This window comes from Pinus tabuliformis, chromosome 1_2 (genome assembly GCF_031772625.1).
Source record: "Pinus tabuliformis cultivar Carrire ecotype Pingquan chromosome 1_2, CPIR1, whole genome shotgun sequence".
NCBI classification, from domain to species: Eukaryota; Viridiplantae; Streptophyta; class Pinopsida; order Pinales; family Pinaceae; genus Pinus; species Pinus tabuliformis.
In genome coordinates, this window is record NC_142298.1 from 267,367,786 (window position 1) to 267,656,143 (window position 288,358).

At 39.8% G+C, this 288,358-nt stretch overlaps 1 protein-coding gene across 3 annotated transcripts; it reads left to right on the top strand.

Annotated features, from left to right (window-relative positions):
• Positions 1–16,668: 16,668 nt before the first annotated feature.
• On the top strand, positions 16,669–187,176 carry LOC149205377 (Tetratricopeptide repeat (TPR)-like superfamily protein). 3 transcript variants are annotated; one of them, XR_016252448.1, is made up of 2 exons: positions 16,669–16,888; positions 186,693–187,176. XR_016252448.1 is itself a non-coding variant. In XM_089395027.1 (2 exons), the coding sequence occupies exon 2, from the start codon at positions 17,125–17,127 to the stop codon at positions 19,507–19,509; it is 2,385 nt and encodes a 794-aa protein (XP_089251153.1). In that variant the 5' UTR covers positions 16,669–16,888; positions 17,111–17,124; the 3' UTR covers positions 19,510–20,007. The 3 variants fall into 3 exon arrangements, 2 of the variants coding, with proteins under 2 accessions (XP_089251153.1, XP_089251152.1); XM_089395027.1 differs by lacking the exon at positions 186,693–187,176 and adding an exon at positions 17,111–20,007; XM_089395026.1 differs by lacking the exon at positions 186,693–187,176 and having other exon boundaries at positions 16,669–20,007.
• Positions 187,177–288,358: the final 101,182 nt, after the last annotated feature.

Sequence of the window (288,358 nt, forward strand, 5' to 3'; positions counted from 1 at the left end):
AAAATTCATAACCATTTTTAGTAATGAGATTATGTTTAAAAATGTTGTCATGCCTATTGATTAAGTGGTCATAATAAAAAATTTAGGAACTGGGTTTTACATGATTCACTGGATTTTGCCTATGGGTCATGGCTTCTTTCAACTCAACCTTATGACTTTCCTAATAATTACAAAATAGTAGACTAAGAAACATTGCAAAAAGGAAATGAAATTGTTAATACCCATTTCACCTAAATTTGCATTGTTCACTTCTTGTTTGATTTCCCATAGATTTTATTTGTAACTTAATGGCTTTTACAAATTTCATTTTTTTGTCTATGTAACAGTGTTTGAAATGGCCACCTTTTTTTGAGATTTGCATGTGTTACATGTTAAAAACCCTTACCTTAATCTAACACTCATCAGTTCCTTTTTTGCTTTGGATGAGTATACAAATCATGAAATATAACCTACGATGTTAATTGTGAAGTTATTAAATACAAATTCATCATATAGTTTGAAGATGTTATAATGGTGGTTTTGAAACCATGTCTTGGCTCTATGCAATTAATAGAAAGCTACCATGTGTATTTGATTTGGTTTGTGGAGGTAAAGGCCAATGATAAAAACCTATATTTGTGTTCCACGATATATCCTATATATTGATTATAAGCTGTCAAATCTAGTGCACGATCACTTCAAGTAAATCCATTAAATTATGGATTTGAACCCATGCATGATTTTTTGAAAGCTATTTAACACCTCTAAACTTATGATTGGTTAAAATAAATCCTCAAAATAAATCTGCCTTATTTTTGTCTCATTTATTCAAATCTCTTATTGACATCAAAATTGTGACCAAAACTAAAATAAAAAAATATGAACAGTTTCATTACAAAATAATCAATAATTAATCAAAAATCAATTAGAGTTATAACACCAACTACAAGGTGAGGCATATGCCTTGGTCATTTCTTATAGTTATGAAATGCAAATACAAAGAAAGTGCATTGACTATGGAGTTCCCATGGATATAAGGATGGATTAAATGGTTGTAATATGCTATTTTACTTCCATTGTTATGCTTCAATATCCCACTCCTAGATGCTTTTCTCTACTATGGAACAATAAACAATACAATAAGAATGAAACCCCTTCATATCCTGATGGCCCAATAATTAATATGACTTGATAATCATTTATGGTTATGGTTGGGGTTTTTGCATGCCTCAAATCCAAATTTGGGTTAGGCCTTTGGACCCTCTAGAATATTCTTAAATGTCCACATGTGACTAACTTGACATGTGTGTGTAATGTGAGCTAATGTCGCATCCACTCAATATCATGGTGGTCAACAAGATAAGTCAACTTATGGGAGGCATAACCTCCACATGTGAAATTTGGTTGAGGCAATCTTAAAATTGTTAAAAATCCCTTGAAGTGTTGAACAATGTCACGAGGATAAACTTTGTGTGCAAAAATTGACCCCAAAAATGGTCCTTTAAGTCCTAAAACATGCTCTAGAATTTTATGGACCCCAAATCACCAATGCAGGACCTAGCCCTAAAATGGGTTCTACAAGCCAACAACTCCATTTTTTCCACATAACAAGTACCAAAGTACATGACAAATGATGTAACAATCTATTTTAGATAAATCAGATAACCCCTTTTTCCTCATATGGGATTGACAAGAATTAACAAGAACCTCATTTCTCTATTATTCCAAAAACCTTACCTGGCATGTTTTATTCAAATACTTATCTTCAACCACATGGATTCCACTTGGAATTACATTTACCCTACCCTGATCTGTGTCAGCTAAAAAAAAGGCTTCAATTAAAGGCTTTGTGCTTCTTCAGATATCAACTAGCTCTTAATGTGACATGAATACTAAAACGTGACTCATAGTGTCATCATCACCATAGTCTACCAATTTCAAGGCTTTCTCCATGCACCAAGGAGTACAAGATATCCCTAAGCTAGATCACACGTGACATAGGGCTACGGTAACCATAGAACGAATTGCATTTTGACCTATGCCTCACCCTATTTGGAAGAACTTTTTGTTCATTCTTATGCAAGTGTAGTTTACATTCATGATGTTATCATCTATGATAATAAAGGCATAAGCTTCCTTTTCCAAATAGAACACCTAATTACCTTTTAGGTCTCTAGATCATGTCATTATTGTTGGAAAATGTAACTATGTTCAGTCTTCAATAATGTACTTGAGTCATTATGTAATGTATTTGTCAAAAGAATAAAGAAAATTATTATTATTATTATTATTATTATTGTGACTTATTAAAGCATGGGTTTCATGCTTAGGTCACCATGTTTTAGGTCAAAATCCCCATTGAATACTTCTAGGATTTATTCCGAGTCTATAAAGTTATTGGACATTTAAATAGACCCTTCTTGAGCTTTTGAATCATGTTAAAAGGTTAAGTATTGAGTCAAATATGAATTATGTAACCTCCACAACATGTCAGCCTAAGGGAAGATCAAGTCGGCCTAAGGACCCTATTCAACCCCATAAGAAGCCTATAAAAGGAAGGTCATCAAATTCATTTGGAGCATCATTCTCTCATCAACTTCGAATTCTCTTGTAGTTGGGAAGAAGTGCGAAAATATCTTATTGCTGGGTAGAATTACGAAGTTGTCTTGTAGCTAGGAAAAGGTGCGAAGTTTGTTGCCAGGAAGCCAAAATGAATGCAAGTTTGGGGAAATCTAAGAAGACAAGAAAAATCAAAATTTTGATGTCTCTCTCTTTGTTTCGTGCTCTTGATTGGGAGATCGAAGTCTTCCAAGTTTCACCGTTGCCGAAAGCTGCCAGTTGTCGTAAGTTGCTACATAGTCAAAGTTGTTGGGAAGATGTTGAAGATCTTAGAGGCTAACATGGTATGGAGGGAAAGTTTGGTCTTGGTTTAGGGTGAAGAGTCCTAAAGAATACTATTGAAAGGAAGAATTATCTTGACTGGGTTTTCCCCTCGAGGGGGGTTTTGCCTTGACATGTGCCTACATCTAGTGTCTATTGTTTTATGAGTTGTTGCTTTAGTAATTTCTTTATGAACTAAAAGAAAGCAGATATAAAGAATCATAATAATAAGAAACATCACAAGTAATTATCAAGATCAAGAAAATCTTTACTGCCTTTCTGATTTTCCAACATGGTATCAGAGCTTTCATGAAGAAGAAAGAAAAAGGTAGATCCATTCATAGGCACTATCTCAGGGAAGGAGTCTATTATATTCAAGGAAGATGTCTAACTCAATCAAGGGTGAGAACAAACTTGAAGGAAAATCTAACTTCAGGTCATCAAAGAAGAGGATTGACCTAATCCTCGAGAAGAACAAGGTGTTGGATTTGGTAAAAGGAAATGTAAAGAAGCCTGTGATGTCAACAAAGTGAAATTTAGGGATTTAGAATTGGTGACTATGACTATGGTGGTAGAAGGGATAAAATAAAATCTTGTCCCATTCATAGCTAACATTGATCATACTCAGGAAATGTATGAAGCCTTGTTGAAGTTGTTCACCATTGAGAACATTGGTCAAGTAGCAAGTTTGAAGAATGAGTTGAGGACTATGAAGATGACTAAAGAGGATATTGTGGCAACCTTCTTTGTGAAGATATATAAACTCAGGCATGATCTCTTGGCCATCGATGAGATTGTTTCGAACAAAGAACTAGTTATCACTGCTCTATGAGGATTGCCACCCTCTTGGGGTGAATTTGCTGCAGGTCTCAACAATGGGAAGGTAGCTCCCACCTTTGAAGAATTATGGACCACTCGTAGTCAAGAAGAATTAAGGATCTCAATGGTTGCGAATCTTGAAGGAGTGGAAAATTCTTATGTTGCTAATCATAAAGGGAAGAGATCAAAGGGACAAAGGAAGAAAGTTGACATGTCCAAGATAGAGTCTTATCAATGTCATAAGAAGGGTCACTACAAAAGTGATTGTCCCAAGAATCCAAAGAATAAGAAGAGAGGAAGAGATCAAGCCAACCTTTCTATAAAAGGAGACTCAAAGAAAGTCAAGCCCGAAGAACCCGACATTAGGGACTTACACTATTATGTCCTTCGCTTGTAGCTTTACATATCTTGTTTTATATGTTTTAGAATTGATAGGTTTTTAACATATTTTGGAAAAGACATTTTTTGTATTGATTTAAGTTTGTAGTTATCCCTCAAGCTTTGAAGGGAGTACTCAACAACTTCCAAAGACAAGTCTTTCATGTCTTTTCAGTTTTGGGTTCATGTATTCATTTAGTTTTGATTATATTAAATAGTAATGACCTTTCTCCCTCTATTGTCTTGACTAGGGAAAAAATTTGAAAGAAGGAGGATCTCTCAAGACAAGTGATTCTTGTTTGGGTGATTCATCTATTGATAAATCTACCCACCCCACTCTAAACTATTTTGGTAGAACCTTAGACAGGTTCTGGAAAACCCTAACCAAAGGGTATGTTGATATGAATGTCTGAAATCCTAAGTTGCTTAGGGATATTGTGAAATGTTAGTTGTTGTTTTATTGACGATGTCATGTTTGGGATTTTGGTATGATTGGGAAATCCTAACTTATTAGGGTTAAGTGATTGAGAAATCTCAAACCCTTTGTAGTTTTGGTAATATAGGGTTTGGTGGAATACATGTTTCTACATTGGAACCCTAACTCATTAGGGTTTGGTGGAATGTATGTTCTACATTGGAACCCTAGCTCATTAAGGTTTGGTGGAATGTGTGAGCAAGACCCTTATATTGTCTTAGAAATGATGCCCTTGGTATGTGTGTGTGTGTCTGATCAAACTCTAGTGTAATCAAGATGATTGTGTGTCTAACTTTTATTGATATTTGTGAAGTTGGGTTTGACTAACAAATGATAGAAATGTATTTGCATGATCATGAAATCTAGGCATGTATAGATGTATCCTCTTGGTTGAAATTCTAGTTTGGTCTAGGTCGAATATATTAATGTTGTTGAACATATGATATGCTTATGGATGATTATGAATTCCTAGATATGTGTGTTGACCTAGTTATTGATGGTCATAAGTCTTAGGACTTAATGGAAGTCATTGTTTTAGGATTTAATGGAAGTCCTTGTCTGAAATTCTAGGATGATGATTTATGGAAATATAGGGTGTTGTAGTTAACCCTACTAAAGTTAAAATTATCTAGTATGTGCGATATGACAATCTGAAATCTATTATATGATTGCTGAAAATGAAAGTCTAGGGTTTTGCAGTTAAATTCTAGTAGTGATATTGTTTAGTGTGAAATATAACAATTTGAGATCCATGCATGTAATGATTGTTGAGATTGTGTAAATAAAATTCCAAGGTTTTGGAGTTAAACCTTAGTCAAAGTAAAATCTCTGAAATATAATGGTTTGAGATCTGTGTAAGATTGTTGAATTTGTAAAATGGAATTCTAGGGTTTTGGAGTTTAACCTTAGTCGAAGTAGAAATATCTGATGAGTGTTGGCTATATGATAATTTGAGATTTGTGAAGAGATTGTTGAAATTTGAATTTTTGGTTGAGTTTGATGATTTCTCATAAATCTAGGGTTTGCAAACTAACCCTAGTGGTAGCTGGTCATGTTAGTGATTGATGATGGTAGATTGAAAAATTAGGGGTTTGGAACTAACCCTAGTGGAAGTTGGTTAGGTTAATGACAAAGTTGTGATTGACTTTGATTGATTTGTTTGTATGAAATCTAGGATTTATATGAATCCCTAGTGAGAAGTCTAACAAATGTATTCTAAAAGGTTATTGGATACTTTATAGACCTGTATTTGTCTGGTTTTCTATATGTTGTAGTAAGGTATGTCATGCCTTTGGAAGACACATTGAAAACCTAAACGGAATGAATGTTGTCATGAAGTAGACTAGGGTGTATAACAAAGTCCCTAGCAATATGTTGAAGAGTATATGTCTCTTGTTTGTAATTGAGTCTGGGTATCTGATATGTATAAAGTTGAAAAGATTATGTTCTTTTGATATGGCTAACATCATGCTTCTGTAGATTTGTTTGTACTTGCTATTGATGTTGTGCAGGTACACAATCTTCAACTTGGTGAAGATGCTTATTAATGTGATAAGCATGATGTGGATAATGATAATTCTGATGAAATGATTGGAAGCCATGAAAGATTCTACGATGTCGAAAAGAAGAAGTTGATCTCTCGGAGAAAGCATGAATAGAAGAGATCTCCCTAAGATTAAGAGAGAGTCTGGATAAAGAAGTGCTTCCTGGTTGAGAGGGAGGGCATAACTTGTTATTAATTGAATAATTAATTTCAGAGGATATGTTGTTGCATGTGAAGTAGGAAGTAAAACATATGATTGAGGAATATTTTGTCAAAGATTCGATTGATAGTCCTACTATGGAAATTTGAGAAGTAACATCAAGTTGTCTGTAAGATCCTGAAGGTTTATATTTGGTTATGTACATGCGAAAGTATATTATTGATTGGGGTTGTGTTTGTACAGGTGAATATCTCGAAGGATTTGATAGCATGTTGGTAACCAATCAGATTGATTGGGAGAGATTGGACATTCTTGATCTGCTGGATCAAGGGGTGTTGAGGTTTTCTAAGTGAAGCATTTCCTGGGAAGACATATGGTTGACACTTTGTGTTGATGTTTGAAGTTGAAAAGGTGGTGTTGATCAAAGAGCTTTGTTTTGGATACACACTTGGATTTTTGGGTTGATGGTTAGCAAGTAAGCCCGATGGTACCTAGAGGGGCTGAAAGCTTGAGTCTATCTTAGTCCCACCTAGATAGATTGCCTTGGTCAGGAATCTAGCCCATGGCATTGCGGTGCCTAAAATATTGAGTGTTTGGTTGGATAGATTGCCCTAGTCAAGAATCTAGTCCATGGCATTGTCATGCCTAAAGCTATTCATGGTTCATATAGTTTGAGATCTTCCATTGTATATGTACATTATGAATACCTCCCTAGTTAAGAGAGAGTGTTGGAAAATGTAACTATGTTCGATCTTCAATAACATACTTGAGCCATTATGTAATGTATTTGTCAAAAGAATAAAGAAAAATACTTTTTATTATTATTATTGTGATTTATTAAACCATGGGCTTCATGCTTGGGACACCATGTTTTAGGTCAAAGTCCCCATTGAGGACTTCTAGGATTTATTCTAAGTCTGTAGAGTTCTTGTACATTTAAAGAGACCCTTCTTGGGCTTTTGAATCATGTAAAAAGGTTAAGTATTGAGTCAAATATGAATTATGTAACCTCCACATCATGTCTACCTAAGGGAAGATCAAGTCAACCTAAGGACCTTATTCGACCCCACAAGAAGCCTATAAAAGGAAGGTCATCGAATTCATTTGGAGCATCATTCTCTCATCAAGTTTGAATTCTCTTGTAGCTGGGAAGAAGTGTGAAAATCTCTTGTTGTTGAAGTGCGAAGTTCTCTTGTAGCTAGGAAAAGGTGCAAAGTTTGTTTCTGGGAAGCCAAAGTGAATGTCAGTTTGGGGAAATATAAGGAGATAAGGAAAATTGAAATTTTGGTCTCTCTCTCTCTTTGTTTCGTGCCCTGGATTGGGAGATCGAAGTCTTCCAAGTTTCATTGTTGCCAAAAGCTGCCAGTTGCCATAAGTTGTTGCATAGTTGAAGTTGTTGGGAAGAGGTCGAAGATCTTGGAGGCTGACATGGTATGGAGGGAAAATCTAGTCTTGGTCTAGGATGAAGAGTCTCAAAGAATACTATTGAAACGAAGAATTATCTTGAATGGGTTTTCCCCTCAAGGGGGGTTTGGGGTTTTGCCCTGGAATGTGCCTACATCTGGTGTCTATTGTTTTATGTGTTGTGGCTTTGGCAATTGCTTGATGAACTAAAAGAAAGAAGATATAAAGAATCATAATAATAAGAAACATCACAAGTAATTATCAAGATCAAGAAAATCTTTACTGCCTTTCTCATTTTCCAACAATGATCGAGGTTACAACGGTGTATTTAATAGTTGTTGACAAAAATATAGGTTCATCTGTAATAGAAACATTAGGCACTTTCATCATAAACACAACGAATAAATTTGTAACATTCAAATTTAAGAAGAAGAAGAAAACATTGCAAGACTTGCAATAAAGTCATGTTTAGTGGCACCCTTATAAGATGAGTTGAAAGATGCATCAGATGTGATCCTTCAAGATAACCTCAATTCATTAGACAAGATGCAAGATTGTTAGAATTCTTTTAATGGGGTTATCACTGATAAAGATGAAGAAATTTCCCATATTACGAATTGTAGTCAAAACTTGATCTCACAAATCAAGAAGCTAAAAAACAAAAAGAGAATGCAACGTGAAGAACTAAAACAAACAATCAACAATGACTCTTTGATTGAAAAGGACACAATGATAAATCCAGTTGAATTAGTGATATATGTGGACATCGAAGTACAATGAAAAAGATAGAAATCCATCAAATCGAAGACTCTCTATTAATAAAAATTCAATGACCAACTAAGTGAAATAGGTGCATGAAGAAGATATGATACCAAAAGGTGAATAAAAAAACTTCTGAAATCATGAGTAGAAAAGATCATGTTACAAAGACACCTTATTGACATCCTAATCATAAGGGTTGACACTTTAACCAACTTACATATCAACGTTGCTTAGAGTGAAGGCATAATTGACCTATATTTTGACGAAAATTAATTTCAATGGAATATGGTCTCAAAATAACAATCATTCTTGGAAGTACAATACAAAAGGTTATATTCAAAAACCCTATAATGCACTATTCAACACAAGATTGAACCATGGTGGACTAACCCATTAACATTATGACAATTTTGTTCAATACTTCAAAGATCATACTACCTCATTTCTCCAACTATGGTAACATTAAGAACATAGTATTTTGTGAAAGCATTACAAACAAGAATGAAGTTGTAACATTTTCATGACTTAATGAGAAAACATCTTTAAAAGGAGATGCAATTGAGTAAATATTACATAATAATAATAAAAATGAAAAAAACCCGGATGCGGGTGAAAGACCTTTTTCATGATGCCAAGCAGAGAGAGGTGGACGTCTGGCGGCTTCTATCGCGTGCTGTCACGCGCTAGGCCGCACGGAGCAGGTGGGAGTCTTTATACCAAGGTGGGGGACTTAACTATGAAGTCGACCTGCAGTTATTCTGCCATTAATGCGTTTTGGGTATATGTCAAGAGCTGGGCTTATTCGAGCGCAATGAGGTTCTCAATAACCAGTTCGGCTCTGCGAACTTGGCAAGTCGCTCGGGCTTGGAATGAAGTCAATTGCCAGGCGCAGGGCAGTAGCAGGTCGATTGCGTCTAGTCTGTGGGGAATTTGTCTAAGCTGCTCTTTTAACTTGTTCGCGCTAGCTTTGATTATGCGATGGTATGTCTCGGCCCTTCCCAGAGCGTCCATTGATTACTTTCTGATCTGCGTTTCTTGCTCTACGTCTGTCATTTTCTGTGTTGTTGGTGTCCTGTCGACTCTGCTCATCATGCCTCGTTCTAGGGGTATCTCCCGCCGTGGTCGCCACTATGGCACCAGAGGGAAGTCCTCTCGTCCAGCCCCGGAAGTGGTGGAACCTTTAACCGCTGATCTTCCCGCTCCCAGGCCTCTGAATTTGCACAATGCCATCCCGATGAACTCTCAGCAGTCATCTAGATTTCTGTTCCAGAGCAGTCTCAATAAGCCCCTTGTTCTTGTAAATTTCACCATCTCTGTCTCCGAAGAACCCAATAGCACGCTTAGCCCTTCTCCTCCTCTGCCGACTGTCAACGCAGAAGCTAATGTGCTGTTTGGGGATATGTTGGGCATGGTCTTTCTAGCTGTTCACATGCAGGAGGATCCTCCAGCAGAAAACCAGCCACAGATGGCTCCTGAGCCGATTCTGCAGCAACCTGTAGACAATGTCATCCAGAAAGAAGATCCTCCCGCACCAGAGAAGGCAGTTGCCCGCAAACCGGTTCGTATCCACTCTGGATGGTTGCATTTGGTCACTCACCCGGACGGCACGCCTATGTTTGACAAGGACGGCATGGTTACCTGGCTTCCTTCTCCCAGCCCGGAGAGTGACGAGGCGCTGGCTTCTCCAACTCAATCTGGTTAAACTTCTGTCTCTCTGTTCTGAATGGTCAGTTCGACTTCATTTTGGCATGGTCGGAAATCAAATTTTGTTCTTGAAGCATCATAGAGCCTCTCTGGGAAGATATTTGCTCAAACTGTCTTTTTGTCATCCAAGAACGAATGATATTGTACTGTTCCTTTGTTCATCTATCCAGAATGGCAGCGCAGAAACCACTTTTGTAATCCAAGCTCAAAGCTTGAATAGTCAAATCCATGAGTTTTTGGAAGAGGTTAGCAATGGCTACCTCTAAGGTTTCGACCTCTTTGTAAATAATTTTCTCTTTTATTAATAGATTTAGCATTTACAGATAAAAAAAAAAAATAATAAAAATGAAAAAACCAAGGAACACAACCTTTCACCTCACTGATTAGTCAATGTATATAAGTACATTGTAAAAGACTCATTGTATAAATATGTCAATTTATATTAATTTATTATCATTTATATATTTGTTTATCCTATATGGATTTATACTATCTTTCATTCTAAAGTTGGATTTTTCACATACAAATTATTATTCATTACATTAATAATGTTGGAGGACCAATGGGTGTTGTTGTGGATTTTGAGAGCCAACTCACAATCTCCTTCATGTCACAACAATTCATTTATACATTAACAAGCATTAAAGTGCCTTGAAATTTGATGCAATACATTGTCTTAGAGCATATATCTAGAGAATAAACCAAAGATTGTAGAGGGAACTAATACAAAACACAATTTCAACTCAATATTGTAAATTCACACCATGCCATAACAAGAGAATATGAGAGAGAGAAATGATTTGTTGTTGCAACATGCATGTAGAAGTTTAAGCTATAAGCAATGGACATGGATATGCCACAACAACCAAGTTACAAATAATGGACATGTGGGATGCCACAACAATCAAGGTGCAAACAAATGTACATGATGCATAATCTCTTCATTCAACACAACATGTGATAAAAGCAATGCTTCTACAAGACTAGAATGACTATAGTCTAAATAGCTCCAATGATACTAATAAGTGGTAAAATAAATATATAATATCTCCATTGCTCCCATGTCGAGTTAATATTATCATCCTTTGCTTTCACCTGTATTACCCAACTCACAAAAATCCCATCCATTCCATTGAAGGGCTTGACCATGGGAACACTATGATATGGAGCATGCAAGAATATTTAATAAAGCAAACCAATCAATTGCTCCACTTGACATCCAAGTTAATGGTCATTTTTCTATTGTATCTCCATGCCACTGGACTATAAGGTATGCAAGTGTGTCAAGCAATCTATGCATGGAAACATTGACAATAACAAGCCACACATGATAATACATTTTCTTCTTTTAATATAAACTCACAAGGAGGTAATGCTATAGGAAACATATTTATGTCAAAGGCATAAATCAAGGGATAACTTTTGTAGAATACTAGTAATCCAATGAATCATATCATCCACAACATCTTGCTTTTTCAATTTTTCTTACCACATCATATAGATACACGTGTCACAAGGAGTTGAGATGTTATCGTTCAATTTGTTTACACACTCAGCTCCATTATCTATTTGTCCCACTACTCCACTGCTCTTACCATGATTGTTTTATTGAGGTTACCACCATTTAGTGTAACAAATACAATTCCTTTGATCTTCTGTATAATTATAATGTAGAAAATATTTTTTTCCCAATCTTATTAACTGTAATTGTAACTATGTTTGTTTCCAAAACAAATAGTAGTATTCCAAAGTTAAGCTCCATGGACTTTGTTGTTTGATGGGGATGTGATGCTTCCATCATGATTAACTCAACGCCAGCCAATGCAATAGAAGGCAATCTCCATGAAAATAATATAGCTCAAGATGCCTTCAACACTATTGTCCAATCAATGAATGTTGTGGATAGTGTTTGCCCAAGAGTTGTATCATGTGCCAACATTATAGCTCTCGTAGCAAGGGATGTTGTGATATTGGTAATGAATTATGATTACTTTTGGAAATGTATTTATATACAACTCTCTCGCAAATCCAAATGGTCGAATTTAACTTTGTTCCAATGCTTACTACCTTTGAATGGGGCATAATATAATCCATGAACACAAAGGCTAGAAAAATTATGAGTCAAAGCATTTTGAGCACCATGCATGAAGTCAAAGATAGAGAGTTGGTAGGATTGGGAGTACTTGACATGTGGGCAGGGTAACATGGAATTCATATTTTTATAAATAAATCTCTCTCTCTCACACTCACACACACACATTATTCTTTTTCCCTAAAAACGAGAGTCAAAATAAAAAGAATAATCACATCAAATGTAAAATGTCAATGAGGTTTATCTTGTGTGGTCGGGAGGAATGATTGTTATCTTCCCCACCAATTTTCAAATTTTGGAAATGACATGTTAACTTCAAACCTTATTGTTTTATGGCATTGTACTCTATATAATATCTTATCCTTATCGAAGGGGAGGTGCTTTGTTACATGGAAGGACTATATATATATATATATATATATAACAAACAAAAAAATTAAAAAAAAATAATAAAATAAAAAATAACTTCATATTATATATACTATTTTTATTTTTTTTAGTGGTAGACCAGGGCAGGTTGTAATGTATATTTTTATCTAGATATAATGAAATGATGCACCTTCGCTTGAAAAATAAGCAAAGGTGAATCATTTCATTATATCTAGATAAAAATATACATTGCAGCCTGCCCTAGTCTACCACTAGGGAAACCAGATCAAGATCAATGACACTGTCATAGTTTCTTCATCATAGTAAACACTCTAATTCATAGAAATTTTAAAGCAAAGAACTAATATTGCGTGGCCTTATGCTAGCCAAAACAATTATATACTTAAAACTAGAAAATCAGATAAACCAAATAGTAGAAAAAAAGAGTACTATGTGCATCATTCAGTCTTGGGAGAGTCTGACCCTTCAACCATGATTGATGCTTTGCTGCTCCCTGGTGAGCAACCTAGATTTGGGGAAATGCCTAAGTGGGCCTCTCTACACTCCATTAATTGGTCCAATCCTCAAGTAATGAGATGAATCTCATCCAATATGAATAACATCTCCTCCCTTGTTATGTTCCTGACGACCAAAACTCATCCCATGAGCATCTTAAGATGCCAATAAATGTCAATTGCATGCATGTAGTGGGTGAACCTCCCTCTAGTATGTCCCACATCTGGGATCCAATTGAAAAATTCAACAACAACCTATATGTCCAACAGACAACCTGCCTCACCAACGATATCTCTCTTAGCCTATATAATCTCCTCTTGAATCAACACTGATGTTTTTCCCCCGTACCTACTTGTCAAAGTTTAAGTTCTTTGTTGGGCCCGAGTATGCCCCATTTCTCTATAGTGCACTACCTCATGCCTTACCCTAGCCTACTCTTTGGGTAGTTTGTCACTCAATTTATAATCTATGACAAAGGTGGTTGGTGGAGTGAGGGTGGTGGAGTCAGAAGAGAGGAGGTGAGGTAAATGTTTCGGGCACATTTCTTGAATACAACCTTGAAACCAAACTTCACCGAAACTCGTGAGAGGAGCAAGCTCGTGAGAGCTTGGGAGGACACCAAATGAATTTTGGAGTTGAAGGGTAGAAAGAGAAGAGAGGGAACAAGAGGAAAACAACAAGGGAATCGTTAAGGGAGGGAGAAAAACTAAATGTGTGAAAAAACATAAGAGAATCGAGAACTTGAGATGCCCATAAGAGGAACAACTAGATATGTGCGTGCTTGCAATAGGATTTGAGCTTTAATAGGAAAGCCCCCCTCTCAAACCATGAAAAATACAAGTGCAATTGGGAAGCCATGAGTGCATGTTTATGTTGATTGATGTGAGGTTTGTGCACGCAAGTACTTCCTAACTTAGGTAATGACTCGCGTTTGCGTAGACTCTTCATATCTCTGCATGTTTGGTGCAATTTCCTCGCAGTGCAATAAACCTAAATGGTCTTGTGACACAACACCTACCAACTCTTCTCATCTCCATTCAACTTTGAGGTGATGACTAACTGATTGTATATTAAACACCAACACAATCCATAAATCTCCTGGTGCATAGAGATGAGTGCCATCATGATGGTCATGTAAATTAATATTAAGTAAGGGCAAAGGATGTTGTGCCACCTCTTCCAACTATAATGCTTGATTGGTTAGTGGCCACAAACCCCCAACCATCCCCTGATTATCAACCCATCTAGAGCTGTGGGTAAAAAAAAACATATTATCTATATATATATATATATATATATATATATGAATTTAATTGCGAGTTATCTTAAAAGTATAATGTAAAATGTAAATTACCCTTATTTGTCACAAGATTTCTCATCACTTTTTCTCTCATATATAATATATTTGATTAATTTTCTTATTTTTATAATAATAAAAATCTTCTAATGATAATCATTTTTTATTTCTTTTCTTATGTTATAATAATAAAAATAATATAATTTCAAAGTTATAATTAAGTTAAACATCGAATTGGTGTATAAGATCTCCTTGCTTATGAGATAAGAGATCTTTTTTCCCAAAATGATTTGAATACTAAAGTCTACGGAAGTGTTCACTTTCAAATCATTTTGATATTCCCATTTTTTTTGTAAGTTTAAATTTTCTATTAATTCATGATAAAGGTACATCGTGAGAAGCTTGTGTGCAAAAGTCTTATGGCTTCATTCCTACTAGACTTGTTAGCCAGAAGGTAATAACAAAAACACATTGACAACAACAAAATTAAACTAAGAGACGACAAACAAATAGCCCAAAAAAACCAAAAGATCCAAAGAACCAACATATAACCAACATTCATCTTTGATCAACAAAGTTACGTGGAGATGGAATGTACGCTCCATTCCCTGGTTGCTGAGGAGGACAAAAGGCTTTGTGAACGTGAGATACCATATGTTCCATCTTGCCTTCGAGACGGTCTAGCCTCTCCCGAATCCTTTCCTAGCCCCGACGTAGTGATACCAAACTATCCATCATGTGCCATTGGTTATGTTGAAGGCTGTTCATAAAAGCAATAAGTTCGTTTCAGTCCTCATGTCAATCTTTTGCTAACTGCTCCCGAAGCATGGTAACCTATTGAATTTGTGTTTCCAGAGCATTGAACGAAGGGGGAAGGTCCACTCTTCCTAGTGAGTGGGATGGCTATTGGTCCACCTTTTCCCTAAAATCCAATTTTCCATACGATGGACGATGCCTTGGCCCCGTGGCCCTAAACCCCTGAGAGTGTGTCTACATTGGTGCTACATGGGCCTCAGTCTTATTACAGCGCACCACCAACTCAAAGCCTTCCACTTTGTATACCAAATTCCGTGAAAAGCCCATGTTATATTAGTAGTAATGACTCTAATGCGAAATGCACAGTGAGAACCATGAAGATACCGTATAGTGACTAGTCGACACCCCTCCACAAACCTTCCTAGGCTATAACCACTTTTCCCTCACTAGACACACACCACAGCCAGAGGCTTGACCTACTCCGCTCCCCCCTGGGTATAAGATAGCTCCCAAACCTGACAAAAGAAGAAAAAAACCCTAGAGGCGATGACCCCACCTCCCCAAAGGAACACCAAAATTGAACTACCATTGAGGAAAATATCATTAACCGCAAGCGGGCAACTACTACAAATAATAGCCTCAACCTCAAACACCAAGATCTATAATGCTGTTCCTACAAAGAAACTAACAACCCAACAAAAAGACAAAACACGAGTTAAAATTGTAGCTAGGTAAGAGAATTTTACCAGTGGGTTGGGAATTGAAGTGACCTCGAGTGAAGTCACCTTGGCAGCTAGACCCAACCATTGACGTACCCACACAAACGCAAAAATCTTGCCCACTATTTGTACAAGCTGCCACGAGCCTAGGTCCCAAATTTTGATACATTGAACTACGAGGGCCTGAAATAATGTACGTCCTTGCTATCTCAGTTTGGAGGACTGGGGATGGCGAAGATAGAGAGCCACTATGTGCTCCTGAAGAAACATCTCCCATCGAATTCTTACCTCCCATTACCTTGTGCCACCAACAAAGCCTTAGGGAAGTCCGATTGCCAAATATACCAATAAAACCTTCGAGAACAGTCGGCTCCCGCTCGCCACCAAAGGCTTCTTCGACATGCTTCATCGATGTATATATCGCGTGGGAAAGGGAGTAAATGCCCAAACCTGTACTTCAATCATTTCCAATATCACCTCATGGGAGATTGAGATTCCCATTTTTAATTGAAAAAATATACTAAACATAAATAGAATACCCAATTCAACATATTATTTATAAAAACTAAATTTAAAAAAATAGTATAAACATAAATAAAATACTCAATTCCAACGTATTTTCTATAAAAAAAAATTAATAATAATTCCCACCATTCAGATAATAATAATAATTCCAATATTCCCACCATCTTACATATTCAAACCAAAATTTATTCAAACACATTACTCTAAAAAAAATGATTTAACAATTATAAAAAAATCGATGATATAATAAATGCCAAGATATATGAAAGTCATTCAATTAAACAATCTAACCTTGAAATGTGATCTCTCGAACACAGCAGGCAAATATGCAGTCACAGGACACTGAACACCGATTCTTACTTCGCTCGCTTCTCCACTGCACGGAGAGAAGAGGAGAGACAGTTGGACGGACAGTAGACTAAATTCTGGTTGTGTTTGTCTCTATGGCTAGCTGCTTATCAATGTGCAATATAACAAATTGCTTCTCTTCAATATAGGCATAGCTCTCCGGTAAGTCTGCTCTTATTTATCGTTGCAAATTTATCATGGCTATGCAACATTGCAAGACTGGCTCTCTTATCATTAGATCAAATGCATACAAATTTCTTTCAAGAATTATTCACCACCACCAACAACCCTTTAAAAATAAAGAAGACTATGTTACAAATTTCCCTGAAGAATTAGGTGTTATGGATAGTGGGTTTTCAAAGACTCATTCTACAGAGCTTGCAGACAGCCTGTGCAGAATGTTTTCAAAGGCCAAGCGGGATAGAAACAAAGAAGAATTGAATGATCTAGGAGCGGGACTCACTAATGTGGATGTTGAGATATTTTTAAATAGGCAAAAGAATTGGAAAAACGCGCATGAATTTTTCAGATGGGCAGCCCTACAAAATGGATATAAACACAACTGCTATACGTACAATACAATGGCCTCAATTCTTGCCAAAAAAAGGCAAACAGAAGCGTTGAGAGCTCTCATGAAAGACTTGTTGAGGGAAAAATGTCGAATGACTGCAGGAGCATTGGGTTTTTTCATTAGATGTCTTGGTTCAGTAGGAATGGTTGATGAAGCAGTGTACTTGTTTGAGCGCGCCGAAACATTGAACTGTGTTCTCAATACGTACGCGTATACTTGTTTGCTAGAGGTTTTTGCGAAATCCAAGCGCCTTGATCTGGCTGAACTGAAATACAATGAGATGCTGAGAAGAGGGTATAAACCTGACAAGTTTACTCTTACAGCTTTATTGCAGACTCATAGTAGTGTAGGAAAATTTGCGGAGGCCTTCAATCTTTTGAAGATTATGTCTGAGCATGGTTTTGTTGATGAACATGTCTTGACTATTTTGCTTGTTGCTTTAAGTAAGTCTGGAAAGGTTGACAAGGCCTTTGAATTTATAGAAAGAATGAGGAAGCTTAAGATAAACCCAAATGAAAAATCTTATTGTGTGCTTATCCATGGATTTGTTAAGGAGAATCAGGTGCTTAAAGCCCTAGAACTTGTTAAGCAGATGAAGGAATTGGGTATGGGTGTGGGCTTGTCGATATACAATGTAATGATTGAAGGTCTTTGTGAAAATAATGAATACTCACAAGCTCACAGTTTGTATCTTGAGATGAGAGATTCTGGACTAAGTCCAGATGTGAATGTTCTCAGCAAACTGATTTACTCCCTCTGCAGCAAAGATCGGCTGGATGCAGTCAATGGATTGTTGGAAGACATTTTGAGCTCTCAGTGCTGTTCTGTTGTAACTCTCTACAATGCAGTTTTAGAGGGCTTTGCGAAGGCTGGTAAAGCAGACAAGGCACATTCACTGCTTCAGGACATGCTAAACAGACAAAGTCCATTGGTTGAAAAGTCAATCAAGGCACCTCCTGTTGACCCTGGGAAGGTTGATCAGGTGCCTATCAGATTCTGGAAGGTAGTCTCCCCAAATACCACTTCCTTTTTTGTTGTTATTGATGGTCTCTGCAGGGTGGGAAAACTGGATGTGGCACTAGGGCTTTTCAAGGACATGATCAGACTAAATATTGTTCCCAACGTTCAGATTTACAATAGTTTGATTGATGAACTTTGTAAGTCAGATAGGTTGGATGAAAGTTACAATTTTTTGGTTGATATGAAAAATAGAGGGATTGGTCCAACACAATATACTTATAATTCAATTCTTGGATGCCTATGCAAAGCAGAAAAGGTTAGTGAGGCTCTTGGCTTGATGAGGGATATGAGGCTTCATAGCTATACGCCTTGGATAAAACATTATACCTTATTCATCAAAAAGCTTTTTGAAAATGGTAAAGTGCTTGATGGTTTCAATTTTTTGAATGAAATGGTCCAGTTAGGCTTTCTCCCTGACATGATTGCATACACTGCGGCAATAGATGGCCTATGCAAGGCTGGTGAAGTGGATCACGCACAGAAGCTTTTCAAGGAGTTGCAAGAAAAATGTTATGTTCCTGATGTTGTGGCCCACAACATTCTAATAAATGGATTTTGCAAGGCTGGCAGAATACACGATGCCCAGGAAGTTCTGAATGAAATGTTGGAGAAGGGACATGCTCCAAATGTGGTGACCTACAATGAAATAATAGATGGGTTATGTAAAAATGACAGAATTGATTTAGCATTACTATACCTTTCCAAGATGGTTGCAGAGGCAAGGCATCCCAATGTTATTACTTATACAACCTTAATAAATGGTTTTTGCAATGCGGGGAGAGTCAAAGATGCTCTTGACTTGTGGCATGAAATGGAACAAAAAGGATGCCATCCCAATATAGTTGCATATACAGCTTTGATTCAAGGACTTTGCAAATGTAACAGGGCAAAACTTGCCTTAAACTACCTGCAAGAAATGGAAAGGAAGGGCACAGAACCTGAGACATTTATCTATACTGTGCTCATCACTGGTCTTGTTCAAGAAGAGGAAACATTTTTGGCTTGTAAAGTCCTAGAGGAGATGGTTCAGAAGAAAAAGAATCTTAACCCAACTGATAAAAATTACCAGGTCTTCATAGATGGTCTTTACAAGCTAAGTAAAGATGACACAGCTGCTGCAGTTGTAAATGATATTATTGAAAAAGGATGGCTTCCTACCATTCAGAATTTAAATGAATTGGAGAGGAATTGAAAAAGCAAATATGTGAAATGACAATATCAGTTGGCTCTGAAAGCTAGGAGTTCCCAATTAATTGTATAAGAAGTTACACTTAACTACACTGACTATCAAAAAGTTCATACAATCCTGGAAGGCAGTTTGGACTATCATTCATTTATTTATTGGAATAAGTCAACCCTTAATTTGAGACAAGTTTTTCCATCTCCTTAGGGTGCCTTTGAAGTGGTAAGTTCTGTGTTCACTGTCTCTCATTTTTCAGACATTATACGTTGAACATGACCTGTGATTCTATAATCTGCATCTTGGTCTATTATGATCAGCAAAATTTGGCAAAGTTCTTTGTGGTCATTGAGGCAGGCTCACATATATTTTAGCCTTTAGGATTTGTACATGCAAAAAGATATACCAGGAAGATCAAACCCATTAAAGTTTGTGAAGTGTAACGTTCCTTATCTTGCCATGATATTAAACTGTTCAACTAATGAGATTCCAACACTGCTACAGAAAACTATTAGTTAATAGTCATCTAACTGACTATTATTTTATTTTTTATGACATGGATACTAAGCCTTCAGATCAAGACTATTGGGAAATCTATTTAAATGTTTTTTACTTATCATTTCATCCTGTATTATTATCCGCTTTGGAAGCTCTTACAAAAAAACAATTAATAAGGAAGAAATGAGTGTTTAGTATGTACAATTCTGGGAGTACCTAAACAAAGGCTGAAGAGAACAGTAATTGATACAGATTACATTACCCTCATCCAGACTAAGAATTATTATCAATCAGATATCTAGTTAATTAGCCAAATTTGCAATCTTTGATTCTAGTTAGAAAACCTGAGTTTGGCCATGCTTTGTTAGGCCTTTATGGATTTAAAATTCTTGACAAAAAACAGAACAGATGAGTGCCATTAAAGGACAAGCACTTTGGCAAGCTTGCAGGAGTTATGCCAATCAAACTATCTATTGATGATAGTAGCATCGGATAGGTACTTCTGCACAGGTTTAAGTATTTAGATGTGAGGAAGTCATCGAAAAGACCATTAACCTTAGCAATTATTTTAAAAGAATTATTAAAGTAATTGACTTTTATAAGAAAAAGTGAGTTAATCTAATGAAATGCAAATGTTATTAGCATTAGTGATTTTAGATGAATCTCAACTGTTGATGTCAAGTTATGTTTGCTGAAAAGTGTAACTAGGTTCGGTCTTCATAATGTCTAATGTAATCATGATTTTATGTATTTGATGTAAAGAGATTTTTTTTTTTGTTATTTTGTAGCATGGGCTTCATGCTCAAGATTATTTTATTTTTATAGGTCAAGCACCCATTGAGTGCTTCTAGGAATTTGTCATGAAGTCATGAAGTCAAAAGAGTCGTTGTCGTACATGTAAGACCCCTTTGGGCATGTTGTATCATGTAAAGAAATTTTTGTAAAGTTAAAAATCATAAAGACCCTCCAAGACCTTGGCAAAGAAGCAGCAACAAGTCAGCCTTCATGAGGATGACAAGTCGGCCTTCATGAGGATGACAAGTCAGCCTCATAAGGGCTATTCGACCTACAAGAGAGACCTATATATAAGAGATATCGACCTCATTTAAGAATCAATCAATCAAGCTACAAGAAGCTCAATTAAGCAAGAAAAAGAAGACCTAAAAGAGCAAGGAAAAGGAGGACTAGAAGAAGGAAAGGAACAAAGTCTTTGAAGGTTGTTTTTGGGCCATCATCTCCTCACATGTGCGAAGATTAGGGCTACATCACTGCAACAAGACCAAATTGCAGAGAGGAGCCAAGTTAGGGCACCAAAAAGTCTACTTTGCAAGCTGAGTTCCAAAGAAGGAAGAACCAATTCAAGCGAAGGAGAAGGAAGGAAGAAATCACCATCTTTTCCACACGTGCAAGAGCTAGGATTTCTACAGTAGCCGAAAATTGCAGTCAAGAATTTGCAGGTCAGAAAATTGAGAAGTTGCAGGTCCGAATTTTGAAGTTGTAGCAGTTTTGGAGCAATTTGACTAAGGTTGACGTTGTGGAGAACAAGCTCATCAAAGAGGTTTGACTTGGTCTTGGGGGTCTTTATTAAGGGTCATAGGTCTTGGAATTCGTCGTATGAAAATTCTATAAGAAGGAGAAGAATTCTTGTGGGTTTTCCTCTCAAGAGGAGAGGTTTTGGCCCTGACTTGCAACCTACATTTTGTGTCCTCTTGTCTCATAGATTTTCATAGTTTGGTAGTTGTTTGATGACAAGAACACTAACTATAATCAAGTGAAAGAAGAAGCTAACTAAGTTAAGTAAAAGAACATCACAAGCAGTTATCAAAGAAGAGGAATCAGCTAATCTAGCTGTCCCTAGATTTCTCAACAATGTTGAGATCTAATCTCAACCGTCAATTACTTTGAAGATTAGGGTTGTGGATTCGGTCATACTCAAACTTATAAAAAGAAGACTAGGCCAAGGGAGAAGACACATAAAGTGAGCACAAGATAGTGCGATTGTGAGATTTCAGTGATTGGGTGGGAAAGGACACTCATCCAAGTGTGCAGGGTCCGAAGAAGAAGAACAAGAGGCAACAAGGGGGAAGGATCCAATGACTAGCAAGATTGAAGGACAAATTTTGAGGGTTTGATTAGGTTGAAATATTCCAGTTTTTGTTGTTTGTATTTTTCTTTAGAGGGCTATTTTCCTAGTAAGAGAGTCCTTGTACGCTGAAGATAATTTAATAATTTATTAATGAAACAACATATTTGAAGGGAAAAATTTGTGTATGCATGTGTAGGATATTGGTGTTATTTTTGCTTCTGATGTTTATTTTTTATTTACGTGCTAAAATCTCGACAATTCTTTTTATTTAGTAGATCTGCAGTAATAATTAAATCAACATGGTATTTACTTGAGTAATTAGCCAATAGTTAGGGTTAGAGAAATTAACATGGTATCAAAGTTTTATTTATGAAGGAAGCCAATCTCTACTATTCCACAAGTTTAGAAACCTACAAAAGGAATTTGAAAATCAGAGACTGGATGTACGGGTCCGTGGGAGGTGAGACAACAGAAGAGTCGACGCATAAGGTAGTTGGTAGACAGTTTGCAAAGTACGAAAACATACAACAAAGATTGTATGTAGAGTATGGAATCGTACACAATTATACATATAGAAGTCATGCACAACTGAGTGACTAGAAGAAACAAGAAAAAATGATGGTAGTGTTGGAAAATGTAACTAGGTTCGGTCTTCATTGTGAAAATTCCTCAACAGTAATCCCTACTGCAGCAAATTGATGTTACTTCTCCTACTTGTTAATCCATACAAGTTATTTATTGTGTGCTATGGCAAATATCGAAGTAAATACTACTGTAGCCTTCACTTAATTAATTATTATTTAGAAACAAGATATTGAGCAAGAAAGAAAATACAACACATATAACACCGTTATTTTTGGACAAATGTCCCCGGAAAAACCCAATGCGGAAAAACCAGTGCAACAACTCTGAGGGTTTATTATTATTAAGCTGTAGGCTGTAGCAAATTCTAAATACATCTTTGAATACCTCACATGGTTATTCAGTTACAGAGAGAAATATTGGCAAAAAGAATTGTGAGATTACCTCACACTATCACTAGAAATCTTGGCTGATCCAGCCCCTAGACTGATTGCCCCCGGCTTTTTTGGCTGCCTCTGCGCTGTATCTGCATCAGCCCAGCGTCAAGCTCTCAGGGGACAACGTCAATCCTCTGGCTGGTCGATCTGCTGCCCAGGAGATTTGATTTTTGCCTCTTAGGCTCACACCCCGGCTTCGGCTTCTGAAAGTCGAATTCCCTCTGTAAATTTCGGACTCCCTCTTGGCTTCTGTGTTGCCTCTGCGTGGCTTTGCGTCAGCCCCTCTGGCTCAGTGCTGCCACTGCTAGATTACTCTCCACCTCTCTCTGCTGATGATTCTCCGACTGAGAAAATCACTCTCTCTGGAAGCTATCCCTGCCCCTCAATTGCAAGAAATCTTCTCAATCAAATTTTCCTCCTGAGAACTTCTCACTTCAGAAAATCAATTTTTTGATTTCTCTTGGTGTATTTTCCAAATGACCCTCAAGCCCCTTCTTATATCTTCCTGTTGGACAACCAACGACCTAAATTAACTCCTAATCAAAGGCTCAGATCGTTTTGACTTGATCTCCGTCTTTTTTTAGAAGTTACACCCACAATTAGATTAATACCCATTAATATTTTAATTTTCCTAAGTTTAGACTTAGGAACTCCATTAAAAATATTAATTATTTGAATAAAATCATTTTTGGGTGGAATTTCCCAAAACGGTTTTTGTGTTCTCTGGAATGCATGTGCCCAAGCCTCCTTGCAAAATTTGAGGCCTAGAGCACATTCGATGCTACCCCAATTCAACACTCCCTCTTAGCAAGGAATGTGCTCTAGCAATACATTGCTGATGCATACTGCTTTGACTTTGAAGCATCGTCCTCTGCGTCGTTGATGTCTGACATGCTATCCACCTGCGCTACTGCTGCAATTGTACTGCTGCCTTTGACATTGCCACTGCCAATGCTACATCTGTACTACAACTCCCTCTCAAACGCTGCATTTGCTATGCTGCTAGCACTGCCACTGCTAACACTGCATCCGTACTACAACTCAGTTGCTTAGACCGTTGATTTTGGGTAGCATCGGATGTGCTCTAGCTCTGAAATTTTGTGGAGGGGCTAGAATACATAAGATCTCCAAAACCTAGAAATCGTTTGGAGAAATTCCACTCGGATTGTGAGTTATTAAAATAATTAATATTTTTAATGGGGTTCCTAAGTCTAAACTTAGGAAAATAAAAATATTAATGGGTATTAATAAAAATATGGGTGAGAAGCTTCTAAGAGACGAGGATCAAGTCTGTTTTAATCTTAGCCGTTGATTAGGGACTTAATCTCGGCCGTTGATTCATCAACAGGAAAAGTATAAGAGGAGGCTTGAGGGTCAGTTGGAGATACACCAAGTTGATCAGCCAGTTCGATTTTTCTGGGGTGTGGTTTGCTGAGAAAATCAAACAAGTGATCTGAGTTGCAGTGAGAGGGACAAAAGCAGAGATTTGGATCAGAAAGGAGTTCCGAGCCAAAGAGTATGTGGCAGAGAGGCAGCGAAGAAGCCTACGCAGCCCAGGAAGGGGCTCATGCAGTGTTGACGCAGGCCAGGAGGGTCTCTTATAGTGGCAGTGCAGGGTATTCATCAAAAGTTTGAGATTTTGTCGGAGAAGTGAGGTTCTGAGCTGGGAGGGCTGAACAACAGTCTTCATCTAGCAAATCGATCCAGTCGAAGGGGCGAGGTAGTCTCCTAGAGGCAAGACGCTGGCCCAAGCAGTGCTTGCGCTGGGATTTCGCAGTGTTTGCCAGAGTTGGGCCACTCAGTGGATCAGTTGTGACTTGGAGAACGAGGTAAACCCTTGTATGTATTTCTTGCTGCCGTGATTTCTCTGAAAGGTTAGCCGATGTGAGAGGCAACCTATTGTACTCAGATTCTGCTTGCTTAGTAATACAAACCCTCTATCTGTTGTACCGATTTTCCCGCATTGGTTTTTTTCACGGACGTGTTGTCCAAAAATAATGATGTCTGTTGTGTGTTTGTCTCATATATTGTTTCAGTTTATGATCTGTATGTCAGTGTAGCCTGCAGTAGTGTTTTTCATCATTGTTTATAATTAAATAACTTGTTAAATGAAATAACAAGTAGGAGATGCTAAATTAGTGATTCCACTAGGATTCCTATTTGTAAAGATTCCTAAATTTTCACATGGTATCAGAGCATTGCAGATCATAGGACACTGAAGCCATAAACCGGGAGATCCTGTAAATCTGTTGCAGAGAGGCAATTGTCCCAAGTGACAGTGTTGTTTCAGAGCCAAAGGAGTCACCGAAGGAGTGACTTAGTGCCAAAGGAGTGATGCAGAAGCTCACGCAGTGCCTGCGTCAACTTTCTAAGCCAGGAGGAGGAGACACAGTAGCCGAGAGGAGCTCACGCAGTGACTGCGTCAGCTCTCTGGGCCAGCGCAGAGCCTGAGGGGCTCAGATCAGTCAGTTGCCGGGGCAGTAGGAGCAGTGCAGATTCGATCTGTGGTGCTGGTGGGATGCTGTTGCTGTTGTTGCAGAACAGTGTTTGTGGAGACGAAACCGAGGTAGAGGGAGTCACTGCCTTAACAAATTTCTTGCCAAAGAAATCTAGGTCCGGGTTGCTGAGTAGCAGCAAAGGAGGATTGGAGAAGGTTGCTGAGTAGCCTCTTGGCCCTCTGCCTCCTCTGCGCTTGCCTCCTTAGCCTCTGCATCAACCCTTGCTGCCTCTGCATCAGCGTTTCCAGGCTCTGCGCTCTCTCTGGCACTTTCTCTGCCTCTCTGATATGTATTCTCGGCCTCCTGTCGAACTGCTCCTCGCTGCAATAGATCACTAACTCGATTTCTCAGCAAACCATGCCCCAGAAAATCGAATTGACTGATCAACTTGGTGTATCTCCTACTGACCCTCAAGCCTCCTCTTATACTTTTCCTATTGACGATTCAACGACCGAGATTAAGTCCTTAATCAACGACTACGATTAGATATGACTTGATCCTCGTTATTTAGAACTTTGTCACCCATATTATATTAATACACATTAATATTTTTATTTTCCTAAGTTTAGACTTAGGGTCTCATTAAAAATATTAATTATTTAAATACCTCTCCATCCGGGTGGAATTTCCCTAAACGATTTCTGAGCCTTGGAGATTTCATGTGCCTTAGCCTCTCCACCAATTTTCATGGCTAGAGCACATTCGATGCTACCAAAAATCAACACTCCCTCTTAGCGAGGAATGTGCTCTAGTAATGCTTCACCATAGAAACATCACACTGATCCTCCACATCGGTACCTGTGCTGATGCTTGGCCTGCTGCCTCACATCCTCTGCACTGCTGCTTCCTGTACTGCTGCCCATGACACTGCCACTGCCACTGCTACATTTGTACTGCAACTCCCTCTCAACATGCTGCATCATGCTGCCCATAGCACTGCCACTGCTAACTGTTGCACTGCAACTCAGTTACCGAGAAGTAAGTAATTGTCTTCTCCCAAATACTGACATCCGGGCAGTCTGGAAGCCTCGTGATGCTGAAGCTGCCTCTGCTGCTATCTTGTGCTCCCTCTACTGCCACTGCGCTGCTGCAAACACGTCTGGGCCTCTCGCATCGCTGCAACCTCTGTTTTGCCACCTTCATCTGCAACATTGTGTCATGTCCCTTCCTAAATTATTTTGGAACAAGATGAAGTTTTGTTTTATGGGGCCAATTTTGGAGCCAATGGACCCGATTCGATCTTATTAGGAGATTAGACTTAGGAAAAGTTATTGTGTTGAAGTTAAGTTATACATGGGGGCCACCCTCACTAGGGAAATACACACTCCCTAGTTCGTTTTTCATGGAGGTGGTTAAGTTTTGTATGATGTTGGTTAAGTGAGGGTCCATGATGGAGGACGAATTGGAGGGAAAAATGCTCCATGAAATCTATATAAGGAAGGCAACTCTCCTCATATTAGGCATCTTTTTGGGTATATCGATTTATCTTGGTTGCTCGAGCTGCTTAGTTGAGTCACTCGCTGTTTAGCACGAGTTCTTCAAGTGAAGAGCTCACCCTTTCTTTGGGGGACTTCGAGTTCCACCCTAGGAAGGTTTTTTGCATTTCTTCAGGAAGAGGATCTCATTGTGATTTCCAGTAGTGGCATTCACTTCCAGGTGGTGCATACTACTGGAGGACGTAGTGGAGAGGAGGCCGAGTTTGTTGTTGGTGTCTTACAATGGAGTTTGGCATGAGATTTTCCAAAGAGGAGGCTAGGGAGGATTGTCGGCATTTGGGAGAGTTTGGGAGCTGGTTGAGCTTGTTGTTTGGGAGTGTGACTTTCGCACTACTCGGGCCAGCGCAAAGGCAGTATTGGGAGTTCACTTGGTGGGTAGAGTATAAGCCCTTGAGGCTGAGTTTTGCCGTGGAGGTTAGAGGAGATACTTGGATTGGTGTTTGCTTCCTTTTTAGAGCTTAGAGGAGGATTTCGTGGCCATTTCTCGCAGGCTGTATTTTTGGAGCAATTTGGGGGGCGTAGGCCATAGAGGAGGCCGATTTTTGGAGGTTGGATTCAGGCCAAACCCTTTCTGGGTTTTTGTGGGGCCAAGGAGCGTGGGGCTGAAGTTTCATCATTTTCTGAGCACCGGAGACGAGGTTTCTTGCAGTTCATTTCTAGGGAGTAGTGTAGTTACTTGGAGACAATGTAGAGCATTAGAGTAGCAATTATCTTTCCAACATTGTGATTATTGTTTGACACCTGGGTTCTGTCAAGCCCGCCCTTGAGGCAAGCCCAAGAGCGTTTCCATACTATTGTACTAGCTCCATTCCATTAATAAAATGGCTCAGCTGGTTCTCATTTCTGATGTGTATTGAGTATTTGTTGATCATTTTTATTTTTGTGTATGAATCGTATTTGATTTTGCATATTACTGTTTGTTTAAGTTTGGAACATTACAGTGGTATCAGAGCTTAGATTCTGGCTCAACCGTGGAAAAACTTTTCTATGAGTGAGGAGGACTAGCAAAATATTACTTACAGAAGACAGAGGTACCGGAGCAAGGAAAGGGAGTTGGAGATTACTCATGGGAAGGCTGCGGTAGCAGAAGATATGGGTGAGCCCAAGAGTAGGGAGGAGACGACGTTTGATAGTCTCTTGAAGGCTTTGAGTGATTTGACAAAAGGGCAGAAGGAGATGTTGGACGAAATCAAGATGCAGAATCGTGAGCGGAGCGCTCACCAGGAGTTTGTGTTTGGAGTGACTTCAGGGGCCTCTCAACAGTTTGATCACCTTTCACCTACTGCTCAGCGGCCATCCTTGAGTGAGTCAAATCAAGCTATTTTACCCTCTTTTGTACCTTTGGCACAGGGTGAGACTGGTGGAGGAGAGGATCCATTGTTGATGGGGGAGTATTTCCGGAATGGCAGTCCATGGGGGTAGACTTCAGAGAGGCTCTGACCTTCAGAGACTTTTGCAAACTCAAGCAGAACGAGAAGGGGAAAGGCTATGGTATGCAGAACTATGAGCTACATCGTTCTATTGGGAAAATGTATTTTCCTACATATGATGGCACTACCAAGTGCACAACACGTGCTTGGGTAGAGAAGCTGGACACATACTTCCAGCTGAATTGGATGACAGAGGTAGAGGCCATCAAGATGGCCACATTGCACCTAGAGGGGGAGGCACACAATTGGTGGTTTCATGGTTTGTCCACTCTGGGGCATGCCAACGTGACCTCCTATGAGGACTTCACGCGGAGAGTAGTGGAGCACTTTGATCAGAAGGATCCAGAGGCTCACTTCAGGGAGTTGACCCAGCTCAGACAAACAGGGCATCTAGAGCATTATATCTTAGAGTTTTTGAGGGTCTCAGTCATGGTACCTGATTTGTCAGATGCGAGGAGAGTATATACATTTGTAGAGGGGTTGACAGAGCCATTACGGGGACTGGTGAAGGCTCGCAAACCATCTACTATTTTGGAGGCAGTATCTTGCACTCGAGATTTGCAGGGGGCAATCCCCAAGATTCGAGCACCATTTCCTTCACGCACTCCCTACCCTTAGAAGGGAAGTGACACTAGAGCACCCACAACGTAGAGAGTAGGTCAAGGGAGGGGTCAGTTGGATGACGAGACTAGGAGAGACCTCAGGAGGAGGAAGTTGTGTTTTACATGTCGAGAGCCTTAGGCAATTGGTCATCGGTGCACAGCGGGCAAGGTCCATTACATCGAGGTCTTCTCGGACAGTGATCAAGAGGATGATGAGGAGTTGGAGTTTGGTGGCAGAGACAATGAGGATCTAGTAGGGAGAGGACCACCACCACCACCACCTCAAGGAGGAGCATCTTTCGCACCAGCCAGGGGAGTCCTAGCTTCTTTGTGCAGGATTCCCAAATTTTTGACTATGAGGATTAGAGGTACAGTGCAAGGGCAACGTGTCTCAGTCTTGGTAGACAGTGGGGCCACCCACAATTTTATTGATGCTCAGATGGTCTAGAGGAGGGGTATCACCACTACAGAGTTTGAAGGGTTTTTAGTCCTAATACCAGGAGACAAGACTATGTAGTGCACTCGATATGTTCTCGCTCTAACAGTGACTATGGGGAACTATTCGATGACAAACCACTTTTTCGTGGTGGATGTACCAGACACCAATGTGGTGTTGGGTGTCCAATGGTTGTATTCCCTTGGTCAGGTTACCACTGATTGGAAACAGTTGGTGATGGAGTTCGCTGGACCAGATGGCAAGCTGGTGGTTTCGTACCCCCCTCAGACAGTTTCGGCCCACCAGATGGAGGCCGATTTGAGGCATGGAGACATAGCATGGGCAGTAGAGCTGAGGATTTCAGAGGCTAGGGGAAAGACTACACCACCACATCCAGACATACAGGTAGTACTGGATAGATATCCGGTAGTCTTTGGAGATATACTGCTGGGGAAACCACCTGACAGGGGATTCGAGCACACTATAGAGTTGGAGCCTGGTGTGCAAGCAGTCATCACTACACCCTATAGGCATCCCAAGGCCTATAAGGACGAGATTGAGAGAGCCATCAGGGAGTTATTGGCGTTGGGTCACATTAGACTGAGTTCTAGTCCGTTTGCTTCTTCGGTTGTGCTGGTGAAGAAGAAGGATGGGACTCTTCGCATGTGTATTGACTACAGGTCCCTCAACAAGAAGACACTGAAGAACAAGTATACCATCCCACGCATTGATGAGTTGATGGACGAACTTAGAGGAGCCAAGTACTTCTCTAAGATAGATTTGTGGTCAGGGTATCATCAGATTTGAGTGAGAGAGCAGGACATTCCGAAGACAGCCTTCAGGTGTCATTATGGGCATTTTGAGTTCCTGGTCATGCCTTTTGGGTTGACCAATGCCCTGACTACTTTTCAGTCATGCATGAACCATGTGTTTTGAGGCCAATTGAGGAGGTTTGTACTGGTATTCTTTGATGACATTTTGATCTATAGCAGGCAATGGGAGGAGCACCTGCAACACCTAGAGACAATCTTTTGTATATTGGAGGAGCAATAGTTCTACACCAAGATGTCCAAGTGCGAATTTGGGTTGACAGAGATGCTTTACTTGGGACACATCATAGGTGTAGATGGGGTCAAGGTGCACGAGGAGAAGATTTGGGCCATTCGAGATTGGCCAGAGCCCCGAGATGTGACAACGTTGAGAGGATTTTTGGGCATCTGTACCTATTATCGGAAGTTCATGAAGGGCTTCTCACAGTTGGCAGCACCCCTTACTGATCTGACTAAGAAGGGGGCTTTTGCGTGGACAGAGGGAGCTCAGGCAACATTTGATCGCCTCAAGGAGGTGATGAGTTGTTGTCTGGTATTGGCACTCCCAGATTTTACTCAGCCTTTCACATTGGAGTGCGATGCATCAGGTGTAGGGATCGGGGCAGTCTTGTCCCAAGGAGGGCACCCCATTGCTTTCGAGAGCCGGAAGCTTCTACCTCATGAGTTGTCGTATTCCATTTATGACAAGGAGATGTTGGCCATAATGCATGCATTGGCCAAATTTAGACAATACTTGGTGGGGAATCGATTTCGGGTGAAGACAAATCACAACAGTCTTCGCCATTTCATGGGGCAGCAGGGCCTCAATGACAGACAATAGAGATGGGTCAGCAAAGTGCAGGCCTACGATTTTGATATTGAGTATGTGCGGGGGAAGCACAACGTAGTGGCGGATGCACTGTCTCATGAGCATTTGCCATGACTGGAAGGCCTAGTTATTGATAGAGTACTCCAAGGATCGTCGAGTGTGCGAGACCTTGGAGGGCATTTATGCAGATGAGTGCTACAGGGTGATGGATGAGGTTATTTATTATAAGGGGCGCATATTTTTGGTTTCGAGATCACAGTTGAGAGAGTGCATCCTTTGAGCAGCTCATGATTCTCCTTTGTCCGGGCACCAGGGGTTTAGGAAGACTTATATGGTAGTGAGAGAGTGCTTCACTTGGAAGGGCCTCAAGGGAGATGTGTTGAGGCATGTGCAGGAGTGTGAAGCTTGCCAGAGGAACAAAGGAGAGTTGACCCATCTAGCAGGATTGTTGCAGCCTCTTCCCATCCCTGAGGGGAAATGGGAGAGCATTTCTATGGACTTTATCAGTGGACTTCCCTCGGTGCAAGGGAAGGATTGTATTTTTGTGGTGGTCGACCGATTGACCAAGCTTGCACACTTCTTTGCCATACTGACACGATATTTAGCCTCACAGGTGGCGGAGTTGTTCTTCAGGGAGGTCTTTCGTCTGCACGACTCCCTAAGACTCAGTGATATGGATAGCCGATTCATGGGAGGATTTTGGTCGGAGCTCTTTAGACTAGTCGACACTGAGCTCACCCCAAGCACCAACTATCATCCGCGGACCGATGGTCAGACAGAGAGGGTGAACCAGTGGTTAGAGGGCTAACGTAGGAATTGTGTGATAGGGCAGCAGAGGGCTTGGATTCGATGGTTGCATCTGGGTGAGTATTGTTACAACACCCCCCATCATATGTCCATTGGTATGACTCCTTTCCGTGCCTTATATGATTATGATGCTTTGTCTTTTGCTGATATTGTTTTTGGAGACAGCAAGGCCATAAAGGCCAAGGATTGGATCCTAGAGAGCCAAGATATCTTCAAGGCTCTTAAGGATAACTTACAGACAACCCAGAACTAGCAGAAGATGTATGTTGACCGACATCAAGTAGAGAGGCATTTTGAGGAGGGGGACTTGGTCTACCTTCGATTGCAGCCGTACCGACAGTCCACATTGAAGCAAAAGGGGGTCGAAAAGCTGCAGCCAAGATTTTTGGGCCATACAGAGTGATCAAGAGGGTTGGAGAGGTGGCTTACGAGTTGGAGCTACCACCAAGGAGCAGGATTCATAACATTTTTCATGTGTCATGCCTCAAGAGGGTGTTGGGGTAGCAGGTTACAGCAATCATGGAGTTGCCTCCACTTGATGATGAGGGGCATTTGATCCTAGAGCCAGAGGCCATCTTAGAGACCAGGGAGAGGAAGCTCAGAAGCAAGATCATCAAAGAGTATTTGGTGCGTTGGAAGAGTTTACTGGATGAGGACGTCACTTGGGAAGGAGAGCACATTCTTGAGCATCCGACATTGAAGTTGCTTGGGGACAAGCAACATTTGGGAGGGGAGCATTGTCATGTCCCTTGCTAAATTATTTTGGAACAAGATTAATTTTTGTATTATGGGGCCAATTTTGGAGCTAGTGGACCACATTCGATTTTATTAGGAGATTAGACTTACGAAAATTTATTTGTGTTGTGGTTAAGTTACACATGGGGGCCTAGGGAAATACACACTCCCTAGTTCGATTTGCATGGAGGTGGTTAAGTTTTGCATGATGTTGGTTAAGTGAGGGCCCACTATGGAAGACAAATTGGAGGGAAAAATGCTCCATGAAATCTATACAAGGAAGGCAACTCTTCTCATCTCAGGCATCTTCTTGGGTATATTAATTTCTCTTGGTTGCTCGAGCTGCTTAGCCAAGTCACTCACTATTTAGCACGAGTTCTTCAAGTGAAGAGCTCACCCTTTTTTCGGGGGACTTCGAGTGCCACCCTAGGAAGGTTTTCTACATTTCTTCAGGAGGAGGATCTCATTGTGATTTTCAGTAGTGGCATTCACTTCTAGGTGGTGCATATTACTGGAGGACGCAGTGGAGAGGAGGCCGAATTTGTTGTTGGTGTCTTGCAGTGGAGTTTGGGCATGAGATTTTCTAGAGGAGGCTAGGGAGGATTGTCGGCATTTGGGAGAGTTTGGGAGCTGGTTGAGCTTGTTGCTTGGCAGTGTGACTTTCACACTACTTGGGCCAGCGCAGAGGCAGTACTGGGAGCTCACTTGGTGGGTAGAGTATCAGCCCTTGAGGCTGAGCTTTGCCGTGGAGGTTAGAGGAGATACTTGGAGTGGTGTTTGCTTCCCTTTTAGAGCTTGGAGGAGGATTTCGTGGCCATTTCTTGTAGGCCGTATTCTTGGAGCAGTTTGGAGGGCGTAGGCCATAGAGGAGGCCGAATTTTGGAGGTTGGATTTAGGCCAAACCCTTTCTGGGTTTTTGTGGGTTTTGGCCAAGGAGCGTGGGGCTGAAGTTTCATCATTTTTTGAGCACCAAAGACGGGGTTTCTTGCAGTTCCTTTCCAACGAGCAGTGTAGTTTTTTTTTTTACAGAATCGGATACTTATATATTGCAAAAGCCAACAGAACATAGTTCTAGTACATAAGGAAAATAGGTATGAGAGCTGAGGTCTAAAATCGGGTGCGCAGACCCTGGTTCCTCGTTGCTTCTCTTAGTTAAACAGAAAGAAAAATAAAAACGGCTGTATTGCCTTACAAAGGAGCCACCTATCCAGCAAAATTTATAATGCATGACTTTTAAGGAAGATTTTGAGTGGCAGAGTCATCAGGAAGCGGGCCTTTCCCGCTGCTGGCTTTGGTTGAAGCCTCAGCTTGGGAGCTCTGAGTAAGGGAACGAATGTGTTCGATGGCCTCCTCCATATGGCTGCATCTTTCTTTCAGCGATTCGATCTCAGCCTTTCTTTTCTCCAGCTTCTTGTGCTTCGAGTTCCTGTCTGCCTGATAGTCGTCCTTCAGCTCGTTGAGGTTCTTGGTCAGGCAATTGATCATGAAGGTGTGGGTTTTGCACATGGTGCAATCCTTGTTATTGAATAACTTGTCAAGGGGATTGCTGGCCTGATCCTTAGCAGATGTCTGACCCTGATTATCTGCCATCCTAGCTGGTTGAAGATGAGAAGGCGAGCCAAGATTGGGGGGAGCAGTGGATGGGAGGAAATGAGATAGGGAAACTGAGAACAGAGCTGCGCAGGGGGGGCCAAGGAGCACCAGAAGGGCCTGATGAGCTCTGCTGCACCTGTTGAACCAACTGTTAGAGAAATTAAGCACAAGGCGTAGGCAAACAAAAATTACCGCGATCGAGAGGCACTGAGTGCACTTCTGGTGGAAGCGATCCGCTTCAGGAGAGTGTCGCCGCCTGAGGATTTCGCACAGCCCAGAAACGATGAAGTGAGAGTGATTGCTTTGAGCCGAGCTGCTATTTGTAGAATGTTGGAGTGTCCCTCCTTGCTTGAGCTGAGTCTGAGGAGATCTGCTCATGAAGTGATTGATGTCTTCAGAGATGATATCGCTGCACGCAGGAAGCAAGTCGAGGCGATGGAGCAGAGAGTCGGTGCAGAGGATATCTGCAGAGAGGATCTGAGACTCATGTGGGAGGGTGACTGATAATGCGTGAAACGGGATTGAGGACCTGTTCTGAGAAGAAAAGTACCAGTTTGGTCTATCGAGGGGATAAGGCATGAGGAGAGAGGAGTCAAAAGGAGATCGGTCTCGGACAGGGCGGGATCTGATGGCAGAGAGCAAATCTTGATTCAGGATCGGGGTGCGATCTCCAGAAAGGCGGCGATGGAGAATGACTGATGAGTCAGAGGGTGGATCACGAGAGGGGTGAGGGAGCGAAGATCTGGGGGCGGGGGGATGGGGGAGGGACGGCGGAGAGAGGAGGAAAGGATGGACGAGTTTGGAGAAACCTGTGAGATGATTGCTGATATGACAAATTCCAGAGGCGCTGTTCTTGTGAGCTGAATGGCAGTTGGGATTCTTATGGTATCGCCCTATCATATGTTTTTCCATTCTCGCAGACCTGTTCTTGCTACCTGTTAACTGCTTTGCTGGCTAATGAGTCAGCCTCTGCGTTATTCTCTCTTAGGACATGCCTAAAGGTTACAGCGCCCAAATTGCTGATATTGTCCATGATTCTCCTTCTTATGTTGTTGAGGCCTGCCTTGTTAAATTCCTTACCTGTGTTCATAGCTGAGATGACAATGGCCGAGTCCCCGATAATAATGGCGTTCTTTAGGCCCAGTGTGGAGAGAATTTCGGTGCCTAGGAATAGGCTATAGGCTTCCGCTATGTTGTTCGAGGCCTTTCCAAGTCCCCATTCATAACTGCAGGTGAGGATCCCCTTGTGGTCTTTAATTATGCCTCCTGCACCTGCGTCTCCAGGATTATTTTTTGATGCGCCATCAAAGAAAAGAAGGGGTCGATTTTGATTGGAAATCCATTGACTTACGTCTTCTTTAGGTCCCCTAAGTTTCCAGGTGGAGGGCTTCTGTTGAGTTTTGTTCTGTGGAGGAGGGCTCGAAGAGTGGTTGATTTTGAAGTTGCTATACCAATCCCTTTCCTCTTGAGTCCAGCTCGTCTGGTCTGGAAAGGCTATGAAGTTAGCGCTGACAGCTTCAGAAATGTTTGCAGTTGTTTTTGCTATGACACTGTCTAGATTAGGCATTTTGTTATTAAAAACATGATTGTTCCTAGCCAGCCAGAGATTCCAGCATAGTGTGGGAGGAATGCACTTCCATACTCTAATTAAGTTACTCTTACCCTTTCTTGAATAGGGGAAGTCTTTCTTCCAGTTCTTCTGAAGGTTTTGCATCTGGTCAGGGATTCCCCTGATATCCAAGGGCCTTATTAACTGATTCCAACAACTTTTGGCAAAAGGGCAGAGAAGGAATGAGTGCTGGATAGACTCCTCCTCTGAGCGGCAGAAACAGCAGATTGACGGGCCTTGAATTCCTCTCTTTCTCAGATTCTCAGCAGTGAGAATTTTCCCTTTTAAAAGGGCCCAGTTGAAGTGTTTTACTTTTGGGAGGCATTCGGACTTCCAGGCAGCAGTGTGGAGGTTCCATTTTGGTGCAGGGTTTGAGTTTTGTAATGATTTGTATCCTTCTTTTACTGAAAAGGGCCCTCCACCAGTGTCCCAAATGTATCTGTCTTCTTTCTCCTTGTTGATTGGTGCTGATCCAGAGAGAGAAAGCTTCAAGGTAAGCCAGAGGTCTTTAAGATCCAGCGGAAGTTGTAGGTCTTTCCATGTGAGCCACCTGTTTTGGTTCCACAGGGATATATCATACAGGGTGAATATCCTTCTTTCCTCCATCCAATCTTGCAGGGGCCTGAGCTCTTGGAGGAGGTACCTGGGATTGGAGTTCATTATTCTATCAGACCAGATTTTGGTGTTCTTTCCATTGCCTGGGAGTTTGGAGACATTCCCTCTGAAGTGCGCCAAGACTTTCTTGATGAGACGCCACGTCGGAGTGCAAGGCCTATCTGCTATTGGTTCATTGAGGATGTTGGAGTTTGGGCCTCTGAGGTATTTCCTTTTTATTGTCTCTACCCACCACGAGCCATTTCCTGTGAGGATCCTCCAGATCAGTTTGAGCCCCAGCGCCTGGTTGGAAAGGCTTGGGATTTTTATGGAGAGACCTCCTTTGTCATAAGGAAGAGTGACTTGTTCCCAGTTAACCAGGCTGAATTTCTTTGTATCCTGTTTACCTCCCTGCCAGAGAAAACTTCTCATGATGAGTTCCATATGTTTGTGGATACTAGCTGGAGCCATGATGACCGCATATTGGTAAATTGGGAGACCTGAGAGAACAGACTTTATGAGGATGATTCTGCCAGCTAGGTTTAGCCAAGAGGCGCCCCAGCTCAAGAGAAGGCCTTTCATCTTTTCCATGTGGTTTGTCCAAACCTCTGCTTTGATGTGATCCTTAGCCAGGGGCAGACCCAAGTAAGGAAATGAGCTCCAGTTTTTTTGAAGTGGAATGTCTAGAATTTGAGCTATTCTCTGCTGAGTCTGATAGGGCACATTCCAGGTGTACAGTTTACATTTTCTATTATTCAGCTTGCCTCCAGAAGCTTGGAGGAATGCATCCAGAACTTTTTTGAACCTCCTGGCCATCAGACTGGATCCTCCCCCAATTAGTAAAGTGTCGTCCGCAAATAGCGAATGATTGATCTCCTTTATTCCTCTTTCAATGCGAATTCCAGTGATTTCTTTTTTGTTGCGAAGGTTTTCTAGATGAACACTTAGAGTTTCCGCCATGATGATATAGAGAAAAGGAGAGAGGGGGCAACCCTGCCTTAGGCCCCTGGTACTTCTAAAGAAATTGCTGGGGCGACCATTGATCAGCGGAGCAGTGCAGGGGTTGGAGATACACCCGCTGATGATGCTAATAAAGTTGGGGGAGAAGCCAAATTTTTTTAGGACTGCATTTAAGAAGGAGTGGTCCACTCGGTCAAATGCGTTGGCCATGTCCAATTTGATGATCATTCCACGTTCTCCTCTATTGTGGCTGCTATGAATGGCTTCCTGGATTAAAATGACATTGTCAATGATCTGCCTCTTAGGGACAAAGCCTCCCTGGTTCTCTGAGATTAGAAGAGGAAGGAAATTCTTCAGCCTATTGGCTATTATTTTTGTAATAATTTTGTATGAGACATTGCAAAGCGAAATAGGCCGAAACCTATCGAATGATTTGGGGTTTGTCTCCTTGGGAATCAATGCTATGTGCGATGACTTTGTGTTGTCCCCCAACTTATGTTTTTTAAATGCATTTTTTACCATTCTCACAAAATCTTTTTTTATGGTTTCCCAATGCTGCCTGTAGAATGCCACTGTAAAACTGTCTGGCCCTGGGGCCTTGTCTTGCTGCATGTCAAAGGTGGCTTCTTTGATTTCTTCTACTGTGGGTTCTTGCTCCAGCTTGTTGTTGTGCTCCTCTGTAATTTTGCTCTCTATTACACTTAAGAATGCAGAGCTGTCATGTTGTTGGGAGTCAGCCGAGAGAAGAGCCTTGAAGTGGTGAAGTGCTGCGTTTTTTATGTCTTCTTGCTCCTTCAGCTCCCTCCCTTCAACTTCTATTTTGTCAATCTGATTGCTGGCTCGTCTAATTTTAACATTATTGTGGAAGAAAGAGGTATTTTTGTCCCCTGCTTTCAGCCATAAGCAGTGGGACTTCATCCTTTGCTCCTCTTCTTCCATACGATTTTGCCTATATAGTTCTTTGTACATGTTTTTCTCCTTCTCTAGATCTTCTACTGTGTGTTGCATCTGCTCTTTTTCTTTATGCCAGCTTTCCATCTCTGCTAGCAGCTCAGTTTTCTTTTTTCTTTCCAGGATTGCTTTCTCCCTCGCCCATTGCTTTATGGCTGTCCTGAGATGCTTTATCTTTGTTTCCCAAACAAAGTGTGGCGAACCTAGAACTTCGTTTGCCCACTGAGTTCGTACCAGGGTGCGGAAGTCCTCATAGGAGTCCCAGGCTTTATTGTATTTAAAAGGAAGAGGGCCGAAGTTTTTTCCTTTGTCCAAGGTGAGGACCACGGCCTTATGATCCGAAGCTGTGCCATGAATAATGTAACTCCTGATTGCTTGGAAATTTCCAGCTGCCCTTTCCTGTATTAGGATCCTGTCCAGCCTCTCTTTTATGTTGTGTGATCCTGTTCTCTTATTGGTCCATGTGTATTTTCCATTTGACAGTGGGGTGTCGATCAAGTCGAAGAGCTGTATGATGGCTTCTAGCTTGTCTCTCGATGGGTCAGCATGGTAGTTCCCGCCATATTTTTCCTCCACCTGCCTAATGAGATTCAGATCTCCCCCCAAAATTAGCCTGCTGCTGTTGATGGAGGAGAGGTCTGCTTCTATCGAGTTCCAACAGCTGGCTTTGTCCCTGTAATGGTTAGGGGCATATATATTGTAGATGTGGTAAACTTCTTGATTGCTTTTGTTCCTTAGGTCTGTTCTGATCCACCAGTTGCATAGCTGAGAGTTGGCAATTTCCCACTTGTTTTTGCTCCATAGTGTTCCTATTCCCCCTGAAGCCCCGTCTGAACCTTTTGAGATACCTGTGTAACTTTTGAGTTTTTGGATTTGAAGAAGAAAGTCCTGCTCGGTGGTTTTGGTCTCCTGGATTAGAAGAATGTCTGGCTGTTCCTGTGTTATTAGATCCTTGATTGCTTTCATCTTTAAAGAAGAGCCGATCCCCCTACAGTTCCAAGAGACCAATTTCATTATTTACCAGTTGTGGGGTGGGATCCTGATTTCTCCTTGGCCTTTTCGCCGCTTCCTTTTGGTTTGCCTAGAAATGAGTCCATGGGTTGTTGGGTGCCGGTTGCCATCTCTTTGGCTGCTGTTTCGTCCCTTAGCTCTTTATTCGATTTTCGACCAGCTTTTCTTGGAGGGTCTGAAGGCTGGTTGGCTTCTTTTGCTTTGTTTCTAGTGAGGATTCTTTCTATGGTTGAAGGGGGGGAAGGAGGAGGGTTGGGGCACAGGGAGACAGGGCGAGGGGATTGAGGGGGGGAGGGCGGGACATCATCAGCTAGTGATTCGAAGGGGTTGGAGGAGGAGGGAAACGCTGAGGAGGGAGGGGGAGGAGGGTTAGGGTGGTTTGAAGCCAGAGGGGCTGCGGAGCTAGTGCCCGGATTAGGGGAGGACTTTTTCCTTTTGACTGTTTCCCATGGTGCTTCTGCGTTTTCCACGTTTTGTTCTACTTCATTTGCTTTTAACTTGCTACATCTATTGGCAAAATGACCATACTCGTGACATACCTTGCATTTGAAGGGCAGTTGTTCGTAGTCCAGCTGTTGAATATGCATCCATTGATCCACCTTTATCTTGATGGCTTCTGGCAGTCCTTTCCCTAGATCAACTTCAACGCAGATCCTTGCGCATGCATGCATGTTCTCTCTCGGTTCTGATCTGTCTATGTACTTTCCAACTGCATTGCCGATTGCTTTTACCGATTCGTCCCCCCAGCAGTGCAGAGGCAGATGAGGGAGGCGCACCCAAACCGGGACCGCGTTGGGGATGTCCATTTCCGGATCGAAATCCGGGGTCCATTTGTTCAGGTAGAGACCTCTTGTGTCCATGAAATAGGGTCCGTTACGAAAGATGAGGTGCTTATCTTCTTTGGTCTCGAACAGGAAGGTGAAGTATCCTCACCCGCAGAATCTGATGGCGATCTTTCCTTGGATCATTGTGCTCCAGTTGCGCTCCACCCATTTTTGAACAGTTCGAGGAGACGGCCAGAGTCCCGTGAACTGGCCAACAAGACCTCTTTCTGATAGAGCTATAGCCGATTTCCGAGGGAGGGAAGGAGGCAGAATCACCTCAGGGATTTCATCCAACTTTTTAATGAATTTTGACAAAGAGGGGCGAGGTCTGGCATCTGAGATCTCTGACAGAAGAGAGGCAAAGACTGCCTCAGTATCTGAAGCAGGGGGAGGGGAGGCGGAACCTGCCATTGCAGGCCCGCAGAGAGCAGCAGGAGGCCAAAGCCGTCAGTCGAAAGGAGCCCCGCAGGTGGGGCGCGCAGGGCGAAGGGATTAGGCAGCGGCCCTGCCAGGCAAAGCCTGGGGGCGAGGGCAGAAACGCAGGGGAGGGCGATCAGAAATCGCAGGCAGCCATTCCCGCGCAGCCAAAAAACCTATCAACGAGCAGTGTAGTTACTAGGAGATAGTGCAGAGCATTAGAGGAGCAGTTATCTTTCCAGCATTGTGATTATTATTTGACACCTGGGTTTTGTCAAGTTTGCCCTTGAGGCAAGCCCAGGTGCATTTCCATACTATTGTACTTGCTCCATTCCATTAATAAAATGGCTCAATTGGTTCTCATTTCTGATGTGTATTGAGTATTTGTTGATTGTTTTTGTTTTTCTGTGTATGAATCGTATTTTCTTTTACATAACACTGTTTGTTTAAGTTTGGAACATTACACATTGCATGGAGGTCATTTGCCTTCTGATACTGGACGTGGTTCACGACCATTATAGAGTCAAACTATGCAGGAGGAGATTCCCATTGTTCATAGATCATGAGAAAAAAAATTAGAAGTTTCTTGTGGCAAGAAGAAATTTTAGTAGATAGTAGATTTACAATTTAAGTTTGAAGTTGGCAATTATAACTCATGGGTATTGAATTATGAATATCATGCTTAAGAAACATTTCATTTCATGTTTGATATTTTGTTATAGTTTGGTAATGGTTACAAGTACAACTTTAGTGATGACAAATGTTATATATTGAATTTTGGAACTTTGAAACTTTAAGGTTGATGAGAATTGAGATGTTGTGGACCTGTGGTTGATGAAGAATATAACTACTAGGTGATTGATGTTATATGGTTTAATCCATGTTTTTATGCTTTTAGAACTAATTCATCATTATACATGCTTTTGTTGACATATATGCATCAAAATATATAAAAATATCTATTATATAAAAAACTCTCCTGACTTGGAAGCTTCTTGTAACAACCCATCTAATTGACCCATTAATTAAAATGTTAAACTTTATAATATATGAATATATCTATATATGTATATACATTAAATTTATGGTATATATAGTTAGACTTCACAAATAGCATTTAATAAAAATATATATATCATTAAAAGATTATAACATATTTTGAAATGTTATAAGTATATATATACATCATTAAATATTTATAGCAGATACTTGATAAAATGTTATAAGTGAAAACATTAAATGTTTGTAAATTATATTAAATAAAATGTTATAAGAAATATCATTAAAGTTAAACTATGTATTAAAGAACAGTCATGCATATACATAAATATAAGCTAAAGTTATGAACTTAAGCCATAACGTGACAACAGGGATATCAATCACAATATATATATATCACATATAATGGGTCGTATAAACAAAATATCTGAGCTAATAAAGACTACCCTACCTACTGAAAATTGATGGCAAGAAATATCGCGGAGGAACTTCAATGCTGAGGGGCGGTGGCTGCAAGTGGGAGGGCGGCCACCGCCAGGCAGGGGGGGATATTTATAACAGCAGCCTGACCCGGGAGCAGGGAGAGAAAAACCGGAGAGGATTGAGAATTGATCAGCAAAAACAGGAGAAGTAAACTTGAAATGGCAGAGTTTTGAGTGATCTGAGTTCTGGGCACGGAGGGACAGAGAGCCTCTGTGGAGAGCTTCTCTGGATCGAGCAACCAGGTTGCTCTGTCTGGTAGGGTGGTATTGGCCATCCCGAAATTGGATCAAATCAGCAGCAGTTCAGGATTTCCAGTTAAGCAGCAAGACCGGAAGACAGCCAGCAGTTCAGGTAGGTGCAGCTTCAGTTTTATGCATTATTGTTTTTTTCAAATTTATAAGTAATTCGATACTTGCTGAAATTCGTCCAAGGGTATTACACTTCTGAAAATTATCGCTTCTGCTTCTGCTTTGCTCCCTCTTCCCATTCTCGCTCTTGCTTCCAAGTAGCTCGACATAGATAGATTTACTTTAGAGCTCTCCTCCCATATGGCATACTTCTTGAGAGAAGGTGGGTCATCTACCAAAAGGCACACTAACTACTGTTAAATTTCTTAGGGCTATAATGTTCTTTGCTTTAGGTAATTGCATTACATCTTTTTACACAATAAATTCACCCCACAACATCATATCATTAGCAATTATGTAGAAAGAACAATATCATCAACAATGCAGCAGAAAAATAAAAGGAACATCAAAAGAAAAGCATGCACAAATAGAAACACCAGTGATTGGTCGGAGACCAGGGCAAAACCCTATAAGGGGGAGAACCCAGAATTCAATTCTTCTTCTTCTATTAGATATTCATCAATTGTTTAGCTGAGAAACAAAGTACAATACCCTGTCATTTCTGTCATGTCAACACTGTCAACCCTGTCAACCCTATCATTACTGTCATGCCAACTCTGTCATGTCTATTCTACAATAAGGTCACTATCAATGTAATATTCCTAATGGAATTATACAATGATAAACAATCAAACATAACCAAACACACAGAAAAATACTCAAGCATCAGAACACCATTTTAAAGCCAAAAATTGTGTTGCTGAGCCATTTTATTATAATATGAAGAGGGTACAATGAGGTGCTGGAAAGAGTGCACTAGGGCTTTCTCAAGGCAAGTTAGCTAAGCCCAAATGAATAATAAGAAGTCCCCCTCAAATATGTTACTGCTTTATCTCTTGGCTCTGCGCTTAACTGCCTAGAAATATGCTGCTGGGTGTGAAGATCTGCTGCTAGGGCCTCCTCTGGTGCTCAGAAAATTGCGGGAAATTAACCCCGGGCTCTCCACCATTAACCCACAAAAACCCACAAAGGAATTGGCCAAATGTTGACCTTCGAATTTTGGCCCAATTTTCCCCTAGCTCCTCTAGCTGCTCGCTGAGTTGGGATCCCTGCTTGACCCCTCAAATCTGCCCAGAAAATTCTGCCAAATTTATCTTGGCCTCTCCTCAATAAGTCCAAAAAAACCTAGAAAGGGTTTGTCCTAGTTTTGACGCTCCAAAATTGACCCCCAAATGCTTGACCCTCCTCCACAAGTAGAAGATGTAACCTGTAGCAAATGCTGTGTTTGCTGCTCCGCCAAAATGCTAGAAAAGCCCCCACAACACTTCCTTGGACTCCACCTCAAGTTTCAGCCCCTAACTCCCTTCACTTCACAACCTCCAAGCGTGCCTCCTCTAAGAGCTGCGTAGTCTTGGTATCGTTGCTGCCAATTCTCTCCACAAACTCTTACTCCCTGCAACTGGTACGAATTGGTATAGTTAGGAGTCCTCCCTTGGGCTGGCACTCGAAGACCACTGAAGTAAGGGTTGAGATCTCCGCTTGGAGACACTCGTGTGCTAAACAACACTGCAGACTTGGCTTCAGCTCAAACGTGCTATATTAAAGACAATTTTTGAATAGATGAATGAATGACCAAATGATTGCCTCTTGCTCTATTTATCAAAGGGCCTCCAAGATGCCTATTTGGGCCCAGCTCGACTTTCCCCACCAATTTCGCTCGAATGAGTGTCGTCCACATGTGGGTCATAACTCTCCATGGGGTGGCCCTCACGCTCCACTAGAGCTGCAATATTTCCCTTCCTTCCTAATGTTTGGGCCCCTATTTAATCCCAAAATTCATGTGGGACCTCTGAACCCACATCTCCTAAGTGCAAACATGAAATAAGATGAAATTAGGCAAGATTGATATTTCCCTTAGAAATATTGCTAAGTGGGAATATCACAGTCGTCCCCACCAAAACGTTGTTTGTCCTCAAGCAACTGTCGAACAATGCTCTCTCTAGTTGTCTGTTGATTTGGGGTAGCATCGGATGTGCTCTAGCCACGAAAATTGTTAGAGAGGCTAAAGCACATGAGATCTCCAATACCCAAAAATGGTTTGGGCAGATTCTAAACAGTTTGGGAGATATTAAAAGAATTAATATTTTTAATGGAGTCCCTAAGTCTAAATTTGGGAAAATAAAATATTAATGTGAATTAATATAAAACTGTGTTAGAAGGGTCCAAAAGTCATGGATCAAGCCAGAGTTAATCTTAGCCGTTGATTAGGGACTCAATCTCAGCCGTTGATTTGTCAACAAGAAAAGTATAAGAGGAGGCTTGAGGGTCACTTGGAGAATACACTAGAGTGATAAGTCATTCTACTCTCTAGAGCAAGGTTTGCTAAGAGAGATAGAATCAGTGATCAGCAGCGAGGGGCAGTGAATACAGAAGCAGAGAGGCAGAGAGGGTACCGGGAGAATCAGCGCAGAAGCCGAGAGAGAGGGACGCAGAGCCAGCTAGAGGCCACGCAGAGCCAACTAGGGCCCACGCAGAGGCAACCAGGAGCTGCGCAGTGCCTCAGAGAGCCAACATGGGTGACGCAAAGGCTCTAGAGGCTGACGCAGTGCCTCCAGAGGTTGACGCAGGGGTTATTGGGCTGATGCTGGGCCAGAAAGGGCTGACGCAGTCCCTAGAGGTAGACACTGGGGTTTTCGTGGGGCAGATTGGAGCTGGGAGCTGTCGGAGTGTTTATCTGGGGTTTTAGCCAGAATATCTGCTTCCGAGTAGAGAGGTACTATTGCCGAGATTATTCTCTGTTGGGTGAGCCGGTTTTGGCACCCAGATTGTATTCAGAAACTGCATAATAATAAAACCCTCAGATAGCTGCATTGGTTTTCTTGCATTGGGTTTTTCCAGGGACATTGGTCCAAAAACAACGATGTCACTTATGTGCTTGTTTTGCTTCCTTCAGTTGATGATCTGTAATGTGTTGAGCATGTACTTGCATTTATTTTTAGTATTTACATGGTAAATAACTTGTTAATTAATCAGAACAAGTAGGAAGAAATAAATCAGAAAGTACATGAAGGGTTTCTAACGGGTTAGACTTAAAAATTCCAATCAGAGTGTGGTTGTAGATCACAGGAGAACTGAGGACATTAGCCGAGCAGAGCAACAACAACAGAAAACAGCTGTCCCGAGTGACAAAAGCTGTTCCTAGTAGAGAAGCAGCAAGGAAGGGGTGACGCAGTGCCTGTGTCATCAAGTTTGAGCTGGGAAGAGGATCAACGCAGTGGCAGAGGGGAGTAGACTCGACCTATGCAGTGCCCGGTCATCTTTCTTAGTTAGGAAGGATTGACGCCCGTGGCCAGGAGGTGCAAATTTTGCTGGTGCCGGGATTGCGCAGAGCCTAGAAGCTCTAACCTTCAGTTTGTTGGGGCTTAGGAGGCTGTGGGTAAGTTGCAGAGTGAAGCTGGTGGGGTACTGTAGTCAGAATAGTACCTAACAGGGCAAGACCAAGGAGGAGGGGGTTGTTACCGAGGATTTTTAGCCAAGAAACTCGGATTAATGGTGCAGCTGCACTAAGGATCGAAGTGGGGGTAGCTTGACATTGGCAGAGGGGTTTCCAGGAGGGAAATCTAGGCTCAGAGGGAGTCACACCGAGAACTTCCAGAAGGGAAGTAGAGGAGCAGCAAAATGGCAGTGAACAGGGTAAGAGACCAGGATAGACTAAACAAAGCCTCAAACTTCATAGTCTGGAAGGCTAGAATCTTATCCGTTCTAGACAGGAACCATCTCAAGCAATTCGCCTTGAGGACAATTGCAGTCCCAGTGGACCCGGCTGATAACGATAAGTATGAGGATGCAATAGCGAGGGCCAAGAGCATCATCCTTGACGAGGTTAAGGACTATGTAGTACCACACATTGCTGAGAAGAATACAACAAATGAGATGTGGGAGGCCCTAAAGAAGTTGTATCAACATACTTCCGTCCAGAGGAAGATGCTACTAGAAAATCAGCGGCAATCATACCAGATGCAGAAGGGAGAACAGATCGACCCCTTCCTCAGTCGATCGAAGGAGATCTGGGATCAGCTGACTTCGATAAGAGCCACGCCGGATCAAGAATTGATGGTGAGAACAACCTTGAATGCAGTCTCAGAAGACTAGGAGGTGTTTGTCCAGAGCATACTGGGCAGGGCGACCCTTCCAGATTGGGAGGAAATGTGGGCGACTCTTCGCCAAGAAGAGATCAAAAGGCTAAGCAAGGCAGGAAGCAACAGCAAGGGGATCAGAATCAAGAAGGAGGAAGAGGAGGACACTGCCCTAGCATCTGAGGGAAAGTAGGAGAAACGGAAGAAGAAGGACCTCTCCAACGTCAAATGCTTCAACTGTGGGGAACTGGGTCACTATGCGAGCCAGTGTCTGAGGAAGAAGAGCAAGGGAGAGGCTTCCAAGACCAAGGTTGCACTAGCAAGGGCGGAGAAGGAATCAGAGACAGATGATGACTGTGCCATGAGTGCTCACATGCCACTTGAGCGGAAGTGGGGAGACATCGAGCTGTAGTCAGACGGACTACAGGCGATGAGGGGCAGGATCCTCGAGGCACCCAACCTCTTGGATTATACCTTGCTATGGGAGCCCCAAAGAGGAGTAGCAGGACTGACGGATGTTAGTAGAGACGGATGTGGATGGAGCGATAGAGGGAGCTACAGTGTAGGAGTCCTAGGACAGCGTGAGACAACAGTGCGAGATGCACAAAGTTGTTGCAACAACGCAGAGGTTAGAGAGGGAGCACTTGTCAGTGACAGAGGGAGCTTCAGTATTGGGAGTGTTTTTAGCCTGACGGAGATGTTAGAGCTAGGAGATCAGTTACTTACTTCTCAGTAACTGAGTTGCAGTGCAACAGTTAGTAGTGGTAGTGCTATGGGCATCACGATGCAACATGATGAGAGGGGTTGTAGTGCAGATGCAACAGTGGCAGTGGCAGGGCCATGGGCAGCAGCATGGATATAGAGGGAGCTACTGTATAGATGCAACAATGGCAGTGGCAGGGCCATGGGTAGCAGTACATGATGCAACGGTGCAGAGGATCTTGGGCAGCAGGCCTAGCATCAGCATAGGGACTGATGCCGGATGATTAGGGTGATTCTCAGTGAGGAGTATTACTAGAGCATAGTCCTTGCTAAGAGGGAGTGTTGATTTGGGGTAGCATCGGATGTGCTCTAGCCACGAAAAATGGTGGAGAGGCTAAAGAACATGAGATCTCCAATACCCAGAAATGGTTTGGGCAGATTCTAAACAGTTTGGGAGATATTAAAATAATTAATATTTTTAATGGGGTCCCTAAGTCTAAACTTAGGGAAAGTAAAATATTAATGTGAATTAATATAAAACTGTTTTAGAAGGGTCCAAAAGTCATGGATCAAGCCAGAGTTAATCTTAGCCGTTGATTAGGGACTTAATCTTGGCCGTTGATTTGTCAACGAGAAAAGTATAAGAGGAGGCTTGAGGGTCACTTGGAGAATACACCAGAGTGATAAGTCATTCTATTCTTTAGAGGAAGGTTTGCTAAGAGAGATAGAATCAGTGATCAACAGCGAGGGGCAGTGAATACAAAAGCATAGAGGCAGAGAGGGTACCGGGAGAATCAATGCAGAAGCCGGGAGAGAGGGACACAGAGCTAGCCAGAGGCCACGCAGAGCTAGCTAGGGCCCACACAGAGGCAGCCAGGAGCTGCGCAGTGCCTCAGAGAGCCAGCGTGGGTGACGCAGAGGCTCTAGAGGTTGATGCAATGCCTCCAGAGGTTGATGCAGGGGTTAGTGGGTTGATGCTGGGCTTGAAAGGGCTGATGCATTCCCTAGAGGCAGACGCTGGGGTTTTCATGGGGCAGATTGGAGTTGGGAGCTGTCGGAGTGTTTATCTGGGTTTCAGCTGGAATATTCTGCTTCCGACTAGTGAGGTACTACTGTCGAGATTATTCTCTATTGGGTGTGCCGGTTTTGGCACCCAAATTATATTCAGAAACTGCATAATAATAAAACCCACAGATAGTTGCACTCGTGTGCTTGTTTTGTTTCCTTCAATTGATGATCTGTAATGTGTTGAGCATGTACTTGTATTTATTTTTAGTATTTACATGCTAAATAACTTGTTAATTAATCAGAACAAGTAGGCAGAAATAAATCAGAAAGTACATGAAGAGTTTCTAATGGGTTAGACTTAGAAATTCCAACATGGTATCAGAGCGTGGTTGCAGATCACAGGAGAACTGAGGACATCAGTCAAGCAGAGCAGCAACAACAGAAAATAGTTGTCCCGAGTGACAAAAGCTACTCCTAGCAGAGAAGTAGCAAGGAAGGGGTGACGCAAAAATTTCGTGAGGGTCCCAGATGCGTCACTGATTCATCCCTGACCTCTACACTGTCCTGACATGAAAGAATCCCTCAATACCATGATCCGAAGCCATCTTTCCCACTTGAAGCTCCCCTTGCTCCACTCACTATCTTGCCTGGTATAAGTATCAGAAGTCCCCTGTATACCATCAATGAGTAGGGGATCATGATAATGTGACACTATGCCCAACTCCTCGTGAAGCTGTCCTACCACGCAGGCCATCCCATGCACTCCAGGGGTATACTCTCAAAGATACCACCCAATCCCTACAGAGATAATGTCTTGCGCACGTGAGCTTCTCTTGATATCATCTTGCTGGCCCACTTGCCATGCTAATGAAGACCCCCATGCCATCAGCAAGCCACCAAAGCGCAATGGAATATTTGAATGATCTTCCCCTGTAGAAGTCAGCTCATCCCTAAGGGTAGCTGTACTGCCAAGTCCTATGATGCCCGGGTCCCACGCTAGTCTAAAAACGGTGCCACTATGCTGTCACTGCGCAACTTTGGTCATGACAGTCTACCCATCATGCTCAAGTTGTATCCACCTCTCTTGGAACTTGATGGAAAAAAATCTAGGGAGTCCCAACGCATCTAGACCAAGCACCTCCATGATGTCACCTCCTACCCATCCAACACTCACCCCGATCGATAGCAATAACAAGGAAAATCACCCATCCAACACTCACCCCGATTGATAGCAATAACAAGGAAAACCAACCTTGCCATACGATCAAGGCCTCAACCCCCCCCCGCCCTCCCTCCCCCCACATGTCAAACCAAGGGTGAGTCGAGTCATCCCCCGTCCTGATCCTACTCACCATGAAGAAGAGTGTCCAATCGACCAACCAAACTCGTGAATCCCAAAGCCAGAATGACTGTGACATAGTCTTGATAACTGATGGAACCAACCTGCACCACGTCTCAGGTCCTTGCGTGCAATCAATATATGAAATCCATACATCACGGACCAATCTGGTGTGTGCTACATAATGCTGTGCCGACCATAGAGCACAATGGGATTTATTGTCTTGCCTGCTAAAAGTGCTCCCCAATGCTGCCTGGAGTCTAAACATCTGCCTGTAAGTAAGGTCCACCAACTGTTGTAGATGCTCCAGAGACACCTTAGAATGTCTCACCAAAAGGGGATCATGTATCACCCTAAGTGTGGGCTCAAGGGTGGTGCAAGTGCTACCTCTGTAGGAGATCGGACTACCCCCAACCTTGCATCCACGAACTTGCGTACTGACCATATGCCACAACTTGAAGGCCTCTCTCCCAACGCAGTGTCCCGTCCAACTGTCTCAGATGAACCTCATGGGTCTTGTTGCTCGTGATGAGAGCATCAAGAGATGATATCCAAGTCCCATGTGTCAGTGTGCAATGTTGGAGAGTGATAAATGGAAACTCACGATTGGCCTTGTGATCGACTCGCTCTCCAAATGTGAGTGTGCCTGATGGCCTCGTTAGGATATCTCTCTGGTGGCGACACTTTGACAACCTGTTGTGCATCATCTCGCTCGACTGCACACAAGTACGTACCCCTACACTCCTCTACATAACACTGAACTCCGTGGCACAACTCCATGCACCCTTGGATACCAACGCTCAATGCCATGCCCCCATGTACCATAGGGAATCCCATATGTGCCCATGCAACCACCACGTTGCTAGTACACCTACCACGAAGTGATCTACACCTCCTCATCTGCCTTGGTAATCCTGAGCGACCTAACTCCACACCTGCTAGAGAGGATATCTCTGTTGTGCTGATCCTCGGTGACTCCTGTTCCCAATACCCTAATGGGAGAGCATGTTCTCCACACAATGCCTGGTCCAGTGGCCTACCCATGCTACCTCCTCCCACCAGCTCCTGCCAGAGAATGCTAATCATCCTATGATCCCATGCGCAACCAACATGCTAATACAATCCATGGAACCTGCTCATAGACCGCCTTTCCGTTAATGTCGACTGGAATTCCCCTAGGGAATGTATGTGCTCAATCACTGGGTCGACTACCTCATCAATGCCATAGCCATCCTGCATGTTTGATATTGAATAGGGAGCTCCACCTGGATCCCAATGCCAACCTGGGCCTCCAGTGCCCTCGATGTCTGAGAGCTCCCATTAAGCTTTACTCTAAACTATGATCATCTCCATGAGTCTAGTCCACTTCACCGGGTACCAACTCAGAATCTCTCGCCATCCAACCCCAAGAGAGGGATCAAATGCATGAACTCCTGCACATAAAACAACCCCGACATATGGATGTTGCACCTTGTGCAACTCCAATCATCTCATCCTGCTATCTAGGTCAACACATGAGATATCTCTGTCTCCCTCTCTCCAATGGGCAAAGGTGGTCACCCATTATTGCTGCTAACCTGGTCATCCCCTCTGGACAACTCTGCCTCTCTCAATCCAATGCGTAGGGGTGGGATGATAATGCTGTAGATCTTGTCAGTGCGCCTCTAAAGCGAACTGTGCTTGAATCCCAATATGTGGTCTCTACGCTGCCCCTCATCAATGGCTAACCCAAAGGATGGCTGCACATCCTCCTCCATCATGGGCTCGACATGAGCCTCCAACTGCTCCTCCATAGACAACCCAACATGCAAGACATGCTCATCAGTCAATTGTAGGTGGCTATCGTTCTGAAGCTCTGTCATAGACTGGGATGCCTCATCAATGGATACCTCATCAATGGATGTGTGCTCAACTGCCTCATCCAATTTGTCTATTGGGGCTACCAAAGGAACCTCCAACAAGGGTGACTCTTGCGTCACACTAGGTGTATCCTCGTGCTCCTCCTGCGTGCCATTAGCCTCATGCTCAACTGGTTGGAACGTATCTAGATGAACTCCCTCCTCTAGGGGTATGTTCTCTCTCATCTTGTCACTACCTCTGCCTCCCATCTTCGTCTCTGCAGTATTACTACTAGCGTTTTGTTCGACCATCATGCTTCTCTCAATTTCTTCATCTGCAGATCGACAACTTTTGTTTCTTCTTGCTGACAACTAATCTTCGAGAAGCCTCGCCACTCTCTTAATGCTCCTAGTAACATTTTCAAATTTCTCCTGCTGAGACATTTTTGGGCATATGGACAATCTGGAGAATAATGTGGGACTAGCATTTTAACTTCTGGAATTCTAGTAAAAAATAACACTTGAGCATTTGTGTGATTTAGACCCACACTTGGCCAAAATCATGCTCTGATACCACTGTAATATTCCTAATGGAAATATACAATGATAAACAAGCAAACATAACCAAAAACACACAGAAAAATACTCAAGCATCAAAACACCATTTTAAAGCCAAAAACTACGCTGCTAAGCCATTTTATTATAATATGAAAAGGGTACAATGAGGTGCTGGAAAGAGTGCACCTGGGCTTGCTCAAGGCAAGCTAGCTAAGCCCAAATGAATAATAAGAAGTCCCCCTCAAATATGTTGCTGCTCTATCTCTTGGCTCTGCGCTGAATTGCCCAGAAATATGCTGCTGGGTGTGAAGATCTGTTGCTAGGGCCTCCTCCAGTGCTCAAAAAATTCTGGGAAATTAACCCCGGGCTCTCCACCAATAACCCACAAAAACCCACAAAGGAATTGGCCAACTGTTGAACTTGGAATTTTGGCTCAATTTTCCCCTAGCTCCTCTAGCTGCTGGCTGAGTTGGGATCCCTGTTTGACCCCTCAAATCTACCCAGAAAATTTTGTCAAATTAATCTTGGCCTCTCCTCAATAAACCCAAAAAACCCAGAAAGGGTTTGTCCTAGTTTTGATGCTCCAAAATTGATCCCCAAATGCTTGGCTCTCCTCCACATGCAAAAGATGTAACTTGTAGCAAATGCTGCGTTTGCTGCTCCGCCAAAATGTTGGAAAAACCCCCACAACACTTCCTCGGACTTCACCTCAAGTTTCAGCCCCTAACTCCCTTCACTCCACAACCTCCAAGAGCTGCACAGTCCCGTTATTGCTGCTACCAATCCTCTCCACAAACTCGCACTCCCTGCATTTGGTATGAACTGGTATAGGTAGGACTCCCTCCTTGGGCTGGCACTTAAAGTCTGCCAAAGCAAGGGTTGAGATCTCTGCTCGGAGACACTCATGTGCTAAACAACACTGCAGACTTGGCTTTAGCTCAAGCGTGCTATGTCAAAGACACAATTTTTGAATAGATGAGTGAATGACCAAAATGAGTGCCTCTTGCTCATACCAACATTGTCATCTCAATCATGCCAACTCTGTTATGCCAACACTGCCAACCCTGGCATTTCTGTCATACCAACTCTGTCATGTCAACACTGTCAACCCTGTCATTTCTATCATGACAACTCTATCATTTCTGTCATGCCAACTCTGTCATGTCTATTCTGCAATAAGGTCATTGTTAAGAAGGGTTTTGTTTCACCAGTTTACTATCAAGTCCTCTTCAAGGTTCCTGCCAAGGATCATTGCAACATATGAATGTAAGAGCAAGATTACAGTCACATTAAGTTACTGCCAAGTCATAGTAAATGGCACTGTCATGGCATATTGAATACCACTGCTATCAAGGGCACGATTATGTCCGTCAAAGCTACAACCATGCCATCATAAGGGTTATGGTCATCATAAGAGCATTGTCATAATAATTGACATCATGAGTCTCACTATATTCATATAAAGGCACTAATTAACATATGATAGCAAAACCCTAACTAGTGTTAGGGTTACTTCCTTTAAATTATCAAGTTTCACTGCCATTGTATTTCTATGTCACCATCAAATAGAATTATTGTTTCACCATTATACAAACTGTTAGTCAAACTATGAAGTATATGGTCCATCTGGAATACATACCATTGTGCAATATACTAATATATAACATACCACTAGAGCGTGACAGAATCCAATCAATGTGCGTATCACTGTAATGTGCCAGAGAATGTGCTAAGGAACCAAAACTTTTGTAGCGTGCCAAATGATCAAAACCATTGTGCGTATCATTGCAATGTGGAGCATGATATTTCTTAGAAAGTCATGGAGCCATAAAAACAAGACAATATATGTCTAGATGTCGTTGTAGTTTAAATTGAGCCGCAAAGATAAACATTGCTAGTGCCTTCCGATATATGCATTGGGTCATAGAGAATGATAGCAATGAGAGCGAGAGCCATAGAAAAAATTGCGAGTGCCAAATGCAAGTGACTTAAATAAAGTATTACGAGTGCCCACTGTAATGCAAGAATCATACAAAAAAACGAGGCAAATACAAAATCCGAATTGCAGAGACATCCATGTCATTTTTCGTTGATTTTATGAGGCATACGTTAACCTTGATATATAGGCATTCAACATAACCCTTGCTGAGGCCAACTTTGGTCATGGAGGGAAACTTTAATTTAAATTTAATTTTCAAATATATTTACCATTGCTTGCCTACATAAATATTGATAATAATTTAACTTTTCCATTTTCAGGGTAAGATGGGCTTGATTTAGGGAAACGGAAAAATTCCTCCCTAGATGCCCAAATTTCAACACTCCCTCTCCGCTAGGGAGGAATTTCCATCTACATCAAAAGTCTCATCTCAGATGACATGATTTGATATGCGAAGGTAGGAAACAACATCATTATTATATTTCATCTCACAGAAGAAAATAATGCATAATCAACAGTCGAGGAGATCAATCCTACTAATCTCTAGGTCAAATCACATGACTTCCATCTTAGTTATTAACAAAACATCCATCTCATCACATCTCGTCTCAATTTCCTTTGATCATCAGCTGAACAATCTTGATCCAATAGAAGAAGAAGAAGAATCATCATCATTATCAAGCCATATCTCGTCTCGACTCATCTCTGCCCATCTTCATTTGTTGAATAATCTCGAATCTAAAGAGGAGGAATCTGACATCATAACAGAGTTCAAGCTACCACCCTGTATCCAATGACAATAGGCGAGATCCATATACCAAGCAAGGATCACATCCATCCTGTATTGTTAGATTAACAGGTGAGACCAAACTTGCCATAGAAGGTAATGATCACATCCATCCTATCATCCATTGACAATGGGCGAGGTCCATCTACCAACAAGGATCACATCCATCCTGTTGTCTAGTCAACAGGCGAGACCAAACTTGCCATATGTTGGAAAATCACTAAGTTTGTAGATTAAAGTTGATTTTCCTAACTTGATAATTATTTGTGAACTTGTTGGCTTCTTATTAATTCTTTTGTGTTCATTTTTCCTTCGTCAAACAATTACCAATATAAACCTGAAGATCACAAGACACGTTAGACACAAGATATAAGCTCCACGCTAGGGCAAAACACCACAACTTGGGGAAAACCCGAACAATCCACTTCTTATAGAATCAGATCAACATGAGACCTCCAAGACCTAAAGACCAAGACAAAAGACTTCCACCAAGCACCAAATCAGCCCTCCAATCAATCTTCTTCAAGCAAGATAAAGCTGCCCAGGTCAACAAGTGTTGACTATACAAAATAAGCTCAAACATGATCTCGGTCCTCTAGATAAGGTCTGCAATCTGGGCTTGCTAGAACTTGGACCTACGGTAACCCTAGATACCTTCAACAACTCGCATGTATGATTAAAACAGAGAAATTTTGTGGCTGTCTTCCTTTGCTTGGACTCTTCCTTTCTTGCAACAATAAAACCTAGCCTTCTTGCTTCTTTCATTCTTGTTGTCTTGCCTTATATTTAAGATTGATGATGATTGTATCTCTCTAAAAGTGAGCGAAATCCCTTTCCTTATATAGGCTTCATGAGGCCGAATTTCTTCCAATGAGGCTGACTTGTCAAGAGGAGAGGAGGACTTGGTCTTGGGAGTCTTGAGGACTTTCTAATTTTCAAAATAAATACGTTTCTTGATACATAATGCCCAAAAAGGGTCTATTATATTTGATAATGACTTTACAAGCCCTAGGAGCATTCAATGGATGCTTGACCTAATGACAAATGACCTTGAGCATGAAACACATGCTTTTACAAAAAAAATAATATTTTCTTCTTTTACATAAAATATAAATTGGTACATAAATAATTATGAAGACCGAACCTAGTTACTTTTCCAACACTCCCTCTTAACTAGGGAGGTATTCATAATTGTTCAACTGGTACAAGGGCAATATCACTTTGAAAAGTTCTTATAAGAAGAGTATAAACAACATGTACAATGTTAGGGATCTAGATACCACCTAAGCTAACTTCCAAGGTATCAACCCATCTAGGTACCATCTAGGGTACCCGCCAAGGTACCATCTCAACAGGGATCCATGTGTCATCTAGGATACCTGCCAAGACACCAACCCTAACGGGGTTCTAGGTAGCATCTAGGCTACTTTCCAAGATACCAACTCAACAAGGATCCAAGTGTCATCTATGCTACCTGCCAAGACACCAATTCAACAAGGATCCAGGTGTCATCTAGGCTACCTGCCAAGACACCAACTCAAACAAGGATCTAGATGTAATCTAGGTTACCTGTGAAGACATCAACTTAATAAGGATCCACGTGTCATCTAGGCTACACGTCAAGACACGAACAAGGATCTAGGTACCATCTAGGTTACCTGCCAAGGCACCAATCCTAACAGGGATCTAGGTATCATCTAGGCTACCTGCCAAGATACCAACCCTAAGTACCATCATATGGGCTTTGTTTAGCCTAAGGTACAACAACTCATCATCATGATCTAGTCGACGCCTCAATCTTATTGTACATAGATTAGTATAGATTCTTCATCATCAAGGTCAAACTTCAAGGAACTTCTATCTTCAAGGAGTACTAGTCACAGATGCTTACTCAATTCTTCGGTCCCCATTCTCTCCTCATGGCCGTCACTAGGCGTCCATCATCACTCCCTCTCAACTTAAGGAGTTGCGTCCAACATCAACTACTTTGTTCTTTCAGTGGAGATCATAGTAGTAGTAGCTACATAGGCTCTTCTTTTAGCATTGTCATATCATCAGAGAACTTCAACCTTCCTGAATATTATGGAGCCATCCTTTAATACTTGTGACAAGGTTTAGGTCATCAATCTTGCATGTTACTTTCCTCTTGTCATCAATGAAGGGATTATATTGATTCTCTTCAAACTTCAAGCTGATAATAACTTCTTTATGAAAGTGATCTCCTAGTTATTGTACGAACTTGGATCCCAAGATGAAAAAACATCTCGTCTTCATACATGTATTCCTGCAATATCCTTCCGAGTAGCAAAACAATATGTTAACCAGATAACCAATAACAAAAATATTAGACTTACCTCATCATGACGACCTTTTCATCAAAGCATCAACTTTCTTGAGTTCTTCGAGATCAACATCCTTTCGGATGATCCATTTCCACATGAATCTTTCTTCATGCATTAGAGTGCCCAAGGATCAAGCTTGATTACCAAGCTATAATTGTTAACTCCTTTTCTTCTGAAGATTATCTTTGATATTGACCAATATTGTTATTTTCATGCAAACAAGCACACTCATAACCAATCCTTCCTTCATGATTCTCTTTTGTTAATATTAATTCCTTAAGGGTCCTTACAGTTCCATCCTTTCATTATGTTCGTTATTTTCAATAAGTCATTCACAAACATAAGAACTGCTTTGCATTTCCCTTCTTTTCGTCTTGATTCTTTTATTATGTACTTGCAATATTTATTGACAAGTACAACCAAGCAAAATATACAAAGATAATAGCATGAAGTTGATTTTATCAATCTAGGGTTACCATATAAAAAGTGTGCATCTAGGATTTTTGGTTGCAAACCCTAGATATCTCATGACCTAAACCTTATTAGGGATTTAGTCATTGAGTGAAAACTTCTACACCTAGGGTTTTGGCATTCAAGCCGTAGGTTTCACTTTTACATCAACCCTTGTTAGGGTTTTACTACATATCCTTGATTCTATCAACAATCCCTAGAGATCAAGAGCTAGGGCTTCATAACAAATAATAAGGATGTAGGGTTTAGTACGTACTTTAGAACCCTTAAAAACTTTATTAGGGTTTCAAGTTACTTAGCAAAGAAACATTAACAAACCCTAGATATCATACCCAAGAACTAAGAGTTCACTGAGATAATTAGGGTTAGGGTTTTTGTCTTTAAAGTTTAATTCCATATAGGGTTCATAAACCCTAAATATCAACAAACCTTAAAATTTTTATAAAAATAATCTCAAAACCTCCTAGATACTCTACATATGTATTTTCAAAATAATCACAAAGACATAATATAGGAAACATACCTCAAAATGGTTGTCCATTACCCATTTATCCTTCTTCGTGTTGTAATTCCATTCGGGTAAAGGATTCTTATGATCCTTATGATGTCATCATATTCCCGTTTCAAGCTAACTTTAACTGCTTCCTTTGAATCTAGCCATAATCTCTTGACTTCATTTTTACCTCAAAAAGGTCTTCCATTACCCTTTTGTGCTTCTTCATGCTGTAATTCCATTCAAGTAGAGGCTTCTTATGATCCTTATGATGTCATCATATTGCTATTTCAAGCCAACTTTAACTGCTTCCTCTGAATCTAGCCATAATCTCTTGACTTTGTTTTTACCTGCAATCCTATTTCAGGGAGATCATAAAAGGAAAATATATTATTAAATGGAATCAACAACAATATAGGAAAGGAAATAGAATACTTATCTTTTGTGCAATAGAAGAAGCTCCCGCTTGATCTTGCTTAGATTTAGACATCATCTTCTTTTGAAATTCTAGGTTTGCTTTATCATAAACTTTCATCCAATTGTTAATGTCAATGACAATGTTTTCAAGATCCTTTATAGGCTAGCTTCAAACTAGTCCAAGATGTTTGATGTTTTCTTTAAGAACTTCTTCCAAAGTCTTCAAGAGTGGTACTTTCTTCAATGTGATTGTTGTGACTTCTTTAATAGGAATGCCAAGTATGGTTCTTCAAACCAGTTTTTCATTACAACTTCAATACCTAAAAAGGTCCTTCCACTAGAACGAGTGACTTCACTCCTCATACTAGGGCCCTTTATGATAAGGTCTAGATTTACAATGCTTTTCTAGTTTGTGGTCTTATTTTTTCTTGCTGGTTTTAATAATAGTTCTGGTACCTATTCTTGGTTTCTTGAATTTAGAGACACTTGTAGCTTCTTCTTGATATATCTTTGAGATGTCACACTTTGTTACACTGTGGGGCTATATCTAGCCTTAAATTCTTCTAAGGATTATTATAGGTCTCTGTTGATTTGGGGTAGCATCGGATGTGCTCTAGCCATGAAAATTGGTGGAGAGGTTAAAGCACATGAGATCTGCCCCATAAATGGTTTGGGCAGATTCTAGCCGGTTTGGGAGATATTAAAATAATCAATATTTTTAATGGAGTTCCTAAGTCTAAACTTAGGAAAAATAAAATATTAATGAGTATTAATATAAAACTGGGTTAGAAGGTTCCAAAAGTCATGGATCAAGCCAAATCTAATTTTAGCCATTGATTAGAGATTTAATCTCGGCCGTTGAAGGACCAACATGAAAAGTATAAGAAGAGGCTTTAGGGTCAGTTGGAGAACACACTGAGGGAGACTATTCAGTTTGATTTCTGGAGTGGGGTTAGCTGAGAAATCCGAATTAGTGGTCTGGAGAGCAGCAAGAGGCAGCGGGTACAAAACAGAGAGTCAGGAACAACACCAGAGGACTAGTGTAGAGGTTAGAGAGGCAGATGTAGAGGCAACAGAACTGCGCAGTCACTGGAGGGCCTGTGTGGGTGACGCAGAGGGCCCCAGTGCTAACGCAGAGGGGTTGGGAGCTGTGCAGAGGCCAACAAGCCTGACGCTGAGACTGGGAGAAGTGTTGGAGAATTTTTTCTCTGTTGGGTAAGCTAGTTTGGCACCCAGTTGTACTGAAGAATTGTTGAATAATAAAAATCCTCCTCTGCTACACCGGTTTTCCCTTATTGGGTTTTTTTGGGGACATTTGTCCAAAAAGATCTGTGTTGATGTGTCTGATTCTTGTGCATGTATTTGTTTTTGTATTATGGTGTGATATCTGCAGCATAATTTATTTTAACGTTTATTGAAGGGTTTTGTAAATAACTTATTGGGAAATAAGTAGGTAAAATAAACCAGTTGCTGCATGATAGAATTTTCACATGGTATTAGAGCAAGTAATCAGAGATAGGAAGGGAAAATCAATTATGGGTTGAGACTGTGATGCAAAGGCATCTATGTCAGGAGACTCGCACAGATTTTCAGAAAATTACACAAGAGACAGTTATTTCGATTTCTCTATGTCGATTTCCACGTTGGAAGAAGAAGTGGCTTGTGTTACCAGCTCTGTTTCATCAGAGGTATGGTATATAGACAGTGGAGCCTCTTTGCATATGACGGGAATCCGGGAATGTTTCTCAGATTATCAGGAGGAAAGGATGAATTTTCAGATCACCATGGGGAATAAGGCAAAGTGTAATCTAGTAGGGAAGGGTACCATAGTTTTTCAAACAGAAACGAGAGAGCGGTTCCGTGCTACCAATGTGCAGCATGTACCAGGATTGGGGATGAACTTACTTTCCGTGTCGCAACTTCAAGGCAAGGGCTATGACATTTTCTTCATCAAAGAGAAAGTATACGTCAAACACCTGAGCTGGAAAAAGAAACTGTAGATTGGGATCAAAAGTAACAGGTTGTACAAACTACAACTAGAATCACCAATGGCACTAATAGGCAGTCATGGAGACAAGGATTTGAACGAACTATGACACAGAAGAATGAGAGATTTGCACCATCGGGCTTTGAGAATTCTCAGGAACACTGTAACAGGAGTTAGTACAGAACGAGATGATGTATGCAGAGGATGTGCTATGGGAATTTATGCCAAAGCAGCATTTCCTAGAAGTAAAAACAGGGCCAAGAGTGTACTAGGATTGATACACTCAGATATTTGCAGACCTATGTCCACTAAAGCTCTTAGTGGTGCCAAGTACTTCCTCGCCTTCATTGATGACCACTCAAGGAAAACTTGGATTTATTTTCTGAAAACCAAGGACAAGGTTTTCTGTCGATTCAAAGAGTTCAAAGCTCTGGTGGAAAATTTGACTGGGAAGAAAATAAGAGTTCTGTGCTCAGATAATGGTGGAGAGTATGTCAATAAGGACTTCATTGATTTTTGCGCTAAGGAGGGCATCAAAAGAGAGTGGACAACTCCTTACAATCTGGAGCATAATGGAGTAGCAGAAAGGAAGAACAGGACTATCGTAGAAGCAACTAGGGCCATGATGTATGATCAGGATATGCCAAAATTCTTGTGGGCAGAAGCATGCAACACGACAATCTATGTTCAGAATAGAACTCCTCATCGGGCATTGGGCAAGATTACTCCAGAGAAAGTCTTCACAGGGAAGATGCCTGAAGTTAGTCATTTCAGGATATTTGGGAGCTTAGCATATTGCCGCATACCCAAGGAAAAGAGGAAGAAGCTGGATCAAACTGCAGAGAAAGGATATCTAGTGGGATATAGCGAGAACGCTAAGGCATACAAAATCTATCTTCCAGGGAGCAGGAAGGTAGTAGTTCGACGAGATGTGAAGTTCATGGAGGACAGGGCTTTCAGAAAATCTCGAGAAATGCCTTCCGAGGAGCAGTCAAAAGAGGAACCGTTGGTCAAACCTCTTCAACCAATGGAAGTAAAGAATTCTTCCTCGGATCAGGAAGAATCACAGGAGGAGGAGGAGCTAACAGAAGCACCTGCTGGCAGAGGAAGAACGAATAGGGAACTTCGTCAGATTCTATGAGATGCAAAGGATTTCATCGGTGCACCAAGGAACAATAAGAGGGAGCGAAAACAACCAGATAGATATCAGGCATTAGTAGCTTAGGATGGGGAGCTGCCAGTTTTCAGGAGGCTGCTCAACATCAGGTTTGGTTGGATGCGATGGTAGAGGAGTACAACTCCATAATGGTGAACGATGTCTGGGAGGTAGTGCCAAGGCCTCAAGATAGATCGATGGTAGGTTCGAGATGGATCTACAAGATTAAATACGCTGTAGATGGTAGTGTGGAAAAATACAAAGCTAGGTTTGTGGCTAAGGGGTATGCTCAGAAGGAAGGAATTGCCTACGAAGAGACCTTTGCCCCAATAGCTAGGTATCCATCTATTAGAACCATGATATCTCTTGCAGCACAAATGGGATTGGAGAGTCATCAGATGGATGTCAAAACGACATTTCTGAACGGGGTGATAGAAGAAGAGGTATACATTGAACAGCTAGAAGGCTTTGAGACACATGAGAAGAAGTCTCATGTATGTAGATTGAAGAAAGCCTTGTATGGGCTGAAACAGGCACCTAGAGCATGGTATGGTCGAATTGATGGTTACTTGCAGAAGATGGGATTTGTCAAAAGTGACGCAGATCTAAATCTCTACTATTTGGTTGTAGAGAATGACCCTCTAATCCTAGTATTATATGTGGATGATCTCTTCCTGACAGGATCATCTAGGCTCATTGGGGATTGCAAGAAGAATCTAGCCATAGAATTTGACATGAAGGATTTGGGACAGATGCGTTATTTCCTGGGGTTGGAAGTTTGGCAGCGAAAGGGGGAGATCTTCCTTGAATAAGGGAGATATGCTACAGAAATTCTGAAGAGATTTAAGATGGAGGATTGTAGACCCATGGCTACTCCAATGATCACCAACTGGAAGAAAATTGATGCATTAGAAGGCAAGGATGTTGATCCCACCTTATACCAGGCCAGACATTTGTTATGTTGTCAACACCCTCAGTCAGTTCATGGTGGAGTCGAAGAGGGCGCACTAGGCAGCAGCCAAACATGTTCTCAGATATATATAGGGAACAGTCGATTATGGACTCTTGTACACCAGGAGTAAGGATATCAAATTGAGTGGATTCACTGATGCAGATTGGGCTAGAAGTTCAGTAGATTGGAAAAGTACCTCTGGGTACTGTTTCAACATTGGATCAGGAATGACCTCCTGGTGCAGTAGGAAACAGAAGTCTGTAGCTCTGAGCTCAGCTGAGGCAGAATATATGGTTGCAAGCACAACTTCGTGCGAGGCCATATGGCTTAGAAAATTGCTTGTGAACCTATTCAGAAGAAAGATGGAGGCGACCAGGATCATGTGTGATAATCAGAGTTGCATCAAGCTCTCTGAGAATCCAATGTTTCATGATCGGTCAAAGCATATTGATATCCGGTGTCACTTTGTCAGAGACTGTGTCCAACGAGGAGCTGTACAGTTGAGCTACACTCCTATAGGAGAACAGGTGGCAGACATCCTCACCAAGGCCCTTGGAAGAACAAAGTTTGATTATTTCAGGGAAAAGATGGGGATGATAAAGAATCTATTTCAGTAGCAGAAATAGGGGATGATGTTGCAATGCAGTAGCAGTCGGCAATAGCACGATGCAACATGATGAGAAAAGGTTGCAGTGCAGATGCAGTGTTGGGGAGAAAGGACCAGCAACAACATGGATGCAGAGGGAGCTGCCGTATAGATGCAACAGTCACAGAGGCAGAGTCATGGGCAGCAGTACAGGATGCAACAGTGCAGAGGATGTTGGGCAGGGAGGCCTAGCATCAACACAGGTATTGGTGCCATATAGTCAGAGTAATGCTTAGTATGGAGTATTACTAGAGCACAGTCCTCGCTAAGAGAGAGTGTTGAGTTGGGGTAGCATTGGATGTGCTCTAGCCATGAAAATTGGTGGAGAGGCTAAAGCACATGAGATCTCCAAGACCCAGAAATGGTTTGGGAAGATTCTAACCGGTTTGGGAGATATTAAAATAATTCATATTTTTAATGGAGTTCCTAAGTCTAAACTTGGGAAAAATAAAATATTAATGGGTATTAATATAAAACTAGGTTAGAAGGTTCCAAAAGTCATGGATCAAGCCAAATTTAATCTTAGCCGTTGATTAGAGATTTAATCTCGACTGTGAAGGACCAACAAGAAAAGTATAAGAAGAGGCTTCAGGGTTAGTTGGAGAACACAGTGAGGGAGACCATTCAGTTCAATTTCTGGAGCGGGGTTAGCTAAGAAATTCGAATTAGTGGTCTGGAGAGCAGCAAAAGGCAGCGGGTATGAAATAGAGTTAGGAAGAACACCAGAGGACCAGTGCAGAGGTTAGAGAGGTAGACATAGAGGCAACAAAACTGCGCAGTCACTGGAGGGCCTGCGTGGGTGACGCAGAGGGCACCAGTGCTGACGCAGAGAGGTAGGAGCTGACGCAGAGGGTCTGGGAGTTGCGCAGTGGCAAGAAACCCTGATGCTGAGACTGGGAGAAGTGCTAGAGAATTTTTTCTCTATTGGGTAAGCCAGTTTGGCACCCAGTTGTACTGAAGAATTGCTGAATAATAAAATCCTCCTCTGTTGCACCGGTTTTCCCGCATTGGGTTTTTCCGGGGACATTTGTCCAAAAATATCTGTGTTGATGTGTCTGATTCTTGTGCATGTATTTGTTTCTGTATTATGGTGTGATATTTGCAGCAGAATTTATTTTAATGTTTACTGAAGGGTTTCGTAAATAACTTATTGGGAAATAAGTAGGTAAAATAAATCAGTTGCTGCAGTGATAGAATTTTCACATTTCACTGGCTAGAATGATGACTTCTAGGCTAGAGAAACTTCACTTTGCTCTCTCTAAATTGTGATTTCAAGTCTCGATTATTTTTAAAGGACTCTTGGCCTAGAATAGGTCTCTTACTGTGCTTCTTGGTCCTCCCAAAAAGATGGGATGGTTGCCTGAAGACTTCTTTTCGGTTTCGATAATCACCTCAGAATCCTAAGATTTCTTTTGCACAAAGATTAAGACTAGATTCAAAGATTTATCTCACTGTAATATGCACAAAAAATAACCCAAAAAAGCTCAAATCTTATTCTGGGAGGCTCAAAATATTATCTTAAACATTCCTCCTTTCTGCACTGAGACAAAGAGAAACCCTTCTTTTTGTGATCTTCTAGCTGCCTATAAAGTTGACCTTAGTTCTGATACTATGTTGGAAAATCACCGAGTTTGTAGATTAATGTTGATTTTCCTAACTTGATAATTATTTGTGAAGTTGTTGGCTTCTTATTAATTCTTTTGTGTTCATTTTTCCTTCATCAAACAATTACCAATATAAACATGAAGATTACAAGAGACAGTAGACACACGATATAGGCTGCATGCCAGGGAAAAACCAGAACAATCTACTTCTTATAGAATCAAATCAACATGAGACCCCCAAGACCTAAAGACCAAGACAAAAGACTTCCACCAAGCACCAAATCGGCCCTCCAATCAATCTTCTTCAAGCAAGATAAAGCTGTCCAGGTCAACAAGTGTTGACTGTACAAAATAAGCTCAAACAGGATCGTGGTCCTTTGGATAAGGTTTGCAATCTCGGCCTACTAGAACTCGGACTTGCGGTAACCCTAGTTACCTTCAACAACTCGCATGTATGATTAAAACAAAGAAATTTTGTGGCTGTCTTCCTTCGCTTGGACTCTTCCTTTCTTGCAACAATAAAACCTGGCCTTCTTGCTTCTTTTGTTCTTGTTATCTTGCCTTCTATTTTAGTTTGATGATGATTGTATCTCTCCAAAAGAGGGAGACCCTTTCCTTATATATGCTTCATGAAGCCGAATTTCTTCCAATGAGGCCAACTTGTCAAGAGGAGAGGCTGACTTGGTCTTGGGAGTCTTGAGGACTTTCTAGACTTCAAAATAAATACATTTCTTGATACATAATGCCCAAAAAGGGTCTTTTACATTTGACAATGACTTTACAAGCCCTAGGAGCATTTAATGGATGCTTGACCTAATGACAAATGACCTTGAACATGAAACCCATGCTTTTACAAAAATAATAATATTTTCTTCTTTTACATAAAATACAAATTGATACATAAATAATGATGAAGACCGAACCTAGTTACTTTTCCAACACTTCCTCTTAACTAGGGAGGTATTCATAATTGTTCAACTGGTACAAGGACAATACTCACTTTGAAAAGTTCTTATAAGAAGAGTATATACTATAAACAACATGTACAATGTTAGGGATCTAGATACCATCTAGGCTAATTGCCAAGGTATCAACCCATCTAGGTACCATCTAGGCTTCCCGCCAAGGTACCATCCCAATTAGGATCCAGGTTTCATCTTGGCTACCTGCCAAGACACCAACCCTAACAGGGTTCTAGGTATCATCTAGGCTACCTTCCAAGATACCAACTCAACAAGGATCTAGGTGTCATCTAGGCTACTTGCCAAGACACCAATTCAACAAGGATCCAGGTGTCATCTAGGCTACTTGCCAAGACACCAACTCAAACAACGATCCTGATGTCATCTAGGTTACCTATGAAGACATCAACTTAATAAGGACCCACTAGTCATCTAGGATACCTGTTAAGACACGAACAAGGATCTAGGTACCATCAAGGCTACCTGCCAAGGTACCAATACTAACAGGGATCTAAGTACCATCTAGGCTACTTACCAAGATATCAACCCGAAGTACCGTCATATGGGCTTTGTTTAGCCTAAGGTACAACAACTCATCATCATGATCTGGTCGACGCCTCAATCTTATGGTATATAGACTAGTGCATATTCATCATCATCAAGGTCAAACTTCAAGGAAATTTTATCTTCAAGGAGTACTAGTCACAAATGCTTACTCAATTCTTCGGTCCCCATTCTCTCCTCATGGCCTTCACTAGATGTACGGCTGTTAGTCCTGGTCTAGGTCATGACACATGAAGTAGATAATCATGTCCATCATCACTCACTCTCAACTTAAGGAGCTGTGTCCCACATCGGCTACTTTGTTCTTTCAGTGGAGAACATAGTAGTAGTAGCTACATAGGCTCTTTTTTAGCATCGTCATATCATCAGAGAACATTAACCTTCCTGAATATTATGGAGCCATCCTCTAATACTTATGATAGGGTTCAGGTCATCAATCTTTCACATTACTTTCGTCTTGTCATCAATGGAGGGATTGTATTGATTCTCTTCAAATTTCAAGCTGATAATAGCTTCTTTATGAAAGTGATCTCCTAGTTATTGTACGAAACTTGAATCCCAAGATGAAAAAAGATCTCGTCTTCATAATTGTCAAATAACATATGTTGAGCTATTCTTCACGTATTCTTGGAATATCCTTCCGAGTAGCAAAACAATATGTTAACCTGATAACCAAAAACATAAATATTAGACTTACCTCATCATGACAACCTTTTTACCAAAGCATCAACTTTCTTGAGTTTTTTGAGATCAACATCCTTTCACACGATCCATTTCCACATGAACTTTTCTTCATGCATCAGAGTGCCCAAGGATCGAGCTTGATTACCAAGCTGTAATTGTTTACTCCCTTCTTTTCTTCCGGAGATTATACTTGATCAATATTGTTATATTCATGCAATCAAGCACACTCATAACCAATCCTTCCTTCAGTATTGTCTTTTGTTATTGCCCTTCTTTTCGTCTTGCTTCTTTTATTATGTACCTGCAATATTGATTGACAAGTACAACCAAGCAAAATATACAAAGATAACAGCATGAAGTTGTTTTTATCAATCTAGGGTTATTACTACAAAAAGTGTGCATCTAGGATTTTTGGCTGTAAAGCTTAGATATCCCATGACCTAACCCTTATTAGGGTTTTTATCATTGATTGGAAACTTCTTCACCTAGGGTTTTGACATTCAAGCCCTAGGTTTCACTTTTACATTAGCCCTTGTTAGGGTTTCGCTAGAGATCAAGAGCTAGGGCTTCACAACAAATAATAAGGGTTTAGGGTTTAATACATACTGTAGAACCCTTAAAACCTTTATTAGGGTTTCGAGATACTTAGCAAAGAAACATTAGCAAACCTTAGATATCATACCCAAGAATTAAGAATTTATTGAGATAATTAGGGTTAGGGTTTTAGTCTTTAAAGTTTACTTCCATTTATGGTTCAGAAACTCTAAATATCAACAAACCTTAAATTTTTTATAAAAGTAATCTCAAAACCTTGTAGATACCCTACATATGTATTTTCAAAATAATCACAAAGACATAATATAGGAAACATACCTCAAAAAGGTCTTCCATTACCCTTTTGTGCTTCTTCATGCTGTAATTCCATTCAGGTAGAGGATTCTTGTGATCCTTACGATGTCATCATATTGCTGTGTCAATCTAACTTAAACTGCTTCCTTTGAATCTAGCCATAATCTCTTGACTTCATTTTTACCTCAAAAAGATCTTCCTTTACACTTTTGTGCTTCTTCATGCTGTAATTCCATTCAGGTAGAGGATTCTTATGATCCTTAGGATGTCATCATATTTTTGTTTCAAGCTAACTTTAACTGCTTCCTCTAAATCTAGCCATAATCTCTTGACTTCATTTTTACCTGCAATCCTATTTCAGGGAGATCATAAAAGGAAAAATATAGTTAAATGGAACCAACAACAATATAAGAAAGGAAATAGAATACTTATCTTTTGTGCAATAGAAGAAGCTCCCTCTTGATCTTGCTTAGATTTAGACATCATCTTCTTTTGAAATTCTAGGTTTGCTTTATCATATAATTTCATCCAATTGTTGATGTCAATGACAATGTTTTCAGGGTCCTTTATAGGCTAGCTTAAAACTGGTCCAAGATGTTTGATGTTTTCTTCAAGAAATTCTTCCAAAGTCTTCAAGAGCTTCTTCGAAAGCCTTCAAGAGTGGTACTTTCTTCAATGTGATTGTTGTGACTTCTTTAATAGGAATGCCAAGTATGGTTCTTCAAACCAGACTTTCATTACAACTTCGATACTTGAAAAGATCCTTCCACTGGAATAAGTGACTTCACTCCTCATACTAGGGCTCTTTATAATAAGGTCTAGATTTACAATGCTTTTCCAGCTTGCAGTCTTATTTTGTCTCGCTGCTTTTAACAATAGGTTTGGTACATATTCCTGGTTTCTTGAATTTAGAGACACTTGTAGCTTCTTCTTGATATTGCTTCGAGATGTTACACTTTGTTAGACTATGGGACTATATCTAGCCTTGAATTCTTCTAAGGATTATTACAGGTCTCTTCATAAGGGGTTTCGCTCAATGTTGCAAAAATCGTTATCGACAGTAAATCGACAAGGGGAAAAAATCAGAAAAAATCATAAAAATCGGGAAATAATGGGGAAAAAATCGTAAAATACAAAAATATTCATTTTTTTTTCAATTTTTTTAATATCTAAAGCATCTACAACATAAAATATATACATTGACACATAAAAATGATAAAAGAACTAATATATAAGATGTGTAATATCATTTCTAGTGCTACATCACACATAATAGTGAATCATGTCCTGAATAGTAAGCCCTGACTCCTGAGTCCCAACTCAGCCTCAAAATATCAACAAAAAATATAATATCAACGAAAAATATAATAATGTATATCATATCATGAGTCATAATGTCATATACAATGAAATGAACCAAATAACTAATACTACTGATTTCCTCTGCCCCTCTTGCGAGAAAATGCAATAGCTTTCCCTTTCCCTCTAGATGTAGATGCCGGTGGAGTTGGCAGTGGACTCTGCTGTGCTCTAGAAGTTGAAGAACTAGGAGCTACAGGAGGTAGACCACGTCCTCTACTGGTGGCAGGGGTAGCCTGGCTAGGTGGTGTCACCTCCTCCTCCTCCCCTTCCCCCTCTACGCCTTCCACTACCTCATGCTCTAACCAATCATCGACAGACTCCATGAGAGGCATCTTGGCCTCAACCCTCCATGCAGCAATGGTGTCAATCCCATCCAATGAGATGGCCTACATATCAGGTATCCTCTCAAGTTGCTTCACCCACAATCGAAGATTGTAGTAGACATAGACCATGTCATTAAGTCGCTGGGTCTCCAACCTGTACAAAGATCATAAAACAATAATTATAAAAAAATTATTTAATGAATTAAAAAAATTAATTGGAAATTTGGAATACTTTAAGTTTTAAGCTTAGCCTGTTGCGCTTCTTATTGTGTATTTTTTCAAATACACTCTAGTTGCGCTCGCATTCTGAGGAGCTACATGTTTGGCTGAGGATTCGAATGGCAAGCTTTCGCCGATGGGGTACCCTGGCACCATAGCGAGTCCACCATGCATCTACAACAAAAATACAAATAAGATAACATAAGAAAAAAATGAAATTTGAAAGTTGAAGCAAAGTATGAAGTTATGAACTTGAAGAGACAATGAAATTGGAAAATATCTGGCATTGTAGTCTTCCTATCAGTTACAGCCATCTCAAAGCCAAATGTGACACCTGCCATCTTGTATATCTCCATTTCTTTGGAGATTTTTGCACGTTCTGCTGGAGATTGCACCATCCTCTGAACCAGTGTTGCGGGGGAGCGGCCCCCCCTTGATCCTACTCCCAATCTGCGCTCCAGGCGGGAGCGACTCGGGAGCGGGTTGGGAGTGCGCTCCCTAAATTTTTTTTCACTTCCTGCCTTTTCGGGAACGTTTTGCCTTTCTTGCAATTTTTTTTTTTTGTAGTAATGTTCGAAATGCAATTTTTTTTGAAAGAAACAAATAATTTTTGAGTGGGGCAGCTTAATGATCAAGTCTAGGCCCTAGTATTGATATGTTATTCATGGTAATGTTAAATTCTTAAAGTAAAAGTGACATTCTCCTTAATCTTCATTTTCATCCTTTTACTTAAATTTTTAATATTACCATGAAATGACTCAGGATGTTTGAGAGTGGTTCCGGCCTCATTGGATTTCATATGGAGAGAGTATAATTTTAGATTTCATTCAAAATCCAGTAGACTTATCAGTTTTTCAGGATTTCAGGATTGGGGGATTGCCATGTTTCCATTGAATTTTGTCATGTATTAGGGTATGGAACTCGTATTTATTCAAGAGCACCAATCCCTCTATGTACCTTGATGTTAATGACATTGGTTGTCGAACTCCTCTATCATGACCCTCCTAAAAATGTACACATCACTTAAACAAAATCTTGACTTGACATGCTATGCTTTTTTTATCTTATGTTAATGCTTAGAGGGTGATATTAATGACAAAGATCCCTATACAGATATAGAGGTAATGACAAAGATACCTCTGGATATTAATGCTTAGAGGGTGATATTAATGACAAAGATCCTGATTTTCCAACAAGACTAAAAAATTAGACATTTCTCGTGGTGGCAAGAGGCCCAAGCATAAGAAATAGATAATAGATTTACTTCTCTTTTCTAGTTTCTAGTAGCTTTTATAACTATTGACTCTTTCATATTTATTATGATATTTTTTTAAACAATATATGACAATTTAAGTTTGAAGTTGGCAATTATAACTCATTAGTAATGAATTATGAATATGATGCTTCATGAAAGTTGAAAGTTGTTTCATTTCATTTCATTTTATAACATTTCATTTCACGTTAGATATTATTTGTTGTAATGGTTACACTTAGCTTACAAGTACAACTTTGGTGATCAATGATGATAAATGTTATATATTGAATTTTGAAAGCTTGAAACTTTAAGATTGATGAATCACGAGACTCAATATGTTGTATGTTACTATGTTACTAACTTGTGGACGTGGTTGATGAAGATTATAACTTCTAGATGATTGTTGTTATATGGTTCAATCTATGTTTTTTATATCTAGTTTATTATTCTACATGTTTTTGTTGACATATATGTATCAAACTATAAAAAATATATATATCATATAAAAAACGCTCCGAGATTCGCTCCCAAACCGGGAGCTTCTGAAAATGTCGCTCCCGCTCCTGTTTTCGCTCTCACTCCCCGCTTTCGCTCCCGCTCCCAAGTAACATTGCTCTGAACACAGGTTAAGAATCCATCCATGATTTCAGCATCAAATAAGAACCCACATGGGTAAGAAAATGCGGGGTTCAGGTAGATCCCCGTAACATGAATGGGACGATGAAGTGTGTTGTTCCATCATTCATCAATCACTTCCCATAGGAGTTGTCTCTGAAACCCCTCATCTCCCTTATCATCATAGTAGGCTCGAATGGATTCTTTGGCCCTGTCCATGGCCTCATACAAATAGCCCATTGCGGGCTTCTCATCATCAACTAATCGAATAACCTTTACCAAAGGTTCAGTAACGGTGCACACCTCCTGCACTCCCGCCCAGAAGTCTTCTTGGTATGAAACTAATTTGCATATGGTCTCTCCCTCTGGTTTGCGGCTCATTGTCAAAGCACGTCACTCCTCTGAAATAAACATTCTCTTCACATCCCACATAGAATTCAAGAGGGATTGAAGAGATATGAAACTGGTGGCAAACCGTGTAATGGCGGAGTGCACCAACTCCTTGTTGTTGGTGAATTTTCTCATCAAGCTAAGCACAAATGCATGATTATATATAAATTTTGTAATGCTTTTTGATGAGTCAACAATATCTTTGACAAAGGAAATTTTTTCTATGCCCTCCAACATCAAATCAATACAATGTGCAACACAAGGTGTCCAAAATAAAGTAGGATGCCTCTCCATAAGCATCCTGCCAGCAACAACATAATTTGCAGCATTGTCTGTTACGAATTGGACAACATGTTCTGCACCCACCTCCAAAATAAACACATCCAACAAATCACATAATAATTTTGCATCTTTGATATGTGAAGATGCATCAACAGATTTCATACACATTGTCCCCTTGGGACAACTAACGAAGAAGTTTATAAGAGTTTTCCCCTTTTGGTTGGTCCAACCATCTGACATCACAGTGCATCCTGTTTGTGCCCATGATGCCCTAAACTCTTCTAATCTTTTGGTGCAGTCAACCTTTTCCTCTTGAGGAATGCGGCCTCTAAAGTCATCATAAGAAGAGATTTTGTACCCTGGGCCAACAGTTGCAATAGCATCAACAATAGGCTGGAAAAATGGATTATTCCTTGCAACGCTGAAAGGAATATCACTCCAAAGGAGAGACTTGCCCAATAACTTGTTAACTTGTTTTTTCTCATTTTTTTAAGCATTGAAGTGATAGATGGTTGTGAATCAGGTGTGGTTCTAGGAACAAAAATGATGAGGCAGCTACAGGGTTGGTTGTAGACATTGATGCTGAAGTAGAACCAGTGCCACTTCCATATTCACTGCCTAACACCTTCTCTGCTAGTTGTTTCTTCAGTTTTTCTTTGGTCAGTCTCTCTTTCTTTAATTCTTCCAATGATCTCATGGCTCTTCGGATGATTTCCGCATTTGTATTGTTGCATGGCCCTATATCATGTCCAGGGATTTGTGCAAGGTGATACTTCAATCTATAAACCCCCCTTGACATACGATGCCCACACAACTTGCAAGACAAGTTCAATCTATCAAACCCTCCATCAAGTTCACCATATTCCCACAGAGGGTCCAATTTCCTTGGCATGTTTGTAACTTGGTTGAACTTTTGAGTTTTAATGTAAGATGAAGTTTGAACTTTGAAGTTGAACCTATGGCACAATAAGAATTGCAAGTTACAATTTTTTTTTTACATACATGACACAACACATTGAATTTTTGACAAACAAACAAAAAAACCTCAACTCAATCCAAAATGAACTCTCTCCACTCTATGCAACAAAAATGAAAAAAACACCATCAAATCCACTAAAAAATCTTTGATAAACAATGGGTTATAAAAACCCAAGAAAAACCAAGAAAAAACCAAAACAAAATGGCCAAATTTGGTGCCCATACCTGGAAACGACGGTTTGCCGGAGAAATTTGATCCAAAGACGAAGTTCTCTTGCTTGGGATGCTAAAATCTCCAGCCTTTCTCCTCTTCTGTCCGAGTAGACACCTTCCAGGGTTCCTCTCCTCCTCAGCTCTCAATCCACGCTGCTGTTTGTTCAAAATGACAAAAAAAATTCATGTTTTCCCTTATAAAACGCGCTGTCCGCCACCCCTGCGATAACTTCCCATCGAATCGCGATTATTTCGAAATTATTGCGCTTTTTTGAAGTTATCACGATTATTTCACCGTTTTTTTAGAAAAAAAACTGCGTAGTAATTGGGCGAGTTTATCGGGGATTTGAAAAAGTCTCGATTTTTTCATGTTATCCCGATTTTCACAACCCTGGTTTCACTGGCTAGGATGACGACTTCTATGCTAGAGAAACTTCACTTCAGTCTCTTTGAATTGTGATTTCAGGTCTTGATTATTATTACAAGACTTTCGACCTAGAATAGGTCGTTTACTGTGCTTCTTGGTCCTCCCAAAAAGATGAGATGGCTGCCTGAAGACTTCTTTTCAGTTTCTATAGTCACCTTAAAATCCTCAGATTTCTTTTGCACAAAGATTCAGACTAGATTCAGAGATTTATCTCACTGTAATATGCACAAAAAATAACCCAAAAAACCTCAGATCTTATTTTGGGAGGCTCAAATATTAATATAATCTTAAACATTCCTCCTTTCTGCACTGAGACAAAGAGAAACCCTTCATTTTGTGATCTTCTAGCTGCCTATAAAGTTGACCTTACCTCTAATACTATGTTGGAATATCACTGAGTTTGTAGCTTAATGTTGATTTTCCTAACGTGATAATTCTCTGTGAACTTGTTGGCTTATTGATTCTTTTGTATTAATTTTTCCTTCATCAAACAATTACCAATATAAACATGAAGATCACAAGAGATAGTAGACACAAGATATAGGCTCCACGCCAGGGCAAAACCCCACAACTTGGGGAAAACCAGAACAATCCACTTCTTATAGAATCAGATCAACATGAGATCTACAAGACCTAAAGACCAAGACAAGACTTCCACCAAGCACCAAATTGGCCCTTTAATCAATCTTCTTCAAGCAAGATAAAGCTGCCTGGGTCAACATGTGTTGACTATACAAAATAAGCTCAAACAGGATCTCGATCCTCTAGATAAGGTATGCAATCTCGGTCTGCTAGAACTCGGACCTGCGTAACCCTAGTTACATTCAACAATTCGCATGTATGATTAAAAAAGAGAAATTTTGTCACTATCTTCTTTCGCTTGGACTCTTCATTTTTTGCAACAATAAAACTTAGCCTTATTTCTTCTTTCGTTCTTGTTATCTTGCCTTCTATTTCAGATCAATGATGATTGTATCTCTCCAAAAGTGAGCGAAGTCCCTTTCCTTATATAGGCTTCATGATGTTAGAAAATCAAAAAGGCAGAAAGATTCTCTTATATTGATAATTACTTGTGATATTCTTGTAGTCTTATTATCTTCTCTTTATGTTCTTATTTTGTTATCTTTTCATCAAGCAATCATCAAATTTAAACATGAAGACCAATGACACTAGATGTAGGCACTCAACCAGGGCTAAAACCCCTCTATATGGGAAAACCCAGTCAATGTATTGTCCCAATTGAAATAAATTTGGAACAACTTGAATTTTAACTTAGAAAATCTCCACATAAAAATTGTATTCATAAAAAGAAGATTGCCATGTAAAATATAACACAGAAAATGCATGCAATTTGATAATACGATAAGCATAAATAATCTCAGCTTTATTATAATATAAGAACTAGGTTTTACATGCTGGAAAATAGCTGAGATAGCTGGCCTCAACAGATTTGCAATAATGCCGCAATGGGCCTCCCAAAACAAACTGAAAAAAATACACTGCAGCCTGTGAACCCTGAATGGATCTGCTAAGGGAAGAGATGGGTGCTTGCCCACTCTCACTGAATCACCCGAGGGTTTCCGTCTTGGGGCTACTACTGGAGTAGAGAATCGGGTTCTCAACCTCTCATACAAGAAACAATACTCAATCCAAGATGTCCTCCAATGGTCTCCTCCTCCTCTTTTATAGATTTGATGGACTCCTCTAGAACCTTCTATTTTATTATTATTTTAATCATGGAGCACTTTTCCCTCTTTTATTTCAATTAAAATATTCTTTTAATGCAGGAAAAGGGTAAATTGGCCACCATGTCTCCTCAGGCCACTGAAACTCATATCTAACCATCCCATCCTGTAGATCTTCCCGTTCCGGTTCCAACGAGCTATTACACTGAGGTGTTCCACCAATTAATCTCCTCGAAATGCCACCTCGAGCATAATTAATTAAGTTATGCCCAATAATAATGCTGATTTCTGAAAGTTGTCGGAATGAGATGGAACGAAAGGAAAACTGTGCGGATGATGGAATATGCCAAGTGAATGCCATCAAATCCCATAAAAACTCCGCAAAACTCCATCGGAACCCCTAATGACATAAACCTGCTCCATTGACCTGGCCATCTCCTGCCCTGGAAATCCACCCTGGCTGCACTATGAAGGATAAAAATGGGGACATGATAGTCCTCCTACCCGAAGATTGCTTGCCCTCAAGCAATCCAAATATGTGGACCAATCTGGTGGTCCAACACAACTGAGACCCAATGCCAGGATCCCATACGAACCACTGGGTGACGCTCTGCTCCTATGTCAACCCACCATGAACGGACTCCTCGATGACCGGATCCCAGATCAATCTCCGATGGAACCTGTCATCAGCAAATCCTCCTAGATCCCAATGTAGCCAAGAAGGAGCATCAAGGCTCCACGACTCGTGCTGTGCTATAATTCCGGCTGTGAAGGCTGCTACACCTGCCGCGTACCAGCTCATCACCTCTCTCCAATCCAACCCTTGGCATAGACCAAGGTCAATCTCATCATGTTGAAGCTGTGCTGAAATACTAATGAGTGGCCAGCCTACATTCTACTGCCAACTGAAGCATGCGATATCCCTCACCGTGGAGGGCTCCTACAATACAATGCTCCTGACTAAAAATGACACTCTATCAAAAGGATACCAACTCATGATCTCTTGCCAATCCAACACATGGACACCTGTGCAAGGGATATGTCTGCTATGTTGAAACTGGTCCATGCTCAGCTGTTGATGCTCTACCTGGACAATCCAAGCATGTCCAAGAAATCCTGCCTCTCTCCCTCTAATGGGAAAAAGTGGGCAAACCGTGCTGCAAGCCCTGTCTATGTACTCCTGGAGAGGGTTGTTGCCTGAAAATGTTGCAGCTCGTCTGGCTGCCACTACATCTGTTTGCACCTCATCAATGGGTAGTCCCAAAGATGGATGCACTGCCATCCCCCTCGCCTGGTAGGAAACTCCACGCTCCTCTAGTCCACCAATCTCCTGCCAAACTGTCCTATCATACTCCAGCATCTCCTGAGGACAAGTGTCAGCGAATAATGTCACCTTGCCAACTGTCTGTACATCTGTCTGCTCCTCATCAGTGGCTGACCCCAAGGGTGGTTGCTCATCCTCCACCATCACAGGTTCAATATGAACCTCCAACTGGCTCTCCCAAGAAGGCTCATCATGCATATTGTGCACCTCATCCTCCTCAGCCGACTCACGCTCCATCATATGCTGCTCATGCTGACTCATCACTGGTGACACGCTATCCTGAATGTCTCTCCTAGGACCCATGGACTGCTCATCATATGAATCTGGCCTGATGTCAATGACTCGACATGACTCATGCTCCTCTATGTGCTCTCTATGTTGAGTCATCAGCCGCTCATCTGCTCTTTGATCTCTTTCCCACATGGGAACCATTGGCTGCTCCACATACTCCTCTACCACACATGGATGCATATCTGGGCTATTGTCATCAACTCCACATCACTGGTCGTGCTCCTCTAAGGTAGCATTGTATGAACTTGTGGACTTGTCCAACGAAGAGTCCTCATCCTGACAGACACAACGAATATCTCCTTGCTTTATCGCTGTCATCTCCTCAGTGTCACTCAAGCATGAGTGGTCAGGTCCCCAAGGTCCTTTGCAGATGAAGCAAAGTCCCTTCCTCCTCATCTCATTCTTGCTACATGAGTCCCCAAACCTGAGATGCTCCTCCTTGGTCAGCTGTCTCCTGAACGGCCCAATGTTCTGCTCAACCAACCTCTCAGCTATATCATAAGCAGCAGGTGATACCAACTGCTCTCTCCTCCAAATGGACAACAATCGAGACTACAACTCCCGGCAAATGGCATCACAACCTCTCATACATGATGACAGGATGAACTGCATGTGTGCTACGATTGCGTCAGAAGGATGTTTCTTAATGCTGAAGAAGCATTGGAACATCTGTAGGATCAAACCATCACACTCCAGATCAAACATGATCTCATAAGTCCTAGTCATGGCCATGCCTCCTAAAAACTCAAGCTTCTTCCCAGGGGTAGAGTCTGCACTGTTGTCCAAGTCTCGGAAAATTTCTATCAACACTCTGAAAGCTTTCCTCATAACTTCATCATTGTAAGGAGCTATGGGGGCAGTCAGTCTCATGATGTTACTGAGACAAGATGCAATTGGAAGTCTAACCCCTTCACAAGGTTCCTCCAAGAACTTATGTTGTATGAGAGCAAGCATGGCTGGTTTTAGAGCCCAAATTAGTATCTTTACTTCTAACTGGCTCACTTTGGAAAGGAGTGCATCTAGTTCATCAAGTTTGAAAAGGACTTTCCATGTGACTCTCATGTGCTTCAAATTTGTTCCAAGTGCAAAGATCTTGTGTTCTATTTCCTGCCCCTTCTGCAAATCCTTTGGCAGTTCTTTCTGAAGAATGACATTGATCTTTCTTGAAAAAGGTCTGCTGTCCAGTTTTTAATTTTTTATTTCTTTGTCTGGTCTACTGAAGCATGGTGGTTCAAGGAAACAATATTTGTGGTTAATCTTCTCAATTTGTTTAGGAGTTTGTCCATGATGGAATGTTTGCACGAGGACACTATTTTATGAGTTTGAGTGAATTTCTCATACAACAATGCAAGTTCACTCTCATGCTAAACATTTCAAAGCAATGCACTTCATTCTTATATAACCAGAAAGTCATAGAAACCACCATTTTGTGCCAATGGAAATGATCTAACTCAAGCTAATAAATGACATGAGGTCTCAACAGAGAAATAGAACCTGAGTTTGAATAAGCTGCTTGTTGTCAGGGGTCTGCTGCGATGAGAATAATAACTGCCCCTTCAAATTTTAGTCATGAAATTAGCGCACAGTAGTGGCACTCCGGCAAGTGTATATTCAAAAAATATCAGCTTGTAATTTTGTTTTCCAACAACAATTAAAATAGGTTCTTTTTAGCATATAGAGTCAGCCTTTAATCTCTGCGTTCAACAAATGAGACCCATGCTTTCTCTAAGCCTGAAATCGACCTCTGATGAAGGTAGCACATCGACATGCCTAAGATGAGGTAAAATTTCAGCCCATAATCAAGTTGACTCAAGCACAAGGTAACAAATAGCATGTACTCTTTTCACAAGCTCCCAGTCACCTTAATGAAATTCACGTAGACTTGAATTTCACACATATGAACAACCTTTTCCTTTCTGGAACAATGAATTGGTCGATGCCGTGTAGACAATCCTGGTCTTTGACAGAGGCTTGGATTGGTCTGTGCCCTCCTGGTTTACTGATATGTAACGCTTGGCTATATCTCGGTTGCCCATATATCGAATTCGACCCCACTTGCTAATTCACTTGTGCTTCCTTGACTTTCACTGCGATAGCCACGATTAGGCAGCGATCATGTTTTTGGAGACATTGTTTGAAGGTGGCTCCATCACCTTTGGCAAGGCGGGTGGAGATGTTATGACTTAACCTTTTAGCTCCGACAATAGTATTTAAATCACCCTTGTTATGCAGCGGCTCTTCTATTGGAAATTTCTCTGACTGTCACAGGATGGCTCCCGATTCTTGAGAAGAATATTATTGGTTTGAATAATAAATCGAATGCAACACCCGAATAGGTTGTTAACTTCAAAAACTCAGTCTGCGGTCCTCTTTGATAGTGGGTTTGATCCATATAATTTAGCTCCCAATCGCACTGGCATTCTCGTTCAAATCATTTGAGTTGCACTCCGATCAAATCAGCATAGTGATGCATTCCCTACATAGGTGCCCACGCCAGATGCAGAGCGCACAGTAAATATCCTAAATTTCTCTGGTACCCACACCGATTCCTCCTTTTACGTGATCCGCTACGCCTTTGTTGTCGGTTTGTTGTTACCCTTGCATCCATGCAAGAGTCATCACGATCACAATTGGCATGATGAAGTTCCAGAAGCCCCACATGCAACGACAATTCTAAACTGGAGGGCTCGAGTTTCTACGCAGTCGCCACACCAAGATAAAATACCATGCACCACTCATATCTCCAATCCAAACTTCCTATGAACGTAGTGTTTCATCGTTGCATAGATTCAATGACTTCGTATTGCCCAACAGGCCCGTCAGCTTTGTCTCCCCTGTGGCTCACACCACAAACACCCTTGAATGTCGCGGATCTCCTCAACGTACACCACTGAGGAATGACTTATCCATCGCTGACTTTGGTCACAAATCGGGGTGAGGCTCGATCCGGTTATTACTCTACGCTCCAAGACAACTCAGCCCCAAGTTACGTCGAAGCTCCCCAAACTCCGATGCGAACATCTTGCAATCGGTCAACAATAGGACAAATCAAGTCGGTTGGCTAGATCCCATGTGGTCTCAACTGGTATAGATCGTGGCCCAAGCAACCCAAATTAGCTATTTAGTTTTTCAATGCGACCCTAGAGAATTTCAAATCCATAGAATAATGGCGACCTCAATTCTGCAAAAACCTTGAATCACATTTCGAGCTGAGAGAATGGTGGAAAAATTTGTCGCACGTTTAATGAGAAAATTTGTCAAAACTCCTTTTAACAATTTCTCATTTTGCTACATGAAAATGGGTTTTCGACATCTTCGACAAATCCTCTAACAATAACAGTTTCAACTGAAAATTGAAAAACTTGTAGGCTGAGCCAAGACCAAGGGTCTGATACCACTGTATTGTCCCAATTGAAATAAATTTGGAACAACTTGAATTTTAACTTAGAAAATCTCCACATAAAAATTCTATTCATAAACAGAAGATTGCCATGTAAAATATAACATAAAATGCATGCAATTTGATAATACGATAAGCAGAAACAATCTTAGCTTTATTATAATATAAGAACTAGGTTTTACATGCTGGAAAAATAACTGAGATAGCTGGCCTCAACAAATCTGCAATAATTCCACAATGGGCCTCCCAAAGCAAACTGAAAAACAATACACTGCAGCCGGTAAACCCTGAATGGATCCACCAAGGGAAGAGATGGGTGTTCGCCCACTCTCACTGAATCACCCGAGGGTTTTCGTCCCGGGGCTACTGCTGGAGTAGAGAACCGAGTTCTCAACTTCTCATACAAGAAACAATACTCAATCCAAGATGTCCTCCAATGGTCTCCTCCTCTTTTATAGATTTGATCGACTCCTCTAGAACCTTCTATTTTACTCTTATTTTAATCATGGAGCACTTTTCCCTCTTTTATTTCAATTAAAATATTCTCTTAATGTGGGAAAAGGGTAAATTGGCCACCATGTCTCCTCAGGCCGCTGAAACTCATATCTAACCATCCCATCTTGTAGATCTTCTTGTTCCGGTTCCAACGAGCTATTACACTGAGGTGTTCCACCAATTAATCTCCTCGGAATGCCACCTCGAGCATAATTAATTAAGTTATGCCCAATAATAATGCTGATTTCTGAAATTTATCGGAATGAGACGGAACGAAAGGCAAACTGTGTGAACGATGGAATATGCCAAGCGAATGCCATCAAATCCCATAAAAACTCCGCAAAACTCCATCGAAACCCCTAATGACATAAGCTTGTTCCACTGACCTAGCCATCTCCTGCCCTGGAAATCCACCCTGGTTGCACTATGAAGAAGGATAAAACTGGGGACATGACAGTGAAACTCTTCCACTAGTAAATCAAATTGAGATATACCAAGACCTTAGACCCAAAAGACCTTCCTCCTCTAGTCAACCTTCCAAGATGATTCAACAAACTCTAGTAGTCTCTTCTTGTCCAACAGCTTTAGCCCAACAACAATCTAGAATTTCGACCCCTAGCTATTTCAGAATTTTGGCCTAGCTATAGTACTGCAATTTCGACCCTTCCAACAAACCGACAACTTCGCACGTGTGAGATAAAGAGAGAAAATTCGACTTCTTATGCTTGATAAAGACTTCCTTCTCCTTTGCTAGGGTTTTCTTCCTCTTGAATTTCACACCCTTTTCTACCTCCAACAATTACAGATCGAACTTGTTGTGGATGCTCCAAATAGGTCGAGTTGCTTCTTTATTTATAGCCTTTCTGCTAGGTCAAATAGCCCTAATGTAGGCCGACTTCATGAGGACAAGGCCGACTTGGTGTGGAGGTGACAAACGACCTTTTTGACTCAAAAGTAATTCTTTTTGCATGATACAAAAGCCCAAGAAGGGTTTAATAAAAATGACAAAGACTCTATTGACTCAGGAAAAACCTAGAGGCCTTCAATGGAGGCATTGACCTAGAAAACATTGACCGTAGCGTGAAACCCATGCTTTAATAAGTCATATTTTTTAATAATAAAATTTCTTTTGACATGTACAATTATGAAAACCGACACTAGTTACATTCTTGAACACTCCCTCTTAACTAGGGAGGTATTCATAATTACATATATATATAGGTACATGGAAGATCTCAAAATGAAATGAACTACAAAGAGTTCTAGCACACGCAGTGCTATAGATTAGATACCTGACCAGGGTACTCTAATTAGGTGGGACTAAGGTTTACTCAAGCTTTAACCTTTCTAGGTACCATTAGGCTTTTTAGTTCTATCACCAACCCAAGGATCTAGGTGCATATCCAACGTCAGAGCTCTAACGCCACCCTCCCTACTTTGGTATCTAGACATCAACAAATAGGCTGGCCAAATGTCCTCCTAAGCATCTTGTCACCCAAGGTGCTTCATCTCTCCTTATCAACTAAATCAGATATATATCCACCACTCCAAGCATACTTCAAACGTTCAACCTTTTTACGGAGAGATCCTGTACATTCACAACGCCAATTAGTAATAAACCTTCAAACATATATATAAGTAAACACAAACCTTCGGGGTCCTCAATCATCCTGATGCTACTTATATCATTATCAAGTTATCCAAGTACAACTTGTCGGAAGCTTTCCTCAGTACTTCTAAAGTCTTTTCTTTGTAACATCATGAATCACGAACATCCATTTGTAGTACTTCGGTTTCATTCTTTCTTCAAGGTATTCATTATGACTACCATAATATGCCCTCCCTCTCAACTAGGGAGATATACCTTTTCGCTCTCTCTCAACTTAGGGAGATCGATAGCTAACTTGTTTTTTAATATCGGAGAAACTTCAACCTTTCAAGGCTTCATTCTTCCTCATGGCATCAAGGTCATCTTGATCATCATTATTCTTATAGCTTCCTTCATCATGCTCATCATTATTATCATCTTCAATTACGAACATCTTCAACATCTTGAAGATTATGTACCTGCAAAACTTTAATAGCAAGTACAACCAAATACAAATATATAGAAGCATGAAGTTAACTATATCAAAATCATGTCATTACAATGGAAGCATCAAAACATTCAATCAAATACCTAAACCTAGTTAGGTTCATAATTAGCAAGGATCACATTTTTTTACATACTAGACTTCAACTTCTTGCTAGGGTTTTGTCATAAACCCTAGACTCCATCTTCGAGACATAAAGCCTTAGATATCAACAATTCAATCAAATAACAATCCAATCATAGTACTATACATCTAAGGTTTCAACAATATGCTTTTAGAATTACATGTCAGACTCTACTAGGGTTTGTTGCAAACCCTAGATTTTATCATCAAAGCTAAATCATATCAATAATCGAAAACAATATCATCATGTCCTAGAATATCAATCTCTACTAGGGTTTTGTTACAAACCCTAGATTTCACAAACTAAAACATGAGTATCAACAATTAAGTTAGCATACTCGCATATACATATCTAGGATGCACTAGCATTTCACATTAATATCTACTAGGTAAACCCAAGATCAATACATCAAACAATTTTGACCAGGTTAGGGTTTCAATCAAGTAGACGAATATATACCTTGGGTTTCATTCCTAGGATCTTACTATACTATTACAAGGGTTTTGTTTATAAACCATGATTCACAAAACCTTAAAAATCTAGGGTTTCACTATATAACTTAGACATTAGCAACAAACCCTAAAGGACTAAGATTTTTATCATAACATTATCAGATCCTTAAACTTTAAAAGAATAGGATTTCAACCCCTAAGTAGACTAGGGTTTCATTATTTAACATTGACATACCCTTAGCAACAAGAGGCTAGGGTTTCACAAGACTGATCAAATGACGAGACAATATAACGAGGGTAGATTCAATCTAATGATTAATCACCCTAACAAGAATCTTTAAGATTCAAAACCCTAGACATAACGATGTCAGTAATGTAAAACAAATTTCAAAAGAGAATGATCATACCTTTTGTATGGAGAGAACCTTGTAACAAAACTTGCAGTTTATGACATACCTTGAGTTGTTCTTTAACAAACTTTGTAGAGTATAGGGCTTTCTTTGCAATAGAGCTTCTTTCATGACTCAAATCTTTCCTTTGAAGTTTCCTCCATATCCTCTGTGTATTCTGCAATATTTCCTACCAAGGAAATATAAAGAAAAGGTTATTAGTATACAATACAAACAAATCTTGATGTGAGGAGGAAACCAAACATGAAAGATAAAACAAAGAACAATATACTTATCTTTTGGTAAAATGGTGAAGGCTCCCTCTTAATCCAATCTTTTTGAGGGATACCTACAACTTATCAAAACAATTTCAAGAATTTCTAACAACACTGAATAGTATAAGTCTTTGACTTCAGATTCTTCAGTCTTGTTCTTCTTAGGTGGAGCTTCATCGACAACATTTGCATGTTCTCTTTCTCTCTTCTTATTTCTTGGATTTTCAGGACATTGGCTTTTGTAGTGTCCCATCTTATGACAATTGTAGCATTCAATCTTTTTGATAGATCAACCTTCTTCTTTGGTCCTTTGAACTTCTTGTATACTCCCTTCTTCTTGTGATGAGAAGAGTAGGCATTTGAAGTGTTGTCTTCTTCATCCTCCTTCTTGTTACTTACTAATGAGATGTGGGCTTCTTCTTGACTGCATGCATTCCACATTTGTTCAAAGGTTGGAGTATCTTTCCAACTGCTAATTCCTGATGCAAAAGAGCTCCAAGATTTTGGTAGACCTAGTAGAGCAGCAATCACGAGTTCTTTCTCTGGTACAACTTCATCAATAGCTTGGAGTTCATCTCTTATTCTAGAGATCCTTACAAAATATGATGACACAATATCATCTTTTGTCATCTTTATTGTCCTTAGTTCATTCTTGAGGCTAGCTATCTGACCAATGTTCTTGATGGTAAATAACTTGGAGAGGGCTTCATACATTTCTTGAGTGGAATCTATATTGGATATGTATGGGATTAGATTGTCCTTCACTCCATCTACTATTAGATTCATGGCAAAGATGTCAGTTTCTCTGAATTTCTCCTTTCCTGCATCATCTGTAGGTTTCTTAACTTTTCCTTGAACAAGATCCAAAACTTTATGCTTAGCAAGAATAAGATCTATCCTCTTCTTCCATGCCCTGTAGTTGGAGGCTCCTTCTAGCTTGTTTTCAGACTTCATTGTCATGTCTTCTTTTCTTGATATAGATAGTAGACTTTCCTCTTCTTATATGATCCTTCTTTTGTTCCTTCCTCCTTAACCCTACTTTCAATAGACCTTCAAGCTGCCTTTTTCTTTCCTCCTTCACCTTAGCTCTGATACCATGTTAGAAAATCAGAAAGGCAGAAAGATTTTCTTATATTGATAATTACTTGTGATATTCTTGTAGTCTTATACCTTCTCTTTATGTTCTTCTTTTGTTATTGTTTCATCAAGAAATCATCAAATTAAAACATGAAGATCAACGACACTAGATGTAGGCACTTAGCCAAGGCTAAAACCCCTCTATAGGGGAAAACCCAGTCAAACTCTTCCACTAGTAAATCAAATTTAGATAGACCAAGAGCCTAGTCCCAAAATACCTTCCTCCTCCACCAAGTCAGCCTTGCAAGATGATTCAACAAACTCCAGTAGTCTCTTCTTGTCCAATAGCTTCAGACCAACAACAATCTAGAATTTCAACTTTCAGCTATTTCAGAATTTCGACCCAGCTATAGTATTGCAATTTTGGCCCTTCCAACAACCCAACAACTTCGCACTTGTGAGATAAAGAGAAAGAAAATTCGACTTCTTATGCTTGACAAATACTTCCTTCTCCTTCGCTAGGGTTTCCTTCCTCTTCCTTGAATTTCACACCCTTTTCTGCCTCCAACAATTGTAGATCGAACTTGTTGTGGATGATCCAAAGAGGTCGAGTTACCTCTTTATATATAGCCTTTTTGCTGAGTCGAATAGCCCTAATTAGGCGACCTCATGAGGACAGGGCCGACTTGGTGTGGAGGTGACAAATGACCTTTTTGACTCAAAAATAATTCTTTTTACATGATACAAAAGTCCAAGAAGGGTCTAACAAAAATGACAAAGACTCTATTGACTCAGGACAAAACCTAGAAGCCTTCAATGGAGGCTTTAACCTAGAAAACATTGACCCAAGCATGAAACCCATGCTTTAATAAGTCATTTTTTTAAATAATAAAATTTCTTTTGACATGTACAATTATGAAGACCGACACTAGTTATATTCTTCAACACATGAGGTTGAATTTCTTCCAATGAGGCCGACTTGTCAAGAGGAGAGGCCTACTTGGTCTTGGGAGTGTTGAGGACTTTCTAGATTTCAAAATAAATACATTTCTTGATACATAATGTGCAAAAAGGGTCTTTTACATTTGACAATGACTTTACAAGCCTTAGGAACATTCAATGGATTCTTGACCTAATGACAAATGACCTTGAGCATGAAACCCATGCTTTTACAAACAAAATAATATTTTCTTTTTTTTTATATAAAATACAAATTGATACATAAATAATTATGAAGACGAAACCTAGTTACTTTTCCAACACCATATAGGGTAGAAATCACAACCATCCCAATGTCTGTTGATCTTCCCATGTTGACCCTCAAGACTCAAGTGGTAGAACATTTGCTTCCTCTATACATGAGCCAGATACCACTTGCTATGCAAGGATCACACCATCTCAAGTCATCTCAACCCATTGGCCAGATGGGGAGGCAATCCAAACAAGCGCCGCTTGTGGGTAGGATGCATACTAGGGTATTCTTTGTCAATCTTGATAGGGGAGATACCCAACTTGTCATAGATGACAAGGATCACGAACACCCTATGGTGGCAACAGGCAAGATACTACTTACCACAAAGGGTAAGGATCACAACCATCATATTGTCTAGTGATCTCTCAACCCTAGGAGCCCTCAATGCTCCATTCCCTCCTTGGGAGCTCAAGCAAGGGGGAAGAGCTATGCTCAATGTTCTTGACAACAGGGACCCTTACCTAGGAGGTTCGCATCCATCAAACCAAGCTTCTCTTTGAAGATCAAAACATATCAAAGTGCTCATATTTCGGTACCAACTCAAACAACTCACTGAAAAGTTCAACTATATTATCTTATGCAGTACTTTCGAGCAACAATCTTCTATTTTTCTGTTCATGTAGGACATCAAATCAAATATTATGTTAGAGAAAATACATATAATAAAGAGAAGAATATCATATTCATCCTTTCTCCCTCTCATGTAGGGAGGCAACAACCACAAGCCTAAGCTTGTCTCATACATCAACATTCTCTCGATCCATGAAGATGTCTCTATTCCAACTATATATGTCTAGGCTCTATCTAGTTTTGGGTGCATGCTTGCAACACAAGGACCCATCTGGCTGTTTGCTTATTTCGAAATCCACCAAATCTAGCAACAATAATCCATCAATGTAATCCAACATGCCATGATTATGATAATACACTTCCTCTAACAAGGAATTCCTCTACAGTACTATATGAAAATTGAATCCTGAAACTGCTTGAGGTAAACCAGTCCTGTCAGCAATGAATTGTTAGCACAACAATTTTAATAACATTAGTTGTTTCATTAATCCAAGTCCAGAAGACTTGTTTCAATTTGTGACCATAGGTCTCTTATCCATTCAAATAAAAAATTCTGAGGTAGCCCCAAGTTTACAATCATTACAAAACTAATAATAGGAGTTGAGATCTCATCAAGAGTCTCTCCCTCTGAATGGGAAGCCTCTAGAATCATCATCATTCAATTTGGCATCACTGTCATGACAAGTCATCATCTGCCATTCAATTTGGCTTTACTGTCATACATGTCATCAATCATTCATCAAGGGTTAGTGTCATATAGTTAGGGCAATTGACAAATGTACCTCCATTCAATATCACATCTCTATCACGTTATACATTCACTAACATCATCAAATTAGGGCATCCATTTTTGTCACATTGTTAAAATCAAGATCAAGAGGATAGTTAGTAAATCCTGAATATCAATCTTACAACCACACTATTTCCATCAGGGACAATAATATGAAGTTACTGTATATCAAATTCAATGTTTCTAGCTATGCTTTATCTTTAAACAAAATCAGGATATCCAAACATCAATGAGATTTAAACTATAAAGTACATCAGTATATCACATGTACTGGGAGTCAAACTTACACACATATGTATATGATTGGCATGCATTACTCGAATACTATTAAGACTTTTTTGAAGGTAATATTCTTGTCATACATCGGGGCTTAACTTGCCATCCCAATGTTGTAGCTAAATCGAAACATAACATTATAACAATTATGCTATACTATACATACCTCGTAATATTTAGATACCTTAGCGACTTGTAGCATGTTCACTTTGTCATCTCGCATATGCCCAGAATATTTTTTCACTAGTTCCCATAATAAATTTGCATCAGGTTCCTTTTTGTGTTCTAACTCTCTTTTCTTGTACCTTTTAGTATCCAGATGATCCTTAAGAAGGATCTGCTTACCACATCTTCATTAGGGAGTTAGAAATATTCAAATACTCAAATATTCATGCAGGAAGGATAAGCAACAATAAATTTAAACAAGAGCAGTGTCATCAAGAAATAACATAGTATGGAAGGTACTTATCTTTAACGAGAGGTGATCAACTCCCTCTTCAACCAACCTTCAAGAGTCATTACTGGCCTTCATCCATATGACAACATTGCCCTTAATATTTTCAATTGTCTTCATCAGCAATTGGGCCCAACTGTCAATAACATATCATCTTCTATAGTGAGACTAGCCCATCTAGGTTTATACTGAATCTGTCACAGGTGCTAAAACAACTTCTCACTGATCATGCTAGGGTTTCAAGATTGCATAACTCAAGCCTTTATCAAGCCCTTCATACTCCAGGGATTCTTCCAAACCCTAATCTCATGATATCCATCAAACCCTAATAACCAAGTTGAATAGGGTTTCCTTCAAATCCTAGCATTCTTTTAGGTCTCCACCATCTTCACTTGCTTTCATCAACAGTGTCTTCACAGGGGTGATCTCAATGAATTTTCTTCAACCCAACTCTGATACCATGTTAATTTTCTTAAAGCTTTATTGTTCTTTGCTTTAGATAATTACATTACATCTTTTTACACATTAAATTCACCCCACAACATCATATCATTAGCAATTATGTAGAAAGAACAATAGCATCAACAATGTAGCAGAACAATAAAAGGAACATCAGAAGAAAAGCATACATACGACACCAGGGTTTGGTCAGAGACCAGGGCAAAACCCCATAAGGGGGAAAACCCAAAATTCAATTCTTCTTCTTGTATTAGATATTCACCAATTGTTCCGTTGAGAAACAAAGTACAATATCGGGAGACATCATTAATCATATTGGGCCACCTAGGGCCAACACATGTTAGTTGACAACTTCGTTTGTGAACTGAACGAAACAAGTCCAATAGAGCTGTCGTCATGTATACATACTGTCATCAAGACACTGTTATCACTGTCATACCAACACTGTCATCTCAATCATTCCAACTCTGTTATGCCAATACTGCCAACCTTGCCATTTCTGTCATACCAACTTTGTCATGTCAACACTATCAACCTTGCCATTTCTATCATGCCAACTCTGTCATGTCAACACTGTCAAATCTGTCATTTCTGTCATGCCAACCCTATCATGTCTATTCTGCAATAAGGTCACCGTTAAGAAGGGTTTTGTTTCACCAGTTTACTGTCAAGTCCTCTTCAAGGTTCTTGCCAAGGATCATTGCAGCATATGAATTTAAGAGCAAGATTACAGTCACATTAAGTTACTGCCAAGTCATAGTAAATGTCACTGTCATGGCATATTGAATATCACTGCTATCAAGGGCACAATTATGCCCATCAGAGCTACAACCATACCATCATAAGGGTTATGGTCATCATAAGAGCATTGTCATAATAATTGACATCACAAGTCTCACTATCTTCATATAAAGACACTGATTAACATATGATAGCAAAACCCTAACTGATGTTAGGGTTGCTTCCTTCACAGTATCAAGTTTTACTGCCATTGTATTTCTATGTCACCATCAAATAGAATTATTGTTTCACCATTATAGAAATTGCAAGTCAAACTATGAAGTATATGGTCCATCTGTTGAAAAATGTAACTAGGTTTGGTCTTCATAAATGTATTTATCAAAACAATTTTTATGACTTATTAAAGCATGGGTTTCATGTTTGGGTCATCACTTTATTAGTCAAAGTCCCCATTGTGGACTCCTAGGATTAATATTGAGTTATTGTATATTTTATGAGACCCTTCTTGGGCTTTTGAACGATGTGAAAATAATTATTTTTGAGTCAAAGATGAATTATGTAACCTCCACACCAAGTCAGCCTCAAGAAGATTAAGTCGGCCAACTAGGAAATTCGACCTTACCAGAAGCCTATATATTGGAGCACATCGAATTCATTTGGACACTCTCTCTCACAAGTTCGATATCCAAGAAAGAGCTGGGAAAAGTGCGAAGTTGAAGGAGCTGAAAGGAGTGCGAGTTTGGTCAAGAAGGAAGGGAAGGACAAAATTGAAGTTTTGGGATGTCTCTCTCTCTCTCTCTCGTGTCAGTTATGTTACCCACCACTTTGTGGGTAACAACCCCAGGATAAATTTTTCTCCATGATGAGCCTCAGCTGACAGCTAATAGCCCCTTGATGCCTCCTACTAGCTCGTTGTGCCATTTCTTTGCCACCTGAGCCAACCATGTGGTCCCTTACCCACTTGTATTGATTGTATGTTTGAAGGTGGGCTTCCCAAATTTAAAGGTATGTCTTGTCATTTGGTAATTGAGTATTGGGTTTACTTATCATGCATACTTCTGGATATGGAGTGATGGGGGGATTTGGTGGAAAGAATGGGCTTAGTTTGTGCGCTTGTCCCCTTGATCTCTTTTGGTTGTTACCCTTGGATCTTAGTCCCGTGGGATCTCCTTTATTGACCATTTGGTTCTAGAGTAGTACTACTTGGGAAACCTCGACTTTGGGTGCGTGGTCCCGCTCCTTTACTCGCACATATTACTCCCTTTTGCACTCACTATACCCCCATTCATCTTTTCTCCCATTCCGGGTCCACATAAGGCTAGCCTCCCTATCCCTTTGCCCCCACCTTGGGTCAGGCCTAAAATGATGCCCCGAAGGTTGAAGCAATTAAAAGAAAAAGTGAAAAGCATAATTGGCCACATTTAACAAGAAATTGTACCACAAAATGCAAAAGATGACTAGGACAAAAATAATTAGCACGTGGGCAAAAGCCATTGCATGAGCTCTGCCCCTATCCATGGCCATAACCCTGGTTCCTTAGGCCCTCGACGAGCCTCCTCTATCATTCAGGAACTCATGATTATCCCAACCCCTGGAGGGCAATGAACCACCCTACCTAAAAGGGGGTAATCATTGCTATATCTTACACATCATGCTCTTGTCCTTTGAGCCCCGAACCGTTAATTAACGAAAATTCATTAAAGGCAAAAGGTATATAAAGAAGGGTAGAAAAATCAAGGCCGGGGCACCTCATGTACCACGACTGCTCCCTCCTGTACATTACATACCCAGGTATGGGCTTCCCCTTATCTAGCTACCCCGATGCTCCACTATGTGGCCCAGGATTGCCCCTCTCATTCCCTATTGCATTCCAATTATTTGTCACTTGCCACTCCCATTAGAGGGATGTACCTTGGACATATTATCCCCTTTAAGGCCTGAAACCACCTAATAAGGTACTTGGCTAACCCCCTTTGGAGCTCGGGGACACTAGCACATGCCAAAGCCCACTACGGAAGGACATGCCATTATGAAGTGCCCACGTTGTTATCCATGATTTGTAAGCTCATTTATCTGATTATTTTAATGACTGGTCATACTAGAAGCCTAGGGAGCGCATTGCATCTTATGCAGGATTATAGGTGGTTTCCATTTGGGTTTGGTCTCCCTATATGGGATCCTAACCCCAGAGGTCTGCATTGGCACATGTAGGGTATGCATAGAGAGCCATTGGCCTCCACAACAACAAACAACACTCCACGGATCTTCATGGATCCTCAGAGATTACTAGCGATCCACTTTTGGGACGATGGTGACATGATTAGTACACTATGCCCACCAAGCCCCCATAAGAGCCCCACACTCTTGGTAGGTGTCCCAACACTTGTACAATGTCATGGACGCATTCATTCCACACCTTGGACCATTGTAGAGGATCTACAAACATCTTCGATTCATATGGAGACCCATGGGGTCATTGATGTGCCCTCAGACCCACTGAGAGCACCACAAGTCTACTACTTAGAGAACAAGGGGCCACCCCCTTGTCCATCATATGCCGAGGAATTTATTCCTCAATATGGCACTTCAGGATGTTATTGAGCCTTTGAAGGGCCCTACGACATGCATACATTATTATTTGACCCCTTGTGAAGCTTGTTTTTACATTATGAGCTAGTATGGTGGGCTTGTCACCATTAGGGGTTATTATTTGCACATTATTTTATCATTAGGGGCCCATAGGCTAATTCAAACTCCTTAGGAGGCTATATATTGATGTTAGATACATTCATTTGTATCATCACTTGATTTAGGATCTCTCTAGTCTTAGAGAATTTTTGCACATTTTCCTTGGAGGATATTTTTGGATATGGATGAATTTTGATGTATGGATTTGGGCTATTTCCCTTATCTTGGAGCTTTGTTATGCTAACGAATTGCTGGTTGCATATACTCTATAACGTTGTAAGTGCTTTTTATCGTTGTTATTCTTGTTGCCGCATATTGCTAAAATTAGGGCTAGTCGCTGCATTATTGTAATGTGGAATTGAGCAATGTTTTAGTTATTAAATGTATGGGCCAATGTTATATGAATGAAATGTCTTAGAGAATATTTATCTCGAGAAGCTTGCATCATTTTCTTTAAAGTATAAATGCTTGAAATTCGCTCATCTTTTTTTAATATCTACATTGGATGAAGTTGACTTTCTGGGCCTCCTTGATCAAGAATCCAAGTTCTTACTCATTACCATCCTTGACTCCATATCCCCAAGTGAATTAGGCACTGGTTCCATAAAAGGGTGATCATATTAACCTTCCTTTTTACCATTTTCCTCCTTTTTCCCAAGTCTAGCCCCATTGGGTCACCTAGGGCATCAATTTCCCAACAATTGGCCCAAGGAAAAAATTCGATCTCCTCTAGGCTACTGCACTGGTGGGTCCCCTCCCTCTCCTCCAAATTTGAGGCCATTTTGACGGTGGAATCTTCGGGAATCCCAAGCCCTAGCTCTAGGACCGAATCTTGCCTAGGCATCCCCAAGGCTAGACACTAATAGGATCAATTCAACCCTTTAAAGTAAATATTCTTGTTTGGTCCTTTCCCCTCACCTTGTCCAGGATAGGAACATCATTGGTTGTTACATTCCATCCCCGAACATGGGCTGGGTGGACTTGGCCCCATGTGGTCCCACTTCTCAATAAAGATTATTTGTCAAGGACCATTTGGGAATCCAAGTTTCCCAAGGATTATAGGGATTGAGAACCTTGTTTATAAGCCTATCCTTTCTCCATCAACCCTCTAATCCTCACCCCTTACTCCTGGTGGACAAAGTCCCTTTCTTAAAGAGCAAGGAAGTTCCATTCATCACTCCATCCTTGGAAAAGGGTTTCTAGGGTCACTCCTCACTTCTCCATTGACATCTACCTTATCAAAGTGATCAATACACTACCGGGACTCCTCCCATCGGTGAAAGTCCGTAAAGAGTAGGGAGACTTAGCTGTGGTGACAGTGGGCTAAGCCTCCACCGTTGCCCTTGACCTAGCAGTTTCCCTCTTAGGAAGCCCTTTTAGTTCCTCTGCTGGTTTGAGTGGTAACATGCTACTTCAGGAGATCGAAGTTTCTTTGTCAAATTCAAAGTTGTTGCTACTGCCAGTTTTCGCCTGAAGCTACCAAGTCGAAGTTGCTGGGGTCAAAGTGTTGTTGCTACTAGGTCGAAGGTTGGATCGAAAAAGAAAAGGTTGACTTGATGTGGAGGTCTGTGTCTAGGTTGAAGAGTCTCAAGAAAAACTATTGAAGGAAGATATTTTTGATTGTGTTTTCCCCTAGATAGGGGTTCTTCCCGGGCAAAGTGCCTACATCTCGTGTCTTGTGTTTTTTTTATCTTCATGCACACACAATTTGGTAATTTCTTGATGAAAGATAATATAACAAATAAGTAAAAGAAGCCAACATAATTCACAAGTAATTATCAAGAAAGAGAAATCTAACCCTAATTCTACTAGCATTGATTTCTCAACACCATCTGGAATACATACCATTGTGAAATATACTAATATATAACATACCTCTAGATCATGACAGAGTAAACAAATCACTGTAATGTGCCAAAGAATGTGCTAAGGAACCAAAACTTCTGTAGCGTGTCAAATGATCAAAACCATTGTGCGTATCACTGAAATGTGGATCACGATATTTCTTAGAAAGTCATCGAGCCAAAAAAACAAGACAATATATGTCTAGATGACATTGTAGTTTAAATTGAGCCACAAAGATAAACATTGCGAGTGCCTTTCGATATATGTGTTGGGTCATAGAGAATGATCGCAATGAGAGCGAGAGACACAAAAAATATTGCGAGTGCCGAAGGAAAGAGTCTTAAATAAAGTATTGCGAGTGCCCACTGTAATGCAAGAACTATAAAAAAAGAACGAGGCAAATACAAAATCCGAACCATAGAGACATCCATGTCATTTTTCGTTGATTTTACGAGGCATACATTAAGCTTGATATATAGGCATTCAACATAATCCTTGCCGAGGCCGAATTTGGTCATGGAGGAAAACTTTAATTTAATTTTACTTTTCAAATATATTTACCATTGCTTGCCTGCATAAGTATTGATAATAATTTAACTTTTCCATTTTTAGGTTAATATGGGCTTGATTTAGGGCAAAGGGGAGATTCATCCCTAGATGCCCAAATTTCAACAACCATTTCTATAATCATGTGCTTTAATTTAATGTTTTAGGCATATTAATTTAAATCACAAGTTAAACTGGATGATTAACTGCTCTTGATCGTACCGTTGTTTCCGTACTTCACGTGGGAGATTATCCTTTGCCCTTCGTCCAATGACCTCCCTTAAGATCCTTTTTTTTGATCGTTAGGAGGGGCACTAAAAGGAGGCACTGATTGATATAGCATGCCAGAGGAAATCATACTTACAACCTTCCATCTCTCTCTTATATTCACTTCCATTCTTTGGGTTGATTGTCATTGGTCATTGGGAATGGCACCCTATATCCACATCTCCGATTCAAAGCTTGGAAATTTTCCCTAAAAGTTTGATGCAACTAAAAGAAAGAGAAAAGCATATGAAGCCACAAATGAAAGAAAATGAAAAAAAGCAAATGATGGCTAGGACTTGTAATAAGCACGTGGGCAAAAGCCTAGCATGAGCTTTACCCCCCTCATTAGCCATCACCCAGTGGCTAAGCATTTCATGCTGTATTTAAATAAATGAACTTATGAATGTCCCGATCTTGATGAGCGATAAATTGCTACATATTTTAGGGGTATTAGAAAAGCATAAAGCAAGTCGAGTTCCCTAAACTATGCCAAATCATTAAAGACACACCAAAGGGGTGGAAAAAGTAGGCCGAGGAAAGGGGTAACTCATGCCTCCACGATTGCTCCCTCTTATCATCATTATACTTAAGATGTTGGACCTCCTTCAATTGGTACCATGGCTATGGCCATCTTCCTTGAAGTCTTTCCCATTCCATGACCACATTTATCATATGCATCTATGGATTGATGGGCTTACCTAGGAAATGTCCCTCCCCTTGGGGGATGGAAGCACCTAATAGAGATAATTGCATAATCATCCCTAACATAAGTGTGGTAACTTGCTTACAAATCATCAACTAGAAAGGCATTTGAAGGTAAGGTTTGTGTGAAGTGTTTTTGTGCCCCTAGCATTGAACATGGTCCACTATGATATTTTAATGATTTATGTCCCTAAAATGTTGATCTCACTTGATCTTGAGAGTATGTTTAAGGTGGTTTCACATAGATACATTGGATGTCCTTTTAGGGATGGCTTGTCAACTTTCCAACATAGTGAGGTGGACGTCCAGACTAGATGTGGGAGCACTTGAGACCTTGCTGAGCCAACATTGCCCTTCTAGAGATTAGTGTTGGGACCTAAAGAGCCCCACATGGATGTGTGGCCCCCTTCTTCACCTCTAGATCCTAAGACGTTGAGCCAAGAAGCTAAGACATTATCTTGATTGATGATGTGCCCAGAGGACCTAGGATGTCCCTATGTTGGCCTTATACCTACTCGATGGCTGTTGCCTTGTTCCATAGCCCATATGAGGATGGAGATCACTTTAGATGATTTGGGAGGGTTGGCACACTCCCATTTGAGGCTAATGTTGTGCCTTAGGGTTGTTACATCACCCATGCATGCCCTAGGAGGATCACACAAGCCTTCTTGATGATGATGTCTTGGTTGAGGGGGTGTTACTTGGAGATGCACCCATCAATTTTGACGATATCCCTTGGAATGAGGAGTACCCTTGGTACCATCTTGTCACTTGCTTGATAGAGATTCCCATTTGTGGAGGATGATGTCATGTTGGAGAGCTTTTCCCTGCCACATGTGTGGAGGTTTTATGACATTTTATTGTGATTTATCTATTTGTAAGGCTATCTTTAGGTCAACTTGTGACTTGTTAGACTTGTTGAGTGCTCTAAGCAAGCCTTTTTGGGCTTTTCATTGTGAATTAAGGAAAGGTGACTTTTTTTCCTTCATATAGATAGAATGAAGTTAATTTTCATTGGATCATCATCACACTCATTTCTCTTCTCTTGAGAGAGTGTGCATTAGTGTTTTCTCTTGTTCTCTTGGACACAATGGCTAAGTAGAGTGCGAATTGCCTTGGAGATGATATTTATTGCATGGAGAGACTATCTTGTGGATTGATGAAGAGATCTTGCTTGAATGGTGTAAGTTTAATGCTATTTTCTTCCATTTTGCATGTAATTTCTGAAATTAGGGTTTATCGTGTCATATTAAAAAGTGCAATATCTTTTATGAACTCTTGTTTCTACATATTTATGCAAAATTTGTCATTCAAGAATCCATCAAAAGAACTTGTTTTCATGCATCCTTACCTTCAATATTTTAAGGAAGAAGTAGCTAGGGTTTATAAGGGGAGCAAATTATCTTCTAGACTTTTTCACACAAGGTCCTCCTACATTGTCCTTGACATAGTTTTCCCCATTGCCCAATTGAATAGAAGCATTGGTATAGTTGTGTTAATCACTTTAAATTTCTCTCCTTTCTCTATTTCATGGTAGCTAGGGTTAGGGTTTTGTTAAAATCTGCATCTAATATAATTTTATACCTATAAGGCTATATGTTATTGTCCTTTTAGGTAAGAATTGCATTTATCAATGTTTAAAAGCAAAATCTATCATTTATTGCATGTTTTCCCATAAAATTTAGCATCAACATCATAGTTTTACGCTGGTGTTTTGCATATGTTCAGCCATTAAAAAATTCATGTTGACCTATCCCTTGCATATCTCCCTTATAACCTTCAAGCCTTTGTTGATCTTATCCTTTGTAGGCTATTTCTTGGCTATTATATGGTTTTGCATGCTGTAAATATGAAATCGTTAAAACCCTAACTTATAACAACTCTCTCTTAGTTTATTGGGGTTGGTTGAAAGTGTACTTGAACATTTGTAAATCCTATCTTGGCCTCCAAGGCTTTGCCAACACCTTCTTTCATAACCATTAGACTCTTATCACCCTTGACCCTTCTTTTATTGAAGATATTTCTAGGTGATTTATTTATTAGCTTCTTAAAGAGCCATTTGGCTTGGAACCACAGTCATCTAACCTTTAAGTCTTGCTAGGGAAGCCTCCTTTGTGGGGATTGCTACCCCAAGATCTAGTAGGCCTAGTGCAAAGCCCCAATAGGCAATCTAGGTTTTATGGCAACAAGATATTGGCCACCACCGTCACCTCAATGGCTTCTCTCCAGCTATTTAGTGGTGAATTAAATCCCACAAGGGAGGCTTCCTTATAAAGATCACCTAAGGATATTAAATAAAGAAAGGCTCAATGGTGATGCAAGGTCTAATGATTGGAGGAAAGGTACTTCGGAGCCTAGAAAGGCCTAGACAAGATTTACCAAAGCTCAAGTACACTTCCTCAAGACCTATGTAATTTAGAAGAGAGATGCTATAAGTCAGGGTTTGTAAGGTATGCAGATTTCAGGCACATAATGGCATATAGTAGCTCTAAAAGATAGCCTAACAATGATGGATTAGCAAAGGAACAAGGCTATTTAAAGGGTAGACTAGGTTGAAGGAAAATAATGTAGTTTTATGGATGAAACATGCATAAAACAACAATAAATATGATAATGTTAATCCTCTTTTAGGGTTTTAACATGCAAATAATGCTAGATTTTGCCTTTTTAAGTTTATTAAATACAATCCCTTTGATAGGGCAATAACACAAATATTAGATTGCTAAAAATGCAAATTAACCTAACCTTAGCTCTACTTACCAAGAAAAAAAAAAAAATATAGTTTTACAGTTGGATTAACACCTACTAGACTAGTGCCTTGATCTAATTGGGCAATGGAGTCATTTAGGGCAAGATCTATGAAGATGGCTTTGATGAAGAGAGTGAGAGAATGACTATCTCTACTTAGAAATCCTAGTGACTTCCTTAAGTAGGATATTTTAAGTTCAAGAGATGTATATATCAAACATCTCTTGAAGGATTCAAGGAAACATATTTTACATACCGTGAAAAATTAAGATTTCAAGGAAAGATACTGCAATTTTTAATATGGCACACATAAAAACCCTAATTCACATAATATAACATGCAAAATGAAAGAAAATCAACATGAAATTTACACATTTTACAAGAATCTCTTGAATCAATCCCAAATAAGTTTCCCCATGCAAAAATATCGCTCCCAATACAATTCACTCCATAAAGATCACATTGTGTCCAAGAAGAAAGAAGACAAAATGCACTTCTTAAGAGAGAGAAGTGTGATGAATGATGATGATCAAAATGAAAAGTGACTCCCTTCTATTTATATGAGGGTAACCAAGTCATGTTTTCATAACTTTACAAGTAAAGACCCAAAACAATTTACTTGAGTGTTCAACTAGTTCAAAGGTCACAAGCTAACCTTAAGATAACTCTAACACATAATAAAATACCAAAAATAACCTACATGTGTGGGAATAAATTCTCTCCACCATGATGTCATCCTCCTAGAATGGTCAATAACGCACTAAGGGGAGTTTCTGTTGATTTCTGTAGCATCGGACGTGCTCTTGCCTTGAGATTTTGCAGAGAGGCTAAGACACATGCATTCTCCAATACCCAGAAATCGTTTGGGAAAATTCCATCTAGAGATGATTTAATTAAAATAATTAACTTTTTTAAATGGTTCCCTAAGTCTAAACTTAGGAAATCTGGTTAATTAAAGGGTATGAATTAAATCAGGAGTGAATCTTCTAGAAGAAGACGAGGATCAACTCCCAGTTAATCTTATTACTTGATTATGTTTTAATCTTGGCCGCTGGTGCTTCAACGAGAGATTATTAGGAGTTTGATGGGCACTTGGAGAATACACTTGTGCAATTCGATTTTGCTGGGAAGTTGATTTCCTGAGTAGCAGCTGTGAGTTGCTGAAAGTGACTTAGTAAAGTCGAAGCAGTGAGAGAGGGGCAGGGATAGTAGACCGGAGGAGAGTTTTCCAAATCCGAGGAGTGCAAGGCAGAGAAGACAGAGAGAGGTTCAGAGAGGCAACACAAAGCTTCAGAGGGAGTCTGAGATTCAGTTGGGAAAGTCGAATTCCAGAGCCAGAAGCCGGGGTGTGAGACCGGAGGGCCAGAGGATCGAAGTTCCAGCTAGCAAGAGATCAGAGGAGGTGACGCAGAGCCCAAAGACTGTGACGCAGAGGTAGCGTGGGGCCAACCATTCAGAGCCTGGTTCAGATTTAGATCGCCAGTGACAGTGTGAGATTTTTCTCACTATCTCCTTGTCAGTATTCTCTGTATCAGATTGCCAATTTGGGCACCTAACGATTTGTACTCAGATTACCACTGCATAATAAATAAAACCCTCAGCTGTTGCACCAGTTTTCCTACATTGGGTTTTTCTGCGGACATTTGTCCAAAAACAACAATGTATATGTGTGTGCTTATTTCTCTCTAGTGCAGTATTTAGTTTCCTCATTATTTTATTTTGTGTAGGCTGCAGTGTATGTATTTCAATATTTGCCATAGAAAATTACAAGTAGTTTGTTTAAGTAATTTAACAAATAGGAGAAATATCCTCAATTTGTTGCAGTAGGAATCGGGTCACCGATTTTTCACAGTTTCCATCTTCCAACGGGAGTGATATGCCCTAGGTAGATCCATCAATCCATAGGTATGTGTGATAAGGTGGGCATGGAGTAGGAATGACTTCAAGGAAGATGCCATAGCCATGAGACCAACTAATGGAGGTCCAACATCCTGAGTGTATTGATGTAAGGAGGGAACAATTGTGGAGGCATGAGTCACCCTTTTCCTTGACCCACTTTTTCTGCCCCTCTGGAGCACCTTTTGTTTCAATGATTTATCTTGTTTTGGTGCATAGCTTAGGAAACAAAGCTTGCTTTGTGCTTTTCAAATACCCCTTAAGGATGTAGTTTCTCACTCATCAGTGTTGGGACATTCAAAATTTCTTTTATTTTAAATGAAGCATTAAATGCTTGAGGAACTGGGTGATGGCTAATGAGGGGGGGTAGAGCTCATCCTAGGCTTTTTCCCACTTGCTAAACAAGACCCAACCATCTCTTGCATTTTACATTTTCTTTAAGTTGTGGCTTTATATGCTTTTATTGTTCTTTTAGCTACATCAACCTCTAGGGCCAAGTTTTTGAGTGATGACTCAAGGATGTGGATATAGGGTGCCAGTCCCAATGACCGATAACAATCAACCCAAAGAATGGGGATGAATAATAAGGAAGGATGGAAATTGGTAAGTATGGATTACGCTGGATACGCTATAACAATCAATGTCCCCTAGTAATGCCCTTCCTAAACCATAAGGCCCTAGAGGAGGTCCCATTGGACTAGAGTCATAGTCTAACCTCCCTGGTGAAGTGTGGAAACAAAGATACAATCAGGAGCGATCAATAATCCAGTTTTCCCCATGATTCATATTAATATGCCCATAACATTAAATGAAAATACATGATTGCTAAAATGGTTAGAGTACATGCTGATAGATGACCCACCTTCCTTCAAGAAGAATGTTAGATTGGAGGGAGTACTAATCAGAGCAATAGGTGGAGAACTCTGGCATAGTGCTATCTGAAGACCATCATAGGGCTGTTGATTGGTTGATTGTCAAATGAGGAGACAAATTTTCTCTTATGGGGTTACCCACCTTTGGTGGTTAACAGGGGACAACATCTAACCACAAAACAATAAGAGAGAGGCCGCTGATGTGACAATGGTGGCTAATCTCTTTGTTTCCATAAGACTTAGGTTGTCTAGTGAGGCTTTGCACTAGGCTTGCTAGATTTTGCAGTAATAAGAGTCATACCCCTAGTTGCTTTGAAATTTTGTATATCTATTGTACATATGTGTGGGACCCCTATATAGTTTGTGCATTGAGGACAATGCAAAAATAAGGGGGAGGGGAATGTAATACCCCTAATTTTTTAATGTATTTGTACGTATTGGTTATATAAGCTAGCGAACAAGATGATATGGCCAAGGGCCAAATTTGGTAATGTAAACGATGTACCTCATATTATTAATAAAATACATGGTTGGCTGTGACAAAAAGACAAAAAGGAGTATGGGGGACTATGACTCCATGAGAGGGGAACGAGAGTGGGATAAGGGGGTGGAGGGGTGCCAAAGCCATAAATAATGATATTTATTCTTATCCAAAGTACTTGTTACTGCCTATTTTAGTGGTTTCTGTAAGGTCTACCAAGACGCTAAGGTGGTACCACATAGGACAAGTGTCCACTGCCCACTATCACCTTGGCACAACTCCCCACTCTTTAAAAGCCCCATTCCTACTAAAAGTCCTTGACAGAGACGAATAAATTCACCCAAATTTAGTGGACCAGTGTCTAGCATTGACTTCTAAAGTGAATATAAGAGTTAATTCTTTAATTATTTGATAATTTGGAAATGAAATTTACTGCAGAAGTAATGTAGATCAACAAACAAAAATCATTCAAAACTTAAATTATTTACCTCTAAAATAGACAAAAGAATGAGTGATAAATACCCTTACCAAGTATGAGATGTTTTCCTTGTTTTTCCCTTGGATAAGTGACTGTAGGTAGACAAATTCCTTGTTGTTCTCTACTTTTGGACCTACAAAATTGGAAAAAAATGCAGAAAACTAGCAAGCTAATATGCCTAATGAGGCCACCCATAAGTGTGAAATCACACAAGATCACACAAGATCAATAGATCTATAGGTGGGAAGCTTGGCCAACAAGTAAATAACAATAAATGGCCCAATACTTCAGGTCTGTAAGTAAATTTGAATTTCTAGCAATCTAGAAACTACTTACAGGAAACAGGGGTCAAATCTCCCTAGGGTGAAAACCCATAAAATTTTCCATCAAACAAATTTAACTTGTAAATGTCAGAAAATGTATACTTATACTCCAGAAAGCTAATGATATGCTCTGATATTAAATTTGGAAGTATACAAAGGGTAGAAGTGATATTAACTTAATTTGCACCTTTTGAAGAGGATTTTGTCAGATCTATTGTTGATTTTGTTGTAATAAAGTGCATATATGCAAAATACTCAACACTCATGAAATATAAATGTTGTTGGAAATTGTAATTACTCCCATGTGCATGTGATGCATGAAGTGAGCAGTTGAGTTGAGTTGAGTTAAGTCGAGTCCAATATTAGAAGTTCAAGTTCATTCTATATTTGGAAAGGTTAAATTTAGTAAGTGTTTGCATGTTGAAGTTAGCATCAGCTGAGTCACGAGTTAAAAACTATAAATACCCCATATTGGGTTTATGTGGTAAGATAGTTTCCTATCTGGTGGACTTCGTCAAGATCAGTGGGGCTTTGAGAGTTATGCTCAAGTAGTGGTGCACATTCAACTCGGGTTGGTGGTTGTCTAGACTGAGAGGAAGAAGTACAAAATTTTGTCTTTGGTGGCTCAAGCAAAGTAAGACTTACTTCAAAAATCAATATGAAGATTATCGAACAGCAAGTCTGATACAAGTAGTCTTCTCCTCAACCGAACATGCGAGCATTACGACCTCTCTCATTAGAGAGACTCAAGCAATGTAAGACTTACTTCAAAAATCAATATGAACAGCAAGTCTGATACAAGTAGTCTTCTCCTCAACCGAACATGCGAGCATTACGACCTCTCTCTTGGTCTTCAAAACGCCTTCGCCTTACAGTTCCAGGTTCTTTCGGATGACAGAAACTGTCCTCAGACAGGCGGCCCAGTAGGCTTCAATATTAATTCAAAAGAAAACTTACAGAGCTTGAAATATTACAACATCAGATTGAGAAGCACTCCGTCCGATGCCCCTCTGTTTTCATTCATCCTCCTTTTATAACTCTCTAAGGAATCTAAATCTACCTAAGACATGACGCAAAAGTGGAAATAATTGAGGGTCCTGTCGGTATTTCTTTCACCGACGGTGTCTACTCAACCTTTCCAGTACAATAATTTAGCTACAACATGTGACCACATTATCACATTGCTAGCTAATTGTACAAAGATTCTACCAGTCTCCTTTCGGACTCCGGTCAGAATCGTAGTCATCAAACTCATCATCACTAGAGGACAATTGTCTTTCAAATGCTTTTTTCTCAAGATTCGCGAGATAGTTGTATTCCACCATCTTTTCGTATTCTTTGTCCCAACTGAAATCATTCGGATCCTGTGCATCTGGATAGCTGTCTTGGAAAGCCTGAAAAGTAGATTCTTCAATTTTGCCTTTACCTTTGGCATCTGCTTTAGCTTTAGATGTCTGTCCTTGGTCCGAATTTACTTTAATTTTGTGGAGGTTTTGCTGTTGTGGAGTAAACATTACGTCTTGCTTCTCCCACTTGTTAAGAAAGGGTAATGGATTGATATCAATATCCAAAAAGGAATCCTTAAAAACTTTTCGGTATGCCGGAGAAGGCTGCACTGCCAACTCAACACCATCTAAAAGCTCCCATTTGAATATTTGAAACATATTGGTAACTGTTTCCACTGCATGTTGCACCCAAGATTTACAGTTTTCATTAATGAATGCTTTAGATTGCCATCCTAGCTCGAAAATTACTGAAGTACAAATTTTATTTGAAATCAACAAGCTTATTAGATGAACGACATTGGTATTCCAGTTTCCTGAAATAATGCTGACTGTGATTAACGCAGTGCGGTTAATCATAAATCGTAAAACCTTGGGTTCACCTTGAAGTTCATCTAATTGCTGCAATACTTGTCTTTTCTCTGTTAATTTTAACATCCCAAAATCTTTAAACCAAAGAGCCAGTTGTTTAATTCTCTCAAGATTATTACTGGTCTTTATTTCTCCGATAATTTCTTGACAGAAAACTTGTGAAAATGGATTAGGAGAAATTTGCTCTCGAAATCGTAAACTCTGATAATCCCAAGGAGATGAGAAAGTCCTTAGGTATTGTAGAGTTCGTTGGACACATTGGGATGTTCTTATAGATGGCTTTTTTCGACAAAACCCTCCTTTGATTTCCCAATCAGCAAAATTTTCAAAAATCTCATATTGAGGGAAAGTATCATTGGGGGCATAATTTTCATCATTTCTCTGTAAAAAGGATGCTTCTAGTTCTTCAAAAATATCAGGAATCCTTAGCGACCGAAGATATCTTTCTAAGTCTGCTTTGATTGGAATGGCTTCTAAATCTAGCATTTGAGCTCCTGTATATATGCTTAAAGCAAAATCCACTCCTCCAATCAACTGATAATAATTTAATACCTTTAAGACCCAAATCATGTTTGCAGTGAATTGAGATGACCACATATCAGTCAGATGTTTAAAATAGATCTTCACCTGCATGTTAGGCAAAGGATATATATTTACCAAATCAATATCTAATCCCAAAGATATACCAACATTTTTTGAGGTCCATGCTTGACATCTTCTAATCCACTGATTTCTTCTCAGTCGCAGACCTACCACTTTCTTGATTTCTTCTGTCAAATGGCTTGCATGATTTTCCAGAATTCTGAACCTATCAACAAATGTGCTAAAATTATCATCTCGAGGTCCTTTTCCGGGTATAGTAAAATGACTTTGTAGGGCTGTAACAAAGGCTTTATTCATGTCTCTAGTTAGAGAATCGGCTAAAAAATTGGAATTGCCGGGTATCCACTCGACATCAAAATCAAATTGCTGGAACCAAATCTGCCAAGAGAGTAACCTTCCTCTAGCAAGTTGTCTTGAAATTTTGGCAGATAAGAAATATTTGAAATTCATAGAATCAGTCCTTATGAGAAACTTCACCGGTGCCAAATATAATTCAAATTTTTGTATTCCATTAAATATTGCTAAAGTTTCCTTTTCAGCAATATAATAATTCTTTTGGCTGGGAGAAAATTCACCTGACGCATATGCACAAAGTATTTCTTCTTCTTTTCCATCTTTGTCCTTTCTTCTTTCAAAAAGAACAACTGCCCAAAATTCATCAGAAGCATCTGTTTGTAATATCAGAAGGCCATTACCTGGTGGTTGAAGCTTGGGAAGCCTTTGACATTCTGATTTGAGTTCCTTAACCGTTGCAGTGGCTTCTGCTGACCATCCTTCTCGAAGATGCTTTCGGATTGGAGCTGTTTTTTCTGACAATCTGGGAATGTATCTGTGCACATAATTCAAGACACCTAAGAATCTCTGAATAGTTTTAGTGTCTTTTAATTCATCTGGAAACTGAGACAGTTTTGTAAGAATATGGGGCTGCATTTGAATTTGTCCATTAATCACATTAATCCCCAAGAAATCTATACTGTCTTGGAATAAAACCATCTTTTTCTCAGACAGGACTATACCATGCTTTTGAACTTCAGTGATAAAAATTTCTAAATGCTTTAAATGAGTCTCTAGATCTGGACTATGTACAAGAATATCATCAATATATGTTACAATAAAATCATACTTCCCAAAAATAAAATCCATTCGTCTCTGAAAGAATGCAGGAGCATTTTTTAGACCAAATGGAACCACCTTCCACTGATAAAAACCTGCAGGACATGTAAAGGCAGTTTTGTGTCTATCCTCTTCTTGGATCTATATTTGGTAGTATCTAGATTTCATATCGAACTTATTGAATACTCTACTATGCTGAATTTTCTGCATGATTGTTTCTGGTCTTGGTAGAGGGTAATGAAAACCCTGAGTTATGGCATTCAGAGGTTTATAGTTAATTACCATTCTTGGCTTACCTCTGACTATCTCTGAGTGATTTCTAACCAGAAACGTTGAACAAGAATAGTGAGACATACTTGGTTCAATAAGGTTCATACTGAGCAGCTCACTTATTTGTTTTCTGATTTCTTGTTCATCTGCAGGGGTACATGGGATTAATTTTCCTTTGACTCCATTGTCGTGTAGAGTCACTATTTCTTGTTTTGGACTTTCAATGGTCCAAAATTGCTGGGGATTATTTGAACAACTTTCCATCAATCTTTTATGTATATCAATCTGCTCTTCTGACCATTTTGGGTCAATGCAGGCCTTTTGTTTTGACTCCACTCGCTTCTCATATAATTGCAGAACTTCTTGCCAATTGTTGGAGTCTTTAATGGGTTTGCGTGCGCCTACTTTCTTTTGGCTATTCTCATTTCTTGCCTCAGAATTCGCTATGGATAGTCTAGGCACAGCAACAACCTTCTTTTTTAAATTAATTATCAGTTTATCTTCACTGATAGTAACTGGTAATACATAATTGATAAAAGGCATGCCAAGCATTAAACTTGCAGATGGATCAAAATGCTGAATAGCAGAAATTTTAACAATACTCCCCCCAACTTTCAAAGGAATATTATCCACATAGTGTGTTAACTGAACAGATCCTCCAATGGTTTCAGATACTAGAATGTTTTGTAGTGGCTTCCAAAGAGATTTAAATAGAGAAGGTCGAGCCAAATTATTAGATCCACCAGTATCAATAAAAGCATCTACATTTATCCATTCATTACGAACTTGGACTTGGACTGGAATGTAGATCAGACTATTGGTTTTGATGATCTTTTTTAAGAGAGTATTTTCTTCGACTCTGTTAAACGTTGGGACTGGACAACTGGTAGAAGCAGCAGTACTCTTTTTATATGGACAAAAAGAATTAAGTTCAGGCAGTTTGTGAATTGGCTGCTTACCTATTTGCTTTAATCGTTCAGCAACAGTTGTATCATGAGAGTCATCTTCAGAAACATCTGTAGTTTCTTCTGTTTCTTCGGTTTCTTCAGTTTCACTGCTGTTAGTCTGATCACTGTAGTGCAGTTCTTCTGAAAAATCACTATCTGTACAAGAAGGGCAAATATTCATTTTCTGTACAATAGGCAGACTATTGTCTTCTTCATCTGAAGCTTCTGTTAAGATATATACATCAGAAACTTCATCGTCTGACGCAACTAAAGACCAATCATCTTGAAATTCCTCTATATCAACACAGGCTTTTAGCTTTGAGGAGGAATTGTTAGGACATTTTCTAGCAAAGTGGCCTTCCTGCTTGCAGATGAAACAACAATTGTTGTTTCTTGGGTTTTTTCTCTTTTTCAAAAATTTAAATTTTCGGAAAGGCTTCCGGGGATTGGAGACTCTTTTGGGTCTGAATTTTCCATATCTCTTTGATTTCTTCTTCTTTCTAAATGGTGTCTAGGGCAGCATTGTTTTGCAGACCTCTGAACTAGGTGTAATATCATGTGCTTTCTTCTGCCAGCACAGATATTTAACCTTTTCGGTACATCTAAAGAGAAGATCAACCCAATAGATTTGATCTATCCTTTTATTCTGAACATCAAGATCTTTCATAATTAGATCTCCTAAATTTCCGGGAAGCTTGGACAAAAATGCAATTTTTTGAGCAATGTCATTGGAAAGATTTGCTTTAAAGACTTTTGCCATAAAATCTTTACCAAATTGATCAAGATATTTCAAATCTTTTAATTCCATACGGCTTAAGTCTGTAAGCAATTGTTTTTTCTCATCTACTGGCTCAGGGACAAATTGTGTCTTTAGTAAAAGCTCTAGAGTGGCCAATCCTGCTTCCATGACAGCTCTTCGTTCTTCATCAGATGGTCCTATCCACCAATCATATACAATTCCGGCCATTCTTTTTTCTGCTAGGACCATGATAGAAACATTATCCAATTTGGTGGTGACCTGCATTTGATACAGAGCACCAATCCATATCCTGATTGATTCTTCAGGATTGGAAGAATTATCTAAATCAAGAATATACCCACTAGTATTTGCAGCATATAAATCTTCTTCAATGCGCGGGTATTTTGGGACTTCTTTCAAGACATGAGCTTTATTTTGATTGTTTATGGAAGGGAGAATAAAAGAAGGAAACTTAGAGGCTGCCTGATCTAGAGTCATGATTTCTTTCTTTGAAGAAAATTGTTTATCAGCTTTATAGGCTTCCCCCTTTACACTAGTCAACTTACTTGAAGGTTTTGAAGTTGACCCTTCTGCACTAGTGGCTGTAAAGGCTCCTTCTGTATCTTCATCTTCTTCTCTATCCCAGTAATTGGGAGTGCTCATATCAAAAGTAAACTTTGGAACTTCTTGGGCCTTTTTCTTTTGTCTTCTTCTTCTTCTTTCTTCTTTGGCAATTTTCTCAGACTGTTGTTCTTCATAAAGTAATTTAAGATTTGCATTGATCAACTCTGATTGTTTACCCAAGTCATCTAGAACATCTTCTGCATGTGCACACCAAGTGGTAAGATAGTTTCCTATCTGGTGGACTTCGTCAAGATCAATGGGGCTTTGAGAGTTATGCTCAAGTAGTGGTGCACATTCAGCTCGGGTTGGTGGTTGTCTAGATTGAGAGGAAGAAGTACAAAATTTTGTCTTTGGTGGCCACTTTCCACCTTTGACATATCTATGATTTGCATATTGAAATTCTTCGACAGGAGAGAAATTAGATACATATGTTCTAAACATCTTATTAATGGCAAGGAATGGCTTTTCTTCTGGAATGTACAACTGGTCTGATGAAGTAGATACAATGGACTCTGTAGATGGATGGCTATATACATTTTTTGAAATAGATTTACGACCGCTGGTTACTGGTTGCTCGGTTTCAGAGATGGCTGGTAACACATGTTTTTTAGGCATAAAAATAGGTCGAGGTACTGATGATCTATCAGGCAATATTCGGACATGACCATCACTTACAGACATTCTTCTTATTTTGTTTCTTGGAGTGTCTGTTGATGCCAAAGATTTGTATTGAATATACCAGTCATTAGGAAGAGATTCTGTATCATACGGAACCCCTTCTACTTGAGCATTACTAATTCCAACGGTGACACAATCTTTTAGCACTGGTTGCTTTAACTTGGGATGGACAGTATTTGTAAGCTGGAAAGATGCTTGGACTAACACAGAAAGCAATTCACTATCTTCTATCATTTCAAGACCTTGGACTCCGACTAATAATTTCCAACAGTCTTTTAGATGAATATCAGATAGACTAATAGAATAGTCTGGATAAATAGTACCATATTGACATCCTGAAGACAGATTTCCTAATATGGTGCCTATGCGAGCATGGTCATAGTTCTGATGTCGGGTGTCAAAAATTTCAGATATACATGGAGTGTTAAGGCCATGACGAAACAGTGGGGCTAGTCCTATCCTTATCCCTCCAAAATGCAGATAAGCAAACCGTTTTTCAGCTACATATTTTTTGAATTTTTTAATTTCATCCTCGGAAAACAAACTTAAACCAACAATCTGGACAGAAGGGCCAGAAATCTTAAGTTTTAGCTCAACTTCTTTCAAATAACTCTTCTTCGATAGACTGAACAGAGATGGAACCTGATATATTTCTTTTGAACTTAACACAGGGGGGTTCCAATTCTCAGGATCTTCAACTATTTCATGTTCATTTAAATCATTTTCAACAGAACGAGAATCTACCTCAGTAACAGTGCGTCTATCAATATTTGAAAATGATCTTAAGAAGTTAGCCATGATTATAAACTAGACCAGAGATTGACTAAAGCAACTTTTATCTACTCAGCAATTGTATGACAAGAGCTTTTCGAAGGCTTCCTGGCTGGCTTTAGACTCTGTCTGTAGTTTATAAACTTAGGACCTGAACGGGGCTCTGATACCAAAATTAGAGAGACTCAAGCAAAGTAAGACTTACTTCAAAAATCAATATGAAGATTATCGAATAGCAAGTCTGATACAAGTGTCAATTTTGTGTGATCAATAGAAGAACATCAGCTGGTGTTGTTTGTGTGTGTCAAAGTATGAGACGAGAAGAGCCAAGAGCTGCAACTCGGTAACTGTATATGTGAGAAAGATTGATGAATAAAAATGTATTTGTCTGTGTGAATTGCGTTTTCCTCCTCTGCCTTTCCATCAAATTGGTATCAGAGGTAAGGAAGAGCTAGAGGATCTAATGAGCCAGATAATCTGCAGTCGCAGCTAGCAGAGCCAAGAGGGAAGCGAAGAATAAAGTTCTTTTTTTCCTTTCGCCCCCACGCAATAAGCATGGCTTGTTGATTTTTCCTGAATAGAGTGAGGGCATCGCTGCATTCTCGTGGAAGTGAGAGAGTCATCCTGTGCTCAAAGTTTTCAAACAAATATTCACAAAGGTTTTTTAAAGGTGCACGTGGGCATGAAGCTTGTTGGCAAGGTTGAGAGTGTAAGTTTCATGTTTTAAGTCTAAAGGCAAAGTCAAAGGCTTGAGTTATAAAGTTCAAAGCTTTTAAATATTTATTGAAAAGGAGTTTTGAGAGTTATTATAGCACATGGGCAAGTTATTCACAAAGATCACCCCGTGCACAACTTTAAAAGTTTAAAGGGTTATTTGAATGGTTTGCAAAAGAGTGGTGTTTTAAAACTTCTTTTATATATTGAAAAGTGTCTTAAAGTTTTGGTATATATGAGAGGGGTTTATAAAGAGTTTTATGTGGGAGATTTTTAAAGAGTTTTTTTTTTTAAAGAATTAAAAAAGGAAAAGGGCTTTATTTGCATGAGAAGTTTAGGGCCTTGAAAAGGTCTGTTTGTTTGCAATTTTGTTTTGTTTTGTCAAACATGACAGTGTTTTGGGTGAATATTGTGCCTTACAGGGGCGCATTGTGAAAATTCCTTGAAATGCAACAGCTGGAAATATTTCTTCTAACTAATAAATTAATTATGTAGTTTATTTTGTTAACGACAAAATAACGAAATATTCACACTGCAATTTCTTCACAAATAAAACACTGTGGAAAATAATCTGGAAACTGAGAATTCTAGCACACGCATAGTAAGATATGACACAATTATTTTTGGACGAATGTCCCCGGAAAATCCCAATGTGGGAAAACCGGTGCAACAACTGAGGGTTTTATTATTATGCAGCAGTGAGAAATTTTGAGTACTACTGGATGCCCAAAACTGGCAATCATCTATAGGAGAAACTGGCCACAAGAATTTGTGAGACAAATTTTGCCTCACCCGGCACTGATCCAGCTCCAAAACTAACATAATTAGGCTCCACGAAAGCCCTTGCGTCACCCCTGTGTGGACCTTTGAATGATCTGCATGGAAACTGCAACTGATAAAGCTGTCTTCCCAACTCAGCCTCTGAGAATGACTTGCTGGCTGCTTCCAAAAATTCTCTCGGCCTCTGATTGGCCAAATAGAACTCTGCCTCTGAAGCATTTGCGTAGGCATACTGAGGAAACTTGGCCCTCTTGTAGTTGACTCTCCGGAACTGGAATACATCCTCCAGACTCACTGTCTTTGCCCCTCTCTATCACTGCGTCCCCTCTTTGGCTCAAATTCTTCTGGTGGAATGCTACTCTTTGGAAAATCAAACTGCCCAAGGAAACTCGCTCTCCAGTGTGTTTCTCCATCTACTCATCGACCTCTTCTTATAATCTCTAGTTGGCACTCTAACGACTACGATTAAAACTTAATCGATGGTTGAGATCATCTCCAAGTTGACCGTGTGAGTTTCTAGAGAATTCTCACCTTTCTCAATTAATTCCTATTAATTTAGACTTAGGTAACTTTTAATTATGGTCAATTTATTTAATTGAGCTATCTTTAGGTGGAATTTCCAGAAATGATTTCTGGGTTTTGGAGAACTCCCGTGTTTTAGCCTCTTTGCAAAGTCTCGAGACTAGAACACGATCCGATGCTACAAAAACTAACACTTCCTCTTAGCGAGGAAGTTGTTCTTTCCAACTAGTGCTGCACAACTATCACAACACCCTGTCTTTGCAACATCCTCCAACCACGCTGCTAATGTATGACAACTGTAGCTGCCTTCCACTATCCACCAACTACTGCGCTAACTCTGATTCATTTGCCATTGATTGTAGTTGAACCAACCTGCTGCATACGTGTTGCTACTGACACTGTACTATACATCTTTTATTGTTTCCAACTCTGCATCTGCACTGCAACTCCCTCTCAATTGTTGCTGCTGCTACTACAATTACTGCAACTAAGAAGCATCCAAAATACTGAATCATTTGTGCAGCAATTGTCTCCTAAGCATCTGACTGCTACTAGCCTTTGCACTGTGCACTGAGAAATCTGCACTGTTGTTGACTTTGCACTGAGCCTCCGGCTTTGCTGTCAACACTGTGTTGAAATTTCTAAATGTTACCCATTAGAAATCCCTACTGCATTATTTGGTTTATTTCACCTACTTGTTTATTCCTTAACAAGTTATTTATGCATATAAATACTGAAAATAAACACAAATGCAACCTTAACTCATATACAAATCAACAAATGAAATACTAGACAAACACACAAGGGACACTGTTATTTTTGGACAATTGTCCCCGAAAAAACCCAATGCTGGAAAACTAATGTAGCAGTTCTTAGGGTTTTATTATTAAGCACATTTCTTGAGTACAACTAGGGTGACAAACTAGTTCACCGTACAAAGATTGTTACACGACAGTAATACCTCTTCTCGGAGATAGTATTCAACTTTTCAGCACTAGTCTGCCCCACGAAAATCCTTCTGACGCTTCTTCAAGGCTTTACGTCAACCCTGCTAGCCTCTGCGTAACTCTGGAACCCTCTGCCTCAGCCTTCTGCCTCTCTGCATCAGCTCTCTGGCCTTCTATGTCACCCACGTAGGCCCCTCAGGCTCTGTGCAGTCTCTAGTTGCCTCTGCGTGGCTCCTATTGCCTCTGCGTAGCCTCCTCAGTCACTGCATTGACGCTTTGGCACTATCTCTGCCTCTCTGCTATGTACTCATTGCCCCTCGTTGCAACTCAGATCACTTGTTCGAATTTTCTCAGCAAACCTCGCTCCAGAAAATCGAACTGACTGATCAATCTTGGTGTATCTCCAACTAACCCTCAAGCCTCCTCTTATAATTTTCTTGTTGAGTCTTCAACAACCAAGATTAAGTTTCTAATTAACAGCTAAGATTAGATTTGGCTCGATCCATGTCATTTAGAACCTTCTCACTCAGTTTTATATTAATACCCATTAATATTTTAATTTTCCTAAGTTTAGACTTAGGAACCCCATTAAAAATATTAATTATTTTAATATCTCTCTAACTGGGTGGAATTTCCCCAAACCATTTATGGGTCTTGGAGATCTCATGTGCTTTAGCCTCTCCACCAATTTTCATGGCTAGAGCACATCCGATGCTACCACAAATCAACACTCCCTCTTAGCGAGGAATGTGCTCTAGTAATGCTCCACCACTGAACATCACACTGATCCTCCAGCACCGGTACCTGTGCTGATGCTGGGCCTGCTGCCCTACATCCACTGCACTGTTGCTTCTTGTACTACTGCCCATGACACTGCCACTACCACTGCTACATCTGTACTGCAACTCCCTCTGCATCCGTGCTGCTGCTGGTCCTTCCTCCCAACACTGCATCTGCACTGCAACTCTCTCTCAAATGCTGCATCATGTTGCCCATAACATTGCCACTGCTAACTACTGCACTGCAACTCAGTTACCGAGAAGTAAGTAACTGATCTACCCAACCACTGACATCCTTGTCAGTTCGGAAGCCTCCTAATGTTGAAGCTACCTCTGTTGCTATCCTGTGCTTCCTCTGTTGCCTCTGCGTTGCTGCAAACACCTATGTGCCTCTCGCACTGCTGCAACCACCTTTGTGCCTCTCGCACTACTGCAACCCCCATTGCGCTGCCACAGACCTCTGCACTCTAGCATTGCCTTGTTGCTTCATTGCATCTTGCTTCTACCGACATCCATCATCCTGCTACTGTCAGTCGAGGCTCCTATAGCCGGATATGATCCAAGAGTTTGGGCACCTCAAGGATCTTACCCCTCATCTTCTGTAGTCCTCCTAACTACAGCTCGATGTCACCCACCTCTTCTCTAGAGGGGCATGAGCACTCATGGCATAGTCGTCATCCGTCTCGACTTCTTTCTCTGCCTTAGCCGGAGCTGCCTTGGAGTCAGAAACCTCTCCCTTATTCTTCCTCCTGGGACACTGGGTTGCATAATGACCTAACTCCCCACAATGGAAGCACTTTACTATGGAGATGTCCTTCTTCTTCCTCTACCCCTGATGTCCCGCAAATGCCAGAGCCACATCCTCCTCTTTCTTGATTCGACTTCCTTTGTTGCTACTTCCCGCCTTGGTCAACCATCTGATCTCTTCTTATCGAAGAGCTGCCCACATCTCTTCCCATCCTGGAAGAATAGCTCCGCCCAAAATGCCTTGGACAAATGTCTCCCGCTCCTCAGAGATTGCATTTAGGGCGGTCCTCACCATGAACTCCTGATCCGGTGTGGCCCCTATGGAAGTAAGTTGGTCCTGAATCTCTTGCAATCTGAGGAGGTATTGATCTATCTGCTCCCCCTTCTGCATCTGATACGACCGCAACTAATTCTCTAATAGCATCTTCCACTGCATGGAAGTGCCCTGATACAATGTCGTCAAAGTATCCCACATCTCCTTTGTCGTGTTCTTTTCGGCAATATGCGGTATGACATGATCCTTGACCCCATCAAGGATTATCCACTTTGCCTTCGCCATTGCATCCTCATACTTCTCATTATCAGCTGGGTCTACTGGGATAACCACGGTTCTCAAGGCGAAGCCCTTGATGCGATGTCTATCTAGAACAAACATGATCCTGGCCTTCTAGATGACAAAGTTGGAGGCCCCATCCAACCTGTCTTGATCCCTCAGTCTGTTCATTGCCATCTCCGCTCCTCTTATGGACTCCCTCAGAGATTCGACTTCCCTCCTAGAAATCTTTCTCTTAGTCCTGATTTCCCCATTGGAAACCTTCCCGCCAACTGTCGATCGCTCCTCTCCGATCCTCTTTACAACTGCAACTCGGATCTGGATTTCTTGGCTAGAAATCCGTTAAGGCAGCGACTCCCTCTACCTTGGTTCTGCCCCGTTAGGTTTTGTTCTGCTTCGACAACAACATCACCCCACCAGCTTCCTAATCCACAATTTGCCCACAGCTCCATATGCCCCAGGAACTGAAGAAACTGAGCCTTCCAGCTTTGTGCAATCCCGACAAAGGCTGAATCACTCCTCTGGCCAAGTGTGTCAAGCCTACCTAACTGAGTAGGATGACGTGGCTCTTCGTGAGCCTCTTCTGCCTCTCTCTGCCTTTGCGCTGGCCCTCTCTCTGGCTTGAAATGATGAAGCATGCCCTCTGCATCACTCCTCTATTGCTTTCTGCTTAGGAACAACTTTGTCTCTCGGGACAGCGGCTACTGTTACAAATACTTCTGAGTTTGCTGGTGCCTTCAATCCTCCTATGATCTGCAACGCTTTGATACCATGTTGAAATTTCTAAATGTTACCCATTAGAAATCCCTACTGCATTATCTGGTTTATTTCACCTACTTTTTTATTCCTTAACAATTTATTTATTCATATAAATACAGAAAATAAACACAAATGCAGCCTTAACTCATATACAGATCAACAACTGAAATACTAGACAAGCACACAAGGGAGACTGTTATTTTTGGACAATCATCCCCAGAAAAACCCAATGCGGGAAAACCGGTGCAACAGTTCTGAGGGTTTTATTATTAAGTAGATTTCTTGAGTACAACTAGGGTGCCGAACTTTCTCACCCAACAGAGATTGTTACACGACAGTAATACCTCTTCTCGGAGACAAATATGCAGCTTCTCAGCACTGGTCTGCCCCATGAAAATCCTTCCGGCACTTCTCCAAGGCTCTGCGTCAGCCCTGCTAGCTCTGGAACCCTCTGCGTCAGCCTTCTGCCTCTCTACGTCAGCTCTTTGGCCTTCTGCGTCACCCACGCAGGCCCCTCAGGCTCTGCGCAGTCTCTAGCTGCCTCTACATGGCTCCTGCTGCCTTTGCGTGGCTCCTGCTGCCTCTGCGTAGCCTCCTTAGTCACTGCGATGACCCTTTGGCACTATCTCTGCCTCTCTACTATGTACTCATTGCCCCTCGCTACAACTCATATCACTTGTTCGAATTTTCTCAGCAAACCTCGCTCCTGAAAATCGAACTCATTGATTATTCTTGGTGTATCTCCAACTGACCCTCAAGCCTCTTCTTATACTTTTCCAATTGAGTTTTCAACAATCGAGATTAAGTCTCTAATCAACGACTAAGATTAGATTTGGCTTGATCCATGTCATTTAGAACCTTCTCACCTAGTTTTATATTAATACCCATTAATATTTTAATTTTCCTAAGTTTAGACTTAGGAACCCCATTAAAAATATTAATTATTTTAATATCTCTCTAACTGGGTGGAATTTCCCCAAACCATTTTTGGGTCTTGGAGATCTCATGTGCTTTAGCCTCTCCACCAATTTTCATGGCTGGAGCACATCCGATGCTACCCCAAATCAACGCACTGCTCTGCACTTCTCAACATCTGACTGCAACTAGTTTGCAACTGTCACTCTGGAACTCACTACATCAACTGGCATTGATCCTCCTGCTACTGAATACTGTGGGCCCCTGTAGCAAGGTAATGATCTGTGAGGAAACACCATCTGATGCTTACCTCATTGAATCCTGCCCAAATCTCTACGCTACTCTAGGACTAAAGCTCCATATCAGCGCACCACACTCCTAGAGGTATAGCTCCAAACATAGCGAAGTCTTCCTCCAACCTGGAGGATAACTTGTCCATCTCTGCTGTTGTTACCGCCTGATTCTGCTTCTCCTGCTTGTCCTTTTTCATTTGAGGACATTGAGGATTGTAGTGGCCAAACTCGCCACACCTGAAACACTTGACCTTAGATAGATCCTTCTTTTTATTCTTCTCCCCCTGTGAACCTTGTCCCTGATTGAGACCCTTTGATGCAAGGGCCACATTATCTTCCTCCTTCACAACTTTAATCCCTTGCTGCTACTGCTGCTAATTGAGGTTTTCACTAGTGCTCGCCTCATCTCCTCCTGCTGTAGGTTTGATCACATCCTATCCCACCTTGGTAATGTATCTTGTCTCAAAATACCTTGGATGAAGATTTCCCAATCCTCGGAGACACTATTCAGGGCCAAACGCACAAGCTTTGTATCTTGAGGCGCTTCTCCTACGATTGCAAGATGATCCCGGATATCCTGAATTCTGGTGAAAAAGGGATCAATGCCTTCACCCTTCTGCATCCTGATATTCTGCAGCTTCTCCTTCATAATCATCTTTCGTTGCTTGAATGATTTTGATATAACCCTGCGAGAGCATCCCACATCTCTTTGACAGTGTTCTTGCCAGATATATTTAAGACTATGTGGTCCTGAACTCCATCGAAAATCATCCACTTCACCTTGGCCATTTCCTTTTTGAAGTTTGCTAGCTACTGTTGTTCAGTAGGTTCAGCCACAATGTTGTCTGCATAAGTTTTTAGACCATGCTCATCAAGGAGAAAGGACATTATGGCCTTCCAATTGACATAGTTGGAGGTGCTGTCTAATCTGTCTTGATCTCTGAGCCCGACTGTGGCCATCTCTGCAAAAACTTGCCCTGAAGCTGAAATCTCCCTCTTTCTCTTGCTTGGCTAGTAGCTTTGCTATTCACACTCCTTTTTGGAGTGAGAAGATCTGTCTTCTGCTACTGCCAGTTGTAACTAGAAATTTGGATTTCTGAAGCTAGAAACCCTTTGAGAGAAATTCATTCTATGTGTGCACTTTCTCTTCCACCTGGCACTAATTCTGCTCTAGCAAATTTGTTGCAAAACCCTTTTGTATGTTGGCATTATGGTACATGTGTTGTCCTTGATGGCAACCCACGTACAGGTCAGTTCAGAATTGATAAAGGGCAACTCACATTGTAACATATCTATTCAGAGGTAACAAAGTAATGGTACAAAAGAACAGGATGATGGGACAAAGGATTACTGATCAGAATCAAGCAATTAAGGAAAGAGAATGGTTTAAGTTGTATACGCTGTTTACCCTAGTCCAAGTAGCGTATACACGTGGGTACACAAAATAAAAAGAGCATATACGTATGCACATAGTTTCACAGAAGGAAAAGAGCATATGGGATGGAAATTAAGGTTAAAGAATACCAGGGGTCCATACCATGGTATTAGCCCACAATATTGAGTGGAATAACGGTTACTTGATCCCATCTAAGAATACCACAGGTTCTAAGTGTTGTTTTGGTCAAAGGTATTGAAAAAGGCTCTAAGTATATAAGGAGGAGAGTATCAAAGGGCTAAGTGTGCAAGTGAGAGGGTTTTTCATGAATATTTCTATTTGAAGTATATTTTGTGTTGTAAGGGCTATGGTTATGATATAAATCTGAAATATCTTGTGCACCCTTGGATACAATGTTGGATCAGGATCATAAGACCTGAAATGACTTATCATTGTATGATCTGATAATGGATAGTCTAGATCTGATTGCTAATTCATGTTTCATCCTTTATATATGATTTGGGTATATCTGAATTCTTGAAAAGCTGCAAAGTTATAAGTCATTATTTGCAGATCTATACGCAGGTTCGCCTTGGTGAAGGTGCGTATACATGCGGGTTTGGCACTTCCAAGTAGCGTATGCAGAAGAAAAGCTTGTTGTTCAGAGATGATTGATCTATCTGATCAGTGCTGCTGTTTGTTAATGATGTCTTCATTAGATCTGAAAGTAAAACTGATTGTATAAGGAGATTGAGTCTGGTTGATTGATTGAGTAAGAAGGGTGATCTTTGCTGCTATCTATTTAGAACTCTGTAATATGACAATAGATCTTCAGAATGTCTCTGGTTAGTACAATTTTTGGTTCAAAAGTTTGATGATTCAGTATCTTTAGAGGTATACGCAGGTTGGGTTGCAGAAAGTAGCATATACATGCAGGTTGACTTCATTGAAGTAGCATATACATTCTGACATATGATATTTGAGGTTGCAGTTGGTTCTAGTTATTGATGCAGTGTTCTGGGTTCAGCTCTATGTTCTGGTGACAGTGATCTGACTGTTCAGATTGATTGATTGTTGGTAGATGCAGTTGTATTTGATGGTTATATTGCAGTGGTGATTGATTTTGAGCTTCAATGTTCTGATGGGACCAGTATGAAAATTTGATGAAACGTGGCCTACATATTGTGTTGATGTGTACCAGGAGTATCCAGTCTGAAAATTTATGAAACGTGGTCCCTGGAGGAAGAGTGAAGGTAGTAGCCTTCTGTAGGTCGGCGCCTATGTACTGGTAAACATATCAGCCAATACAAGAGCTAGGGGTTGGAGCTCCCTTCCAGTAGAAGCTGGAAAATGAGTGAAGGTTGTAGCCTTCAGCAGGCATGCGTACTAGAAAAATTCTGCATCATTACAAAACTTGTAAACACTTTCTATAATAAGAAGATTGAAGACTGAGACGACATCAACGATGGTTTTTTTCCCACATTGGGTTTCCACCTAAAAAATTCTGGTGTTCATGTGTGCTGCTTATGTGTGTTGATTTATTCTGTTCTTACTGCATTTGTTTATTGCTTAGTAAATGCATCACACTCTGATTTAAGACAATGAATTAGCTGTTTATCAAAGTTTATTATCTATACGTTGGTTTCATTCTTTATAGGCACGGACATACGCTAGTTGGTTTCAGTAAAATAGCGTATACAGTTTGAAAAAGAAAATCATTATTGTGAAAGTTTAAAATATTGATTCACCCCCCCTGTAGTATTTTTCCCAACATTGCGACTAGACAATAAATTTGCTCGGCGAAAATACTGATTTGCTCACTGGAATTGCTTCCCGACTTCATTGTTGCCTGCTGGAACTGCTACTGGGCTTTGCGAATTTTTCTTGCCTCCTACACTAGAAAAATCGAATCCTATGCCCAACAATTTGAATTGCTTGGCCAACTTCTGTGCAAATCTGGAAATCAAGTTGCTAGACTCCCTCTGAATCTGGACGATTTCTGCCTTTCGCTTCTGAGCTTCATGTCTGATCAAAATAACACTGCTACCATGTGAAAATTCCTTGAAATGCAACAACTGGAAATATTTCTTCTAACTGATAAATTAATTATGCTATTTATTTTGTTAACGGAAAAATAATGAAATATTCACACTGCATTTTCTTCACAGATAAAACATCGCAGAAAATAAACTAGAAATTGAGAAATGCACACAAAATAAAATGTGACACTGCGGAAAATAAACTAGAAACTGAGAAATACACACACACAATAAAATGTGACAATTATTTTTGGACAAATGTCCTCGGAAAACCCAATGTGGGAAAACCAGTGCAACAATTGAGGGTTTTATTATTATGCATGTTGTAACACCCCTGTTTTTCCTAAAATTGTTGTGTTGCAGAGGGTTTTGGTTCATGAGCTCAAAATGAGGATTTTGGTTTAGATGGGTACTGTTGTATTTGGAGCATTGGATAAAGAGATAATGAAGGAGAAAGAAAAAGAAGTTGAAGCACAAGAGGCGATGGAATGTGGGCCTCCCACCTAGTTTTAAAGTTTAAAGGGTTAAACAACAGTTACCTACTGGGCGGATCCCCATCCACACTGAGTGACCTCAACTCGAAGAAGCTCCGATGGGGTAACAAGCACGGTTGTTAAGCCAACGCTTGTCCCTGAAAAGTCATATTCAACAAAGAGCGCATTGTAGATCAACTGCTACGATGGACTCCCAGGGGGTCGAGCCTTGTCTCCAAGCCCACCCAAGCACCCCAGCGGAGGAAGATAGATGGGCCCACAACTTGTCGGGCCAACATGGGGACTACGTCAGTTGTTGGGACCACCACTAGACGAGCATGAAACCATTTGATGCAGCACCTCTCTCCCTTACTTTCCACCCAATCTGACTCTGCGACATGTCTCCTCCACATAACCTCTTCCTTTTTCCTACCTATAAACCCCCGTAAATCTACCATTGCGATTCAAACTTGTTTATTTCAAATTGTTTGTCTTGTTGCTCTGCCTTTTCACAAGTTCATCCACTTGATTATCAACCAATGTAGGACCTCCGTGTGACTTCAACGTCCAATTCCCTTCGGTTACCAGGTAATCCACAGATCCTCTGTCCTTGCATAAATTGTCTTCATGCTTAAATTGAAGAAAGACTCTCCCAAATCCCCAAAACTACAACAGCGAAAACCCCCGGGCCACACCGAACCCTTCATGGACACAGAGTGGGAAATTCACGATTCCTGTTGCCCTATAAATCTATTAGACCTTCGTTTCGACTTCTATGGCCACTACCTGGAGAAGGAAGACCCCTTTCGAGTCATTGAGTCAGGACTGTACCACTTAGTTACCCCAATTGTATACCCTTTCCTAGAGTTCGTGTCCTGGCTTATGGCCACCTTCATCAAAGAGAAATTGTTGTATTTCCTCCATTGGGGAGAAAATTCTAGAGGTCACCCCAAAATTGATACACAACGCCTTTGTTTATCCTAAATCCCCAAATTTGGAGAAATTTACAGAGACTACACTCTTCTATGACTACAATGGGCTCTCAGCTGGAGAGAAACAAGTCTTTCTCCAACTAATTCTGGCCCCAAATGCACAATTACCTGCCAGCTCAGAAACCTTTCCCATTTCCTTGTTTTCAGAGTCTGTGCAACCCATTTTGTTTGTTATCCTATTGCTGTTTGGTGAGGATGAGACAACAAATGTCTCCAAGGCAGCCTTAGGGCTCTTACACAAGATGATGAAACCAAATATTATCCTTGACATTCCCTCTTTTTTGGCTGAGGCTATCAAGTTCCAGTGTAACCAATATTACCTAGCCTCCTACTTTAGATATTACTCCATATTGGTTTATCTGTTCCTTTACACTCATGTGGAGGAATTTGATTACCTAGGCCTCAACATTGTAGACTCCCATAAGCAAAGAAAATATGTGGTTGACTGGGATAGTTCTTTAAAGAAGAAACCCAACAATGAGGGTTTTCACACTTTATTTCTACTTTCATGGCCACTGCTTATAAAATTATCAACAAAGTCTCCCCTCCTAGAGTCTTACCCCAACAGAGATGGATTCTTCAACTCAGCAAGGATGCTAGGGTGGGTGACTGGTACTTGTTTGAAGACTACACCGAAATTAGGGTATATGGGTCTGAATTGCCTCCTTACCAACTGCCTGTATTTATGCCCATGAGAATTTTTGCTTTGGAGTTCATTAGACAAAGCCTAAACATATACCAAATCCATTTTGTCCCTGCCAAAAAGGGTTATATGTTTAAGCTTCCCATGACTATAGGTCCCTTTGTTGTGAACTCCAGACAAGCTTTTCAGTAGGTTGAAATTATGTTAAAGGAATTGAACTTTGAAATAGGAGAGGTGTGGCATTATGATCCTCATGGTATTATTTCTAGTAGAAGGAAAGAGATTAATGCCTCTGCCTATGAACATGAATATAAACCAAAATTAGAATGGAAGGCTAATCTTGATTCATGGCCCATCAATACAGAGATGGAAGTTGAGACACCAAGCACAAAGGAAAAATCTTAGAAGAGGAGTATTGATGAGGCATGAGATAGAGATGGAGGATGCATCCTCGACCAAGAAAGCAAAGCTCTAGGAGTAGAAAGAGGAGGAGATTAAGGTCAAATTGACCGAGAAGAACCTAGACCAACCAAAATTCCAGGTGCAATTAGAGGATCCCCAACAAGCTGCCACCTCCATTTCAACTGAGGTAGCAATCCTAGGTTCAATTGGAAGTACATCAGCAACAGACCCTAAATGGGAGGAAGGGCAGCTAACAGAGGAGAGGAACAAGAAATTCAGGGATGATATGTTGTCACAGCTGACCTCCCATTCAGTGCCATATCAGACTAGACTCTTGGCTTCCATGGATTTGGAAAGAAATCAAATGAAATTTTCCTTGTATCACCCTTTAGTTCAGTCCCTCCCCTCTGGGCCACAATTTAGAACAGTGGACTTGTCTCTGGACATGACTAGTGTCCCCTTGCAAGATAAAATCAATTTACACAGGCAGGCAGGGGAGATGATTTATAGTGAGTTAAGCAAAGGAGCCTTGACCATCAACAAGGCCGAGAAGTTGTTGGAAAAGGAAGATACTAAGATAAAGCAGGAGAAAACCAACTCAAGAGCCCTCCACCTCCAAAACAATGGCCACAAGGAGCTAATTATCAAACTGGGGGTGGATCCAAGTGATAAGGTTGCCATATATGCTATCATCAAAGGCTCACAGTCAGAAATAAAATCATTGAGGCAACAACTTAAAATGCTTGCTGCAAAACATGTACAAACCGAGGAGTTGGCTCAGGTGGAAAATGAGAAAGAAATTCTAGCCAAGGAATTTATAGAAAGAAATAACGAGGTGGTAGCCCTCAAATTGAAGGTATCAGAGCTGCAACAAAAGATTGATTCTCACATTTGTGTCGTGGTTGTGCCAGACAACCCACAAAACCCCACTGACCAATTAAGCAAGGCTCTCACAGATCTGCAATTGTCAGAGAGTGAGCTTAAGAAGATCTAGATTGACTTGGACAACACCAAGTACATGCTGGAAAATAAGGAGAAACAACTTGAGTCCACCTAGTCAAGTGTGGAACAAATTAACAAGTATCAAGTGGCGCAAAATGAGATCAAAGGATTGAAGAACCGGTTGAAGGGCAACATGTCCATCGTGGAAGCTAGGCAGCGAATCTAGGATGAAATTGTTTTTGAAATGAAGAAAATATGGGAGCACATGAACCTAGTTGCTGGACAAAGGCTGCAGTGAGGAGTGCTTAATTCTTCATCATGTCACCAAATAATGACGATATTAAAAATGCCAAAACTGCAGAGAAGTTTATCAAATATCTCAATGAGAAATCAAACAATGAACTCAAAGCCATGGACATCAGTGACAGGACAAGGGTGGTTATGGGAATTACCAAAGTAATATAGAAAGAAGCATCAAGGGCCAAAGATGAGGAGTGTTTGCATGATCTAGCACAATTTGTCGCCGCATTCAATTCAAATTTTAATCAGAGGATGCGGGTAGGGTTGCCTAGCTGTTGGGACCTCCAAGGGAACATGCTCCCATGGGAGCAATATGAGTAGCTACTAGTAGAAGCCAAGAGTAAAGCTGATTCCTTTCATGAGAACACTGCCACTCTCAAGGGCAGGACTATAGTGAATTATCTATAGAGGGATTTCCAACTACTTTGGTTGGTAAAGACTTTGTTCACTATCAAGCCCAATTACACTGAGCTCACAAATATGAAGATAGCACGACACTTTCTTTCGTGCTCCTGCACCAGATCAAGTACTTTGGCGGAAATGTGATCAGTTTGTTAACCTACCACGAATCCAAATAATGGAGCTTGGGTCCACTTCAAGAGATCAAATGAGCTAGCAATAAAGATTTTTCTGATTTGGAAATCATGCTAGATCACTGCCATTTTGAAATACTGTAAATATTTTATTTTCAAGAAGGAACCAAAATCTGTTATGTAATCATTAGGACAACTAGGCCATTGGCATGCTCACATCACTGAGTATCTTAGACAGACATACCACTTCACGATATTTTTTGTAACTGTTTTTTTTTGACTCTCCTTATAAAAGGGACGAGGAACTCATTAGTAAGGGTTCAACTTTCCATTCCAGAGGCTGTAATTTTCTGCAAGTTTTGAAGCTTATGAGATGTATGTTCTTCCTGAAGGTTAATGAAGATATTTTGTTCATTCCAAGCATTGATATGTGGAGTATGTGATTCTGTCTTTGTTTATCATTTTCATATGTGTTTCTTTCCTCTTAGAAATCATGTAATTGTAGCTGTTGGAATTCAGCCTGTATGTCAAATTTACCTATGTTATGTTATGACAAATGGTACCTGTAATATGTGAGATTGAAGGCCTTAAAATGCGCTCCATGGTTTCTGAACTCGTTCCCTTTGTCTCTTCATAATTCTACTGGAATTTAGTGTACAACATTCTATCACTAGCCCTCTGTACTGGATTTCCCTCTTGCATTCTTTCTTTCATTTGTACTGCAACAATAAAAGAAATTCCACTCTATGTGTGTAGGCCACCATAACTGAACATGAACCTTTGGAATGAAATACTATCAATGTATACGATGTGATTTGCCTTTGAGTAAGGTATTGAACCAGATTTAAATCATTTTACATTTAACTCTTGAGTAGCACTGCTTTATCTTCAAGAGACACTAAGATGTCCTAGGCACTGATCTTCTTCTCAACCCAGAGGTTGTTTCTAGGAGCTACAACAATGCAGAAGTGAGAATTTCTGAGTACAACTGGATGCGCAAAACTAGCAATTCTCTATAGGAGAAACTGGCCACAAAAATTAGTGAGACAATTTTTTTCTCACTCGCCACTGATCTAGCTCCAAAACTGACGTAAACAGGCTCCACAAAAGCCCCTGTGTCACCCCTGCACAGGCCTTTGAACGCTGGAATCTCCAGTTGGTACTCCAATGACCACGATTAAAACTTAATCGATGGTTGATATCATCTCCAAGTCGATCCGTGTGAGTTTCTAGAGAACTCTCACCTTTCTCATTTAATCCCTATTAATTAACCATTTTTTCTAAGATAGGCTTAGGAAATTTTTAATTACGATCAATTAATTTAATTGAGCTATCTCTAGGTGGAATTTCCAGAAACGACTTTTGGGTTTTGGAGAACTCCTGTGTTTTAACCTCTCCACAAAGTCTCTAGACTAGAACACCATCCGATGCTACAAAAACTAACACGCATATTAAAAATCATATTTTTTCGGGGGCGATATGGAGGGAAGCCTCATACAATAAGGAAAGAAACCATAAGACAAAAGAAAACCATAAGACAAAAGATAGACAATAGTCATGGGTCGCAAGGTGCAACTGAAGTAGATTAAGAAAAAGAATAAAAAAGAAGAGGCAAAGATCATTGCCATGTTTAAAGAGGTTCAGGCCGCAACCGAGGCACTGAAAAGTCTAACAGAAGACAAAGAAGAGATCGAGGGTGATTGGTGTAGCATGAATCTATTACCACCTCCTATGTTTACTGGTAAATATTTTGATTCTTGGGTTATCAAAATGCAACTTTTCTTCGAGCTAAAGACTTAATTGAGTACCGATCTAATAACCCATATGATGAAGTATGTGATGCTTTAGTATTGGATTTTATAAAACAGGCATTGGATGAGAAATTTTTGTGCAAGGTAGCAAAAGCTACAACTTCCAAGGAAGCATGGAAGATCCTGGAAGTAGAGTTTGGCACAAAGGAAAGTGACATGCAACAACAAGATGTGTTGAAGTCTGTTGAGTTAGCTGCAGATCTGAGAGTAGATGAGCAAGACTTTGGGAAGACAACAGAGCTTGGAGAATCCCACTCAAAGGTGGATGATGGTCGTGAAGACTATAAAAGTGAAACCCATTATGCAAACATGCATATGGATGAAGAAGATGCAACAAAGATTGCAGAGAGAGAAGCTGAAGCCTCTGTGTGTGAAGCAAAGCAAGAGCATATAAATGCTCAAGGACTCCACTGTAACGTGGATGGTGCAAATGATGGTGAATCCCACTGTGATGAGACACATGTGGATGATGACTGCAAAGTGAGATCTGCATTGGTGAATCTAGCCGTAGTTGATGAATTTGGTGAAGTTGAAATTGTTAATGAGCACATGCATGCTCGGATAATGAACATTATGCTGATGATATCTGTAGTTTCTTTTTTGAAAAGGAGATTGATTATGACAATATGGAAAGTGTCATGCTTGATGAAAAATGGAGGTTGAAGCTGCCAATGTAGCAACAAATTATGGAGCAAAGGTTGGAACTGCTCATGAAGTAGTACGTGATCTAGCAACAACGAATGATCAAGAACATGATAAAGTGATTGAAGAGTTTTTGATGAGAATATCCATTGATTGCATAATAGTGGAAGAAAACCTCCATGCAATGGAAAAGAAGGCAAAGAAGGAAGAGAAGAGAAGAAAGCTCTAAATGCAGAGCATAATGAAGATGTTTTTAACATTGATTTTGAGTGTGCAGGTAAACAAGATAACAATCCAGTTGAAAGAGAAGATGAAGAAAAAGATGCACGAAAGGACACGGAAGTTTCTAAAGATGAAGAAGAAAGCGTTGAAACAATTTTTCAGCAATGGAGTCAAGAAGAGATCAGATTTTGCTATCAAGAAATATGGAAGAAATAAGATCAAGAATTTGAAGCACAAGGAGCGGAGAAAAGAAGACAATTTGAAGATGAAGAGTTGTGGCAATAGTCCATGGTTGAAAGAATCTTTGAAGAGGAAGTTGTAGAATATAGATTCAGAACAAATACAAGAGAAGTCAAAGAAAAGATACAACAATAGCAAGTGAAGAAATATGGAGCTTATAGCAAGAAGGTGCAGGGGAAAATGAAGCAGTTTCGAGGATATAGAATTTGGAAGAAATGGAAAAGAAAATTCAAAATTGTAAAAGTTTTGAGTCATTGTAATCCTAGCTGAGACTTAGACCAACTTGCATGTTTAACTGAGGATTAAGTCAATTTTTTATTGTAAGCCTATCAGGCATAGTTGAGTCATGTTGAGTCATGTTTGAGTTATGTTGAGTCATACGGTCGTAATTAAGGGGGGTTGTAGGAAATTGTAATTACTCCCATGTACATGTGATGCATGAAGTGAGTAGTTGAGTTGAGTTGAGTTAAGTCGAGTCCAATATTAGAAGTTCAAGTCCATTCTATATTTTGAAAGGTTAAATTTAGTAAGTGTTTGCATGTTGATGTTAACATCAATTGAGTCCTGAGTTAAAAAGTATAAATACCCCATATTAGGTTAAGAGCAACAACTCGTATTGTTTGTTAGTCAAAGTATGAGACCAAAAGAGCCAAGAGCTACAACTTGGTAATTGTATATGTGAGAAAGATTAATGAATAAAAGTTTATTTGTTTGTGTGAATTGTGTTTTTCCTCCTCTGCCTTTCCATCAAATATGAGTATAGAAAATTAGAGGGTAAAATATTCTGAGGTAGAAAATGTAATATTCCTAATTAGCTATGGCTAATTAGAATATTCGATTTTGCTCAATTTTGCGTTCTATAGTTATTTGTAAATAAAAAGGTGAGGAAAAGGGGACATAACTCACTTTTAGAATAAAAGTCACTTCCTAGTAGCACAACGTTGTGACTTAAAGGGGAGCCAAGGGGGCCAAAGGACCACGCAGAGATGGGGCCCACGTAGACACATGGAGGGACTGCGCAGATGGAAAAGGAACACGTGGCAAGAGGGGATTACGTTGGAGGAAGTGAGCCTTGGGATCAAGAGAGGCCAATGCTATAAAGGAGAGAGGAGCCTCCTCATTTTGTCATTCGATTATGTGCATTTGAGCTAGTCACTTCGACTTAGAGCACGCTGGCTGTTTAGCTAGTCTGCAGCACTGTTTAGTGCATTGAGTGTCTCCGTTCGGAGATCTCACCCTTAGCCCCGGGGGACTTCGAGTGCCTGCTCGGGCAAGGTATTTCCATCAGTATTTTTGCAGTAGTTTCATCAGCATTTTGGCAGGAGGATTGAGCATCTTGGATGACTGCGCAGTCTTGAGAGGGATGACGCAGTTCTTTCTGGCAGGAGTTCTGGATTGAGGTTTTGCAGGGGGATTTGTGCTGGGAGATTGAGCAGGGGATCAGCCCTTGCATATTGGAGGATTTTGGCTGAGTTTCAGGCAGAGTTTTGGTGGGTTTATTTCAGTGGCAGCACAGAGCCTTGAGGGATTGCGTGGGTCCTCAAGGGGGCAATTTTCGGGGGTCGACCATTTCAGAAAAGCTTTCTGGGTTTTTCTAGGTTTCTTGAGTAGAGTCTGATTCCAGAGTTTCAGCATTTTCTGAGGAGGGGAACAACCCCAAATCCTCATTTGATTTCCAGCAGCAGCAGCAGCACAAGTTCTCCAGCAGCTTGGACATAGTTCAAAGAGAAGCCATTCCTTTGCTATTCTGAGTGTATTCCTTCACTTGCCTTGTGCAAGTCGAGGTGCCATCTTTCTGATCACCTCCTGTACTCATTCTATTACTCAGTATAATAAAATGGCTTAGCATTTCTCTCTGCATTTCTCGAGTATCTGCTTATATTTCATGTTCACATTATTATACGTTGCACCACTGTTATTTTTGTCATTTTGAGTTTCCCGGTTATTATATCATTTGTGCGTATTTGCTTGGAGTTTACTAGGGTTTGGGGGAAATATCTCTAAAATGGGATATTACAGAAAATAAATCTATTGGTAAAACCCCCAAGATATACTAGCTAGTAAGATAAAATTTCAAGCACAAGCTAGGAAAAAAGAAAGAGGAAAATATTTTTATATTTTTTATAAAATAGAAAAAAAAGATCTTTTGTAAATTTTAAAGAATGGTTGATATAGTGAGGCTTACCTTGTTACTTTCCAAAATGCTAGATTGCAATCACAACCCTCGTTAAGTCAGCTGTGCACCTTGGTCTAGAGAATGGGATTGGAGTCTAGCGACTATCACATCCAATATAGTTTATAATAGTTGTTCAAGTCTTTTGATCCTACCTGGAAAGGTCTCTCTTGTGGTGATGTCGCCAACCCCTGGGTCAACTATGAAAGCTAATGTAATTTGACCTTCATTTAAGGAAGCCATGTTGGGAAATCAGGATGCATGTAGATTAGGGTGACTTCTCTTAATTTGATAATTACTTGTGAATGTTTGTTGGCTTCTTATTAATTATATATTCTTCTTCATCAATCGATTACCAAAATTTACAAAACATGAAGATCACAAGAAACAAAGAACACAAGAAATTAAGCTCCAAGCCAGGGCAAAACCCCACATAGGGGAAAACACAAGAAGATCTTCTTATAGAATCAGATCCAAGACCTAAGACCAAGACCAATACTACCACAAAGTCCCATGTCAGCGCTCTAATCCATCTTCAACAAATCATAGTCAACAAAAGTCAATGCTGGTCAAATCTCATAAATCTGATCATTTCTTGAAATTTTGGCCCCTGAAATTTTGAGCCTGTAAAACCATAGAAAATGCTTCAGGAAACTCGCATGTTTAAACATAAATTAGGACTAAAAGTAGAACTATATCTCTCCTTTGACTTTGCTCTATTTCTCCTTTGACTTTTCATTGAAATTCTCTTTCTTCTTTCAGAGAAATCGAAGTGTGCGAGTGATCAAATGAGGTCAAACTGCCTTCTATTTATACATGTCCAGGAGGTCAAATAGCTACCATTATGGGCCAACTTGGTCTTGTGGAGGACAAATTGACTCTTTTGACTCGAATAAAAATATATTTTTTTTCTTCCAAGAAGTCCAAATGGGACATTGACTCAATTACATTTCCTTGACTCATAATAGATTTTCTTTTGACTCAAATGACCCTACAAGCATGAAGAACATGCTTTGAAAAAAATAAAAATAATCATAATAATAATTTCTTTTTCTTCTTTTGATACAAGTACAATGATAATTATGAAGACTGAACCTAGTTACATTTCCAACACTCCCTCTTAACTAGGGAGGTATTCATAATGACTCAACAAGATACCAGGATACTCTCAAATTGAAATATTCTCAGAGGAAGGGATTTGAATTGATAAGCATCATCAAGCATCATCATAACCAACATTGTCAATAAAAAATAGCAAGGCCTCGACTAACAAGCTCTATCTCTCCACTAGATCAGAGCCCAATGCTGGGAGGCATAAATTTGGACCCCACCACCGCTTCTCTCCAGGGACATACCCCATCAGGATGTTCACCAGGTATGTCCTCATAGGACTACTTATCTTGGATATCCTATCCTCAAAGAATATTGGTCCTCAGGACCACTCTTATCTTCGATACCCTATCCTCTCTAATATCCTTAAGGAAAATTTACAGTTATAAACAAAGCATGCATAGACAAAAACAAACAGAAAATTTGCATGACATATCAGAACACAAAATAGAGCCAAAAACTACACTGCTGAGACATTTTATTGATAAAACATGAGGTTACAATGGGTGCTTGGAAGGTATGCACCTAGGCTTGCCCAAGGCGAGCTAGCTAGGCCCAAGTGATGAATATGAAGTTCTCCAAGCGTACTGGCTGATCTCCCTTTGGCTCTGCGCTGAAATGCCTAGCAATGAGTTGCTGGCTGTGAAGAATCGCTGCTAGGGCCTCCTACGTTGCTCAAAAAATTCCAGGAAATCAACCCCGGCTCTCCACCAAATACCCACAAAAACCCACGAAGGAATTTGCCGATTGCTGACTTTGGAATTTTAGCCCAATTTTCTCTCAATGGCATTGCTGCTGGGTAATTCCACTGGTGATTCAAAGAGCCTCCAAAATGCCCATGTGGGCCCAACTTCGACTTTCCCCCACCAATCTCCCTCCAATGAGTGCGTGTTTCCTTGTGGGTTGCATTTCTCTATGGGTGCCCCCCACATACCACTAGCAGCTCGATTTTTCTCCTCCTTCCTCTAATGTTTGGGCTTATCTTTGACTCAAAAATGCATGTGGGACCTCTAAACCCACATTTCCTAAGTGGGAATATCACGGTCCTCGCCAAAACATTGCTTGTCCTCAAGCAACTGTAATGTAGAATGCTGAAGTATTTGCTCTCCCTCCCAAGTGGCATCTTCATTTGGTAGGTTCTTCCATCTGATAAAAAATTCCTTGATAACCCTGTTCCGCAAGTGCTTCTCATGGGTGTCCAAAATAGCCTTTGGCTCCAGAACTAAGTGCCCCTCATCATCCATGGGTGGTAGCTCTGTAGCTGCTTCACCTGTTGCCCCAATGCCTTTTTCAGGCAAGATACATGAAAAATGTTGTGTACTTGGCTCCTCGAAGTAGCTCTAGCTCATATGCTACCTCCCCGACTCTCCTAGCGACTCGGTACGACCCACAGAAGTGAGGCTTCAGCTTCTCAACCCCCTTCTTCTTGAGTGATGACTTCCTGTACAACTGAAGCCTCAAGAAGACTACGTCCCCAACCTCAAATTGCCTCTCTACTCAACCCTTGTTTACAGAGAACTTCTGTTGGTTCTACGCAGTTTGCAGGTTATCTTTGAGAGTCCGCAAGATATCTTGGTTCTCCTGTAACCAATCCTTGGCCCTAGGGGCCTTGCTGTCTCAAAAGATCACGTCAGCAAAAGATAATGCATCATAACCATACAAGGCTTTGAATGGGGACATACCTATGGACATGTGGTACGTGGTGTTATAGCAATCCTTGTTGATTTCTGGTAGCATCGGATGTGCTCTAAGCCTCAAAATTTGCAGGGAGGTTTGGACACATGTATTCCACAATACCCAGAAATCGTTTTAGGAAATTCCACCCGGAGACAGTTTTATTAAAATAATTAATTATTTTTAATGGAGGCCTAAGTCTAAACTTAGGGAATTAAAATAATTAAAGGGTATTAATCTAAACTGTGGGTGAAACTTCTAGAAGAAGACGGAGATCGAGTCCAAATGATCTGAGCCATTGATTATAATCTAATCTGGGCTGTTGATTCTCAACTGGAGGATTATAAGAAGGACTTTGATGGGCATTTGGAAAACACACTAGGCAGATACTCAGTTACCTGAGTAAAATCGATTTTCTCACTGGTTGAAGTTCGACAAGAGGAAATCGATTCAGAGGGAGAGTTGCAGGTGAGGAGGAGAGAGAGGGTAGCAGCATTAGTTGGGAGTGCAAGAGCAGAAGACGCAGAGCAGAGAAGGGACAACGCAGAAGCTGTGACACAAAGGGACAACGCAGAGGCTAACGCTGGGACTGCGCAAACCTCACGTAGAAGCTAACGCAGTGAGAAGTAGAGGGGGCAATAGGTCCTCTCCTGGATCAAAATCTCACTGGGAAGTGTGAGAGAACTGTCAGTAAATTTCTCACAGAGATTTCTCTTCTATTCTGCTGGTTGTATCTTGTACATGAGATTTTTGCTGAAGATTAATAAAGAAACCCTCATCTGCTGCACCGATTTTTTCGCATTGGGTTTTTTCGGGGACAATTGACCAAAAATAACTGTCATTGTGATTGTACTTGTGCTAGTATTTTTCCTTGCATTTATTTTCTGTAGTATTTTAATTGTGAAGGCTTCAATAGAATTTATTTCGATATTTACTGTTGAGACACTATGAAACTTATTTCTGAATTAATAAGTAGAAGAAATAATATCAGTCACTGTAGTTGGATTTCTATCTAGAAATTTTCACAGTACTCACCCAAGTGTAACCACCGTATCCATGCACGCTTCTGGCTCGTCACGTAGTTACACAGGTAATCCTCCAACCATTTGTTGACTATCTTTGTCTGTCCATCCGTTTGGGTGTTATAACTGGTGCTCGGAGTGAGCTCTGTGCCCACTAGTCGGAACGACTCCTGCCAAAATCCTCCCATGAACCTGTTGTCCCGATCACTGACAATGGTCTTTGGGAGACCATGAAGTTGAAATACCTCCTTGAAAAACAATTCGGCCACCTGTGAGGTCGAGGACCAGGCTAAGATGGCGAAAAAGTGTGCAAACTTCGTCAATCGGTCTACCACCATGTATATGCAGTCCTTGCCCTACACTATGGGCAACTCAGTGATAAAATCCATCGACACACTCTCCCACTTCCCCTCAGGAATAGGAAGAGGTTGTAGTAACCCAACAGGGTGTGTTTTCTCACCCTTGTTCCTTTGGCATGTGTCACACTCCCGGACATGCCTCAAAACATCATCCTTAAGGCCCTTCCATGCAAAGTGCTCCCTGATGGTCTTGTATGTCTTGGTAAACCCCTAATGCCCAGATAATGGTGAGTCATGGGTTGCCTGCATAATCTTCTCCCTCAACTGGGAGTTGGGTACCAATAAATCCGGTCCCGAAAGTAAATCACCTCGTTCATCACTCTATATTGGTCATCCACCATTGCAATGTCAAGGACCTCACATGCAAAATGGTCCTTGGAATACTCCACCGGCAGTTGTGCCCGCCAATTCGGTGCAATGCTCATCAACGAAAGGGTAGCCGACCTTCTGAACAACGCTTCAGCTACCATGTTGTGCTTCTCTTTGACATACTCAATGTCAAAGTCGTATGCCTGGAGCTTGCTCACCCACTTCTGTTGCCTCTCCTGCAACTGCTTCTGTTCCAAGAAGAATTTGAGACTGTTGTGATATGTTTTGACCCAGAACCTGTTTCCCACTAAGTACTGCCTGAACTTGGCTAGCACATGCATGATGGCTAGCATCTCCTTATCGTAAATGGAGTACAATCTCTCGTGGGGTAGTTGTTGAATTTCCGTGAACTTGGGTCTAGGTTAGAGTCTTAAAATCATTGACGGTACCAAACCAAGAATCTCAACCATAAACTACTTTGCACAGCGGAATAAAATAGCAGTAAATCACATATGCACAGAATATAGACAACTTTTTAATTTTTCAACACAACTTCATTATATTAATCCAACTGATATAATACAATAGCTTAGGGCTCCCATACCAGGGATAATGGCCCTCAATCATCCACTAGTACAAGATACAAAACAAGATACTCTGACCATCTGGCTGTAGCATCCTCTATTAGCTCCTCTCGGTCGTACCTTGTACCTGCTCGGTCCTTCGGGTCCCGATCTGCAACTCCTGCCTTTATCAATGCTCCAAGTCCATTTGGCCACTGAATCTCGACTATCAATCTGCTCTCTAGTTGCCCCTTCGTCCATCAAGGGCACAACACATTGAGACTCCTATTGAGTTGTTCACAGCTCCACTTGTGAACAACTCTCAACTGCCCACTGCTACTCCCCAGCTACTCAGGTACTTCATCCCGCTATGGTCTTCCTGTGCTGCTCCGATGAAGACCAACATAACTCATGAAGGTTGCCACCTATCACTGCAAGATATCCATCTCCCACAATGAACACGGGCTAGGAGGACTGCCCATCATCTGTTGTAGAAGTCCTTCTTCACACACAAGTCTTGGGCTCCACAACTGCTCCTCTAGTTCGTCAACCACTGAGCTCAACAACTGCCTCTCTCACAGCTACCATTGTCCATCAAGGTGTTTCTCACTGAGCTCCAACTTGGACACTATCATGCTGTCCTCCAACAGAACATAAGTGCCCAATCACATCCACACTTGGTCTTCTCTCATGTTGCCCTCCAACAGTCCATGAGAGACCAAGTCCATGCTGTAGCATCTGCTCCTAGTTAGAGCATTCTCACACTTTGGAGACCCTTACACATGGTTGCCTACAGACTCCACCAATCTGCTCTTTGCTTCTGCAATAGAGGAGCTATTGCACAAATCTGGCGACATCAATATGTCCTTCACCTAGGACACCATCAACTCATCATCCAAGGGAACATTTGCAACACTCCTTCCTGTTGTTCTCTTGCCTTCCAAACTGATGTGCCTGCTATCACCTTGGCTGCTTGGTAGGCCTCCCAACAATCCACGTGGGCTCCTCCAAACAACTCCTAAGGCCTCCTACAAGCAGCTCATCAACCGATCCAAGTTCTGGTCCACAAATCACGGACCCAACACACATCCAACTGCTGCTCCAAGTCTACTTTCGTTGTTGTTCATACTGTGACTGGTTAGGGTATCTTAGACTGTTGCAACAACCCCTAATCAGTCACCAAAACTGCCCTCCTTGGCTGCGACCCACCTTTGGAGAGGTCTTCACTTCGTTTTCTACTGTTTTGGGCATGAACAACCCTCCATATACCCTACGCTGCCCTCAAATGGTAAGGTAGGCCCTGTGGCCTACCCACAGCAAGCAACGCTGTCTCTCCCAACGTTGTTCCACCCAAGAGATACCTCACACAACCCTTAGAACAATCTTCTACTGCCTTGTCATACCCTTGGAATATCCCTCCTGCACTACGTTGCTGATTGGGGGCTTAAACCAGCCCTTATACCCTCCTCCGCACACCTTGCTGTGGTGCTGTGGCCTTCGACCTAGCACACAACATTTTTGTTGCTAAGGGCCAACACTGTAATGTAGCTTCGGTCCCCAAGAGTTGCTCCAAAACAGACCTGCGAGGAGCCTTCTTTACTTGGCTTAGCCTCCAGTACGCTTGACATCCATAACAACAATCTTCGGTCCTCAAACAACCCTGAAACAAACCTCAAAACCCACGTTGTTCTGCCTCCTTCTTGACTGCAGCTAGGGCACATAAGTATCCTCCTCAACGAGCTCTACTTGATGTATATGTGTTGCACAAATGGATGATTCTAAAGTGACTACCTCACTCTCGATTTATACACAAACGAGGGGCTTCTCAAAACATCATTCTAGGGGTTTCCATAACTAGTTAAGTCAATTTAACACGGAGCCGACCTTAACACGTGTGAAAACTCCATCACTAATCTTCAAAAATTCATAACTCCATTTCTACAACTCGGAATTGGATGATTCTCATTGCGTTAGAATCGTCCCGCCGAGAACTATCAACCTCTTCCATCACATGTCGAAATCGGCTCATGGTTTTGGCCCAAATCCTGATAGGTGCCAAACCCCAGGCTTGGGTTCTAAGCCCACAAGCCTACTTGTGGCGCTTTGACCTCCAACCCTCGAACACTAGGGCTTGGAGTACCTCCCAAGATACACAAATCAACACTCCCTCTTAGCGAGGGAGGTACTTCCAAGACTAGGAAGTAATCATCATCATCTGGCGACACTAGCCCATCTGACATCCATCATTGCAACATACCCTGTAGAATGAATTCGTCAATCTCGGTAGTGCCTCTGCCTCATCACATCTGAACCTGAAGATCCTGAACCTCCATAGGGATGCTCCCTTTGAGGCTAGACTCCCTCTGAGCCTACACAATCTCCATTAGCTCAGTCCTGCAAGCACTCATCCTCCTGGATCAAATACCACTCGTGCAAATCCCTCCAATCTCGGATATGCAACATCACAATTTGATGAAGACTCTAGCCTGCCAACCTGTAGTCCATCACATGAAGCCATCTCGATCAACCTGATCTCATCCATGCCAAAGAAACCCTCGAGTTGTCCCAACCATCCATGACAAGACATAGGAAGTCCACGATCTACAAACCGCCACACAACATACTGAAGTGCACCAGGTTCACCACCGATCCACCAGAACTCCCAACCCATCTCATCATGTAGTCTATCGAGACCACATCTCCATGTCTTCAGTTGAACCCTCTGCTCCATGATCCAGACACCCACAACTCCCTCTGAGTTGCTTCGTTGTGCACACTTTGATTCACTGTCCCTAAAAGTAGCTCAGATATCCTCTAATACCATGTTGAATTTCCACGACCTTGGGTCTAGGTTAGAGTCTTAAAATCACTGACGCTACCAAACCAAGAATCTCAACCATAAACTACTTTGCACAGCAAAATAAAATAGCAGTAAATCACATATGCACAAAATATAGACAACTTTTTAATTTTTCAACCCAACTTCGTTATATTAATCCAATTGATATAATACAATAGTCTAGGGCTCCCGTACCAGGGATAATGGCCCTTAATCATCCACTAGTACAAGATACAAAACAAGATACTCTGACCATCTGGCTGTAGCATCCTCTATCAGTTCCTCTCGGTCGCACCTTGTACCGGCTTGGTCCTTCGGCCCCCGATCTGCAACTCGTGCCTTTATCAATGCTCCAAGTCCATCTGGCCACTGAATCTCGGCTATCAATCTGCTCTCTAGTTGTCCCTTCATCCATCAAGGGCACAACACATCGAGACTCCTGTTGAGTTGTTCATAGCTCCACTTGTGAACAACTCTCAACTGCCTACTGCTGCTCCTCAACTACTCAGGGACTTCAACCTACCATGGTCTTCCTGCGCTGCTCTGATGAAGACCAACATAACCCACATAGGGTTGCCACCTGTCACTGCAAGATGTCCATCTCCCACAATGAACACAAACTAGGAGGACTATCCATAATCTGCTGTAGAGGTCCTTCTCACACAAGTCTTGGGCTCCACAACTTCTCCTTTAGTTCGTCAATCCTTGAGCTCAACAACTGCCTCTCACAACTACCTTTGTCCATCAATGTGTTGCTTACCGGGCTCCAACTTGGACATTATCACGCTGTCCTCCAACAGACCATAAGTGCCCAATCACATCCACACTTGATCTTCTGTCATGCTTCCCTCCAACAGTCCACGAGAGACCAAGTCCATGTCGTAGCGTCTACTGCTAGTTAGGGCATCCTCACACTTAGGAGACCCTTACACATGGCTGCCCACAGACTCCACCAATCTTCCCTTTGCTTCTGCAATAGAGGAGCTATTGCACAAATCTAGGCACATCAATATGTCCTTCACCTAGGACACCATCAACTCATCATCCAAGGGAACATCTGCAACACTCCTTGCTGTTGTTCTCTTGCCTTCCAATCTGATGTGCTTGCTGTCACCTTGGTTGCTTGGTAGGCCTCCCAACAATCCATGTGGGCTCCTCCAAACAACTCCTAAGGCCTCCTACAAGCAACCCATCAATTGATCCAAGTTTTGGTCCACAAATCACGGACCCAACACACATCCAATTACTGCTCCAAGTCTGATTTCGTTGCTGTTCATACTGTGACTGGTTAGGGAATCTTAGACTGTTGCGACAACCCCTAATCAGTCACCAAAACTGCCCTCCTTGGCTGCGACCCACCTTTGGAGATGTATTCATTTTGTTTGTTGCTGTTCTAGGCATGAATAACACTCCATATACCCTACATTTCCCTCAAATGGTAAGGTAGGGCCTGCGACCTACCCATAGCAAGCAACGCTGCCTCTCCTAAGCCTGTTCCACCCAAGAGATACCTCACACAACCCTTAGAACAGTGTTCTACTACCTCGACATATCCTTGGAATGACCCTCCCCCACTTCTTTGCTGGTTGGGGGCTTAAACCAGCCCTTATACCCTCCTTCGCACACCCTGCTGTGGTGCTAAGGCCTTTGACCTAGCACACAACAATTCTGTTGCTAAGGGCCAACATTGTAATGTATCTTCGATCCCCAAGAGTTGCTCCAAAACAGATCTACGAGGAGCCTTCTTTACTCAACCTAGCCTCCAGTACTCTTTACATCCATAACAACAATCGTCGGTCCTCAAACAACCCTGAAACATACCTCAAAACCCACGTTGTTTTGCCTCCTTCTTGACTGCGATTAGGGCACATAAGTATCCTCCTCAATGAGCTCTTGTTGATGTATATGTGTCGCACAAATGGATGATTCTAAAGTGACACCCTCACCCTCTATTTATACACAAATGAGGGGCTTCTCAAAACGTCATTCTAGGGGTTTCCATAACTAGTTAAGTCAATTTAACACCAAGCCGACCTTAACACGTGTGAAAACTCCATCACTAATCTTAAAAAATTCATAACTCCATTTCTACTACTCGGAATTGGATGATTCTCGTTGCGTTAGAATCGTGTTGCCGAGAGCTATCATCCTCATCCATCACATGTCGAAATCAGCTCATGGTTTTGGCCCAAATCCCGATGGGTGCAAAACCCTAGACTTGGGTTCTAAGCCCACAAGCCTACTTGTGGTGCTTTGACCTCCAACCCTTAAGCACTAGGGCTTGGAGTACCTTCCAAGCTACACATCAAAAATAGTAGCTTCCAACTCTTGAAAGCTATCGAGTGCCCCCCTTGCATCAAAACTGTTCCTATACCCTCCCCTGATGCATCACACTCAAGCACAAAGGGTTGTGTGAAATTGGGGAGTGCCAACACCAGGCAAAGCTGCTCATGACCTGTTTGAGGTGCTCAAAAGCCTCCTGCGGCCCATCTGTCCACTCAAACGCTCCCTACTTAGTCAAATCAGTGAGGGGAGCTGCTAACTGCGAGAAGCCCTTGATGATCTTCTAGTAGTAGGTATAGATGCCCACAAAACCCCTCAACTTCGTCACATTCTGGGGCTTTGGCCAATCTTGGATGGCCCTGATCTTCTCCTCATGGACTCTCACACCGTCCTCTCCAATAATGTGCCCTAGATAGAGCATCTTTGTCAAACCGAACTCACACTTGGACAACTTAGCGTAAAACTACTGCTCCTCCGGAATACACAACACTGTCTCTAAATGCTGCAAGTGTTCCTCCCAGGTCCGACTGTAGATCAATATATCATCAAAGAACACCAACACGAACTTTCGCAACTACCCACGAAACACGTGGTTCATGCAAGATTGGAAGGTGGCTGGTGTGTTGGTCAGTGCATTGGTCAGCCCGAAGGGCATAACCAAGAACTTGAAGTGCCCATAGTGGCACTTGAAAGCTGTCTTAGGGACATCTTGGTCCCTCACCCTGATCTGGTGGTACCTCGAATGCAAGTCAATTTTGGAGAAGAACTTAGCCCCCTCAGCTCGTCCATCAACTCATCTATGCGTGGGATGGGGTAACAGTTCTTCATGGTCTTCTTGTTGAGGGCCCGATAATCTATGCACATGCGTAAGGACCCATCCTTCTTCTTCACCAGGACAACTAATGAAGCAAAAGGGCTGGAACTAGGCCTGATGTGCCCAAGTGCCAACAACTCATGGATGGCCCTCTCAATCTCATCCCTGTATGCCTTGGGATGTCTGTAAGGTGTAGTGATCATGGATGTACCCCCGACTCCAACTCAATAGTATGCTCAAAACCCCGATTAGGTGGTTGCCTGGGTGGTATGTCTCCAAACACCATTGGGTACCTGTCCAAAATAGCCTGTATGTTTGGCTATGGTGGCTTGGGTTGGCCCCTAGCCTCAGAAATCCTCAGCTCCACGGCCCACTCAGTATCACCATGCCTCAGATCAGCCTCCATCTTGTGGATCGAAATAGTCTGTGGAGGGTAAGAGTGCATACCCCTTAGCAAATCCAGTTTGCCATCCGACCCTGTGAATTCCATCTCTAGCTTCCTCCAATCCGTAGTGACGCTTCCAAGTGAATGAGTCAATGGACACCCATCACCACGTTGGTGTTCGACACATCTACCACAAAAAAGTGGTCTGTCATTGAATAGTTCCCGATGGTGATTGTCAAGGCGGGAACATAGTGATTGCACTGTATGCTTCTATCTCCCGGCACAAGAACCGAAAATCCCTCAAACTCCTTAGTTGTGATGCCCCTCCTTTGAACCATCTGTGCATTGATGAAGTTGTGGGTAGCCCCACTGTTCACCAAAACTGAAACACACTACCCATGCACCGTGCCCTTGATCCTTAAGGTCAAAAACTTGGGTAACCCTCGCAAAGATGCAAGGACCCCTCTTGATGGTGCGAAGGGAGCTCCCTCTAGTGGTGGTGGTGGTGGTCCCCTCTCCACATGTGCTACGCTATCATCTCCACCGACTTCCAGCTCTACATCGTCCTCGAGGTCATTGTCGGAAAAGACCTTAATGTAATGGGCCTTGCCTATTGTGCATCTATGGCTTGGTGGCGATGGTTCCTGACAGGTGAAACACAAATTCCTCCTCCGGAGGTCCCTCTTGGTCTCCTCATCCAGCTGCCCTTGCCCCTGGTTGGCATTCGATGGTTGAGCCCTCGTGTCTCTTCCCCTCTGCTGGAATCCCTGTTTAGGTGGTAATGGTGCTCTAGCCCTAGGTAGGGCATCCTGCAGATCTCGGGCGCTGCCCACTGCGTCCTATAAGGTAGTGGGCCTGTTGGACCTCACAATCTCTTCAATGGCTCTGCTAGCCCCTCCACAAACATGAAGGCCCTCCTGGCCTCTGATAGATTAGTTACCATCCCTGAAAACCTTAAAAACTCTGAAATGTAAGCCTCAACGCTTCCCGTTTGTTTGAGCCTTGTCAACTCCCCAAAATGCTCCTCCGAGACTCTCCTCTCGAAACGCTCTAACACCCTCCTAGTGAAATCCTTGTAGGTTACCACTCCGGCATGCACCATCGTGTTTAGCCCATGGAACCACCAGTCATGGGCTTCTCCCTCTAAATGCAAAGTGGCAATTTTAATTGCCTCTCCTTCCTTCATCTGATTAAGTTGGAAATAGGTATCCAACTTCTCAACCCATGCTTTCACTGAGCTCTTGGATGACCCATCGAAAGTTGGGAGGGACAATCTCCCCATGGTGCACTGTAAATCAGTGCCATGAGTGTAGCTTCCTCCACCTTGTCCCTTTCCCTTGTTATTACCTTTCAGTTGACAAAAGTCCCTGAAGGTAATGGCGTCTCTAAAGTCAAGCCCATATGACTAATACTCCGCAAAATAGTCCTACATGGGCATCTCCTCTTGCCCTTGCGGCCCTTCAACACTGGATGCTATAAATGTAGGAATGGTGGACCTCGGTGGTGTCCTGGGAACGAAGGCTGCGTTGGGGACATGACCCCCTCGGTGATGCGAAGTACCAGAGCCCTTGCCAATTTGGAATTCCCCTTGAATCCCTTTGCCCCTGTTGTTACTGCAATTTTGTTGCCTCAACTCCTCAATACCTTTGGACAAATCCTGCACGACCTTGAGAAGATGTTGGGCAAACTCCTCTTTACTCCTTCTGTCTCCCTCGTTATCCCCCATGTTTGGCCTTTCGACCTCTGGTTCAACAATCACTGGATCTGGGGTGATTTGTAGCTGCCTCTCTCTGCTTCTGTACCTCTGCCTCCTGTAAGTTACGTTTTGTTGGTCTTTTAGTGTCATAGACTGATGCTGCTCCCCACAGGCTGAGCCAAGACTATGAGCTCTGATACCACTGTAATATCCCTAAGGAAAATTTACAGTAATAAACAAAGCATGCATAGACAAAAACACACAGAAAATTTTCCCAACATATTAGAACATGAAATAGAGCCAAAAATTGCGCTGTTGAGCCATTTTATTGATAAAACATGAGGTTACAATGGGTGCTTGGAAAGTATGCACCTGGGCTTGCCCAAGGCAAGCTAGCTAAGCCCAAGTGATGAATATGAAGTCCCCCAAGCATACTGGCTGATCTCCCTTTGGCTCTGCGCTGAAATGCCCAACAATGCGCTGCTGGTTGTGAAGAATATTTGGTAGGGCCTCCTTCGGTGCTTAGAAAATTTCAGGAAATTACCTCGTGGCTCTCCACCAAATACCCAAAAAAACCCACGAAGGAATTTTCCAATTGATGACTTTGGAATTTCAGCCCAATTTTCCCTCAATGGCACTGCTGCTGGGTAATTCGACCCACTTGATAATCCTGCTGCTAAAAGCCCCCAAAATGGCTGCAATCACCAACAAATCTCCTCCCCGGACTCTTCCTCAAGTTTCAGCCCAAAATTCCCTTCGCTCCTCAATCTCCACATGTGACGCCTCCAAGGACTACGCAGTGTTTGCGCTACTACTGCTAGAAATTCCCGAAACTCACACTTCGTTGTTCCTGGATTGAATTGAAAAGGATGAGACTCCCTCCTTTGGCTAGCACTCGAAGTCTACCGAAGCAATGGTTGAGATTTCCGCTCGGAAACCTCTTGTGCTCAACAACACTTGTAGACTTAGCTTCAACTCAAGTGTGCTAGTCTAAGACAAATCTCAAATAATCATGAATGACCAAAATGAGTGCCTCTTCCTCTTTTTGTCAAATAACCTCCAAAATGCCCATGTGGGCCCAACTTCGACTATGCCCTGCCAATCTGCCTCCAACGAGTGTGTGTTTCCTTGTGGGCTGCATTTCTCTATGGGTGGCCCCCACGTACCACTAGCAGCTTGATTTGTCTCCTCCTTCGTCGAATGTTTGGGTTATTTTTGACTCAAAAATGCATGTGGGACCTCTAAACCCACATTTCCTAAGTGCAAGTGTGAATTTATCCAAAATTGGGCAAAATTGATATTTCCCCTTAGCAATGTTGCTAAGTGGGAATATCACATCCTCAAAGAGTATTGGTCCTCGGGACTACTCCTATCTTGGGTACAATTCCTCAAGAAGTGTTGGTCTTAGATGCTTATCCAATCCACCATTCTCCCTACCAGTTCCTTCAATAGGCTTACGATTGCTAGTCCTGGCCATAGTGCATGACATGTGGAGAATAAGGTGTCCATCCTCACTCCTTCTCAACCAGGGAGGAATAACCACAAGCCTAAGCTTGTCTCAAAAATACTCATCAAAGCATCGGCTACATATTCTTTTGTGGAGATCTGTTGTAGTTGCTGGTCTCCTATCTACATCTTAACGAGCTCCGACCTTCCTAGATCTTTGTTGACCTTCACATAGCTTCAACATGTCATCAAGTAGTTCATCAAATATCTTATAGAGCTAGATTTCTTCATAACTGATTGCACAAGCCTTCACATCTTCCTTCGTAATGTAATTCTGCTTTCATGCTTTCCAAGAAATTATATCAGCTTCCAATCATCAGTAGTATCTCTATCAGCATCAGTATTGCCAATCGATGTATTCTTGGATCGAACCAATCAGCTGCTGGTACAACGATATCAGAACTCTTCAACTTCTTGCTAATGGGTATGGCCCTAAAACTGTCTTCTTTTGATCACAAGCTTCTCTAGGTTTTCTTGCCAAACTTCAAGTAGCATTATATCCACCCAAGATCTAACTTCTCCTTGTTATTGGCTGAGGTAAGTGAACTTCTTCTTCTTCTTCTCTTCATTTAATCAAGTTCTTCTTCCTCCTTAATCTTCATGCTTTGCCATGTTCTTCCAAATCTTCTAACTGTTAGTCATTCTTAGATAATTCTTTTTTTGACCTGCAACCTTTATTAGAGGACTATGAAAGAACAAAAAGGCCAAAGGCAATAGCATTAGTAGTAATCAAGAAGATATAGAATACTTATCTTTTTGAAGAAGGTTAGTTCCCTCTTAATCTTGGACCTGTTCACTAACCTTGTTCTCACAATGTCATTATCATCAAGGGTTAGATCTACCTCTTACAGCAGAAATGATTAGATAGGGTTTTTGTTCCTAGGGTTCTTTTAGTCCAAACTATGCTAGGGTTTACAAACCCTAGATGTCAAAGTCTTCAAGACCTGCCACTTAAAAATTGCAAAGTTCTACAACCACACTAGAGAGTTAGTTGCAAAACCCTAGATTCTTCAAGGTCTTCAAGATCTGTCATGTTAGGAATTGCAAATTCTACTAGCATGCAAATGGATTAGCTGCAAAACCCTAGTGACACTATTGACATGCCCTTTATCCATTTCATTTCAAGACTTGGTCTTCACTTGGTGTGCTAACACATCAACAATCTACATAATCCCTTTCTATGATGCATTTTCAAGAGATCATTATTACTATGTAGCTTATACATACCTCTTTTAACATTACCTGTCAACAGAGATCTGATCCTTTTTCCAACAGAGACTGTCAACTTCTTTCATCAGAGGCACTTCAAATCTCCAGTTATTCAACTAGAATATGAACCATATAAATTTCTTTGAGCTGCTTGCAGTGTCCTTCATCTTCCAGGATTCAATAAATAGGCCGGCTTCAAGGTGTCATTCATTCTTCTATTATATAAAATAGTCTTGGTAGTGAGGCTACTTCATAAGACATCAGATATCTTGATATGGTCCTTGCTGCTACATGTACTGATATCTCAAAGACAAGCTTCATACATCTATCATATCACAGTTCTTCCATAGAGATCATGGTCTTCAAACTAGGATATGAGCCATAAAGATGAATTTTGGAAGGATTTGGTCTTCAAGGTAGATATCTTATGTAAAGGATTTCATATTTTTGTCCTCTAGATGCCTTCTCTATTTGCTATGACTGGATTTTTTCAATATTGGTAATTCGATTCCTTTTCGAAGGGTACTATCCTTATGGTCAGATATAGATCTTAATGATTTGGACTCTGTTTGCAAAAATTTCAGTTCCTTCCACTAGATACCCCAGGATTTTTGTGATCTTTCAAACTTAGTCATAGTCCATTTTCATTGGGAGATGAATCATGTTCCTTAAATGAACTGTTACATGCCTTAGGAATTCTATAGGAGTATAGTTAATCATTTAGCCACGTCACAGAGATATAGGCCACTAGCATCATGGAGAGAAGTGTCATCATCGAAAATGTCCACAGGAGCTCATGTTATTAGAACTTGTAGTGTACAGAAATTTGCATTAAATTTGTGTATGGTACATCATATATGCTTCAGTTGATATTCCTTGGATACTTCCTTACCTACCTCCGAACTGTTGTTCCAAATTTGCTTTGATCTTTGAATTATAGATCTTCATTCAAGGAGACATGATACAATAGTATCTTGGAGAGTTCGCATTCGGAGTGTTACAGTTGTGTGAACAGTGCAATGTTATAGAATTTGAATGTCATAGTGGTATGATGTTACAGAGATACTGACTGTCCATGAGCTTGTTCTTTAAACAAAGAGTGATGCTACCACAAAAGGCTTGTCATAGGCTCAGATTTGTCATGTATATATTCTGATTTTTGGATTGCTGTGGAGAGGACTTGTTACCAATCTTGATCTTTTCCTTAGTGAACACTTCACAGTTCTTGCTTTGTCACAGGCCACAAGTCTTCTTTTCATTGTATTTTTTATAGCTACATCACTTAAAGATTTATCATAGGTTTACATCAAGGAGAGATTGTCACAAACTGGCATCACAGAGAGACTGTCATAAGTCCGCTCTACACAGAGATACTGCTCGCATTACAGAGAAAGATATGTCTTAGGAATTCCTGTCATAGAAATAGAAAATACCACTGAAATTCGCTTTTGTATGCTTTAGATTCCAAGTAAACTTCGGCCTTCTTAGCAGAGTTAATAGGTGACTTATGCTTGGTCTTGATTGTCCATGTATATTCATCATCAAAACTAGGATAGGTGCTTCAGATTTTGGTCAAGTCATTAGAGAACTCGGATTGTATTTCAGACCTACAAAAACTTGAAATGATGCCACATAATTTTGTCCTTGAGTGATGGCTGCTACAACAATGATGATCTTCAAGTGTAACTGCTGTAAGATTGTCTTCCAATAAGCCAACAAGATGTGATCTTCAATCTGCCTTCCCTTAATCTTAGCTCTCATACCATTTTGAGAAATCAGGATGCATGTAGATTAGGGTGATTTATCTTAACTTGATAATTACTTGTGAATGTTTGTTGGCTTCTTATTAAATTTATATTCTTTTTCATCAAACAATTACCAAAATGTACAAAACATGAAGATCACAAGAGACAAAGAACACAAGAACTTAAGCTCCAAGCCAGGGAAAAACCCCACACAAAGGAAAACCCAAGAAAATCTTCTTCTTATAGAATCAGATCAAAGTGAGATATCCAAGACCCAAGACCAAGACCAATACTGCCACAAAGACCCAAGTCAGCCCTCCTTAAATCCATCTTCGACAAATCATAGTCAACGGAAGTAAATGCTGGTCAAATCTCAGAAATCTGATCATCTTCTGATATTCTGGACCCAGAAATTTCGGGCCTGTAAAACCATAGAAACTGCCTCAGGAAACTCACACGTGTGAACAAAAATTAGGGCTAAAAATAGAACTATATCTCTCCTTTGACTTTGCTCTCTTTCTCTTTTGGCTTTTAGCTGAAATTCTCTTTCTTCTTTCACAAAAATTGAAGTGTGTATGATCAAATGATGTCGAACTGCCTTCTATTTATACATGTCCAGGAGGTCGAATAACTGCCATTCTGGGCCGACTTGGTCTTGTGGAGGACAAATTGACTCTTTTGACTCAAATAAAAATAATTTTCTCTCTTCCAAGAAGTCCAAATGGGACTTTGACTCAATGACATTTATTTGAGTCATTAATAAATTTTCTTTTTACTCAAATGACTCTACAAGCATGACGAACATGCTTTGATTAAAAATAAAAATAATCATCATAAGATTTTTTTTCTTTTTCCTTTTGATACAAGTACAATGATAATTATGAAGACCGAACCTAGTTACATTTCGAACAACCCCCTGTAAGAGTTTGTCCAACACTTGGGGTTCAATTAACACTTGATACCAACAAGGGTGAGAAGAGGTCTATGTTGTTTTTCCACGATACTGGTGTCTACGATAGAATCTTAAATCACAGACGCTACCAAACCAAATATCACAAAAAGTCTACTTTTGCACAGTGGAATAATATACAACAGTAAATCAACATGTGCACAAATATAGACAACTTTTTACACAAATATATACAATAACCCAATCATCGTTATATTAATCCAACTGAATGATACAACAGTTTAGGGATCCTGTACCAGGGATAATGGCCCTCATACAACCATTGATACAAGACAACAACAACTAGGGCTTGGTGTCTGTCGTGATGACCACCAATCTACCCTGATCAAGATACTCTGACCATCTGGATGTCGCGCGCTCTCTCAGCGCCTCTTGGTCGTACCCTTAACACATCTGCCCGGTCCTTAGGCTCCTGATTTGTAGAACATGCCTCTATCAATGCACCAAGTCCATTTGGCCACTGAATCTTGGCTCCAATTTGCTCTCTCGTTGATCATTCGTCCTTCAACGCATCAACACATTGAGACTCTTGTCGAGTTGTTCACAACTCCGTTTGTGAACAACTCTCATCTGCCCACTGCTGCTCCTCAACTACTTAGGGACTTCAACCCACTATAGTCTTCTTGCGCAGCTCCGATGAAGACTAACATAGGGCACGGAGGACTGCCACCTATCACTATTAGAAGTCCTTCTCCAACAATGAACACAGGCTAGGAGGACTGCTAACTTCCGCTGTAGCTGTCCATCTCCACAAGGCAAGTCTAGGGCTGCACAACTACTCTTCTGGCTGGCCAAACCTTGAGCTCAACAACTGCCACTCTAGTAGCTACTTTTGTTCGCTAAAGTGCTACAAACTAGGCTCCAACTTGGGCACTATCACATTGCCCTGCAATAGACCATAAATGCCCAATCCACTGTCCACACTTGGTCCACTCTCACATTGCCCTCCAACAGACCACGAGTGACCAATCCTTGCTGTAACATCTGCACTCTGGTTAGGGCATCCAACCCTAGGATCACCCTTCCTCTTGGATGCTAATAGACTTCACCAACTGTCAAACCTTTGGACACCCATCCACCTAGCAACATTCCAACATTAAATACATGTTCAACATACCTCTTGAGCTAGTGTCATATTGCTGTAATAGCCTGGTCTGTTTAGGGTTGTTTACAGTCCACTGTTGTCCCACCTAACTGCTCCAAAACTCCACCTCTCAATTGTGGCTCTCCTTGGCATACAAGATGCAACCCTTCGTTAGTCCTTAAGGTTGGTTTGTACCCAAATTGGGCCTCTCGCCTCCTTATCTAGGCTTGTATAGACCTGTGGCCCTTCCTAAAGCAACAGTTATGAAGTGCGGCCTCACAAGTAGAGAATTTCTTCCTCAAATTGTCCATAAACCAACTCAGAAACAATACACAAACTCAACTTGCCTTTATACTCTTGAATTCAGACCTGCAAGGACAAATTTACCCATACAAACTGCCCAGAATTTACCTCAAGGCCTGCGACTGTCCATCTGAAGTATCTCAACCCTGTTACAAAGGTAAAACTCACCTCAAACAACCCCTCACTACTTCGTCCTCATTCTCCTAGAGCTTGGCTACCTCAGACATATATTTTCTATGGAATGAAGCACTTGGGATATGAGGAATAGCCTCACACTTTTCCTCTTTTTATACTTTTTCTAAGGGCTTCAACGAATTTCCCTTTGAGGGCTTGAAAATTGTCATAAGGTCACTCAAACACTAATCTGACCTTAACTCTTCATATCTTCACTTCTACAGCTCGAATTCGAGTGATTTTCGTTGCGTTCAGTTACTCTCAGAGTCCTTTATCAACTCAAATCATCACATGTACAAATATCCTCACGGATTTGTTGATTTGGGGTAGCATCAGATGTGCTCTAGCCACGAAATTTGGTGGAGGCATTGGGGCACATGAGATCTCCAATACCCAGAAAGGGTTTGGGCAGATTCTAAACAGTTCAGGAGATATTAAAATAATTTATATTTTTAATGGAGTCCCTAAGTCTAAACTTAGGGAAAATAAAATATTAATGTGTATTAATATGAAACTGTGTTAGAATGGTCCAAAAGATATGGATCAAGCCAGATCTAATATTAGCCGTTGATTAGGGACTTAATCTCGGCCATTGATATGTCAACAGGAAAAGTATAAGAGGAGGCTTGAGGGTCACTTGGAGAAAACACTAGAGTGATCAATCATTCTATTCTCTAGAGCGGAGGTTTTCTAAGAGAGATAGAATCAGTGATCAAAGTTGCAGTTGAGGGGCATTGAGTACAGAGAGACAAAGAGGTAGAGATAGTGCCGGAAGAGCAACAGAGAGTGATGCAACAGCAGCCAGGGCTCACGCAGGGCCACGCAGAGGCAGCCGGGAGCTGCACAGAGCCTCAGAGAGGCCAGCGTTGCTGATGCAGAGGGCCAGAGGGCTAACACAGGGCCTCCTAAGGCTGACGCAGACCCATCCGGGGTGACGCAGGGCTAGCGCTGGGCAGAGAGGGGCTAACGCAGTCTAGAGAGAGGCTGCCGTTGGGGTTTCTGGGGCAGATTGGTGCTGAGTAGCTGCCAGAAGGTTTATCTGGGGTTTCAGCCAGGAGATTTGTCAAAGACTGAGAGGTATTACTGCCAAGGAAATTCTCTGTTTGGTAGGCCAGTTTTGGCACCCAGATTGTACTTTGATATTGCTGAATAAGAAAACCCTCAGATAGCTGCATTGGTTTTCTCACATTGGGTTTTTTCGGGGACATTAGTCCAAAAATAACGGTATCATATGGTGTTATTGTCTCTGTTTCCTTTAGTTGCTGATCTGTAATATGTTGAGCATGCACTAGTGTTTATTTTCAATATTTACAATGTAAATAACTTGTTAAGTAAAATAACAAGTAGGTAGGAATAAATCAGATAAAGTGCATGGAGGGTTTCTAACTAAGTAAACTAGAAACTTCAACATGGTATCATAGGGTGATTGCAGATCACAGGAGGACTGAGGACATCAGTTGAGCGGAGCAATAACAGCAGAAAACAGCTGTCCTGAGGTGACGGAAGCTATTTCTACTATCTAGTAGAGTAGCAACAAGGGAAGGGGTGATGCAGTGCCTGTGTCATCAAGGTTGAGCTGGGAACAGGCAGCACAGAGGCTAAGGAAGGCAAAGGGAGCCTCACGCAGAGCCACACAGTAGCTGAGAGGGCTGACGCAGTCGACTAAGGAGGCCAGGTTGTTGGTGCTGGGATTGCGCAGAGCCTAGGAGCTCCCACCTTCAGGTTGCTGGGGTTTAGAAGGCTGTGGGAATATTGCAGAGTGGAGCTGGTGAGGTACTGTAGTTAGAACAGTACCTAACAGAGCAAGGCCAAGAGGAGTTGCTACTGAGGTTTTCTAGCTGAGGAACCCGGATTAGTGGCGCGGTTGCACAAGACGATCAGAGTAGGGAGCATCTCGACAACGGTAGAAGGATTTCCAGGAGGGAAATCAGGACTCAGAGGGAGTCCAGAAGAGAATTTACAGACGGGAAGTAGAGACTTAGAGGAGTCAAACAGAGAACTTCTAGGAGGGAAGTAGAGGAGCATCATGGCACTACACGGAGTAAGAGACCAGGATTGGACAGAGCGTCGAACTTCGCAGTCTAGAAGGCCATAATCTTATCTGTACTTGACAAAAATCGTGTCAAGAACTTCGCCTTGAAGGTAATAGCTATCCCAGTGGACCCCAATGATAACAACAAGTACGAGGAGGCAATGGTGAGGGCCAAGAAAATCATCCTTGACGGGGTCAAGGATCATGTAGTACTACACATAGCCGAGAAGGAAACAACATTTGAGATGTGGGAGGCTCTCAAGAAATTGTACCAGCATACTTCTGTGTAGAGAAGAATGCTACTTGAGAATTAGTTGAGGTCGTATCAAATGAAGAAGGGAGAGCCGATTGACACCTTCCTCGGAGGACTGAATGAGATCCGAGATCAGTTGACTGCTATAGAAGCTACACTGGATCAGAAGTTGATGGTGAGGACAACCTTGAACGCTGTCTCAGAAGATTGGGAGGTATTTGTCCAGAGTATACTGGGCAGAGGGACTCTCCCACCTTGGGACGAGATTTGGGCAGCGCTTCGCCAGGAAGAGAACATTTGACAGTCAAAGAAAAGTAGTAGCAGCAATGGGATCAAATTCAAGCAGGAGGAGGAAGATGTTGCCCTAGCTTCTGAGGGAAAGCATGAAAAGCGGAAGAAGAAAGATCTCTCCAAGATCAAGTGTTTCCACTGTGGGGCGCTGGGTCATTATGCGACCTAGTGTCCGAGGAAGAAGAGTAAGGGAGAGTCTTCCGAGACTAAGGCAGTGCCAACATGGTCAGAGAAGGAAGTTTTGACAGACGATGATTGTGCCATGAGTGCACACGCACCACTTGAGAAGAAGTGGGGAGACATCGAGTTGTAGTCAGGTGGACTACAGGCGATGAGGGGCAGGATCCTTGAGGTACCCAGCCTCTTGGATTAGACCTTACTACGGGAGCCCCAAAGAGGAGTAGCAGGACTGGCTGAGTGGGTAGAGATGGATGTGGATGAAGCGGTAGAGTGAACTATAGTGTAGGAGTCCCGAGACAATGCGAGGCTAGTAGGTTGCAACAATCTGAGAGGCACAGGGGTGTTGCACTAGTGAAGGATGGCACAGAGAGGTGTGCAACGGTGCGAGATGCAGGGAGCTGTTGCAACAACGCAGAGGTTAGAGGGGGAGCACTTGTCAGCGGTAGAGGGAGATTCAGCATCAGTGGGTGGCTCTAGCCCAACAGGGAGGTCAGATTGGGAGATCAGTTACTTACTTCTCAGTAACTGAGTTGCAGTGCAACAGTGGTCAGCACGATGCAACATGATGAGAGGAGGTGTAGTGCGAATGCAGTGCTGGGAGAAAGGACCAGCAACAACACGGATGTAGAGGGAGTTGTCGTACATATGCAATAGTGGCAGAACCATGGGCAACAATACAGGATGCAACAGTGCAAAGGATGTTGGGCAGGAAGGCCTAGCATTAGGACAAGTACCAATGCTGGATGATCAGAGGAATACTCAGTGAGGAGAATTGCTAGAGCACAGTCCTCGCTAAGAGAGAGTGTTGATTTGGGGTAGCATTGGATGTGCTCTAGCCACGAAATTTGGTGGAGAGGTTGGGGCACATGAGATCTCCAATACCTAGAAAGGGTTTGGGCAGATTCTAAATAGTTCAGGAGATATTAAAATAATTAATATTTTTAATGGAGTCCCTAAGTCTAAAATTAGGGAAAATAAAATATTAATGTGTATTAATATGAAACTGTGTTAGAATGGTCCAAAAGACATGGATCAAGCTAGATCTAATCTTAGCCGTTGATTAGGGACTTAATCTCGGTCGTTGATATGTCAACAGGAAAACTATAAGAGGAGGCTTGAGGGTCACTTGGAGAAAACACCAGAGTGATCAGTCATTCTATTCTCTAGAGAGGGGTTTGCTAAGAGAGATAGAATTAGTGATCAGAGTTGCAGCTGAGGGGCATTGAGTACAGAGAGACAAAGAGGCAAAGATAGTGCTGGAAGAGCAGCAGAGAGTGACGCAACAGCAGCCAGGGCTCACGTAGAGGCAGTCGGGAGCTGCGCAGAGCCTTAGAGAGGCAAGCGTTGTTGACATAGAGGGCCAGACGGCTAACGCAGGGCCTCCTAAGGTTGACGTAGGGCCAGCGCTGGGCAGAGAGGGGCTGACGCAGTCCAGAGAGAGGTTGACGCTGGGGTTTCTAGGGCAGATTGGTGCTGAGTGGCTGCCGGAAGGTTTATCCGGGGCTTTAGCCAGGAGATTTGTCAGAAACTGAGAGGTATTACTGCCAAGGAAATTCTCTGTTGGGTAGGCCAGTTTCGACACCCAGATTGTACTCTGATATTGCTTAATAAGAAAAACCTCAGATAGCTGCATTGGTTTTCCCACATTGGGTTTTTCCGGGGACGTTAGTCCAAAAATAATGGTGTCATATGGTGTGATTGTCTTTGTTTCCTTTCGTTGTTGATCTGTAATGTTTTGAGCATGCACTAGCGTTTATTTTCAGTATTTACATTATAAATAACTTGTTAAGTAAAATAAAGTATGTAGGAATAAATTAGATAAAGTGCATGGAGGGTTTCTAACTAAGTAAACTTAGAAACTTCAACAGGATTCACCCCCACATGCTTGGGTTCTAAGCCCACAAGTCAATTTTATGGCACTCCAACCTCCAATCCTCGAACCCTAGGTGTTGGAGTACCTCCCAAGCTACAAATCTCAACAATCTAGTGCCTTGATTTCCCCCTCCATGTGACTTGTTTCCTCTTGATGGATCAACCTAGTAGCCTTGTAGTAATCTAGAAGTACATATGTCTATTCTATAAAGCACTATTACAACATAAAGCCAAGAAGAAACAACATAGAAAAAACAATCCACATAAAGGTTTGCACTTGGAATAATTTTATAAATATGGCATGAATGATCTCATGGTTTAACAACAATCCTCTATTGGGAGGAGGATCTAGCCTCATATAATTTTTCTTGTAACGGCTAGATAATGGTTAGATAATGGCTAGCTTGACTCTCTCCCAAAATAGTATTATTTGACTTGTCATCCACATGTTGGAGACTAAGTCATTTCTTTAAATAATTTTCTGCATTAAAATAATTAGTTAACCTAGAAGAGGCCCGACTTGGCTTGGAGAGGCAATGCTATGTTAGAAAATAAAAAAGGCAGAAATATTTTCTTATGTTGATAATTACTTGTGTTATTCTTGTATTATTATTATCTTCTTTATGTTCTTCTTTTATCTTATTTTCATCAAGCAATCATCAAATCAAAACATGAAGATCAATGACACCAGATGTAGGCACTCAACCAGGGCTAAAACCCCTCTCTAGGGGAAAACCTAGTCAAACTCTTCCACTAATCAAATTGAGATAGACCAAGACCTTAGACCTAACCAAAAGACCTTCCTCCTCCACCAAGTCAGCCTTCCAATATGATTCAGCAAACTTGAGTAGTCTCTTCTTGTCTAGCAACTACAACCCAGCAACAACCCAGAATTTCGGCCCCCAGCAACTCCAAAATTTCGGCCCAACTACAGCACTGTAACTGCGGCCCTTCGAGCAACCCAACAACTTGGCACGTGTGAGATAAAGACCACCTTCTTTGTAAGGGTTTCTCTCCTCTTCCTTGGATTTCACACATTTTTCTGCCCCCAACAACTGCAGATCGAACTTGTTGGTGATGTGCCTCAAATGAGGTCGAGTTTCATCCTTCATATAGTAGATTTTGCCCCTAAATCAGACCGACTTGTTTAGTTTGAGGCCGACTTGGTGGAGGAGGCCTATATGACCTAATTTACATCAAAATAAATTTCTTCTTTGATAGATGAAGCCCAAGAAGGGTCTTCTACATATTGACAAAGTCAAGGACACTTGACATAAACCCTAGAAGCCTGCAATGGAGGATCTGACCTAAAAACCATTGACCCAAGCATGAAACCCATGCTTTAATAAGTCAATTTCTTTTATAATAAAAATTCTTTTTTCCTTCTTTTGACAAAAACATTACATCATGACTCAAATACAATTATGAAGATAGACACTAGTTACATTTTTCAAAACTCCCTCTTAACTAGGGAGGTAATCATAATTACATATATACAAAGGTGCATGGAAGATCTCAAAGTGATATACTTTATGAAGAGTCACAACACATGCTGTGCTATAGATTAGATACTTGACTAGGGTACTCTAATTGGGTGGGACTAAGTTATGTTCCAAGCTTCAACCTATATAGGTAGCATCAAGTTTCCACTCTAACACCAACCCAGGGATCTAGGTGCATATCCAAGGTCAGAGCTCTATGACCAATGCCACACTCCCTACTTTGGGATCTAGACATCAACACATAGGCTGACCAGATTTCCTCCCAAGCATCTTGTTGCCACAAGATGCTTCATCTCTCCTTATCAGCGAAATCAGATATATATCCACTACTCCAAGCACGCTTCAAACGTTTAATCTTTTTATGGAGAGATCCTCCACAATCAAAACCCCAATTAGTAATAAACTTTCAAGTATATATACAAGTAAACACAAACCTTTGGGGTCCTCAATCATTCTAATGCTACTTATATCATCACCAAGTTATCCAAATATAACTTGTCGAAAGCTTTCTTCTTTCATTTCTTCAATAGCAACAAATACAACCTTAGTACTTTTCAAGTCTTTTGTTTGCAAATCCATCAGTGTTCATTCACTAGTTTTATTCTTTCTTTAAGGTATTTACGATGACTATCATAATATGCTCTCCTTCTCAACTGCGGAGATGTACCTTTTCTTCTATCCAACCTCCCTATCAACTTAGGGAGAACAACAACATCAGATATACTTCATTTTTTTTCATGTCGTTAGGGTCTTTTTGATCATAATCATTCTTATAGCTTCCTTCATCATGCTCACCATTATTATCATCTTCAATTACGAACATCTTCAAAATTTTGAAGATTATGTAGCTGCAAAACTTTAATAACAAGTACAACCAAATACAAATATATAGAAGTGTGAAGTCAAGTATATCAAACTCATGTCATTACAATGGAGGCATTAAAACATTCTAGCTTTTTAATTAAACCTAGTTGGGTTCATGTTCAATAAGGGTTACATTTTACATGCTATACTTCAATATCTTCTAGCTTTTTAATTAAACCTAGTTGGGTTCATGTTCAACAAGGGTTACATTTTACATGCTATACTTCAATATCTTGCTAGGGTTTTGTCATAAACCCTAGACTCCATCTTCGAGACACAAGGCCTTCGATATCAACAATAACAATCCAATCATAGTACTATAAATCTAAGGTTTTAACAATATGCTTTTAGAATTACATGATAGACTCTACTAGGGTTTGTTGCAAACCCTAGATTTTATCATCAAAGGTAAAATATCATGTCCTAAAATATCAATCTCTACTAGGGTTTTGTTACAAACCCTAGATTTCACAAACTAAAACATGAATATCAACAATTAAGTTAGCATACTTGCATATACATATCTAGGATGTACTAGCATTTCACATCAATATCTACTAGGTAAACCCAAGATCAATACATGAAACAATTTTGACTTGGCTAGGGTTTTGATCATGCGGAAGAATCTACACCTATGTTTTCATTCCTAGGATCTTATTATTGCAAGGGCTTTGTTTATAAACCTAATTCATCAAACCCTAAAAATCCAGGGTTTCATTATATAACCTAGATATTAACTGTAAACCTTAAAGGACTAGGGTTTTACCATAACATTATCAAAGCCCTAAACTTCAAAAGAATAGGATTTCTAGACTTTATCCACAATCCCTAGGTAGATTAGGGTTTCATTATTTAATATTGACATACCCTTAGCAACAAGAGGCTAGGGTTTTACAGTGAACCCTAAAGGTTAGGGTTTCACAAGAATGATCAAATGACAAGAGATAGTATAACGAGGGTAGATTCAATCTAATGATTAATCACCCTAACAAGAATCTTTATGATTCAAAACCCTAGACATAACGATGTTAGTAATATAAAGCAAATTTCAAAAGAAGAATGATCATACCTTTTGCATGAAGAAAGCCTTGCAACAAATATTATGACATATCTTGAGTTGTTCTTTAACAAACCTTGTTATTCTAAAGGGCTTCATCTCTTCTTTCATGATTCAAGTCTTTCCTTTGAAGTCTCCTTCATAACCTCTGAGTATTCAACAAGCTTTCCTAACCAAGGAAAATATAAAAGGTCATTAGCATACAATACAAAAAAATCTTGATATGAGGAGGAAACCAAACATAAAAGAGGAAACAAGGAACAAGATACTTATCTTTTGGTAAAATGGTGGAGGCTCCTCTTAACTAGTCCCTTGAGGGATACTTACACTTTAAACAATCCAAAAATGTTCTAACAAGATATATCAAACCTACAAACTCTAAAAATCAAAACATAAAGGAAAATATTACAAAACTTAAAAAATAGAAGACTAAGAGGAATATGTAAGAGGGGACTTGTTGACCACTACCGGTCAACTACCCATGCAGTACACCCCCTTTTTCTTTGCAAAAAGGGGTAGCACCTGATCGACGTGTCCGTGCCATCCTGCAGTCATCGGCAACTTGATCATTTTGATTGTAAACCCAGTCTGCATGTATGAATTGTAAATAATCTTAGCAGATATGAGTCGTGTATGTAAATTGCCTGGGTGGACCTAACTTTCTAGTGATAATCTACATCCCGGAAGGTTTTTCGTCTCACCGATCCATGATCGATAGAGTTTTCCTTCAGCCTGACCGCAAAGCCGGGATGGATTTTGTCATTAGAATTTTAGGAGAATCCTAGTGTGTTAATCTGCTAGATTATAGTTGTGTCGCAGAACTGGGTGGTTTATGAGGGTCTATGTTAAATGGGTTTTTCCCCTTAAGATGTAAAATTGTAAAAGTCATTATGTGAAGTGTCTTGAGGGTTGGAAAATGTTTTAAATCCCCTCATGAGTCCTAAGTCCTAGGTCCTAGGTGATTTTTCCAAAGGCTAGGTTCGAGGATCCATTTAAGAAATAAATTAAAAAAAAATTAAAAAAATTTTTATTAAAAAATTAAAATAAATAAATAAATAAATAATTGAAAAATAAAAAATAAAAAATTAAAAAAATATAAAAATTCTAAAATAAAGCAAAAACCCTAAAATAATAAAATAATAATATTTTGAGTGAATGCATGCAAAATATCATTTTTTAATAAATTAACAAATTCGACGGATGAAATTAAGAGATGTCTTGATCCTCATCGACGGTCGAGATCATTTCGACATGGATCACTCGAACTAGCCGTTGGGATCTTTTCCTTTAAGTAGGGTGCTAGGGGTCATTTGAGATCAGATTGGATCTGTGAGTCTTGTGCTGAAGAAGCTCTCTTGTAGTTCATTTTTTTTTGTGCAATAAATAAGACTTTGGGGTTAAAAATCTTGCTGGTGTTACTCTTCTGAAAATGCTGTAAGATTGTTTTAGTTTTTCTGCATAATTTTATTTTCAGCCATTGATGATAGCTTAAAGAAGATTGATCTAGGCACAGGTATCTTGTCTGATTTTTGGGGTTTGAATAATAGTTTAGATTCTGAAATATAGTGGCAGGTATCTCCATTTGATCGGGGTTTCACTATTGTTTTCTCCTTCTATGTTAATGGTTGATTTTAGGTTGTGCAGGAAATCCTTTTTTCAGATTACCGGGCGTTAGGGGAAGTTTTCGGCGGAACCAGCCAACTCTCGGGTTGTGTTTTCTGAAAGAGCCCAGCCAGTTCTTGATCCCGGGCTTATCATTCGAAATATTTTTTTTATGAATGCATGCAGGGTTTTCTGAAGCGTTTTACATTTAAATTAAATTCTGATAATATTACTGTGATTATTGATAAATCTGGCTACTAAAGAGCCTTAGACCTGTAAATACTGTAATTATTTAGTTGGCTTTAGGGTTTTGTCTCTAGCATATTTTATTTCTGGGTTTTCTGTTATTATAGGTTGCAGGTACAAGTTTTGAAAGTTTTGCAGGGTCTCTTTTTCGCTGTCTAGGGGTTTTTCAGATCTGGAAAAATTTTCACATCAGTTTCATTTGATAATCAGCTCCTGAGTTCTCACTGTCAGATCATCATTCAGCAAACTCAAACCAGCGCAGCTGAGCCTCTCTACCAGGCTGCCAGCTGCCTCACGTCTATCCCATTTGCTGCAAAATCTGCCACTCAAATCCTCTCTACAGTCATCTCAGCTCCATCTGGGCTCCATCCACTCCACGCAGTTTCTTTTCTTCTCCTACCCATCAAACGCTGTTGCTATTCATTTACCTTGCCCACGCATTTCAAAACCTGCGCACCTGTGGTTTAAACTCCGTGAATTTATACATGGTTTCCATCAGCAGTTTTGTCTGCCGTCAAGCTAAAACCGCACTGAATTAAATTTCTGTTTTGAAAAAAGTTTTCTGTAGCGGGCCGGTCCATGTATGCGTTCTGGTGTATGCATACCTCTCAGGGTCTGTGTGGAACAAGCACTCATCAGCTCTGCCCCTCAAATCCTTCAACGCATGCCTGTTCTCATCGCACCTCCAAAATCCTGTGTGTGGCTGCTGCTGAGGATATTTTCGTGGGCCTGCAAACGCTTAAGATTTTTTTTCTCCGCCGTCAAGGTCCATATAATCCACACGGACCAGCTGTTTTGCGTGAGATAATTACCGTTGGATGTGCATTGAATGGTAAAGAGCAAAGGCTTCAGTGTGGGCATCAGTAAAACATTGATTGCTACGCAGTGCAGTCAATCTTCATTCATAAGCCAGTAGCAGTCTCCTCCTTTCCTGCCGTCACCAAGCCGTCTCAAATCTGAGCAGCCAAAGATAAGCAAAAGTCGAAAGTCTGCGCAGGCATTAGCATCCGGATGAAACCGATTCGGTCAGCACGTCAGGTTGCTGGAGGCTGCACGCTTCTGGGCCGCCGTCGTATTCCCCTCTTGCCCGCTACACCTGCAAACGATAAACGCAATCCGGTATGCTTGTAGCAAATCGAAGGTAAGCATAAAGGTTTGTTTTTGTTAAGAGCACGACTTCTTTGTTTTGATAGCTCAGCGTTCGGTTTTTATTAGACGCATTTGCATGGTTATGTTTTAGGTTTGTTTAGATTTAGTTTTAACATCGTTTTGTTATTTAGGATTTAAGCTTAGGTATCGACTTATGTATATTTTTTAGGTTCTAATCTAATGTTAGATTTATTTTAATAGTTTCTTTTTTTTTAGATTTTTATTAAATATAAAAAATAAAATAAATTTGTTAGGGATTAAAATTTTAAATTTTTGTTAGTTTAATTCTATTAATTTTTTAAAATTTAGATTTTAGTTTTAAATTTACTTTTAAAAAATCATAAAAATTTCAAAATTTCAAAATCATAAAATTTTTCTTTCAAAGTGTAGAACTGGATTCTATTTTTTAAAGCTTTCAAATTTTTGCCATAATTTGAAAAAAGCATAAAAAATATATTGTGGAAATTTTATTTTCGCCAGATTCAGTTGTTTTCTCAGGAAATTATCATGTTATATTCTTATGCTGAGATTTAATTTTCAAGTCTGAATACGAATGTAATATTTGGTTAATGATTCATGATTTGAGTGGTTGTGTAAAGCGTTCATCTTTTCAAAACTTTCAATTGCTGGATATCGTTATTGAGCTTTGGCCATTATAAGAACTTTGTGGTTTTACTGGATATTTAGCATCATTCAAGATATTTGATGACAAATGATTGCTGTTCATGGTCTATATTTTTACATCATCTAACAAGTAATCGTTTAAATATCAATCTCTTTAGGAACTGGTTCGCTAAATTAATAAAATCATTTTAGTGCTTCGTGTCTCCCAGACCAACTGGTCGACAGTTGGTCTCCTTCATTTCATAGGGTCTACCCCCCTTAGCCGCGGGAGACAGGCTTAAACGGAGAGATCGGGGATCAGAGTGACAGCCCCCGGTCTGAGCGTTGTCGTGACAATCTGTGCGACAACATTTTTTGGCGCCGTTGCCGGGGATACTTTATTCTCGGTGTTTCAACGACTTTTTATCATTCATCGTTCATCTTTCTATCATTCGTTTGAGCCGGCAACACCAACATTTTTTGGCGCCGTTGCCGGGGACAAAATTTTTTCTGTCCTTGGTTTATTCGACATTCATCTTCTCATTTCTCATCATTCTTTCATCTTTCTCATCTCTCGTTTGAGCTGGCAGATTCAACATTTTTTGGCATCATTTGGATCTCTTTCATCACCTTATCTTTCGTCATATCAGCAGCTTCTCTTCGATTTGTTTCTTGTTTGGGTGGCGACTCCATTTTCTTATTTTTCCCAGACAAGAAGCCTCCCTCATATCTACTTGTTGGTTGCTTTTTGGATCTTAGAATTAGATTCATTGTTCAAGTGGCGACTCCACTTCTTTCATCTCTTAATTTTCTTGAGCATAAATCTCTTTCTATCATCTATTTGATCCCTTATTATTCATCATGGATTATTCATTTAAACCATGTCATTTTACTGATAATCTCCATGATTTTCCGAAAGAGGCCATTTCTAAATTATTTAAGTTCTCAGGTGGTGATTCGGTCACAGTTAAACAACATTTAAACAGGTTTACTTGTGTAATGATCATATATTGTAGACTTCCTCAATATAATCATGAAGATTTCAAGATGCGTCTATTTGTCCATTCTTTTAAGGGTGATGCTTTGGACTGGTTTAATAGTTTTCCTGAAGATTCCTTCATTTCTTTGCAAGACATTGTCAATGCTTTTAAAGATAGATATGGTGATCCAGATAGCTCGCCTTGTGCCCCTAAAATTGTGCAACAAAATGAAAGTAATCTTGTAAAAGGTCCAGCTGTCCAAGACAATTCTTCATATCAGAATGTGCCATCCACTTGTACCATTGCAGATCATAGTAGTGTTGACAATGAAAAGGAAGATCATAAGCAAATTATACAAGATCTATTGCTACTGGTAAGAAACATGGAGATAAATCAAACTAATTATGCCAATGATGTGAGAACTTTATGCACTCACCTGGAAAAGCGTAATAGGGAGATGGAGATCATGCAAAATCAACATAGTAAGGAAATTGAAGCCATGAAGATTAATCATGACACAGAAATTAGATTCATGCAAAGCAAGATGTCAGGCTTAGAGGAAAATATGACGACCATGAAAGCTGATCATGATAGGGAAATTAATTCTATGCAGACCAAGTTATTAACTATGGATGAAGAAATGACTATCATGACGTTCAATCATAATAATCAGTTAGCTACCATGCAAGCAAATCATAAAGAAGAAATAAACTCTATGCAGTATTGCTTGATGAACGTAAAGGAAAAGAACGATAAAGTAATAAAAGATATGGAAGAAGACCATGCCAGGCAAATCAGTGCTATAAAGGTTGAACACTCTAGTCAGATGGATGCCATTAAAATACAGGTTCAAAAGTTTCAACAATGGTCAAAGGATGAGAGAAACCAGGGGACATCAACAGATCAGGAGCCTTCTCATTTGTTGCAACAAGTTCCATCTTATTATGAGGAGGTCATTGGTTCGATTGAAAGATGGTTAATTGAAGGTGATCCAGATAGACTTAAAAATGATAAAGATCAGATGCAGGATAAAGAAAGACATGTCACGCATATCTTACATACTTCATCTAACAGCTTTGAAACAGAAAGTTCCACATCATCAGTAATACATCCTGCCACAAAGAAAAAGCGCAAGAGAAAGAAAATGAGAAGAAGATTTGATGCATCAGACGGCCGCGAGCAGCTTGATTTTCGGATAGAAAAAAGTCCTACCATATGCAAACTTGGACATGGCACATCCGACAAGCAGCCGACAGATTTGCCTGAAAGCAGGCAAATGCTCAGTATACACTACATTGAACACATCTGATGCCATGGGGCATCCTCTGTATTGTATTTCTAACCCTTTTACTTGTCAATTCAGCATTTCATTTTTGTTTTAGGATTAGATTTACTTTTTACTTTTCTAGATAGTTAATAAATGAAGAGCTTTTATCTTTCCCGTGCTTAATGTATATGATGATTTTTGGATGGACGCTACTTATTTTTGTGTTGTATGGATGCAGATTCTGGATTCTCACATTCCTACAGAGCAGCAACGTGTCCCCAAGTAGAGCCAGATGTTGACCACTACCGGTCAACTACCCATGCAGTACACCCCCTTTTTCTTTGCAAAAAGGGGTAGCACCTGATCGACGTGTCCGTGCCATCCTGTAGTCATCAGCAGCTTGATCATTTTGATTGTAAACCCAGTCTGCATGTATGAATTGTAAATAATCTTAGCAGATATGAGTCGTGTATGTAAATTGCCTGGGTGGACCTAACTTTTTAGTGATAATCTACATCCCGGAAGGTTTTTCGTCTCACCGATCCATGATCGGCAGAGTTTTCCTTCAGCCTGACCCCAAAGCCGGGATGGATTTTGTCATTAGAATTTTAGGAGAATCCTAGTGTGTTAATCTGCTAGATTATAGTTGTGTCGCAGAACTGGGTGGTTTATGAGGGTCTATGTTAAATGGGTTTTTCCCCTTAAGATGTAAAATTGTAAAAGTCATTATGTAAAGTGTCTTGAGGGTTGGAAAATGTTTTAAATCCCCTCATGAGTCCTAAGTCCTAGGTCCTAGGTGATTTTTCCAAAGGCTAGGTTCGAGGATCCATTTAAGAAATAAATTAAAAAAAAATTATTAAAAAATTAAAATAAATAAATAAATAAATAATTGAAAAATAAAAAATAAAAAATTAACAAAATATAAAAATTATAAAATAAAGCAAAAACCCTAAAATAATAAAATAATAATATTTTGAGTGAATGCATGCAAAATATCATTTTTTAATAAATTAACAAATTCGATGGATGAGATTAAGAGATGTCTTGATCCTCATCGACGGTCGAGATCATTTCGACATGGATCACTCGAACTAGCTGTTGGGATCTTTTCCTTTAAGTAGGGTGCTAGGGGTCATTTGAGATTAGATTGGATCTGTGAGTCTTGTGCTGAAGAAGCTCTCTTGTAGTTCATTTTTTTTTGTGCAATAAAGAAGACTTTGGGGTTAAAAATCTTGCTGGGGTTACTCTTCTGAAAATGCTGTAAGATTGTTTTAGTTTTTCTGCATAATTTTATTTTCAGCCATTGATGATAGCTTAAAGAAGATTGATCTAGGCACAGGTATCTTGTCTGATCTTTGGGGTTTGAATAATAGTTTAGATTCTGAAATATAGTGGCAGGTATCTCCATTTGATCGGGGTTTCACTATTGTTTTCTCCTTCTATGTTAATGGTTGATTTTAGGTTGTGCAGGAAATCCTTTTTTCAGATTACCGGGCGTTAGGGGAAGTTTTCGGCGGAACCAGCCAACTCTCGGGTTGTGTTTTCTGAAAGAGCCCAGCCAGTTCTTGATCCCGGGCTTATCATTCGAAATATTTTTTTTATGAATGCATGCAGGGTTTTCTGAAGCGTTTTACATTTAAATTAAATTCTGATAATATTACTGTGATTATTGATAAATCTGGCTAATAAAGAGCCTTAGATCTGTAAATACTGTAATTTTTTAGTTGGCTTTAGGGTTTTGTCTCTAGCATATTTTATTTCTGGGTTTTCTGTTATTGTAGGTTGCAGGTACAAGTTTTGAAAGTTTTGCAGGGTCTCTTTTTCGCTGTCCAGGGGTTTTTCAGATCTGGAAAAATTTTCACATCAGTTTCATTTGATAATCAGCTCCTGAGTTCTCACTGTCAGATCATCATTCAGAAAACTCAAACCAGCGCAGCTGAGCCTCTCTACCAGGCTGCCAGCTGCCTCACGTCTATCCCATTTGCTGCAAAATCTGCCATTCAAATCCTCTCTACAGTCATCTCAGCTCCATCTGGGCTCCATCCACACCACGCAGTTTCTTTTCTTCTCCTACCCATCAAACGCTGTTGCTATTCATTTACCTTGCCCACACATTTCAAAACCTGCGCACCTGTGGTTTAAACTCCGTGAATTTATACATGGTTTCCATCAGCAGTTTTGTCTGTCGTGAAGCTAAAACCGCACTGAATTAAATTTCTGTTTTGAAAAAAGTTTTCTGTAGCGGGCCGGTCCATGTATGCGTTCTGGTGTATGCATACCTCTCAGGGTCTGTGTGGAACAAGCACTCATCAGCTCCGCCCCTCAAATCCTTCAACTCATGCCTGTTCTCATCCCACCTCCAAAAGCTTGTGTGTGGCTTCCGCTGAGGATATTTTCGTGGGCTTGCAAATGCTTAAGATTTTTTTTCTCCGTTGTCAAGGTCCATATAATCCACACGGACCAGCTGTTTTGCGTGAGATAATTACCGTTGGATGTGCATTGAATGGTAAAGAGCAAAGGCTTCAGTGTGGGCATCAGTAAAACATTCATTGCTACGCAGTGTAGTCAATCTTCATTCATAAGCCAGTAGCAGTCTCCTCATTTCCCGTCGTCACCAAGCCGTCTCAAATCTGAGCAGCCAAAGGTAAGCAAAAGTCGAAAGTCTGCGCAGGCATTAGCATCCGGATGAAACAGATTCGGTCAACACGTCAGGTTGCTTGAGGCTGCACGCTTTTGGGCCGTCGTCGTATTCCCCTCTTGCCCGCTACACCTGCAAATGATAAACGCAATCCGGTATGCTTGTAGCAAATCGAAGGTAAGCATAAAGGTTTGTTTCTGTTAAGAGCACGACTTCTTTGTTTTGATAGCTCAGCGTTCGGTTTTTATTAGACGCATTTGCGTGTTTATGTTTTAGGTTTGTTTAGATTTAGTTTTAACATCGTTTTGTTATTTAGGATTTAAGCTTAGGTATCGACTTATGTATATTTTTTAGGTTCTAATCTAATGTTAGATTTATTTTAATAGTTTCTTTTTTTTTAGATTTTTATTAAATATAAAAAATAAAATAAATTTGTTAGGGATTAAAATTTTAAATTTTTGTTAGTTTAATTCTATTAATTTTTTAAAATTTAGATTTTAGTTTTAAATTTACTTTTAAAAAATCAAAAAAATTTCAAAATTTCAAAATCATAAAAATTTTCTTTCAAAGTGTAGAACTGGATTCTATTTTTTAAAGCTTTCAAATTTTTGTCATAATTTGAAAAAAGCATAAAAAATATATTGTGGAAATTTTATTTTCGCCAGATTCAGTTGTTTTCTCAAGAAATTATCATGTTATATTCTTATGCTGAGATTTAATTTTCAAGTCTGAATACGAATGTAATATCTGGTTAATGATTCATGATTTGAGTGGTTGTGTAAAGCGTTCATCTCTTCAAAACTTTCAATTGCTGGATATCGTTATTGAGCTTTGGCCATTATAAGAACTTTCTGGTTTTACTAGATATTTAGCATCATTCAAGATATTTGATGACAAATGATTGTTGTTCATGGTCTATATTTTTACATCATCTAACAAGTAATCGTTTAAATATCAATCTCTTTAGGCACTGGTCCGCTAAATTAATAAAATCATTTTAGTGCTTTGTGTCTCCCAGACCAACTGGTCGACAATTGGTCTCCTTCATTTCATAGGGTCTACCTCCCTTAGCCGCGGGAGACAGGCTTAAACGGAGAGATCGGGGATCAGAGTGACAGCCCCCGGTCTGAGCGTTGTCGTGACAATCTGTGCGACAACAGGACTTAATAGTATAAGTCTTTGACTTCTGTTTCTTTAGTCTTGTTCTTCTTACGTGTGGCTTCATCGGTAACATTTTCTTGTTCTCTATCTATCTTTTTGTTCCTTGGATTTTCAGGACATTGACTTTTGCAATGTCCCAATTTGTGACAATTGTAGCACTCAACCTTTGATAGATCAACCTTCTTCTTTGGTCCTTTGAACTTCTTGAATGTTACCTTCTTCTTGTGTGTGATATTCCCACTTAGTAACATTGCTAAGGGGAAATATCAATTTTTCCCAGTTTTGGATAAATTCGCACTTGCACTTAGGAAATGTGGGTTTAGAGGCCCCACATTAATTTTTGAGTAAAGTCAAGTCCAAACATTAGAGGATGGAGGAGGAAAATCGAGCCACTAGTGGTACATGGGGGCCACCCATAGAGAAATGTGACCCATAAGGGAAACACACACTCATTGGAGTGATTTTGGTGGGGAAAGTCAAGCTAGGCCCACATGGGCAGTTTGGAGGCTCTTTGACAAAAAGAGGAAGAGGCACTCATTTTTGGTCATTCATGAATATTTGAGAATTGTCTTAGACTAGCACGCTTGTGCTGAGCCAAGTCTGCAAGTGTTGTTTAGCACAAGAGTGTTTCTGAGCGGGAATCTCAATCCTTGCTTTGGTGGACTTTGAGTGCCAGCCCAAGGAGGGAGTCTCATCAGTTCCAGTTTGATCCAGGAGTAGAGAGTGCGAGTTTGAGGGAGGTTCCAGTAGTAGTAGCGCAGGCACTGCATAGTTCTTGGAGGAGTCACACTTGGGGGTTGAGGAGAGAAGGGAGTTTGGGGCTGAAACTTGAGGAGGAGTCTGGGGAAGTGTTTTGTTGGTGATTGCAGCCATTTTGGGGGCTTTTTGCAGTAGGATTGACAGGTGGGTCGAATTACCCAGCAACAGTGCCATTGAGGGAAATTGGGCCGAAATTCCAAAGTCAACCATCGACAAATCCTTCGTGGGTTATTTTGGGTATTTGGTGGAGAGCCCGAGGTTAATTTCCTGGAATTTTCTGAGCACCGGAGGAGGCCCTAACAGCTATTCTACACAACCAACAACTCATTTTCTAGGCATTTCAGCGCAGAGCCAAGGAAGACCAGCCAGTACGCTTGGGGGAATTTCACATTCATCACTTGGGCTTAGCTAGCTTGCCTTGGGCAAGCCCAAGTGCATACTTTCCAAGCACCCATTGTAACTTCATGCTTTATCAATAAAATGGCTCAACAACATAGTTTTTGGCTCTATTTGGTGTTCTGATGTTTGAGCAATTTTTCTGTGTGTTTATGTCTATGCATGCTTTGTTTATTATTGTAAATTTTTCTTAGGGATATTACAGTGGACTTCGAGTGCCAACCCAAGGAGGGAGTCTCATCAATTCTAGTTCGATCCAGGAGCAGAGAGTGCGAGTTTGAGGGAGGTTCCAACAGCAACAACAAAATTCTTGGAGGAGTCACACTTGGGGGTTGAGGAGAGAAGGGAGTTTGGGATTAAAACCTGAGGAGGAGTCTGGGGAAGTGTTTTGTTGGTGATTGCAGTTATTTTGGGGGCTTTTTGCATCAGGATTGATAGGCGGGTCGAATTACCTAGTAGTAGTGCCATTGAGGGAAATTGGGCTGAAATTCCAAAGTCAACCATCGGCAAATTCCTTCGTGGGTTATTCTGGGTATTTGGTGGAGAGCCCGAGGTTAATTTCCCGGAATTTTCTGAGCACCAGAGGAGGCCCTAGCAGTTATTCTACACAGTGAACAACTCATTTTCTAGGCATTTCAGCGCAGAGCCAAGGAAGACCAACCAGTAAGCTTGGGGGAGTTTCACATTCATCACTTGGGCTCAGCTAGCTTGCCTTGGGAAAGCCTAGGTGCATACTTTCCAAGCACCCATTGTAACTTCATGCTTATCAATAAAATGGCTCAACAGCACGAGTTTTGGCTCTATTTGGTGTTCTAATGTTTGAGCAATTTTTCTATGTTTATGTCTATGCATGCTTTATTTATTATTGTAAATTTTCCTTAGGGATATTACATTGTGATGAACAGAATAGGAATTAGAGGTGTTTTCTTCTTCATCCTCCTTGTTGTTTACTAACGATATGTGGGCTTCTTGTTGATTGCATGCATTCCACATTTGTTCAATGGTTGGAGTATCCTTCCAACACCCTTCCAACTATTAATTCCCGATGCAAAAGCACTCCAAGATTTTGGTAGACCTAGAAGAGCAGCAATCACGAGTTCTTTTTCTGGTACAACTTCATCTATTGCTTGGAGTTCATCTCTTATTCTAGATATCCTTACAAAATATGATGACACAGTATCATCTTTTGTCATTTTTATTGTCCTTAGTTCATTCTTGAGGCTAGCTATTTGACCAATGTTCTTGATGGTGAATAACTTGGAGAGAGCTTCATACATTTCTTGAGTAGAGTCTATGTTGGATATGTATGGGATTAGGTTGTCCTTTACTCCATCTACTATCAGATTCATGGCCAAGATTTCGGTTTCTCTGAACTTCTCCTTTCCTACATCATTTATAGGTTTCTTGACTTTTCCTTGAACAAGATCCAAAACTTTATGCTTAGCGAGGATAAGATCTATCCTCTTTTTCCATGCCCTGTAATTGGAGGCTCCTTCTAGCTTGTTTTCTGCCTTCATTGTAGTTGACATATTCTTTATAGATAGTAGGATTCTCTTCTTATATAATCCTTTTCCTTAATGACCTTCCTTTGATCCCCTTTTCTTCAATAGATCTTCAAGCTGCCTTTTTCTTCCTTCTTCGCCTTAGCTCTGATATCATGTTAGAAAATCAGAAAGGCATAAAATTTTTCTTATGTTGATAATTACTTGTGTTATTCTTGTATTTTTATTATCGTCTTTATGTTCTTTTATCTTATTTTCATCCAGCAATCATCAAATCAAAACATGAAGATCAATGACACCAGACATAGGCACTCAGCGATGGCTAAAATCCCTCTCTAGGGGAAAACCCAGTCAAACTCTTCTACTAATCAAATTGAGATAGACGAAGACCATAGAACTGACCAAAAGACCTTCTCCCTCCACCAAGTTAGCCTTCCCATATGATTTAACAAACTTGAGTAGTCCCTTCTTGTCCAATAGCTATATCCCAACAACAACCCAAAATTTTGGTCCCCAACAACTCCAGATTTTCGGCCCAACTGTAGTACTGCAACTTCGGCCCTTCCAACAACCCAACAACTTCGCACATGTGAGATAAAGAGAAAAATTTGACTTCTTATGCTTGATAAAGACCTCCTTCTTCGCTAGGGTTTCTCTCCTCTTCCTTGAATTTCACACGTTTTTCTACCCCTAGCAACTGTAGATTGAACTTGTTGGTGATGTGCTTCAAATGAGGTCGAGTTGCTGCCTTTAGGTAGTAGATTTTTCCCCTCAATTAGGCCGACTTGTCCAGGTTGAGGCCGACTTGGTGAAGGAGGCCTAGATGACCTAATTTACATCAAAATAAATATCTTCTTTGATAGATGAAGCCCAAGAAGGGTCTTCTACATATTGACAAAGACAAGGACACTTGACATAGACCCTAAAAGCCTACAATGGAGGATTTGACATAAAAACCATTGACCCAAGCATGAAACCCATGCTTTAATAAGTCAATTTCTTTTATAATAAAATTTCTTTTTTCTTTCTTTTGACAAATACATTACATCATGACTCAAATACAATTATGAAGACCAACACTAGTTACATTTTTCAACATGCTAGGGCCTTGCATTCTCACGTGTGAGATTGATTTGACCTTGAATGAGCTAAATGAGAGGAATAATAGCCGAATGATTAGCTTAGGTGGCTCCAACAACTAGTTTGACCCTTCTTTGACTCCCACATGTGAGTTGGCATGCAGATTGACAAATTCCCATAAACTGGCTTGTGGAAAAAATGCCCTACAAGGTATGCTCAACATTTTTCTTAATGAAGGTGGGCCCCATCATGAGGATTCAAATGAGCTACCACATGCCACCTTGAATAACTTGCACATGTGAACTGGAAACTGTAGTTTTTGCTTGCATGGGTGCCATCACTCCAACATTTTGCTATTTTTGGCCTCCAGGAGGTTGACGCATATGATAGGAGGCTCCATGCATGACATGCAATGTAGAACATCTCACATGCAATGTAAATATAGTTTTCCACCTTTTGCTTATGCATTACGATGCCGACATCCCCTTTTACTTGTTGAATTTAGTTTGAAAAGACCTTTTGCCAAAACTTCAATGTGGCATGTAAAGTATGCTTCATGCAACAAAATTAGAAGACCTATGATTTCTGATCTTGCAATGCACCATAAAATGCGGAATGTTGTGTTTTGTGAGACTGCCATGTGGAGAACTGAATTATACTAAACCATGGCCAAATGAGACACACACAGATTCTACAACTCATGAGCATGTGGAAAAGACATAAGTGTGCTCCTGACATGGGCTAGACAAGCCATACAACTCATGAGCATGTGGAAAAGACATAAGTGTGCTCCTGACATGGGCTAGACAAGCCCTACATAGTGCAATCAACCCTAAAAAATCAATGGCTCCTCTAAACCATGTGTCCTAATAGATCCACCTCAAGGCCTTCAATCCTATCCAGGACGAAAGGAATTAAGAGTGGAGACTAAAGGGATCGGGCCTGGTTGACCATAAGAGGCCTAGGATACCATATACATAATCATCATGTGGCCTATAGGGCTTTGGAACTTGCATCTTACTATACTTACAATGGTGTTTTCCATGCAAAACATAGTGTACCTCCTAGGACGTAACAATACCTTAACCTTAAGAGGATCAACCTTGGAATGTGCAAAGGTAGTTGGAAAAAACTTCCTAGGTTGCCATGTGTCAAGTTGAAGCCATGCATTGGAGTCTTGGAAGAGGGATTTAACCTAAGGGACTATAGAGGTGGAAAAGGGTGATCCCTCTTGGGTTGTGTGGATGAGGGGGGAAAGAGAGCCAGTGACTAGGATGGTTGGTTAAGTGAGCAACTTGAGTGTTACTAGGTTTTGTGGAGAGTAGAGCCAGAGTTGCCCTTGTAGTGTCATAGCCCCAACTTGGGGGTGCCCTGCTATTGAGAGACCTAGAATAGTAGAGCCTAAGGTTGGGAGGAACGTCCTTAGTCCATAGTTAGATGTGACTTTCATAAAAGATACGTGTTTTGCTCTTTTGTAAGATTAATGTGTAATTATGAGTAATTTTTATTTAAAATTGTTGTTGTTACTGTTAGTGTCAATATTTGCATACTGCCATCAGTGATAAAAAATCCTCTTTTCATATCATATTAGGGTCCCATTCTGAAATTTTTGTCATTCCACTAGGTCGTCATGTAAAAATTTGGTCACTGAAGGTTGAATTAGGGTTTCCTTTACTCCTTTTAGAAATTTACCTCTTGCTGGCTCATTTCAACCTTGTTGAATATCCATTGTCCATAAAGTTAATGACATCATGCCATCACATCAATCATGTCATCTTGAAATTCAGTCCTTCAAGGTCTCATTAGGTCTTTTAGGGTTTTTCAAGGTTTCATTAGGTCATTAGGGCTTACAAGGTTCCAATAAAACTCCATTCCATTGCATAAGACCGACAATCAAAGGGTGATCAAATAACATCTCTTCACCATGTGAAGATGATTTGTAAAGAGAAATTCTTATTTCATCATGTAATTTTGAGTTCAAATGTAATATTTTTAATTTTCATTTTGTAATTTTATGTCATTTAAATGTAATAAGTACAAGGTTCCCAAGCTGTTAACTCAGTGTTCCGAAGATGCCAGACCATCAAAAGATCAATTTGTCAAAGGAAATAGTCAAGTGAAAGGGTAATGTTTCAAAAAGTTAAGTGAATGCCAAAGGGAGTTGTCTTTTCCCAAGGGTGTCCAAATCATCATTTTCCACAAGCACTAAACCCTAATTTCCTCTCCCACTGAGCTAGGGTTGGCTATGGAATCAGAGACATCTGAGCAGAGGAGGCCTAAGGGAGGTCATTTCAGCAAGTATGAGGCCATTCCAACTCATAAACATCATGCCTCCATCATTTTTCAAGAAGTCATTCCAAGGGACAAATCATTTGCCACACATAGGGCCAGTTTTGCTTCCAAGTATGTTTCCAACCAAACAGAGATGAATTTTACAAAAGTGAGAGAGGTTTTTGTCCATAATAGTCCAAGGATGAAAAACCTCCTTCAGTTTTTACACAGGTGTTATGGTTTTGGAGAAATGTCAAAAATACAGTTGCTACAAGAGAGTTGCTGCACTTCTGGAGTGACCTTGGGAAAATCAATTTTTCTCCTAGATGGAGTGTCCAAATGACTTGATTGATGAGTCAAATGATAACTAGAGAGAAAGAGATTTCCAATAAGCTATCATGAGCTCAATTTGGAGTTGAGTAAGACCTCCAAAAGTTTCCTGCAAGAGAACATTTCATTTTTGCACCCTCATTTTGCACTTTTTGACCAGTCTTGGGAGAATCAACTTTTGGAGGGTCAAATCAAGTCCATTTTGGAAACTAAAGGTAGATTTGGAAACTAGACAGGACAAGCTTTCCAATGAGCTATCTTGGGCTCAATTTGGACAACGGGAAGGCAGTCAAAATCAACCTGCAAGTTGGAGGGCACGTTCTGAACTTGGAGGGTGCGTTTGACCAGAGTGTTGCGCGTTTGCCTTAAAGCTTTGTGCATTTTGTAAGGGCGCTATGCTCCTGTTAAGAGAGGGCGCGTTTGCCCAGAAACTTCCATAGGTAGCCCACAAAGCACAACATCCTCTCCAAACTTCAAAATTTGCCACCAAGGTGCTCTAGCAAGCAAGTAGGTTAGAATTACATTATTCCTCTCCTTCACAATTGATTTATACGGTGTTTCATTTTGTTTTGGAGTCATACTAAGTTCAAAACCCTAGTAACATAATTCCACTCCTAAATCTCATTTCCTAGCATCCCACTATGTTAAAATTGGCAACTAGGGCCAAACTCCATGTGGATCACTTTATTTATGGCTTATGATATTTTTTCTAGATTCCTCTCATCGAGAGGTGTAGGATTGATCTAAAGATCATCCGATTCCGATAAGTATTTATGGAGATATGAATTTATTTTGATTATGGACAAATTGTCAAGGTCGGCCAACAAACTTATGTAGGCTCAGAAGCCCAACAATGATGTCTATTCAACCTCAACGTTTGCTTATAAATACAAGGAGCATTCTGCTCATTTGGACAATTCAATTCACTCATCTTCTCTCTCTCTCCTACGCATAAAAGGAGCCTCTCTCTCTCTCACATGTGTGGCTGAAAGGAAGACATCCTAGGGCAAGGAAGACGTAGAAAGAAGGACGCTAGGGCAGCAGGTCATCTCTTTGACCAGCGTTGACCAAGCGTTGACCTTCCAAAAGTGCGGATTGGGTGTGGTTGCCTCTCTTAGGCAGGCCGCAATTTTTGGCACAAAAATCGAGGTGATTTGACCTCTGGTTTGACTGGTGTTGACTGCCCTAGTTTAGGGCTGCAAGTTGACTTTAGAAATCTGCAAATTGACTGAACTTTTGGGGCTGTTCAAGGGTTGTTTCTTCAGGTTGTTCGAGGACAAGTTGACCGAAAATTGACCAAGTATTTTAGAGGTCAATTTCAGCTAGTTTGACCAAGTTTGACTTTGCTGATTTAGGGTTTGCTGTTGCTGATATAAAATTACAGAATTCAGATTTTGTACTATTTTTCTCTGCTGAACTATTGAAGATAAAAGAAGATTTGATCAAAGGGTTTCCCCGCATTGGGGTTTGTCCCTGGCTAGCCGCCACATCTTGTGTCTCTTGTCTTGGCTTGTTTTCTGTTGATCATTTAATGTTCTATCTGCACTTTACTTAATGTATATGTGATTGCTAATCTGTGACTAATAAGAAGAAAAGTAAGTAAACTGCTCTAAGCATAGAACATAACATAATTTAACATGGTATCAAAGCTGAGGTGAAGACAAAGCCCAAGCAAGAGCAAGAGCAAGAGCAATCACTGAAGAGAAGGTTGGCAAGGCTATCTTAAAGAAATCATGGGGTCCTCAACACACTTCCCTGCTGAAGACAAACTCCGTGAGAAGTCTGACTATCACGAATGGAAGATGTCTCTCGATCTAACATTAGAAGAGCAGGAAGTGTAGGACCATGTGAGAGGAGGGATTGTTGAGCCTCCATCAAATGCATCCGTTGCTGCTAGGAACAAATGGACCAAGGGAGAAGTCAAAGCAAGGAAGATCATCTGGGACTCTATCGACAAATGCTTGGTGGCCTATGTTTCCGAGTTGAACACCTCCAAGGAAATCTATGATACACTGGTGAGTTTATTTAAAGTTAATGCTACAAATCAAGTCTTGTTTCTTAGAAATAAGCTGAAAGAAATAAAGAAGGGAAAAGATGAGAATATGCAAGCATATTTCTTAAGGATCACCGAGATCAAGAACGATCTCCTATCTATTGGGGAAGTAATTCTTGACAGGGAAATGACACACAACTCTTGGAGGACTGCCATCTGAATGGTATATATTCAGGACAACTCTTCTCAACAATAATGTAATTCTTGGATTTGAGGAATTAATGGCCAGATGCATTCAAGAAGAAACGAGGATGGAAGAGCAAGAAATGCCCATACTTAAAGGTCATCCCTCTGCCTTTTCTTCTCATACTAAAAGAAGAAACAATTCCTGGGCTAAATTCAAAGGAAACGCTGGACCAAAGGGCGGAAGAAAAGGACGATGTTACAATTGCAACAAAACGGGTCACTATGCTAGGGAGTGCCCTGATAAAAGGGACTCACACTGGGACGATGATCAAAATCCCTCTCAAGGCAATCAAAGGAATGGCAGGTCAAATGGCAGAGGTAAAAGAAGTGCCAGAAATCAAGGAAGAGGACAACCATTCAAGAAGGCAAGAAATTCCAGGTATGAATCTAACACCGTTAACAATAAGAAAGATGAATATTATCTACCAGCAGCTCTATCTACTATTGCTCCCCCGGATTCGCTGGGAAATTGGCTTATTGATAGTGGTGCCTCAAGGCACTTCACTGGTTACAAAGAAGCTCTCTATAATCTGATAGAGAAGGAAACCAACCTGGAAATTATTCTTGGAGATAATTCAAAATATCTCGTGAAAGGCGTAGGAAATGTCACTCTTCAATTGAATTTGGGTAATACCATCTGCTTACAAGATGTATTATATGTACCTGGTCTCAAAAAGAACCTGGTGTCCATTTCAGCAATGGAAGACAAAGGCTACAAGGTGGTTTTTAGCGATGGCAAGGTACGTGTATCGAAAAAGAACTTTAAATATGCTTTTACTCTTGGGTTTCGAGTTGATTCATTATATCAGGTCGGTGGAAGTCCGCTGGGTGTCATGTCTTGTGACACATCTCTTCAGTCTGAACTATGGCATTGGAGGCTTGCTCAACTTCATTATAAAGCTCTACCTGATGTAAGAAAAATGGTGACTGGGATGCCTGAGTTCAGATTAGAGCAAGAAGGTGTATGTCTAGGATGTGCTGAAGGGAAGCTCAAAAGGGGACCATTCCCCTCAAGCCAAAGCAAGACCTCTGATATATTGCAGTTGGTTCACTCAGACATATTCGGTATGATGCCTGTGAACTCCTTGGGAGGATATTTATATTACCTCACTTTTAAAGATGATTATTCTCGTAAGACTTGGATATACTTCTTGAAAAAGAAGGATGAAGTGTTCTCCTGGTTTCGGCACTTCAAAGCCTTGATTGAGAATCAAACCGAAAAGAAGATCAAGATCTTAAGGATTGATAATGGGACTGAATATGAATCCAATAAGTTTCATGACTTTTGCAAAGAGGCTGGCATTAAGAGGGAGACTACTACATCATATACTCCTGAACAGAATGGTGTGGCGGAAAGGAAGAATCGTACAATTGTGGAAGCTGTCCGTGCTATGCTCCATGATCAAAGACTTTTGAAGTTTCTATGGGCCGAAGCTGCAAATACCGCTATATATGTACAAAACCGATGCCCTCATCAAGCATTGGGTTCCAAGACTCCCGAAGAAATGTTCACCAGTAAGAAACCTGACGTATCTCATTTTAGAATTTTTGGAAGCCCTGTATATTTTCATGTGCCTAAAGAAAAAAGGAATAAATTGGGTGCATCTAGAAAGAAAGGAATCTTCGTGGGCTATAGCAAAAATACTAAGGGCTATAGAATCTATGTAGCTGGTCAAAGGGAAGTCGAGATTAGTCATGACGTCACCTTTGACGAAGATATGGCTCTTAGCAATGTAGACAATCTTCCTACTTTAAGGGGATCTAAAGAAGCTGACACCCGGGAATCGAAGGAAAAAGAAGATGAGACAATGCCCAATGTGGAAGAACCTATGGATCCTATTGATCCTCCTTTGCAAGAGCCTTCCTCTTCTAGGAAGAGGCCTTCATGGCTTAGGGGGACACTTGATGATGCTGAAGGACACATTGCACCCCGAGGAACCTTTCGTGAAAGTAAGAAGCCGAACAGGTATCAGGGATACCTGACCATCATGAGCACGATCATCCAAAATGAGCCTTCGTCATTCACAGATGCCGTCAAGCATCAAGTATGGAAGGATGCTATGACCGAGGAATATGAGTCCATTATGAAAAACGATGTTTGGGATGTGGTCCCCAGACCCTAGGACAAAGCAGTTGTCACTTCAAAATGGCTTTACAAGATAAAGCATGCAATTGATGGAAGTGCGGAAAAGTATAAGGCTCGTTTTGTCGCTCGTGGCTTCTCCCAGAAGGAAGGTATAGACTATGACGAGATATTTGCACCTGTTGCTCGATATACCACAATCTGCTCGATCATAGCCCTTGCTGCTTCGCAAGGATGGAACCTACATCAGATGGATGTCAAGACTATGTTCTTACATGGTTCGATCAAGGAGGAGGTCTATGTGGAGCAACCCGAACGATTTGAGATTTATGATCGAGAATCTCATGTGTACAGGTTGAAGAAGGCCCTCTATGGGCTAAAGCAAGCACCCTAAGCATGGTATGAGAGGATCAATAGCTACTTGATGAAGCTGGGATTCACTAGGAGTGAAGCCGACCCTAACCGTTACTTTAAGGTTATAGATGAGAAGCCTCTCATACTGGTGCTTTATGTTGATGACTTCTTTTTAATAGGTGCAGACCCTCTCATTCATGAATGTAAGAGGGAGTTGGCTTCTGAGTTCGAGATGAAAGACCTAGGACTGGAAGTCTGACAGAAACCAGGGGAGATTTTCCTATCTCAATGAAAATATGTGGTGAAGATATTGGAGAGATTCGGCATGGTAGACTGCAAGCCCGTAACCACCTCGATGGAGCTTGACTTCAAGAAGTTAAGCGGTAGTGCTCCTGGCCCTGTTTTATGAAATGCTACCGAGTATCATCAACTCGTCGGAGCATTAATGTTCTTGGTGAAATCCTGTCCAGATATATGCTTTGCAGTCAACACATTGAGTCAACATATGGTTGAGCCTCACCACTCACATTGGATTGGTCCCAAGACTCTGTTGAGATATCTTCATGGCACAATCACTCATGGGTTGAGATACACTGCCAGAGATGTGAGACTACTTGGGTATACTGATGCTGATTGGGCAGGTAATGTGGTGGACTGAAAGAGTACTTCCGGGTGCTTTTTCTCTTTGGGATCTGCCTCGATATCCCGGATGAGCAGGAAGCAGAAGTCAGTGGCTTTGAGCACCGCCGAGGCAGAGTACATTGCTGCTAGCATGGCCTCCTGTGAGGCAGTCTGGTTGCGAAAGCTTTTTAGCGAGCTGTTTGGATTTACATTGGATACCACCGTGATTCTGTGTGACAACCAGAGCGGGATTCGTTTATCAAAGAATCCTGTATTTCATGATCGCTCCAAGCATATCGATATCAGGTACCACTATATTCGAGATATGGTGCAGCGAGGAGCAATAAGGCTCCAACATATTGGTACAGATGAAGAGGTCGTCGACATTTTGACAAAGCCCCTAGGAAAGGTCAAATTCCCGACTTTACGAGAACGACTTGGTGTCGTTCAGAGACCCTCTTATGAGGGTCAAGTATGATGTATTGAGCTCTGGGAGCTCCAGGGGAGCGACATGTGACCACAGGGTGACTCACCATCCCCTGGTGGTGCACTATGTACAGGGTAAAGATTCAACCTTCCCTTGTGACACTCCGTGGCGACTGTGGAACAGAATGATTAGTTCTCTTGTGGGCCAGGATGATTTGTTCTCCATGGCGACTTTGGAGTAGGTTGATTAGTTCTCCTGTAGGTCAGGATGATTAGTTCTCCGTGGCATCCACTGGACAGGATGATTCGTTCTCTTGTGGACAAGATGATTAGTTCTCCTGTCGAGGCATCCTACCCATGCAGTCTGGGACTCATGGGAAGTACCTCTCATCTGATCAATGAGCAAGGAAATGAGGATAGGGACCATAGTAGTACTATCGATGGACGCATCACTGTATCTATCGTACTCCCTATGCTAGGATGACCTCCATTGATCTGGGATCAATGATACTAGTCTGGGATCAGTGAGAGTGGTTCACACTCTGAGACTGACTTCGGGTCAGTGGAGGATGATATGATACATCCTCGATCATTTCTTCTTCTTCATAGTTCGAGCAGAGTAGAGCAGAGCAAAGTAGAACAAAGCAGAGTGGGGTCAAGCTGTACAGGATAGTGCATTTTATGGATGGATAGCAACGACAGTCTGACAGATTTCAGATGAAGTTCTCCCTAGTTGAGAGGGAGTGTTAAAATTGGCAACTAGGGCCAAACTCGATGTGGGTCACCTTATTTATGGCTTCTGATATTTTTCCTAGATTCCTCTCATCGAGAGGTGTAGGATTGATCTAAAGATCATCCTATTCCGATAATTATTTATGGAGATATGAATTTATTTTGATTATGGACAAATTGTCAAGGTCGGCGAGCAAACTTATGTAGGCTCAGAAGCCCAACAGTCATGTCTATTTAACCGCAACGTTTGCATATAAATACAAGGAGCATTATCCTCATTTGGACAATTCAATTCACTCATCTTCTCTCTCTCGCTCCTACGCATAAAAGGAGCCTCTCTCTCTCACACGTGTGGCTGAAAGGAAGATGTCCTAGGGCAAGGAAGACGCAGAAAGGAGGACGCTAGGGCAGCAGGTCATCTCTTTGACCAACGTTGACCAAGCGTTGACCTTCCAGAAGTACGGATTGGGTGTGGTTGCCTCTTAGGCAGGCTGCAATTTTTGGCACGAAAATCGAGGTGATCTGACCGGTGTTGACTGCCCTAGTTTAGGGCTGCAAGTTGACTTCAGAAATCTGCAAATTGACTGAACTTTTGGGGCTGTTCAAGGGTTGTTTCTTCAGGCTATTCAAGGACAAGTTGACCGGAAATTGACCAAGTATTTTAGAGGTCAATTTCAGCTAGTTTGACCAAGTTTGACTTTGTTGATCTAGGGTTTTTTGTTGCTGATATAAAATTACAGAATGCAGATTTTGTACTATTTCTCTCTGCTGAACTATTGAAGATAAAAGAAGATTTGATCAAAGGGTTTCCCCGCATTGGAGTTTGTCCCTGGCTAGCCGCCACATCTTGTGTCTCTTGTCCTGGCTTGTTTTCTGTTGATCATTCAATGTTCTATCTGCACTTTACTTAATGTATATGTGATTGCTAATCTGTGGCTAATAAGAAGAAAAATAAGTAAATTGCTCTAAGCATAGAACTAACCATAATTTAACACACTAACATTCCTACACTTCAAAACTACCCCCTGTCACCTCCCTTATATCACACATCCCCATTTCCATCTCCTCAATTTCCTCACATCATTCCATACTCTCTACACCTATATTCCATTTCGTCATCTCCCTAGGGTTTGACTCCAATAACTCATGGTAGAAGAAGAGAACAAAAGTCATAGTGAGGAAGAAAGACAGGAGAGGAGGCTTTCTAAGAGAGGAGGAAGAATCATTTGACATGAGCCAACCAATACCAGAGAACACATGGCATCTCCCATCATTGTGACATGCTTTAACCAGGGCAAAACTCCAAGCTGCAAAAGAGAAGATTGAAGCCTTGACCAAGCAAGAGGAGAAAAGGAGGCTAGATATTCTTGCCGAGGCATCACTCCATGCCTCAAACATATGATCAGCCATCAACCCACCAATTTTGACAATTTTTGAACAAATTTTGCAAGTTATGATTTTTTGTTTTTTTTTAAAGCATTTTTAACACAGTCAAAGGGTCAAACGCGCAACACCTAGGGTGCTGCACTCTTTTTTGAGGCATCTAATGGACAAAAGGCTAGCATTTTTGGATTCAAAGTGATGAGGACATGCACCTTGTGCATTTGGAGGAAAACTGGTCAGCCAAAAAGGTCAAAAACCATAAAAAAAAACCACCTTTCTGCCTTTTTTTGGCCTGGGCGCTACGCGTTTACCAGTCTTGGGAGATTGGGATTTTGACAGGGCAAATGAGCTCCAAATTGAAAACTGAAGGCATATCTGGAAAGTAGACTCGAAGGGATTTCCAACGAGCTATCTTGGAGCAAATTTGGACATCGGGAAGGCACCCAAAAGCAACCCTGAAGTTGGAGGGCACGTTTGACAGTTAGAGGGCACGCTTGACAAAGGGAGGGCGCGTTTGACAATCTTCTCCAATTTTCACTGTTTCTCTCCAAATTGACTTTCACCTATGGGAAATTGATGTTTTACTCATGTAATTGATCAAGATGATGTAATTATTATTTTTTTATTGTTATCTAGGGTAAATACATTAGTTAAATGGCCTACATGGCATGTAATGAATTAGTTTGCTTAAGTTAGGGATGAGTCACTTTGACCACCCTACACTCTAGCTATCAGTTCAGCCTTTCTTGCAACTGCTCCTCCTCTCATGGATTCGACCCTTGAGGCTAGGATGAGTTGGTTTGAGGCCTATATTATGTATTTTCTTAGTCATTTTACAGGTTGAACTCTCTTGGATGTTGTAATAGCTTTCAGACTTTGACATGGAATATATTGGATGAAGTTGCAACTATTTTGGTGGGATTCCCGTGGCATGGTATTTTGATCTTGTTTCTTCTTCATTTTCATATGTGTGAATGTTTTGTTCCTTTCGTGATCCATTTCACTCTAATTATGTTTGATTTTCAAGGTGTGATAAGTAGAATTCATCTTTGTATGCTTTGTTTTGGGAAAATCATCATAGATTGTTTCATTTCTTCAGTTTAAAAAGAATTCATGACCCTCATGCTCTTTTTAGCATCTCACTAGTCTAAACCATCTCATCACTATACTATGAAGTTTAAAGTACCTTGCCTACCTTGCCCCATCAGATGTCTGCAATTTAGATTCACTTTGCCCTGACCTTGTTCATTCTCTGACCTAATTAACTCATCCTTTTGACTACCCAACCAAAATCAAATTAAACAACCCTCTGCACTTTACATCTAGCCTAAAACCCTAATCTATCCAGCCCTCTTAGCTGTGATCCTTTGGAGAGAGCCCTCTCCGGCTTGGCGGGGCTAGCTACCAAGTCAAAAGATTGGTCTGTGGTTACCTCAGCTGGACTCTTCCTCAGCGTCGGAGATTCAGAGGAGTGATAACAGTTACTATAATGTATATTTGTGTCACTTATCTTTGATAATTTTGTTTAAATATTGCTTGGTAGTATATTTGGTTAGGCTTCCATGTGTGTGCATATGTAGGGCATTATAACTTGATGGTATCATAATTAAACATTATGGATTAAGGGCCAGATTGATAAGAACTTTATAATTGAGGTGTACAGAGAAGTAATGTGCTTTAGTTGGGTACCTAGGGACATTACAACTTTCCATCTATTGAGGCTACTTTTCTCTATTTTTCATGATGAGGATGTCCACTTAAGGAGATTATTGCACCTGTTTGAGGGCGGTATAACTTCAAGAGTAGTTATCCTTTAACAAAGTGTTGAGAATTCAACTAGATCAATGCCATTATATGTGGAATGACTGTGGGATTTCCATGTGGTCATAATAGAAATTCGGCAAAGATTGACAGAGGCAGGATTTGCAACATGTGGTCATAATAGAAATTCGGCAAAGATTGACACAGGTAGGATTTGCAACATGTGGTCATAATAGAAATTTGGGCAAAAAATGACATAGTTATGGTGCTTTTAAAATCTTCCGCAAGAATATTTTTGCATTTTGACGACTCATTTGAGGATATCTCACTCTTGATGCCTGGTTCACAAATGAGACATATTTTTATAATGGAACACCTACTGGAGGGTTACTTTATCATTTGTTGTAGACCTATTGGAGCATTACTTTATCATCTGTTGGAACCTTGACATGGTCAAACCCTCATCTAAAGGAGGCATCCCACTATCTAGCTTTATTCTTGGATGAGGTCGCTAACTAACTCCATTGTTTATTATTGTTTGACTTGTCTATTGGAGTTAGTTACTTGAGAGCTTCATTGTATTTGTTTTCCTTGAATAGTTTATTTTAACCTCTTGGAGGAAATTGTGGATTTCATCAAACTCATTGCTACTTTTAGTAAACAAGTTGTTGGGAGGGTTATTTTATTATTATTCTCAGACTAAAGGATCTAGGAAAACAAATACTTGTTCATTGTAAAGGGAGATTGAATTGGAACTTAAGTCACAGGGCATGTCCCTCAGGGTCTCGTGTCCCGTATTTCACGCGTCGGACACGAAACATGCCCTAAAACATGTCAAAAACGTTTTTTTGTGTGTCCTCCAATCGAGACACGTGTTTTGGATGTGGCGAAAACGCGCCCTAACGTTTTTGGCTATTAGGACACGTGGTCCACGAAAACTGACATTTAAAACCAGTGACATTGTTTATTTTTGGGTTTTTTTCTTCATTGTTTGCCACCGAAGTCGAGTTTGTTTGCCGCCGAAATCGAATTTGCTGTGCAGTGTAAAGAATTCCGCCGAATTCAAGCGCAATGTTCACAAATTCAGATTGAGAGTGCAGTTCACAAATTCTTCTAAATTTCTAGTTAGTAGTTTCTTATGTGCTTGAACAATTGTCAATAACATGAACAATGAACATTGAACTGTGAACATCATTGATGTAGTAAATTAATAAACTAACTAGTAAATTACTAAATAGTAAATAGTAAATGGTATATACTAAATAGATATCATCATGATTCATATCTATAGATGTTCTAATTTCTAATAAATATGGATCAGGCACTATATTTTAGTATTTTTTTAATATATATATATATATATATATCTATATATATATATACATAAAATGTGTCCCTCTTGCCTTGTTTCTGGGGTCATTGTGTCTCATGTCGAATACTCATATTTACGTGTCCTCCGTGTCTCACGTCCTCATGTCATGTGACTTAGATTGGAACCTATATAAGGGTTTTCTCTCTCCATTTGTATGGTGTGAGTGAAAGAGCTCCCAAGATTTGGAATAAAATTGTCTTATCGTTGTCTAAGCTTTGTGGAATGAATAATCAACCTTGTTGAAATGTGACATATATTCCTGGTGCATATTGGCTAGTCTTTGTTATAGATTTGGATTGTCAAAGTCAATTTGGGCACCATAGAGGAGTGATGTTGCGATGTTGGAGAAGGTATTCATAAAGACGGTTCTTGTTACTTTGCCTTAGTGAAAGAATCCTTGCCTTATTATTCCTTGTGAACAAAATCAAAATCCCTCATAGGCTAAGAACACTCCCTAGTTGATTTGGAGGTGGTATGATTCTTGAAGACCCCTTCCTTCTAGATTCTTGTGATATTTGGCTTGCTAAATCTAGGACCCTTTGGATCTTTTTTGATAGCTAAATTAGCCTTTTAGATCCTTTGAAGAATTCCCCCTTTCCATGTTTTATTGTGACCCCATTGCCCAACCATTGCATGGCACCGATCTTCCCTTTTGCATCCATCACAAAAAAATACAAAATATCAAAACATTTTTTTTCCTTAGCTCTCTCTTGCTTCCAATACTTACTACAACACATTGAGCTTAGACAACCATAGAGAAGCCCTCCTTGACTAGAGCCACCCTTCTAGCCTAAAGTGAGACAGGAAAGGCTATTGAGGTGATAGTGGGTTTCCTTCGGGTCTCACACTTGTGATTTGAACTTTTGAACCAAGTGAGAACTTGAGAGGTAATGGGTTCTAACATAACTTGTAGTGCTTGAATTTGCGAGCATAGTTGGAGTGTATTTGAAAAAATACACTCAAAGAAGTGCAACAAATTAGCACTGCAACTAAGCAATTACAATTTTTATAATATATGACCCTATAACATATTTATGACCCTTGAGACTCATTAAATTTATTATGACCCTCTTGTGGGTTGAATTTTCAGCCTCTAAATGATTTGGTTTATGTCCTTTATATTCTTTGATGGTGGGTGAGACAACTTGAGAAAATACCTAATGTGGATGCCATTTTCTTAGACAACATTAACATTTTTGTATCAGTGGAGGGTGGAGTACAAGACATCTATTATCAAGGAGGCACTGGAATGGTTAGAGGACGAGCAACATTAGCAAGAGCATGGAGTAGGGGAGGAACAATAAGTGTGGGGCCAGATGAGCACTTTGACAACATGAAGGGCGATGTGGTGGCATCAACGTTACCATCTACACAGATTGATACAGCTACAGTCACCAGTCATTCTTAGATAGAGGATGTTGGACCTTCTTGTGGCAAATGAGCCATGACCTTTTTTGTAAAAGTGGAAGAGGGAATTGCTAGCTTGTTGCTAGATTTATGATTGTAGATGACTCATGATGATGAAATACGTTCATATATTTGGTGTCATTTTGTATTGATTGTCCACTGAAATCAGCTATGACATTTTTTCTAGAAATGGGGGAGGGGATTGCTAGCTTGTTGCTAGAATTGTGATTGTAGATGACTCATGATGATGAGATACATTTATATATTTGATGTCATTTTGTATTGGTTGTCCACTTTTTAGTGCTTGATTGGACAACTATCAGGGTTCAGGATTCATTATCAACTTTGATATATCATTTCTTATTTGGCATCTACTATATCATATATGTTGATTTTTTTTTCATATTTATGTGCCAATGTGTTTGATGTTGTTGTTGAGTTATATGTTTAAAAAATTGAAAAAATGTAGTTATTTTGTAATTTTTAATGCTTGGTGCAGTTTGCCAAATTTTGCACCTTTCTTCACTGATGTTACTGATAAGTTATATTAGAGACCCTCGGCAATTTTTTGCTGATTCCATTGTTTTCAACAATAGATAGTAATGCTTGGGATCTTTTGTTTTTTTATGTGGCTGAGGTCCATCTTTAACTTTTCTTTAGACTGCTGTATTTTCTCTCAAATTTGATAGCAGTTCCAACATAAATACATGCTCAAACATGTGATGCTCAGGTAACAACACTTGCCACAAACTATGGCTTCCTTTACACTCTTTGGCTGTACCTGGCCATTGGTCTCTTTGTTCCATGTGACTCACAGATCATTCTATATATTTTATTTTGTTCTTTTGAGAATGCATGATATATCAAATTAAATATCAATTTGTATGTACATCAAGAGCTATATATGTAGATGCTGTAGGACAGATACACAAGATTTCCCTACCTAGGTAAGCATTGAGAGCAAGCATATTGCCCTGGCTTCAACTGGAGGATTGGAAATGGATTGCAGAATATCCTTCTCTTTATTTCTCAAATAGGGTTTTGTTTGGGGACAGGTGGATGGTTTGGCAGGCTGGGCATTTCCTCCTTACAAAATTGATATTGTCATGTATTTTTTCAAGAGGCCACTAAACCATTCAATCTGTCAGATGTTGCTACTTTCAGTTCAGATTTTGCTATCCAGTTTTAAGAGAGATATGTCATATTTTAGTGGATGTAATTAAATAGTTCTCATTCTCCATGTTATAACACATGGCGAGTCTTTGGCCTACATCATTCCTGAACATTAGATTTTCTGCCACTTTTTTTAAGTGTAGAGACAGAAAGTACAAGTATGGATCCTGGTGTTCTAAGAAGAAAACAGTTGTGCATCCACTTTCTTATGCTGTTTGGGAGAACTTTGTGATAGTCATTGGGAATGTTTCAATGAACTATTATAGCTTGGATATGGGCTACTCATTATGTTTTAAGTATGACGGTTTCATATATTAATCTCAGCCAGAGTGATTATTCTCAACTGGAACATATTTGGAGGTCAAACATTTTTGTATACATGGCGTGCTAGTTCACATGACTATATGGAGCAAGCTAGATTAGTTGTCATGCTTTCATGTTTGCTATGACAATTATAGTCAGGTTCAAGTTGGTGCCTACCGCTATGGAAGTAAGCTAGGGCAAGGCAAACTTAATCTATCTTGCCAAGCCTTGACAAGATGTTGCAAAAACAAATTAAAAAAATTGATCCCACTGCTAAAGAATTTTTCATGGGCGAAATTTAGTGAATTGGTGAATTTTGCAAGGTGATATTTTTCCCAATGTGATGCTATAATATATTTTTCATAATACATATGGCCAGAACAATATTAATGTATGAGGTTATATTTTCCTTGTTTGAAAGTTGCACAGTGAGGGCATGAGGGATATACGTGTTCGCACTGCACTTGGAGAGAAATTTTTACCCCCCAAACATCGCTTAAGAACATACCCTTGAAAATTGAAGAGTAGATTCTCCACACAAACATTAATCAAGGAAGGATATTTATTTAGTATTTTTTGAACCTCACAAATAACAATGGAGGAGTGAAATATCCTCATGATAACCCTCTAATATCAAGCTTCTCTATGCATAATTAATTGTTTGAGAGGTATAATGGAGAACATTCCCATGCATTTGCACTGAAAACGTTGCAAAGGTATTTACTTTGTTTGGGTGTATATTATAAATTGATTGTGTTTTCTCCACCCAGTGCAATCTTTTGGTGAAGCAAGGATTGTTCATGTAGTCACCGTAATGTTTGCTTGTTTCAAGGTTTTTTTGTCTGATGCCCAGAGTTGTTAACTTGTTTGTGTCCAATTTATTGTGTAACCTTGAGATTTTTTAACTTTGAATGGGTATTTGGCATACAGTTGTGAGTAATTCTTAGACAAGCATTACGTTCAAGCCTGGAGGTTCTTCAGCTCAAAAATTAAAAACTGATTACATGAAAAGGGCTCTTTGGGCAATGCAATCTTTGCCTAACCCTTACTAATCGCGACTTATGCTGTTGAGATTCACAAGTGAAAGTAGGTGAATTTAAAGGAATCAAAGACTAACCCAAGTTTTGCAATAACTTTGTCACGAGTGTGCTAGAGAGAGAGAGAGAGAAATGCTGAAGAACAAGTGCATTGAACGAGATGCACAAGTGCAGAGAAAAGAAAGAAATCGCATTCACAAGAGAATGCCAAAGAAATAGGTGCCCTTAGGCATCAAACATTTTTAGAGAGAGATCAAGAAGATCACAGGATGATGATATACAAATAAGAGGTGTGTTGTATTAATATGCAACTTAAGTAGGGAACTATCCCAAGAGGAGTTAATGAGCCTACTTATACAAGTTTGACTAGTCAGCCTTAACTGTTCCCTAATATTATAATAAATGATAAAAGAATGGCTTTAGCCATGATTTCGATTTACGTTAATGATAGTAGATCCATACGAGTGTGTCATGACCACATGTATAGATTATATCTACAATTCTAACATTGTCAACATGTTTGCCTTCATCTATCAGAATCATAACAACTGAAAATCTTGTGTATATCCATAAGCATTGTGTCTTTTGGTGAGGGTTTTGGTCTTCATCACTGTCACTAACTAGAAATTCATATTTCATAGGTTTTGTTTTGAAACCCGGGGAAAACGTTGATTTAGTGTGTACATGTGGTTTTCTATGTCAGACTCATATTTCTGTTACAGTGATTGTCTCTCATAAATATTTTCCTGACTTTAGTCAATACTGTTTTAGCACACAATGTAAGTGGTTATTGTCTTTGGTCAATTACTGAAAGAAATACTTGTCTTGGAATAGTTCATAGACATGACAAACTTTGCGATTGTGTAGCCAATGACTTCTATCAATGAGAATAGTGAAACGGTTTACAACTGCAAGGTATTTGGGTATTCTGGGTCTTTGTTATTTCTATCTATATGTATGTACTATGAATGTTACATTGGCCAATGTGTTTATACTTTATAGTTGAGGGTTGTTTTCGTTACTTGTAGGTTTGGTGGGGTTCACCAAGATGGGTATTTTTGTGGGTTGTTTGGTAAATTAATAATTACCATGGCATGGGCTACCAAATTGGTTGATGCCTATGAAACCAGGGTCTGCAATTTAAGATACGAGGTTAGAGTTGGGTGTTTGCCAGTTCAGAGTTGTCAGCCCCATTCAAAGTGTCTCTCAATGCTTGCGCGAACACTTGCCAACTTCTAATGGGCAGTTAACCTTGTTCTTATCACCCATGGAAACTGTCCTACTATAGCAATGCACATATTGTCCATTACAACTTTTCAGGCATAATCCTATTCATGTTTTTATATTATCGTGTCTCAAAATACATGTCTAATTACTTGAGATAGCTGTCTAGATTCTTCGTATTAAGGCCCTTCCACCTTTGGCTCCAATTTAAAAAGATATCTACCAATCATTGTGATATGTATTTGCTGAGAATGGTGTAAACTTTACTTTCTGTCATGACTGACCTTGTATTGTATTATTTATTATATTTTAGCTTTGGTTAAGGTTTACCTAGTCAACATAAGCTCATAACATCTCCCGGGGAAAGCACCCTTCCCCTTGAATTGTGTATATATACACCAACTCTCCTCGTAATATCAACATTTTATTCATCTTTTATCAATGTGAGTTGCATAAGTGCACCCTCAAGTGTTGCATTCTCTCTTGTTCATGGGTTTCTTTCTCTTTCTAATGCACTTGTGCGTGGGTTATTGTTTCTTTTTGGTTGTGCCCCTCTTGGGTGATTTCTCTTCAAGAGTTGGGTTGCTTTAGTTGTGGTTTATTTTCTCTTTATTGTAAAGTCAGGGTTTGTGTTGGTTTTGTTTGATACATTTTATTTCTTGAGAATCTCAATAATATCATGGGTCTTGGGTCATTGAGAATCTCAATAATATGCGAAGGGTTTTTACCTATATTAAACAACATCATTGAGTCGGCATGTTGAACTTCTCTTGTTACCAATGCTTCCTCCTGCATTGCAATCCATGATCCCACCCTATGAATTGGTGGTATGGCAATGATTGTAAATCCCATCATAGACAACTTCGTTATTCTCTTCTCCATAACCCCACCTTCTACCCTAAACTTTTCTTATTGTGGTATTTTGTTTTGCAAGAAACGTTTTTTCATCTCCCAAAGTAGATGTGCAGTGCATGCAACCCTTTGTTGTTCCCTCGAGACCTTCTGTTGAACTGTCTCCCTCATCACTACATCATCCCCTTAGATCTTGGCCCCCATTCCATGTTCACTCACACTACTATTCTCTGATGTTCTTGGGTAGTCTCCTATTCCACTCCTCTCCTGCCCCCTCCCACCCTCCGCCCAAAATACCTTGCTACCTGTTCTTTTATAGGAATATTCGGGAGGCCATCTAAGAGATGGACACCAATAGAGTGGCAAGTGTGGAGGGATTGTAAGCTGAGCTTTTCAAACATGTTGGGCTAACACTACTTGATTGCAACAATAACTTGTTTAACCATCTTGTTTGCTCGTGTTTTTTGCCATCTTGGTCCCATCACATTATTCAATCGATCTACAAATTGAGAGCCAACTTTGATCCAAACAATTATCAAACAATCATGGTGGGCCACACTTTCTCTCTATGGCCGATGTAACTATCCTCTACCTCCATTTATCTAGAGAGATTGAAAGGCTACATCTTCGGTTGAGGGGATAGACATGTTTTAGGTCAGACCACTAGATTATTGATCATTCATTGAGACAACAAAACACCAGTCCTCAAATATTGTTTTCTACTTTGTTTACTTTTGAAAGGTGTTTGATTTGGTCCTAAGAGAGGTCATGTTCCAAAGGCTTAGGGACATTGGCATCTTGGATTTTCTTATCACAACAATCATAAGACTTTATGAGCCCACCCTTAGTCAACTCTACACAACTAACCGAGTTTCAAAATTCACTAGAAACACCATTGGGGTGAAGCAGGGTTACACTCTTTCACCTATATTGTTTGGGATATGTGTTGACGAGTTAGTGTTTTCTCTAGACACATATCTAGCTAGGGGGAAGGTGGCTTTTTCAGCTTGTGATCTCCATCCTTTTGTTTGTATATGACATTATCGTTGCCGCAAAATTTAGCAGGGCTTTGAGAGGGGTACCCTACAAGGCTATTACAAGACCAAGTGACAATAATGAGGTGATGGCCCACTATCACCACAACCAAAACCCCCTCCTCTTTACATATTTTCACTGATGGGAGGAGTCCCGATATGTGAGAAGGTCACCTAAGATAGATATTCAAATGTTTGGGTACATGGTGACTCAAATAAAGACACAACAATGGCTCAAGGCTCCAATTGGAGGCAATTCACTTTCTCTATAGAGACCTAGGGAGGGCAATCTATGACCTAGGGTTTGATTAATTGGTTGAGTTTTGGAGAGACCCAAGGCCAAGATGCAAGGAAAGGGTTTCCAATAATGATTTTCAATGAAACAAAGGTGCATGAAACCCTCAAACAAGCCTCTAAGTTGAAGCAACACAAACTAGGGTTTTATCCTAGGGCTAAAAACTAGGGCAAATAAATTTATGGATAAGATTGAAGTGGATGCCCACCAAAAGGAGAGATTTTGTGGCAAATACCCTCCTCTTGATGTTTAGGCTCTCTAATCCCCAAAATGTTCCTTGCCTAGGGATTCGCACTAAGCCCTAGTTTATGAGCTTATCCTTGAAGAGGCCAAAATTAGAGAGAAGAATTTATGGAGTAATAAAATGTTTGATCACCAATAAAGTAGACCAGTGCCATTGTTCCTTGGGAGAATGGATTCTATGATTTGTTAGCACAACCAATAAGTTTCTTAGGAGGTCAAAATTTTGATGCCCTATCAACCAAAACTTCAAGCAATTATTTGTACAAAGGATAATGGATTTTTATGGGAGAGCCAACAAAATTTCACCAATAGGGAATTCATTTATATGTTTGCAATGAGTAATATGATGGGTCCTCCATATGGTAGTCTTTTTCTTATTAAACCACATATCTTCTATCTTCACCACAGGTATATATATATAAACTATGGTGCATGCTGTTACATAGTAATTTGTCACTGTCCTCATCTCAGTCCCTCTACTATGTCATGTGTCAAATAAACATGTCCATATCTTCCCACTCATGTAAGAAGATTAAGCAAATGCTCTTTGATGTTGAAGATTGACCCTTTTTGACTAAGTTCTTGCATTCTCGCTAGTAAACCCTTAAAATCCGTGATGGTTCTCTGTCATGCACTGTATCATTGCGATGTCATCGCTAGTCCCCAGTTCATGACCCGCGACGATCCAGATTTGGCGAATTAGTTCAAACAGTCGGCCTTCTGGATGTTTCTAGAGCTGGTTGTTGGGTTAGTTTGGGTCGCCTTTCTGCCTCTGGGATGGTGGTTCCGTCTCTTGTGCTACCTTCCTTGAGGATAAGCTCCCTCTCCCTCATTTCATGGAGGCTCCTCCTATAAAATCACTCACCATTGCTATGATCTGCTAGTTCCTTAGTTGCTAGTTCTTTTGGTTGCACAGTGCTGCTGCTGTTTTTGAGTTTGATAGATAGTTGGTGTGAGTGTGACAAGTGTGGGATTGCTTTATAGTTTGCAAGAAGGTGTGGAGTGCCCTTAATCTTGTGTAAAGCTTGTGAATGAGAGAGAGAGAGAGAGATATTGCTATTTGGGAGACCCATCTTTGAGAGTGAATGCTTGAAGAAACACACTGGTTGGACCCTCTGAGAAGGCTTGCAACGTCAAGACTCGGTTGTAAGCTTACTCTTGTTTCATTATTAATACAATCAATGATGATTTCCTATGTCTTGTATGTAATTTACTTGATAGCTCATGATTTCTTGACTTTATGAGTAAATAGATCATTGTTGTTTCTCGGTTACGTGTTCTGTCATTTCTTTGTGGTGTTTTAGGTTGATTGCTCTTTAAGGAGAAGGAAACGGAAGTTGGAGCAGCGCAATGGAACTTCATCAACCACCGGTTTGAGGTAGACCCCCAACGATGGCTGTTTAAGAGAATTAATTGTTGTTTTGTCCTTGCTGTGACTAGACCCACTCTAGGGCTAGAGGGGTTGCCTCTGTCCGCAGAGGGAACACTTTCCTGCATCACGCAAGCTATAATGCATGCACCTCCATTTAACCAAACACAACTAAACATTTCTTCAACAATCCTTTAATCGTTTGATTCAAGCGAAAGAGATAAAGCACTGTTAATAGGACAATTTCTATGTTCTTTTTGTGATACGAGGATTTTGCCACCGTGACCAAGCTTATATACCACTCACAATCAAGTATCCGTGCTAGGTGGATGCAAAGCACATTTGCAAAATAAAATGGGTAGGGTCAAGTCATTCATGGACTCTCGAAAAATATGGCTTGTTGGTTTAGCTATCCAAGCACGTGAAATTACCATACAGGGGATCAATTATGGTTTCAAAGTTTTGCTGTTTCAAAATAGGTGGAATACTTATAATATTTCAACCCACAGCTAGCACTTCAGACAATTTTTACTAAGTCCTATATGTAGCTTTAACCAAGATACTTGTTCCTGAATACTCACAGGTCTATGGGAACAATTTGATCAACTTGCCTTGTTTAGTACGGAGTATCTACAAGGATGTCGAGCAAAGTATATCCATTGGAGGTAAAAATTAACAGAGCTTATTTAGATCATGGATGGAATCGATAGACAATTGTTAACAAACTTCTATTTTTATTGTTGATTAGTTCGCTCAACGAACCTTACTGTTAAGTGTGTTTAAATTTAGATTTCATGAATCTTGTATATATGTGTGTGAGTGCTTTAAGCATAGTGGGGATGATACTCTGATATTTTTCTTGCATTATATATCAATATTGTTTGTGTGTGACTATTTGAATTCCTCTTTGTTTTGTTATTTGATATGCCTTTTTGGGCTTGCTACTACGCTTGTGATGAGCCATTAGAAAGTTTAGAGGCACATGCCGATCCTTGAGTAGGGCCCACTTAAGATATGGTCTAGTGCCAATAATTCTTTGTTGTTTATTTGCAAGTAGGTTTATATTTTTGTTTTGAGTTGTAGTTGCAATTTAATTCGATTGCAAGTGTGTAGTTTTATTTCTTAGTATTGCAAATTCTATTTTCGATAAATGTGAAATCCTTTTGGTGCGATTTCATGGTTTTCTTTAATCATAGTTCAAGGGATTTGGTCGCTTGCCTTATGTGCAAGGTATGCTAGAATACCTATTGCAGAATTGAGTGTTGAAGAACTATCTAATTTACACCTAGTGATACTGAGCTCACCCATAGAAAATCGAGGTGATTGTAGTGCCATGTAACTGAGTTGTGTTAATAGTGTAACTAGGTTTGATCTTCATAATGATGTGTAATTATGATTTATGTAATTGATGAAAAGAAGAAAAATGAATTATTATTATAATGCTTGTCTCATGGGCTTCATGAGCAAGGAATTTTATTTTTAGTGATGGCTCCGATTGAGAGCATTTAGGATTTGTCATCTAGTCATAAAAATCAAATTGTTTCTATGTCATGTATGAAGGACTCTTCTTGGGCATAATACATTTTGTATGAGTCATTAGACAAGTAAGAAAAACCCTCCAAGACAAGCACAAGCATCTCCAAACATGTCGGCTTCAAGAAGAATAATGAAATCTCCTCAAAAGACATGTCAGCCTAGCTCACTGTCAAGTCAGCTTATTATCTTGGGAAACCACTATAAATAGGCAGCTCGGCCTAATTTCAGAACACAGATTTTGGTGAAGCAAGTCTAAAGTGAAGCAATGTGAAGGTGATTAAGAAGGAGCCTAATAACCAACGAGGAAGAAGGAAAGAGCAACGAGGTCTCTAGGGTTATTTTGGGACTGTTTTTGGGCCAACTTACCTCCACACGTGAGTAATTACAGACCTGTATATTGCAGAAAGAAGTCTGAGTTATAATAGTCACAATGAGAGAGGATTTCGGGTGAAAGACAAAGCCAAAGTGTCAAAGAAGAAGTCTCCTTCTAGAGCGAAGTAGATATAAGGTCAATGTTGGTCAAGCTCATGTGCTAAGGGTTTCTGAACTAGAACCAAGTAGTGATGTACTAAACTAAGGGACCGAAATTATGAAGAGTAGCTGTGAAAGAAGAAGAAGAAGCAAATATTTGATCATTGGAGGAAAAATCTCATCAAGGAGGATTTGTGTCTTGGCCTTGGAGAGGAAAATAGGTCAAGGGTCTTGGTCTTGGTATTCGTGAATTGGAATCTCTATAAGAAAAAGAATTTGTTCGGGTTTTCCTTTGAAGAGTGAGAGGTTTTGGCCCTGGCTGATAGCCTATATTATGTGTCTCTTGTCTATTTATGGTTTATGCATTGGTAGCTGTTTGATGAAGAAGAACACTAATAACCTAAGTAAATGAAGAGCCTAATCTAAAGAAGTAAAAAAAACTCACAAGCAACTACTAATAGAAGATAAATCACTTAATTGATATGCCCTAGATTTCTCAACATGGTATCAGAGGTAAGGTAACTAAGTCAAAGAAGGGCATCTTATCAAGGGACTAAACCTCAAGGAAGGCATCAAGGAAAAGATCATCTTGAAGTTAAAGGAAGCATCATAACCCTAGATCAAAGAAGTCTACAAAGTAGTATTGGGATCATCATCACGAGGAAGAAGGCTAAAACCATACATCTACTCAAGTTAAAGTGTTTTGGAGACTATTCATCCAAAGGAAGCTAGATCAAAAGGCAGTTTCATCTCACTCTCTATGGGATCAAGGATCATTCTTGAAGAAAACTACCTTCATCAAGGAGAAGTTTTCTATCCTCGTTATCATCATCGACATCAAGGAAGTAGAAAGAAGAAGGAGCATCCTATGAAGTAAGTATATTTATGTCCACATATGAATATATCAAAATGTCTTTTTGCAAGGAAAACAACAAATTGGTTGGGGCTTCAAACTATCTTGCATGGAAGAAAAGGATAGATTTGAATCTCATTGAAAATGAGGTTATGGAACATGTCAAAGGTTTTATCATTAAACCAAGAAAAGAATATGCTCAAGTGCTTGCCAAATATATGAAAGGGGAAGTTAGGGCTCAAAGGATTCTCATAGAATCCATCAAGGATCCTCTCATCCCATATGTATCTAAACTCGAAACTTCAAAATAAATCTATGACAAATTGGTAGAGTTGTATTTCGTAAGCACTGCCGCAGAAGTCATCTCATTAAGACAAGACCTCTACAAGCTGAAGATTTCAAGGGAAGATGGAATAGCCTCATACTTTATGAGGATATATGAGATCTGAGATCAACTACAAGATCTGGGAGAAGTCATGTCTGATGGAGAAACGAATACAGTTGTATTAAATGCACTATCAGAGGAGTGGGGTAACTTTACTTCAAGTATTTATGGGAAGAAAGAAGCTACTCCATTCTAGGATCAATGGTCACTGTGTAAGATTGAATAATCTAGACTAAAGGCCGAATTTGATGTGGGAGCAGGTGAGCAAAATCAAGCTTATGCTACAATGACTAGAAGAAAAGGAAAATTTGGGAAGTCTGATTCTCGGAAAAATAAAATCAACACAACTAAGATCTAATGCTATGGGTGTCAAGAATATGGACACTACAAAAGAGATTGTTGTAAGTTCAAGAAGGGCAATAACAAAAGAGGAAGAGAAGAAGCTCATATCATTGAAGAAGTGGAAGAAGCTGAAAATAAAAGGTCCAAGATAGAGAATGTAAGAGATCTCTACTATGACTGAGATAATCTTCCTCACCTAAGTTCTTTTCAAGTTCCTAAGTTTTATGTTGTAAGATATGGCTATCATGGTTCACTAAATGGGATGCGTCAAGGCATCATAGAAGCATTGGAAGCAAGAGCTCGAGACATCATCATAGAGAAGCATGAAAGATGGTTAGAATCTTTGGAAGTCAAGGATATAGCTCTTGGGAATCTCATTAGAAATATAAGTGGCAAGGTCATCTAGATCAAGGTTCATCATACATCTGTCAAAATGAAACACCTGCTAATGGGGATATTTTAGATCCTCAAGATTCTCTGATGGAATTTTCATTGAAAGGTTCACCGACCATGAGGGGAAGCAAGTGTTTTATCAAGAATTCCAAACTTGTGGAATTCATGGGATAATGGTATGATGACATAAAAGTGAAGCAAATCAAGGGATTGTAGCTCTTTCAATCAAATCTCTGCTTCTTCTTCCTTCATAGTTACTCTTCAGAATTTCGATCCCTTGGTACAGTACAATACTCCTTGGTTCCAGTTCAGAAACCCTTAGCACTAAGCTTGAATGCACTATTAGAGGAGTGGGGTAACTTTACTTAGAAGGGATTGAAGCTCTTTCAATCAAGGAAGTCCTCTTCTAGAGTGAAGAAGATATAAGGTCAATGTTGGTCAAGCTTAGTGTTAAGGGTTTCTGAACTAGAACCAAGGAGTATTGTACTGTACCAAGGGATCGAAATTCTGAAGAGTAACTGTGAAGGAAGAAGAAGCAGAGATTTGATCATTGCAGGAAGAATCTCATCAAGGAGGATTTGTGTCTTGGTCTTAGAGAGGAAAATAGGTCAAGGGTCTCGGTCTTGGTATTCATCAATTGGAATCTCTATAAGAAGAATAATTTGTTTGGGTTTTCCTCTCAAGAGTGAGAGGTTTTGACCCTAAATGATAACCTATATTTTGTGTCTCTTGTCTATTTATGGTTCATGCACTGGTAGCTATTTGATGCAGAAGAACACTAATAACCAAAGTAAAATAAGATCCTAATCTAAAGAAGTAAAAAGCACTCACAAGCAATTACTAATAGAAGAGAAATCACTTAATTGCTATGCCCCTGATTTCTCAACAAATAGGTGGATCCTCTCATGAAACCTCAAATCCCTATGCATTTTCTCTAGGTCATTATAATAAGTGTGAGGACTTGCCTTGTGTATATAACACAGGGGGCCTCACAAGCTTACTAGTCTTGGTCGACAATTAAATACACTATGTAAGTCTAAATCAATACTAAAACATATTAACACACCGTCATTTTTGGTGTTGTTTCCAGGGAGGTGCTCAAGGAGTCAAGATTTATCACGCAAATAGTGCGAAAGATATTAGGACTAGAAGTGATCAAAGGTGTTGTAATTTCCCCTTTAAAGTAACTTAGATGTTGAAAATGCAACAAGAAAATCCTAATTTAATTTTGTGCTTGAATTAAATTGGGAGTAAAGTTGTAATTCCACATCTCATGACAACTTATATTAGTTAACTAAGTTAATTTGACTTAGTTGACTCAGTTCATTTGAGTTGAGGGTCTAACTAGAGTCATGTAGAGTGTCTCCTACATTATAGGAGCTTTGGTTGAGTTTATTTTGAGTTGTAATTAATTAATCTAGTCTAACTAAGTTAAAGTCATTTAAACTAATTTCAATTGTTGGAGGAACTAGTGGGAGGTCTAGTAGTGTGGTGCTACTTGAAGTGCAATGTGGTGTTTCCTGTAGCGGAGCTTGGTGCTACCTGCAGTGATCGACCAGTAAACTTAAAGTTCACTCAGAATTAACTCATACATGTTAGATTTGAGAAAGACCCAATTGAGATAGGAGTTCAGGGACAATGTACTATCAGTGGTATGATCATTCAAATTGTATAGGTGGTGCATGCAGTAAGGGGAAGTCCTATGAGGATTGCACAATTCATATTGAGGAATTTCGCTAATTAATAGGGTGCTAATGCCCAAGAAAACAACGCAAGGAAATAGGGACTTGGGAAGGCTTGAAATTGGTTAAGTAATGGCCTGGGATTGTCTAGGAAGTAGTAAGACGGATAGAGATAGTGCAGAGGTTGCTCGGGCTTGTGCAAAGCATTGACATATTCTAATATTTTTTGACTAATGCAATATAAAAATAGAAGGGTTTTTTAGCTGTGGCTTTCCCAGGGAAATCATTGCGCAATGTGTTGATTGAATTATTTCTCTTATACACTTCGTGATTTCACAATAGTTTAATTGTTTCCGTTGATGAGTAGAGTAGATTCAAGTCTATTGTTTCAACATACTACAATTAGCAGTTTGAATCTACAAGGAATTTCCACATGGTATCAGAGTTGGAATCACTATAGAAGACGAGAATATGAGTTTGTCTTTTGTAGGTGAAATCGAATTTGCAGTATCATACTTCAGAGCCAGAGGGATTTCATTCTATGGATTGAGACTGGAATATGCCCTTGAGAGTAGTTCGAACTATATTGCTTGGAAGGACAGGATGGAGGCAGTGTTGGAAGACAACGAGCTTAAGGAATTCATAGACAAAGAAATTCCTAAGCCTCCAACAACTGATGCTGAAGATTTGATTGAGTGGAGAAAATGTGTGGCAAAGGCGAGAAGGATTATCCTAAAAGGAGTTCGAGATCATATTATCTCGAACCTTCACGGTAAGGAAACTCCATATGCAATGTGGAAGGCCTTGACAAATCTATTTCAAAACAACAATGACCACAAGAAGTTGTCACTGAAGGACAAGCTCAAGAAAATCAAGATGGAGAAGGCCGACACAATACCAAAGTAATTGACCATGTTCACCCAATGTTGGGATAAGCTTAGAAGTGTTGGTGTTACAATTGCCAAAGATGATTTGGTCAGCCTAGCACTTCTAGGTCTTCCCAAGAGCTGGCACAACTACCAGGACTCAGTAAATGGGAGGGAGAAACTTCCAGAGTGGGAGCGTTTGTGATCCGACTTGGTTCAAGAAGAGATTATATGGAACACCAGAGATGGATCCTCATCTAAGCATGATGATGAGAAGAACCATGCCTTAGATGGAAAGGCAAAGAAAGGAAAATGGAGGTCATTCCATTCCAAATCAGATTCCAGTCAGGGTGGCAAGAAGAAGGACATGTCGAAGATTAAATGTTTTCACTGTCATGAGCTAGGAAATTATGCCACAAAGTATCCGCAGAAGAAGGCCAAAAAGAAGCCCTTAGGAGGAGTGGAAGGTGAAGCTCTTGCTTCACAATTCGAGATGGATTTCACCCTCATCGCTGGCATAGTGACATCAATGATGGGTAGTGTGTGGTATCTGGATAATGGAACCTCATTCCATATGACCGGCAACAAATAATTCTTCAGTGACTTGGAGGAGAAGGACTTCCAGATGCACATCGAAATGGGAGATGATGGGAGGTATAGTGCGAACGACATCGGTACTGTTACCTTTCAAAGGAAGTCTGGTTCTCTCCTCACATTAAAATATTTCATGTATGTTCTGGGTTTGAAGAAGAATTTGCTTACAATTGCCATGTTGGAGGACCATGGCTACGATGTGATATTTAGCAAGGGAAAGGCTTTCCTTCGTCACATAGCCTCATGAAAAGTGAAGCGGATCGAGGTTTGGGTGCAGAAACTTTACAAACTGGATGTAAAAGGCTATGTTGCTTTGAGCACAAAAGCAGAGAAGGTGTAGAGTTGATACATTAGTGAGTTGTGGCATAGAAGATTGGGTCACTTGCACCATGGAGCTTTGAAGACCATGTGACAAATTTCTACAGGACTTCCCAAGGGTACACTATAGTAGAGAGACACATGCAAAGGGTGTACATCGGGGAATTACACCAAATATACCTTTCAAGTTAAGGACAGTCGAGTGCAAGCGATCCTTGAAAGAGTTCAATCAGATGTGTGTGGACCGTTCTCGACATCCTCCACAACCAAACATAGGTATTATGTAATATTTGTAGATGTTTTTTCTCGTAAGTGCTGGATTTTCTTCATGCCAAAGAAAGATCAGACATTTGCTAAATTTGTGAATTTAAAACACTTGTTGAGAAAGATACTAGTAGGAAAGTTAAATCTCTCAGAAGTGATAACAATGGAGAATATGTGTTGAATGAATTCAAGAACTTATGTTCATCAAAAGGCATTTGCTGGGAGTTAATAACACCCCATAACCCACATCAGAATGGGGAGGTTGAAAGGAAGAAACAAAGTATTGTGGGAGCTACATGGGCGATGTTACATGATCAGGGCCTACGTTACACTTGTGGGCTGAAGCATGAAACACAAATGTATATGTGTAGAACGGGAATCCTCATCGGATTCTTGGGACAAGTACACCAGAAGAAGTTTTTTCAGGTAAGAAACCAGATGTGGCACATTTTAGGATCTTTCGTTCATTAATTTACTATCATGTTACCAAGGATGCTAGGAAAAATCTAGAACCAACAACTGAGTTGGGCATATTTGTGGGGTACATTGATACATCTCAAAACTATCAGGTGTACTTGCCATTTCACAGGATGATAGTGGTTCGTAGAGATGTGAAGTTCAATGAAGACAAGGTCATGAGATGTTCCCTTGAGAGGGAGATTTAGTTGCATGGAGAAGATGATCTTTTAGCTCCAAAGGAAGAACCTCAGGATGATGTGGAGTAGCCACATGCAGAGGAATAGAGAGTAGGAGAGTCCACGCATGCAAAGACATCTAGAGGTGGAAGGAAGCGCACCAGAGAGGATGACAGATTGATGCATGTTGCTAGAGAGAATGTGGGAGCACCCACATCACAACGCAGGCAGAGGAAGTCACCAGATCGATACACTGGCTACATGGCTCTGATGAGCGAGAGTGTAGAGGTTGAGCCATCCTCATTTGAGGAAGCAGTGTAGAAACTAGTATGGGTTGATGCCATGGTTGAGGAGTATGACTCCATTATCATAAAAAGTGTTTGGGAAGTGGTCCCAAGACCAGCAGACAAGTCAGTGGTGAGTTCCAGATGGATTTACAAGGTAAAGCAAGTAGCAAATGGGAGTGTGGAGAAACACAAGGCCAAATTTTCGGGCAGAGGGTTCTCTTAGGTCTAGGGAATTGATTACGAGGAGACCTTTTCTCCGATAGTAACATACTCTTCAATCATATCTATTCTAGTACTTTCAATGCAGATGGGATGTAAGATACATCAGATGGATGTGAAGACAACATTCATCAACGATTTGATTGAGGAAGAGGTGCACATTGAGCAACTGGAAGGATTTGAAACCTTCAACAGAGAGTCACATGTGTGTAGACTCAAGCAAGTGATGTATGGATTTAAACAAGCACACCATGCTTGGTACACCAGGATTGACAACTATTTCACCAGGTTGGGCTTTACCAAAAGTGAAGCATATGCAAACCTTTACCATATTGTGGTTGAAGGTAAATTGTTGATTATAGTATCATATGTCGATGATTTAATTCTAACGGGTGATGAGAATCTATTAAAATCTTGTAGAGAGGATCTTGCAAGAGAATTTGAGAAGGACCTAGGGCTCATGCATTATTTCCTTGGTATGTAAGTATGGAAAGGAGATGAGGAACTATTTGTCTCTCAGGGAAAGTATGCTAAGACGATATTGAAGAAGTTCCACATGGAGAGCAGAAAACCCATGGAGACTCCTCTAGCAAGGAATTGGAGGAAGGAAGATGCTACTTCAGGTGAAGTAGTGGAGGCTACTATTTACAGGCAACTTGTGGGTTCACTTATGTATTTGGTGAACACACAACCAGATATATGTTTTGCAGTTAACCAACTTAGTCAAGAAATGGCTAATCCAAACAAAATTTATTGGAAGGCAGCTAAACAGGTGTTGACATACCTCAGAGGCACCACTTAGTTTGGTATTTGGTACATACGAACATAGGGTGTGAAGCTTCAAGGCTTCACATATGAAGATTGGGCAGGGAGTCCATCCGATAGGAAGAGCACATCAGGGGGAATCTTCAGTATTGGGTCAACAACAGTTTCTTGGTACAACAAGAAGCAGAGATCAGTTGCACTAAGTTCAGAAGACGCAGAGTACATGGATGCTAGTCAAGTAGCTTGTGAGGCTATATGGATGAGGAAGATCCTTGTTGGGTTATTTGGTCAGAAGATGGATCCTACAATGATTTAATGTGACAATCAGAGTTGTATAAAACTCTCTTAGAATCCAGTTTTTCATGATCGGTCCAAGGATATCGACATTCAGTATCGCCATCTACAAGATTGTGTTCAGAGGAGAATCATGTTGCTGGAGTACATTACTATAGAGGAACAAGATGCATATATTTTGACAAAGGCATTATCAAGATGCAAATTCGAGTTTCATAGAGGCAGGATCAGGGTAGCAGATAATCCCTTTCTTGTTGAGAGGGAGTGTTGAAAATGAAACAAGAAAATCATAATTTAATTTTGTCCTTGAATTAAATTGGGAATAAAATTGTAATTCCACATCTCATGACAACTTGTATTAGTTAAATAAGTTAATTTGACTTAGTTGGCTTAGTTAATTCGAGTTGAGGGTCTAACTAGAGTCATGTAGAGTGTCTCATACATTATAGGAGCCATGGTTGAGTTTATTTTGAGTTGTAATTAATTAATTCAGTGTCACTGAATTAAAGTTAGTTAAACTAGTTCCAACTGTTGGAGGAACTAGTGGGAGGTCTAGTAGTGTGATGTTGCCTAAAGTGTAGTGTGGTGTTGCACATAGTGAAGTGTGGTGCTGTATGTAGTGATCAACCAGTAAAATGAAGATTAACTCATAATTAACTCATGCATGTCAAATTTGAGAAAGAACCAGTTGAGATTGGAGTTCAATGACGATGTAATATCAGTTGTATGATCATATGAATTGTATAAGTGGTGCATGCATTTAGAGGAAGGGCTATGAGGATTGTGCAATTCATATTGAGGAATTTCCCTAATTAATAGGGGGTTAATTCCCAAGGAAACAACGCAAGGAAATATGGACTTAGGCAGGCTTGAAATTGGTTAAGTATTGGCTTGGGCTTGTCTAGGAAGCAGTGAGATAGATAAAGATAGTGCAAAGGTGGCTCGAGCTTGAGCAAAACATTGCAATCTTCTCATATTTTCTGACTAATGCAATATACAAAGAGCAAGGGTTTTTAGTTGTGGATTTCCCCAAGAAATCATTGTGTAATGTGTTGATTGAATTCTCTCTTGTATGCTTCGCGATCGTTTAATTGTTTCCGCTGATGAGTAGAGTAGATTCAAGTCTATTGTTTTAGCATATTACAATTCACATTTTGAATCTACAAGGAATTTCTACACTAGATCGCCTTTAACTTTTGCACTATATCATTATGAATGCAATAAAAACATCATAGGTAGGAAATATAGTCCTTTATGATCTAGGGATCTTTTGCTTATAGATGTATAGAAAGAATCACATGTGAAAATTGCAGCTTAACAGAGAAATTCTATGTGCACTCATGAAAGAAGCAAAAACACATAAAGGCACGAAAAGAAGACAACAAGACTTGATAACGGAGTTCGTCCAACTTGGACTATGTCTCTGGGCCCTACTCGAACAATGGGGAGGTCTTCATTCATTAAATGGCATGAAAAGAAGAGAATACAATCATCAATTACATAAATGGAGTATTATACCTCCATTCTGGAAAATAGCCGAGAAAAAGGAGAACTCGGATGGAGAAATGGATAGCACCACTGCGTTCGTGGCATCGAGAAGGGCAGAAACCATATAAAATTTTCCCAATTCAGACAAAATGACCAATCGCCCCTCCTACAAGCTGCTGCCTTGAACTGTGTGCCAAAATCCTCTCTCTCCATACTTCCTTCATTCATCGGGCTTTTATAATGTCGGATTTGTTACAAGCGCACTTAAATCGAGGGTTTGTCGGATTATAATAGAATGCCATTGAATCGGAGGATCAGTCGGGTGTGATGAATCCGCCCTTCCTTCACAAAAACCCCGAAATGGCCTTTGTTTGTTTAAGCAAACAATACACATGAAAACATTGAAAAACCAAAATCCCGGACTTCAAATTTCCTTAAATCGGGCTTATAGACTCATTGGGTATGGTCCCCCATATCGCAATCAGAATATCGCTGGTTCGATACTCATGTTAGTGGGGATTGCCGACCACCGATTGCCGATATCGCTGATATCGGCGTATCGCATCGGCCCTATCGCATCGTTGCGGCTTAGGGGTCTTGGTCCTTGGTCCTGCCGATTGCCGATCGGCCGATTGCTCTGATTGCCAATATCGCATGCATAAAATTGCCGATCCGATCATCCCGATATCGCCGATAGCCTACCCCCGATTGCGATTAGTCGGAGATCGCTGATCGGGGGTTCTAAAGGCCTTGCCTTAAGTCCGCCCCTTTGGACCCTCCGATTGCGATTTGCCTTTATAAGGCTTAAAACTCATTTTTATAAGAAAAAGCCTCATTTTCCAAAGGAACAAGACAACTTTCTTTCTGCCATAACTTCATCATCCAGACTCGATTGGAGTGCCGTTCGCACCAATGGAATCAGGGCAATAAGCACTTCGATTTGATGTCAAGATACTTGCCTTTCTGCCACTTTGAATTTTTAGATTTTCCATGCCATTGTATCTAAAGATCCATCTGGATCAATCCTCCACATTGAGGAGCTTTTGGACCACCAAAAGCTTTCATTAGTCAATTGGCAAGTGAGGGAATTGTTCCCTCACCCTTTCCTTCTCTAGCCATTTGGCCTTGCCAGGGTGCATTCCCTTGAAACCAACTCGAAGGTATTCCACATCTCCTCACCGTGAAGTCCTGGTTCTTCTGTTAAGGATGATGTCTTCAGGTAACTCATCGAGATATTCTGGTGCAAAATCATCAATTGTAGGAGCTGTGCCCCCCCCCATCAGTGTCCATGATCAATGGTGGTTCATACAGCTTAAGTTCTCCACATTCACTACTGAGTACATCTACATTTATATCGGCAAATCAGGGCGAAAGGCATTGTTCCCAATCTTCTCCAAAATGGTGAATGGACCATACCGGATTGGTCGCAACTTCTTTCCTTCCCCCTTCATCTTGTCCTTGCTGATGTGGAACCACACTTTTTCGCCCACTTGGAATTGATGGTCGACTCAGTGTTTGTCATGTCGAGCCTTATAACGGGATTGACTTTTCTATAACTACTCTTGTACTGCTTGGTGAATCAATTGGATTCGCTGAATGAACTGCCGAGCTTTGTCCCTATCATTACATCCACTGGAGTCATCTTCCCTTCCAAAGACCATATCAAAAGGGTCCTTTGGGAGGTAACCAAAACATGTCTCAAATGGTGAACACTGCGTAGATGAGTGCACTGCTCGGTTGTAGGAATGCTGTACATATGGGAGATGTTCATCCCACAACTTAGGATGTTTCCCACAATAGCCTCGTAACAAGTGTACCACGGTATGGTTGACAACCTTTGTTTGTCCGTCAGTCTGTGGATGAAATGCCGTGCTTCTTTTCAGCTTGGTGTCCATCATCTTCCACAAGCTGGTCCAAAACTCTCCAAGAAAGCGAGAATCTCGATCTGACACAATCAATGTGGACAACCCAAAATGGACCCAAACATGCTGAAAGAAAAGAGAAGCAGTCTGCTCTGCAGTAATCTGCTTTTTACAAGACATTAGAATACACATCTTGCTAAAACGGTCAACGACGACATACAAATAGTCGTGACCCTTTTTTGACAAAGGCAAACCTCCTACAAAGTCCATTGACACACTTTCCCATGGATGACTCGGAATAGGGAGTGGTGTGTAGAGCCCGAGTTTTCTATTAGAGGGCTTTGAAACATAACACATCACATAAACCTTTACATAGCGAGTTACAATGTTTTTCATGTGAGGCCAAAAACAAATTCTTTGTACATGACATAAAGTCTTTTCGACACCAAAGTGTCCAGACACAAGAGAGGTATGAGCCTCTCGAATTACATGTACTCTTTCCACTGTGGGAATACACAATTTGCCAAGGTGATACAACAGTTTCCCTTGCAAGTGATAGTTGTCCACCTATGAACCATGGGTTAGTTTTGCATAAATCTCCTTAAAGTCATCATCATTATCATATTGTTCAGCATAACTCTCAAAAGACAACGAAGAATTATGCAAAATAATAGAACCAGAAAGAGGAGGGCGAGATAGCATATTGGCCACTTTATTGCTAGTGCCGTTCTTATACTTTATTACCATATGAAACTGTTGAAGAAAACGCATCCACCTGAAATGATGAGATTGTTGCAACTTGGTTTGTGATTGAAGATACTGCAAGGGCTGATGATCTGTATGGATGATGGTCTCCTCGTCGATCAGGTAGTGTTTCCACTTTTTCACACTCTGCACCAAGGCGTAAAGCTCCTTGTCATAAGTGGGATAGTTTATCACAGCTTGAGAAAACTTCTCAGAATGGTAACAAATCAGCTTCTTTTGCTGCATCAGTACAAATCCCATGGCATAACCGCTGGCAAAGGTGCTGCAATAATAGAGAAATTGGTAATAAATCTTCTCTAATACTGGACTGCACCTACAAAGCTATAGACCTTGGTTACACTAGTAGGCTTAGGCCAATTTACAATTGCTTCAACTTTAGAAGGATCAATATTTCACTGACCATGACCAACAATATGACCTAGGTAACCCAAAGAGGTTTTCCTGAACTCACATTTTGACAACTTTACATAGAGTTTTTCTTCCTTCAATACATCAAGCACTTTCTTTACATGACACACATGTTCAACCCAACTTTTACTAAAGACAAGTATATCATCTAAATATACAAGAACAAATTCATCAATGAAAGGCTGAAAGAGATCATTCATGACTCTCATAAAAGTGGCTGGAGCATTGCAAAGTCCGAATGGCATCACCATCCATTTGAACAACCCCTGTTTGGTCTTGAAGGCAGTTTTCCACACATCTTGCTCTGCAATTCGGACCTGGTGATAACCACTACAAAATTCCAATTTGGTGAACTAAACAACATTCTTTAACTGATCTAATAAATCATCTATGCATGGAATAGGGTATCGATTTTTCACCGTGATCTTGTTTAATGCGTGGTAATCCACACACATCCTCCATGTGCCTTCTTTCTTTGGGACTAAGACAATCGGTGAGCCAAACAGAGAAGTGCTCGGCCTGATGACCCCTTGGTCCAATAATCCCTACACTTGCTTCTTGATTTCCTCCATCTCAATGGTCGACATACTGTACATGCCAATATTCGGTAAAGGAGTGTCATGTTGCAAATGGATTTCATGTTGGATTTCCCTCTTCAGAGGTAATCCCTTTGGTTCCTAAAACAACTCATCATAATTAGAAATTAATTCACATAATTCCTGTTTATGTCCCTGATCACAACCCTGGAAAGCATTAGCTAATTTTGCATCTTTTTCCCTTACAACCATCAGCATGCAACCCTTACTGGAATTCACTAGCCTTTTCATTTGTCCAACGCTTACAAGGCTGGCATTGATTTTAGTTTGATGAGCCCTTACTATATATTCTACCCCATCTTTTGTGATTTGGTATTTGTTTTCATGACGGAAAAAGACTGCCTTCCTATCATATAGATACGGACTCCCCAACACCATGCCACAAATATCCAATGGTATCACATCAAGTTCTACTTCATCCACTAGCTTAGAAGCGATCACAAATTTGACTTTACACTGCTTGGTTACATTCAGTTTGGATTTATCATGTATCCATCCAAGCGGGTAAGGTTTTGGGTGTGGTTTTGTTTCTAAGCCGGGTTTCTTTACCAAGGACTCTGCAATTAAGTTTTCTTGGGATCCAGTATCAAACCGAGTTTCTACTTTAGTATGATTTATGACAACTCTGATATGAAATAGTTAAATTCTCTTTCGATCATTAGGAAGGGACTCATTTACTGAACTGGTGCCTTCATGTGATTCATAATTAACATGAGGTGTAAGAGTACCTTTTGTTCCTGCTGCTGTGATCAACGCTTCATCTCCCGAATTAGATCTAAGGTCTTGCTGCGTAGTTGCCACTATCTTCTGCTTGCATTTTCCTCCATACTTCTTTGGCCGCTTTTCTGGGTGCTATTTCCAACAGTGATTGTCATTGTGGCCTTCCTTTTTGCAGTGATTGCAATAAGGTCTTTCTCCTTCTTTGGATACTACCATTTGCTTCTCCTTTCCTTTCCATTTCGCTTTAGATTTGTCATTGAAAGGTTTGAACGATAGTTTTCTGGAATGATCACCTCTTTCATTTTTGCCCCTGTCCTCAATACGAATTGCCTTTACACTGGCTGAGTCAATAGTAGTTGGTTCAAACAACAATAATGAATGCCTAATGTAGCTATGCCATGAGCCAATGTACTTAGTTACTACTTCAGGTGTATTAAGTGCAATACCCAAATTAAGTGCTTGCTTTCTAAATTCCTCTGTAAAAATCTGAACATCCTAATCTTTTCCTTGCCTTAAATACTGCCAATTCATTAAATATTTTTGCTTGTATCCCAAAGTATAAAACTGTTCCTTTAACGCAGAAATAAAATCAGGCCATGAGGAAAAGAGGTTACCCACATTCTTACTGCTTTGCAATTTTCTCTCCCACTAAACGAGAGCGGTGCTGCTCAGCTGTAGAGAGGCCAGCTGAATCTTTGCCTCATCCTCCATGATCTGCTGAATGCTATAGTAGACCTCAATATGCTTAATCCAATTACCAAGCTTTTCTACATTACTTTCACCATTAAACATGGGAATATCAAATTTAACATCTAATTTAAAGAAAGGTTTCTTAGATGCATCCTTGGGATTTCTATTATTATGGTGGTGAGATGAGGAAGAAATTTCACTCATGGAAGGAGAAGGAGGGGGGTCTTCTCCACCATTTCCATGTGCTGAACCTTGTTCTTATGGGTTTCTCTCTTCTGCTTTCTCCAGCCTTAAAACCAACTGACTGATATTCTCTGCCATTGAATAGAAGGTCTTGCGGAAATTGCGCTCCTCTTCAAGATGAGCTTCATCTTCTGCCATGTTTCTCCTTCAATGTGCACGCCTACTTTGGGATCGAAAGGCTCTAATTCCCCTTCACCTCTTCGGAACCTGTTTCTTGTTAGCATACAAACATGCAATTCACATCTAAAAAGACCTACTCTGATACCACTTGATCCATGGATCTTTTGCTTATAGATGTATAGAAAGAATCACATGTGAAAATTGCAGCTTAACAGAGAAATATAATGTGCACTCATGAAAGAAGCAGAAACACATAAAGGCACGAAAAAAAGACAACAAGACTTGATAATGGAGTTCGTCCAACTCGGACTACGTCTCTGGGCCCTGCTCGAACAATGGGGAGGCCTTCATTCATTAAATGGCATGAAAAGAAGAGAATACAATCATCAGTTACATAAAAGGAGTATTATACCTCCATTCTGGAAAATGGCTGAGAAAAAGGAGAACTCAGATGGAGAAATGGATAGCACCACTGCATTCGTGGCGTCAAGAAGGGCAAAAACCATATAAAATTTACCCAATTCAGATAAAATGACCAATCGACCCTCCTACAAGCTGTTGCCTCGAACTGCATGCCAAAATCCTCTCTCTCCGTACTTTCTTCATTCATCGGGCTTTTATAATGTTGGATTTGTTACAAGCGTGCTTAAATCGGGGGTCTGTTAGATTATAATAGAATGCCGTTGAATGGGAGGATCAGTCCAGCGCGATGAATCCGCCCTTCCTTCACAAAAACCCCGAAATGGCCTTTGTTTGTTTACACAAACAATACACGCGAAAACATTGAAAAACCGAAATCTCGGACTTCAAATTTCCTTAAATTAGGCTTATAGACCCATTGGGTCTGGTCCCCCATTTTGTAATCGGCATATTGCTAGTTCGATACTCATGTTAGTGGGGATTTCCGACCGCCGATTACCGATATCACTGATATCGGCATATCGCATCGACCCTATTGCATCGGTGTATCACATTGTTGCGGCTCAGGGGTCCTAGTCCTTGGTACTGCCGATTGCCGATCGGCTGATTGCTTCGATCGCCAATATTGCAATCGCAAGTCATTGCTTCCTGGTTCCGATTTCGCGTGCCTAAAATCGCTGATCTAATCATCCCGATATCGCTGATAGCCTGCCCCCGATTGCGATTAGTTGGAGATCGCTAATCGGGGGTTCTAAAGGCCTTGCCTTAAATCCGCCCCCTTGGACACTCTGATTGCGATTTGCCTTTATAAGGCTTAAAACCCATTTTTATAAGAAAATGTCTCATTTTCCAAAGGAACAAGGCAACCTTCTTTCTGCCATAACTTCATCATCTGGACTCGGATTGGACTATCGTTTGCACCATTAGAATCAGGGCGACGAGAAATTCGATCTGATGTCAAAATACTTGCCTTTCTGCCACTTTGAATTTTGAGATTTTCCATGCCATTGTATCTGAAGATCCACCTGGATCACTTTAAAACCTCGACACATGGTGTGGTAGGTACCACTCACATTAATGATTTTGCAAGCAAAAAGGGAGACCCTTTGAAGGCCACTTTTGTTCAAAATAGTGCGGTGGGGAAACCACCAAAAAGAGAGACACCAAAGAGGGAAGAAACTCCATTTGGGAAGAACTAGAAAGTTCTAAAGGGTCTAATAGAATCCTGGACTCCGAGTCTCCCAAGGAAAAGATGGCGGATGAAGAAGTCAATGGGCCCAAATTTTGACTTGTTACTTTCGAATTCCCCATCCGAGACCCTGATGCAGTAGTTCAAATGAAACATATCCCTCTATGCCCTCCTAAACTTTCACGACCTGTCGAAGGAAGACCTTCATACTTTCCTGTTTGAGTTTGATTTTATCTATCGAAGTTATGAATATACTATGGATTCTCAAAAGTTGAAACTATTTCCTGCAACATTAAAAGATGCAACTCTTCATTGGTTTATGGGATTAGGAGGAAATTCTATTTGGTCTTGGGATGATATGAAGAAGAAATTCTTAAATAAATACCAAGACTCATGTAAAGTTAGGGACATCAAGAAAAAGATCTTTAAGATGTCTCAGCCAGATGAAGAGAGTCAAAAGGATTATGTAGAAAGATTCCAATACACTTTGCAAAGAACAAAACAAAATACCCTGGACCCAAAAAACCTACGTATCCTTTTTCTCAAAGGTATATAGGAAGACTGCTTGGAAACCTTAAACCTAATGGGAGCAATAAATGTCTCTAAATTGTCTTATGAAGATATTTGTGAATTGTGTAAACAATATTCAAAAGGAAGTGCAAATATGGGAAGAGCTCTCAAGATATAATATCTTGAATTGGTAGGTCAAATGGGGTAGGGGTAACTAAGGATGAGCTAGGAAATCTATTAGATAATCTTAAAATTGATATTATCACCACACTTTGCTCACAACTAGATACCTTGCATACAAAAAGGAAGAAAGAGGAGGTTGAATTAACTCTGGCTATATTTTGTTCCAAATGTCGAAAGAAACACCCACTTTGGGAATGCCCTTTAAATAATGCAGAAGTATGTAGTATTGTGAACAAAAAAATTTCACTCAGGAATGTCCTTCTTTACCAAGGCTCAAAGCCATGTTTCAAGAAGCCGATGGGGAAATTGAACATATTTTTTTTGTGGCTCAAAATAAACTAGGGCCTCCTCGAACATTTGGATCTACATCTCCCTATCCTTCCCAGTGTTTTTCTCCTCCTTTTCGGTGGTACCCTTCGATTCCTTGGCCACAATGGCTCCTTAGGTACAAGGTCAAGGATGGACCCCAAGTTGGAGAGGACCCTCCCCTTTTGGGAACATGATGCCACAAGTTACACCTCAACCATATCTGTAACAACATCAGTTGCCTTGCAATCAACCCACTCAAAATCAACAGAGGCCTCACAATTTCCTGCTCACCCTGTTCCTAATCCCAATAACAATAAAATAGTCCAGCCCACCAATAATGTTGAACCATTTCCTTTCCCTACCTATCACCTTTCATCCATGGACTGTAAAAACATTCATTTACGCTTTGGGAAGGTGATTCAAAATCAAACCTCCCCTATTATCCAAGAGCAATATGAAGAGGATAAATCACCAAAGACAATGTTACATTTTCTAAAAGTTCGAGAACATTCTCCTGAAAATAAACTTGATCCTATTCCTTATCCATAGAGACTATATCTCGAAAAGCCTCTTGCACAATGTAAGGTCCCATTCTAGGGTCTTCTAATAGATCTATATTCTTTAAATTTGAATGCAATAAGAGGCAATAATTTATTTTCTTACAAGACATTTAAACGATGATAATTTACCATTTAAATTCTAATCCTTACAATTTTAACAGTGAACATTTCATTTCAATCACTTACTTGAGTAATCTATGCATAGAGGAATACCTGTACCGATGGCTCGGTGGAGATGCCCTTGAGCTGCTACTCCTGTTGGAACGCTCTTCTTGACTACCGACTAGATTTACCTCCTAGCCAACTAGGAAGTAATTCCTAGCCCAGGAAACCTCCACAGGTTCCCTAGCCCTCCGAGCCCAAGTCCAACTAGATGTAGTGTGTGTGTTCAAGACCAAGATAAAAAATACTCCCTTTTTCTCTCTCCAACAATTCCTCAAAATCACAGCCAACCAAAACCAAAATCAAGACCCAACATCCCCCTTTCTCCCTTCCTCCTTCCCCTTTTATGCCCCTCCTCCCTTCTCCACCTCAACCACCTCTCATTAATGTCATAACTTCTCCCTCATCCTTACAGTTGACTTCCCTTCTCCCAAGTAAATCTGAGAGTACATTTGGGAATGTGATATGAATATAAAATTGGGTAATTAATTGGAGAGGACCATGTCTTCTCCCAAGTAAATGTGAGAGTACATTTGGGAATGTGATATGAATATATAAATTGGTAATTAGTTGGAGAGGACCATGTCTTCTCCCAAGTAAATGTGAGAGTACATTTGGGAATGTGAGATGAATATATAAATTGGTAATTATTTGGAAATGACCATTTCTTCTCCCAAGTAAATGTGAGAGTACATTTGGGAATGTGATATGAATATAAAATTGGGTAATTAATTGGAGAGGAGACCATATCCTATCCAAGATTAATTTTGAGAAGACAAGTTGGGAATTTGAATAATAGAAATAATAAATTTTACATCAGTAAATAAAATTTACAGTTTCCCAAATGAAGGTATTCACCAATATTTCTCAATATTTTCAGATAATATAACATTAATAAAATTTGCATGATAAGATTAAGTGGGGCATTACACACAACCTGAATTTGATTTCTTAGGGGAATTAAGGAATGTATGCGCAAAGATCTTGTTGTTCCAAGCTATTAAGGATGTCCCCATCTATGCGAAGGTAGTTCGAGAACTTTGCTTAAAGAAGCCAAGAAGGAAGAAAAGAGATCCTAATACAATACAAGTAATTGGGAATGTGAAAATTCTATTAAATTTACTGGTGATTAATCTTCTATCTTTAAATATTATTTGTCTTCTGTAAATTAGCTTACAACAAATATTGAATAAAAACACTACTTCAATTTCACCAAAAAATAATCACAGGAACTGAGATAATAATGCAAACATAAAATTAGACATTGATATTTTTGGACAAATTGTTCCTTGAAAAACCCCTAGTGCGGGGAAAATTAGTTGTGCATATGGGGGTTTTATTATTTCTTCAGCAAATTGAGAATAATATAAACTACTTTCATTTTACTGGAAACGCTCCGACAATCAATTAATCTTCACTGTTGACCAAATCGAATTGGGAAATAAAAAATCTCCCTCTGCAAATCAACCAACCTCTCTTAGGAAATTCACACCTCCTCATCTCCCTTTGCAAATCAACTCAGCATCTCCTACGTAATTCAAACTTCATTCGACAACTCATGCTGGCGAATTGGAAATTCAAATTGGCCTTTCTAGAAACTCTCACTGCCTCCTGGAAATCAATCTCGTGAGTAATTTTCCTCCAAAAACTCGACTAACCCACTCACACTACCTCTAGTAAATTATTTTGACAACTAGAAACAAAAACGAGTCTCAGGAAAATTGCATTGGATAAACTGGCTACTCACACTGCCTAACTCAGACTTCATCCTGTAAAACAATTTGGCCTCCTCCTAGCTCTAGGAAAACTGGAATCTTTGTGAAGAATTTCTCCAGTGATTCTCTCCCCAGTTTCTCTTGTTGAAACCCGGTTGATGGTGTCTCCCATGCCATCACTGCGCCCTTTCCATCACTGCAAATTTGTAATTTGAATTGATCTATAAAGGCCCCATCGATCTCCTCCTATCTCATTGACGAGTCAAAGACCATGATCTAATCACAATCGATGGATAAGATCATCTTGAATTCTTCTATTCACTTTTCTAGAAATCACTAGATTGAAATCGATTTGTCTCAATTAATCCATATTAATTAACCCATTTCCCTGAGTTAGACTTAAGGAAATAATTAAAACTATTTAATTAACTCTAATTAAGAATTTTTCACTTAGAAACTTTTTCTGGGTATTGGAGATAACTATTCCATTTGTATTCCTAGCCTCATTGACACCATTTGATACTAGAACACTTGGCTGAGCTGCAAAAAATAACATTCCATCTTAGCGAGGAAGGTGTCCTCCACAACTCCCAACTTATCCTCGAAGAAAACAAATTTTATTTACCTAAGGTCTTCATTAGAATATTTGCAACCTGCTGATCTATGGAAACATACTGTAGCCAAAATGATCCATGCTATACACAATCCTTGATGAAGTGGGTATTTGATGTTGATGTGCTTCAACCTATCACGAAACACTTGATTCTCAGAGAGCTTGATGCAACTCTGATTATCATAGTAAATATTGGTCGAATCCAATCTCCGACCAAATAGTACCACTAATAGCTTCTAAAGCCATATAGCCTCACATGTAGCCATGCTTGCTTCCATGTATTTTTCTTTTGCAGAACTCAGTGCCACTAAATTTTTCTTCTTTTTGTACCAAGAGACAAAACTTGATCTAATGCTGAAGCAACATCTTGAAGTGCTTTTCCGATCCACCGCACTACCTACCCAATTTTCATATTTATACCCCATCAAGCTAACACCATCAACTCGAGTATATCTCAATCCATACTCGACTACACCTCTTATATATCACAACACTTTCTTCGCCGCTGTCCAGTGCTGTTATGAAACCAGCTCACAAAAAGATAGAAAAGAGAGATCCACGCCTTAGAATTCAGCCTCTTCGAGGGGGCAACCTCCTTTACATTACATAAATGAGCAATTCTTGGATGATTCAAATGACAAAACCTCCTTTCTATATATAGGAGTCTAAGGAGTCACAATATAACCCAGCCGACCTAACAATAATAATATAAAGCCACAAAAATAACAATAGAGGGATTCTATGGGGCACAGTGATAACAATATGGGGACAATAGGGGCACAACAATATTAATAAGTGATACAACTACAATAGTAATGGGGTAATCACTAGTATTATAGGGACCCAACATGCCCCTCTCCTTCAAAAAAGTGTTGTCCTCAACGCTTCAGTAGTTCTGGATGCTTCTGTATAAAATTCTCATCCTCCCATGTGGAATCTTCAGCGGATAAGTTCTTCCACTTGATAAGATACTCTAAAATTGATCGATTTCGTAACTGTCGAGTTCTTGTTTCTGTGACTTCTTCTGGTTCCAATATAATTTTTCCTTCCTCGTCAAGTTCTGGCAATATTGTTTGAACTGGGAGCTTGTCGCCTATAACCTTCTTTAAACATGAAACATGGAAAACTGGGTGCAATCGAGAAGCTGCAGGAAGCTCCAATTTGTATGCCATAGTACCAATCTTTTGCAACACCTTGTACAAACCATAATACTTTGGTGATAATTTATTATCCTTCTTAGCTTGCTTGAGGGACATTTGCTTATATGGTTGTAGCCGTAGGAATACCCAATCACCTACATCAAAACTTCTTTCGCTGCGATGTTGATCTGCCTGTTGTTTCATTCTATTCTGTGCCAACACGAGGTTATCCTTTAAGAGTTGGAGGACATGTTGTTGATGTTCGATGTGATGTTCCACTGCTTGAACCTTAGAATTTTCTCTTAAATATGATGTGATGGATGGTGGCTGATATCCATAAAGTGCCATAAATGGGGTCATTTTTGTTGCTGTATGGAAGGAAGTGTTATACCACCATTCAGCCAGAGGCAACCATTTGACCCATTGTGTCTGTTTATCAGATACAAAGCAATGAAGATATCCTTCCAAACATTTGTTTACTATCTCAGTTTGCCCATCAGATTGAGGATGATAAGATGAGCTATGAGCTAACTGAGTACCAAGACAAGAAAATAATTCTGTCCAAAAATTTCCAGTGAAAATGGGATCTCTGTCACTTACAATAATCTTTGGGTTTCCATGTAGCTTTTGAATTGTTTCCATAAATGCAGTAGAAACTGTACTGGCTTTAAATGGATGTGATAATGCACAAAAGTGTGCATACTTGGTAAGTCTGTCAACTACCACCATGATGACACTCTTTCCCTCAGACTTGGGTAAACCTGTGATAAAATCCATTGAAACCTCCTCCCAACGTTGGCTTGGAATGGATAAAGGTTGTAATAGACCCGGTGTCTTAATTGTTTCAACTTTATTTTGTTGGCAAACCAAACATTCCGCCACAAACTTTTGAATATCTGATTTAAGGCCATCCCAAAAAAATTCCTTCTTAACCTTGTGGTAAGTTTTTAAAAATCCTGAGTGCCCTCCTAAGGGAGAAGTGTGCAATTCCATAAGAATCTTTTGTTTTAGCTGGGAATTCTTACAGAGGTATAAGCGATCTTTGTACCATAACGAATCATTTTGCCAGCTAAATGTATCAAACGTACTGGAATCTTGTTGTAACTTTCGAATAAGTGCCCACACTTCTTCGTCATTCTTCCATTCCTCCCTTGCTTCGTTTATCCAATCTGGTTGGATAATAGAAATGGCGCACAACAATGCTTCCACATCCTCATCCTTTCTTGAGAGTGCATCTGCCACCACATTTTGCTTCCCTTTTTTGTAGATGATTTCAAAGTCATAACCCAACATCTTTGTGACCCACTTTTGTTGCTCTTCAGAGGATAATCTTTGTTCTAAAAAGTATTTAAGGCTATCATGATCCGTTTTTACCTTGAAGTGTCTTCCCATTAGGTAGGGTCGCCATTTCTTAAGTGCATGGAGTATTGCCAACATTTCCTTCTCATAAATAGCTTTGTGTAAAAACTTTCCCTTGATTGGACGACTTTCAAAAGCAATGGGTCTTTCATCTTGCATTAAAACAGCACCAATTCCATTTCCTGAAGCATCACATTCCACAATAAAGGTTTTTGTGAAGTCTGGTGTAGCTAAGACCGGTGCTTGGCACATTGCCTCTTTAAGATGTTCGAAGGCCTTTGTTGCTTCTGGAGTCCATGAAAATACATCTTTCTTCAATAATGTTGTTAGAGGTGCTGCTATTCTCCCATAATTCTTAACAAACTTGCGATAATACCCTGTCAACCCAAGAAATCCTCGCAGATGCTTTATGGATGTGGGGATTTTCCATTCCTTAATGGCTTTAATTTTGCTAGGGTCTACCTTAACTCCTTCATGAGATACAATATGACCCAGATATTCCACCTCTTGTACTCCAAAGAAACATTTGGATCTTTTTGCATATAATTGTTTCTCCTCCAATAGTTGTAGCACCCTGTCAACATGTTCAACATGATCCTTCCAAGACTTGCTGTAGATTAGTATATCATCAAAAAATACTAACACAAATTTTCTAAGGAATGGTTTGAAAATGGAATTCATCAAACCTTGAAATGTTGAAGGTGCATTGGTAAGGCCAAAAGGCATGACCAAAAATTCATAATGACCCTCATGAGTTCTAAATGCTGTTTTCGGAATGTCTTCAGTCTTCATTCTGATTTGATGATATCCTGAACGAAGATCCAACTTGGTGAAGTAAATTGATCCATGCAATTCATCCAGTAATTCATCAATGACTGGAATGGGAAACTTATCTTTAATAGTGAGCTTGTTGAGCTCCCTATAATCCAGACACATGCGCCATGATCCATCCTTCTTGTGCACCAATACTACTGGAGCAGAGAAAGAACTTTGACTCGGTTGAATTATACCAGCCTCTAGCATTTCTGCAACCATACGTTCAATTTCACTCTTTTGGACATAGGGATATCTGTACGGCCTGATGTTTGGAGGAACACTTCCTGGAATCAGATGAATAGCATGATCATGATCACGAATAGGTGGGAGACCTTTGGGAGTCTCAAATACCTTGGAATGATTGTCCAAGACTTTTTGGAGATCTGGAGAAATAGATGATTCCAATGTGGAAACATCTAGCGAACATAATTGTGCAATTACACCTCTTTGTTCCTTTTTTAGAAGCTTTGTCATACCATTAGAGCTGATTATCTTTCCTGGTTTCCCTGCAATACCCCTTAATTCAACTTCCTTTCCTTCCACAGAAAATTTCATGAAAAGTTCTTGAAAATTAAAAGCTATTGTACCCAAGGATTGTAGCCATTGGACTCCTAGTACAACATCAGCACCTCCCATTGGAATGGAAAGCATTGGGCTAGTCAATACATATTCTCCCATGGATAGCTTGATATTATGGCACTTTCCAGAGCAATTTATTGTTCCTCCATTTGCAACCATCACTTGACACTCTGGTGCTGGATATAAGAAGCAATTCAATTCTTTTGCTACCTTACAATGAATAAAATTGTGGGTACTTCCTGAATCAATCAACACTATTACCTTTTTCTTCTTGATTTGTCCTTCTATCTTGATGGTTTGAGGAGTGGTAATTCCTGCCAATGCATTACAAGATATGGTCAGATTCATTTCTTCTTTATCTAGGCTTTGTTCCTGGAGTATATCCTCTTCTTTTGACCTTTCTTGCTCCTTTTCTTCTTCCTCTTCACAATCTATGTAGAATAATTTCTTCTCAGCACACTTATGACCTTTAGTGTATTTGCTATCACAACTGTAACAAAGCCCTTTTGCTCTTTTTTCTTCCAATTGTTGTGGTGTCAACCTTATAGGTTGTGGAAGACTAGGGGCAACAACACTTCCATCTTTATAGTTGTGAGTGGTATGCTTCCTGGTTGCCATAATTTTGCTTTCCATTTTTCTTGCTAACCTGAATGCCTTCTCTAATGAATCAGGTTCCCAAAGGCGAACATCATGTTGGATATTATCCTTTAAAGTCCCTATGAACACATCAATCCTATGCTCCTCTGGAATATTTTTTACCCTTATGTTCAATTTTTGGAACTCCTCAATGTGCTCCATTATTGAACCCTTTTGTTTGAGACTTATCAATTGGCTAAAAAAAGTGTTGCTTTTTGTATCCTCATAATGTGCTGTCAATTCTTCCGTAAAAATTGCCCAAGTGATAATTTGTTTACGAGAGCAAAGCCATTGATACCATACAAACTGATTTGGTTCCAAATATAAAGTTGCAATACGTACCTTTTGTGTGTTTTGCACATTATTGAGATCGAAAAATTGCTCCATCTGTAATATCCATGTTGCGGGATCCTTGCCATCAAACTTCCTCATATCGATTTTTGGAATATGGTGGGTCTTCGATCCAACATTAGAGTCTATGGAATCATGATTAACATTTCTTTTGTTCTCATCATGAGTTTCCTTTACTACCCTTTCACCATTAGTGACCATTTCTTGTAGCAATTTATTCATATTTATCTTCAATTCTTCCATCTTATCACCCATGCCATCAATTTTAGCGTCCATGCCATTCATTTTAGCTTCCATGCCATCCATCTTAGCTTATACGCCTTTCTTTAAACAATCCATCTTAGCTTCTACACCTTTTTTTAAACCATCCATCTTAGCTTCTACATCTTTCCTTAAACCATCCATCTTAGATTCTGTTGCTTTTTGTGCAAGTGACACTTGTTGCACTTGGTCTCGTAATTTTGATATATCATGTTGCATTTCTTCTTCTTCTTCATAAGTCATGCTAGAGCTTTCAGGTTTCTTACTAGGTGTTTTCATTTTCTTTCCTCGGGGCATCAATTACTGATTCAAACTAATTTTTCAAACCAAGCTTATGCAAAAATTTTAAAAAAACTACACACCTTTTTTCACTTTGTAGAAGCTTGATATTGAAGTTGATGTATCTCTACAATTTCGGATCATCCAGTTCTGAAATTGCGACCTGTAGTATCCCTCTGTGTCCTCTTTCCAATGCCACCAGTCTGATCCAAGTTGGATTCTCCAAGGAAGAGTTATGCACAATCTCCCAAGATGACCTGATTATAGACTAGTTCAGTAGAGCGAACTTGTACGACGTGCCACGAGTCACTGTTTCAACCTTTGGATTTGAAAATGATAGAAAAGAAACTACAGTCTATCCTCTTTCTGTACCTTCTTACGAAATTTCAATCCGATGCTCAGAGAGAAAGTTATGATGATTTTCCCCAAGTCACCTGTTTGGAATGTAATTCAGGAGTCTGCAAAAATACCAACTTCCTCAGATCATATCTCCGCAAATATAGCATGAAAAGCTCTGAAATTTGGACCCGAGATTCAGCGTGATTTCTTCTCAAATGGGTTTTTTTTAGCTTCTGAAACGTCGCCAAAAAAAGTTATAGAGAAAATGCCACGATGACCTGTTTGGAGCAGCGAAACCCTAGAATCCAAAGCTCTGATACCAAATGTTATGAAACCAGCTCACAAAAAGATAGAAAAGAGAGATCCACGCCTTAGAATTCAGCCTCTTCGAGGGGGCAACCTCCTTTACATTACATAAATGAGCAATTCTTGGATGATACAAATGACAAAACCTCCTTTCTATATATAGGAGTCTAAGGAGTCACAATATAACCCAGCCGACCTAACAATAATAATATAAAGCCACAAAAATAACAATAGAGGGATTCTATGGGGCACAATAATAACAATATGGGGACAATAGGGGCACAACAATATTAATAAGGGATACAACTACAATAGTAATGGGGTAATCACTAGTATTATAGGGACCCAACAAGTGCACCCTCATTGGTTCAACTATGAATTGATTGAGAGTTTTTCCCACAAAGAAAATGTCTGGCCTTGTGTTGACCATATACATTAGAGATACAAAAAGCTACCTATACAAGGTGGGTTTCTCTTCTTCCTACTTTGATGCATTTATCTTCCTCCAATTGGTAATCATAGGTGTAGACATGGGTCTACAGTCCAACATCCTGAATTTCTTCAAGATCTCCATAACATATCTCCCTTGACCAAGGAAGATATCCCCATTTGTCTACCACACCTCCAGACCTAGAAAATAATGCATCAACCCCAAATCCTTCATCTCGAAATCTGCTTCCAAGTCCCTCTTATATTCCTCTGAGCCCTAGTGAACTAGTAAGAAACAAATCTTCCACATATAACACAAGAATGAGAGGCTCACCTCCTACCATAAAATAATAGAGGTTTGATTTTGTCTCACTCTTCACGAAGCCCATCTGCGGCAAGTAACTGTTGATCCAACCTTACTATGATCTGGGAGCTTGCTTGAGTCCATACAATGATCTCTTCAATATGCATACATGAGTGTCCCTCCCATGCATCTTAAATGCCTCTAGTTCTTTATGTACACCTCCTCTTCTATTAATCCATTCAAAAAAGTAATTTTGACATCCATTTGATGAATCTGCCATCCCATCTGTGTTGTGTGAGATCATGACCCTGATGGAATTTTATTTGGCCACTGGAGAAAATGTATCCTCATAGTCTATGCCCTCTTTTTGAGCAAATCCCTTGGCCATGAACCTAGTTTTTTACTTCTCCACACTACCATATGCAACATGCTTGATCTTGTAGATCCAACGAGAGCTAACCACTTCCTTGTCCAACAATCTAGGTACAAATTCCCACACATCATTCAACATGATGGAGTTGTATGCCACCATTTCTTCCTACCACACGTGATGCTACGCATCTCCTGATATTGGAAGGCTTGTTGTCAATGAGCTCACTCATAAATGCTTTATACCCTAAATACGTTTCTGGGAGTCTCCTATCCTTAGTGCTTGATCTAGGAGCTCCCACAAACTCCTCTGCATCTCTCAACATTTGAAGAACCTCTCTATTTCTTCTCCCACTGGTGGTGGGTGGATCTTCATGCTCCTTATCCAGCTTCTACTTTTCCACCTACTGCGAACTCTCATTTTCTCTTATCCTATGCCTGTACTATTCATTGTACTTGTACTAGTGCCCTGAACCCGAGATCCCTTGGAGCTTCTGCTGGATCAATTTGATCAACTACTGTCAACTTGCGAGATCTCATAAAGGATTTCTCCTCTTGGAAATTTATATCCCGTCTCATGATGATCTTCCTTCTACTTGTAATGTAGATCTTGTATACCTTGGATGTTTTGCTGTAGCCAATGAAATATCCCTTTTCTGCAGTTGAATTCAACCTAGTGCGCTTATCATATGGAATGTGAAAATGCACTATGCTGCCAAAAATACTGAAGTGTCTAACTTCTAGCTTCTTTGGGTGTCATATTCCCCAATTCTTTGTGTGGGACCTTGTTCTGAATGTATACTATTGTACTACATACCTCTACCAGAGAAATCTAGACATGTGTCAAGTCCCTATAATACCTGTGTATTCCCTCATTGTTATTGCTAGTGTAGTCCCCTTATTGTTATTGTTGTGTGCATTTTTTCCCCATATTGTTATTAGTGTGCCCCATAGAAGCCTACTATTGTTATTGTTGTGCCCTTACATTGTTATTTTTATATCGACTTTGATTATATTGTGATCCCTTATACTCTTATATATAGAAATGAGGTTTTGTCATTTGAATCATAAAAGAATTGTTAATTTATGTAATGTAAAGGAGGTTTCCCCATCGAAGAAAATATTTTTTAAGTCATTGATTTATCTATTTGTGAGATGGTTTCATAACTTTTGGAATCAAAGCTTTGGATTCTAGGGTTTTTCTTCTTCACATAAGCCATTGAGGAATTTTCAATATAACTTTTTTTCTACGAAGCTTCAGAAGCTAAAATTGAAACCCCCGGATGAGTTGGATTCATGTAGGTGGTTGAGTCAAGGAGATAGATCATGTGTGAATTTCAGATCTTGTATCGATATATTTTTGGACATACGATCCAAGGAAGTTAGGGTTTTTGTAGGCTCCAAAATTCCATCTCAAACATGTGACCTTGGGAAAATCGTCATAACTTTCTCCCTGAGCATTGGATTTAAATTTAGTAAAAAATTACAAAAAGAGGATGGACTATAGTTTGTTGGGTATCATTTTCATGTCCGAAGGTTGAAACAGTGACACGTGGCACTCCATACAAACTTGCTTTACGGAACTAGTCTATAATCAGGTCATCGTGGGAGATTGGGCATAACAATTTATTGAAGAATCCAATCTAGATCAGAATTGTGGAGTTGGAAATAGGACACAGAGGGCTACCATAGGACAAAATTTTAGACCTTGGAGATTCACAATTACAGAGATACAACAGATTCAATATCGAGGTCCTACAAAGTGTAAAAAAAGTGTGTATTTTTTTAAAAATTGCATAATTTTTGTTTGAAAATTTAGTTTGAAGTGATTCAAAGGGCACAATGAAGCATAGAAATCACTGTTTGATTTCAAAATGACTTGAAGCAAGACAATGGAAACACCTAGTAAGCAACCAAAAATCTCTACTATGATGCATGATGAAGAAGAAGAAATGCAACATGATATATCAAAATGACGAGGCCAAGTGCAACAAATTTCACTCTCACAAAGAGTAACCAAAAATCAAATGGAAGCTAAGATGGATGATTTGAAGAATAGATTAAAATAAGACATGGAAGGTTTGAAGGATGGCATGAAATCTAATATCGATGGCATGAAAGCTAGTATGGATGGCATGAAAGCTAATATGAATGACATAGAAGCAAAAATGAAAGGCAACATGGAAGATTTGAAGAATGGTTTAAAAGCAGACATGGAATGTTTGAAGGAAGGTTTGACAAAGTTGCTACAATAAATTCTTCCTAATGGAAACAAAGTATTAGATGAAACTCATGATGAGAATAAAAGAAATGTTAATCATGGTTTCATAGACTCTAACATTGGATTGAAGACCCATCATATTTTAAAAATCGATATGAGAAAGTTTGATGGCAAGGATCCGATAACATGGATACTAGAAATGAAGAAATATTTTGATCTTCATAATGTGCAACACACACAAAAGGTACACACTGCAACTTTATATTTAGAACCTAATCAATTTGCATGGTATCGATGCTTTGTTCTCGTAAAGCACTTGTCACTTCGTAATTTTTTATAGAGGAAATGATAACACATTATGATGATACAAGGAGCAACACCTTCTTTAGCCAATTGATAAATCTCAAACAAAAGGGTTCAATGGCAGAGCACATTGAAGACTTCCAAAAATTGAATATAAGAGTAAATGATATTCCAGAGGAGCATAAGATTGATGTGCTCGTAGGGACTTTAAAGGATAACATTCAACATGAGGTTCACCTTTTGGAACTTGATTCATTCGAGAAGGCATTTAGGTTGGAAAGAAAAATTGAAAGCAAAATTATGGCAACAAGGAATCCTACCACTCACAACTATAAATATGGAAGTGTTACTACCCCTAGCCTTCCACAACCTACAAGGTTGACACCACAACAATCGAAAGAAAAAAGAGAAAAAGGGCTTTGTTACAATTGTGATAGTAAATACACTAAAGGTCATAAGTGTGCCGAGAAGAAATTATTTTACATAGATTGTGAAGAGGAGGAAGAAAAGGAACAAGAAACATCAAAAGAAGAGGATATACATCAGAAACCAACCCTAGAAAAACAAGAAATGAATCCGACCATATCTTGTAATGCATTGGCAGGAATTACCACTCCTCAAACTCTCAAGATAGAAGGACATATCAAGAAGAAAAATGTAATAATGTTGATTGATTCAGGTAGTACCCATAATTTTATTCATTGTAAGATAGTCAAGGAATTGAATGTCTTCCTATATCCAACACTAGAGTGTCGAGTAATGGTTGCAAATGGAGGAACCATAAATTTCTCTGGAAAGTGCTATAATATCAAGCTATCCATTGGAGAATATGTATTGAATAGTCCAATGCTTTCCATTCCAATGGGTGGTGCTAATGTTGTACTAGGAGTCCAATGGTTAAAATCTTTGGGTATGATAGCTTTTAATTTTCAAGAACTTTTCTTGAATTTTTTTTGGGAAGGAAAGAAAGTTGAATTAAGGGCATCACAAGGAAACTAAGAAAGATAATTAGCTCTATTGGCATACAAAGCTTCTAAAGAAATAAAAATGGGGTGTAATTGAACAATTATGTTCGCTAGAGGTATAATTCAACCTAGTAAAAGAGTGAAATTGAACGTATGGTTGCATAAATGCTAGAGGCCGGTATAATTCAACCTAGTCAAAGTTCTTTCTCTACTATAGTAGTATTGGTGCATAAGAAGGATGGATCATGGCACATGTGTCTGGATTATAGGGAGCTCAAAAATCTCACTATTAAAGATAAATTTCCCATTCCTGTCATTGATAAATTATTGGGTGAATTACATAGAGCAATTTACTTCACCAAGTTGGATCTTCATTTAGGATATCATCAAATTAGAATGAAGACTGAAAGCGTTTCGAAAAAAAACATTTAAAACTCATGAGGGTCATTAGGAATTTTTATTCATGCCTTTTGGCCTTATCAATGCACCTTCTAAATTTAATGGTTTGATGAATTCCATTTTCAAAACCTTCCATAGAAAATTTGTGTTAGTTTTTTGATGATATACTAATCTACAACAAGTCTTGGAAGGATCATGTTCAACACGTTGATAGGGTGCTCAAACTATTGGAGGAGAAACAATTATATGCAATAACCTCCAAATGTTTCTTTGGAGTACATAAGGTGGAATATCTGGTTCATATTGTATCTCATGAAGGTGTTAAGGTATACCCTAACAAAATTAAAGCCATTAAGGAATGCGAAATCCCCACATCCATAAAGCATCTGCGAGGATTTCTCGTGTTGACAGGGTATTAACGTAAGTTTTGTTAAGAATTATGGGAGAATAGTAGCACCTCTAATAACATTACTGAAGAAAGATGCATTTTATTGGACTCTAGAGGCAACTAAGGCCTTTGAACATCTTAAAGAGGCAATGTTACAAGCACTAGTCTCAGCTACGCCATAATTCACAAAAACCTTTATTGTGGAATGTGATGCCTTAGGAAATGGAATTGGTGTTGTTTTAATGCAAGAAGGAAGATCCATTGCTTTTGAAAGTCATCCAATCAAGGGAAAGTATTTACAGAAAGCTATTTATGAGAAGGAAACGTTGACAATAATACATGCACTTAAGAAATGACAACCTTACCTAATGGGAAGACACTTCAAAGTAAAAAAAAAATCATGATAGTCTTAAATACTTTTTAGAACAAAGATTATCTTCAGAAGAGAAACAAAAATGGGTGACAAAGATGTTGGGTTATGACTTTGAAATCATCTACAAAAAAGGGAAGAAAAATGTTGTTGCAGATGCACTCTCAAGAAAGGATGAGGATGTAGAAGCATTGCTTTGTGCCATTTCTATTATCCAACCAGATTGGATGACTGAAGCAAGGGATGAATGGATGAATGACGAAGAAGTGCGGGCACTCATTCAAAAGTTGAAGCAAGATCTCAGTACATCTGATATATTTAGCTAGAAAAATAATTCATTCTAGTACAAAGATCACTTATAACTTTGTAAGAATTCCCAAATCAAACAAAATATTCTTCTGGAATTGCACACCTCTCCCTTAGGAGGGCACTTAGGATTTTTAAAAAATTACCACAGGGTTAAGAAGATTGTTTTTGGGTTGGCCTTAAATTTGATATTCAAAAGTTTGTGGTGAAATGTTTGGTTTGCCAACAAAATAAAGTTGATACAATTAAGACCCCGGGTCTGTTACAACCTTTATCCATTCCAAGTCAACATTGGGAGGAGGTTTCAATGGATTTTATCACAAGTTTACCCAAGTCCAAAGGAAAGAGTGTCATCATGGTGGTAATTGATAGACTTACCAAGTATGCACACTTTTGTGCATTATCTCATCCATTTAAAGCCAGTATAGTTGCCACTGCATTTATGGAAACAATTCAAAAGCTACATGGAAACCCAAAGATTATTGTAAGTGATAGAGATCCCATTTTCATGGGAAATATTTTGACAAAATTATTTTCTTTTCTGTGTACTCAATTAACTCATAGCTCATCTTATCATCCTCAATCTGATGGGAAAACTGAGATAGTGAACAAATGTTTGGATGGATATCTTATTTTCTTTGTATCTGATAAAAATACACAATGGATGAAGTGGTTACCTCTGGTTGAATGGTGGTATAACACTTCCTTCCATATTGCAACAAAAATGACCCCATTTATGGAACTTTATGGATATCATCCACCATCCATCACATCATCTTTAAGATAAAATTCTAAGGTTCAAGCAATGGAATATCACATCGAGCATCAATAATAATTTCTCCAACTCTTAAAGGATAACCTCACTTTGGCAAGTAGATCAACATCGTAGCGAAAGAAGTTTTGATGTAGGTGGCTGGGTATTTCTACGACTACAAGCATACAAAAAAATTTCTGTCAAGTAAGCTAAGAAGGATAATAAATTATCACCGAAGTATTATTGTCTGTACAAGGTGTTGCAAAATATTGGTACTATGGCATACAAATTGGAGCTTCCTGCATCTTCCCGAGTGCACCCTGTTTTCCATGTTTCATGCTTAAAGAAGGTTATAGGTGACAAGTTCCCAGCTCAAACAATATTTATAGAACTTGATGAGGAAGGAAAAAGCATATTGGAACCTTAAGCAGTCATGGAAGCAAGAACTCGACAGCTACGAAATCGATCAATTTCAGAGTATCTCATCAAGTGGAAGAACTTACCCACTGAAGATTCTACATGGAAGGATGAAAATTTTATATAGAAGCATCCAAAACTACTATATTGTTGCAGACAACAATTTTTTGAAGGAGAGGGGCATGTTAGGTCCCTATAATACTAGTGTATTCCATCATTGTTATTGTTAGTGTAGCCCCCTTATTGTTGTTGTGCCCATGTTGTCCCCATATCATTATTAGTGTGCCCCATATAAGCCCACTATTGTTATTGTTGTGCCCTTACATTATTATATTTATATCAAATCTGATTATATTGTAACCCCTTATACTCCTATATATAGAAAGGAGGTTTTTTCATTTGAATCATAAAATGATTTTTCATTTATGTAATGTAAAGGAGGTTTCCCCCGAAGAGGATAATTTTTAAGTTGTTGATCTATCTATTTGTGAGTTGGTTGCATAACACCATTGCTTCTTGCCACACCTAATGTTATGCATCCTCCTGATACTGAAAGGATTGTTGTCAATTAGCTCACTCGTAAATGCTCTATACCCTAAATACATTTATGGAAGTCTCTTATCCCTAATTCTCAATCTAGGAGCTCCCACAAAATCCTCTACATCTCTCAACATTTGAAGAACCTCTTTGTTTCTTCTCCCGCTGGTGGTGGGTGGATCTTTATGCTCCTCATCCGGCTTCTACTACTCCAGCTACAACGAACTCTCATTTTATCCTGTACTTATGCATGTACTAGTCACTGTAATTGCACTAGTTCCCTGAGCCTGAGATCCCTGTTCATCCCTTGGAGCTTCTACTGGATCACTTTGATCAACCAATGTTAACTTGCGAGATCTCATAAAGGATTTCTCCTCTTGGAAGTTATGTCCTGTCTCATGATGATCTTCCTGCTACCTGGAATGTAGATCTTGTATGCCTTGGACATTTTGCTGTAGCCAATGAAATATCCCTTTTCTGCAGTTGAATCCAAAGTGGTGCGCTTATCATATGGAATGAGAAAATCACTATGCTGCCAAAAATCCTGAAGTGTCAAACTTCTAGATTCTCTTCTATAAATGCCTCTTTGGGTGTCATATTCCCCAATGATTTGTGTGGGACCTTTCTATGAATGTATACTACTGTATTACAAATCTCTACCCAGAGAAATAAAACCATTTCCCGGTCATATAACATCTCCCTCGCTGCTCTAAATATCATCCTTTTCTTTCTTTCTGCAACCCCATTTTGCTGCAGGTTGTATGGAGCTGTCCACTCTCTCTTGATGCCATCCTTCACACATAACTCCTTGAAGGATTTCTCAAAGTACTCACCTCCATTATTTTTCCAAAGAACTTATATCTTCTTTCCTATTGCATTCTCCACTAGAGCCTTAAACTCTTGGAAGTGACTGAAGACGTCATACCTTGTCTTCAAGAAGTAAATCTAGGTCTTCCTAGAGAATTCATCAATGAAGGTCACGAAATACTCATAATCCTTGAGATATTTCGTAGAGAATGGGCCACATATATCAGAATGGATCAAGTCTAGCACACCCTAGGCTCTACTGACACTCCTTCGAAATGCCACTTTCGCAAACTTCCCAAGGATGCACTATTTGCACACATCATCATGTTTCATGCTTATTTCTGGAACTCCTGTCATTGTCTCATTGAGCAACTTGAGGCTCCATCATGGATATGTCCCACCTTCCTATGCCATAATTCTCCCATATCTCTGTAACTGCTACTGCTCACTAGTGCCTCTGGAGCATCCAAATGCAACCTATATAACTTGTTGCTTCTCACCCCAATTTCTTTCATTGACTTCCAATCCCTAACGTTTTATGTATACCTTCTATCATCGAAAGTAGATATCATATCCCTTGTCATGAAGAGAAGAAACTGAAATCAGGTTCATTCCTAAACCGTACACATGCAACACATATGTAACACGAGTACTCTTGCTTGAATCTCTCTGAAAGGTAGTTGTTCCTCTCTTAATTGGAGTGCACTTGGACTTATCTCCCATTTTGATCTGGAAGCCCAACTCCTCTTCCTGGTAACTGTAAAAGTATTTTCTTACCCCTGTCATGTGACATGATTCTACACTGTTAATGTACCAGACCCCTGTGGAGGTAGAGCTAGATAAACAAGCTATGAGATCGAACTCATCCTCAATTCTTAAAGATTGTGCATCAACATCCGTTGAATCTATTGTTTGCTGCTTCTTCTTTTTGTCACCCTTCTTCCTATTTATAAATTTATTGACATAGCATCCTTGTTGATCACTTGAATGAATACATCCCATTGCTTTGAGAACCCATTCAAATCTGTTCTCATGAGCTCATTATTAGTTAATTGATCTTCAAAAGCTGATAACTCATCCTTGATAAGTCAAATTTCGGTGAGGTATTTCTCAGCGTCTCTTTGAGAATTAGCTTCCTGTTAATATTAGCATCCTGGAACAACTTTAGAATGTCATCCCACATCTTCTTCACTGTATCAAAATATGCGATATGTGGAATAATATGATCCTTGACTCCGTATAATATTATTCTCCTTGCCTTATCATCTACTTTCTTGTATGCCAGAAGCTGTGTTGCATCTGTTGGCGTAGTTATAAAAATGGTCGCATATTCATTGAGACCATTCTTTTCCAAAAAAAATGAAATTCTAGTTTTCTAGAAACCAAAGTTAGAATCTCCATCTAATTTGTCCTAATGTCATAATCCAGCTAAATCCATTTCTGAAAACCCTCGAAAATAATCAAATTCCAAATAAATTTGAAGAAGATGAATTGGGTTTTACAAACCCTCAATTTTCTCTTTTTGGGCCCTGCACTGAGCCTTTTTTGTCCATAGATTTGAGCTTCACTGAGTTGTTGTGATACCGCGTGAAAATTCTATTGCAGTTACTGGTGATTATTATCCTTTATGGTGGGTAGATGACCTCAATGAGGTGGTGGAGGCATACCCATACTTGTCGTGATAACTCAGTACAAAGATTAATGGTGCACCCAATAATGTGGGCCTGAAAAAAATAATACATGATACATGATGTGCTGGCATCAATGGGCCTAATAAGAATACAATGATACAAGAAGAATCCCATATACATGTGCTTGGAAAATCGAGGCTAGGACTAATACAATGAATGTTTTTGACTGAGTACATAGGAATTAATTTTCCCAAGTTGATGTGAGGGGGTATATCATAACCAAATAAGCCCTGTTGAATAGGAAGGTTCTCTGAAGATCAGAATGAGCTAGTTGAAGAAGGGGTTCATGTGGTGGGCTCTGTGATCAGCTAAAACCAAGATAGAAAAATATATTGAACTACATCTGAGGCTAGATCAAAACTACTGAGGTCCGGGCATGTGGGGGGCTACCTAAAGGGCCACCCCCTCACGAGGTCTGGAACATATCACACATACCCGGTAAATCATAGGATAACCTATTGAAGCACTGGACCATCAAGTGTATGATTATCGATCATGTGATAATGATATGGAGTCAAGTATGTGAGAAACAACCAAGTCAAATGGAAATGATGGTTCCCTTTACTTGATCCGAGGCACCCAATAATGAAGAAACTATAAACTAGATCCAAGGTACACCACCCTCTAAACCACTCTCCTGGAATAAACGTGTTGAATTCAATGGGGGGGTCTGCCAAAGCTGAGGCACACAAGCACGAGGAACATAGCCGTATGAATGATGGACACTGACACCACGAAGGGTGATGGGAAAATAAGGGGATGGGTGTACTTACAACTTCCCTTATCAGAGCATAATATGCAAGGTTGACATGGTAGTGACTAACACAATTTAAGAGGGGAGGGTCAATTACTCAAAAAAAGGATTTTCAAAGACATATAAGGATAGTTGGAGGTCAAATTGTGGCAATACAAGATGAACTCAACACACGGAGAGGATGAGATAATATAACAAGACTCAATGGGGTTATGAACAGACTCCATGGGATATAAGGGTGACTCATATCTGATGCTCTAAACAAGGGTGACTCAATGATATTGCCACAAGAAAAGGGTCCAAGAGGGGCCATGAAAACATGAGTAAATAATGGTCACTCATGAAGAAACATGACATATAAGCTGGCAGGTGCAAAGAAAAAGTGGTACTAGAGTACGAGTGACCCATATGAAAATATTTGATTTCAAAAGCTGACAAAGTGAGACCGCATGGAAAAAATGGCTTCCAGGTGAAGTTTTGAATTACAAAAAATGAAGAGAGACCCATTATAGAGCTCGATGAGAGTTTTATATTGGTGCAGATGGTTAGTCAAACTGAGCTACGATGAGCCTATAATGGTCAAGGGAAAAAATAGGGTTTTCCTATAAAAGGGCTTCTTGCCCCTAACTCAAATTCATTTATGCATTGTGTTGTTGGTGAATTTTGATTGGAGGAGAGAGCCATAAAACATGGAGAGATTATAGCAGACAAGCTGACTTTTAGGTTGGTGGCCTTGTGTAAAAATGGCCTTAATGCTTCATGGAAAGAAGTTTCCTGATGAAGGATTAAGGGATGAGAATGAACTACTAGAGGAGGTCTAGAGTCATCCCCTCCCACCAAGATAAATAGGGGGAATTGGGTGGTAAGTGTGGCATCACATACAAGAGAATGTTTGAATATATGATATTAATCATTGATGTTATGCAATGTGTATATGGCTTGCCGAAAAGATTGGTAGGACAAACTATCCTAGGAATGAGAGGATAATCGACCATACCTAGATTATTGGGTCTTAGGCCTAGACTAATGATAATCAAGTGAGAAGGTGGCTAGGGGGACATCATACCCCCAAGCATGAGATACTTCCCCCAACATATAGTGGTGGTGGGGGGGTAGTGATCAGGTATGCAAAGGTGGTAATGATGCCCCATATTGGGTGCATATGTTCCATGCTATGGACATGCCAGGTGTAGAATAGTGTATTCAAAAAACTTGTATGGAGGTACATAATAGGGTTATGCACTTTTTTGTGTTGTTGCCATTTATTTTTGTGATTGTCTTCTTATGGGAAGAGGGGATGGACACAGTAGGAGAAAGGAAATGGTGGAGTTCCCATCTCAATTGGAACTGCATATATGAGTCGAATGGATTGAATTTATGGGTTCACATACATGGTGTCACTAGACCAAAGAGTGGCTTCAAATATAATTCACTGATGCTCACCTAGATGACACTGTGGTTGAACAACAATGTCAGAGGGACTAGGTTGTTGAGGTAAGATGTAGGAATGATTAAGTGGATCATCCCCATGGTGATCTTAAGTAATATGGGACTTTATAAGTTCTTTAGGATGGGGAAGAATAATAGTGTTGGAGTCAACACTACAAGATGTGGCAGGAAGGTTGGGGAGAATTTCTTCTTCTAGACCCTAAAAAATGGATGCCCCCTTACCCAAACATTGTGTGGCAATGTAATGACCAGAAGATGGATGTGGTTCAAATGTCTGGGTTTGAAGTAATGGGTGATGAAACATATCATCATCATGGGAGACATGCTTCACATACACAACATCTTCTATGGGAGATTGATGACAAGTGGATTCAAGGTCCATTAATGTTGAGAAAGACGCAACATCAAAAAGTGGATCTAAAGATGCACATTCAGATACTCCCAAGGAGTCTGAAGATGTTGATCCCATGGATGATAATAGGGAGAGAATGTGTACGTAGTTGTCCATCGTTTCTACATCACGAGGAGAAATCATGACAGTGGGTTGAGTAGCCCGTGCCCTGGCGATGAATTCGTGCCAGGGTCCGCCAGTAGAGAAGGATAATGGTCACTACGAGCAACATCCATATCATGAAGAACTCTGAGGGCATTACGAAAATAATAGATATGTGGACAATGATGAGAATAATATTTGTATATATCGCACAAAGCGCAAGATGATTTGTGCCTAAATACTTGTTCTTCTTGGATGATTTAGGTAAAGTGACTTGCACCTCGAGGACATCTGGGTCTAGCTGAATTTCATCTTTAGGAATCATGCTCTTTATATGGGAAAGATTAGGGAAATTATTAGTGGCATGGCCATGAACATCACACAAAGCGCATGGAGGAGTATGCTTAGGTGTGGCATGTGGAGTGGCCTTCACTTGAATTTCCTTATCCTTGCCCCTTTTTTGTGAGCTTTCCCCCTCTCACTAGGTGCTTTCTGTTATGCAACTAACTCACAAAATAGAAGAAGATATAGATTGACGACTTCAAAATTAGCCTCTTCAAGGGGGCAACCTCCTTTACATTACACAAATGAACAATTCTTGGATGATACAAATGACAAGGCCTCCTTTCTATATATAGGAGTCTACGAGATCACAATATAATCAGAGCCTACATAACAATAATATTTTAAGGACACAACAATAACAATAGTGGGCTTCTATGGGGCACAATAATACCAATATTGGGACTACATGGGCACAACAATACAAAAGGGGGTTTCACTAATAAAAATAAGGGGCTACACTAGTAGTATAGGGACCTAACATGCCCCTCTCCTCCAAAAACGTGTTGTCCTCAACACTTGAGTAGTTTTGGATGCTTATGTATAAAATTCTCATCCTCCCATGTGGAATCTTCAACGGGTAAGTTCTTCCACTTGATGAGAAACTCTAAAATTGATCGATTTCGTAGCTGTCGGGTTCTTGATTCCATGACTGCTTCAAGTTCCAATATGATTTTTCCTTCCTCGTCAAGTTCTAGCAATATTGTTTGAACTAGGAGCTTGTCACCTATAACCTTCTTTAAGCACAAAACATGGAAAACTAGCTGCACTCGGGAAGATGCAGGAAGCTCCAATTTGTATTCCATAGTACCAATCTTTTGCAACACCTTTTAAGGACCATATCACTCTGGTGATAATTTATTATCCTTCTTAGCTTGCTTGAGGGACATTTGTTTGTATATTTGTAGCTGTAAAAATACTTGTTCGCCTACATCCAAACTTCTTTCGCTGCAATGTTGATCTTCCTGTTATTTCATTTGATTCTGCGCCAAAGTGAGGTTATCCTTTAAGAGTTGGAGAAATTTTTGTTGATGCTTGATGGGATCTTCCATTGCTTGAACCTTAGAATTGTCTCTTAAAGATTATGTGATGGATGGTGTATGATATCCATAAAGTTCCATAAATGGGGTCATTTTTGCTGAAGCGTTATACCACCATTCAACCAGAGGTAACCACTTGTCTCGTTGTGTTTGTTCATCAAACACAAAGCAACGATGATATCCTTCCAAAATTTGTTCACTATCTTCATTTTTCCATCTATCTTGAGAGTTTGAGGAATGATAATTCATACCAATGCACTACAAGATATGGTCAAATTCATTTCTTCTTTCTCTGAGGTTGGTTCCTGGTGTATATCCTCTTCTTTTGACATTTCTTGATCCTTTTCTTTCTCCTCTTCACAATTTATGCAAAATAATTTCTTCTCAGCACACTTTTGACCTTTAGTGTATTTGCTATCACAACTATAACAAATCCCTTTTTCTTTTTTTCTTCCAATTGTTGTGGTGTCAACCTTGTAGGTTGTGGAAGGCTAGGGGTAGAAACACTTCCATCTTTATAGTTGTGAGTGGTAGGATTCCTTGTTGTCATAAATTTTCTTGCCAACCTGAATGCCTTATCCAATGAATCAGGTTCCCAAAGACAAACATCATGTTGTATATCCTTTAAAGTCCCTATGAACACATCAATCCTATGCTCCTCTAAAATATCATTTACCCTTATATTCAATTTTTGGAAGTCCTCAATGTGCTCCACCGTTGAAACCTTTTGTTTGAGATTTATCAATTGGTTAAAAAAAGTGTTGCTCTTCGTATCCTCATAATGTGCTATCATTTCCTCTGTAAAAATTGACCAAGTGACAATTTTTTTACGAGATAAAAACCATCGTACCATACAAACTGATTGGGTTCCAAATATAAAGTTGCAATGTGTACCTTTTGTGTGTTTTGCACATTATGGATATCGAAATATTGCTCCATCTGTAGTATCCATGTTACGAGATCCTTGCCATCAAACTACCTCATATCGATCTTTGGAACGTGGTGGGTCTTCAATCCAATGTTGGAGTCTATGAAATCATATTAACATTTCTTTTGTTCTCATTGTGATTTTCCTCTACTACCTTTTCGCCATTAGGAAGTCTTTCTTGTAGCAACTTTGTCAAACCTTCCATGTCTTACTTCAAATCTTCCATGTTTCCTTTCAGCGTTGCTTCTATACCATCAATCTTAGCTTCCATGCCATTCTTCAACCATTCATCTTTCTTTGGGTCATCAATTAATGATAATTTTCTTCATAATTCCCTTTGTCTCACTTCAAACTACTTTCTCAAACAAAACTTATGCAAATTTTAAAAAAGTACACACCTTTTGTTTTTCGCTTTGTAGGAGCTCTATATTGAATCTGATATATATCTGTAGGTTTAGATCTCTAAGGTTTGACATTGCATCCCATGGTATCCCTATGAGTCCTCTTTCCAACCCCAGAAGTCTTATCGAGATTGGATTCTCCAAGAAAGAGTTATGCCAAATCTCCCAGGATGGCCTGATTATAAATGGGTTCAGTAGAGTGAACTTGTACGAAGTGCCATGTGTCACTGTTTTGACTTTTTCCCTTGAACATGGTACCCAAGAAACTATATTCCAGTATGTCTCTATCATATTTTACAAAATTTGAATCTGATGCTCAGGGAGAAAGTTGTGCCGATTTTCCCATGGTCACCTGTTTGAGATGGAATTCGGGAGCCCGTAAAACCCTAACTTACTCGGATGATATCTCTAAAAATGTAGGGAGACAAGATCTGAAATTTGTTCACAAGATTCATGAAGATTTAGTGTCAAATGGGTTTTAATTCATCTTTTGAAGCTTCGTATGAAAAACGTTATAGCGAAAATTCCACAATAACTTGTTTGAAGCAGTGAAACCCTAGAATCCAAAGTTCTAATACCAAATGTTATGCAACTAACTCACAAAATAGAAGAAGAGATAGATCAACGTCTTCAAAATTAGCCTCTTCGTGGGGGAAACCTCCTTTACATTACACAAATGAACAATTCTTGGATGATACAAATGATAAGGCCTCCTTTCTATATATAAGAGTGTAAGGGGTCACAATATAATTAGAGCCTAGATAACAATAATATTGTAAGGGCACAAAAATAACAATGGTGGGCTTCTATGGGGCACAATAATAATAAAATTGGGACTAAATGGGCACAACAATACAAAAGGAGGTTTCACTAATAACAATAAGGTTTTAGTTTATCGAGAGGAGTTTTTGTAGGAGGATAAATATACCAAACTAGGATTCCCAAATTAAATTTAGATAGGATCAACATAGCCATTACAAGGGTGGAGACTATTCCTGATGGTGGGAACAAGAAAGGATTTTGGCCAAATGGATGGTGTTCAAGAGGAAATCCTCTTGAGACTCCAGTTGAGTCTAGAGCAGTAGGTTGCTATTGAGATGGCTGTTGGGAGGATGTACCAAACTAATTTTTGGTGGCTTGTGATTCTTGGAGCATGCAAGCACTGGAAGAGTCAGGGTTAGAGGGAAAAAGCAATGGGCTGTAATAATACCCTAGAAATGTGAATCTTTATAGAGTTTTGGGATGATTTCAATCAATGAAGGAATGGAATTGTTACCCTCCATCGAGGAAATGACATTATGAGGTAATGTCTAAGATGGAGGATTGTAGTAAGTCAATTGATCGATGGTGACTATCTTTCCATTGTGAGGGGAAGCTCATGGTATGAAATATAGAAGATGTGACTTCTCTCATAACATATTGTTGGGTCCTTCATTTTTGAAGCAATAATAGTTGAGGAGGACGTTTTGGAAAAAATTTCTGGAAACATAGCACTGGAAAATCAAAGCGGTAGTGAAATTTTTTGGAACTTGCGTAGCAAAATATAAGGGCACGTGCCAAAGAGCTAGAATCTGATGTTGATACAGTCAACAAAGAATTAAGGTAATGGAACTAAGTATTAGAAAACCATGGATCAAGCGAGTGAAGTATCAAAGACTAGATCAAGCGAGCATGGATAAAAAAGAAGACAAAAGGCAACAAGAAACAAGTTTTGATAGTGCTGCAAGGTTCAGATCATGCCAAGAATAGGCACTGCATGTATGTGTTGGGACTGCATTGTAGTGTTTAGTGTTAAGTGATATTTGAGATTTGAGCCTATAATGTTTTTCCTATGTATTATATGTCAATTTTGATATCCACGCGCAAGATTGTAATTTCCGCAAGTTATAATGGCGATGATATAATGTAATTGAACTCTGCTACTTAATAATATATGGAGGATGGGAATTTTGATATTCAGTTGTGTATTTTATGGGCCCTTTTAAAATTTTCTGCATATGTCTATTTTTTGTTAAGTGCATGAGTTGAATGGTTGAGAATGAATGTGGTAATAGTTGCTTAATTAATCATATATAGACCCCACACATCATTTTATGGTTCTGGCTCGCCTTGGGTGAGACACTCCTTTGTTCAAAAGGGGTGAAAATGCTGGCAAAATTCTAGAATACGCAGGATTTTTTGTTGGCACCATCAGTCGAACCCTGGGTCAAACTCAAATTAAAATTTTCCACCAACAAATGGTTTCATTGCCGGGATATTTAGGTGATTTAGATCACACGCCCAAGGTATATTTGTCGGGATATCCAAAAATGGTGGCATGAAAGGGTCGATTACTTTATTTAATAGTAGGTAGAATTGAGATAGAAGAATTTGAATTGGGTCAAAGAAGAAACTTTGTACTCTACACCTGCTTGCGACTAGTACGAGATATTTTGGTGCAAATTATGAGAGAAGTTAGAAAATTGCTTGAATCGTTTCCACCATAAATTGAGGGTTTCTATACAACTGAGGTTGCATAGAAATTGGACCACAACCGATCTGGACGCCCTTCATTGGTTGGATACAAAGTTAACAAGAGTTGTTCAATTTTGGGTTAACGTACCTCTTGAAGGTTATATAATTGAATTTGTGACTGAGAAGCACCAGTCGTTCTCTCACACAGAAGCCATATTCAGATTCAGAATACGAGGACAATTGTTAAAGGAGATCCCACTCTAGATTAAAGTCTTACTAGTTGAAGACAGTTTGTTGGCGCTCCCACAAGACCAAATGGTAGCTTAAGTCTCTAGTACTGGGGGAATGGATTAGCAAAGAGGAATGTCGTGTCACTGGAGGAGGATCAAGGAGTTCCTATAATGAATCAAGAGGAGTTGCATAAGGCAGGGATTTTAGAGCATTGCAGAGGGAAATAATAGCTGAAGAGTGGTGTGAAAGAAAGTTGCGGGAAGTTAGGATTAGAAGAAGGGAGTTGCAGTGCATAGGCGACACTGTTAAGTCCAGTGGTGAGGAATAGAGAAATGGATGTTGAAGAATCTACGGAAAGTTAGTGTAGAGTGATTATTCGTTACTTGATAACAATTTGGTGGAGTATTTTTACTTTTCTTTGTTAGATTCTTCTTCTTCTTCTTCTTATTAGTGCATATGTGTGTACTTCATCAAACTTCTACCAAAACATAAAAACAAGAACATAAGATGTTGGTTTTCTGCTAGGGCCCAAACGTCTCTTCTCTTGAGAGGAAAACCCTTTGGTGAATTTCTCTTATTGAAGCTTCTATTGATCAATTCCAAACCCTAGACCCTTGAAAAGAGGATCCTCCAAGCACAAGTCAAGTCTTCCCTCCTTTATGTACCTTATACTCCGACACTTCATCCTCCTTCTTCCGAAACTTCGTTCTCCTTTCAAATTGTTAGTGAAACTTGTTGCACTTTCTCTAGAGAAGAGACCTATGACGAGACCCTTTTCTTATGATGGTTCGTTTTTTCTTTTCACCAATCAACTAACTTGGATGACTGTAATGGGAGGGTTGTTATGATAGCAGAGGAAACCTTCTTTTCCCTCGCACATGTGACTGTAATGGGCCTTAGAAAAACCTTCTTACCTTCACTTTTCCTCCTTGATCCTTCGCTTTAGAGAATGGTCTTCTTCGCTTGACTTAGGAGGCCTTGTAGGCCTAGTGAGTAGCCCAAACAAGGAAGAATATATAACTGTGATCTCACTGCTGATATAGCCGCAGACTATCCTTCATTTGTGTGACTGTGTATATCCTAGAAAACAATCCCTCAATCTTCATTGTTCTTCCTCCTTACTTCGCTGCCCTAGTAGACCCTTTACCTTGACTTTGTTGGGTTGTGTTATATTCTTTCCACGACTAGCCCACGTAGTTAACCGGGGGGTTAGAGGGGGGGTGGTTCCCCCCTTCGTTGGCCGGGGGGGAGGGTCACAGGGGTTTTGAGGCATACCCATAACCCTACTTTATGGGGTCTGGGGTAGCGCCCCGAAAATTTTTGGTTTTGGTCCCTATGTTAGGTTGGGTGGACCCACCTATGGTTTTGTGCATGATTTTCACACATGTTTTTGGATGCGATGGTTTTCGGTCCATGGTATTGGACGAGATGGTTTTCGGTCCATTGTATTAGATGCTTCGGCATGTATAAATATGTATTATAACATTGAAAGGAACATAATGAAAAATCAAGCTGGTAGTCCCGATTTTGGGATCCAGGAGAAAATATCTGGGTGTATGTGTTTTATGTGTTATGCTCTCACATTGTTTATTTTCTGTGTTTTAGAATTCGTATGTAGGTAATATTTGTACGGGGTTAAAACCTACATTTGGTATCAGAGCAGTTTTGGCTTCAAGGGGGCGTCTTTGTTGCTGAGGCGTTCCACTCGGGCCTATGGTAGACTCTGTTCAGTGGGAGATCTACAAGATCGATTCTAGTGGTGAAAGAAGATGGCGAGCAGTGGAAAGATAGAGATCAAGAAATTTAATGGTCAAAGTTTTGAGTTGTGGACACTCAAGATGGAGGATCTGTTGGTGGATAAAGATCAGTGGATCGCGATAGATCTGGGTACTAAACCAACGAGAGTGTCCGATGAAGAATGGAAGAAGTTAGATTGGAAGGCAAAGATCAACATGATTGTGTGTCTCAGATTCAGTATTGCTGAATGTATCAGGGGAAGCTACAACGCAGTCTTTGTGGGACAAGTTAGGGACTTTGTACCAATCTAAGTCTCTGGTGAATAAACTATTCCTAAGGAAAAAGCTGTATAACTTGAGGATGAAAGATGGAGACTTGGTGACAGAGCATCTGAACGCATTTAATACTGTGGTAAGTCAGTTAGCATCTGTTGATATTAAAATTTCAGACGAAGATAAGTGCATCAGTTTGTTGTGTTCTCTACCAGATTCGTGGGATAGTTTGGTTAATGCAATAAGTAGCAATGCAACTGCCTTGCAGTTTGATGAAATAGTTTCATCCTTCCTGACGGAGGAGATGAGACGGAAAAATATGGAGAACTAGAATGGTGATGCCTTATCTGTATGAGGACGGTCCCGGAATAGAAACAAAAATAAGTCATCGAGTGGGAGATCTAAATCTAGAGGGAGATCTAAATCTCCAGGAAAACCTGTAAAGGTGGTGTGATGGAAATGCGGAAAGGAAGGACACTACAAAAGGGACTGTAAATCTAAATCTCCTGATAAAGGAAAGGGATCTGATGATGCTCTTTCTGCAGAGGCAAAAACCACCTCAGATGAAGGTGGGGATGTGTGCTTGGCTTCTTCAAGTACACATGTAGATCATGAGGCATGGTTGATTGACTTAGGTGCATCCTTTCATTTCACTCCCCATAGAGAATGGTTCTACGAGTATGAGAAATACAATGGTGGTGATGTCTTCTTAGGGGATGATAGGAAGTATAGAATCATTGGTCATGGAAAAGTAAAGTTGAAGTTGCAAGGTGGAAGGGTTAGAACACTTCCGGGTGTTCTGCATATTCTTGCATTGGCTAGAAATCTGATTTCTGTAAGAAAGATGGATGATGCAGGTGTAAAAACAGTTTTCAAGAAGGATACCTGCAAAATGGTTCGGGGAGCACTGGTATTGATGCGGGGAGTTCGAATTGGAACTTTGTACAAGCTGCAAGGTAGCAATGTTATTGATGGGTGCAATAATTCTGTGGTTCCTGAAAGTGGAGTAGAAAATCTAGTGGTCTCTAGAGAGAAGACCATGTTGTGGCATCAAAGGTTTGGACATATTGGAGAGAAGGGCCTTCGATTACTTCATGGTAAAGGTATGGTAGAAGGTATGAGTAATAGCTCTCTGGATTTTGATTTTTGTGAAAATTGTGTATATGGGAAGCAGAATCGGGTGAGTTTCCCCTCCGGTAGTAAGAGGGCGAAACAGATATTAGAACTTATGCACAATGATGTTTTTGGACCTGTGAAGTTTCCATCACTGGGTAAGTCTATGTACTATGTATCATTTATAGATGACTTCTCAAGGAATACATGGATATATTTCCTTAAGAAGAAATCTGAAGCCTTTGACAGGTTTAAAGAATTTAAGGCTCTCGTGGAAAATCAGACAGAGAAGAAGATAAAGGTGCTGAGGACAGATAATGGTGGAGAGTTCCAGGAATTTGAAGAATTATGTAAGAAGTGTGGTATAGCATGACATAAGACTACTCCATATACACCTCAGCAAAATGGAGTTGCAGAAAGAATGAATAAGACGTTGATGGAAAGGGAAAGAAGCATGCTCAGTGGTGCCGGGTTAGGACAGGAATTCTGGGCAGAGGCGGTGGATATTGTATGTTACCTTGTCAATAGGTCACCTTCATCAGCGTTGGAGGATAAGACTCCACAAGAGGTATGGACTGGTAAGAAACCCTCTCTTTCACATCTGAGGGTATTTGGATGTGATGCATATGTACACGTTCCAAAGGAAAAACGAACCAAGTTGGATAGTAAATTTGAAAAGTGCATATTTATTGGGTATAAGGATGGTTTAAAGAGTTATAAGATTTGGAACCCAGCCACACGGAAGGTTGTGTACAGCCGAGATGTGGTGTTTAGAGAGGTAAAATATGTTATTAAACATGAAGTCCAACCAAAGGAACCTGAGAAGATAGAGTTTGAGCTTAAGGAGGAGGAATAGACTCTACAATAGAGGAGGAATTAGAAGATGAAGAGCCACAAACTTCGGGTGTGAGAAGATCAGTTCGAGAAAGAAGGCAGCCATAAAGGTACAGTCCATCTACTTTTTGTTCAACTTTTGCTTTATCTATTACTAACGATGATCCCAGAACTATAAAGGAAGTAGTAGATTCAGAGGATGACAAACTCTGGAAAGAGGCCATGGTTGATGAAATGGCATCTTTGCACAAAAATAAGGCTTTGGATCTGGTGGAGTTGCCGGCTAGAAGGAAACCCATTGGCAGCAAATGGGTGTTCAAGAAGAAGACAAATGCAGAAGGAAAGGTGGAGAAATACAAAGCTCGGTTGGTAGCAAAAGGTTATTCCCATGTGTCGAGAATTGATTTTGGTGATATTTTTTCTCCTATTCCCAAGGTAACTTCTATTAGATTACTTTTATCTGTTGCTGCTGATTTTGATTTTGAGGTAGAACAGATGGATGTGAAGAAAACATTTCTTCACAGGCATATGGAAGAGGAAATATACATGAAGCAACCTGAAGGCTTTGCTGTGAAGGGTAAGAAAGAACTGGTATGCAAGTTAAAGAAGTCTCTGTATGGGTTAAAACAGTCACCAAGGATGTGGTATCAGAAATTTGATACATTTATACAGGGACTTGGCTTCACTAGAAACAAAGCAGATCACTGTGTGTATTTTAAATTAATTGGTGATGGTGTAATTTATCTGGTCTTGTATGTGGATGATATGTTGCTGGTTGGAAATGACAAAGAAATTATCCAGGATTTGAAGACCCAATTGTCCTCCAAATTTGACATGAAAGATATTGGTGCTACAAATTATATTTTGGGCATGGAAATTAAAAGAGATTGGGCAAAGAGGAAGCTTTGATTAAACCAAAGAAGTATGTCGAGGCAATACTACAAAGGTTTAATATGCAGGATAGTAAACCGGTGAAGGTTCCTATTCCTGTAGGTGTGAGGTTATCTACTGAACAGTGTCCCAAGACATAAGAAGAGGAAGAGGACATGTCCCGTGTTCCATATGCAAGTGCAGTTGGTAGCCTGATGTATGCAATGGTCTGTACTAGACCAGACATTGCACATGCAGTGGGAGTATTGAGTAGGTTTATTTCAAAACCAGGGAAGGAGCACTGGACAACAGTGAAGCAGGTTTTCAGGTATTTGCGTGGCACTAGTGATTATGGTTTGTGTTACCAAAGAAGATCAGGATTGGACAAAATTTTGGATATTCATGGCTTTGTTGATGCAGACTGGGCTGGAGATCTGGATCAGAGAAGATCTACAAGTGGGTATGTGTTTAACCTATTTGGAGGTGCAGTCAGTTGGATGAGTAAGAAACAATCTGTAGTGGCACTATCAACTACAGAGGCAGAATACATGGCAACCACTCATGCAAGCAAGGAAGTAGTTTGGTTGCAGAGTTTGTGTTAAAGTATGGGGTTAGTATAGGGAGCTATAAGAATAGACTGTGACAACCAAAGTGCAATTTTCTAGGCAAAGAACCCCACATATCATTCAAAGACAAAGCACATTGATGTTCAGTATCACTTTGTGAGGGATATGATAGAAGACAAAAAGGTGTTGCTGGTAAAGGTGGACACTTTGAAGAATACTGTAGATGCATTGACAAAATATTTGAGCTCTGAGAAGTTCTCTTGGTGTAGAGATACTATGGGTATTTCAGGGCTGGAAAAATGACTAAGCTCTCTTGTGGCCCCGTGTGGAAAGAAAACAATAAGTGGGAGAATGTTGGGTTGTGTTATATTCTTTCCACAACTAGCCCACGTAGTTAATCGGGGGGTTAGAGGGGGGATGGTGCCCCCTTTGTTGCACTGATTGTGTAGTGGGGGGCGGGGGGTTCATAGGGGGTTTGAGGTGTACCCGTAACTCCACTTTGAAAATTTTGGTTTTGGACCCTATGTTAGGTTGGGTAGACCCACCTATGGTTTTGTGCATGATTTTCACACATGTTTTTGGATGCGATGGTTTTCGGTCCATGGTATTGGACGAGATGGTTTTCGGTCCATGGTATTGGATGCTTCGGCATGTATAAATATGTATTATAACATTGAAAGGAACATAATGAAAAATCAAGCTGGTAGTCCTGATTTTGGGATCTAGGGGAAAATCTTTGTGTATATGTGTTTTATGTGTTATGCTCTTGCATTGTTTATTTTCTGTGTTTTAGAATTCGTATGCATGTAATTTATGTACGGGGTTAAAACCTATAGACTTCCTTCATTCTTCTTGTCCTCTTTCTCTTGTGGATTTTAAAGCTAAATTGGTGCGTTGTATTTGGAGTGGACAACCTATATAAATAGAGGACTGTCCCTTGATTTAGGTCGACTAGTGTTAAGTTTAGGTATGTTCTATGCTAGAGCAATTTATTTAAATTTTCATAGTTATCAATCACATCAGCATTAAAGTAAACTACAGATAGAACATAAGTATAAATCGCAGAAGACATGCCAAGACAAGAGGACACAATATGTAGCGCTGGCCAGGGACAAACCCCACAATGTGTGGGGAAACCCTTTGATCAAATCTTCTTTTATCTTCAAAGTTCAGCAGAGAAAGAGAGAGAGAGAGTACAATTACAACAGAAGTCAACACCTTGACTTATCTAGATCTAGCATAGATTATTTCCTATAACAATGATACATGAGATCAGTTGAAGACATTCTGCTTCAACTGATTCTCCTAGATGATGGCTTCTATCCATTTCGTTCATTTGCTGCACCTTACCGTGTAGCACCAACACGCTGCATCCTGCATCATCATGCTGCTCATGATCTTCATGCTGCCCATTCATCATGTTGCGCTGCACCCAAATATCACTGAGTTGATCTCAACATCATGGATCTGCACCCATCTGATGTGTACTCAATGACTGGTTTACTGCTCTCATTGATATACAGAGATTTCTATTATGACAGTCATTTCATTATGTCAACAAGGTCTCCAATGAGGTCTACAGCATGATGACTATATCTGATATCCTTATCATTACTGCGACAATGATTATTAGATTGTAGTAGCTTTGGTACTGCTTTTCCTTATAAATAGGCATGTGATCTATAGAATAGATCCATGACATGGTCATCCTTATACCAGGTATTCTATAGGAGTACCACGACAGCATATTGTCATACCTTATCCATGTAATACGAAGACTGTCATACCAAGGGCTATGTCTCCATGTAGTTCAGACCTTACTGCAGTTACTCCATTCGAGATCTATACTTCTTCGTTCATCCGAGCATGGATCCATAGGTAGAATATCGATCAGATATGCATCCATATCATACTTATGAGTTCTGGTCATGAATGCACCTCATACCCTAACCGAGGTGCAGTCAGATCCTGCTTCTCCATGCGAGATCTAGCATGTGTGCTTTCTGCGTTCTAGACTGCGGCTCCATTGCTGCTTCATTCCCTTAACAATATGATTATTATAGTGGACAGAGTTCCGACATTTATCTTGTAACTATTCTTCAAAATATCAGAAGTATCCGAGTTCGTATGACTGTCTCCGTGACTGCACATAGGTTTTCACTGCGGCTTCATTAACTGAGTACAACGCATAACGTTATCATGCTGTGCGTATATATATTGCCTTTATGAAAGCGTATGGACTGCGTCTTCATTCCAGCGTATAATCTCTACCATACTGTGCGTATATATATATATATATAGATATATATATATATATATATATATATATATATATCCTTCATTACAGCGTATGGACTGCATCTTTATTCTAGCGTATAATCTCTACCATACTATGCGATATATATATATATATATATATATATATATATATATATATATAGCCTTCATTACAACGTATGGATTGCATCTTCATTCCAGAGTATAATCTCTACCATACTGTGCGTATATATATATATATATATATATATATATATATATATATATATATATATATATATATATATATATATATATATATATATATATATATATATATATATATATATATATAGCCTTCATTACAGCGTATGGATTGCGTCTTCATTCCAGCGTATGGACTGCTTCTTTATTCCAGCGTATAGATTGCCTGCTCAGCGTATAGGAACTGCGTGGGTGTTTTCAATGTCTACGGGATTATGAATTCTGTTGATGCGAACATATATGTCTTCATTGCGTTGCCAGAATGACTGCGTATGTATATGTCCACATATCTCTTAAACTACGCTGCCAGATTTAGGGCCTGCGTGATATGGTTATTGACTGCGGCTAGGTCTTTGATGAGCAACGTATTTTATTCCTTCACGACTGCATATAGATCCTTAAACCACGCTGCCAGATCCTGCGTTGTTATGACAGATCCATTAGGGCAACATCTTAGGGCATCCTTCATTAGTGTCTCTCCTTCTCCAAAAACCCAAGACGTGGAGAGGAGAGCACATGAAGAATGTGCATGCCCAAATGACCTCAAGTCTTCTTCAATTTATACTAAAACATATATGATGAATAGACATGATGTTTGGGCTTCTAGAGCCTACATAAGAGCTGGTCGGCTTGATAATAATTACATAAACAAAATAAATTCATATCTCCATAAATACTTATCGCAATTGGATGATCTTTGGATCAATCCTACACCTCTCGATGAGAGGGTTCCAATAAAAATATCAGCTGCCATAAATAAGCCGACCCACATGGAGTTTGGCCCTAGTTGCAAATTTAACAACTAGAAGGTCAACTACTCAACTATTTGTAGGCCGAATTGTAGAGTGGACTTCAGATGGTTCTTTGGTGGAGTTGTATGCTTGAATGAGCTTCTTGATGATGCCATTTCTTAGGAGGAGACTTGACTTTGCTTGGAGGTTTTCCCTACATATTCATACATGGTGTAACATGCCTTCAACATTTCCTTTTGACTATTTAACTCACCTATAGCACTTAAACTAGTGCTGGACCTATTTCAATGAGCAAGAAACTCATTAACATATATTATAAAAATAATATTTCTTTTCTTGATTAAATACAAATACAAAAAGTACATTTATGAAGACTGAACCTAGTTAAATTTCCTTCAACAATGGAAACTTCGGAGTTGTGGAATGGATGCAAGGGAGAAGGTTCTCTTTCTGGCGAAATAGGAGTGGCCAGTGGAAGTGGAAGTGCAATGGAAGGATCAGAAGCGGTTACTCTGATGCACGAGGATATGGAAGGATTTTGGACGCCTGAGCCAGATGCCTGACTGACTAGAACACCAGATGAATATACTCCAGTAGACGATGATTTTAATTATGAGTTAAGGAAAATTTTCTTTGAGGATGAATCTATACCTGAATGTAGAACTCTGCAGCCTAGCAACACGACTCCTCCTCTCCCTGACCTTCCCCTGGTGCTATATCAAAGTCTGGATTTTATCTTTTCAAAGGTACACAAGTTCATTAAAGTTTAGTTATTTCTTAAGGGTAAAAGTAGTTCTAGTGGTGTTAGTCAATCAAGTACAACTAGTTGTTCTCAACCGGGTTCCCAAGGATTCATACTTGTTTCTTCAACACAAGAAACTATGGTTGGAGTCGTAGCCAGTTCACTTACCATATACCCAGAGTTTGTAGGAAAGGGGGTGAGGATGTTGAGCAGCATTGGTATTTGTGTGAAGTTGTTTGGAGAGCTTGTCAAACTCCAGATGCTACTAAGCTCATTGAATTCCAAACTACATTGTGGGATCGAGCATTGAGGTGGTTTATAAAATGGATCGATGCTAACCCCAACGTTGGTATCGATTAGGTTAAACAAGAGTTTATTCAAGAGTTTAAGTTACCATAGTCGAATCAACAAGGACTGGAAGAATTGTTGGATATTCACCAATAAGAAGGGGAATATGCTTGGCAATGCATGCAATGATTCAAATATGCTATTAGTAAATTATCTTATCCTATTGATGCCCATCAACATCGAGATTGTTTTTTCAAGGCTCTATGACTCATATTCCATTATATTAGCAGAAGGTCAACATGTTTCAAGATGATTTGGAGAAAGCAATGCAAATAGAGGCTATGGATGGTTATTCGTAAGATTGCAAAGTTAGTGGGCCTTTAACAGATCCTGCTATTATGGGCCTCCAGAATCAGATGGCTACATTGAAAGACATGATAAAATATATGGCACCTTTATGTCATGCGAGACCTCATGTTTGGTGTACCCACTGTCAGGGCAACATACGTCATCATACAGAGTTCTGGTGAATGAGAGGGCCATGACTGTGCAGTGCCTCTATGGGACCTCCGCCACCACAGTCTCCTTGAGTTGCTAACATATCCTCTGCTCTTCCCTATCAGGGTCATACACAATTCCAATAATTTCCCAGACCTCAAGGTATGTCTGCAAACAATTATTGTGAGATCTGTCGAAGTTTTAGTCATTTACCCCGGTTGTGTCCTATTCTACACAAGTATTCCAATATTTTGAATAACTTGTTTTGTGAGTTTTGTGGATCACCTAATCACCATACGGATCAATGTTGGTCCTTGGATGCTTTAGCAGACCTCCTTAACCATTCTTCTTTCTGTGTTAATGAGATTCCTCGAGGGCGAGGAGGAGGAGCTCCGAGGGGAGGAAGGATAGGTGGAAGAGGCCCGATTAGGTGCTATAAATGTGATTAGGAAGGCCATGTTGCAAGGGAATGTCCTTTTCTATGAAGACCATGGTGTTCATATTTTCAAGTAAATATGCATGCAAATGAAGATTGCCTTGAACTTATTGCTCGATGGGAGGAGAAAAACCGGGCTAAAGGAGCTAATTTAGTTTGTGTAGAACCCCGAGATCCTAGTCCTTCAATGCAACCCAATATCAATGTTGTCACGAGAGGAGGAAAGAAGATGGGAGATGATATTGGAACTCCTGATCAACCAACTATTATAAGACCTGCATCTCCAAAGAAATCATATGATCCAAATCAACAAAAGGAGTATTATAGGGATGTAGTCGAACTTTTCTATCAGTTAATGTCTTCACAAGGATCTCACAATGAATTGCAGGAGAAAGTAAAGGCTCATGAGGAGAAGCATTTCGTAGAACCTTCCCAACCTATAATGGATTGGTTTAAGATATTCTTACACATTATGAATGATGAGAATCTCACTAGTTAGTTGTGGAAAAGGTTGAAGAATATTGTTAAGGATGATGTGTTCTCTGAGGAACCGATTTCTACAAACTTACCTAAGAGGCATTCTAGATAGGTAAGGAGGAATAAGAAGCAGATTGGAAGGGAGTTTCAGGTAGATGCTTAGATTGCAGGGTTTCAAATCAAGGAATCCATGCTGTATTTGGGATTAGATGTTAATATCTTGCGAGGGAAGCTTGGGAAGCTCTTGGAAAACCCAAGTTGGTATATTCCCCTATTTAGTTGTGGATGGAAAACCAATACTACATTCTTCCTGTTGGTAGATTAGAAGATGTTGAGGTTGATATAGCCAGTGTTAAAACTTATGCATATTTTGAAGTTATTGATATTATTGGGGATAAAGATCCATACCCGGCTTTATTGGGCATTGACTAGGCTTTCGAGAATTATGCAGTCATTGATTTGAAGTGAGAGACTATGAATTTTGAAGTGGATGGTATGCACATTATACAACCTCTTGATCCTTATCAGGGTCTGAGATTTACCGAACCTATGGATGATGTTGAATCCCCTAATTTGGTGGACCAATTGTATCAACTGACCATTGGGAAGCGAGAAGATTATATTAACCCCACAACAACTAGTTCTATTAGTTGGAAAAGTATTCAAAGTACTGAAGTCGGCTTTGAGGCTGCAATGGAAGATTGGAAACAAGACACTCATGAAATCCACTCTTGACATTGTGCTAATGTTCAATGTGTACGTTGGATTGGTACTAAGGTACGCAAGTATCCTATTTTTAATGGTACTAATTATGTTGTAAACTTTATTAAAGAAATTGATTCTTGCATAGAAGAATGTCAGAAGATCCATGTAATGAGTGTTTCTTTGCAAGTGACTCCCACAAGATGGTGGGAAACTCACTGAGATTATATGCAAGAATGGAACACTATTAAGGTTGTTTTGTTATATTAATTTTCTCCACCAAATGAGCTTTTAAGCAACATTCCTATTTATAATGGTCGTACTTCTCTGCAAGACCATGTTGCGAATTTTTCTTCTATATGGAGGGTTGATGGGCTGGCAGTTGAAATGTGGCCGCATCTATTTATTCATTCTTTGGGAAATATTCTACAAGCTTGGTATTTGCAGGAGGAGCTAAAACACCAGACAACAGATTGGGATGTATTGACAACTCAGTTTTGTAGAGACTTTTCTTTTTCTGATGCTGATGAAAAGATGGCGCAAGTTCTTAGAGCTATTAGAGGAGTTTTGTTTCAAGTGAGGATGTGTTAGTAGAATGCAATAGGTATGGAGACTTTGCACACTAGTATGAATCGGGGTTTCATGATGCTGTTGTTTGTGGCAAAGTTAACAAAGACTGAAATGATGATTTAGAGGAGTTAAGACACTTATCTTTCTAAGAGTTTGAAGGGGAGCGAAAAATTAAAGAGTGTATGTGATGCTCCACATCTACAACCACTTAAGTTGGAAAAAAATAATATTGGCACAAAATATAGGTCAAAGCTTGCTTCTATTGGAGATTACTGGGATGATTAGACCATGCACGGAATTTTTGATATGCTTAAAGAATATGAGGATCTATTTCCTTGTTCTGTCTCAGAATTGAAGGGAATTAAAGGTGATATGGGAGAAATGAAAATAACATTGAAGCCATATGTAAAACTTGTTAAGCATTAGCCTTACAGGTTGAATCTATGAGTCAAGGAGAAAGTCAAGAGAGAAATTCACAAAATTCTTTTTGCTGTCCTTATATTCCTTGTGGATGAATCTGAATGGATAAGTCCCATTATCATCCAAGATAAGAAGGATTCAGATGAAATCAGGGTGTGTGTTGATTATTATAGTCTCAATAATGCATGTGTACATGATCCATTTCCAACCCCTTTTAGCAATGAAGTCTTAGACAATGTTGGGGGAAATGAAGCTTACTCTTTTACTGATGGCTTCTCAGGATATCATCAAGTACGCATTGTAGAAGAAGATAAGAAGAAGACCACATTCACCATTGAATGGGGGTCGTATGCATATAATGTTATGCCTTTGGATTGAAGAATGCTCTAGTTGTCTTCTCCTGTATTGTTATTGCTACTTTTCGTGAATATATACACAAGTTCCTGGAAGTTTACATGGATGATTGAACTGTTTATAGTTTGCTTAAGAATCACCCTAGCTTGTTGAGGGTTATGTTTGACAGGTGTAGGTAACTCCAAATATCATTGAACTTAAAGAAATGCATTTTTCTATGCCTTTTGGAACATTATTGGGGCATATTGTTTGCAAGGAGGGAGTCTGTGTGGATCCTGCTAAAGTTGCGGTGATATTGAATATGCCACCACCCACCTGGGCTTGATAGTTGTGTTCAAATTTAGGCCATATTGGGTATTATCGTAGGTTCATAAGGAATTATGCTTTAATTACAAATTCACTTGAGAGTCTCCTTAAGAAATCAGAGCGCTTTACGTGGTCCACTGAATGTGATGTTGCATTTGATACATTGAAGGAGAAGCTTGCAAGTGCACCTATTTTAATTTATACTGATTGGAACACGTAATTCCACATCCATGTTGATGCATCTGAGATCGCTTTGGGCACTGCCTTGATGCAACTAGGTGAAGGAAACGTGGATCATCCTATCTATTTTTCAAGTAGAAAACTTTCCTATGCGGAGAAGAATTATACTACCACAAAACGAGAAGTTTTGGAAATGGTTTATTCTTTCCAGAAGTTTCGAAATTACCTGCTAGGAGGCCCATTCAATTTTTTTCATAGACCACTCAACGCTGAAGTATTTAGTTAATAAGCCTGTGCTTGATGGAAGAATTTTTCGGTGGTTGTTGTTATTCGAAGAGTTCAAGTTTGAAGTAATTTGAAATCCAGGAAGGTAAAATGTGGGGCCAGATCATTTGTACAGGTTGGACTCATGAGAGTCAAGGGGACCGATTGATGATGATTTTCCAGATGCTCATTTGTTCCTCATTGAAGCTGTCCATGACTATTTAGAAGATATTGCTACCTTTCTTGCTACAGGTCAGTGCCCTTCTGATTACACTACGGTGTAAAAAAAACATTTAGTTGTTAGTGTAACATACTATCAACTTATCACAAGACAGTTATATAAGATGGGGCTTGATCAGATCTTATGCCACTGTATTCTTGATCATGAATGCGAAGGCATATTGTGGGAATTTCATGTTGGAGTTGCAGGGGGACATGTTGGAGGTAAAGATACTGCTCGAAAGGTCTTACAAGTTGGTCTTTGGTGGCCGAATTTGCTCAAGGATGTGAAACAATGTGCAAAGACTTGCAATGTCTGTGAACAGGTTGGTTGACCATCACATCGAGATGGAAGGCCCTTGCATCCGATGTAGGTGCTTGCTGCATTTGAAAAATGGGTTGTTGATTTTATTGGACCAATCCACCCTCCTGCTCGTCACACACATGCTTGATATATCATTTCCGCAATAGGTTACTTGAATCATTGGGCTGAAGCTTCTCTAGTCAAAGACCACACTGCTGATATCGCTGCTCATTTTATCTTTGAGAATATTATTACCAGGTTTGGTTTCCCTCGCAACCTGATGAGTGATCAAGGTTCCCATTTTATTAATGAAAAAATTCACACTCTATTGCAAAATTTCATGATACATCATAAAAACACTCCTTATCATCTGCAAGCCAATGGGACTGTAGAAGCATTTAATAAAATATTGGAGAGGGGACTTACTAAGATTTGTTCTGCAAATTGAGATGATTGGGATGAACGAGTTCCTGCTACTTTGTGGGCCTATAGAACTACTGTTAAACGATTGCATATGTATACCCATTTGAATTAGTTTATGGCAGAGAAGATGTTGTCCTTGCTGAGTTTATTGTTCCTAATATTTTCATTGCCCATGCAACTCAAATATCAGAGGATGAATATATTACTGATAGAGTGAATGAGTTATTGCAATTGGATGAATCCCAATTTCTTGCGTATTTTCATCAGACATTTGAAAAGGAGCACTAGAAGGGTTGGCATGATCTTCAAATCAAGAAGAAGTCCTTTTATATGGGAACAAAAGTACTAAAATATGACATAAAGTATCACAAACATCTTGGTAAGCTCCAAATGCACTAGCTTGGTCCATTTTATGTTGCGGAAATTAAATATTCTGGTGTTGTTTGACTTGCTCAATTAGATGGTACTCTTTTTTTTGGATGGGTGAATGGTGCTTGCTTGAAGCCCTACTTTTATGCTTCAACTTCAAAATAAAGTGTCCTCTCCTTGTGAGAGTAGTAGGTAGGAGTTAGGATAGTTGTGTCAATAAATCCTTTCTATTAGTTTCATGGGTTGTATTTTCCATCTTTTCCGCAAGCATAGTCTCTTCATAGTTGCGCCCTGCTACAACCAATTATGGTTGGGGATATTTTGCCATATCTTGTCTTGTCAGAGTCTTTAATTTCTTTCTTGTATATCAATATTCCCAATCATGCTAGAGTTAGTTACCAAATCCGCATCACAATTTCTGATAATATTTTATTCTTCCATTAGATTTCCTGTGACGTCACTGCATTCCTTCATACGTGTTAGGATCACCTGTCATTAATTCGAATTTAAGTCGCACTTCCCGCGCCTAATGGCTAAGTTCCCCTCTCATCGATGTTATATTTCTTCACACCTGTTGTCTTCACTTTCATCTTCTCCCATCGCGCATTTTCAGTTTTTTCTCTGGCTCCACTACCACCCATCCCCAAACCTTACTGTCCTTTTCGTCCTGTTCGATTTGTGTACACTGGGTGTCCCACAAACATGGTTTTCCAAGTTAAGTCTTCTGTCAATTTGTACCCTATTGATCCTTTATTATTGCGAGGATGATCTCTTGGGGAAGTATGACAAAGTCCACCTTGTCGATAACGACCTCTTTGATCCCACCTTGTTCCTTGTGCTCCTGACTAATGTTTTTATGGATCCGAATACCATCCCTAATTCTCACTCCACCATGAAAGTCAGAGCCATTTTCCGTCCACTAAAGAAGTCCACCCTTCTTCTTCTTCTTTGTGATTTACATGTATCTGGCACCACCGATGATATTATGCAACACACAAATTTCCTCATCAGTCGACTTGATGAGGGTTCCCTCTAGTTGGATCGCGAATACCCCATTCATGTAATAGATATCCACAAAGTCACTACTGTCTGCATATGGTGCTGATGTTAATTCAGCCTTTCAGAAAAGGACTAAGCATGGAAAAAAGAAAGATGAAAACAATTTGTACAAGAAGTATGGTACCGCCTAAAAAGGTCGGGGAGTTGTTTTAGATATGATAAAAAATATTCCATTTTAGGTTGTTGCTACATTTATCGCCACTATGTTCATGCACCACTATACCAAAGGAGAACGCACATTGGATGCTATTTCTACTGCAGAAGCTTGTTCCCATGGTGATCAAGTGAACTGGTCCAGCTACATCCTCCATTATTTGAAGCTTCCAATGATGTCTATGCTCGATCTACTTGTTTTGTTTTTGGATTCTTACTTATTCCCATTTCTATGTCTAAATGGTGTGGCCCAGAGGGTCGTGACCTTGTTAAAATTACAAAATATGAACCTCTTTCTTATATGTATGCACCTTGGCACAACACTGAAGACATTGTAAACAAAGAGTTTAATGACCTTGCCTTTGGCCACTGGTTCAACAAGATAGTCGTTATGTCACATTCTATTTCACGGGTGCTGTTCCCTATATTGGAACAATACTCTCCTCCGGTCTAGTTCGGGATATATCATAGTTATTTCTATTTTCGGCTGATGCATGTTTCTTCAGACACTTTTTCCATGCATCTACTGTCGTTCTACACTAGTGAGAATGATTTCCACTCTAAAGTTTGCACTTGGCTCGGGGCTGTATCCTGGCAGCAAGATGGCCAATTTTTCTATAATTTTGATGCAATGAAAATCGTTGAGGATGCCCCTTCAACTTCACGCAAGTATTATGAATATGTGCAGGAGGGTCTCCAACCTCTCTTGAAGAAAGCTAAGGAATGTGTGAGCTCCTCCGATGCTACTTGGTCTGAGGTAGGTTCCTATGTTCAACAAACTATTCAAGTGCATCAAGTTGCCCCTATGTCTACTGCATTGCCTGTTGTCGCATCTACCATTCCACCCGCCACCACTATTAATCCCCTTTCATCTCACCAGTTTCGTATCCCTATATATTCATCCACTTTCATTAACCTCAATGTTAAGTCCATATCCACTAACCCTGTTGTTCCCATTGATGAAGAACAACCCTTATCCCTGCATATAGCTTCTGAAGGAATGCCTCAGTCTTCCCCAACAACTCTATCTGACCGTCATGATTTTCCCACTTTCGCTTGATGAGCTAGGTGAAATGGAGACCAATTATGTGTTAGTTACTTCTATTAGTCTTTTCCCATTATCATTCTGCCACCATTAATCATTCCACCTCCTATTGATCCGCCACTTCATCCATCTTCATCCAGTTCGCCCATTTCCATTGAGCAAGTGGCATACTTCATGAAATACCCTGAGAAATGTCATAAAGTCATATCTCTTGCTACTCAGCAACATGATCTTATTACTTTCATCTTGGCCCTTGTTCTCCATATAATTGTGCAGAATAAAAAAGATGACATACAGATAGAGTCCTCGCCACAAGATTAGTCAGAACATTTGGTTGCTAGTGGCCAACCACTACAATCGAGGCTCCCACTAGCTGATATAGTTTCCATCGACACCCTCAGTGTCCGATCCTCATCACAGTTATTTGAGTTCATTCATGCTCCATTTTCTCAATTGGATCATCATTTGGTTCAAACATAGACTAGGTGCACTGAATTTCAGGCCACATGTGAAGAGAAACACTATCAGTTACATACCGCTGCCATGGTAGAAACATAATTGTGCCTTTAGAAGGAAGGATTAGAGATCCAGGTTAGTGTGGTTCATTCTCAATTGTAGTCCTTATGGCCTACTCTTGCTCCATATGCTGCAGAGCAACCTGAACATTTTTCTTCCTTCTCCCTTGCCGAATGTTGTGTTATGGTTGAAGCGACATGCCAACAACTTGTGTCCAAACATGTAGAGCTTCAGGACATTGTCACTAATATGCAGCGGTCATCCTCGAGTACTTCAGTAACCTATCACACTTAGGTTGCTGAGAAACTCCATACTTCCACTTCTATCCAAGCTACTCTACCCCAAGTCATGAAAGAATCTCAGCACATGTTCCGCCAAATCTCAGATGGAAATGGCATTGTCATGAAGAAGAATGCAACTATTGATGCCTTGCATGAGAACACCCATAATTTATTTCAGCAAGCACTGGTGACCTTCAATCTGGAAGCCAAGAAGCAACTTCTAGATCAATAAGATGTAATTGATGCCTAAATCAACCGATTGGAAGATGAAACCCAAGTAACTAAGCGAGTTCTCTGCGACCTCTGCTCGGAGGCTCAAAAACATTTTATTACTTTTAGTACTCTATCCACGGTTGCAGATCAACAGATTCAGGAACTTGTTGAGTCACAACCCAGTGATCTTAGTGAACAGACAATTACCGAGTTTTTAGATAAGGTTTGCACACTTTTGGAATGATGGAAATCCTCTGTTTTCGCATTCACAAGATTTAAGGAGTCGTCTCTTTAGACTGTTCTAGAGTTGGGTCCTTCGTTTGAAGGTACCACAACTGATGCTAGTGGAAGCCAACCTGCACAGGATCTAGAAGAAATAACATCAACACATTGAATCAAGGACGAGTGAATAGGATGTGGTCAGAGTAGGTTGGGTCCTTCTTTTTTGAAGGAATAATAGTTATATAGGACGTTTTGGACAAAACTGCTGGAAATAGAGCACCGAAAAATCAAAGCGACAGCGAGATGTTTCGGAACTTATTCAATGGAATATAAGGGCACGTGCCAAAGAGCTAGGAGTCTATTTTGATACAGTCAATGAAGAATTAAGGTAATGGCCATAGGTATTGGAAAACCACGGATCAAGCGAGCGAGGTATGGAAGACTAGATCAAGCGAGCACGGCTACAAAAGAAGACAAAAGGCAGTGAGGAACACATTTTGATAGTGCCACAAGGTTTAGATCAGGCCAGGAATATAGAAAGTGCCTTTATGTGTTGGGACTATGTTGCAGTGTTTAGTGTTAAGTGATATTTGAGATTTGAGCCTGTAATATTTTGCTTATGTATTATCTATCAGTTTTGATATCCATGCGCAAACTTGTAATTGCCGCAAGTTGTAATGGCGATGATATAATGTAATTGAACTCTGTTTCTTAATAATATATGGAGGATGGGAATTTTGATATTCAGTTTTGTATTTTATGGGTCGTTTTAAAATTTTCTACATATGTCTATTTTTTGTTAAGTGCATGAGTCGAATGGTTGAGAATGAATGTGATAATAGTTGCGAAAGTTTCCTAATTAATCAGATCTAGATCCCCTACATCCTTTTATGGTTCTGTCTCACCTCGGGTGAGACACTCCTTTGTTCCAAAGGAGTGAAAATTCCAGTGAAGTGCTAGAATACGAGGGCCTTTTTTTTTGGCACCATCGATCAAACCATGGGTCAAATGAAAATTAAACTTTTCTCCCAAGACATACATGAAGCTATGACTAAGAAAGTGGTTATAATCGAGAGGTGCATCAAATACTTCAACATCAATCGTGAAATACTTACCCACATCGGTGATGGGATAATTATGGTAGAGATTGACAGGTTGTAAGGGGTGACTGTCATATGCACGGAGAGTAATAGTTGATGGTGAAAGGTTAGGGGAACCAATTTTCTTCCAAACATTAGCGGACATCACACAGGTGGATGCACCTTAATCTACAATACACCATTAGACAACTTTGTTAATGTAGACCGATATTTGAAAGGCATCGGAGGAAGGAAGAAGAGGATGATATGATTTGTCAAGATTGAAGGTGATAATGTGATCATCAAAATGACCCATAGTTCCTAAAGTAGATAGTTGATATTTTTATTGATATGGAAACATCTAGAGAAATTCCAACATTGACATGGTGGAAAGAGACTGCTACTATGTTGTAGGTGTTTGGAAGGCTTATTCAAACTTGAAAGCCCTTTGGAGGGCTTCTTCCTTAGTTTGAGGGAAATGAGATGAAACATATTTACCAATGGGAGTGAGGAAGGATTGCAAAAAATAATCCATGTAAACATGGTATTTGAATTCCATAGCTTTTACATAAGCTCTGCCTTCTATGCCATTCATGAACATGATCATAAAGGTGGGTCGCATAATTTTTACAAAATGAGGTCAAAAGTTTGATACTGGTATTGTAACGGATAGGTAACTAGAAGTAAGATAAGAAGTCATTGGAAAGGGTTGAAAACATTGAATGAGATTCACAAGTTTGTTCTATGTACCATTTCCCGAAAATGCTAGTGAGGGTGCATTGAAAAAGGCGTAGACTGATGGAATCCTTGGTAATAGAGTTAAAGGAACACCACATGTGAAATGAGTGAATGTGGTTATTCAGATCCTCTTCAGAATTCCCTTTTAATTTTGGTAAATTCGATGGGAGCTTGGTTGGTTTAAATGGAAAATTCGGATCGTGGTGAAGAGGATAATTAATGATATGGTTTAAATCAGGGAGGCTTAAACTGGCCATATAAGGGAGTAGTGGTTGATTAGAAGCCGTTCCTTGTGAGGTTCCAATGTTACCTCCAAGAGGGGGACCCTGAGTATTACTAGTGTTATCGTCGACATTTCCTATGTTATTGGTGCCCATCTTGGGACTGAAATTACTACCAACATTAACACTTAACATGGCAGTGGCTCAAGGCTGAGAGGACATAGAATTAGAGGGTGAGCTAGAGGAACCTGAAAGACTAGAGTCCAATTATGGACTAGGGATAAGGACCCTGAATGGTCAAGTAGGTGTTAAAAGATTTCCTAACAGGAAATGAGGGTGAAGACCGCAAAGTTGCTGTAGCAAACGCTTAGGGGGCACAATGATGTCAGGACAAAGAAAATACAAAAGTCTAGAGAAAAAGTTTGAAGAGAAAGAACAATAGAGAGAAAGCAAACACTAAGTGCAACAGTGCAAAATGAAAGCTATCTATTTTGTATTGCTATTCTAATTCAAGCAAGATCTTCCTCTAAAGAGAAAAATCAATACTATCGTAAAGGTTAAATACACCTCAAACAAGTCCTAGTACTATGTTTTTAATGGCCTTCCAAAAACCTTATTACTTGCGGGAGCCGATATCCACAAACAAATCCGTCTAGTGGAAGGTAGGGTAGAGGGATGGTTGCTGCCCACAACCACCGCCTATAGGGTGTTTATCCTATGAATGGAAACTAAGTTACCTCCATCCAATATGGGCGAGTGAATCTTAAGCTTCTGGGTAGTCATCTAAAGACCAACATTCCCTACCAAGAGGTGGGTAACCTACAAGGGGAACCGCTAGTATCCTTAGACTAAACTTAACCCCTCTTAATCGGGTTCCCCTTGACCCCAATTTTAAGTATTAGATGGTGGAGGATTTTAAGCTCCCTAATTAGACAACCACTATGTCTCGATGTATGTGATTTGTGGGCGTTATTGAGATGCCTACCCCACCAACCATCCCCTAGCTAAAGGATTGATTTCCTAGGTGACCAAGTGAGATTAAATCTATGTGTGTTGAGATTAAGTGGTTTATTTTAAAAGCCTTGGCTTGGAGGTGCTAACCAAGCGCTCGTTTTCTTAGGATGTGTAATGTGCGTGAAAATGTGTGATGTGTAACTGATTTTACATGTAACATAACATGTGCTACTAGAAAGTAAATTTCAGAAATGAAAACTAAACTAAAATGAACAAAAATAGTAAACAAACCCACTCTAATTCCCACCCAAAGAAGCATAATAACAACACAAAAGGAGAAAAAGAAGGCAAAAAAATTGGATATCACAAGATCAAGGGCTAAAGGGGCTAGTATCTCTAGTTAAAAAGACCTACTTTAAGTAGAAAAAATAATAGAAAAGGACTGAATACTAGACTGAAAATGAAACAAACCACTAACTAATGAAAAAACACCTAGAGAGGACTTTCAAGAATGGTGAAACAAAGGCCAAAGAGGGGCTCAACTGCCTCTTCAAGATATTACAAAATGTGAGAATGGAAGGTTTACTCCACTGAAAATAGTGGCGAGAAACTCTGAAACAATAGACTCCCAACTTAGCTAAATCCCTAAAAAAGTGGAAGAGGAGTACTAGAAGCCCTATGGGGATTTTTTCTTTCCTTCTAAAAATGGATAAGCTAAGGATATCAAGGCCTAAAGTGTTGTGACAAGATCCAAAAAAACCCACTGAATAGGCAAAGAAAGCTGAACTTTCGGCAAAAACAGAAAAAATGCAAAAAAGAGAGGGTAACACGGGTTTCTAAACTATTACTGTGTTATAATGTAGGTTGTGGCCTATTTCCTACATTGGCCACTACAAGTTTTGCCCCAAAGAGTGTGTTGGCTGAGTTGGAGTGTCCGCTTGTAGGGTTTTTCAGATTATGCTGTCTCCTATGTGGATGGAACCTATGACCTGCAAAGCACATACATAAATAGAAAAATGAAAGTTTTTTCCAAAAATAACCAGTAATAAACAAAAATAGAAATCAAAACGAAATAGAGGAGAAAACACAAATGAAGAAACATAGTCACCAAGGATATGAAGATCTAAGCTCGTGGAGTTTCCATTTGTTAGTGGTATTTTTCGTAGAAGATGTGCCAAAAAAGTACTTTCACGGTTGGTGATGATCACACCTAACAACAAAGAACACTAGGAGAAATAAGTTGCCAAATTTCATGATCTTCAATAAGACTTTCAGATATGCAAGAAAAATGTTAAAAAAGCATGCAAAAGAGGCTGCAAATACTAGAAAAAACTTGCTAAAGTAGATGAAAAAGAACACAATGGAAATAACTTTCTTATTATTAATGAAAACACTTGATGGAGTAGACCACAAACTTGGGTCTGTAATGTGCTCCTCCGTGGGATGGGTCCTTTTGATTCCATACACTTCCTGAAACTGCTTTCTCTCTCTCTTCTTGGTTACAAATGGAAAAATGAGAAGGTTGGTTGAACTCAAGAAGGAGAGCTAGTGAGTAATTAGAACATAGTGACGATGATGATTATGATCAAGTGTAGAGAGAGCGGGGAAAAGTTCTCTATTTATAATAAAATGCTAATATAGATCTAGATCTAATCTAGCAATAAAATATTATTAGAGCAAATCAAGTTCTAACTATAAGGAGTATTTTATTATATTTAATAGAAGAAAATGTTTATGAAATAGTAAAAAATATTTATTTAGTAAACGAAATAAAAAACTAGTGATTAATTGAGTTAATTAAGAAAAGTGGTTAAAGTAATTAATAAATAAAAATGATTTATTAATTATTTTAAGGAGATATGGTCAAGGTGAGTTAGAAATAATTACTAAATAGTAATTTAATATAGATAGAAGCCTTTGAGATTAATCATATAGTTAGGATTTGGTTGACGTTTCAAACCAACTAATGTGGTTCATCCTAAGGACAAGGTGAGAAATCAATCGAACTGTAGGTATAAATAGCATGGATTCATCATTGCCTAGAGTTAGCCATTGAAAACTAGCCATTGGTAAGTTAGTTAAAAAAATTATTAAAGAATTGGGGAAGGGAGATATTTGTTAAAATATTAATTAATTAGTTAAATACTAGTTGTTATGCAATAATTAGATATAAAATATTATTTTTCAAAATTATCGATTTATATATTTAATAATATCATACTATATAGTATTATTCGTTAGGGGATGACTTATTCCCAAAAAATATATTTAGTTGAAAACTAATTGTTGGGATTAATTCAATTTAAAATATTTAATTACAGTATATTTTAATAATTATTTGTTTCTTATTATTATTATAGGAACATTGATAGATGGAGGAAGGCTTATTTCCACAAATTAGAAATATAGAGATTTCAAATTATAAAGAACCAAAGAAATAGGTTAAGAATTGTTACTAGAAAAATATCAGTAATCTAATATATATATATATATATATATATATCTATATATATATATATATATATATATATATATATATATATATATATATATATATATATATATATATATATATATATATATATATATATATATATATATATATATATATATATATATATATATATATATTTATATATATATATATAAAGGAGTTTCTAACTAGTAAAATTGCAGCAAATAAATTAAGAAAGAGGAAGGTCAAAAGGAAGAATAAGAACTAAAACCTAAGGGGACTCAAAAAACAAAAAAGGAGAAAAGAGAAATATAGAGAGAGGCTGCTAAAAAATATATACTAAAAAGGTTAAACACATGAAATTAAAGAAAGGAAATTAGGGGAAGAATGAAGAAACCCGAAGGAGATAAAGGTAAAAAGAAAGAGAAAGGATAAAAAGGAGAAAGGGGAAGAAAGGGAGGCATAATCATGAAGAGAGAGCTGGAATCTAGCTCTTACTCAATTTCCAACCATCATCCCTATTAATATTTCTAACATGCCTCTCAATCTCAATTTCTTCCCTCAGTTTCCTATGGTGGAAGTGATCAACCCTCGCAATGACTTTGGATTCTTCAATGCAGACATGGTGTTTTGATTTCTCTGCATGTTTGGCTAGGGCTGATGCGCATGAGCGATTGTGTCTAATGTATGCAACATGCTCATTGATCCTCTACTTAATAGACCTCCCTATTTCTCCAATATAGGGGATACCACAGGAGCATGGAACCAAGTAGACCCCCTTCGTGTCCTTAGGGTCAATAGGGTCTTTAACAGATCTAAGAGAATTCTTACTGGCGTTGAGGGGTTTGAATGAAGAAGAGACATTGGTCTTCCTAAGGATATGAGAAATCCTATCTGTGGTTGCTTGGATATATGGGAGATGAACCTTAGGGATAGGATCAGAACAAGTTGGTTTAACTCTCAGCGCTTTGTAGGATTTGTTAAAGGCCTTGAGGATTTGAGATCTACTATACCCATTATTCTTAAAAAGTTTAAGAAGATGAGATTTCTCTTGCTCAAGGTGGTTTTCATCAGAGATTCTTAGAGCAGTAGCAAGAGTGTTGAGAACCCCGAATTTCTAGCCGAGAAATGATGAGAACTGGCATGGAGATACTATCCCGTCTGAGTTTCACTTCGAAAAACTTGGTGACTGACGAAACCATCATCCATCCTAGAGAGGAGAATGTCAAGAAAGGGAAGGCGCCCATTCACTTCAACTTCCATCGTGAACTTGATGGAGTCTGATTGCGAATTAAGGTGGTTCAGAAATAGATCCAGCTTCTCCCGACCATGAGGCCAAATGACACAAATATCATCAATGAACCTTTTCCATTTTTTTTGGGAGAAATTGAGCCAAGGCTAAGGCCTTGGTCTTAAAATATTCCATAAACAAGTTTGTGATGATGGGGGAAAGAGGGGAGCCCATCACAATACCACAAGTTTTCTCAAAGAACTCACCTTGGAAACTGAAGAAAGTCAAGGTGAGGCAGAGGCTAACTAGCTTGACAGTGTCTTTGTCAGTGATGTGATTTATGATATCAATGGCCTCTTGGATGGGAATTTTGGTGTATAAGGATACAATGTCAAAACTCACTAACAAATATCCAAGCTCTAATTTGATATCTCTCCACTCTTGAACAAAAGAGGCAGAGTCTTTGACAAAAGAATCGGTGTGACCAACAAGAGGTTTAAGCTTTTGAGCTAAGAATTTAGCAAGAAGATAGGTGGGACCACCTATTGTGTTAACAATAGGTCTTAAGGGAGCCCCAGATTTATGGATCTTCGGAAGGCCATAGATTCTAGGGGTGAGGGGATTTCTCTCAATGAGCTTTCAGGAAAGAGGGTTAAGAGATGGAATCAATTTAATAGCGGATGCTACATCCTTAGAAATGGACTTAATGGGATTTTTCTTAAGCTTGATGTAACTCCCACTATTAGATAGATGGTCTACCATTTTCTGGACATAGTTAGATTTATCAAGAATGACAACTGCCCCACCTTTGTCTGCTTTCAGGATGATAATGTCAGGGCTATCCCTTAGGGATTTAAGGGCAAGAAACTCAACCTTGCTCAGGTTTTTCTTAGGAGGCTTATCCTTTCTCAGAAAAGTCTTAGATCTAACAGTAATTTAATAGTTATTTCATACGAGAAATGTGTAGAGATTAAGGAATAATAAATAAATAAAGGTTTATTTAGTTATTCCTAGTCAAAATGGGTTAGAAATAATTACTAAATAATGATATAATAACTATTTAAGGGAGAGAAGTTAAGGGATTGAGGAATAATAAATAAATAATTCATTTAATTATTCCTATGGATGAGCGAAAATACTTTTAATTATTTTCACAAAATGGATAAATATGAAAATAACTTGAAATTAATTAAATGAATTTATGGGTTATTTTCAAGTGGGTAAACAAAAATAATTTAGGAAGAGTGGTTGTCTAAATTATTTCCTAAGGTGAAAGTGGATTTCTATGTGTAAAACCTATACTACATGGTGTATTTTGATCATCCTAATGGAAAATTCCTAGGAGATCAATTTTTAAGTGATAAAAGATATAAAAAACCTCCTCATTTTCTCCTAATGCCTTGAGCCTAGAGGAATTGAGGGTCCCACCTAGTCAATTAATCTTAAAGAATTGTCTTGCAAAATCTAGCTAGAACTTGATTATCCATGACTATCCTTTGAGGACCTGAGATAGTGGAGATAATATGAAGAATGCAATTGGACTTGTATGACCAATCTAACATAAGGAAGAAACTCTAACCCTAATTCAAAAATGAAAAGGGACCTTGCAACTCTTCAACATACAAGGTAACTCTTAGAGAGAGATTTCAACTCAGTTTCTCACAATTTTGAGCTTTTCTGAGGCAGTGTAGTTCTACATTGACCCTCAAGATAGTGCTACAACAACAAGATAACATTCATCCCAATGCTATGGCCTTAGAATTAGCCTCACAACTTTATTTTGACCCCTCTAAAATTTTATGTAGTGCCCTCTTAGGTCTTGAGGTAATGTATAACACTCTATAACCCTCAATCCAATGTTACTACCTTGAAGGAAGCCTTATTTTATATATCTCTCTCAATAATTTGACTTGCTAAGCTATTGTATCCCTCCACTAAGCCCCAATACAACACTACAACACTAAATTATTGTGATGATCCCTCAAATATCGTGAGGTCTAACTGGGACGTCATACCAGAGAGAACCCCTTTACAGTTTCTAGGTCATTTACTCTTATCAACAACTAATTTTGTGCTAGAAGGAGGGACCAAATTTCATGGCTGATAGTATCCCTCGATCATACCATTTTGATGTTCCTCGAGAAGAAATTTATACCTAAAATCCTCATACCCCTTTGATCTTTGCCGATCATACCGAAAGGGGAAAAATATATAAATATGTTCTCTATGACCCATAACACTTTGTTTCTCCCCTTGAAGAAAAATTTCAACTATGTTCCCCACAATGAAGTAATTTTCTTTGGATGCTTCACCCATGCATATGATAAGTAGATTATAAAGCTTCCTATAGCTTCTCTCCTTCTATGGAAAAAGGCCACCAAGGAAGGATGTTTTGTTGATTTTGTCAAATACTTTGTTGAACTATCCCTTAACAATAGCTATAAATATTTTGATCAAATATCCCTTACTCCATCTAGTCCTCCTCATATTGTTCATAAAAACAATGTTGATGCCTCTTTTTATTTTGTATAAAAAGTTGCTCACACTTATGAAATGGTAGATCAACTTCAACCTGAGTGGTTATCGCAAGAGGCAATCAATTTTCAACTCCCATTCAAACATCTTCCTAGGAACCTTGAAAGGATCTTGAAATTTTTTTATCCTAATAACAATATTACTCTTGAAGATGATATACATAATTTCTATCTAGAATTGGGTCTAATTGATATGGGACATGAAGTTGCAATCTGCAAGTTATTTCTGTATACATTAGAGAATAAAGCATGAATATGGTACTGTAGTCTTATAACTACCTCAATATCTAGGTGGAATGATTTTGCAAGATCCTTCCTGAATAAATTTGGAGAATAAAATTCCCCAACCAATCTCCTTAAAGAGTTGATTTCTATCAAAATTGAAAAGAAGGAGAAGTTCAAAGAATTCAATAAGTATTTCACTACCCTATTATACAAGATTCATGTTTATTCTCAACCTCATCATGATATGGAAATCAAATATTATACCTTATCTTTTAATTCTTCTATATCCATATTTGTGAAGAGAGAAAGAAATAATACATTGGTTGACAACTTCATTGAAGCTTTGACAATGGAAAAAAAAATGTTGTCCATGGATGGGAACACAACATTCATGGGAAGAAGCCACTTTTATTAAAGAAACCAATAGAGAGAGATGTTGGCCTTATGGTTAATATGTTGTCCTCTATGGAAACCTACATGTAATCTATGACCTAGGATGTCAACCTAAATGTCAAATGTGTTGTACTTGATGTCAACTTGTCATATGATGTCACAGTCTTATTATGCCCAACTAGTCTATGGATGGATGATGACTACAAAGATTTGTTTAACTATTCAAATAATGTGAATTCTTGTACATGTATTGCAGAAGATGAGGAAGAATTTTTTCATCTTAGCATAGGTTGGATTTGAAATAGATGGAATAATTTGAAGTTTTAAAAATATACACTAATTTCCTTCAACAAAGTTGAGTACATACACCACTTTCCTTCAGAAAAGTCACATATACATTCTGAAAGTGAAATTCCCAATTTGTGCATGCACATAAAATACCATGAGAATTTTCCATGGTATCCCATGATTTTTTGATGCCAATGTCTATTTGATCTTGTCAACAAATACTAAAAAAATTACCAACGGATTTGCAGTGGTATTGGAAGGAGAGAAAAGCTATATAAGGAGAAGGAGATCAAGGAGTTAAGTATTAAATATAATGAATCATTCATGTGTGATCTGATTTGAAATATGTGTGCACAAAGGAGTAAGGAAAAGGCTTAGATCTGATAGATCTGAAAGTGTATTGAAGACTAATGGATATACTTTCTTGATCTATTTATGTTTGAGTAACTAACAATGCAATATCTGTGGTTATACTGATGGTATGATTTGAATGCCTTTGCAATGATATGTGATTTTGATAGTAATGAAAAAAGTATATTGTGTTTGCAATGATGATTTGATTCAGCAATTTAAGATTTGTATGCAATTTGCTTCAATAATGTCACACAAATACATGGGTTTGCTTTATATAGTCGCGTATACATGTTGGGTTAATAAGTTTTATTTTTTCTACATGATCTGGGTTTTTGATAGTTTCTGTGATGTTGGTTGATGATTAAAGATGAGATAAATTTTGAACAATATTTCTTATCTAAGAAGTATTCAGTGATTTGAAAATTTCACGCGGGTTTTATACATAAGAAGCATGTATATACATAGATCTATTTAATGGAAGTTGCGAATATGTTCTAGGTTTTGCAATTGCTACTTGGTTGATGAATTATGTATTGTTTTTTGTTGTTTTTTAATGAATTCTTGATAAGGATGAATGGTATTTGATAGTGTTGATTGAATTGACTTGGTTGTGGATAGATTATTGATTAGCGTTAATATTGCAAGAGTGTGACTAGGTGTTCAATGATTCAATATTGGTATATCTCTGATTGGTTATTGCAGTGTTTCAATATTTGTACTAAGTGGTTTAGTGATTCAGTTTGTCAGTATTAAGGGATTTGGGATATGCACGCAAGTTTTATGCACAATAAGCACATATATGTTAAGATATGCTTCAGAACACACACACACACACACACATATATTCTAAGGTGAATTTGATAAAGGTTTGTAATGACTACATATTAGTTCTATGTTGATGAAAATGTGGGTATTAGCATGAGTAGTTGATTAGTATCCTGATTTGGTGATTGGTATCTTGGATGTTCAATGATTGATTGATTGGTATCTTGGGTTGATTTGTGATTAATTGATTTCAATAATATTCAGTGGATGGTTTCATAGTGGTTAATTGGTATTGAGCACATTGTTGGGTGTGGGTCTAGTTTGAAAATTTGATGAAATGTGGGCTACAATTTTCATGGTTGATTGAGATAGGTGGATCCAGTATGAAATATTGTGAAACGTGGTCCACAAGGTGCTGAGGGTTGGAGCCTTCAGTAAGGGAGTCGTATCTTCCTTCCAATGGTAAATGGTAAACTCAACGAGGGAGTAAGAGCTTCCTTCCTATAGGTGCCGTAAAACTTTATTATGGGGTTGTAGCTCCCTTCCAGTGGGTGCTGGAGAATGAATGGACATTGTAGCGTCCTGTAGGTAGGAGCCTGCATGCTAGTAATATTTTGTGCTAGTACAAATTTGTAAGAATAATTTTCTTTATAATAAAAGAAGAAGACAAAGACGACAACAACGATGGTTTTCTCTCACATTGGGTTTCCACTTAAAATCCCAGTGTCCATATGTGTTGATGTGTTTCTTATGTGTTATGGTTGATCTTCTCTTTACTACCCATGAATAACGAATAATGAATGGGAAATGAAATAGTGATGGAATGGTTAAGATAATCATTGATGGAATTTGTGAAAAATTAGTAATCTGCACATACATGACTTTAATTCTCTAAAGGCGCCCACAGACGTGATTTTTCTGAATAACAATAACGTACAAAATTCTAAATTTGAAATTGAATATTAAATGAATTAAAAATATTGATTCACCCCCCCTCCCCCCCTCAATATTTTTCCTAACAAAAGATGCTATAGACTTGGAAAATGTGTTCAAACTTGTTAAAAAACTATCAAACGAAGTTGTGTATCTAAAGAAGAATTTAGTGCAAATATCATCAAGATTCATGTATTTCAGGTCCTTTCAAAAGAAGAAAAATAATCACTCAAATCACTTTAAAAGCTCCACTATGAACTTGAACTTAGATGGATTTGGCATGGATAAATTTTACTCATATCATTAGGATAACCATTTTGAAAATACATTCCCACAATGGGTCAATTCCATGACTTTGGTCATCAATAAGCTCTTGGAACAACAATCATTATCTAATGAGCTTGCCTAGGAAGTTGAAGTTGAACCTAGTGTTTATATAGAAGTTACTTTAATGCCCCCAAAACCATCTGCTAGAATTTTTATTGCACATGTTACCCTTTAAACCAATTTTTGCGATTATTTTTTGTATTTTATTTAATGTATGTGTGATATGCATAACTAAATGTGTTATACCATGCAATGCTATCATGCATAGTGGTATAAAGCTACAACTATACCATTATTTCCTATGCATATGCAAGAAACCTTTTTATATAATTTACTACAACAAAATTTCAATTAAATATTCAAATTAACCCTTTTTATTTATTTATAGATGCGAAATAGTTGTATGCGTTAGACATTAGCCTCCCAACCATATACCATGTTACTCATTTTCTCTTAACGAATAGTCACCCATGTTGGGTTGTGTTATATTCTTTCCACGACTAGCTCCCTCTGTACGTTGCACTGGGTGCTACCCGAGGGGGGGTATGCAGGGGGGAGGTAGCGCCTCAGGAAATTTTTTTTGGACCCTATATTAGGTGGGTGGACCTACCTATGGTTTTGTGCATGGATTTCACATGTGTTTTTCGGCACGATGGTTTTTGGTCCACGGTATTTTGTAGATCCGATCAAGGGAACTACGATTATGTTCTAATCCAGGGTTAATGGATTGGGGTTTATGGATGCTTCAGAATGTTTGTGTGTGTGTGTGTGTATATATATATATATATATATATATATATATATGTATGTATGTATGTATGTATGTATGTATGTATGTATGTATGTATGTAAGTATGTATGTATGTATGTATGTATTGTAACATTGAAAGGAACATAATGAAAAATCAATCTGGTATTCCCGATTTTGGGATCCAGGGGAAAATCTCATTGTATATTTGTTTTATGTGTTATGCTCTAGCCATTGTTTATTTTCTGTTTTTAGAATTCGTATGCAGGTAATTTTTGTACGGGGTTAAAACCTATATTTGGTATCAAAGTTATTTTTGCTTCAAGGGGATGCCTTTACTGTTGAGGGGTTTTTCTCGGGCCTATGGTAGACCCTGTTCAGTGGGAGATTTGAGGGATCGATTCTTGTTGTGAAAGAAGATGACGAGCAATGGAAAGATAGAGATCGAGAAATTTAATGGTCAGAGTTTAGTCGTGGAAACTCAAGATGGAGGATCTGTTGGTGGATAAAGATTAGTGGATTGCAGTATATCCATGTACTAAACCAATGACAATGTTTGATGAAGAATGGAAGAAGTTTGATTGGAAGGAAAAAAGCACAATACGATTATGTGTCTTAGATTCAATATTGTTGAACGTATTAGGGGAAGCTACGACGAAGGCTTTGTGGGACAAGTTAGGGACTTTGTACTAATCTAAGTCTTTGGTGAATAAACTGTTCCTAAGGAAAAAGCTGTATAACTTGAGGATGAAAGATGGAGACTTGGTGACAGAGCATTTGAATGCATTTAATATTGTGGTAATCCAGTTATTATCTTTTGATATTAAAATTTCAGATGAAGATAAGTGCATTAGTTTGTTGTGTTCTCTACCAGATTCTTGGGATAGTCTGGTTGTTGCAATAGGTATCAATGCAACCACCTTGCAGTTTGATGAAATAGTCTCATCCTTTTTGACATAGGAGATGAGATGGAAAAATATGGAGAGCTAGAATGGTGATGCCTTGTCTGTAGGAGGACAGTCCTAGAACAGAAACAAAAATAAGTCCTTGAGTGGGGGATCTAAATCTAGAGGGAGATCTAAATCTCCAGGAAAACCTGTAAAGGTGTGTTGGAAATGTGGAAAGGAAAGTCACTATAAAAGGGACCGTAAATCTAAAGCTCTCGAGAAAGGAAAGAGATATGGTGATGCTCCTTCTGCAAAGGCGAAAACCACCTCAGATGAAGGTGGGGATGTGTACTTGGCTTCTTCTTCAAGTACACATGTAAATCATGAGGCATGGTTGATTGACTCAGGTGCATCCTTTCACTTCACTCCCCATAGAGATTGGTTTTGTAAGTATGAGAAATATGATGGTGGTGATGTCTTCTTAGGGGATGATAGGAAGGCTAGAATCATTGGTCATGGAAAAATAAAGTTGAAGTTGCAAGGTGGAAGGATTAGAACACTTTCGGGTGTTTTGCATATTCTTGCATTAGCCAGAAATCTGATTTCTGTAAGCAAGCTGGATGATGCAGGTGTAAAAATAGTGTTTGAGAAAGATACTTGCAAGATGGTTCGTGGAGCACTGGTATTGATGTGGGGAGTTCGAATTGGAACTTTATACAAGCTGCAAGGTAGCACTGTTATTGATGGGTGCAACAGTTCTGTGGTTCCTGAAAGTGGATGATCTAGGTGGATGTTGGTGGCCACCCACCTATCCCATTTGGACACCCACAACTGCCTCTTTCAGCTTTTTCAGTTTCCTAAATTGTAGCACAGTTTACTATTTTTAGCAGTTTTTCGGGTCCTGAACTTCCGGAGCCGTTTTGAGGCCCTAAACGAAGTTTTTTGGGAAATATGGGGCAACATGGGTCCATGGACCCATGTTGCCTCCCAAAGTGGTAGTGCTCGGATAGATCTTTCTAACAAGCTATTGTACGCATCAAACGGAGATCGTATGCCAAAGTTACGACCTCAGGAAAATGATGTACCAATTTACCCAAACGGGGCCCACAATTTGGCGTTTCATCTTCTAGGGTTAGGTTTCGAGATGTGAAAGGTTTTCCATTGTTTCTCAACAATAAATAGGCCTTCGAGCCTCATTGTAACACAGTTTAGAGGCATGTAGCCGCCACATCTCTTCTCAGAGATAAGCTACCATCGCCCTAGCTGGTTTATTTCCATTTCTGTTTGTAAGCATATTTTAGTATTTTACAGTAATGAAATGAATTATTATTTCCACTGCATATCTGTCTTTATGGTTATCTCTGTATTTTATTGCGTTCTTGTTTAAATCTGGATCAATGGAGCAGAAATTCTAGTGGTCTCTGGAGAAAAGACCTTGTTATGGCATCAAAGGCTTGGACATATTGGAGAGAAGGGCCTTTTGAATACTTCATGGTAAAGGTATGGTAGAAGATATGTCTAATAGCTCTCTAGATTTTGATTTATGTGAAAATCGCGTATATGGGAAGCATAATTGGGTGAGTTTCCCCTCTGGTGGTAAGAGGGCAAAACATATATTAGAGCTTGTGCACAGTGATGTGTTTGGACCTGTGTCAGTTCCATCACTGGGTAAGTCTGTGTACTATGTATCATTTATAGATGAATTCTCAAGGAATACATGGATATATTTCCTCAATAAGAAATCTGAAGTCTTTGACAGGTTTAAAGAATTTAAGGCTCTGGTGGAAAACTAGACAGAGAAGAAGATAAAGGTGTTGAGGACAGATAACAATGGAGAGTTTTGCAAGAAGGAATTTGAAGAGTTCTGTAATAAGTGTGGTATAGCATGACAGAAGACTACTCCATACACACCTGAGAAAAATGGAGTTGCAGAAAGAATGAACAAGACGTTGATGGAAAGGGCAAGAAGCATGCTCAGTAGTGCCAGGATAGGACAAGAATTCTAGGCAGAGGTAGTGGAGACTTCATGTTACCTAGTCAACAGATCACCTTCATCAATGTTGGAGGATAAGACTCCACAAGAGGTATGGACTGGTAAGAAACCTTCTCTTTCACATCTAAGGGTATTTGGATGTGATGCATATGTACATGTTCCAAAGGAGAAAATAACAAAGTTGGATAGTAAATCTGAAAAGTGCATCTTTATTCGGTATAAAGGATGGTTTAAAAGGATATAAGCATTGGATCCTAGTAACATAGAAGGTTGTGTGCAATCGAGATGTGGTGTTTAGAGATGTGAAAGATTTTATTAAACATGAAGTCCTACCAAAGGAACCTGAGAAGATAGAGTTTGAGCTAAAGGAGGAAGAATCAGAATCTACAACAGAAGAGAAATCATAAGATGAAGAGGCACAAACTACAGTTGTGAGAAGATCCATTCGAGAAAGAAGAAAACCAGAAAGGTATAGTCCATCTGCTTTCTATTCAAATTTTACTTTATCTATTACTGATGATGATCCTAGAACTATGAAGGAAGTAGTAGATTCAGAGGATGGAAAACTCTGGAAAGAGGCCATGGTTGATGAAATAGAATCTTTGCATAAAAATGAGGCTTGGGATTTGGTGGAGTTTCCGGCTAGAAGGAAACCCATTGGCAGTGTTATCCCCCACAATGTCCCAGGTTGAGAGGAATCGATGGAGCTAACCACAGACCAAGATTTTAGTTTGGTAGCTAGCCCCGCCAAACCAAAGAGGGCTCTCTTTATGAAATTAACGTCAAGAGATGACTGAGATATAAAGGATTTTAGGCTAGATATCTAGGCTCATGTGAGTTTTGGGAGATTTAAGGTTTTGTTGTTGGATAAGGGAGAAAAACAAGGTAGCTAGGTTAGAGGGTCAAAGGGTTACAACAACAAAGATATGAAGGAGAAAGGTAGCAACACTTTTGTGATGGATTTTAGGTTTTGTCAGTGTAGTATGGTGTTGATAAGAAGCATAAAGGTCTTAATGAGCATGAAACATGAATTCATTAAGTAAGAGTAAGAGTAACATATAATAATTTTCCATCAAAACAGAGCTTAGTGAAAATAATTCTGTTTATAAACTGTAAGGAAAACTACTGAAGAGATGATGAATGGAAAGAGAAGATGAATATCATTCATATAAAGTAATAATAGAGGAAAAACAACACCAAAAACTTACTGCACATGAATTCCTGGATAATAGTTGCAAACTGTGTCCTTTTAATTCCTGAAATGTCAATTACAAGCTACAATAGTTCTCTCCTTAGATGTCCAACCTCTGGAAAATGATTATCTTCCATCTCATATAGGAAAATACAACATATGAAATCTCATCAGGTTGAAAATTCTATTCAAGGTTCATCATAAATGGCTTTGATGAGTCCTCACCTAAAAACTAGGATAGTTGAGACAATTTCCACAATTTAGGCTAAATTTTAGGAGAGCATATCTCCTCATTAATTACAAATTTCCTCATAAAGTGAGGTAAAAACCAACTAATAAAGTAGAATTAATAGATCACAATATCTCGAATTTGTCACCATTCAATGCTCAAGACGTTACTAGACCAGATGGGTCGTGCTAGGACCAGAAGGGTTGCACCAACCAGCAAAAAGGTAGCACGAGCATGCACCAAAACAAGAATTTTTTCAGAAGGGTCGCGCCTGTTGAGAGCTAATTTTGGCAGACTTTTAGGAGTCCATTATGCATTCTGAAAGCTGGGTCAAGTAGCCCCACGTGTCTACTTTCCAATGAGCCATCAATCTCCAAACAATACCCATGGGAAGGCCTCCAAAACTTGATTTTTCCAACCTTACTCAGAAGCGCTGCGCTAGTCCAAATTTAATGGCAGAGGCATGAAAAAGGTGAGGTTTTTGAGTTTATGATCAAAATAGGAAGCTTTCATGAAAAACTAAGCTGAGATTTGGAATGTACTCATCATTATGCATTCATCCATGTAGGAAATATTTCATTTGGATGTTCAGGGAAAAAGGGTCGCGCCTTTGCACGATGCTTCTGTGTGTCATTTCCTGCAAAATTTTAGAAAATTTTCAAATTGCTCCAAAATTTTTAAACTTTTCTCCTTAGATTCTATGGATGATAGGATAAACATACAAGGATGTTTTAGCCAACAATTTCACTCTTTTACCCCCTTTTCTTGACTCCCTTTGTTTATCTTGGACTCCTTTCAATATTGTTTTCAATTTCTCAATTTTGATTTGTGTAGTATGATTCCTTGTTTGATAGTGGTGGGCCATGTGCCTAAACATTTGATTGTCCCTGTTAGCCTTGTCAAGAAGCTTCTGTAGATGGCCATTGAATTTTCCTACCCAATATTCCCTATCTTCATTGATTTTCATAGCAATTCTGTCTTCAATACTCAAATCCTCGTTTAGTAGGTTTTGGTATCTTTCCTTCTGCAATGCCCTTTTGAGACCCATTGTCCTAGGCCTCTTCCTTCCAACCTTCTTTTCTTGGTCATCATGCTCATGATGCTCTAGCACTGCTTTACCTTTTACCTCTTGCATAATAGATTTAAACAAGTCCTTCTCTAAAAGCAGCTGCTTTGCCTTCAGCTGCTCGTTTTCTTGCTCAAGGAAGGAAATGATGAATTTGGCCCTTGCCAAATTGTCCAGGAGCTCCATGATCTGAGAATCCTTATCTTTGATAACTTGTTGCAGGATTTGATGATCATCTTGGGACTCCAAATACATTATGTGTATGTCATAATGAATGATCTCCTCATCCTACACATGTGATCCCTGTTGTACTAATGTAGAAGGCTTGGCCCCTTCCACAATTTGTGGAGAAAACACAAGCCTGTTCCCTCTTTGATATGTCTTGGTTACCTTAGGTCTAGGTGCCTCTAAAACCTCTGCATGTTTTCTTGTTGAACCATGCTCCATTGGCCGTGTGGACCTTGACCTTGATGGTGTTGTTTTGCTAGAGGAAACAATGGGGCTAATACAAGGAGCAGTTTTTAGTTTATCCAGAAATGTTTCCCAAGTGATTTGTGGGACTAAAAGCTGATGCATAACCATAATATTGTTCAAGCTATGGTGAAACAAATTGGTGATATGAGGCTGTCCCTTAATGTGATTTTTTTCAGTCATCTTCACCACACTTCTAAATAGAAAGTTACACAAATTAAGTGTTCTTGTAGAGGTGAAATGCATAAGTAACCTAACATGATACCTGTATAATTTGGAGAATATGCCTTCACATGTAAAATATTTCATAATAAGATTCATTAAAGGGGCATACTTGTTAAGCAGATGTCTAAAAGGAAAAACATGTTCAAAAGTCTCTCTGACATTAGGTTTTAGGAACATCTTATAATCATCAAGGTATAATTCCATGCCTTTGAACCAAGTGTCACCATGATTTGGAATACCTGTGGCTGAAGAAATAATATCTGCTGAAACACTGAACTCTATACCTACTATGACAACCTTGTCTATGTTGAAATTTTGGGCAAAAAGGCTTGTCAAAGGGACATGAGAACCAACCTCTGCAACCTTCTCACAAAACTTCATACAACCAACATTTTTGAAACATTTTTGGACAAATGGAGAAGCATTGATTTCTCTCAGGTTGGATGGCTCAAACCTTGAATGATGTCCTCCCTTGTGCACTTTCTTTTCACTCTCTCATTCACTCTCCATTAAATTTGTTGAAGGATAATACCCTAGCCAGATGATGTTGATAAAAATGATGTGGGAAGGCTAGGGTTTGATGAAACCGATGGAAAATGAGTAGTGAAATGATAGGAGATCTTAAGTTAGGGTTTCATGGATGATAGATGATAGTGGTAAATTAGTAGAATATAGGTTTCATTCACCAAAATATTTCTGCAGAAATCCGTAAGAAGAAATCAATTTATCTTGATGAAATTCTTTGAAATGATGGTGTAGATGATCACTTACTATTTGCGGAGGCTTAGGAGTTCTTGAATGATCTTTGGAAGATGGAAGAAATCGAAGATTATCTTGAAACCAAGAAGAAATCCAAACACTATGAATTTCCTAGAGGAGTTGTGCAATGGGTCGCACTGCCAAAAAGGTCTCACAAAGAATAACAGTGCTTATAAAGGTCACACCTCCTCAGAAAAGGTCGCAAGAAGTGTCACACCTCCTCAGAAGGGTCGCACTCCTCCCAAAATGCAACAAAACCCTTGATTTTCACAATTTTTTCTCCTTTTTGAGTTTTCACAATGATGACTAAGAGATCTTGAGATTTTTAAGAGTGCAAATGAGTTAAAAAAATCTCATCTTACCCTTTTAAACTCGAATTTGGAACCTTGACATTTTATAACCTTTGAAATTTGAACCTTTGTAACTTTATTGGCTTTCTTGAAACATTGGATCTTTTTGGAACTGTGAACTGCAACCTTTGGAACTTTGAAGTACTTATTACATATAAAAACATAAAATTACATTTGAAATCAAAATTCATTGAAGAGACTTGCTTATTACCACTCCTCCTTTGCCGAATTTTATGCATGAAATGAAAGTTTTAGTGACCTTGAAACCCTAATGACCTAATGGAGACACTGAACTGAATGAAATCATGATGGTGATGACTAACATGATGATGATAGTCTCTTAATGATGATACACTTAGCTAAGTGATGAAAGTGACTGACATGTGAAATTCTTGAGAGAGTAGAAATAACCCTAGAGACACTAACCAGTGACCAAATTTTATTCTGAAAACCTAGTGACATGATAAAATTTGACTTTGAGACCCCTAACAAAACTTGGTAAAAGCATATTTGACCATTGGTGATAGGAAGAACTGTCTGACACTAAAATTGGCTCTAGCTGGGGATGGAAGCTCCTTCGAGGTGTCAAGAACACAATAGACCTAGTAGCCTTATTCATTGGGCATGGAGTCAAAATGTGAAGACTAACTTGAATATGAAAACTGACTGACTGACTGACCTTTAAAAATAATAAACAAAGCAAACAAAATTTTAAACCAACAGCTGATCAAGAAGCCTTATGGTCTTCTCCTCGGGCTTCAAACTCCTAAAATAGCCACTGCAAACTCTGACATGAAATGTAAACTAATATATACAATGATCATGAAAATTTCCAGAAATTTCTTCAGATGTAGTAGTGCTTGAGAAGCCTACCATTGGTTGCTCCTCTTGAATAAATTTGGCCATTAATTTCTTCCAACACAAGCATTCCTCCCCCTGAAGGATGAGATTTTGTACGGTCCCTTCCATAGGTATTCAAACTTGCCATGTTTGCCCTTCTCTTCATTTCATGCATCCCAACAAAGAACCACATCACCCATGTTGAAGTTGTCTTCTTTGGTCTTACGGTCATAAATATTTTTAATTCTTTCCTGAAGATTGGAAGTATTTTGAAATACTTCTTCCCTAGTTTGCTGTAAATGGATCATTTGAATTATCCTCCATTGCACATCATTTGATTCACTGCTCACTTCCTACAGAAGTTTCATGACTGGAACAGCAAGGGATGAAGAAAAAATAGTAGTAATCCCATACACCAACTGAAAAGGAGACATGCCTATGGATTTTTTAGTATTGACTATATCTGCCCATAAAGCAGTAATGAGATTTTTGTGCCAGTTCTTTTTATTGACCTCCAGAACTTTCTTAGTGATGTTGATCAGAGATTTATTAGAGGATTCATCCAGCCCATTCCCTTATGGTTAATAAGTGGTAGAATGCTCAAATGTGATATGGTACTTCTCACAAAACTCCACCATCTTCTTGGACTTGAAAGAAACAACATTGTCAGTGATTATTTTCTATAGGCAACCAAATCTAGACAAGATATTAGTTTCAATAAACTGAATGACAACAGAATCAATAGCTTGCTTGGTTGGAATTGCTTCAATCCATTTCATAAAGTAGTTCGTGGCTGTCAGGATCCACTTGTGCTGTGCAGACAATGAAGGATGTATTTCTCCAACAAAATCAAAACCCCACTGCTGAAATGGAGCTGAGACCGAAACTAGCTGCAAAGGCAATGGAAAAAGTTTTATTTTCCCTTGAAAAATTTGGCACTCATGGCAGCTCATTATTGTTTTGTACACATCAGCAAAAAGAGTAGGCCAATAAAACCCAACCCTCAATATTTTGTTGGCTGTGTTTTTCCAAAAGAGGTGGCCACCACAATCTCCTTTTTGAAAATCAGTCATTACATCCTTGGCTTCATTTTCAACAAGATAGTTTAGTAATACACCACCCGGATCTTTCCAAAACAAAACACCGTCAAGAATGCAATATTTTGAAGCTTTCAATTTTAATGATCTACTTTTACCTTTGGGTACTTTCGACAGAGGATTTAAATGCTGCAATACATAAACTATGTCGGAGTACCATGGAGATGAAGTGAACATATCTAACACTTGTACTTGTGAATCTTTTGCTTCTTCTTCAGAAAGGGATACAATCAGATTGATATCTAACGCATGAAAATTAGATTCAACAATGAGCTTGGCCAAACCATGTCCCTTAATGAGCTTTGTTGACTTTATTTCCATATTGTATTCTAACATTGCTGCTATCCATTTTCCTCTCCAACCTTCTGGATGAGTCTGCATAAGGACTTCCTTTACTACTACTGTTGGAACATAAGTTATAGTATGAGAATGCAGAATATATACTTGGAAGTCTTTAAGCGATTTTACCAAAGCCAAAGCCTTCTTCTCAATAATGTTGTATTTTAGTGCTGCATCCCTTATTGTCCAACTAAAAAATGCTATGGGCTGTTCATTTTTCTGATCCTTCTTTTGCATCAAGACAACTACTAAAGTATTCTCCGAGGTGAATGAAAATATGATAAAATCTAAAGTGCAGTCGGGACTGATTAAAAAAGGAGCATTAGATAATGAAAATTTGACTGCATTGAAATAATTCTTGGCATCTTTAGACCATCTTACCTCGCTGTCCTTTTTCAACATTGTTGGGCAGCGGATCCCCCCGCGGAACAGTTTTAGGGCTTAAAGCCCAAAATTTTGGGTAATGGTATTGTAAAGGCTCTGCAAAGTGCACAGAGCACGAATTGTAAAGAGTCAAGTCAAAGGGTTGTTCGCCTAAAATATTTTAATTTAATATAGAATGGGTCGGCCTACCCATGGTCCGCGGACCATGGGAATGTATAAATAGAGAAAGGCTCTAAGTGTAGAGGTAGTCTTTGGCCAGTTTGGATCTAAAGTGTTATGGGTTTTTGAATGAGATAGTCTCTCTGAGTCTGTAAGCCCAAGTCGTGGTTGGTAGTAGTTAGAGTAGGCTCTGTAGCTGTGTGAGTAGAGGCCTAGTAGAATCCACAACTGTGTGCGCGGACCCCTACAACTGAGTGCACAGGGTGGAATTGGATTGTACTGGAACAAAAGATTAATAAAATATAAGTGTTTCTGGAATATTGTGAATTTGCTCACAGATCTGTGTGTTTGTTCTTCTGTTATGGTTTTATGCATCTCTTTAAGGTTTATGTTTATGCGCAATTGTCATGAATATTGAATGATATATAAAGACTATCAAATTAAGTTAGATCTCTAATAATAACCTACTAAGGGTAAGGGATCTATACAATGCCTCTTTGTGCTCGATACAGGGGCTACGCAAAGGTTGGATAGCTGGGCGGAACAACACAAGTGCACAGGATCGGATCGTGACCTTTACAGACCCCATCAAGACATCCCTAGGGTGTAGAAACCTGGTTCCAACACCCTCCCATACTACCTTAGGTGATACTTCAGTCCGCACTTCGTGGACTGTTGTTGAAAGGGCTAGTAATGTGGGATTTGTTTGGCTAACTCACTTCTAAACTTGGGTCAGGCCCCTATTAGCCAACAAATGGTTCCATTGCTGAGACAAGGATCTACCTAAGGGATGTCTGATGTCAGAACACTGGAACCCCACAAAGAAGGATATTGAAGAGTGGTTGGATCAGAAGCTTCACAAGTTCATGGTACAAGAAAACAAAACTCTGTAGATATCCGAGAAGAGGTGGCTGGATCACTACGTATATACGGAAATCCACGAGATCTTCTTCGTGACCTTCTCTTCAGAACTGTATGATTGGATTGTAAGGCTAGCCGACAGCCAGGGAAGGTACAAGCTCGATCAACTGATAGTGTGAACTCCGGAGTTAGTGCGTAGACTAGAGGCATCAGAAGATAAGATCGCACGAGCCGTGGAACACTAGCTCGACCAGATAATAGGAGGTTTTATCATTGAGTTCGCGATAGACACAACTGTAAGCTATAACGAAGAAGAAAGATGTTTTCTCAAGGGACTGCAAGGTAGGTACATAAAATCCTTGAATACCTAGTTTAAGATGTTGTTATGTGAAAAACAGGTTATGCGAATACATTAATGAGTGGAATGACGCGGAGAGGAAAAATATACAAGGGGATCGCAGGGTTAGGGAATAGTCCTTTAATTTCACCTTTGCGAGAAAGCGAGGAAGAGCGCGCTTGGGTTTCTCCAAGAAGTGCGGTTAGTTTGATAAGGTAGCGTATTCCGTAGTTAACACCTTCTCTCACGCCATCACCTACTTCACCTACTTCACCTCCATCTTCAACCACCCCACCTCCACCAAACCTGCAGTTCAGCATGGTGAGCACGATCAAGCTACCCGTATTCAGAGGAGTAGGGAATGAGGGCCTAGATCAGTTTTGGTTCGTAGTAAGAGCAGTGTGGAAAGTGCATGGGGTTACGGTTGACAACATCAAGAAGGCCACGTTGGTGAGCACGCTATAGGACCGCGCGTTGACATGGTATATCAAGCACTCGAACGATCACCCAAATGCAGGAATAGAGGAAATCTAGACTGCGTTGAATAGAGAGTTTAGCCGGTCGAAGTTAGAGACTCAGTCAATCATTGGGTTTAAAGAGATCATGATGCATTTAGGCGAAACCACCTGGGATCTCGATTAGAGACTGAAGAGTACGATCCGTGAGGCTAATATGACGCTAACAGATGTGCAACATCACACGTGGTTTGTGGTGTCTTTGACACCACACCTGAGGATGACGCTATCATAGCAGAAGCTTTCAACCCAGGCAGAAGCATTGGAAATGGTGATGAGTCTACATGAAACCCCGATACAGGATCCTGGGTTGGGAGTCCAACAGATCTACGCACAACTACGAAACCTATGCTTGGAGATGCAGAGTTTGAAGTAGGATAGGGCACCCCGGCCAGATGCGCGTGAAGAAGTGTGGTGCCTAAAATGTAAAGGCCAGGGCCACGATAAGGATCACTGCCCAATATTCGTGAATTATTTGGCAGGAGGGTGACCAATGCTGTTGTAGGGAAAAGTATCCGACTCGGATGACCCTATCCCACTCTAAGGGTGATAGTACCTCAGCAACAACTGTAAAGAAAACTACTTAAGGTTTACTTCTTTATGAAAGCAAGAGAGAATGAAGAAATGCACTAACCGTTGCCTTGCGCTTAATGTCGAATCCAAACTCTTCTCTTTGCTGCTTACTCCCAGCTCCTTGCTCTTTTGCTGGCCCAGCTACAATGAGATCCTGCAAAATAACAAAGAAAGGAAACTACAAGAAGCATGCAATCATAACTGATTCAAGGATTAGCATAAATCAAATATACAATTATCACAATACATCATTGAAACAAGTGCATATAGAAGAACCTCAATAGCTTTTATTAATGGAAGAAGTAAAGTTCTGAGAGTGTTACAACCATTGAAGGCCCCAATCCAGCAACACCTCCCAGCAGAAAGAATTTCTCCCCTTCACCTCCTTCAAGCAATCACCCAATAGTTCTATAGTGAAACCAACAACATATCATTACTTTGCACAAAATTCCAGCCTCCTGAGCTCATAGGAGAGAGCTCAATATATAGATGAATTGAGAAAGGATGAGTCAGCTTGCAACTGATGTGTAGCTGCCTTGTGTCCTCTCTCTCTTCAGTTGATCTTCAGTTCTTGAGTCCACTTGGAGAACCTTGCTTCCACTTGGAGAAACAGAGCCTCTGACTCATCACAAGGCGAAATCCCTGATCCAAGTGTCATTTTTGGAAGATTCCAGAGCAATGACTCAGTGTGCCACTTGTCCCATCTCGCTCAGCGCAGGTGGCCTTTGTTCTACCTGCTTTGCAACGCAGGTACACCATGGAGGAGTTGAGTTTCAGCGCAAAAGCCTAGTGGAGCACCTGCTTTGATTTCAAGATTGCTTGTTTTTGAGTGTTTTCAGGTGGAGAACTGATCTGAGAGCTGTTGGTTTGCTGACCTTGTTCCTCTAGGGGTAGGAACATCATGTTTAGGGACTTTGGATCCCTTGGATTATTGACAATTCATGCCTGATGCTGCAAGGCACAAAATTGTCTATAACAGATGCCCCCTAAAGTATGAGGTCGTTCATCGGGTGAAATGCTTTATTAGGAGGATCCGAAGTTCATTCAATCTGCCGAGAAGTGTCCTGTAATAAGATACAATACAATACATTATTTTTCATACTTTTTCATGATCTAGCTGAGGCGGGCATTCCCATGCTCAGCTTTATAAATTCATTTTGGTACATAGAACAGACGATCGTCTGATGGTAGACTGATAATTCTCTGCTGAAATTATCATCCTTTGAGAAGGATGATCATCTGCTGCAATGATGTACACATCAAATGTCTTTATATCCTGAATATATATCGCAGCCCGGATGGATGAAACTAGATCCGGGGTCTTCAATCTCTTTCGATCTTCACTCGATGTACAAGTCGATCCATGTGAGAATTTCTTGAAGTCGAACATGGAAAGACATCGCTTGATTACCGGTCAATGATGTAAACCGTTAACAAGCGCGAGAGGAATCACCGATAAGGATGATGACCCTCAAGGTACAGCTGTACAATTCACATGGTGGGAATAAAGGACTTGGCATCGACCACCATGCAAAATCCTCTGGTCGAAGGTCATTGATGTATACCTGTCGCCGGAAGTGAGAAACTTGCCATTGAGGCATGCAAGCTTCAAAGTACTGAAGGGGTTGTTCCTAGATCAACTCCTTGGATAATGAGCTGATGTCAACAAGGAGCGATCCGTCAAAGGAGGGCCTTAATGAATCCCACATCATTGACACGGAACGGAGCTAGTGATTGTGATGAGGTGAAAACAAACTGTGATGTATGATTCAGGGTGGCGGTCATGAAATGGATGAAGGACAATGTATGGCAGTGGATGGGACACGGTTGACTCTTTTCAGAACAACATCTCTTGAACATATAACGACACTGATGTGATGGATCGGTAGCATTACCCCACCTGTGGATGGTGTGGCGAGGACCATGGTGATGAGACCGGTGAATGAAACAACCCAACCCGATGTGATACGGAGGACAAAGTGTCATGTTCAAGAGCGACTTGCTACCATTAAAGCTATGAGGTTCTCCCAATTTTTCCCCAGTCATTGCTGACCAGTACCTCTTTATTTTTGTCAAGCTTGAGGAGGATAACATATGCTTGTTCTATAACCTGCCCTTCGGGCAAGCCCATCGCTATGTTTTTAACGAGCCTAGCGATAGGGAAACTCGTTCTCGTCTAAAGACAAGTTTGTCGCTATTTAATGAATTTAACGAGTCTAACGACAAGGATAACTCGGTCCTTTTCATTTTTAGAGAGTCTGAAAAGGTACATAAAGTCAACTCCAGAATTCCTTTTTCGTCATCTAATCCCTTAAGTCCGAAAAAGTATAAAACAATACAGAAGGGATGAGTTTTCGGTACTTTTAACGAGCCGATCAAAACAAGCGCTCGATCTTTTTGTGCAATAATCCCTCAGGTCCAAAAAGATTAAAATCTAGAGGAGGGATAGCTCTTCCGGTTGCTTTTAACGAGTTGGAAGGCCAAAACTCGGCAAACTTTTCATATTTTATGAGTCAGTGAAAAGAGCTCAAAGAAGACTCGTCTTTTGAGGAACGAGTGATGAACAGGGCAGCAGCAGATTCCAGGTACAGGTTGGAATTTTCCAATCACGGCAGTGTCACAAGGATGGCTAAGTGAAATCACTCTTCGCAGCTGTTCCTCAAAATGGGTAAACAATCATATGGAGATGAACGATTGGCCAAATGAACGGATGGAGGTGAGACTGCAAGAACACGACCAAGGGCTTTAATATGGCTGTCAAAGGTTACATTTACCAAGGTTATTTACCGGGATGGGTTCGTTTTTTAACGAGCTTGAACACTGCTCAACCTTA

Bases quoted from the DNA above. Each gene is read 5' to 3' on its own strand.
- LOC149205377 (XM_089395026.1), top strand. From the start codon at position 16,924: ATGGCTATGCAACATTGCAAGACTGGCTCTCTTATCATTAGATCAAAT.